We start from the raw sequence: 205,119 nt of genomic DNA on the forward strand, positions 1-205,119 counted from the left end.
CCCCAAACACACCGCCATGTCTGTGCCAATAACTGCCTTGGCCTTTGGAGAACTATCTGAGCAGACCTGGCCAGTAAGTATCCCTGGTCTCCTCACTTGGGCTTAGCTGCCCATCGCAGAGGCTGGCACTGTCCTGGGCAGAATTCCCAGCTAGAGGGAGCCCTGTGAATTATAAACACAGCTCGGGAAGCTGCTTCTAGTGGTCCAGTCTTCCTAGGGGGGAACTTGAAAAGGTTTACTCTGAGTACAACAAGGAGCCTTTCCCGTCTGTTCCCTGTCACCCCGCATCAGTTTCAGGTCAGGAATGCTAAAAGAAAACAGGGCACGTAAGCATTTGAACTCAACCTTACTTTCCTGAGGAGCAAACTGACAATTAAGACCAGGACCTGCATCAAAAAAGAGCAACCCAGCATGAAGTCCGTCTAATTAGTCATATGAACGGAGAGCTTCCCCTCCACTTCCTCTAGAACATACGCTTGTCAGATCTCATCAGGGAGGCTGTGCCCCCTGACATGCTATTGAAAGGGGTCTGGGTACAGGTAGCTTCACATGAGAACCATGAGTGACCCTCCCCAGGCCACAAAACGTTCTTCTGAAAATTACTTTTATGTCTTTTTGGCCTTATGAGCTGCAAACTAATTTGTAAAGTGAGGCTTTTAATTACACCTCGAAGATAGACCTATAAAATAAACCAAGCACACGGTCTCGGGTTCAAAACCCTGACATTTTTAATACCTCGTCTCGTGTTAATGGGAAACTGAGCAAGATGAAGAATTCAAGGTGAAGGCTGGACATGGTCTGCTAATCCTGGGAATTGCATTGTTTAGACTTCTGTACTTTATACTTTCTTGCCCCTTAAAAAGTTTGTGTGCCACTGAAGGTCACCAGGCCTGTCATCAGAAAAGATTAGAGAAGACATCTGCGTTGCACCTTGATCCAGGCATTGCAGAAATGACTTTCCTCCTTTTGAGGGTTTGGTCAGACCCAGACCTTGAGGAGGACAAGGCCTGCCAGGGTATGAGATCTTTTTACTGCCTGCATTCGCACAGTGAGTTGGCCTGGCTTTCTGCCGCCTGTCTGCGTTTTATTCAAGTGTTAGCTTTTGGGGCAAGTCCCCTTTCTTCCCTGCATGCAGCTTAGCGACCACATGATTGTTGATGTGATCTGAGCCACTTGTTTTTTTTGGAGATCTTGCCCATATGTATAAGACTATTCTCTCTCCTGGAGCCATGTGCATACAAGCATGGTTTTATTTTCTCTTTAGACAGAGATGTACACAGAATGTCTAATGTATGGAGAATGAGAGGTAGAACATGAACTTTGTTGCCTTTCCCATCTGAGAACAAAACTCTTGTTTTGTCAGTTCTAGTGGGCTTTGTTACTTAGCTGGGTTGTAAACTCCTAGGCACTCTTCAAGATCTTCTCAAGGAAGACTTCCCAGGCAATGCTCCCACAACACTTACCCCATGCCTCTGCTACCGATGACCTTGCCGTGACCATGCCCTTTCCTGCTTGACTCACCTGTGTCCTAGAAGACAGAGCCTCGGCTGAGCCAGCTATTTAGCCCAGACACCCAGAGCTTCACTCTACCTTTGCCCAAAGAAGGAAGAGAGGAAAACCGCTACACGTAAATGAGACTTAATTATTGCTTCAGCAGAATGGAAGTCGAATACCCTGAAGCTTTTCCATGACACTGCCCAACACTTGTTAAAAGGAGAGCTGTATGGACCTGCCCAAAGAAGGTGAGTTACCCATGTCTGAAAGGCTCTCCTAAGAAAGTAGCCTGGCTGCCGAGACCCCTCAGAATAGCATTAAAATGGAGGTTCCATGGGGCGCCTGGGTGGCTCAGTGGGTTAAGCCTCTGCCTTCAGCTCAGGTCATGATCTCAGGGTCCTGGGATCGAGCCCCGCATTGAGCTCTCTGCTCAGCAGGTAGCCTGCTTCTCCTCTCTCTCTCTCTCTGCCTACCTCTCTGCCTATTTGTGATCTCTGTCTGTTAAGTAAATAAATAAAATATTTATAAATAAAATAAAATAAAATGAAGGTCCCAGGCATTGGCATGGCTTTTTACATTCTAATCATGATGTTTCAGAGGTCCCAGAAGAATGCTCCGTCTTGGGGAGGGAATGGCTCAAAGAGGAGGTTCACACCTATTGGTCCCGTTTCCTGGCTACCCAGCCTCACTCTCACCCCTGTGCTTTGGCGTCAGCCCCAGCAACTTGCACAAACAACTCTCCCAAAGGTCACGGATCACCAATCTAATCACCAAATCCAGCAACTCTTTTCTTTAAGGCATTTGCTGCTACCGGACCTTCTTTACTGTCTTAAAATACTCTCATCTCATGAATGTGTCCTTCCGATAGCCCCCTGCCTCAGGGGGAGCTGCTCTGTGGTTTCAGCTTTTCTCTCTCTGGGACTGCCTCCTGTGCAGTCAGTTTCTCTAAAATCCTCTTGTGTATGATGTGTGTGTGTGTGTGTGTGTGTGTGTGTGTGTGTGTGAAGCTTAGTGTACCCGTTGGCACTGGTTAGCTAGCAGGTGAAGAACCGTAATCAGGAATCCACACCCCTCTGTGTGCCTGTGTGACAAGCACTTTTAACGCTGTTATTTAAATCTGCAATAGAGAGAGTGTTATTTTGCACAAGTGCTGTTAAAAATCATTTTAAATCAGTGAAAAAGTGGCATGCATGATACATGGTTGGATAGGGAGATTTTAGGAGATCTGCCCTAAGGAGGGACAGGAAGCTCTCTGTCTTACCTTCAGTTTACTACGGGGCTCACCCTGGGTCCATTCCCTCAACACACACACACACACACACACACACACACACACCACTTAAGAGGTGACTATTTCCTGGTATGACCAAAAGATTGCTTGCTCCTGGCATCAAAATATCCTCGTATCCATCACATGAAAAATATTTCAGGCTGAGTACTTGTCAGAAGGCCCAAGGTCAGACGGAGCAGGGTTTCTCCAAGCTTGCAGGAACAGGTTGCATTCGTGTTTGATATAAATGTTCATGAGTCTGTCTGAGGTTTCACTTGTGTGTAGAAGGTTGTGGGGAGGGGAGAAGGGAGAACTTTACCCATCACTAATGCCTAGAGGTTACTCCAAGACACTAACCACTGTTATCACTACTCCTCTCTACATCAGTTTGCTCCATTCCAACTCTGGCTGTGGGTCACCTGCACCCAGAAGCTCTGATCATCACACACTCACAAACTCTGAAACCAAACTCACCATCTATGCTGACTTTCATGTCTCTCTATAGAGTAAAGTCATTCTTCTATCCAAGGAGATATAAACACTGAGAATTTTCTGGGACTTCTACTTTCTACCTTCCCTCTTCCATCAAAATCTCACCCACTCTCCACAAAGACATCTTTGTAACCAAGGTCTGTTGGCCCTTCTTTACAAACTTCTCTCTCCTCTGCCTTTTATGTGGATCTAATTCCTTGCATCGAGACCACCAAACCCTACTCTGTGTCTCATGCACTGTGTCTGCTCTGCTTCTCCCTCCCTCCTTTTACCACCACTGGGTTGTCATAAAACCTGTAAGGTTCCCAACTCTCCTTTCCTACAGAATAAATCTCTGTACAAAGGACCCTCCTGGGGCGACTGGGTGGCTCAGTCATTAGGCATCTGCCTTGGGCTCAGGTCATGATCCCAGGATCCCAGGATCGAGCCCCGCATCAGGCTGCCTGCTTGGCGGGGAGCCTGCTTCTCCCTCTCTCACTCCCCCTACTTGTGTTCCTTCTCTTGCTATGTCTCTCTCTGTCAAATAAATAAATAAAATCTTAAAAAAAAAAAAAAAGACCCTCCCTTCTCAATTTGTCCTCAACTTAACTCTTTAACCTTGTAGTACTTATGTGATTCTTCTCCCTTGGAATTTCTCTTCACACATATAAATCCTATTCATCCATCATTTCCGACTGGATCCCACTTAGGACTTCCCAACCTCCTCCTCTGAACTTCTGCAATTTAATCACATTCTAATCTGATACTGTTGGACGTTCAATCATACATCGCCCAAGGGCAGGAGCCAAGTCTTACCCTTCTTTGCATCCTCAGGTACCCCACACATTCATAATTTATCAATTATTTACCCAGAAAACATGCTGGTACTTGGGATTTGGTTTTCTATAATTCATATTATTCCAGGTTCATAGGATTCATATTCATATTCACGTAATTCTTCCAAAACTGACACTGCACAATTCTGAATTATCTGGAGGGCATGTCTTAAAGAGTAACAACTTCCATACACTAAGGCTGCTCTCATTTTCCTCTCTTATTAATAAGTCATTGCTATTCATCTGACAGAGGGATGGGATGGAGCCATCTCATTGTGATGGGTGTCCTGTGGCCAACCTGTCACCACAAACTCAAGAGACAAGCATTTGCAAGAGAACTTCCTTAGCACTAATTAGTAGCATTTGTGGTATTACACTGACTGTGCTAAGTGAGTTTTATCCTAGGGAATGTTAAATAAAGGGAAGGGAAAAATTGTGATGTCAGAAATTTGTTCTGAAGCACAGCTAGCCTGCTTCAGGATAGAGACTATTGAGAGTCTCTATAAAACCAAAATGGACAGTAACAAACTATTTTAGGTAGTGGGAAATATTATACATAGCATAATCCAAATAATAATAAATAATTATTATTTAATAAATAATTATTATATAATAAATAGCATAATCCAAAATTATCTTATGAATATTATAATTGTCATTATTAATAGTTACCACACACTGGTCATCTATTGGATGCCAGGTGCTTTATAGGTATTATATAATTTGACTCATCACCACAACTCCAAGAGAGGTGTTTTATGATTCTCATTCTATAGGTAAGACAACTGAAGTTCAGAGAAGTTAAGTAACTTAGTCACAAAGATTCCACGACTAGCAAGAAATGAAACCAGGTTCAAACTTCATTGTATCTGACATCATATTCTTTTGAATGTGTTGTTTATCATTGCTAATGATTGTATTTTTTCAATATAGTATGAAAATATATTGAATGTGAGAGTCGTCTAGCTGGAGCATTTATTGCCCTATTGATTAATAAGGTTGGTTCATACAGCAAATCACATTAGCACTCAACACAAGCTTGTTTTACAGAATAATTTCTTGACCACAAGAGTTGATTTATTTATTTACCATGACCATGAGTATGTTGTTTACTTACCATGACTATGATATTAACCAAAACCTATGAATCTGTCTTAGGTCATACAAAAATAATAGTTTATAAGTCATATAGGAATAATAATTTTTAAAATAATTATATCTTTTCAATTTATTCATACTTATTGTTGGTTATAGAGAGAGTTCTGGAATTAAGTTGGTAAGCTCACTATACCAGCAAGACTTGTCTTTGAATGATATTTTAATGCTTTTTTTGAAATATACATATAGTGCATAAATAATATATATTTATGACTCAACTAACTCTACATGATTTTATCCCCCATGTAATTATTACCCAAGTCGATACACAGAACACTTCTAGTACTTCAGAAGCATTTCTTGTCAGTACACCCCCCCCTCTGCCACCCAAGGACTTCTAGACAGACGGCTATTACTACAAGAACAAGGAGAGGCTTTTGCCTAACTTTTCATCAAAAACTACAGATGCCAAAAGATAAGGAAATGACCTCTTGAAAGTGATAAATGGAAATGACATTCAAAAAAATCCCCGAATGACACTGTCAGAGCCACACTGAGACGAAGGTGCACCGTGACTACAAGGAATGTGGGATCCTGGATGGGGTCCTGAACAGAAAAAGGACATCAGATAAAAACTATGGAGATCTGGATAAGACTTCAGTTCATAATAATGAGTGAATAATCACGGTGATGATATATCAATGTTCGTGAAATATTTGTAACAAATGTACTATACTACTATTAGATGTTGACAATACAGGAAACTTTGTGGGATGTATAGGGGAAATCTATCTTACCCGTGTGATATTTCTGTAAGACTAAAAACAGTTCTGAAAACTAAAGTTAGGAGCATTAAATAAAGATGTAATAAAGACATTTCATACAGCTACAAGCTAAGAAAATTTATTGTCAGCAGACCCAAGCAACAAAAAATGCCAAAGCAAGTTCTTCAGACTAAAGGAAAATAATTTCAGATGAAAGCATCGAATTTCAGGGAATAAATAATGAAAAGCACTGGAAAATGTAAATATATGGGTAAATTTTTAAAATATCAATTGTTTAAAACAATAGCAATAATGATGTCTTATGGAGTCTATGAAATATGTAAAGTAAAATATGATAAGAATGGCATAAAACGTTGGAAGGGGACAAATAGAATAGATAGTTATGAAGTTTTTGCATTGTTCAGGAAGATCCCATAGCCACTAGGAAATGGAATACTGATCATATGTGGCATGTGATGACATTCAGATTACTTTAGTTATTATGTGTGGTTGCTTACGATGACTGCCAGTTGAAGGCAAGTCTTTAAGAGATCAAATGGCCACTGCATTGAGCCATATGGTATTAATAAGTATAGCAAAGACTGGAACGGGCTAGATATTTCTAATAGCCCTGGAGATGTAACAGAAATAAAATTATAAGTATGGTGATTTAACTCCCAACTAAAGGCATGTTCAGAGAATCAGAGAGATTCTATAGCAATTTTTAAAAATGTAATTTCTTATAGCCACAGGGCAGACATAGCTAATGATCAGATTTGAACCTGTGCTGGGTTACGGAAAGTTGAATATACAAATCTCTTATATTAATGTTAAGATCATATTTTCCCTGTTTGGGGTTGTTCTGCAAGGAGATGCCTTTTCTTTGCAAGACCATTCCCCACTTCCCTCCATTGCCTCTGGATCTCAAGTCAGATACCTCAGGAATAGAACTGTAAAGTCTGTTCTGGAAAGATATAGCTTATATACCAATACATGTTTAAGTTACTGGTAACTTATACTGGTAAGAACCTGGGGAGCATGTGTGGGAATGAATAATTGTTAGACCTTGTATCATATAGGCTAAGGATATATTTACCCAACTTTCAGAACGTAATATGCTAGCTTTGGCTGCAAATGGATCTAATATTTTGCTTGTTTAGATAGATGAAACTATAGGCTGATGATCTATACCCAATGAAATCAAGATGCCAGAACTTCTCTGGTATGATGTGGAAGAAGGAATCAAAAAGCTTAGGAGATGAAAATATTACAGTGAATTTATTACAGGCAATCTACCCCTGTGTATCCTGGAAGGTATCAGGACAGAGTCCATCGTGGAATTTAAAAATGCGTTGGAGAGGACAGAGCAAGCATCCTTGGAAAGCTTGTGGTGGCTGTTCTCTATAGGCTGAAGATACCGCTGCTAAAATAGGTGTGCTGTTTCAGTGGAAATGGTGGGAATTCAGAGAAACAGTAGCCAAGTGGCAGCGTGATGGGTGCAACTGCCGTAATGGGTAGCGGGGTTGGCTGAGCGGCAATCAGAGTGTTTAGACACATAAGGCTCTACGGTGGGGGTTAACTGATCATAGGTGCCTCTGGGAATGAAATAGACTGCTTAAAAATATGTACTTGATTTATCGTATCAGGAAAATTGTAGGCTTAGGAGCATAATTCTGACTTGTGTTGCCACAACAAGACATCAAGAAAGACCATTCACCCTAAGTTCACAAACCTAAGCCATTTGACAGACCCAGAGCCTTTGATTTGAGAGAAAAGCAGGTACCATTGACATAAGTATGTACTGTAAATTCTTCTCCACACTTACCCGAAAGGGACCTATGACGATTTAATTAAGTGGCAATACACCAAGAAGAGAAAAAAGCCAGTAATACCAAAAGTTTTCAGAAGTTATTAGACACTGGCTTTGAGTTAACATTTCACTGTGGTCCACTGGTCATAACAGGAGGTTTATGTATGCCTAATGTGGCAAAGAGAGCTTGGGTCCTAGTCAGTCTCAGAATGGGCCTAGAGAGCCTGCTCCCCCTTCCATGTGGTTGTTTCCCAGGTGTTGCATAGTTGGAAAGACATTAATAGTACAGAACTAGGAAAATATCTTCACTGGCTCCCTGACTTAATGTAAGGGCTTGTATGGGAGGAAGGGCTATGTTGAAGACCTTGGAACTATCACTTTTTACCAAAATAGTAAACCAAAAGTAATGTCACATATCTAGAGGAATTGCAAAGACTAATGCTAGCATCTAAGACTTGAACAATGCAGGGGTGGTGATTCCTATTCTTCTCTATTTAACCTACCTTTTTTTGGTCAGATAGAGAATGACTCCATTTACAGAATGGAAGGAATTATTGTTAAGTTAATGAAGTGCTATATTAACTGCAATTGATGTTTTAGATGTGGATATATTTACTGGAAAAATATAACAGAGTCCCTAGCACTTATTACGCAACTAACGATTTGACAAATGCTTTTTCTTCTTTATCAATTAGCCAATTATTTTATATAACCAATTATTTTATCTTCTTCATCAATTAGCCAATTCAATCAGAAGCAGTAGCTACTAGGAACAGCAGTCAGAGAAAGACTAATATCATATGTTTTTACTCTGATGTGGAATATTAGGAAACAAAACAGATGAACATATGGGAAAGGGAAAAAAGAGAGAGAAGGAGAGAGAGAGAGGGAAACAAACCATGAGAGACTCTTAATCATAGAGAATGAACTGAGGGTTAATGGAAGGAGCTGGGTGGAGGATGGGCTAGACGGATCATGGGTATTAAGGAGGACACTTGCGAGGCTGAGCCCTGAGTATTGTATGTAGGTGATGAATCACTGAAATCTCCCGAAACCAATACTGCTCTCTATGTCAACTAACTAGAATTTAAATTAAAAAAAAGAAAGAAAGAAAATGAAAGATAAGTTGATTCATGTTGCTTAGTGGGCCTTTTTACATTTTGAAAGCAAAGGCTCCTCATTGGAATTTGCTAGTTCAAGTCTTTTATGGAGTTACCTGGAGGAGTGCTAGTTTTTAGAGACACTTTAATTTCCCCAAGCTGTAATATAAGCTGCTCTGCAACTCTCATATCTTCTGACGTTGCGGATGTAAAAGTGCTTGAAGTGTCTGTTGCAAATTGGGATGCTATATGGGCCCAATGGCAAGCCACAGTAGAAAGATTCTACACAGACCCCTAAATGTTGGAACATATCATATCTCATTCTGATGATAATTTTTTTTCCTTTTGAGAACAACCTCTGGGTTACTACAAGGCTCTGGACTCTTAACTGCAGGACACCAAGTGACTATGCTACAGAATCACCCGTATTAAACTTCGGTGTTCATTGGAGCCATCAAGCCATAAATTGGGGTGGTCACAAAAATAATCCATCCTCAAGTAGGAATGTAAATTTGCAGGTCCAGAAAGCTCAAGAAAAATGCTTGAATATGTAGCTGACTTAGACGATCTGGGATCGTCTTCAGTGCATCACCACCTCTCCCTTGATCCATTCCTCTGGTCATTTGAGGAATTCCCTATGACCCTTTGTTGAAGGAAGGAAATACTTGGGCCTATTTTACATGTACATCTACATGATAAGTTGGTTCCAGCTTATTTCAGCTAATGAATTATTTCATTATTTCAACTAATTAATTTCAGCTAATGAAGCTCCATGCTAGGGTGGCTTTAAATATAATGGAGAGAAGAAGCCTTGCAAAGGAAGTAAGAAAATCTTTAAGGAGTACATCTGGTTGTCCACTTGGCCTAGAAGGAGAGATGTCCCAAGATATGGACCTCTTCTTATTCATAGGCAGTGTCTAAGTCTCCCAGTTGACCAAAAGCTTGGAAAAAATGAAGCTGACCACAAGAAAGTACGTGAAATCAGTGGCTGAATTACCTAAAATGACTATAGAGTATAAAGACATTCGAGTCCCATGGGAATGCTCTGTAAAGGGCTTCCACTACAGAGAAGACTCAATATTCTGGTGGCCAAGGTGGCCTGTTCCATGAATGAAAGTGGTCCTCTTTTCTCCGTTACCCCAGTGCTTGCTTGCTTGCTCACTGGGCCCATATGCAGAACTGCCATGGGTTCATGTACAAAATGGCCAGGTGGCATAGGCAGAGGCAGTTAATGGCACTTACCTTCATCCAGAGTGACAGGGATACTCCATGGATTCCCCTTCTCTGCCCACAATGCTTCTGCTAAATCCACCACCTATGGAACTAGGGAATGCTTCATTCACTATTACATCTCTAATCCGGAGAACTCACTTTATAGCCAGAAAAAATCTAGGAAAGGAATCATCCTCATAGAACTTACTGATCTTACCATATAGCCAGCAGTCAGAAACTTCTGGCCTGATAAAATGGTAAGATGGCTCACTGCAGATTCAGTTACAACACTAGCTGGGAGATAAAGGCCTTGCAAGACTCAAGTATTAGTTTTTTGTTGCTGTTGTAAAAGATCACCACAAATATAATGGTTTCAACAATGCAAACTGATCACCTCAGAGTTCTAGAAGTCAGAAGTCTGACACATCTCACTGGTATTACGTCTTTGGTAGGATGGCCTTTCTTTCTGCAGGCTCTGGGTCAGATCTATCCCCTTGCCTTTTTGCAGGTTTTAGAGGCTGCCTGCATTGCTTGGCTCAGGGTTTTCTTCCTCCTTATTCAAATCTATTAAAAGAGTCCTTCTCACATATCATTACTCTGACCTTGCCTTTATTATCACATCTGCTCCTCTGATTCTCTTCCACACTCTCTTCTCCTTTTAATGATTCTTTGGGTTACAGTGGGCCCATCTGGATAATTCAGGATACTCTCCTTAATTGAGGAGCAGCTTATTAGCAACTGTAATTCCATATGTAATGTTAATTCTCCTTTGCTATGTAGACTAACATATTTATAGATTAAGACCTCTCCTTTGGGTGGAGAGGTGGCATTATTCTACCTACCACAGATGCTATTGTGCAGGATGTAATACATACTCTGAGCCACAACCAATATGCAGTGCTGTTTCTCCATGATACAAAGGTCCACATATAGAGAAATGGAGGTAGGAGTGGTCCCTTTACACTTAATGACCTCTTTTAAGGATATTCACTTCCCAATCCCAAAACCTTCAGCTATGATTATTTAGAGGCCTTGGGTTCCCAGGGGATGAAGATTTCATTAGGAGACACAGTGTTTCTACAGAATCTCCTTGTGATTCTGTGCTCCTCATAGCATTGAACCAACAGGAAAAGAAGGTGGTATGATGCTGGTTGAAGAGTCAGGTCCTAACTACCAAGGTGAAGTTGGGTTGCTGCTACCTAACGGGGTTATGGAGAACTCTTTAGAACTGAAATTCACTGGGACACCTCTTCTTTATTCTATATATGTGTAATGGAAGACTACAGAAATTCAATAAAAGCTATAGCACTAAGACTTAAGAAACTTTAAGAATGAAACTTTGGATCTTTCCACCAAATAAAAATCTTTGACTAGCTGAGATACAAGCTAAGGACAAAGAGAACTTGAAATGGTGGTAGAAGAAGTAAGTGATAAATTTTAACATGGCTTCCAGTTACAGAAGAGTCCACAGAAATGAGGACTGTAGTAATCACATTTTGTTACTTTATATATTCATAACATTATAATATAATATACCATAATATAGTCATACACACACACACACACAATTTCTTTTCCTTCCCCCCCATTCCTCTATTATTTGAGTAGGGAATTTGGGGGTGCTTTATTTATAAATGACCAGACCATGAGGAGCTACATCTGATCCTAAAGGGGATAACTGTATCACCTGGCAACTCCAGACCTTGAAATGGGCAGATATGGACTTTGCTATGACTGTTGTAACTTTGTGTCTCCTCATCATAGGAGGGTGAGAGTCTTTATCTGTATGTATAATAGACACATAAAGTTGATTGTTTGGGAAATAAGTATGGGTAGGAATGTGAGAATAGATTTTGAGTAGCAAAAAAGGGGGACTGAGCCAGCTGCTTGACTGTTTGTTCTCAGACCCATTCCCTGTCCTTCCCCTGGTCTGATTCCCAAGGGATGATCTAGAAAACTTCCAGGGTTCTGTTTCTAAAATGATTCTGGTTAGGCTAGCTCACAGTGGAACTGGCGGACAATGAAGGCCAGTGGAGGGAGCGTAGCCACAGCATTTCTCCCAGTTTCTCTCCACTGAAGGTAGCAACTCCGGAAATAGCTGCTGCTTCTTTAGCCATGTTGCTTTCATTGTTCTTCTAGTCCCTGGCATATGACCCTGATTTCTCTAGTCACAGGGGCACTAGTAGCTTCTCAATATTGCTAATCTGAGTTGCCTGCCCCCACCCCTTGCATTTCCTGTTTGGTTTTTTAGCTCCCTCAGTCTCTGTGACTGGATCCCCATCTTAAATTGCCTCTACTGAGCTATCCAGCATGGGCTGTTTTCCTGAGGAGAGCCTGACTAAACCGTTTCTTCTCAGCATTTCCTCTTCTTCTCACACTGCCCAGTTGCCTCAGCTGTGTGCTATGATTTGTCAAGGGCAACATGAAGACTAAATCACCCTTCATTAGATTATATTACTATATATGGACAGTTTGCCTTTCACATCCTTATCAAAACTGAACTGAGGAGTAAGGAAATGTGTGTCCAATAGGCTTTCTTGGTCAAGTTCTCTGAAGTTAAAAGAATTCCTCATCAGCATCTCTGCCTCTTCTTCTCCCTATTAAAACCTGTATAAATTGTCTATTGCTGTTTAACAAATTACCCCAAAACCTAGCATCTTAAAATAATGAACATTTATTATTTCACACTGTGCCCATAGGTAGAGAATGTGACAACCACTTACCTGGGTGGCTCTGACTCAGGATCATTCATTGGGTTGCAATCAAGCTGTTGGGAAAAAATAAGATAAAATCATTTAGAAGCCTGACTTGAGGTGGAGAATCTGCTTCCAAGTTTGGTTGTTGGTGGGAGACTTTAAGTCCTAGACCTATGGTGGGCTTCTCTATGGAGCTACTCATAACTTGTCAGCTTACCTAACCCAGAGAGAGAAAAAGACAGAGAGAGAGAGAGAGAGAGAATGAGAGAGTAAAGCTTCCTTATTTCATTACCTAATCTTAGAAGTGATATATACTATTGGTCACAGAGGCCAATCCTGGTGTAATATATCACAAGGTGGGTTCATTGAGGGCCATATTGGAGGCTGGCTACCACAGAACATATGATCAGTCATTAAGAAAGTTCAGCATCCTTGGGGCACCTGGATGTCTCAGTCAGTTAAGCGTCTGCCTTCGGCTCAGATCATGATCCCAGGGTCCTGGGATTAAGCCCTGTATCAGGTGCCCAGCTTGGTGGGAGGCGGCTTCTCCTTCTCCCTTACCCACTGCCCCTGCTTGTGTTTCCTCTCTAGCTGTCTCTCTCTCTTTGGCAAATAAATAAATAAAATATTTTTTTGAAAAAAAAAAAAAAAAAAAGTTCCACGTCCTTCTCTTTCGGATATTTTTAATTTTTATTCAAGGAAGTTGAAACTAGCAGGGAAAAAAGAAAAATGGAATGTTACAGTCAATAAACCTATCTCAACCTTCCAAAATACCTTTTGTTAGGATTTATAATTTTCAAAGGGGAGTTTTATAGCCTTTATTCCATTTGTGCTCACAAACGTGCACCATGAAGAATGTGGGGCTGACATTTCTCTCTTCATTTCGTAGATGAAAAAGTCTGAGCCTCACTGGCCTGCTGAGGTTACTCAGAAGGAGTCGGGAGAATTTGGTTTTCTGACTGCTTGTCTGGCAGACTCTTTATTACACTTTGCTGCTTTATCTTTGAAATGTAAACAGATTCCAAATTCATTTGGTTTTTGTTCTAAAACAACACCTTGTGAAGGACCCAAGGTGGTTATTTTTACTGATGTAAAATCACTAATGTAAAATTAGACTCGTAACCGGGCCTCATGGATTCTCTTTCCAAAGCAATAGTTAAAGTGGTTATCTCCCTTTTAAGAGGGCCAGTCTGTATACTTAGCAAATCCACATAATTTATTCTAAGAGGTCTGAGGGGATTTTCATTTTCAGGTTTCTTTTACTCTGTAGCCTTTTAAGCTAGAAGCCTAATCATTCTGCATTACAGTGAACATCAAGTCAAGAATGGAAGGCTTCCCGTACCCACAGGCCCCAACCTTGACAAGTTACTTGTATGGATTTGGGGGTTATTGTTATTATACTTATTTGGCTTATTAAATAAGAATTTTACTATTTTAAAACGTTCAAGATAGCCATTCTGAAAATCATCATTATTAACTTTCATCTACTTGATATTCTCTTTTCCTAGGAAATTCTGCTAATTTAAATAAAAATAAAACCTCCCATCAGGATCCAATGTGAAGCAACCAAAATGTAAATTAATAATAGGTTAATAGGTCCTCAAGATGCCCTGGGCTTCTCTGCACCCTGTAAATGCAGGGTGTGCTTCTACCCACCTCCTCAGTTCCCATTGTCCCATCTCCTCCCCAGGAAGAAGCAGACAGTACTGACAGGCCACATGCACAGATTGAATTATAAAGCTGGCTTTGAGTCCTTAGCAAGTATAAAACAGAAGAAAACAAGTAGTGCTTTTCCATTCATGTGACCCACAGTGTCACAAATGCTGTTTGAACACTGTGTTTGACACATAGCATATCACAACGCAGGTTCTCCACTCAGTTTGGGGCCAGAGTGTTCTATTTCCACAGCTGCTCAGTCTCCATCCTTCAGGGCCCCCAGGCTGGCTGTTCCTTGCTGTCTAGGACCAGAGTTTGAGTCACATTCTATAAACCCCAAATCCCACGACTAGTAAAGTTCTCCATTCCTCTTTTCTTTTTTCACTCTACTATAATAGTGGCCTGGTTTGGGAAATTTAATTCTTCAGAAGTTAGTAAAGTTGGAAATAAAACTAAAAATTCATGATGGATGGACACTGAGGAAAGGGAAGAATGGAGGGAAGACGGGAAGAGGTTTAAGGCAAGGGCTTAATAGGATTTTATAGAAAATTTGCTTTACTACTACATGAAGACTAGAGAAATTCCAATCCTCGCTCTTTAAACCTATCTGAATATTAAGAGATCTGGCAGGTCATAAATACATAACTGAAATGAGAAAATGGAAGGTGTGTGCTAACACTCTAAATGCCTAAATCACTTCCTTCGTGTGAAATCAAGATGCGCTAAGTAGCGTTTGCTCTCTGGAAATTAACCAACAAATAATCCTTATGCCAAAGTAATTAGATAATTAATGATGTTTTTAAAATATAGTATTAATCCTTTGTTGAACAAAAACCCACCAAAATCCCACCTGAGCTCTGAGGCCAATTGGCTAATACCAGGCCGTCAATGAATTTGTCACTGAATCTCTGTTACAGCATCTCCATCAATGGATCTCAAAAAGAACCACAGATTTATGTATCTGCTGATTTAATATGCAGATTCCCATCGCCCTGCAAAGAAGCTTCAAATTCAACAAGTGGCAGTGGGTGAGAGAGGAGCTCCTCTTGGGTTTCTGAGAAGGGATATTCATAGAAGAATGACAGAAAAATCCTCCCAATGGAGTCTACCTGGGAACTTCTTGAAATGCAGAATCTCTGGACTGACCCGGACTTACAGGATCAGAATCTGCATTTCCAGAGTCCATAATATCTCACGGTTCACCTCCCCTTCCAATTTCCCTCAACTCCCTTCTCATGAGAGACTATTGACTCTGAAAAACAATCTGAGGGTTTTGAAAAGGTGGGGGATGGGGGAGTGGGGGGAGGTTGGGGGAGCCAGGTGGTGGGTATTAAGGAGGGCACACATTGCATGGAGCACTGGGTGTGGTGCAAAAACAATGAATTCTGTTACGCTGAAAAGAAATTAAAAATAAATAAATAAATAAAGGAATCTGCATTTTCCTAAGATCCCCAGGTGCTTTGTATGCAAATTAAAGCTTGAGAAGTACCACTCCAGAGTAAGGGTCAGGGTATTTTTTTTTTTTCTGTAAAGGACCAACTAGTAAATATTTTAGGCTTTGTAGGCCATGTGGTCTCTGTCACAACTACTCAGGTCTGCCACTGCGCTGCAGAAGCAGCCAATAAAACAGGGGACTGCAGATGACGGCCCAGGAGCCAAATCTAGCTAGTTACCTGTTTTTGCACAGCCTGCTAGCCAAGAATGGTCTTTACATTTTTAAGTGGTTAGGGGGAAAAAAAAATCAAAGGAAGAATAATATTTTTTGACATGTAAAAATTACACGAAATTCGAAATGCGGGGTCTATAAATAAAATTTTAATCAGAACACAGCCACTTTCATATGTTTATATATTGCCTATGCTGCTATTATGTTACAATGACAGAGTTGAATAATTGTGACAGAGACCATATGGCCAGCAAGCCTAAATGTTTACTACCTGGCCCTTTATAGAAAAAACGTTTGCCACCTCCAGCAGTAAAACTTTATTTGTGGACACTGAAATTTGAATTCATATAGTTTTCAGGTGTCAAAAAATACTGTCCTTCTTTAGATTTTTCGTCCCACCCATTTGAAAATGTGAAAGCCATCCTCGGTTCATGAGATGTGCAAAAACAGGCAACATCTGAAACCACCTGTGTTCTGCAAAGCTTCATGTGGGAAACACAATCCAGGTTTTCTGCAAGAACAAAACCTGCTCCAGCAAAGTTTCAGAAGCTCCAATATGCAATGGGAGTTCCATGTCTCCTTAATGAAGTCACCCCTTTGCTGGTCTCAGTTACATGGTTTGAGAGGACTTCCACTCTCCCCAAACTCCAGCGGTGGACCCCTGACTTGGTTGAGCCAATCTTTTGATCATGATTTTGAGTTCAAGGCACGTGATCCTAAACCAATTCTAAAGAGTGTAAAGACATTGCCTGGACTCATTTCTCTGTAGGTGCTACTGAAGGAGAGAGCTCCTAATGGGTGCAAACAAGTCAAAATGTAGCCATGAGACCTGCTGATAGCCATCTTGTGACCCCAGGAGAAAGCCTGCCTAAAAGTAGCACTAACAGCAAGAAAGCCCCAGATGAGAAGAAATTTCCTTTGAGCCTTGGATGGCACCAGTAATCATACCTAAACTATTTAAGTGGGTAGGGTAAAAAATTCCTCTTATTGTTTAAGCCAGATTGATAAGGATTTCCCATTGTTGCAAACATAGACTCCCAATTGATGCACACATTATTTGAACCCCCTTGCCTTAAAATTTGGTTTCAAATGCTTGCATTCTATCTGGTCATATGTAACTCCACCCCCAACCCCTCAAAAATGAGCAAATCAGTCCTGTAGGTCAGTCAACCTTAAAATCCAAAGATGACTGTTATGTAACCCAGATAACAAGGAACTCCTCTGGAAGTCAAATCCTTGATGCCAAGGGTAAGACTCCCAAGTTTTCTTCCCTGCTCATCACCAAATGAAGTCATGCCATAGAATTCAGTTTCAGCTCTTAGACAAGTTATGTAGTCTTCATGATCATTCCTCAGAAGCCCAAGATGTGTGGGCCACGACTCAGAGAGTGTAGTTGCAGGTATCAGGAAGCCAATGATAGATGATGAGAAGGCTTTCTACCCCTAAGGAGAGCTCCTGTCAAACAAGTCAGCATTCATTCAAAGTCAGCAACCTGGGTTCAAAGATATGGCCAATGGTATGACTTTGGGCATGTCACTTCCTGACTCAAGCTTCGGTTTTCAATTTCTTCAACCACAAATAGGGAAAGAGGGGGATTTTAGTGAGCTTGCTTGTCTTTTCAAGCATTCTGAAACATCTTGGTCCCTGCTGTAGTAATCCAAACGAAAGACCTCACCTCCAACCCTGCCCTGTCTGTAACGTGTTTGTCTGCGGCAGGGATAGGACTTGGCTGGTGGCTTTTCTTTTCCCAAGTTGCACAGAGTCAGTCATTCCAGTATTCCAGTATTCACCCTTGAAAGAAACAACAGACATATCAGAACCAGAAGCCACCTTTCTGATTAAGAGTGTGATGGGAAATTATTTTATAAGTTATAGGTTTCAATGTGGGACTTTTGTGATTATTCACAGATAACTTCTCAGAAGAGGTGAAAGGTTTTGTTCCTCCTTCGCTCTGGTCAAATCTAAAGGTGGATGTGGCCAATAGGAAGACTGGAGTGCCATGAAGGGGACTAGTTGTTCAGAAGCTTCATGGGGTGCTTGGTTCAGAAGGATTTTCATCACCTCCTCACCCTGATGGGCATCAGGGGCCCTGAGTCCATCACTCTGGGTGGAGCCAAGATACACAAAAGTATTAAGTGTTTTGGATTCAGGTAGACTTTGAACCACATATTAGAAAGGATGTATTTCTTTCAAAATGTTTAAAATCAACAATAGTTCTAATAAGCTCTTATTTTGAAATACTTGTAAATAATTTGGCTCGTTGGATCATCACAAAAGCCCTGTGAAATAGTATTTATTATAAAATAAATTTTATGAAACTTTGTTACGATGAAATGATGGACCTAAAAGCATCTATCACAGGCTTTGATACATTATTAGATCTCACCAAATGTTAGTTATATAATGTAACCGTTACATAATGTAAGAAGCATGGGGTCATTTAAAAAAAAAAGTAATGGCTCAAAGGAGGAGGGACTGACAAGAAGTCATTCTGACCAGTAAGGTCCTCAGATCCCTACTAGGTATTGTATCTTCTACCGCTGGGTACTTCCCTAGAAGCAGAGGACATCCTGAGGTTGGTGGGTTGGATGGTTGGTTGGTTGGTTGGTTGGTTGGTTTTCCTCTAGACTCACTGAGCTTTCATCCTCTTTGAAGAGTTTTTGTATTTGTAGGATAGTAGAGACTAAAAGTGCTAGGAGACAAGGACATAGGAGCCTTGGTAAAAGGTGGACAAGAATTCCAATCTATCACTGCCTGCAAGTATTATGATTGATAGTAAGTTACAGAACCTCTCTGTGCCTTAATTTTCCTCATCTGTAAAATGGGGAGGTTCAAATGAAATAGTACAGGTAAGGTACTTAGGATATTGCCAGACACATATAAGCACTTGAAATAAGTTAATCATTATCAGGAGCCATTTATTTACATGTCAGAGGAAGAAAGTCAATTCAAAAGCCGGATGAGTCTTTGGGGGAAGCAACAGAGCTGTGGCCAGCACTGGCTGAAGCTAAGCACTGTCCTTAAGGACTGGGCTGTGTGCCCAAGCGCATCTCACTTAAGAACCATTTACAAACATTCACTACTTAGAAGGTCACTTTAATAATTAGTCTTGCTTTGCTAATTACATTTTACTGATTAGAAACTACCACTGACAACACTGGTGTTGCTGCAAGCGCTAATTTTTTAGCAGCCAACCAAAAATAATAGTGACTGCTTTTGCTGTTTTCTTTTTATCTTAAATGGACAGTGTCAGTAGGGCATTGTGGTGGGAATGCAAAGAGGAAACTCTGGAGGCTGAAAGACACTGTCCAGTGATTGACCGTCCCTTTCCCTGGCGTTTCTAGCCTGACATTCAGCTCTGGAACCTGAGTCTGCCACCTCCCACTACCATCCCTCCCATAAATACACCTTAGGATCAGAAGACCGTTGCCTGTTTGTAGGAAGATTTAGAGGAAGGAAGGAAAGGCGGAAGGAAGTCTGTGGTTTGTTTAAAAAAAAAAAAAATTGCTAGTAACAAATAACGTGTGCATGAAGAGCCTACTCCGTGGTCATTATTCTATAGGCATCATCTCCTTTATGTGCACAACACTGCAGCAATGCAGGTGCTAGTACTTCTTCCATTTTACAGCTAAAGCAAATGAGGCACGGAGAGATAAAACTGAACGTCCAAAGGCCTATCGGTTAGGCAGTGACAAAGGTGAAACAACCCAGTCAGTCGTGAATAAAACCAGCAAGTCTGTAAGCAATTTTGGACTTCTTTGGAACATTCAAACTCGGCCTCTATTTCCCCCTCCTTTAAAAAAAATTTTTTTTAATCCCCCCCCCCCCTTTTTAATGAAACAAACAAGTAAATGGTGGTGGGGGGGAGCTTTTTAAAAAGGCAGGCGCATTTCCAGTGTAATAATAGTGGTCACGCACTTAACACTTAAGATGTATCATTTTAGTTAATCTTGAGACAGTTAATCTTCAGGACAACCTTGAGTAAAGTATCTTTCCGGACTCATTTTACAGGTGAGAGACCGAGGTTGAGGGAAGTGCCCTGATCCGCGCCAACGTCACAGAGCCAGCACGGGTGGGTCCAGCTGGGAGCTGGGAAATAAAAACTGTCAGCCTGACAAGGGCTGGGTTGAGACTGGCCACGCCGCTGCCAGACCCCGCGCCTCGGCCTTACTCTAAGCGCCCCAGAAGCCCTGCAGCTGCGGCGGGACAAGCAGCGATCTGGGGGCCCAGCCCCCACCCCGCCCTGCGCTAATGGGGGTAAAGCTCCGCCGGCGCCATCCTGCAAGCCGAGTCTGATAATAGCCCTGATTAAATGGCGGGGCAGCCAAGGGAAGGCCCCCGCCGCCGCCAGCGCCACCATCACCGCGCCGACTAAGCGGGGACCGGCAGCGGCGGGGGCTCTAACTTGGCCGTCTGTGTCCCAGCCCCGGGAACGGCGGCGGCCGGAGCAGAGGGCGCCGTCTCTAGCCTCAAGTCCTGGCTAAGAACCGCGTGTGTGGGAGGATGGCCCGGGCGCCGGGAGCGGTTCTGTTCTTAGGGACCCGACAGCGTCGCCCGGGGAGGAGTCTTCAGGAGCTAGAGTCCACGTCTAGAGTCCCCAAGCTGTGGAGCTAAGCAGAACGGGGCGCACAGCACCGCTGTCCCGAGTCGTCTGGTCTGCCTTGATCTGCCTTGGCCTCTCCTAGGTGGGAGGTCTGGGACTGAGACCGCAGCGAAGGCTGGGGTGGGCTGGAGGAAGAAAACCAGCAGCTCCCGCGCTCGAGAAGCCAGAGTGAGCCTCGCCAGCCCCTTCGCTAGATGCGCCTCGGCGCTGCTCCGTTGCGAAAAGTACCCGCTTCCTGCCATCGCATCACCCTACCTGGGGTCGCTGCGCCCCGTGCGCTCAGCCAGCGCCCGGCACTGGGCGAACCTCCTTCTTCGCAGATATGGAAACTAAGTCTCAGAGCAATCCAGATAGCCCAGATCACATGGCGGGCAAATGACAAACCTGGCTTCAACCTCCAAAACTTGGCAGTCTGCCTCCAAAAGTTGGGAGTATGCAGGCGGTAAACCTGTACAGACTCCTGCCAAGCAGTGCGGATCTCCCCGCCTTCCCCGCCTCCATCTCTACCCCCGCCACCCGCTCCCCGCCACCTCGCCGCCAACTCTGCAGTCTGCACAACCTACAGATTGCTCGGTAATTATCCTCAGAAAAAGAAAATTACAAAGGTCGCCTGGTCCCGCGGTCCACGTGCGACACCGAAAGACCTTTACTTGGCCTGCCTTCCGTTTTACGCACTTGAGGGTGGACGGTGGGCATGCCAGTCACATCAGCCCGCGTTTTGGGGCACAAAGTTGCCGGTCGCAGGGCGGTGAACAAAGACATACACGTGTTTCCGGGGCCTGCGCCTGCTATTTACAAACAGGCCAAGAAAATTGAGACCTCCCCTCTGAACTGCCTCACCTTCCAGAACAGGAAACCAACCAAGTTAGGGACAAAATTCGATATGGGGCGGAGGTGAAGATTGAGGAGTAATCGGGTCACAGTCCTGTGCCACCATGAAATTGTGCTCTTGAAGGAGTGAACTAGTCTTCCCAGACTCATTTTCTGCAACTTTAAAATGCACAGAATAATGCTACCCGACTGGTATTATCAACCTTATGTGTTTCTTGGGAAGCCTAGCACAGTGCCTGGCACATACTAAGTACACAATAGAAGATCTTTATAATGCACTGAAAAACTAGCTTCCAGGACTTGAAATGTATGCAAAATGCCTTCAAACTAGGCGAGTTAATGGAGAAAAAATGCAACGGAGAAGCCTACTGGGGGCCTCCAGGCTTTCTAGCACAGGCTTTCACAGCACGGAGACTGAGTGTCTGAGCATCTGCAGGGAAGCTTTCCTCCTGGCTTTTCCACCATAGAACTGAGACCCAGAACCTCTACAGCCCCCATAGATAAAACTATTTCTTACATTTTTTTGAGTGCAGCATGGAAATCAGGGCTCTTGAACATACTTCTTGATCAGATTTAATCTGTATCAACCCTAAACTGAAATGGAGGCTTTTTCCAAGTTCCAGAGTTGGCCAGTAGTAATGCTTATGAAGTCCCTTGCTTGCTCTCACACCAGTATTACACCATTTATTCTTCACAACAAACTCTGGCTATAGATGTTTCCATCAGTAACCACACTTCACAGAGGTGGAAAAGGAGTCAGCACAGCTTGCTCCAAACCAGTGTTTCTGATGCCAGACCTCAACACTTTTCTTCTGCCAGGATTTTTATTAAAGTTGTTTATTCTGCTTTATTTTATTAACGTTAAGCCATTATGCCTCTTCATTCTAAGAGTTCCGTGTTGAGGAGAATGTAATATATATTCTTCATGTTGGTGTTTTTTTATATACATCTCTAGCTGGGCTTTGAAGCCTAGAGGGGCAGGGATGGTATACAAATTGTCCAAAGCTAATCTCACCCCACCAAGCCAGTACCTGGTCCAGAAAGAATGAATGCTCACAAACAGATTGGATTAGCTATCTTTGCTCCTTGTTTCCTCCAGTCTTAATCACAATTTCTATTTCTATTGTGGTTTTTATAGGCGTATTATTGGTGTCTCCCACCAGACTGTGAGTTGCATGAGGCAGGAATATTAGGGTTCTGATTACTGGTCACCGCAGCCCAGAGTAAGTACCAGGTAATATTGGATGACTGAACAAATATTCTGCATTCCTTATCTTGTGTTAGATGCATACATCTTTGCTCCCTTACAGAATACATGTTTCAAGTCTTCTGGCGCATGCTCACATGGAAATAGGAGCCCAGATCTTACTGGGTGTATTTTGCCCTTCACAGGGAATAAGAACAGTTTCAATCAATGGTTTCTGGGGTGACTTGCTGTAGGAGCTGGCGGCAGAGACCTTGGAAGACTATTTCCTGCCCATGTCTTCCCTCACGCTGGTCTCCCAAACCTCCTGACAAAGACACAGATAGTCACTGAACAGCGAGTTCTGGTTCCTGTAGAGGGAAGGCAGGACGTGTCCTGGGAATCACCAGAAGGTTCAAAGAGCAGTTGTTTGTTGGAAGGCTGGATCATCTGAAATGTGGCAAATGCTTTAAGTTTAATTAGGTGACATCTTAAAAACTGATGCTACTTTGTGAGAGGAAGGGCGCTGGCAAACAGAGGTCGCTCTTCTGCTAAAGTTGTCTCATTTAGTTTTGAGTTCATCTTCAAACACCCAAGAAACTGAAACTCAGGAAGCTCACTGGGTCACCTGCCACCGGGCCAACAGGACCTTCTTTCTGCCTGTCCTCTATCCTGCTTTCCTCCTCCTAGTGGGAGATCCCACTAAATCAGTCCAGGAGCCATGCTTTCCAAGTTAGGGATTTGCCTTGGAATTCCCCCTTCTACCGCTTAAACCAGTGTGATTTGAAGCAGATTCTTCACCTTCTTGACAAGGCTGGGAGTAGGGGGAAAGCCCCAAATTCAAGGGTCAACAGAAACCTCAGTAATCGATAATTCATATTTTAACGCAGCAATTTAAGAAATCAAAATTCATGCAAAAATTCATTATGTGCAAAATATCTTAGCTTTATATAAAGACAGGATCTGTCAGCAGCCAGGCGGTTGGGTTCGGAAGACAGCGACCGCCCAGGAGGAGCACTGGCGGAGGAAGGCGGGACCACTCACCGAGGAGGAGAAAGGAGGGTGGGGGGCGGGGGCGAATGGGTCTGAATTCCGTGCCCCACACGGTGTCAGGAGAAATCCCTCTGTGCTGGTCTTAGGATCACGCTGCGAGTTTTGCACTCCACTCCAGTGCACGGGTTCTTCTCTGGTCTGGGGGAGATCTGAGGGGAACTGAGGGCCCATCCCTGAAGTTGGGAGCTATTGTGGGATGAGTAGGGTGGAGGCCCTAAGCCAGCGTCCTTTGAGGAGTCTCTGAGGCCCCAAGACTGATCTCTGGCCCCAGGCTGGGGATGGGGTGGGGGAGCCTCTTGGTGAAAACCAGGGTTGGGGGAGGCCTGGGGTGTGCAAGAGAAGCGGGCACCCCAGCGGCAGAACTTCGCTAGCCAGGTCTGGTGGGGTAACGTAGCAGAACCACGGGCCACAAAGGACCTTTCCCTTCACCACCTGAGGACACGGGCCCTGGAGATGGACACGTCCTTCCCAGGGACACAAGACATCTCTTTCCTGGGTCCCACCGGCCGGCGTGAGTTTGAAGTTCAGAACCAAAAGCACGCACACGCACGTGCACACCACGTGGGACCAAAGAGTTGACAAGCTCCAGCCAGCCGCACCCCTGGAGAAGAGGATCTTTGCCCTGCGCTTAAAGCCGGAACTAGGCGAGGGCGCCGGGAGCGCCAAGGCCCAGGGTCGTCCCGGGTGGGCCCGAAGGTCTGGATGCTGCAGGCCTGTTCTTGGGTCCTGGGCTGGCTGGGCGCTTGAGGGGACCATCTGAGTTCAAGAAAACGCAACCCCGCCAAGGTGTACGTCTGAGCCAAGGCCCGCACTTCTCCCAGGAAAGGCTGGGACTCGCAGCCCTCCAGTCAAGCGATCGAAATCCGAGGCCTCGCCGCGCGCTCCGTTTCCCCGCGCGCGAATGCGCGCTGCTCTCTCCGGGAACGTGCGGCGGCGGCCTCCGAGGGGCTGCGGCCGCCCTCCCCACGCCGCTTCGGGGCTTTTCTGTTCCGTAAACCGAATTTAGGAATCCCAAAGCACCATTATCGTCGCTTTTAAAGCATTTACCAGGAAGAGAGAAAGGGAAGCTGGGGACGGGATCTCGGGCCAAGTTCGCGAGTAGTAGTAGCCCGGGTGCCCAGAAACAGGTCTCTCTTCTCACCTTCTCTCCCGCTGTCCCCCTCGGGGGCACGGCGGCGCTCTGGGTCTGGCACCCCGTCCCGCAGCCCTGGCGCGCTCTGGCTCCTGGTGTTGCCCGCGGGTGAGCGAGACCAGCCGGCGACGGGTCCCAGCCGTTGTCGGCGGAGGGTTCTGCGTTAGCATTCGTTAAGCGAAGAATTATTGGCCAAAAGCGGGAAACCAATTACTTCCTGAGCTGGTCTCTGGGACCACTAACTTTCAAGTTACGGAGACTACAAACGAGAATTTGAAAGTGTGTAATGTATAGGGAGACATCTTCCAGTCCTCCAAACTCTGTATAACCAAACTCAGACGTATAACCAAAAGGTTTAATTCTTCAGCTCCAAAATTTAAAGGGATTTAAGAAAGGGCGCCTTATCACCATGTGACTCCCCTCCTCGGAGCACCTTCCAAAACTGTCCCTACAGTTAACTCGACAAGCGTGTGCGAGAGATACAGGTCTACAATCGCGAAGCTGCAGTTGGAAATTTAAGTATAATAAAATTCTGTGCTTATGATTTACATACAGTGTTAAGGTTTTGTATGGCTTAGGGGCTTGTGTTGCATATGTTATCTCAAGAATCCACAGAGCCTTCTTCCAGGTAGGAATAAATTATTGGTCCTTTTTTAATGTAGATAGTGAAACTGAGGCTTTGAGATGTTTAGATAACCTATACAAAGTCTTATGGCTAAAGCGCTCTAAAGTCAAGATTCAAAGCCTTCTCCAAGTCGGATTGCGAGTTCCGGTATCCCAAAGCAGCCCGTCGGCCTGTCGTATGCCAGAGCAAGGCCTGGAGGGAAGTGTTAATGTGATTGCTTTGTTCGAACCCCTGTGGTGGCTTTACCTGTTAATCCGCGCTAACACTGAGGTTTTGAAGGGACCTCAGAACCTCAGCGCTCTCCGCTTCGGGACCGCTTCGAATCACCCTTTGACAGCACCTCTCTACCAAGCTGGTTCCCCGTTTTTATAGCACCATATTGATTCGCAAAGGCAATAAATCTAAGGAACGAGGTGACCCCCCCCCCCATAATTACGTTGTAGTGTACATTTTACTGCCACGGTTTCAACACCAGCAAGATGCATAGCTTGTTAGGGATCCCCAAACCGCTCACCTCGCGCCCGGATTTGTTTAAAGCGGCCTTTTCAATTCCTCTGGTATGCCTCCTGCTTCCGCGCTCATTTAGCTTTTTGTGCTTCCTATTTTACCTTTTAATAGGATGAATAGCAGGAGTTCTGCCCACAAGAGACTCAGAATTGGGCTAAGGCTAGTCGCAATTGGAAAAGGAAGTGGAAGCTGATTGGGAGCAAGTCAGCTTTCCCCTCGCTGGGCCAATTTTCCCCAAAATATCCATGTCATGAAATTATTCAAATTCCATTCTAAACCTTTAGGATAATTACAAAAAGAAACGATGTTTCCTCTGCATAGAAGTGTAATGGCAAGTTTTAAAAATTGAGGTATAATTCTGTAGTTCTTGAAAACTAAAACCAGCAAAAAGATTTTTGCCATCCCTTTTGAAGCGTATAATCAAGCTCTGGACCAACCATGACATCACCCTCACTCCGATAAAAAGCTAAAAAACAAACAAAAAACCCTTTTGTCAGAAATCTCCCTTTCGCGAGACTGGGAGACTGGAAAGGAACCAGTATGCACCTTACATTCAAGAGAGAAATGTCACTGTTGCACTGAGATGGGGTTTGCGCTGGAGGGGCGACTTGATTTTCAACAACAACAGCGGAGGGTCTGAGTTGTTCCAAAACAGCAAAAAGACCAAAGGCTCAAGAATGGAAGCTGGTCCTTAGGCACACCCGGTTGGCTTAGTCTCTGCTCTTCCTAACGTTTAATCTGAGAGCCTCTGCTCTCAGCTGGCGTTAGCTCTGCTATTGATCTCCCGCGAACAGCGCAGGCACAGCTGCAGGACTATCGTGTGACCAAGAGAGTGGCTTGGAGTGCCAGTCTGGCGCTGGGGTTTACACCTCTAGCTGGCTGGGGGAATTGGAGAGGAGATGTGCCCCTGCCAAGCCCTCCCTGGTGTTTCCTTCTCAAAAGCAAATGGAGATAGGCTACTGGACAGTGTAAACCCCTTCCAGTAATAAAACCTATGATTTTACGAATTTCCCCCAAATATTTGCACGTACACACTTTATATCTGGAGACCGATAGCGGAATACCTTTAGTCACCAGCATGCAACACCTTGTTAGAAACTATCGATACGCATTGGCAAGAGTGGCTTAAATCACGACTTTCCCAGGCGTCATCATTTCACTTTCATAAATGTTCTCAGCTTCTGATTTTTAAGCTTTTCACCGGCAGTTTATTCCAGGAGGCTGGGCCCTCAGGGGTGCTGGGAAGGGAGAAAAGGGCTGGTGGGAAATGGAAGCTGTTTTCTCTTTCTTTTAAATTTTAAGACCCACTAAGAGGCTCCTAATCGCCAGACCGACTGGCTGGAAAGGAGCGCAAATATTTACATGTACAACTTGAGTGTGTGTGTCAGCCTGAGTTTACACGGCTCCGAGTGAAGCGGATTACCCTGCGAATTCGGAGAATTTGAGTTATTCAAGCTGAACAGGGCCAACAGGACGACCCCCATAAGGCCGTGGGAAGTCCTGGTCGCAGCTCAGTTTGCGAAGGCACAAGAGCCCTTGTCTACCAAGCTAAGGCGCTGTAAGTCTCGCACTCTCCCACCTCGCGTCGCGTGGTCCCGCAGGGTGCTGCGCCCCCGGCACCGCTCCCGCCCAGCGCCTTCCCTTCGTGGAGGCCCCACTTTCCCGAGTCCCTTTTGGGAACAGGAACCCCGCGTAAGTGACGCTCTGGTGTGCGTAGCAGAAGCCGTGGTTCTGAGAACAGCATCCTTTGCCAAACGCTCGAAGCCCTCCCTTAGCATGTCCTTTACTGGGCTGAGTCTCTCCAGTCCCCCTGTCAAGCAGACATTTATTTTGGAGCCCAACGCGTGCGGGGGGACCAACCCTGGGAGCTGTCCCGCGAATAGGATCTGGTCAGTAGGTGCTGGCTCTGTGGCACCGGTTCCCGCCCTACTTAGAGCTTCCCCACTTTCTTTTGGAACTTTGAGCAACGGGAAGAAAAAGAATGGAAGAAGCAGGAACTCCCCCAGGCTACCTCTGATCTAGGTTCCCGCACTGGGCCACTCCCAGAATCCCGCGTCCTAGCCGCTTCAGAAATACCCGCTCCCGACAGCGCGCTCGTCCCTTCCGCCCCGAGACTTGGAGACCAGGCTAGCGGCATCCGCGGTAGCTAGGCGGTGACACTTTTTCCCGAACGGGCGCCAGGTTTGCGGCGGGTAGCCGCGCGAGGCGGTGCGGGCACCGCGCCCGGGGCGCGCCCTCCCAGCCCGGCCCGCGGCCCCGCCCCCGGCGGCGGAATCAGGAAGCGGTGACGTGGGTCGGTGCTGACTGGCTGCGGGCCGCCGGGATAGCTGCCGCCAGCAAATTAAGGCGCCTGGCTGCGAGCGCCCGGGCGCAGTGTCCTCCGCGCCGCGCGGTGCTGCGCACGCCTGCGCTCGCGCTCGTTGGCGTCCGCCCCCTCGCACCGGCGCTCCACCGGTCGCCAACCTTCCTGCGGGTTGGGCCGCTCCGGCTGTTCTTGCCGCGCGCAGGGAGGAAGGACGCAGTGGGGGTGCGGCAAGACCCCTGGGCTTTGCGCGTCCGATGCTGGTCTCTACCTTCCCGCGGCGCAGCCGGTGGTTCCGCGGGGCGCCCCAGTGCTCGCGCACCCGGTTGAGCCCGCTGCTGGTCCTCCCCGGTCCTCTTCGGCTAGTTCGAAGTCTCTGGGGCTGGAGGGCTTTGCGGTGAGGGACAGAGGCCAGTGTGGAGCTCTTGGGACGTTGGGGCTGACTCATCTGGAGTTCCCGACTCCGCTGAGATTGCACTTGGAAACTTTGCGCTGTGTGTCGGTTTTTGTCTCCCTTGGGGGAGGCTGGACGGCAGTTCGGCAGGCCCGGTCCGTGGCCAGGACCGCACGCTGGGGGCCATGGAGTTCACAGCGTCGCCCAAGCCACAGCTCTCCTCCCGGGCCAACGCCTTCTCCATCGCCGCGCTCATGTCGAGCGGCGGCTCCAAGGAGAAGGAGGGCACCGAAAACACCATCAAACCGCTGGGTAAGTCTGGCTGCCTGAATGTCCGCTGTGGGCAGAGGCGCGGTGCGCATCCGTCTGTCCCTCTGTCCCCTGCCTGCGGGAGGCTCTCGAGAGTGGCTGCCTTTCCCTCCCTGCTCGAGGCAGCTTCTGATCCTCGGGTCAGGGGCCCGACGCTAGGGGTGGGAGAGTCTTTCCTTTTCCGCCCAAATTTTCTTTCGGGTCTTCCCGGACAGCCGGTTTCGCGTCTTGTCTCTGCGCTAGCCCCTTTCCCTACCCATCCGTCTAGAATTCCCTTGTCAAGTCGTCTGTATGAAAGTGTGTGTAACTTTGTTGGGACCAACAGGGATAAACAATAATTAACCCTTTTGAAGATTCAACAGGATTTACCATGCGTGTACACCTGCGTGTGCAGTTTGATACCAAGGAGACTCTTAGCGACTTCGGGAGAAACTAGTGGAATTTTGTTTTTCCTCTTTTTTCAATCGATTAAACAGAACCAGCTCCTTAAAACCATTGTCAAGTGCTGTAGAATAAGCCAGTTCTCCCCACATGAGCAATTTTTTTCACAGAAGCTCCAGACTTATCAGTGAGACATCGTTTTCAGTGGAGGTTGGCAAAAACATTAGCCATTTTCCAAATTCCTCAACTTTTAGCTATACTGTTTATTTAACAACCTTTACCATTTATAGAAGACACTAGGATCAGAGTAAAGGAAAAATAAGGATTATGTTCCCCGAGCACAAGCGAATTGTGTGGGAAAGAAACTGCTGGGCTTGAATGTTTCAGAGTCCCTTTATAACTGACAGAGAAAGGAGTGTTATCACTTCTTGGGTCTCCGGGAAATAATCATTCTATATCCTGATAATCTGATAGCCATAAGATGGTGAGAAACATCAAATAACAAATTTAGGGTAATATTTCTTTTTTAACTCTCCCCAATGTTTTTTTTTTTTCTTTTTCTCTGTCCTTTCCAATACTTTAACATCTCACATGTGAAACAACAATCCGAGTATGAAAGATAGAGTGTTAGAGATGAAAAATAAGAGGGTCGGGCCGAGAGAAAAGAAAGAGCTAAAATCTCCGGAGCAGCTTAGAACCAAGGAAAAGGAAACAGGAAGAGCTCCAGAAAATATAATGTCAAAAATTCTCCCCTCCAAGGTTTTTCACTCCCTTCCCTTGGTTCTTCCCACCTGTCCTCCTGTCGAAATCCAAGCCTGCGGAAAAAATATGAAAACAACCAAAGAAACAAAGCCCCCAACTGTTTACCAACAGCTTCAAAGTTATATTCCTGAGACTGCCCAACATTATCCACTTCCTATTTAGAAGGAATTTGAATTCTTTATAAATTCTTGAATTCTTTATAAACACCCCCACTTGCAGTTTGGTAGCTAGCAGGAAAAGAGCCCTTGGGGTTAAAATTCCTGTCAGAATTACAGACAGCAGACTGGGAAACTTGCCATTTCCAGCTCATTTCTGTATTGCTTTCTTTTTCTGTTTCTTTTCCTGAGAATACCTACCTTTTATCTAAATTCTAAGCTGTAAAGCCATCACCTCTCCCCCACCACAAACACACATAGTCTGTAAAATGAGCATCCCTCCCCTGGGCTTTTGAGACAGGCTCTGAAAGAACCAGAAGGCATTCTTATCCATTGCACAGGCCAGTTCTCCGGAGCACAACAAGCCGAGGACTCCCACGAGAGAAACACCTAGAGGTTCTGTTAAGAGAGAATGCGGTGCTTTGGAACACCAGAGATGTTGAAGCAGCTGTGGGGTGGGGACTGGAAAGCGTCCCATGTTTGCCCATTTAAACACACTAAATCTATCTAGAAGAACTGCTTTAGACCACTACAACATTTCTTAAATTTTTTTTTATTGAAATACAATTGACACATAATATTGTGTTATAGCAATTCTGTATCATTTTCCTCCTCCACTTTCCAACCCCCCCAGTCATTAGTCTGGAGCTTAGGGACTTGGCTTTTTCAGTAGTCGGAAAATAAGAAAATTTCTGAGGCTACGTGTTGATTCCCTATGAAGACATTATGTGAATGTGTTTTTGAAGATATTCATTGCAAGTAAGACTGTGCCCTGGCATACTTTTCTTTCTTTGAATTTGGGAATATAAGACTAAGATAATTAATGTAGTTATCCTTAATTTAAAATGTTACAATGAGTTATTATTGTAAGAGAAGAAAAGGTTAAAAAAAAATTCCCTGTTTCCTGCTTGTCTGCTCCAAGTCAAGGGGAAATAAAATGCTTTCTATGATATATGGCATGTATATGTGTATACCTACATTTAGAACTTGTTTCAATTCCTTGAGGGCACCCAGAACAGAGTTGTTTAGAGATCAGTTTCACTTTGCAGATTCAAGTAGTTTCTTTTTTAAGGGATGCAAGATAATTGGGACAATTACAAAAGTCCCCCTGTATTCCATCAAAGTGACTGGTGTAGTCCTAGGCCCTTATCAGCTGTGGACGAGAATGTTTGGTTCATAGGCCGTGGTATTCCAACCTGATGGCTGATGGCGTTCTTCCTACTTTAATACTCTGCTAGCCTGGGGTCTGGGTTGTTTTCCTTACGTCCAGGACCTTTTTGAGAGAAAAATACACACACTCGCTCAAGCAATTGTTTCACAGTGGTTCCCAAAATGGCCTGGGGAGCTCACTTCTGTGATATCTTTGAGTCTTTCATAAGCTCTCACGCTGGGAGACATATTATAAAAATGCCCTCATATCAAAGCCTAGAAAATGGAGAGCCAGGCAGAGAAGTAAAGTTACTTAATTTTGTTTGTTTGTTTGTTTTTGTTTTAACCGAATCCCCACTTTTCGCCACTTCACCTCCCCTTTTCTTTTTTTTTTTTTCTTATGGAGAGAAGGCTCAGGACAGAAGAGAAACTTTATGTCCAAGTGCTGATCTCTTCATTCCCTTGGTCTCCCTGGAGAAAAGTCTCTCCTGGTTGTCAGAGAGGCAGGACTGGCACCAGATCCCACAAGCAAAGTCTAGAATGTGGGAAGGATAACAACAGAAATACTTGCTTTTCATCTTTCATGATCACCTCCTTTCCCTTTAGCCACTCCTTACATTTTTAGTTCCCAAAGTGGCTTTCATAATGGTAGTAATAACCTATAAATTCTAGAACTCATTTGGTTCAGTAAGCAAGCACTGGGTATGTCACTCTAGGGATATATATATATATATATATATATATATATATATAACTCATCTATAAATATGTATCTCGATATGTATCTCAATATATATCGAGATACATATTTATAGATGAGTTATCACTGCCTTGCTGGAGTTTCTGAACTTAACTTTTCCCAAGTTAAGTCCAGAACCTATTTTGGTTGTGTTGTTCTCCTTCCTGTATCTTTGCTTGATAGGGTTAGCTGTCATCCTCCATTCTCTTTTCCTGCAGAACAATTTGTTGAGAAGTCATCGTGTGCCCAACCCCTGGGCGAACTGACCAGCCTGGATGCTCACGGGGAGTTTGGTGGTGGGGGCAGCAGCCCATCTTCCTCCTCTCTGTGTACTGAGCCCCTAATCCCCACCACCCCCATCATCCCCAGTGAGGAAATGGCCAAAATTGCCTGCAGCCTGGAGACCAAGGAGCTCTGGGACAAATTCCATGAGCTGGGAACAGAGATGATCATCACCAAGTCGGGCAGGTAGCAGGGTTGGGGGGGTAGTTGGGGCTCAGTGTGTGAGGAGTGGGGTGGTGAGAATGGTGCCCTGGGTGGCCTAGGGTGTTCCCAGGAACTGGTTGAAACCCCACTAATCCAGAGCACCTAGAGGAAGCTTTGCTTAATGAGGGCTTCTTTCCCCTGACTTGCTTTTGGAAAGAACTGCTGAGACAGATGTCCAAGCATTTGCTTTCTCCCAGGATCTGGCCATGGAAAACCCCACCTCGGCCTTGATGAGAGGGGCGTGGGGATCTTGGGACGCTGCAGTCTGAGAGGGCTTGGGGCTTTGGGGGATGGCATCTGGAGTGAAGAGGGAACTCATGCTGGGAGTGCAGGGCGGGCTGCTGGGTGCTTCGAGGGAGGCAGTAGCTTCCCTTTTATTGGCCTCAATTTGCAAAAGCCGCCAGTTCCCATTAAAAACTAAAATTAAAACCTGTGCAGAAGAATGAAATTTGAAACGACCACACGCTGTGAAGGATGGAGTGTTGTCGAGGTGGGCCCCCTGGTGCTGTAGCTGGGCATGGGGGATGGTGGGGGGCGGGCAGAAGCCAGGGGGCAGAGGCGGCTTCCCAGGCCTGGGGCAAAGACTGTAAAGGTTGGTGGCTGATTGCAGCCCTGGTCACTGCAGCTCTCTGGATTCTGGGAAATACCCCAGGGTCTGGGGAAACCAAACCCCACCCTAGATTTCTGCTGCTGGAGCAAGTTTTCTCCCTGCAACCCTTAGGGGACTGGGCAACTCAATCAGTTCCAGATTTTGGTCTGGGAGCCTAACGGGCTTGATAGATAATATAACATAGCATTTCCCTTAATGGCAGACCTATGGGTATTAGAAAACAAAACAAAACTTTTCACCTAGCGATGAGGACTCCTGTAAAGTTGACACCTAAAATTATCTATGCTTGGGAGAAAGAAGGTCTCTGAATTCCCTTCTCTGTGGAAACAAAAAAGGGTTTGGGGGCCAAGGAGGGGAGTAGGACCTCCCTCTTTAAGTCGGTGGGCTCCTTGGGCAATATGAGCTCTAGCCGATTCTCTTTGTTTCCCTGTGTCAGGAGGATGTTTCCTACCATCCGAGTGTCATTTTCGGGCGTGGATCCTGAGGCCAAGTACATAGTCCTGATGGACATCGTCCCTGTGGACAACAAGAGGTACCGCTACGCCTACCACCGGTCCTCCTGGCTGGTGGCTGGCAAGGCAGACCCACCGCTACCAGCCAGGTTTGTGCATCCAGATTTTCAGGCAGAGCAAAATGCGTTTTAACTCTGAGAGCAGACTGTCTCTGGTTGGTTGCATTTCAAACAGATCTGGTTTTGCTGTGGTGAGCTCTGGTAGAAAACATTCCTAGCACAGATGCTCCAACTGACTCCACGAAATATCAAAATAGAAAGGCAGAGTTTGCAGAGACAGTGTTGTCTTTAATTTTATCTTTCTCATAATTCCTTTCCATGCTTTCCTAATTTCAGTTGGAGTATTCATTAGAAATCCGGACCCATTTCTTTTGGCACCCATCATTTCTAGTTGGCTACTTAATACCAGACTGAATACACCTAATGAGGAAGTGGTTGCCCTAAAAGTCCATTTTAGAAGAGTGCATTTGGGGTGCTTATAGTAAATATTTTTAAGTAATATGGTTATATCTGCACACAATAAAGGTCATTTTGGGGAAATGCAGTTGTTTTTGACCAATAAAGGACTCAGACATTTTAAGTAAGAAAACCTAACTCTTCTTTTTCCCCTTCTCCATAGTAATTTCAGTAGATGCATGTAGTTCAACATCAGGTTACTATTCTTTTACATGAACCATTACTAGGTATGTTAAGGATCATATATGTTTATTTTTGTGCTATTCATTGGTAATAATGTTTTTCAGAAAGAAAAACCCTGTTTAAAAAATCACATGCTGTTTTTTATTGTTGCTGCTTTATCCAAATTAGCCTTCTAGGGGAAAAAAAAAGGGCATGAGCTTATGCAAAAAGTAGTAGCTTAAGTTATAGGAACCTAACTGCATACTTTAATACAAACAGAAAATATTAGCAGACTTTACATTTAGGGTTCTAAAACCAAACCTTACTGTTTTTAAGTTGTTTTCTGATTATCTAATTTTTGTAATTGGTTGGAAATTCATATCAGAACAAAGAATTTATTTACATATACAGATTTAGGAATTTTGAAGATATGGCTGGTTCTGTGTATCTAGTCTGGAGTTTTAGTCAAGGCACAGAACCAACACAGACAATTTGTACATACTAGTTCAGATGCTATATTAAGCTTACTTAGTCTGATTTAATCATATTACTGAGCTTACGTATGCTAAATACATTGGAGAAGAGATTTTATTAAAAGAAGCCTCTTAGAGTTTTCGATTCCCACAAGAGACTAGGAAGGACATTTTCCCAACCCCTTCCAAATCAGTATATTAAATAACAAATAAGCAGACTAAGAACTTTTTAAAAAATGTTATACCCCCGTTTTTTTAATTGATCAAGATTCACCAGTTTCTAGCAGTTTATAATTTGTATTTTTTACTCTTTATTATTTAGTAGCTAATTCACATTACTCTCAGGCTTCCTTCCAAACTCTCTAAAATCTTTTAAAATGAGAAAGAGAGAGAGAAGGGGGTATTTCAGCAGATTCCTAACTATTTTTACAAGCAAATCCTTCCCCCTCCTCCCCCAAAGTCTCTCCTTTAAGAAGTTAATCACTCTTACTTAGCATATGTTTTCTTCCTATCAGAAAGTTTGGGGAACTGGTGCAGGCCAGCATGACTTTAGAAATATGACATGCCTTGTTTATGTTACTAATCTGCTCTGGTTGGAGAAGGAAAGCACGTACCAATACACTATCTTAACTGAAGCATGTTTAAGCTATTGCTGGAATTTTAAGTCCTGGGGGACTTGAGAGAGGAGGGGCTTCCTGTATGTTTTTTCATTCATCTTAAAGTTTATTTATATTGATATTAGATAAAAATGTTTAGTGTGTTATAGGTCATGCTAGATAATTTAAACAAATGCTTTTTATTATTATTTAAAAATAATGATGTATTTCATAGCTCCATAAGGGAAAGGTTTGGAATAGAGGAGTTGATAATTTTTGTATTGATGGTAGAAATTCCTTGTGGTTCTTGTTGCTTATTTCAGACAGAAGTTTACCAGTCAGTTGTTCCTAATCAAAACAAATAATATTTGACGATATCATTTTGATCTCAACAGCGGGCAAAACATTATCTAAAATAATGTTGTGTTTTCATATACGACATTTCATTGTCTTTAAAGTAACTGATATTTAAATGAGTTAGACTTTATTAACGTGATTACACATGTGGAATTGATAAAGAGGGAACATTTCATGTGCTCCTAGGAGTTTAAATATTTTTGAAACTTTTTTGATGGAGTAGGTAGGATGTGCTGGTCGGTAAAACCATTGCATGTGTAAAGTTCTAGTCTTGGAGGAATGTACTTGAAAAGATATTATGAGTGTGTCATCAAGGAATACTTAAATTGAAAGAGACTTTTGACCACTCCTCCAAAACAAACAGGCAGACAAACCCACTCTTACAGCCTTTAAAGTTCTTCCATGAGTTTGGTAGGAAATTCTAGTGCCTTTTTGGTGCTCTGCTTCTGGTGGGCTTTCGCATGTCAGCATGGACACCTAATTCTTAGTCCTCTGTGTGACAAAGCATGGCACAGCCTTCTTGGTTTTTTCCATAAGTACTACAGGGAAAAGTTCTGTGACTTTTCCCCCTGACTTTCCCTCAAACCATAATATTTATGTTTAATTAAAATTATAAGGATCCTATAAAAATTGAGATATAAATAACCTGTTAAATGGATAAAAGGATTTGTCCTATCCCTTCTCTTTCACAAATTCTGTAATCTCCCCTGACTTCAGAAAAGCTTATGTTGAGTGGATACCAGGATTAGAATTTACAAAGAGTTGTACTTTGTGTTATCCTTGCTGGTAGAACAGATGGCCTGCATGTCACTGTGAATGAGGAAAAGATTGCCTTGCATTTTGTAGCTTATCAATAAATGATAAATACTTGATAAATACATTCTTTTCCCATCAAAGTGTCCCCCCCCATAAGCTGTTTATGAATAAAAGTACTGAATAATTTGAGGTTTACCCAGCTTATTTTCAGTGTCGTTTAGTGGGCACTTAACTAAATGAAAGTAGTAGTATTTAAGGTAGTAAAGGAGCAATGGACTGTGATCTGTGGACTATTAAAAGTTTGTATTTAAATTTCAAACTGAGTCATCTTCAAGTATAAATGAATGGATTCTCTAGAATTGTTTCCTCTTCAGTTCTTTATGCCTTCATTGCTTTTTAGCAGTACTTAAAAATTTTTTTTTTAAATTTTTTTATAAATGTATAATGTATTATTAGCCCCAGGGCTACAGGTCTGTGAATCATCAGGCTTACACACTTCACAGCACTCACCATACCACATACCCTCCCCAGTGTCCATAACCCCACCACCCTCTCCCTCCCCACTGCCACCCTCAGTTTTGTGACATTCAGAGTCTCTTCAGGGTTTGTCTCCCTCCTGATCCCATCTTGTTTCATTTATTCTTCTCCTACCCCCTTAACTCCTCATGTTGCATCTCTACTTCCTCATATTAGGGAGATCATATGATAGTAGTCTTTCTCCAATTGACTTATTTCTTTAGGAGTACTTATGTCACGCACCAGTTATACAATTAGTATAAACTAGTCTCTTGTTTGAAAATACCTACAATGGTAATAAAATTTCATATTTTACTGAAGCGGACCAATAGTTGATTAGATAGATGGAAAAATACGCACCTTTTTAAAAATGGCTTGCTGAGCCGACAATAGGTATTACCTCTTTTAGATGGTCAGTACATGAAGAAACATATTTAGATGTTTTAAAGTTATTTTGACACTGTTTGATTATTAAATTTGAGATTATCTGGGGCAAATAAAATTCACCATTTATATGAGCTTTTTGTATTCCTTTAGAATTGAACTGTTCTATAACCCACAAAGAACAGATTTTTAAAAGATGACTCAATAACATTCTCTTAAAATTTTCTTAGGCTTTATGTACACCCAGATTCTCCTTTTACTGGTGAGCAGCTACTCAAGCAGATGGTGTCTTTTGAAAAGGTGAAACTCACCAACAATGAACTGGACCAGCATGGCCACGTAAGTGCCACGCCTTGGATTATGTGGATTCCTTGGGATGGAATGGAGTCGCTCAGAACTTCTCTGTCTCTTCTTCTTCCCCTCCCTCTCCCCATCCCATCATCCATCTCTCAGTCATTCTGTGAGAACATTCCTGTGCTGTTCAGGGAATCCTGACTACTCTTCTTAAGAGGCCACTTACTGGGATGCTGTATACCGTTCCAGTGCAAGAGGGTCTGGGACATTCGGCACTGTGATTTTCCCAAGACTGCAACTACTTCACTACCTGCACCAGCTACACAAAGGGCATGTGCATTCTGGCAGCTATGATAGTTCTTGGGTTATACATCTGATTTCTGTCAGTGGTATGTTAGATAACACGGGGCATAAAGGAAATGGGGCTGACACCTCCTCTGGGGATTTCCCAGAGTGTGTTTTGTAGAGCCTGTTCATGTGAGACGCAATAGAACAAAAGGGTTTCATGTCCAGATAAATTTGGGAATGTGCTCTTGACTCACTATCTACGCTTATTGTAGAGTTTTATGACTATTAAAGCATAGAGAAGTCTTAAAATGAAAAACAAAACAATTTTATTTTGTGTCAAAAAGAGTTCATCAAAATAAGGGAAAAGAGAAATTGGAATTCTGAGCCCATTTCATTAATTAATAGCACAAATAGCCATTGACACAGGCCTTTACATGTTTACTGCTTTGTAAGGAACGATGATGTTATCCTGTGTTATAAAAGAAAGATTTACATAAAAATTGTTTGATTTTTATGCTAAGAAAACTGTGGACTTACACATTTAATTTTTTTTTTAAATGGCTCATTTTTTAAAAAAGATTTTATTTATTTATTTGACAGACAGAGATCACAAGTAGGCAGAGCAGCAGACAGAGAGAGAGAGAGAGAGAAGTAAGTAGGCTCCCTGCTGAGCAGAGAGCCCCTCTGACCTGAGCCAGAGGCAGAAGCTTTAACCCACTGAGACACCCACGCGCCCCTACACACTTCTCTTTGATAAAAAGAGGACTCTCTTTATTTTTTTGCCTTGATTTGCCAGAAAACACTTCAGCATTTCACTGGTTGCTTCCCTTGGCTTAGATACTTTGCATATCATTATTCTCTCTCTACCCCTTTATTACGACTCTTGTTACTTAAAGTTTTTGTTTTTATTGGATCTGTGCAATTTAGAAGTTTCAAAACGTTTCTCAGAAAGGGTGGTTATAAGTAGATATAAATTAGTTCTAGCCAATGGTTTCAAATGGTTTGATTGAAATTGGAACCAGGGACGACGCCTAGGTGGCTCAGTGGGTTAAGCCACTGTCTTCGGCTCAGGTCATGATCCCAGGGTCCTGGGATCGAGTCTCGCATCGGGCTCTCTGCTCAGCAGGGAGCCTGCTTCCTCCTCTCTCTCTCTGCCTGCCTCTCTGCCTACTTGTAACCTCTCTCTGTCAAATAAATAAATGAAAATCTTAAAAAAAAAAAAAAAAGAAATTGGAACCAAATAAATCCCTTTAGGCATTGCTACCACCAATTTGCCCACAAGAGGCCTCGTTTATTGTGACCAAATCAGAGTAACCAGGTTAACTCATGACTCTGCTGGTGGCACTTCTGCAATGTTGCAAATAGGTTAATAGGTTTTTGTTATTTTATATATTGGAAAAGATAATTGACTTTTATGTTTAAGAATTGGGATCATTGTCTTTTTCTGCCTTTTTAAAGAGATGTTTTCATTGATGAATTTTTTTTTCAGGTTAAAAATGATGAAGTATCAGGGAGACATTTTCTACAAACCAGAGCATTCTTAATGTCATTCATATTAAAATTTCTTGACTCCACTGAAATCTTTGCAGGGAGAAATGAAAATTTTTACAGTTGTGATATTTTCCATATGTGAAGCTTTTATTTATTTATTTTTAATTTTTAATTTTTAAATTTTATTAAAAATTTTAATTTTAATTTTTTAATTTTTTAAAACATTGGGAAAGTCCTGGAATAGTTTTGTGTGTGTGTGTGTTTTTTTAAAGATTTTATTTATTTCTTTGAGAGAGAGAGAGAGAGCAAAGAGCATAGGCAGAGGAGCAGCAGAGGGAGAGGGAGAAGCAGGCTCCCCACTGGCAGGGAGCCAGACATGAGGCTTGAACCCAGGACCCTGAGATCATGACCTGAGCTGAAAGCAGATGCTTAATGGACTGAACCACCCAGGTGCCCTTGTGTGAAGCTTTTAGAAGCACTAATTGGGTCTTTCCAGAAAGATTTGAGAATTCATTTTGAGATCAGCTGTCCAGAATTAATATGTTTTCCATTTAGTGTCAACTTCCTAGGTGGAAATAGCACCAAGCTGTATTTTAGGACCCCTAAGTTCTCATCTGATTATGTCAAGATTAGACCTTGACAGATTATTTGGTCTTAGATGGTTGTTAATATCCATATTAGCTTTAAAATTTTATTATTTAATATAACCTTTTGTTACCATAAATAATGTGTTCTGAAAACTACAAGAAAAGATTTTTAGATCCTGTGTCATTCAGCCAAGTTCTTTAAATTAGTTCTGAAGAACCCCATCTTATGGATGCATTTTTCATTTTATAACAGGAAAATTTTTTACTTCAGGGAATTTATTTCTTCAGTGAAGCAAAGTTGACATTTCTATTAGTGTTCCTTAGCCCCATGAGGTCTTGAGCAGAGAGTCAAGGAGCCTTGGGGGCTGAGATTCAGCCTGAGGTTTGAGTCTCTCTGGCACTCTTTCCCAAAGGAAATTGACCTTGGGAGGGTGTAAATACGGGAGAGGGAATATTATTTAAAGCTTAGGGCTTTTTCCATTGAGACTCTGTGTGTGTGTGAAAATTCTTTCTAATTTATTAATACAACATATAATGAATACCCAGGTTTTTTCTTGTATCCGTGTTAGAAGTTTACTTTTATCACTTTGAGTTTATTCCCGTTTTATGAGTGAGCATAAATATCTTGAACTCCTTGAAATAAACATGTTATATAACGAGATGACCCTTTTTTTTTTTTAAGTCTATTTCAACTCATTTGAAGTTCATTTGTTTTAATTATTCCTAGTCAGGTTTGGGACCATAAAAGGATGGCATGTGCAAAATTCAATGCCAGTTAATGCTTTGTAACTTTAAGTTGGCTTACATCTCAGCACAGGGAGAGACTGATTCTATATTAATCATCCCACAGTGACTAGTATTTAACTTCGTTAAAGTCAGCTAGCAAAAATGCTCATCTACCATACCCATGTTAGCCAAGAAAACATGGGAGCCATTAGTTTTAACAACACTGCATGCCATTGACCCTGCTCCTGCTACAGTGTGTATCACATGCCTCCCCTGAGAGCCAGGCTCTCTGCTAGGCCCTTAGGGGTGAAGGGCCTACAGTGTGAGCACTATTATTCCAAGAAGTTGGAACCCTGTTTTGCAGATGTAGGTTTGCTGTCTGTGTGGCAGGAGGGAAGATATGGGAAAAACTTTTGTATCTGAAAGTGAATTTTATAACTCAGATTTCATAATGGCAAATCATTATGTTTTATTTAAAAGATACAGGAAAAATACTGCCTTGTTAACAAAAGTAGGATCATGATTTTTAAGTATTGGGCAACTTTCACTAGTCATCACTGTCATTCATGTTTGGTTTATAACTGGGAACCAGGAATCAATGAAGCTCTCAGATAAGAATAAGGGGCGCCTGGGTGGCTCAGTGGGTTAAGCCTCTGCCTTTGGCTCAGGTCATGATCTCAGGGTCCTGGGATTGAGCCCCACATGGGGCTCTCTGCTTGGCAGGGAGCCTGCTTCCTCCTCTCTCTCTCTCTCTCTGCCTGCCTCTCTGCCTACTTGTGATCTCTCTCTCTGTCAAATAAATAAATAAAATATTAAAAAAGTAAGAATAAGAATAACAATAATATTCATGTTTGCTGAGGACTTCCTATTTGCTATGTAATTTATAAGGGCTACATCATCTAATCCTACAACTCTGTGAGGTATGTTTTTGCATTGGAGAAAACAAGGTTGAAGAGGTGAGATCAGTTGGCTCAAGGTGAAGGAACTAGAGAGTAACAGATTTAGCACTCTAACAGAGGTCTAATACCACAGAGCCTTTCTTTTTTTTTTTTTTTTTTTTAACAGAGAGAGATCACAGTAGGAGAGAGGAAGGGAAGAGATCACAGAGAGAGAGGAAGGGAAGCAGGCCCCCTGCTGAGCAGAGAGCCCAATATGGGACTCGATCCCAGGACCCTGACATCATGACCTGAGCTGAAGGCAGAGGCTTAACCCACTGAGCCACCCAGGCGCCCCACCACACAGCCTTTCTTAATTCTTCGTATCCTCCGTCAATCATAAATAGCATCTGTCCTCCTAGAATGTACAAGTTCTTATTTTAGAAAATTTAGACCAGTCTAACCAGACTAACAAAAAAATATTTTAAAGACTTGATTAAAAAAAAAATCAACATCTTTCAGATGACTTTTCCCATCATTTTTTTTTAAAAAAGTGTTTTGTTTTTTAATTTGACAGGGACAGAAAGAGAGCAAGGGCTGTGCCCCTGCATGCACAAGCAGGGCGAGGGGCAGAGGGCGAGGGAGACGTGCGCCCTTCCCCCCATTATTTTATTTTATATTTTTTAAGATTTTGTTTATTTATTTGACAGAGAGAGATCACAAGTAGGTAGAGAGGCAGGCAGAGAGAGAGAGGAAAGCAGGCTCCCGCTGAGCAGGACCCTGGGATCATGACCTGAGTGAAAGGCAGAGGCTTAACCCATTGAGCCACCCAGGCGCCCCCACCCCCATCATTTTAGAAAGGACCCTTGAAACAACCTGTATTGTATACAGTTGTTTTGATAAAATGTGATTTCACCACTGTGACTCCACAGCAATGATGAGAAGGGTTTGCCTTGTGAAAGAAAAGGGAATATCCTAATCTTAAAACTTGAATTTGAAGCTGAGATCTTATGCTTCTTTCCTTGCCTCATTGCACTTTGGTCTTTGACCTTAAAATTCAGTACTTCCCATCTCTTCATCATAGATAATTTTGAACTCAATGCACAAGTACCAGCCACGGGTGCACATCATTAAGAAGAAAGACCACACTGCCTCGCTGCTCAATCTAAAGTCTGAAGAATTCAGAACATTCATCTTCCCAGAGACTGTTTTCACAGCAGTTACTGCCTACCAGAATCAGCTGGTGAGTTCAGCATTCAGCATTCATTTCCTACGTAAGGGAAGGATTTAGGAGCTTCTTTCATTTTCTTGGAGAAAGGGCTCTCCCGGTACTCAAAATCGAAGTTCACTTTGGTGAGTGCTATTGGATATTAGCCCCAGAACCTCTAAGCGCACTGAGTGACCATGACTCAAGGTTACTAAGGTTTGTATTATAGCATCTTTTCTAGAATCTTTATATTCTCGGTCAGTTGTTCATTGCCCATTCTCCCACCCAGACCTGCTCCATCTGACTTCTCAAATTTTCTTCTTGGGAAAATCACCTGTTTCCTTTTTTCGTTGTGGTAGAGGCCCATGATGTATATAACCATATACTCATTGCTTCACAAAATCTAGAGGTTCAGTTTTTCTGCTAAATTAACACATGTATTCCAGGCAACTACCCACACTACTGGCACTTCAGAAATTTTGTGGAGCTTATTCAGCTGTAATTTAAGGTAATTCTAATGCAAGGATTTTAAGTGTCTCTTTAGATAAACTGTAGCATGTAAGCAGTGTATATTTAATTAACTTCAAGATATCTAATTTATAATATTGAGCTTTATAGTTTGTACTCTTTGATATATATCACATTTCAAGTTTATGCATTTCTTCATCCATAAGGTTTCGTCCAACTGAATAAATAACTGTCAAAGTCTTACTGAGGGCTGGGTGCTGGTAGAGAGATCCCCATATATTTTCTTCTTTCCCAGTCAGCATAACCATGAAGGCGGGGGTAACAGGAATATTCTGTAGTGAAGAAGCTGAAGCTAAGAGAGGATAGTAACTTTTCATGGCCAGGAAGGACCAGAAATAGAATTCCTCTGCTATACTTCCGTAAAAGGAACTCATTCACTTTACTTGACAAACTTGGTTGGTTGTGGCCTCTCTAGGCCTTTGCAGCTTGCTTTTATTTGGTTAGTTTTAAGGTGGCCAGGGCTGTGGCTCTCTCTTGTTTCGACGTTATTATGTTTTAGGTTCTGAGCCAGTAAATACAGGTGATGCCTGAATGATGGCTCAGAGGCCAGGGTGGGATAGGTCAGCCAGAGGAGATACGATGTCGTGTTTCTCAACAAAAGTAAGAAGGTGAAGCTGAGAGCTCAGGTAACCCTACGCAAATGAGGAAATGGGAGCCCAGGGGAGGGAAATGAGCAAAAGGCAGGAGTGGATGTGTATCTATCTGTAAAGCATAAGCAACTATAATTTCTGTCTGACTTGGAGTAGATTTTAGTTCACCACTGTGGCTGCCATATTCCTTCCCTGTTAAATGGAGCTAAGAACTGCCTAGAACATCTGGGGAATTTCTGTGAGGATCAAATGTGGTGCTGTGTGTAAACACGCCTTTGGAAACTGTCAGGAACCCTAAAAATAAGGCATATGGCAACTATCAGACTGTCTCTAGTGTGTTCAAAGAGGCTCTGTCACTTTTTCTGATTTTAAACTGTTAGTGGCACATTTTTTTAATGAGGTAGCTAAAGGTACAAATGTTATCATACGAATCCTCTTAAAGTAAAAGCAAAGTATTAAAACTTTTCAGTTATCTCTAAGGCAACAACGCAAGAGTAGAAACTTTCAGAGAATGCCCAAGCTAAAAAACTGGCTGTAGATTGAAGCCTACCAGGAAGTAAAACCCCAATACTGTTTCACTGGGAATCTGAAACATTAACACCAACTATCCTAGTTTTTATCTGAGGACACATGTAACACATATATAGATTCAGAGAACATTCCTGAAACATTCATTTTACACGAATTTGAATTTATAGCTTTTATACTATAAGACTTTTAGAGCTTTTATACTATAAGACAGTAGATTTTTACTTCTGCAAGAAGTCTGTTGATGTTTGAGACTAAAACAAAAACTTGTCATGTAAAAATTTCATTGCTTTTATCAGAATTCTCTGTAAAGAAAACCAAAGCAAGAATAGATAAATTGTTTTTTTAAGTGAAAATTACCAACTGAAGAAAATTGAAGAAAAGTTTCTAATAATAACACCTTAGATTTAGTTTAATAGGTGAAGGAGCAATCCTGAATAAATGTTGGCAGGACCTCTCAGCTCATGGTACACTGGAATCAGAGGTTTTATCTACATAATTGTAATCATAGCTAATATTTGGATACTTACTAGGTGCTAGGGACCATTTAAAGCGCATTGTCTTATTTAATCTTCATAAGGATATTATAAAATAGGAACAAATAGTCTTTATATGTTGCATTTATAGCTGGGAAAATTGAGGCGTGGGGTTAAATTACCCATCCAAGGTCACGTTGCTGGACCTCGCCTGCCCTATTTCTCTGTACTTTTCTCCTTCCCTGAATCATTTGAAACTAAATAGCATACATAATGATACTTTACCTGTCAATACTTCTACAAGTATATACTGACAATAAGAATGTTTTTGTAAGCGCTATGTCTTTTTCACAGCTAATAAAATTAATAAGAATTATTCCTTAATATCTTCTAAAATTCAGTTCATACTAAAATTTCCAGGAGGACCAACAAATGTTTTTTATGACCTTTCATTTACCCGCTTTGAACTAGGATCCAACTAACATTCATGGCCTAGGTTTATGACTTTTAATTTAGAAAAAAAATCTCTCTACATTTTTTTTCTCAATATCCCATAATTCTGACACGAGTCTCCTGAAGGCGGCCCCAGGAACCCCATTTTGTAGATGAAAAAGCAGGTTCAGGGTGGTTACCACATTTACCCAAGGTAACAAATCTGGTAAGTGACAGAAGCCATCTTCTGGGTCTTAAAGCCTCCTTTGGTGGCCTCATGCTAACTAGACTGCAGGTCAAAGGAAGTGACCACTGACAGTTTTCAAGGTTTGAAAAGTGAATTTGAAAATGTTGCTAAATTAAAAGAGACTCAGATACTAATAAACATACATCCTAACCTCAGTTGCTTTTCTTGCAAATGTTTATTTCTAATTGAGATTATATGGGCTCAAAATCTAGTTACCAGTTCCTAGCTCTCATTCACTGGATCATTAAATATAAAGATTAATATGGTGAGTATATCATTTCATTGCTAAATAACCTACAATAGAAGTGATTAGATTCAGAACTAATTTTTCTCAATAGATCCTGCTGTGTCTGGGTTTCTTTCTTTCTTTCTTTTTCTTTTTGTTTTTTTTTTTTAAGATTTTATTTATTTATTTGACAGAGAGAAATCACAAGTAGATGGAGAGGTAGGCAGAGAGAGAGAGGGAAGCAGGCTCCCTGCTGAGCAGAGAGCCCGGTGCGGGACTTGATCCCAGGACCCTGAGATCATGACCTGAGCTGAAGGCAGCGGCTTAACCCACAGAGCCACCCCGGTGCCCCTCTGGTTTTCTTTCTTAACATCCACCTTTAACCCATAATTTCCATGCCATATATATATTTGAAATTCACGTAATAATCAAAGATTTCACTGGTATGCTAATAAACCAGTTTTGCAGATGGTTTAAAAAGTCATAAGACCAATCAAAATTCATGTTCAATAAACATATCAAACAATCAGTTTGGAGATTAGTATTTTCATTAGTCTTCAGCAGTTTTCTAAACTTACCCTTGATTCTTTCTCAAATCTCCCCACATCTACCACTTTTCCATGGCTATATCCATGCTTGTGTACTATTTTCCCATAGCAAAAATATAATAAAATAAATATATAGGAAATAAGCATGTACTTAGTGTTAAGTATCAGAACTTTTCCATGCATAAAGAACAGAAAGAAAAGAGAGGAAGATTGAAAAGTTCACCTTTAGGATCACCTTCATATCTCTTAAACTTTGGACAGGACTGTTATTTTTATATGTATTAAAAGTAAAATCAGTTTCCAACAGAATTTGTGAAAAAGCTTCTCATGTATTGTGGCTGGTAGTTTTATTTATAAGAAATGAAAATGGGCCATATTTTGCTGTTTTTTTTTTTTCCGAGGAAATGATTGCATTTCTTTACATTATTAGATAAAACCTAAATACATTACACTTTCAACAAACTATTTTATAATTTCAGATTTAAAGGTCATACCTTGTTTTTGAGCAGGCCGACCATTGCTGTGCAGTTGAAGTGTAGGTCAGGTTTCATTTTTAAATGCCTTTGGACAGATCTTTTCCTGATAATTGGAGAAATGGTCTCTGAGGGCCAATTCCACCTTGTGGCTGGATTCAGAGCCCAGTGATCCCACATGGCATGGAATAATCACCCCTGGGAAGTGTCCCCTTCTCCTCTCGCAGCTGGCAGTGTCAAAAATTTGTTCTCTAATTTGGCATACATTTATTATCTGTAGATAAAGGAGATGTTGGGAGAGAATTTTCTGGCAAAGAAATGCATTATGTCCTATATTATTGAGATAACAGGTGAAAAAATAGCGGCATGTTTTGGCCCGAATTAGTCAGTGATTTGCCCGTCCCAAGCACACACAGAACTGCGGGATTTCATATGCACGCAAAGCTGCCCTGTAACACCTTTTCCTCACCAAATGAAAAACAATGCTGCTTTTAAATTTGGCTTTTGAGTTACAAGCTGTACCTGTAGTTTTATATGGGTTTCTTTTTTTTAAACATATCATATTTGATTAGTTGGCCTTTTAGGGATCCTTACGCAGTGTCACCGTTGACATGGATCATGTTGTTCAGCAACGTCACACATAGTGGCAGGGATTCTGTATCGGGGACCAGATGGAAATGATGTCCGGCTCAGATCACTGTATGTAACTTGGGTCCCTTCTCATCAGTTTGCAGATGTATAGCCTTTTCAGTTATCCCAAATGGCATAAAGGGATATAAAACTGTATCTTCAGAAATAAATTTCTATGTTACTGCTGTTTTTATTGACATATCCGTGGAATAAAATCTATGCCTGACTTCTTAAAAATGCATAATTACCTAGAATGTTAAAATCCTATTTAAAAATTATTTTACTTAAAAATTAGAAACAAAATGAAGTGCTATTTCTGTAAACTCAAGAAGAGTTTTGCTGGTCCATAACTGGTAAAAAGGTGAAATCCTGTTTCTGATTGCTTGTCCTTGGAGCAAACTTCAACAAACATTTCTGGGGTACTTAATGTTGACACCCCAGTAAACTCAGAGACTAGCGATAGCACAGTGAGCACAGTGAGTACAATAAGAAGTTTAACTCACAGTCTTTGTACTGCTGATCAGTACTCCATAAAACCTGTTCAAAATTGTAGTGTTATGTGAGGGCCCCCCTACAATTTTATTAACTAGACATCCATTCAGCTTCTTTTCCTTTAACTTCCAAAAGCAATACTTTAACCTGGAATTAGATAAAATGGTATATAGAGAAAGGCTTAAGTTCCATTTCTTTTTTTTTTTTTAAGATTATTTATTTATTTATTTGACAGAGATCAAAAGAAGGCAGAGAGAGAGAGAGAGAGAGAGCAGGCTCTCTGCTGAGCAGAGAGCCGGAGGTGGGGCTCAGTCCCAGCACCCTGAGATCATGACCTGAGCCAAAGGCAGAGGCTTAACCCACTGAGCCACCAGGCATCCCTTAAGCTCCATTTCTAATTAACACACTTAAGTCACATCATTGCTGTAACTAATTGGTGAATCTAGGTGTATGAGAGTACCTCATTCTGTTCTCGAAACTTTCCTATAGTTTGAACTTATAACAAAATGTGGGAAAAAAAGAAAAAAGTTACCAGTGATCTGCCTGGGCATTTTGAAAGGGAGATATTGGAAATAGAACATTCTAATGATGAAAGAAAATTCCAAGGAAATCTGAAAACTGTTGAATGTAATTGACTTCTCCAGGGTTATGGCAGTAATATATTAGATATGGGGATGTCCTGCTTGAAGGACACACTCCTGCTGAGAACATTTATTCTCTATGACAGTCATCCCATTCCAAGCCAACAGCCTTTCCCTTTTGGAAATAATGGAGAAAAGCAAATACAATTTTCAAAATTCTTCAGAGGGACCAAGCAGATCAAAAGCCCTTTAATCATCACAACAGTTGGTCGTACTTATATTCTTTTAGTTTGGAAAGACTCAAAGCGAGATACGGTTTGCATCTTAGAGGAACGGCTGTCCAGGGACTTCTTCCATCAGATATCTGCCACTGTCCCCATGAAATTTTATCTATTCCCTTTTAAATTTTATTAATTAGCTTATAGGGATTGAGCTTGAAAGAAGGCTTGACTTCATTGTGCTTCCTCACAGTTGCAGTTGGAAATTTTCATCTGGGTTTGGCTGACCCTTAAGTCACTAACCCCGCGGCGGATGTGGGGTCAGGACCCTCTCTTGGCGGCCCGTGAAGCGAACTCAGTATCGATTAGCTGTGTATCCCTCCGCTTGTGCCTGGCACGTTGAAGCGCCATTAGGGCAGGGCGCGCATGCTCTTTATCTCCGCCCGTCCAACACTTAGCATAGTGCATGAGAAGTCGTCCGTCCGCATTAAATATTTGTCAATGAATTACTCTGAAAGCATTTTCGTGAACTAGAAAGCGTTTGAGAAATAGAAGGCATTTTTAACTTGTAATTATTCGGTAGAAAGAGACGCAGCGCCGGTCTGAGGATTTAAAAGTCTTGTTGGTGTTTTATAATCTTAGAGCATGTGAATTGCTTGTGCTTTCTGAAGATGCTTCCAGTTTATTTGAAACAAATAAAATTTTCTCCTGCATCCTGAAAGTGGACCTGCAAAACTAAATCATAGTCTGAAGGATGATTGAAACAGACTCCAGCCCTGAGAAAATCCATGGCTATGACAGTGGTGGCAGCCACTCTGCATGGCCACACCTTAGAGTTAGAACCTCAGAGGTTTCTATGTCTTTCTTTATGTGCAAATTTAAAATAGCTGTTGTTATTCATGAAGAAGTTTTCCTCCTTCCTTCCTTGTTTACCATGTCCATTAACTAAGCTGAAAAGGAAATCAGTAATTTTTTTTTTTTTTTTTTTGCTGCACTAGACTGAACAGGTGAACAATGACCATTTGTGAGATATTGGCAAGCCCTCTTAAAAATTAATACTATCAAATGATTAATCTTATAAGTGGTCAGTGTTCATGACAGAAAAAGAGGGGTCTCTGGATAGGAGAGTATGGGAAGTTCTATTTTAAGTGAGGTAAATAGCTTCTTTGCAGCATATGCATTGGTTAACCCATGTTCAGAAAATTCGAAAAGGGAAATAATGCCTTTCTTTCGTAATGAAAAAGGCAGTTCTTTAGGTGTTAATGATTTAAAATGCATAGCTCATACACTTTGATCAGAGAAGAAGTTGTGTTTTGGTAAGGGTATTTTAAGCTATCTATTTTGATTGTGTTTAGTGTTTATGAGGAGGACATGCCTCAATGTATAACCTTTTCTCCAGGTTAAGATTATTTTGTGTATATCTCTCTAAAGATTAGCATGGGTTCTTGTTCTGATGCCGGTGAGCTAGGACTGTCTGTAAGAGTGTCTGAAGTTCCAGTTCAGATATGGACTAGCTGTGTCTTGGTCCTCGTGGGTTCTTTTTGGCTCTAATCAGGAATTTTATAAGTCAAGTATCTTGTAATCAGTGCTTTTTTTTTTTTTTTTTTTTTTTGCTTCACAACCTAATGTCTGTTTCTTTGGAGGCACCGTGCATATGATTTAGTGGATCTTTTTACATTAATATTAATGCTGTGAGAATTACGACTAGCTCCTCTTAGATACTTAAGACTATGATTCTTATTAGGGAATGTTTTCTTTTATACAAGCACAGAGTCTATAAATAGCATTGTATGGGAGGAAAACAAAAGACTGGTTGATTCTAATTTAGTCAGATGGAAAGGGGAGCAGGGCTAAATTTATACTCTGAAAGGTTTATATCATGTATTTATGTCACATATTTCAATAGAGTATTGAATATGAAACCGTTATTGGCCATTTGATCTTTTTCTTCATTATGTTACCTGTATGTGCCCATAGGATTCACAAATGATGCTGTCAAGTCAGCAGGAGGCAACATTTTTGTTTGTGTTCCCCATTACCCACCAATGCTGGCCTTCTAGGGCTCTCCCATTCCCCAGGCAAGCCCTAACCTTTCACGGTTCTCTTAAATTCTTCACTGGGCCATTCTGGAAAGGCCCCCTCCCTAACTGGCTCTATCCATTGACCTTCAAGCTATTTTCTAGGACCAGCCAGTCCTCAAATCCCTCATCTCTGAGGCCCTTCCTGACTAGTTGTCCCACCTGGCTGTGAGTCATCCCTCCTGTGAATTTCTCCATCACTTTCCACCCTTCTCAAGATCCTAAGAAGCATTAAGTATTCTTGGGGTGGCCTGGGAAATGAATAAATTCTTTATTTCTGATTTCACTTCCTTGACCTCGGAAATGATATTGTTCTATTACCCATTCATTCCTTTGCAGATAACCAAGCTGAAAATAGATAGCAACCCTTTTGCCAAAGGCTTCCGGGACTCCTCCAGGCTCACTGACATTGAGAGGTAATGAGAATTTTCTACTTTTCTGTCCAGATAAGATAAAGAGAAGAGTGGGTTTGTAAGAACACAGTCCTTTCAACGCCAAAGTGCCATAACCTTACTGTAGATAGTCTCCGATCCCACACCCCATCTTCCCTTCCACCTAGAAGCTCTGTAGACATGTGGCTGCTTAAACTGGGACAGCTGCCACATCTGCATCTGTGTTTGCAAGGAGGTGGTTTCTTTGGTCAGGACATTGACTCAACTGTAAAAAATAGGATTTCTTCCTTATGAAAGACTCAGTCCTTTTGATGATGCTAAGCTTCCTCTCTCAGGTGGCAATCTGCAGAGACATGGAATCTTGATAGCTTTTGCTTTCTGAAGTGGACATATTTGCTAACATGAGGAATATGGGTTGTTTGGAACTTTGAAGCAAGGAGATGTCATTTAATTCAAGGCCCATATTTTAAACGTGGCATAGACTGCTTATATTTAATAGGAGAGACATCAGGTCTCAGAACCTTTAAGAAGACAAACGAGAATCATGTGCCTGTAACTTACTCCACTTTTAACTTAGTTAAAATGGTTTATGCAGTGTGAGATCCTCTATGTGGTGAGTAATGTCTATGTTGAGATCTGCAGCTTGCCCATAGGAATGTCAAAAAATAATGCATTTTTTTTTTAGGGAGAAGATTTTTCAACCTAACTGATTATTTGTATCCCTTACCCGTACTATGGAACTTTCTGTACTTCTTTTTTGTGTGAGAATATTTAAGTTCTACTCTCTTGGCAGACTTCAATTATACAATCCAGTGTTATCAACTCTAGTCACTATGTTATACATTAGATCTTTAGACCTTATTCATCTTCTCTACGTCTTTTGTGTGGCCCAGAGTCTACATTTGACAGGTGGTATACCCTAGCCACCAGGCTTTTGGTGTATTTTACCTCCAAATCTTTGTGTGATTTCCTCCCCACCAGCTGTTACGCATGTCTGTCACATTCTTTGTTACCTGACACATGGTCATGTCTCCTGATTTTGCCACTTCTCTCCAACTTGTCCTAGAAATGCAAATGAAGGGGTCATTGCACATTTTAGCCATAGCTGTCTGATCCTTCCCTCTGCCCTCCCAAGTAGCAGGTATCACAGGATGGTTTTGATTTGGAGGAAAAGATATAGAGGCTCAGTAGGGAGGCAGAGCAGCCAGCAGGAGAGGCTGGGAGTGGAACAGGTGCTGTGGGATTTAAGTAGAAGGGAGAAATTAAGTCATTGGAGAACTTGACAAATGGTTGAGGGTGCTGAGATCAGGGAAGGAAACTGGAGCTTGTGGTTGAAAGTCGATTGCAGACTGCACTGAGACACCAAATGGATAGCTCCTCCCCAGTGAGGTGGGACATAGGGAAGCAGATCGGCCTTGAGACCCAAGTTACAGAGAAGGCGGCATTAGCAGTGTGGGTGACAAAAAAGTCCATTGATAAAGGCTGCTGTCATTCAGGCATGACCTTTTTCATCTCTTATTTCTGGAGAGCCAGAAGCAATGAACCTCTCTGTTTCAGTCAGGTAGCAGGTGAGAATGAAAACAGTGGCTCAGTGCGACAGTAGTGGTCTGTTTTTACCTTCTGTCTCAGATCAAGGGGTGAGGATGATCTACTGGGAGACAAACTCATGGGTTAGAGTCCCAGCTCTGCCTTCTACTGGCTGAGTGATCCTGGAGAAGTCTGCTAGCCTCTGTCCCCTCACCTAGAAGATGGGAAAAATAACCCCGCTCATTCAAAAGTTTATTATGAGAATCAAGTAAGGTGGCATTTATGAAACACTTTATAAATCTAAAAATGTGAAATAATTATAATTTTTTGCCCCATTTAAATGCATGTCTAATAGTCTTAATAAACTACTCCTGGAGTAAAAATAGCCCCTTATTTGCACGTGTACTCATGAGAAACGAGTCCCCAGACTGCCCTTTAGAACAGCAGATTTGATAATGCATGCAGGCACATTTTCCACTGATGGAATAAACATCCTGCTGTGGGGAGCACTCACATGTCTATGAAGCTGAGTAGCTTTCAATGGTCTGAGGGCGAAAAGGGCATCTTCTGTGACCAGCTGAAAGTTTGCAGGATGACCTAACTAGTGTGAAATTGGCCAAGGTTTTGGATTTCATTTCCAGGTATTTAAGTCTGAATTTTCCCTAAACAGCCTTTGGGGATGGGTCAAATCAGATCAATTGATCTTTAGAGACCTAAAGAAATTAAATTAGTCTGGAGTCAGTTACTGCACTAAACCATCTAGTAATTGAATTGCTCCTTGTAACTGATTGAAAACAGCCCGATCTGTAACAATATAGGGGACTTTTCCTATAAGAGATCTGAGACAAAAACACATCTTTTTATGACATGATGACAGAAATTGCACTTTTCTAACCTAATTGAATATGATGTTATAAATATGTGACCTTAATGATTTCAAGTTTCCTGTTCCAGATTTACAACTTGTGTGTGAGACACCCAAAGAAAAATGTTGTTGGGACTGGATCTGTTTGCCTTATACCTCCAAACTCATTGTATTATTTCCTCTACAATTGCACAAGCATTTAGGATACTGTATAAGGCATTACAGTTTCCCTGCTCTCATTTTACTAGGTCCTGTGCAGACACTTGAATGTCTTGAACACTCCATGTGTAGCCTTACTCTTCAGTGACAGAATCTCCTTCATTCATTAGATGCTTTGCACACATACCTATAATGGACAGCTTAGAAGCAAACCAAAAGCCCAAAGGGATTTCTTAATATATAATTTATAGTTATTTTGTTCAGGAAAAGAATTATCTGCTGGTATGTCAGAGAATAATAAACAGACTGCCACTTAGTGTTTTCTTTTTTTGGGGGGGGGCTTTGTACAGTAAGGGAAAACATGGTGTTACTTTTGAGGAAAAATAACTAGGAGCATTTTTCAGAGATTTCTTCAAAATTTTCTTTTGTTAGTCTTTTTTTTTTCTTTTCTCCAATGAGACTTCGTGCTCATTGTAGAAAAATGCTAACAAATAAGAAGAGCTTAAATAAGTAACAAATCCCATTCACTCAGAGATAACTACCGGCAAAGATATTCTTCCAGGTACTTTCCTATGACATGTATGAATATTTACTTCCTTTAATACTATTTTTATTTTTTTATTTTTAAGACTTTATTTATTTATTTATTTGATGGAGAGAGAGATCACAAGTAGGCAGAGAGGCAGGCAGAGAGAGAGAGGAGGAAGCAGGAGGCTCTCTGCTGAGCAGAGAGCCTGATGGGGGGTTCGATTCCAGGACCCTGAGCCCAAGGAAGAGGCTTTAACCAACTGAGCCACCCAGACATTCCAGGGATATACTTTTAAAAATCATAATCTTTTTATTTGTTAAAACTTTGAGAAAGACCTAAATATTTACTAATAGAAAAACGGTTCAATAAACGTATACGGCCATGCAATGGAATTTTAAAAAATCATGGTAACATATGCAACATAAAGTTTACCCTTTTAATCATTTTTTAAAAAAGATTTTATTTATTTATTTGACAGAGATCACAAGTAAGCAGAGAGGCAGGCGGGGTGGGGGGAGGAGAGAGCCCAATGGGGGCTACACCCCAGGACACTGAGATCATGACCTGAGCTTAAGGCAGAGGCTTAACCCACTGAGTCACCCAGACACCCCCATTTTAATCATTTTTAAGTAAACAATTCAGGAGCATTTAGTATATTCAAATATTGTGCAACCATCCCCATATTACATTTTACATTTACATTTACAGTGTTTCCATCATCCTAAATAGAAAATCTGTGTTCATTATTTTAAATAGTGACTTTCCATTCCTCCTCCCCCAGCTCCTGGTAATATCTGTTCTACTTTCTTTCTTTATGATTTTGCCTAGTTTAGATTCTTTATATAATGGGAAAGATAATACATGCTTTTAAGGCTTTTCATACAAAATGCCAGGTTTCCTTCAAGAATGATTGTCCAAGGCATTGTCAAGTGCCCATTTCTTGTACCCTTGTCAAACATAATTTTTCATCTTTGCCAATTTGATAGAAAATTTGTACTTTCTTTTGTAAATTGGCCTGTTTATGTCATTAGCTTTTTTTTTTCCTTTTGGATTGTTTATCTTTTATTGATCTATGTAAGCTACTTACATGAGTATTTTTATTGCTTATATATTGGAACCATTTTATCAGTTTGAAATTAGCTTTCTATGTATGTTTTTGATAAATAGAATATTTTATCACGAAAATACTATTAAAAAATATACAGGGACATGTCTGTTTTTTATATGTGGTTCCAATACCGTGTATTAACTAACATATTCCTTTCCTACTTATTTATAATTCCCTCTATCATATACTAAATTTTTGTCTGTAGTAGTTTTTGTAGTCTCTTTATTGATCTTCTAATATTGTTTTTATTTTTGTAAATTGATAAAATACATAAATATTTGATGATACTTAGATACCTGATATGGCAAACTCCAAACCTTTTTACTTGTTATTTTCTTTCTTTTTTTTTTAAGATTTTATTTATTTATTTGACAGAGAGAGATCACAAGCAGGCAGAGAGGCAGGCAGAGAGAGAGAGAGGGAAGCAGGCTCCCTGCTGAGCAGAGAGCCCGATGTGGGGCTTGATCCCAGAACCCCGAGATCATGACCCGAGCCGAAGGCAGCGGCTTAACCACTGAGCCACCCAGGCGCCCCTTACTTGTTATTTTCAAATTTTCTTTATATTCTTCAATATTTACACTTCCAGTCTTTGGAACCATTTTGTCAGGTCTTCCCAAAAAAGTCTTTGGAATTTTGACTGGGCTTATGTTCAATTTATACAGTGATTTGGGAGAGAAAATTGGTATCTTTACAGTTTTGGAACATCCTTCTAAGAATATGTCATATAGTTGTCCTTTTACTGAAATGTCTTCTTAAGTTCTTTAGAAGTTTTGATATTTTCTTTCTTTTTCTTTTTAAAGATTTTTTTTAAATTTATTTGACAGACAAATCACAGGTAGGCAGAGAGGTGGGGAGGGTGGAGATGGGGGGGCGGTAGTGGAGTGGGGGCGAAGCAGGCTCCCTGCTGAGCAGAGAGCCAGAGGCAAGGGCTCGATGGTGGGGCTGGATCCCCAGGATCCAGATCATGACCTGAGCCAAAGGCAAAGGCTTAACTCACTGAGCCACCCAGGTGCCCCAGAAGTTTTGATATTTTAAGTTTGTAAGTCCTGCCTGTATTTTCTTAGGATTATAGCTAGGTCTACTAGAGCTACACTGTCCAATTTAATCAATAGCTACTGCCCATAGATTGCTAGTAAGGGCTTGAAATGTGGCTTTTCTACATTGAGATGTGCTTTAAGTACAAAAACCAAACCCCATTATTTTGAAGGCTCCTTGAACAAAGAAGGAAAATACCTCACGAACAGTTTTTAAATATTGTTAGGTGTTAAAATAATATTTTGGATATATATTGGGTTAAATAATATATATTAAAATTAATTTCACTTATTTTTTAAAAATGCAATATCTAGACTATTTAAAATTGCATATATGGCTCACACTACCTTTGTATTGAATAGTACCATAGTAGAGTTTTTTGGGAGGAAAGAGCTTGCTTTTGGAAGTAGAATTTTTAATCAGAAATCTACCTAGTTTAGTCTGTAAAAAGCTATTGATTCCTATGTCTTTGGCATACTGCCATTTTACTGAACTTCAAAAAAATAGTTTTAATAATTTTTCCTTTTAGTCTCTTGAACTTCCCAGTTAGATTGCTATATAATTTGTAAAAAATGATAATTTTATATATTTCTTTCTAATAGGTATGCTTTTAAAAATGTTTTTTCCTTGTATTGAACTGACTTAAATTTTCCAGGACCCTACTGAAAAGTAATGATGATTGTTGGCATTTTTCTCTTGTTCTTGACTTGTTTAACAGTGCCTCTAATGTTTGGTCATTATATATGATTTTCACTGGCTATGGGTTTCAGGAGAATATTCTTTATCATATTGAGGCAATACCCTTCTATGCCTAAGGAATTTTTTGTTATTCTGAATATTAGTTGAAATTATATTCAATGCTCTTTTAACATTTGAGACAGTTTTATTTTTCTACTTTAAAATAATAATAGTATCAATTATACTCATAGTGTCTATGTTGAATTTTCCATTTATTCCTAGAATAAATCCTGTCTTGATTTTATCTGGCTTTCATATAATACATGGTGGATTTAATTTACTTGAATTGTATTTTTTTTTTAATCAATCTTTGAAACAGATTTGACTTTTTTCTTCTTTCCTTTCTGTCAGTTTTTGGTATCAGGTTTCTGCTAGTTTGTTCAAATGAGTTGAAATATGTTCCTTCTCTTTGTTGTCTGGATCAGTTTAAATAGCAAGGAAGTGATTTTACAGTCTTGCCTATAAATTCATCTGGGTGCAGTACTTTTTTTTTTTTTTTTCCTGTAAGGATTTTATCCATTTATTTTAAGAGAGAGAGAGAGAGCATGAATGGGAGGTGAGGAAGGAGCGGATGTGGGGCTTGATCCCAGGACCCTGGCATCATGACCTGACCAGAAGGCAGATGCTTAACCGACTGAGCCACCCCGGTGCCCTTGGGTGCAGTACTCTTCTGGGGAAGACTTATTAAACTACTTAAGTTCCATAGTTTATCAGTAAATATATCCCATTTAATGCTCTTTGTCTTGGATTCTACTTTGCTTAGTATTATATTATTATGCTTTTAAAATTTTTGCTTTATTTGCCTTTTAGTTTTTAAAAATCTCTTGTTACTACAGCAGGATGCCCCCCTCTCTCTTGCATTATCCAGTATCCTGACATTTCTTCCATGAAGGAACAAACCTTCTCTGGATTCCACTTGTCTCTTCACTTACCGACTCTTCAGTTTTCTGCTCCGTCTCATAGTAAAGCTGCTTCAAGAGTGGTGTGTGTTCTCTCCCCTTTGTCCTTCCCACCCTGCCTTTCAGACTTTCACCCCCTTCTCCACTATCCTACCCTTGTCCAGGTCCCTGGTGACCTCTGCATGGCTAAATCCAATGGTCACTCTCAGTCCTCATCTGCTTTGGCCTGTCTGTCAGGTTCAACAGTGCTGTTTATTCTCTCCTACTGTCCTCCTGGCTTCTAAGACCTCTCACTCTTCTGGTTTTTATTCTCCTCTACTGGCCATTCTTTCCTCCCCCCACCCTGCTTGGTTCTTCCTCTTGTCCCCTGTCTTTAGACAGTGATGTATTCTGGGCCTGGGTCCTGAGACCTGTTTTTCTCAGTCTGCACCTAACTCCTGGTTAATCTGACCTAGATTTGTGCCATTATATGCCGATCACTATCCAATTTACATCTCTGCTTCTGGCCTCTCAGAGTCAAAGATCTGACTTGCTATTTCATTGACTCTTCCCTCTCCTGCTAGGACACCTCGAATTTCACATGTCTGCAGCAGGAGTGCCCAGTCATACTCCTCCGCGCCTGTTCTTTCCTTACTCTTCCCATCTGTGCTGCAGACAGCTGCATCCTTCCCATTGTTCTGGCCAGAAGGCTGGCGGGCATCCTTGGCTCCTCTTTTTCTTTCATTTCCCACATCCAGATAGTCAGTTAATCCTTCAAACTGTTCAGAGGAATCCAATTACTACTTATCATCTCCACCGCTATCATCTTTATCTGCGATACCATCATCTCTTCCCTAGATTGTTGCATTAATCTCCTCATTAGTCTTTCTACCTCTATTCTTACTGCCCTTAAATCCATTTCTAGTACAACAGTCAGGAGGATCTTGTTGAAGAAAGCAAATTGGACTGCATCATTCTTGCTCAGAGCTCTCTAATGACTCACCTTCTCAGTGATGGTAAAATCCCAGTTCAGACATGGCTTGAAAGGCTCTGTGGAATCTGACCCTAGTTCTGAGGTCTGTCTCTGAACTCTTGTACCTTTCTTTCTCTTGCTCACTTTTCTTAGCATACCCAGGACCAGGTTCGCCATAGGGGCTCTATACTTACATTAATCCTCTGCAAGGAATATGCTGCCCTTAAATCTGAATAGGTCTGAAGCTTTGTCTTTTTTTAATTTTTAAGATTATTTATTTATTTGACAGAGAGAGAGAGAGATCACAAGTAGGCAGAGAGGCAGGCAAAGAGAGAGAGGAGGAAGCAGTCTCCCTGTTGAGTAGAGAGTCCGATGTGGGACTCAATCCCAGGACCCTGAGATCATGACCTGTGCCAAAGCCAGAGGCTCAATCCACTAAACCACCCAGGTGCCTTTTTTTTTTTTTTTTTTTAAGATTTTATTTGAGAGAGTGAGAGAGCATACAAGTTGAGGAGGGGTAAAGGGAAAGGGAGAAACGGACTCCCCGCTGAACAGGGAAGCAGATGTGAGCCTCCATCCCAGGACCCTGGGGGACTATGACCTGAGCCAAAGGCAGCTGCTTAACCAAATGAGCCACCCAGGGGCCCTGAGACTTTGTCTTTTGTTTCCTACTATATCCCTAGATCCTAGAATAGTGGCTGGTACATAGTACACACTCAACATACTTGTTGAATAAATAATGATGTGTATCTACAGAGTATCTGTAGTTTTAAAGACTTTTATTTATTTATTTATTTGGAAGAGAGTGAGAGACAGACAGTATGAGAAAGGGGAGAGGGAGAAGCAGGCTCCACATTGAGCAGGGAGTCCCATGTGGGCTCAATCCCAGGACACTGGGATCATGACCTAAGCCAAAGGCAGTTGCTTAACCAACGGAGCCACCCAGGAACCCCAGAGAATCTATAGATTTAAAGATACTCTGTAACTACAGAATATCTGTGGTTTTAAAAATTTTCTCTGATGGTCTTTGTGTTTTAATGGAGAAATGTAATCCATCTCCTAATATTGTAATAACTGATATGTCTGGTATTTCTACTCTACGTTTAATTCAGCTATTTACTTTACATTTTTATTTTTTCTTCTTGCCTTTTGTTATATTTATCAACTTTTTGTCAGGCAATGGACTATATGCTTTACACACTTGATTTTTGTCACTTGTCAAAATAATCCTATATAATCCAAAATAATCCTATAATCCAATAATAAAGAACCGTTTTGTTCCTATTTGGCTGATAACATAGCAAAGTTTAGAGGGACTGGTTTATTTATTCACACAATTTGTGTGTGAGTTGAGCCTCACACCCACTTTAGTTTGTCTGAAACCAAAGTCCTTTCTCTAATGTTAATTGTATTTTTTAAATAATTATGCTTTCAAATTCTAAAAGACATAATTATAAAGTTGGTATCTCTGTTACTGTCAGAAACTATACACTTTCTTTTCTTATAAAATAGGAGATACTTAGTGTTTGATTCTTCTTTCTACTACCCCTCCTTCAACCCATCATTTCAGTTTAAATAATCTGGGATTTCAAATCTAGATTTAGTGTATCTTTTTCTTTCTCAGAATTTTTTTGTAAGGCTCATAGTACCTCAACTACAATCATTTAAATTGAATTCTAGTCATTTCATTGTTAATGGCTCATTTCTACAATCTCTCCAATGTTTAGAATTGTGTTCTGACTTTACTCTCAGTTGTTGGTGTTAAGTAATTGGCCAGGGAAGGATATATGGCTCCTTTTTCTTTATGAGTTTTTGCTTATCCGAGAGGATCTGCTGCCATTGTGGTCATAGTTTTTTCCCTCAGAACTCTTTCAGCTGTCCTTTGCCATCCGGCTTTTAAATACTGCGGAATAAAAGCCACTGTCTTCCCTTTGTTGGAAGCTTACCTTTTTTCTATCTGGAAAAAATGCTTTTAGAATATTTTCTTTGAAATTGAGAAATTGTGTATTTGTCCAATTGTAGATTGGTAAAAATTAGTATTTACTCTATAATTAAATGCTTTAAATGCAAAACTCGGTTTGGTTTTTCAGCTTGGGCAAATTGTCTTCTCATTCTTCTTTATCTCCTGGTTTTGCTTCTAAGTGGTCCGCTCTAGTCAGACCTTCTAAAACTCCTATTATTATGTATGTTAGATCTCCCGAATCTATTCCATGTTTCTATTCTCTGTTTAATAATTTTCATCTCCTTAACTTTTTACTCTGGTGTTGGGAAAATTTCCTATATGAGACTTCTAACTTGTTGATTTTGTTTTCTGTGGCATTCAGTGTTTTGGGTATTGAGTTCTTTTAGGATGTGGTGATTATTACTTTGTCATTTCTGAGTATATTTTCCCATCCATATGGTTTCCTTTTCATGCCCATTAGTGCCTGCTTTGTGCTGCAAATTTGAAAATATAAATTAGAGAATTAAAATATCTTTCCTTGTCTTGAAACAAGTCAGTTTCAAAAGAGCACTTGTTCTGCTTTTTGAAATTCATTTTCATCTCTTGAATTGCTGAATGTTTTGTTAATGTCCAATTATTTTGCCCTAGATCATATATAGAACAGGATGTCTGTTTGCTTAGTGTTTGAAGTTGAGATTAATTTTGAATAAAAGCATGTGGATCTTTGTTAAATCTTTCAGGTGCAGACCCAAGAATGGGATGATAATTTAAATTTATTATAATTTGCCACTGTGGAAGTGTAATTACTCTGTTTGATGTAGGGAGTTATGGCAGGTGGGTGAACATAGCCTTGGAAAGGGAGTTTTCACCGTGCTGGGACCATCCTCCTCTCTCAGTCTGCCTCAGCAGCTAGAAATCATCTAGACCACACTTACCACCCACCTGGCAGAGCAGCCTCACAGCCCTGCTCCAGAGCTAGCCGTAGTCACAGACCCACTGTCTCCAGTATCCCATAAAGACCCTGTGCTAGCTGAGAGCACTGTGGTGGGATTCCTTACTCCTAGCCTCCAGCAGCATGAGAATCTGCTCCCAGTCAGCTGCTCAAAGACCTGCCTTTATTATCAATCTCTGCTGCTCCAAGGTGGGGTGTAGGTAAAGCTCTGGCAGAGGCCTTTTCATTTGTTCTTTCCATAGCTAGCTTTCTCCCTTGTACAGTGATGACCGGGCACAGAGCTTGATGCTTCCCTCACCCTCTCCTGTTTGTGGCTAAAATATCTAAGTGTGTAGTTGGCATTGTACCTGATTTCCTGAGTTTCTTTTGTTTTCTCAGTCATGTCGCTAGCACAGAGAATTAAATACATAGGCTTATCTCACCTTATTCATTCAGGATTTGTACTGAAAGTCTCAATAAAATAAGTTTAAAATCCCTTGGCATTGAATAAAACTTTAAAACACATGAAATTTGGACACAAGCCCAGTAAGAATCAGGTCTTTTTGCTCAGAGCTCAAAGCCACTCTATTAATTTAGATGAGGAAGGAAACTTCAGGAAAGTTGCAAATCTAATATTCTGGGAATGGATAGAAGTTTTACCTGCATCAAACCATGGAACAACAAATGTTTTGGCCACTTTGCTGAAGAGGTTCACAGTTTATGGGTAATTTCTAGATCTTCCATAATGACTTACAGTGCTAAAAAGGAAGTAGTGCTTGGTTCTGACAGCGCTCTTAGCTTCCCTGTGGAGCTTCTGAGGCAGTAAGGTATTCATAAGGAGCAGTGCAGGGTCAGTGGGCTCACCTTTAATCAGGTAAGTAGTTTAGAGCAGGGGTTGGCAAACTACTGGCTGCCTGTTTTGTAGAGTCCATATGGTAAGGATGGTCTTTGCATTTTTAAATGGTTGGGAAAAAAAAAAAGAATGCTTTGTGACATGCAAAAATAATGTGAAATTAAATTTTATTGTGTATAAATAAAATTTTATTGGACCACAGTCACTTTTTTTCAGTTCACATATTGCATATGGCTGCTTTTCTGCTACAGAGACAGAGTGGAGTGGATCTCACAGAGACCATAAAACATGTGAGGCTTTAAACATTTACTGTCTGGCCTTTTTAGAAAAAGTTTGCTGATTCCTGGCTTCGAGCTTTAAGGGGCTGTGGAAATACTAACAGCAAGGAAAACTCCTACCCAGCAATTTAATGTCCATGGGATGATTTTTTCCTCTTTCTGGGTTAAAATGAAGAAACTCAGAATTTCATTTTGAGCCTGTTGACAGAGCTGGTGAGATGTGATCTCTGCCAGCACCTTGTCTTTCTGATATACAGTGGTAGTTAGGCATGCTCACGGAGTCATTTTAGTGCCTATAGTTCAAGCCAAAGAAAGGTGACCAAGTAGGGCAAGAAAGTGACAACCCAGGCATGCATACAGCCCTGACTGTAGATTGCAATTATCTATGTTATTTTTATCCATTTTCTAATCTTGAACCTGAACTTTGATGAATAATTGGAAAATAGGCTATAACTTTTTTTTTTCTCTGAACACTAAAAACTTTCAGGGTCTTCAGAGAACAGTATGAAAGGCTTTTGGGAAAGCAGATGTGAGAAAAGACTCCTAAAACATCATCCGGTTTATTGTGAGGGAATTAGAAAATGCTTTTTCTAATATTTTTCAGTTTTGCATTTTAAAATGGCAAAGTAACATCCTTGAAATGTATAAGAATTGGGTACTCAAACTTCAAATAAGTAAAATGTGAGCCACCACCCCTCCACCTAAGCTTTCAGTTTGAAGAGGGAGGGCACATGCCCGTGAACTTTAAAGATAAAATCCAACATGAGTTCAAACTAACACTTTTCATTTAAATTCAGGGCGATTGGGCTTTTACGCAACCTCTTCGGCCTTCTGTCTGTATCTCTTCTCTCATGCTGTGAATCCAGCTTTCTCTAATACAGGGAATGATGGACCGTTTTATCATTACTCATTTGCTCTATCTTGGAATGTGCAGATACACAGCAGTCTCAGGATATGTGAATCACATACCTGCAACAATGTGGCAACTAAAAATAGCTGAAAATCTTTTTGTGGTGGTTCTTTTCATCCTTAGTGTAGATTCTGCCAGGGTGTTTTTGGTTCATTTAGTTTCTTTTTCTTCTTTCACTACTAGAGTGTTCTAAAGTCATTTGAGAGCATTTCCCTATTCATTTTTTCTTATTAGCCAGTGACATACATTTAGGTTCATTTGTTATACTGTATTCTCTGGGTTTTTTTGAATTAAAAATGTAATTTTCTTACATGATTATTTAAAAAATGATTTACATGGCTTTAAGACAGATCTACAGAACATGCCTTATTCAAAGATCTCAAGATTCTCTCCCAATCCACACCCTATTTCTTTCTTTTCCTATAAGTAACCATTTAAAAAAAAAACAAAAAACGGACTATTTATCCTTCCAGCGTATTTTTTAATAGAAGCAGATATACATTTATATATTTTTTCCTCTTTTTCTTTTTCTTTTTTTTTTTTAAGATTTTATTTATTTATTTGACAGAGAGAAATTACAAGTACACTGAGAGGCAGGCAGAGAAAGAGAGAAGGAAGCAGGCTCCCCGCTGAGCAGAGAGCCTGACGCGGAACTCGATCCCAGGACCCTGAGATCATGACCTGAGCCGAAGGCAGCGGCTTAACCCACTGAGCCACCCAGGCGCCCCCTCTTTTTCTTAAATGTTAACATGCTCTATACATTTTCTACCTTGTTTTTTACCACATGGCAATGTACATTAATATTATGGGTTGTACATACATACTACATAAGTATAAAACATATACATTTTATATAAGTATATATGTAATATACATATTAATATGTTTGAATTTAGTTCAGTTGTTTTGTTACATTTAAATAGATAAACAAGTCTTATGTAAATAATCTCTTGCTATGTGGTCTGCCTTATTAGGGACTTTTTTTTGTACTATTGTTTTTTTGGTATCTAGTGAGGTTTGTACTCTTACTCTGTTTTCCTTTACACTAATGCCTTCTAAAAAATCCTAGTCCCCTGTTTCTAATTTTCTGTAGGTCCCCTCCTATGAACAGAATTGAAATTAACTAGTAACTTTTCTCTTTCCCCCACTTTCCCTGTTTTTAAGCATTTGAAGTCATTACCCTTTAATCTCAGTTAATAAATACAGATACTGACAACCTGATTCTACTTACCATCTTCCCTCCCTATCCTCCTCCCATTCCTGAGAATTGTACTTGATTTACCTTGTCAGAGTATAAGTTCATCACACAGGTACTCTTTCTTTCTTTATTTTAAAGATTTTATTTGCCTATTTGAGAGAGAAAGAGAGAGCAGGGGAAGGGGGAGAAGCAGACTCCCCACTGAGCAGGGAGCAGGGCTTGATCCCAGGACCGGAAGATCATGACCTGAGTCAAAGGCAGACACTTAACCAACTGAGCCACGACGGCGCCCCACATGTACTTTCTTATCACCATGATTTAATCTCAGTTCTTCAAGTAAATATAGATATAATGACCACAGATGCATCTTATGACCTTGTCTCCCCATTTTGGTTTTCTGAAGCTCCTTTTCTGCTAGATGCCTCAAGAAAAGCTCATGGGGCCAGTACTCCTTGCCTTTTGCATGAACATGAGTTTGTGGCTTTTATTTGCAAAAGTCAGATAATCCTTGCCTCACATTTTCTTTCCTACCATATCTTAACTGTGGTGTTATTGTCTCCTGATGTAAAGTGTGGCTGTCGCCCTCTGATGGCAATCTAATATTCTTTTCCATTTAAGTGATATAGTCTCTTCTCTGGAATGACCAAAAGATTTCCTTGTTTTTCCTTCTTATTGTCCTTGATCAAAAGACAGAGGAGGATCCCTAGTTCCCGGAAGAGAATTACCTGGACTTGTTGTGTCCCTGTTTCCTTCACTCATAGGTGTCGTTAAGGGATGGAAAGAAGCTGCCATCAGTCCTCTGAAATGTTACTCATTGACTCCCCTTGTACCTTGTGCTTCCTTATAGTGAGTAGTCACTGGAGTATAATCTAAGACTCTCCCTTCGCTATATTCTAATAAGCTTCCCAGTGGAATCATTTTTGAATTGTCAAAAGCTCTGCTGAGGGCACCTGAGTGGCTCAGTGGGTTAATAAGCCTCTGCCTTCAGCTCAGGTCATGATCTCAGGGTCCTGGGATCGAGTCCCGCATTGGGTTCTCTGCTCGGCAGGGAGCCTGCTTCCTCCTCCTCTCTCTCTGCCTGCCTCTCTGCCTACTTGTGATCTCTGTGTCTGTCAAATTAAAAAAAAAAAAAAAGCTCTGCTGAAACCTTGAGAGGCAGAGAGGTGGGAATTCATGGGTGAAGTGAAAAGGGAGGATTATGTGGATTTCCCTTTTCTACAAAAGGGTCCCCTGGGTCCCCTCCAGACACTCGCACTTGCACCATTTTGATGGACTGCTTGGTAGAGTGGAATGGATAGCATGCTCAAGATTCTCTTCAGCTGTCTGATAGTACAGTTATTTCTTTAAAACTCTCCTCTTTTTTTAAAATTATTTTGTTCAATTAGCCAACATCTAGTACATCATTAGATTTTGAGGTAGTGTTCAATGATTCATTAGTTGCATATAACACCCAGTGCTCATCACGACACATGCCCTCCTTACTGCCCATCATCCAGTTACCTCATCCCCCTACCCCCTCCCTTCTGTAACCCTCAGTTTGTTTCCTGGAGTCCATAGTCTCTCATGGTTTGTCTCCCTCTCTGATTTTCTCCCATTCAGTTTTCCCCTCCCTTCCCCTGTGATCCTCTGTGCTATTCCTGTGTTCCACATATGAGTAAACAATATGATAATTGCCTTTCTCTGATTGACTGATTTTACTTAGCATAATCCCCCCCAGCTCCATCCATGTCAATGCAAATGGTAGATATTCATCCCTCCTGATGGCTGAGTAATATTCCGTAGTATATATGAACCACATCTGCTTTATCCATTCATCTGTTGAAGGACATCTCATTGGATGTAACAGTTACCTTTTTCTTGAGGTTTGGTCGAGTGAGACTTTTTTGGGCTCTTAGCTCATCTTTCCTTTCCGTCTGCACTTACCTCTTCTCAGGATATCTGCTGATATTGGACTTTCTTCTAAGTATTTTGGCTAGCTTTTGAAAAAAGAGAATTCTGATATTCAGGAATCCCAAAGTCATGCATTTTGTGAAGTGGTTAGTCCAGCCTCATAGTTGTTGCCCAGATAGCCAACAACATAAATTCTCATATCACTTTTACGTCCTGTCTTTGGAGAAAAACCAGCAGAATAGATTTAGGCAAATGAGAGAAGTAACATATAGTAGGAGGAGGGGACCATATTAGCTGAAAAAATATGTAGACTGAGCTTCAACTGAGTGAATAGAGAAATAGTTATGCTCATAAAACTTGCTAATTCCTTTAATCTTTCATAAATACAATGATACATGAGCATTATGGAGATTCTTACAAAGTAGATTAGGCAGTGTCTGTAATGATGTAAAACTGAAATATAATTTCAGTGAAGTCTGCTAAAACCCTGCCCTTTGGATCTGCCCCTGCTCCCAGTGATCCACAGTTTTCCCCTGGGACCCACTTGCTGTAACAGGAACCACAGAGCAGGCCAGAGCTTTCTGCAGTAGGGGAGGACAGAAGACTTCTGTGTCACCTCTGCTTGGAGGGACATCCTCCAGGAATGTGATGTTGCTCGGAATGAAGAGACAAATCAAAGAGTTAAAAACTGAATTTTATCTCTGAGATGATTGAGCAGTATTTGATACTCCAATCTTGTATAAATGAAAATGACTCTATTTTTAATTATTGGCATATAGTTTTCTCTCTTTCTTAAGTACAGATTACAACATAAGAAAAATATTTTAAATTATATTGTTCATACTTAAGTGTGCCTTAATAGTTTGTGGTTAAACTTCCAAAAAAACACTGAAGCCAAGCTTTCTAGGAAATATGTATTTTGAGGCTAGAAAGACTTGGGGAGCCATCCAACAATTTATATATCATTATACCAGTGAAGCATCGAGGGCCCAGAGACTGCAAGGGATTTGCTCAGGGTACACTTAGTAGATGAGGGGTTTAGAGTCCAGGGTTCTTTACAACTAACACTGGACTTTTTCAAAATAGCTATTTTTAATTTTTTTCCTTTTTATATATTTAAGGATTCATAAATCATTAGCACCATATGAATCTTAGAGATCATCTAATCCAGCCCACCAGCTGCCTACCACACCCTCTTTTTATAGAAGAAATCAAAACCCAGATCCAAATAAGGAATCCAGTCACACAGCTTCTTAGGAAAGAAACATTTTAAAAAATCATTTCCAAAAGAGATATAGTCAAAGAGTCTATATACATAAAAGAAAAGTAGTTTTGTTTAGTAACTGGATTAAAGTCTGCTACTAAATAAAATCTATTAGTTGAATAAAGTAAAATAATCTGTTGACAACAATCTCAAGGAAGGGATGGCTTTCAACAGAATTAACTTTTTTTCAATTTACAGTCACTGCAATATTCCTTTAACTAGCAAGCTGTGTTTCTGCACTGAAAATGTTAATTCATTTATCCAGAGCTTTTAAGAGGAAGCATTTATTTTACAAAGTAGTGTTAAACAAACCAGTAAGTCAGGTAATTAGAGTAGCAGAGTTATTCACAATTGGCTTATACTTGTAAGTTGTCCTCTTTTTTTTTTTTTTTTCTTGCTTGTGTTTTTCTATCTGTGTATGAAGGACATTTGTTCCCTACCTCACAATTTACTAAAGTTTATTTAGAGGCTGAGTGATCTGTACTTTGCTTTCTTTGAGCTTTCTTCTAATTGCCACAGCTGTAAGCCTTAGAAACTAAACATAATAGCTTCTCCCCTCTACTCCCAATTGGTCCAGTTTACTTATTTAAGTTGCTAGTGATAATAGAAAACCAGAAATATATATTACTACTGGAAAGAAAAACCAGTAGGATTAAGTGAAGTAAATAATAAAGTGAGGTCTAAAAGCTTTTTAAAAAATTAGAGTTACTTTGCTTTTCTAAGATGAATTGTATTATATATTTCAGTTCTCAAAATTAATGATTTATAATGCATCTCAAATTGTATTATCTAAAGTTTTCATTTATTAAGTACTTTGTGGAAGCTACACATATTGATATATTGTCTTCCAGTAATTTATAACATTATCTGCATATATCTTTGGGGAAATATTGTGACAAGGAGTTATTTACAGAGGCCTAGGAAGACGATGTAAACTTGAACAAATTGATGAGCAAGAACAACTTTAAATATTTTGTTTCTTATCAATTAGGATTGATTTTAATGGATTTGACATTTTCTCCCTAAACAGTTTTTTCCTAGGCCTGTCTTTAGGAGAGAAAAGTTAGAATGCAAATTGAAATTCTATTTAACTTTCTCCCTGACCTGTATAGTATAGGATGGTTTAAATGAAACATGGCAAGTTATAGTATCTCTAAGTCCTAATGTTAACTAAAATGGTCATGATTCTGTAACCAGCTTTAGGAACACTTGATCTTGCTACTCAATGATAACAGCAAGAATTTGATTTTATCTATAAACATTTATTAAAGCTTATTATATCCCAGGTATTATATCCCAGCTCTCTATGTGTGTTAATTCATTGATTCTTTTTTTTTTTTAAAGATTTTATTTATTTATTCATTTGACAGGCAGAGATTACAAGTAGGCAGAGAGGTAGGCAGAGAGAGAGGAGGAAGCAGGCTCCCCACTGAGAAGAGAGCCCGACGTGGGGCTCGATCCCAGGACCCTAGGATCATGACCCGAGCCAAAGGCAGGGGCTTTAACCCACTGAGCCACCCAGGTGCCCCTAATTCATTGATTCTTAATAATAACCTTAATAGCTAGAGCAAATTAATATTCTCATTTTACAGATGAAGAAACTGAGGCATTGAGAAGTAAAGCAATTTGCCCACAGGCACACAGCCCACAAGTGGCAGAGCTAGGATTCAAGCTAAGGAAGTGCCAGTGAACATACTTGTAACTTTGACACTAGGGGCAGTGGTTCTCCAAGAGTGGTCTCTGTCAGCAGCATCAACATCCCCTGGAAACACACAGAAAATCACGTTCTCAGGCTATACCTCAGAACCTATGGAATCAGAAACTCAAGGGTGGGGCTCAATAGTCTGTGTTTTGACAAGTCTGTGTTAATTCTGATGCACACTGTCTTAGTTTGGGCTGATCTAACAAGAATGCCACAGGCTGAGTGGCTTAAACACTAGATCTTTATTTCTTATGGTTCTGGAAGCTGGCCAGTTCAGTGTTTGATAAGGGTCTGCTTCCTGGTTCATAGCCATCTTCTCAGTGTGTCTTCACATGGCTGAAAAGCAGAAAAGAGAAAACCAAAGGAAGATTTCCTGTCTCCTTTTACAAGGGCACTAATCCCATTTATTAGGGCTCCACCCTCAAGACCTAATTGTCTACCAAAGGCCCTGCCTCCTTCCATCACACTGCCAATTAAGATGTCAGCATGGGAATTCTGTGGGAGACACAGACATTTAGTCCACAGCACACACTGAAGTTTGAGAATTACTGCCTAGATTAAGTATTGTTCTCCCCTTGTTTGAAGGCCAACAGCATAGTAGTAGAGACAATCATGCCAACACATGACTGTGATCAATCTAGTAAGTACGGTAGAAGAAGAATATATTAGGTATCATGATGGTGCAAAGGAAGAAGTGAGGAGAAAAGGAAGGTTTTGCTTTTTGAACGCTGAGAAATTTGCACTCCCGTTTCAGAGACAAGGATGGGCGATCAGTTCCAATACTGATAGAGGGTGTTGGTTTTGCTTATCTAGAGTTTGAACAAACAGGGACTTCAAACAGGTCTGAACCTTTTGGCAGGATCAACATAATCATTGTAGCTACCCTTTATCTTGCCCACCTTCTGACTATGATAGCATCTCTCACACTATATTATTCTTGGAATTGATGGTTACATGGTAGTCAAAAGAGATCTTTTAAAGATATGTAGGTAATAATGTACTTTTTCTGCCTAGAAAAATAATATAGTGTTAGATATTTAGAATGGCCGATAATGGTACTTTAGTAATGGTACCCTATTTTATTTATCTGTTAAATCCAAAGGAAGCCTACGAAAGCTACAGTCTCTTGCTTTGGGATTTTAGAGATTTGAGCATTACAAGACACTGTCATAGCTTGTGATACCTAAGTCACTTAACCCATTAGGTGAGTCATCCCTTATTTTTCAGGGTACAGTATTTTAGAAGTCCTTGCAATAGGGTTTCTAGGCTAACAAATTCTTTGCACTTTTCATCCTGCTAGAAACAGGGATTAGACACAAAGTAAACAAAGCGGGCTGTCTACTCTTTGCGACATCTTCAAAGAGATGGGCCCTGATATTGCACCACTGTTTTTAATCACTTAAAAGGCAATAATTCAATTATGCCATCCTTTATATAAGAACTGCCATTGCTTTCAGTTCGCTTCCAGGCCTGACACAAGTAAATCACTTCGATAAAATCCTTTTTTCCGTCCCTCTTAGAGATGAGAATAAGTAATGATACCAGTGATCTACCAAGGACAAAATGAATATAGAGTACTTCTTATAGAAAAGCAAGATACTTCAGAAGGCAGTGATTCATTATGATATTTGGGAAGTGATTTATCTGGGTGTGTATGTGAAAGATGTTTAAGTGATTTTATATAATGGCACTTTTAGAGAAGCAAATACTACATTTTGGTTTTGAATTTAAATGCTTGGATTGAGCAGTTTATGTGAATAGGATGGGAAGAGGAATATACCTCAGAAATAGATCACCCAAAATGGGCTCATTGATGGCCATTCCTTTGTAACTATACAGTGAGAAAGTGTTTCCTAGGGTATTTGAAGCAAGTTCCTCTCTCATGTGAAGATGACCATATAAGTTCATTTTAAATAATTAAATATTAAATATTAAATTTAAATATTAACAGTATGACACATGCTGGTGTGACTAAAAGGACATCAGCTTGGTATGTTACAGTTTCATTTTAGTAAGGGTTGCCAAGCTTACTTGCCTTTTTTCTTACCTGAGTTACCCACAAAGACAGTCACTCTCTAATATTGTAGTGAATTAAGTCCTTGAGGAAGTGACATCTGCTGTTAAGGCTGTGCAGGGTCTGACATTAACCAGAGTGTGGGCATATAAAGGTTAAAATATAGGGCAGTTGGCGAATTGATTAATTAGCATCCATGTCATGCCAGATTATCCTTTCCATTAATTTTTGCATTTAATGTATTTACTATGCCTCTTAGTAAATGATGAACTATTTTCATCTCAATATGTCTAAGTCAAAGGATTCAACAAGTCTGTTCAAGAGATTTTTAAAAATAGGTTTCCTTTTATTTATTTATTTTTAATTTTTATTTATTTATTTATTTGACAGACAGAGATCACAAATAGGCAGAGAGGCAGGCAGAGAGAGAGGGGGAAACAGGCTCCCTGCTGAGCAGAGAGCTAGCTGGATGTGGGGCTCAATCCCAAGACCCTGAGATCATGACCTGAGCCGAAGGCAGAGGCTTTAACCCACTGAGCCACCCAGGTGCCCCTAGGTTTCACTTTTTTCTTTTTTCTTTTTTAATATTTTTATTTACTTATTTGACAGACAGAGAGAGATCACAAGCAGGCGAGAGGCAGGCAGAGCAGGCGGGTGGTGGGGTGGGGAAGCAGGCTCCCTGCCGAGCAGAGAGCCCAATGCAGGACTCGATCCCAGGACCCTGGGATCATGACCTGAGCTGAAGGCAGCAGCTTAACCCACTGAGCCACCCAGGTGCCCCCCTAGGTTTCACTTTTAAATAGGTGATACGGAATTGCTTAAATTTAACATTTTATCTCCATGATAGATAGAATTTTATAGTAGAACTGCAGATAATACTGTAGTCATGTTCTCTGCTGACTTGAATATTCTGTCACCAAGAAAAAAACCTCCTATTTAGATCTCATTATTCTGAATTAGGATTATTCAGATGGGTAGAATAAATTGGAGACAAATATGATCTAAGAGAATAAAATATTTTTACCTGCTTTAGATACTTTTATGGGTTACTAAGTACTCCTATATGCCAGACTCTGTTTTGGCCAGTTCAAATGCCTTATCATAGTTAATCCTCACAGTTCCAGTTCTTATCACTAGTCCCTGTTTTATTTTTATTCTTCCATAGCACTATTATCATCACCTAATGTGCTTCATATTTTTCTTAATGTCTCCCTCTCTCTTTTCCCTCTAGACTACTGTTCTGTTAGGGATTTTTATGTTTTGTTTATTGCTATATCCAAATTCTTAAAATAGTCCCTTGTTCATTATAAGTATTTAGTAATATTTTTGGATGAATTAATGGCCATGTGAGGCTGGTATTATGTTCCTCAATTTAGAGACGAAGAGAGATTAAGGAAGTAACAGAACTAGCATGTGAAAATGATTCTGGATGGTCCACCTACTCATCTAAACATTCACCCATTTGATAAATGACTTTAAAGCCCATGATATTTCCAATATACCACTTTACCTTCAATGCTATACTATATAAAATATATACTTCAATACTATATAAAAATCAGCATGATAATGATAAGTTTTATCAATTCCTTATAAGAAATTTACCAAGTATTGGTGTTTAGTTCAGCAGTTTGGTCTTTTTTGTTTTTGTTGTTAATTGGTAGGGTATTACTTTCATGACATTTTTATGATTTCAAATTAATTTTGAATAAACAATACATATGTTCAAAGTTCAGAGGGTATAGGGGAGTATCTGGTGAAAAACATCCATCACATACCTTTCCTCTGTTCTTAAATTTGCATTCCCATTGGAGTCACTTGGGGAACTTTAACAATTACCGAAGCCTGTGTCTCACCCCCAGAGATTGTGGTTTACTTATTCTGTTGGTGTGGCCTGGGTTTTCAAATTTTTAGAAGATCTCCAGGAGGGAGGTTGCTTCAGGTAAAGGTAAAGTAGCAAGGACCAAGTATACTCTATTGCCTTAAATATGAAGAATATACAAAACATTTTTTTTAATTATATTGGACATTAGGCAAAAAAAGACAGTAATCCCCAAGGGTTGGGAATCAAATGAGGTGAGCCTTATGATGGCACTAGCATATGGTTTGAGAGTATATCTAGGCTGTTGCACAAGGGCAGAGAATACAGGCAGAGCTTGGCAAATTTCCTGAGTTTAACAGTTAGTGCTAAGAGTTTGCTGAGACCAAAACAGAATCCACAGGACAGACTTTAGGATAAGAGAACTCCAGAGATCTTTAGGGGGTCCCTCTTGACTGTTCAGCAGAGATCTGATTAGCACATGCATCCAAGGAAACTACCACAGGCTGGGGGAGGGGGAGGACACCCCTGAAAAGATTTGAGGAAACAGGGTCTAGTATTTATACAGGAGTGGGAATAGTGCCTGTTCTGACATCTAACAGATGGACTGGAAAACCTTCTGATTTGCAGGGCTTTTGATAGAATTCTCAGAAGGTTTTTGCTTCAATGGTGAGGAAAAACTAAAACAGTGTTCCAGTCTTCCCTCAGATATCTTGAAAGTAAGACCCAAAATGATCAGATTATTTCCAAGTAACTTAATTATATCCCAGAACAAAGCTCAAGAATATTTATAGGAATACAAAAACATCCAGCACCCAAGAAGATAAAATTCACAGTTTTGCATCTAATAAAAAAGTATAAAGAGGTAGAAAATATGACCAATATTGTGATAAACTTATCAACTAAAAATGAAATTGGCACAAATATTACAATTACAGGACAAGGACATTAAAACAATTATATCCATGTTGAAAAAATTAGAGAGATGGAAGATGTCCAAAATACTCAAATCAAAATTCTACTGAAGATACACAATAGAAACTATCCAAAGTGAAACACAGAGAACAAAGAGAAATTTTTAAAGGTGAGCAGATTGGTAAATTATGAGAAACCTTTAAGCAGTCTAATACATGTGTAATTAGAGATCCTTAAAGATAGATGGAAAGTTGGGGGTTGGTGGGAGAAGAATTATATTTAAGTAGTAATATCCAATTTTTTTTTCTAATTTAATGACAACTTGAAACACATAGTCCGAAGAGGCTCAAGAAGCTTGAAGAAATAACACCAGGGCCATCATACTAACATTGCTCAAATATATGATGAAGCGAAAGTACTGAAAGCAACCAGGGAAGTAAAGATATCATATAAAAGGAACAAAAATAAGGATGGCAGCAGATTTCTTTACAAAAACAAAGTAAATAGAAAAAAAAAAAAGTAGGCGAGGAGATGAGCTCCATTTTTGAAGTACAGAAAGAAAACGTGTTTGTCAACCTAGAGTCCTATGCTCAGCAAAAATATCTTCAAAAAAATGAAAGTAAAATGAAGACACTTTTTCAGATATATGAAAGCTAAAAGAATTCACCATCAGCAAAATATACTACAAATATGTTAAAGGGAGTCCTTCAGGTAGAAAGAAGGTTAGATGTCAATCTGGATCTACACAAAGGAATGAAGAGCAGTGGGAATGGTAACTACAAGGATAAGTAGATCAGATTTCATATTATTTACATCTTTCAAAAAATAATTATTTAATCAAAACAGCAACAATGTAATGCCGGATTCATGTAAAAGTAAAATATTTGACAATAGCAGAAAGGATGGAAGGGAGAAATGGAAACATATTATTATAAGTCTTGAGTATACTTGAAGTGGTATCGTATCATTTGCCTAATAAATTGTAGTAAGTTAAAAATAGTTACTATCATACTAAATCAACTACTAAAATAACAAAAGTTAATGGCTAATAAATAAATAAAGGAGATGAAATGAAAGAATAAAGCAACCTAAAAGAAGACAAGAAAAGAAAAGGGTAATAGAAGATGAGAAGGTAAGAAGCAAATAGAATGATGACAGATTTCAACCTAGCCATATTAATAATCACATTAAATATATATGCACTAAATACCCCAATTAAAGGGGAGAGATTATCTGTTTGGATTAAAAAGCACAATACCAATATATGCTGCCTTTTAAGAAATGCACTTTTTATATAAAGGCAACAAGTTCAAAGAAAGCAATAGGAAAAATATTCCATGTTTACACCAGTCAAAAGAAAGACTGGAATAACTCTATTGATATCATAGATTTCAGAGCAAAGCACTTACCATGGATATGGTAGATCAATATGCTTTCATACTGAAGCAGGCATACTGCATTACATTGCACATTGCTTTGTTGTGATTCGTAGAGGCTGCATTTTTTACAAATTGAAGATTCAAGACTTCTGTGGAGGAAATAACTGCAGATGGGGCAGAAATTGCAAGAGAACTTATGTTAGAATTGGAGCTGAAGATGTGATTGAATTGCCATGAGCTCATGATAAAACTTTAATGGGTGAGGAGGTGCCTCTTAGGGATGATCAAAGAAAGTGGTTTCTTGAGATGGAATCTACTCCTGGTGGAGAGGCTGTGAAGATTGGTGAAATGACAACAAAAGGATTTAGAATATTACATAAACTTGGTTGATAAAGCAGCAGTAATGGTTTGAGAGTACTGATTACAATTTTGAAATAAGTTCTTCTGTGAGCAAAATGCTATCAAATAGTATTACATGCCCCAGAGGAATCATTTGGGAAAGGAAGAGTCAATCTATATGGCAGACTTCATTGTCTTAGTTGAAGAAATTGTCACAGTCATCCCAGCCTTCAGCACTGCTACCCTCATCAGCAATGAGGCAAGAACCTCTACCAGCAAAAAGATTACTACTTCCTGAAGGCTCAGATGGGGTTAGCATTTTTTAACAAAGAACTATTTTTAAATTAAGGTATACATTGTTTTCATTAGACATAATGCTATAGTACACTTAATAGACTCCAGTGTAGTGTAAACATAACTTTTATATGTACCAGGAAACCAAAAAATTCATTTGACTTGCTCTATTGCTATATTTATGTTATTGCTGTGGCCTGGAACTGAATCCACAGTCTCTCTGAGGTATGCCTGTAAAGGGTTCAATTCATCAGGAGACCAGACAGTCCTACATATTTATGCACCTAAGAGACCTTCAGAGTACAGTACATGAAGAAAAACTGACAGAACTGTAAGGAGAAATAGAAAAATAAACAATTATAGTTGGAGACCTCACTATTCCTCTCTCAAAAATGTATAGAACAAGTAGAACATGAGTAAAAATATAGAAGATTTAAGCAACTCTGTTAACCAACTTCACCCAACTGACACTTATAAAATTCTCTGTCCTACATCAGCAGAATATACTTTCTTTTCAAGTGTACACAGAACATTTACTAAGATAGACAATACCCTGTGCCAAAAAACAGGTCCCAGTAAATTTAAAGGCATTCGAGTCATACAAAGTATGTTCTCTGACCACAATGGAGTTATATTAGAAAGCAGTAGTAACAGGAAGATAACTGGAAAATTCCCAAACATTTGGAAACTAAATAACATATATCTAAATAACCCAAGGGTCATGGGAGATATCAACAAGGAAATTAGAAAATATCTTGAATTGAATGAAAATGAAAATATAGCCCATAAAAACTTGGAGGATGCTGCTAAAACAAAGAGGAAATTTATAGGCTACTTTCCCACTTTATTTTTTTAAAGATTGATTTATTTGAGAGAGAACTAGAGCAAGCAGGGGGAGGGGCAGAGGGAGAGAGAATCTTAAGCAGACTCTGCACTGAGTGTGGAGCCCAATGCAAACTTGATCTCACAACACCAAGATCATAACCTTATCTGAAACCAAGAGTCAGATGCTTATCTGACTGAGTCACCCCTACATTCCTGCTGTAGAAGTGAACAGAAATCTCAAATCCATGACTGCAGCTTCATGTCAAGAAACTAGGGAAGAAGAACAAACAAATAAGAACCCCAAATAAGTGGAAGAAAGAAAATAATAAACATCAGTATGGCAATAAGTGGAATAGAAAATAGGAAAACAATAGAGAAAATCAGTGGGAACAAAACCAAAGTAGATATATTACGATTGGCAGTCCTCTACCCAAACTGATTAGGAAACAAGGGGAGAAGATACAAGCTACCACAGCCAGGAAATAGAGGAATAACTTCACTACAGATTCTGCAGATACTGAAAGGAAGGATGATAAAGCAGTATTATGAATACTTAGCTTATAATTTCAACAATTTAGATGAAATGGACAAATTCCTTGAAGACACAAACTACTAAAATTCCTTCAAGAAGAAACAGACTGATAGTTTTTTTTTTTTTTTAAACATATAATGTACTATTAGCCCCAGGGGTACAGGTCTGGGAATCACGAGGTTTACATACTTCACAGCACCCACCATAGCACATTACCCTCCCCAAAGTCCATAACCCCACCACCCTCTCCATACCCCCCCACCCCAGCAACCCTCAGTTTGTTTTGTGAGATTAAGAGTCTCTTATGGTTTCAGACTGATAGTTTTGAAATTTGTAATTAAAAACCTTTTTGGTAACTAAAAACCTTTTTAGAAAGTAAGATGTGAAAGCATATGTCCACTTAAAAAAAGTTTACATGAGTATGGGTAACAGCTTCCTGTGTAAGAGAAATTAGAAACAAGGCAAATGTTGCTCAACAGGTGAATAGGTAAACTATAGTCCATACTATAGTTTGGACCACAGCGCTACTATTAGTTGAATAAGATTCAGCTATTGATAATACGCTCCAAAATGATGGATCTCAAAATAGTTATGCTGAGTGGAAAGAAGCCAGATTAATAAAGAAAACATGAAAAAAAAGAAAACATAAGATAAGATTTCATTTTCATACAGTTTTAGAAAATGCAAACTAGTCTGTAGGAACAGACATCTTATTAGTGGTTTCCTCAGTCAGACTTATTGGGGTGGGGATCAGGAAGCATTAGGAAGCTTTTGTCAGTGTTAGGTGTGTTTGTTATCTTACTTATGGTGGTGGTGTCACTGGTCACATACGCCCAAAACTGGTCAAATTGGACACTTTAAATATATACCATTAAATATATACCATTTGTTGTATATTAATTACACCTCAATTTAGTTTTTCTTTGTTAAGAGCCCCAGTAAAGTTTATATATCTATGTGAAATGTTGACAGATGTTACATTTTGAAAAGTTATTGTGATATTTTACTTGCTTTCCTTGTCCCCTCAGTGTGAAATTCAACACACAATTTTTCAATTGTTTAATTCTTTTTTCTGTCCTTTGGTATGTTGATCTTTAGGCCACAGCTATTTTAGAGATGTATACTATGTAAGCCTGTAACCTGCTATCAACTTACATTTTTGGCAAATAATTTTTTGGCTAAACTCTTACTGCCCCCCCCCCCAAAAAACAACAGCTGGTCAAATGAGCCAATACCAATATAATGCTCATTTTTAAAGTTAACCGCATTCTTTGTTAGACCATGTTTCAATAGGAAGACCACTTTCAAAGCCAATAGACCAATTTATTTGGGGGGTTTCAATTTCCTAATGGCCATTTTATGTGTCCTTTAGAGATTTTCTGTTATTTTCAGTCTTTTATTTTTTCTTAAAGATTTTATTTATTTATTTATTTATTTGACATATCACAAGTAGGCAGAGAGGCAGGCACAAAGAGAGGAGGAAGCAGGTTTTGTGTTGAGCAGAGAGCCCGATGCGGGGCTGGATCCCAGGACCCTGAGATCATGACCTGAGCCGAAGGCAGAGGCTTTAACCCACTGAGCCACCCAGGCACCCCTGTTATTTTCAGTCTTAAAGCAACAGGAATCTCAAAGTGTACATTATCCCAACTACCCATATTGTCACATACTTTGTGTGCTTACTGGGTTTATTAGTGAACGTTGTCTTTTTATGACTAATGACATTCTGACCTTCCGGCCAGCATTTCATCAGATGCTGAGTAAGTGCAGTTCGGATCAGTCAAGTCTTTGCTTTATATTCATTAGCCAATGAAGTTAGAAGAGTCATTGCAGCTCCTCAGGATTTTCACTCCCTCATTTTTCAAATCATTAAACTCTACATTCGCATGTTCCTAAATTCTACACTCCAACTCTTTGTTCACCTCTTTGTCCTCCATGTTGTAGGATTTCCAGGGATTGTCCCTATCCTCTCCAGTTACGTTTGCTTATATTTGCATGTCTGAGGTCATGTTTTTGAGGAGTCTATAGTTAAATGTACATGTTTTGAATGTCCCCTTTCCCTGAAGTGGGCATCTTTTGGCTGAGAAGATGGTTTTACTGACTAGTCAATTATCTTTCAGACGCATCGCCATCTCCAAGGACTTTGTAGTTTATTCAGGATGTGTCTTTCTCTAACTTAGGGAAAGCGTGGAGAGCCTGATTCAGAAGCATTCCTATGCCCGCTCACCCATCCGTACGTATGGAGGAGAAGAGGATGTGCTGGGGGATGAGGTTCAGACAACACAGAATCGAGGTAAGACAGCTACCAGGCAAGGCAGTGTAACTGCTGGGAGTAAGAGCACCCAGAATGAGAAAGAGAAGTAGATGATGAAACTTGTAGTTCTCGGGGAGCATTCTGCCCCAAAAGTATTTCAGGAGTCTCTTGGGGGAAGGACAGCTCCTGAAGCTGATTTTCATACAAACCATTATTTTGCTTCAGAGTCTTGAGTAATTTTCTACCTGATGGCTTCCTGTGATTTTCTAGTGAAAGGACATCAAGCTTCTGAGTCCGGGCTCAGGAGTTATTTGTCTGTGATCTACCACCAAAGAGCTGTTGGACTCTGGGAGCAGTCCTTTAGTCTTTCTGAACTCCAATTTTATAATCTGGAATCAGGGACTTTATCTGTTTCTCTTACAAGATATTCCAGAACTATCTTATTAGGATCGATGACTAAAATGAAAAACACTTTTAGTTATTTTATTTTGCTTTACTTTGTAAAAGTTCTTATTAATTTGAGAGCTCACACGTGCATGAGCAGGGGTGGGGAGGGAAAGAGGGAGAGGGAGAAGCAAACTCCCAACTAAGCAGGGAGCCCAGTGTGGGGCTCAATCCAGGACCTTAGGATCATGACCTGAGCCAAAGACAGATGCTTAACCCACTGAGTCACCCAGGTACCCCAGAAAACACTTTTTAGAAGATTTTCCTAGTGAAGGGCATTATGTACAGGCAGTGGCCCCAGTGGTGACAGTGGGGGAATACTGAGAAGTTCCTCTGTCCCAAAGGCTCACAGAGGAGCACTTTGCAGCTGGGAGTCCAGAAGGTGCCTAACCCTGAACACAGGGATGTTCATGTGGGGACAGAGCCCTCTGTCATATTTTTATGTCCTTTATATGGAATAGTGTAATCTATCAAAATACAGGACATCTCTTAAAATTAAATCCAAATGGACTACTAGTAATTAATTATACAGTTAGAAAATTCAGTGTCAACTTTTGTTTAAACTTGTGGATGCTGTGATATAAGAAAATCTTACTCTTGCAACTTGTCAAGTATATTTTTCAAAGATTTTATTTATTTATTTGACAGAGAGAGATCACAATTAGGCAGAGAGGCAGGCAGAGAGAGAGGGGAAAGCAGGCTCCTTGCTTGAGTAGAGAGCCTGATGTGGGGCTCAATCCCAGGACCCTGAGATCATGACCTGAGCCGAAGGCAGTGGCTTAACCCACTGAGCCACCCAGGTGCCGTTCAACTCGTCAAATATTTAATAAAGAATTATGGAAGCTATAAAAAGAAAACCATTTTTGGGAGTTTTCACAATGCTTTTAGAAACCAGTGAGTTTGTTGAGGCTCCTATGTACAGCTTACCTTCCAGGCATGTTGTCGACGTCAGGACAGATAGCGCCATCTGGGCTCCTTTAAAGGGAATCCAGTTATCACTTCCAGGCTAGGTTCTAGTGTTGTGGCCATTCTCTGGGAGTATGTAGACCATCTAATGAGTTAAGTCTTTTTCTATTTAGTAAATTTTCTCTTCCATATATGGTATAAATGATATCTTATCTGGAAAGGTAGCTGTGACTTACGGTTGACAAGCTTGTCTTTTTAAATTGAAGATCTATTATATATTTTAAAAAAATAAATCAGTCCTTACAGATAATGTAATTCTTGATTTGCACCCTAAAATAGAGTTCCTAGTCTAATGAGTTCTTTTCCTTCCAGGGTCAGCCTTTACAACATCCGAGAACTTGTCTCTCAGCTCCTGGGTGTCCTCTTCATCCAGTTTCCCCGGGTTTCAGCACCCCCAGCCCCTCACTGCACTGGGCACCAGCACAGCATCCATAGCAACCCCCATTCCTCACCCTATACAGGGCTCATTGCCACCCTATGGCCGACTTGGGATGCCTCTGACACCATCAGCTATTGCCAGCTCCATGCAGGGGAGTGGCCCGACATTCCCCTCATTCCACATGCCCCGGTACCATCACTACTTTCAGCAGGGGCCCTACGCTGCTATCCAAGGACTGCGCCATTCCTCTGCTGTGATGACACCATTTGTATGACTCTTCTAAACCTAGGAGAATCCAGATCTAGAATGTGCAAATGGGTATGGAAATATGGGGCAGGGTTGGGTGGGTGGGATGTCGGGTGTTAGAGCAGGAGCTCTCCAGGAGACATGGGACCTATTAAAGAGGAGAGCTGGACTCACAATTAAACCTGCTGCTGAGGGAGTGCACCACAGTTTGAGAGAGAATCAACGTAGACTTAGCCAGCCTAAGTCCAGCAGCCAGTAGTATACTAACTTATCCAGGAAATTTAATAACACAAGGCAGATGAATCTTATGGTGCATTATACCTAGCAGTTAAAAATGCTGTGTCAATGCAGTAATGTATAAAATCAATGTGTAGATATGGTTTTCTTTCTGCTTTCCACAGGTTAAAAGAATCTTCAAAGAGGCAATATATATAACATACTGACTGTAATGCATAGTGACTAACTTAAGTCCATTTCTCCCTGTAGAAAATGGGAGCCAATAGAGAAACATTTGTAGTGTTGTAGCTTAAGCATGTTTAGTTTCCCTTTGTATTAGTTTGCTGGAGAAGGGGCTGAGACAATGCCGAAGCATCCTATTTTGTGGATGAACAGGTAGTAATGACTTTACAAAGTTCTTTTTGTAATACTGAAGGGCCAGTACCTGACAAGCTCATTTTCCCAGTCTTGTCTTCTTTCTTCTTAATTCTCTTTCTTGCAATTACTTGTCGTTTGTGTAGGAAAAACCTATACACAATTTTGAAGCAAGAGGCTCTATGTGTTACATCGTAAAACTGAGGTTTTATTTTTCCGGGCTGCATTCTAAGTGCACTACTGACTTACTCACTGAGGAACATTTCTAAAGCCTCTAGGAGATGCCACTTGAGACTTTCTCTCAGTCTGCAATAACAAGACGGCTGCCCTGTTCTGAAGGGAATTTCTCTGCCATGGGTACCAAAGTTCTCTTCATTTTTAGTTTAGCTTTGAGAGACCTTTTGGGTGGTAAAATGTCCTGGGTCAAATTCTCATTTTTGGTAAATCTGCTTTGTTATTAGATTAGCTGTTACCACTGATTGACAAGGATTTGTGAATGACCATTCTGAATGCCCGAATAGCCACCGTTTAACCTATGCTTACAAGGACTATGTACACCTATATCTGGTTTGTCCTTCTTTCTTACTGTTCATTCAGTGACTCCTTTACCATTTTTCTAGTCCATTATGTGGAATCATAGGTCAACTCAGTGACCCTCTGACTAAAACACTGGCAGTGCTTGTAAATCAATGTAAAGCATTTACCCTCTATTTTGCATTCTTAATGTCTTCTTAAGCCTTCCTTTAGTGTTTAGTAATTGAGGATATTTTAGTGATATATAATTTCTGTATTGGGCGGCAACATGTATATAAGCATTTACAGTCAGGGAAGTGTATTTGGAATTTTTTAACAGTCCATTTCCTTAACAACAGAAATTTAGTGAAGTTTATAGTCCTTCAACTTTAGATATAATACATTCTAGCTATGAGATATAACCTGTCTTCTTTATAGTGTTCCCCAAAACTCTATCTTAACCTAATTTAAATTTTGTATCTACTTTGTTCTGACTGTAAAAGTACTGAACCTGTTAAAAGAGATGGGAAATATCACCACTGAGAGTAGAGGCGGGAGTAAACGCAATATACTTATCACATCAGACAGCATGGAATTTTATTTGTTCTGTTATATTTTTCCATACCAAATGCTTTTCTGGGGCATTTCTAGTCTATGAGACAAGGCATAATGGCATAGCCTGTCTATGTGATGCTATTGTTGCTGGACTTGTCAATTGTTTTTCTCCACTATGTCCCATAGTTTACTTATGGAGAAGCCTGGACTGTGCCAGCCATGCATCTCCAGGTCCTATGGCAGACATCATAAGCTAATTTATAACTTCTTGCATGTTATGCTACAGTATCCACAGGTAGTTTGTTTTCAAACACAGCATAGATAATGCATTTCTTTAAAAAAGCAGCTATGAGTAATGTTTAAATAACCATACAGATTAGGATAGGGATTTAACACTTAATAGTTGGCCTGTTGCCAAGTGCTCCTTTCAATACACGGTACTGCTGCTTATGGCAGGAATAACAAAACTAGATGCTATTTAACATGATGCTACTCAATACTCTGGTAAATTACTTACTGGCCTACTAAAGTGAATCCTTCTGATGAGAAGGCAGGATCAGTTCAATACCACTTAGACATTTTCCCCAATTGGCATATCTTAAAGTAGGGTTGTATGTTTTTGCTAAATATGGTTTTACGCCAGATTTCCTGACTTCATATTTTGATATTGTAATTAAGCAATATAAGGCTAAAAATAAGTAGAGCACTTAGAGAAAAGCAAAAACTAGGATACCAAAGCATGCTCTTTGGAAATAACACCTGAAATTCTAAATTGGATGTATTCTTGAAGTATCTGGCATTATTTGAACCAGAAATAAAAAGCACCAGGTACATGGAGCTTAAACTGATCAAAATCATCCTAGCCATGAGAACCAAGGGTAGAAATTTACTCCAACTGGGGTCTTTCTGAGCTTTTCTAGTTGTTGATTCTTTAACTCTTTGGGTATTTAAGATTTTAAAGTCTAAAATCTATCCTACCAAAAGTAATTGCAACAACTAGATAGTGAGAAAGCCAATTAAATAATTCAGAGCATGAGTTATAGTATATTTGGAATAAATCCAGGGTTTCCCCCAAGGTTTATTACAGTATCAAAATGCATGGCTAATGTGCAGTGCTGCTAAAATGAGGCCCTTCCAGAACTACTTTATCTAACCTGAAGGGATTAATTCATATCTTAGTAGGTTCTGCAGACCTGATTTGTTTTTAACACACATACCAATAATGCTGAGTAAGTTCAGTTATTTCTTTTACTACTTTTTCAAGTCTTCCCCATCCTCTGTCCACTCTTAGCAGTATATAGGTTGTTAAATATATCCAACTGGTGTCTAATATATCATAAATTATTAGGTTACAAGTTCTATATTAATGAGTTTAGGTTGCACTGCGAGTCCTTTTGAGTTTCTAACAAAGGTTTGTTGTTATTCCTAGTAGATGGCACTGAATGGGAGGTATTAAAAAGATACTAAGAAAAACTCTGTGTAGAGTTATACTATAGAAGTTACATTAACTTCTGGGGTATTCCAAGATCTCCCCTCCCCCACTCTTATCCACATCTGTTACTACACTTCTCCAGCCACAATATCTCTAGCCCCTCATGCAAAAAAAGAAAAAAGCACCCTCCAAATGCCCAAGAAAAAATAGCTTTGGAAGAAACGGATCCCTATTCCCATACTGCCTATAGATTTTTCAGAGAGAGGTTAGGGTATTTAACCCATTTCTAAATTTCATGTTAGCTTTTCAGGCTGTCTCACTAATATTTAAGCTGAATTCTATTGAGAAAAATAAGCTTCAAATAAAATGAATAGAATGACTTTATCACCCCATTAAATATGCAAACTTAGCCATGACTCAGCAACTAAAGTTCCAAAAACTCAGTTATGTAATGTGCAGGGTCACATATTGCAAGAAAAACAATATTTTTATTCAGTCTTCCACTAAGTAAGGAAACTTGACATTAATAAACATGTATGGAATTGATAATCATTAGAAGCAAAGCTATTATACCCTAGTCTAGACTAGAAAGAAAGAAAGCAGTGGACAGAAAAGATTTTCAGCTGACTCCTTTAGACAGCTTGGGTGGAAGAATAGATTTTACATGTTTTTATATTATTTCCGAATGCAAGGATTTTCTGTAAGCAAGCAAAGGGAAGGTTAAAGATTCTTAAAACTTTAGAAAACCATAAAATAATTTGGAACTAAAGTTCCAAAAACTCAGTTATGTAATGTGCAGGGTCACATATTGCAAGAAAAACAATATTTTTATTCAGTCTTCCACTAAGTAAGGAAACTTGACATTAATAAACATGTATGGAATTGATAATCATTAGAAGCAAAGCTATTATACCCTAGTCTAGACTAGAAAGAAAGAAAGCAGTGGACACAGAAAAGATTTTCAGCTGACTCCTTTAGACAGCTTGGGTGGAAGAATAGATTTTACATGTTTTTATATTATTTCAGAATGCAAGAATTTTTTGTAAGCAAGCAAAAGAGAAGGTTAAAGATTCTTAAAACTTTAGAAAACCATAAAATAATTTCTTCCCTAATATTCCATGCCAGTTATAAAATATTCTGATATTTATCTTTCTTCAGCATGCTTAAATACGCAAAGGTTCATTTATAAATATTTAATAGGCAAATAATCCGTAAGTATTTTCTGGCCCTTCTTTCCTCTGTCCCTCCCTCAATTCTAATCCCTTCCCCTGATAATAAGAAAATAAAAACATTGGTAAAATAATACATCTGGACAAAAAATACAATTTGTTGTATTTTACTTCTGATACATTAAAATGTGTATTCATTTTTTTTTTCTTATTTTCAGAAACATGAAAGAATGTCATTTATTTCCTGAAGGATAAAATTGGATATAGCCTCTTTAGTAGACTCTATCACAGTTCTGTCGTTTGCTGTGTTCATTTGCTTAATGAATTGCGTGAGAACAGTCACTGTAATGAAGTGTGTGTGTTGGGGGTGGGGGGAAGGGCAGGGGAAATGTTTTATGAAAAAAGAAGTTATAAGCCTAATACTATGAAGTAACATCTAATGAAGTTCTTTTTAAGTGCAATATATTTATTTCTGCTAGAAATGTATTATCAACATTATGTAATATTTGAAGCATTACATGTTATTTGTAAACAGCTTAAAATTATATATTACCCAAAATTGTACAGAAGTACACATGTGCGGATATTAATTTCTTTCATTAAAAATGGTGTGTTTTGATATATATGCACACATTTACACCTTTCTTTATCTTACATACTTGCTTCGTGACTTTTGGTACCCGTTCGCTCACCTGGAAAATAAAAATGGGTTAGGTAAGATTAGGGGTCATAGCTGGCCACTCCCAGGCCAGACACAGCCAACAAGATTGCCATACAGAGTTTGTTTTTTGTCTTTAATTGTATCTGGAAGCCTATAGAGAAGACACTGTTCACAAGTTCCCACTGGTTCCCGTTCTACACCTAATCCCTTTCACTCATTCACTCCTGATGAACACTTAGAATCATGGGACTTTGCACCTCTCTGTACAGTAATACTGAAGACTCCATAAAGCTTAAAGAACTACCTCTCATTCCAGCCCTGAACTCTTGAATGTGCTGTAATGGTATTACACAAAGCAGGCCGATATAAAATAAGATTACCTAAATTCAAAGTCTTAATCCTTCCACATGGCAGTCCTTCAGAATATCTGACATTATCATACCTTCTGCTTTCAGAAGACTGCTCTATTATTCTTAATTTTTTGTGCATGCCAAACACCAACCTTTAAAAAAATCTTTTATTTGGAATAAATCCAAGGTGACAGAAAAGCTGCAAGGACAGTATAAAGAAACACTGTATAAAGAGTATAAAGAAATACTCTTTACCCAGATTCACCCATTGTGAACTTCCCCCCATTTGGTTGGTCATTTGCATTCACACTGAGGTAGTGTATGTAGGACCCCCACCACATGTAATATATACAAATTGTTTTCCTCCATTTGAGAGTAAGCTTCGCATATCAGGCTTCACTATCCCTAAGTAATTCAAAGTACACTTCCTAAAACCAAGATGATTTCATTAAATAGCCACAGGAGAGTTACCAATTTGGGAAACTTAACAGTGGTAAAATGCCGTGTTCTACCATCTGTATTCAAATTTTGTCAAATGACCCAGTGATGTCCTTTGTGGAATATTTCTGCCTTCAGCACAGATCCAGTGCAGGAGTGCATCTTGCTTGTAGTTATCATGCTTCTTCAGTCCTTTAAGCTAGTACAGTTCTTTGGCCTGTCTCTTTCATGGCAAAAGAACTCCTGTTTTTCAATATTTTATGATTTATTACCATTCTTAATTATCTTAATGCTCAAATCACCCCAGATTTGGTCATCTTGAGCCCCTCAAATTGGATCCTGTGTCCTTTTGACATGCCCTAATTGGTTTTTTAGTGTGTATGTTTTTGCACTTCAGTTTCTGGCATAACACATTGTTCAAGGCTCATCTTGTATGCTTTCTGGAACCAGTTATTTCTCCAAGGAATCAGATTCCTTTTAGTTGAGGAACTATATTAGAAACCAAAATCTGGATGCCAGATGTGATCACTAGGGTATGTTTGTGTCTAGGCCAACTCAGCCAACAGAATTGGGGATATATATGTATATAAACATATACACACATGTGTGTGTACAGGATGTATAAGACATCAGGGGGTTATACTGCTATTTCCAATTCCAGTGCACTCCCATTAGGGGACTTTTCCCCTTGCTTTTGACCTATTCCATATCTGTATGTGTCTTCTTCCACAGGGAGAACTCTGAATCCCAACATCAACATACTTACTCAATTATACCATATACCCCGAATAATTTCATACTGCTTCACTCATAAAACTTCAATAAACAAACCTAAAAAGAGTTCAATTTTTGTTTGCAGTTGCTCCCTGCCACCCAACCCCCAACTAAGGGAATACAATCAGGTCACACATTTAGCAGTTACTTAGATCAGTTTCTTTTTTATCCTCCTGTATGGTTATGTCACTCATTCACAATACAACTGGGTTCACTTTCCAGTTTCTAATAGGTTTTTTTCTTAATAATAAACATTTAATAATAAACATTTATTTATTTATTTAATAAGTAAGCTCTATACCCAACATGGGGCTTGAATTCATTACCAACTAAGCCAGCCAGTTGCTTACAATTTTAAAGAATTTTTTTCTTTTCATTCTTCTTGACTTCTTAAAAAACATAGAACATTAACATGCTTCCAACAAAGAAACTCATAGAACTTGTAAGAAATTACATCAAGGTTGTAGAATGCAAGATTAATATAAATAAGTAAATTGTTTTCTTGTATATCAGCAATGGACAATTGAAATTTGAAATAAAAACACAACACTATTTATTATCGGCACCCAAAAAGCCAAAAGAAAATACTGAAGTATTTATATATATATATGTAATATATGCATATTACATATATATATATAAATATAACATGTACAAGAGCTATATGAGGAGAACTTTATAAAACTCTGATGAAAGAAATCAAAGATCTAAATAAATGGAGAGATGTTCCATGTTTGTGGGTAAGACAACTCAATATTCTCAAAATGTCAGTTCTTTTCCCCTTGATCTATAGATTGAACATAATCCCAATCAAAATCCCAACAGCTTTTGTGGGTACCAACAAACTCACTCTATATGGAAAGGCAAGAGACCCAGAATAGCCAAAAAAATACTGAAGAACAAAGTTGGAGGCTGGCCACACCTGACTTCAGAACTTACTATGAATTAAAGTAATAAAGACAGTATGGTATTGGTGAAAAATAGACAAGTAGATTAACAAACAATAGAGGCTCAAGAAAATAAATCTTGTACCTCGGTGTTGGGAAAATGGTGCACCGCTTTGGAAAACAGCCTGGCAATTCATCAACAGGTTAAACTGAGTTGCCATACAGCCCAGGACTTTTGCTCCTAGGAAATACCTAGGAGAAATGAAAACACATGTCCACATAAAAACTTCTACATGAATATCACAGCAGCATTTTTCATAATAGACAAATGTAGAAAAAGCCCAAATGTTCATCAACTGGTGAATGGGTAAAAGCTGGCATATCTATACAATGGAATATTTGGGTATAGAAAGAAATGAAGTACTGATAAATAGCACAACATGGATGAACCTTGAAAACCTGTAAAAGGAGCCAGACACAGAAAACCACATGTTTGATTCCATTTATATGAAATACCTAGCTTAGGTATAGTCATAGAGATAGAAGGCAGATTAATGGTTACCCGGGGCTGGGAGGAAGGAGGAATGAGAATTACTGCCAATGGACATGGGGGCCTTTTTTGGGGGTAGTGAAAACATGGAACTAGTAGTGATGGTTGCACAACTTTGTGAATATACTCAAATCACTGAATTCTACACTTTAAAAGAATGTCTTCTATGGTATATGAATTATACCTCACTGTTACTTTAAAACATAATAGAAAAAGCTATGCAGCAAATATTTTATTTTCATTTTTTAGCATCCAACTTGTCAACTTTGAGGACTTCAAGAGGAATAAATCTTACATACTTGTGGGTTAAGAGTGGGCATTCTAGAATCCTCTCCCGACCTCATTTTTTTTTTTTTTTTTTTTTTTAGCCTGTAAAAGGAAGATAATACTGCCTATTTGATAGCACTGTATGGCCTTAGGCCCTCCATTTATATTAATTTATTTTTATCCCCTCCAGGTTTTTTTCCTAGAAAGAATCGTAACTAAATCTTTGGACTCCCTAGGGCAGGAAAAATACAATATAAATAATTCCCTCTCTTCCCTGAGCCTTGATATGGCATTAACTTCTATCTTTTATAGAACATTTGCTATATCTATGCACTTTATATACATTATTTAAGCTATGCAACAGTTCTCTGAAGTAGGAGCTAGTATTATTTCCATTTGAGGTATGAAAAAGCTATGGTGTAGAGAAAACTAGTGCTCAGAATGTAGATCGGCAAGATGGCCAGGATTCAAATCCTGTCTGTACTTGTAACTGAGATACCATGCTACCCCCTCAAATATTTCTAAATTTTAAGAGATTTTTTGAAAGTCTACATTACCTTTACTGAACTCATATAAACAACTTTAATCAAGAAATAGAAAACCTTCATAACCCAACAAATTCTCTCTTAGTAGATTATACTACTGTCACTGGTAAGCATCTCAAGAAGAGTTTTAGGTTATGGCAAAAAATGGGAAATTTATCTTTTGGGGATGGGTCAATATTTATGTGAAAGCAGGACTCTGCTGCCCAAAGCAAGAGTCTGGTGGTTTTAATGTAAAAACTTATCACTCACTTAGGGATATTTTTCCTTCTCCCTTATAGTCTGGTTCCAACTTAGTTCTGCTATAGCATAGAAGTAATGCAGTCCATGATACCAAAAGACTGGACAGCAGGGAGGACCCAGAACAGAGACCAGGGATGGAGGGGAGGCCAGGTGGGGGCTTGGCTAAACAGGTTAGAGGGAGATAGGTTTAGCTCATCTAGACTGACAGTGAAGTGTAACAACTGGAGTACAGGATGAGGATAAACTGTGGGGTAGACTGCAGAGAGGAATACCCTCAGGGTGGAATCCAAATGCAGTTGGACACAAATGAGGAGAGAAGGGAAGCAGTGGTAAGAAGAGAGTTGGATACAGGGCGCTGTATTACTCAAGATGCATATTTTTCTTGCTACTTTAGTATTTGTACAAATACTAATCAGAATCAAAGACTTTGAATGAACTCTGCCTATATAAAGCTATCAAGGGCAAAGAGATCTCATTTCATCTAATATAGGCTTGGTAACAACTGAGCAGAGTATTGATGGCAGAAGGAGCTCCAGTTTTAGAAAGAGAATAAGCCCCTTGAGGACACAGAAAATAGACTAAAACTCCTAGAAATTCCAGCTTACCAATGGTACCTTTCTCATGTGGATGAAAAGGCAGCCTCATGCAAAGCACTACATACAGACGTGTTTACGTTCAAGCTGTATGCTTAGCCACAACCTGGTGACTTTCCATTTTCTCCTATGAAGCAGCATCTGCATCCAACTAGAACTAAAGGAGGATCTATAAAGTAAATCAACAGCATCAAACATACTATTCAAAAAATGAATCAATCCAAGATGTGTAACAGTTTTATACTGAAGTAGCTGTTTTATAAAATACACATGTGCAAAAACATTTCTTTTAGTGGAGGCAACTTGCTGAAGAAGAATTTGAAAGATTTTTTAACATATAGAAACAGACCAATTAGAAAACCCACAGTCACCAAGAAGCACATACCTATAGATATCCTATTTTTTGGAGACAAAAAAAAAAGAGATACATGATTAAATTAAAAAGTTTTTTTGTCTTTGCAATTTTATAGGAAGTCCTATAAAAATAGAAGAAGAATTTCATTTGGTTCACCCTTCTAAAACTTCTTAACTGAAAGGAAGAAATGACTAAATAAAATGGCTCTAAAAGAATCCCAGATATGCAGTTCAATTACAGTTGACATAATTATGAGATCCTAAAAACTCTGCTACCATCTTTGGAAGTATCTAATGGTGACAGGCTAGAGGTGCACACTTTGACACCAATTCCTACTCCTTGTACCGCTGAAGAGGAAAAAAGTACCTTAATGTATAAGAAACTGAAACAACACAGATAAAAACCCATCTTTTATGCAGAAGAGTATTAAAGTGAAATTGGTTTGGTAAATTATTAAATTATAGTAGAAATTTAACCTTTTCAAAATGATGTTCACTGAACTACCTCTTTTTCCTGATCCATATAATCAAGCTAGATATAGATATAACTTAGCTATCCACTTCAATTTATATTTATGTAAAGTTCAAACATTTGAACTTGATAAAAAATTAATTAAATAAATTTAAGCAGTCATTATTATTTCAAAAACCAAGTGTTGGTCATGAGTATCTTAATCATTTGATATATAAAATATGCAACAGAATTATTTTTATGTGGGATTAAATTTGGAGTTTCCCTACATGTCATATTTAGTAAACTGATTTATTACAAGAACAGTGATTTTTTTCTTTTTTTAAGAACAAATTTTAAAAACTACCAAAATTTTAAAAATTCTAATTTATAAGCCATTATTGCCATCTGCTGGTTATTTTGTTTCACTGCATTTTTGGGGGGTAAAAATGGCTTTACTAAGAGAGACAAAGAGAAAACAAATGAGTTTTATATAACAGACTGAATTAGAAATCTCTATGTAAGAGAAATGATTTGCTAAATCACGAGGCATATTCACTTTAAATAGGATATAATATTCAAGAATATATTGTATTATATCAAATTATGGTTTTTTAAAAGATTTTATTTGACAGAGAGAGAGAGAGAGAGAGAGAGAGAGAGAAAGTGATCACAAGTAGGCAGAGCGGCAGGCAGAGAGAGAGGGGGAAGCAGGCTCCCCTCTGAGCAGAGAGCTTGATGTGGGGCTTGATCCCAGAACCCTGAGATCATGACCTGAGCCAAAGGCAGTGGCTTAACCCACTGAGCCACTGAGGTGCCCTTCAAATTATAATGTTTTATTTTAATGATCAGTTCATCATAGATAAGTATCAGGCATATTGGTTTAAGGTATTGTCATTAATAAGAATGTAGCTAAAATACAACTCAAATAACTGTTCAAAATAACTAAGTAAAATAAGTGACTGCTGTTGGAAGTTATAGAAAGATGAAAATGTTCCATGATTCTATTCAGCCATATTTTCCCTCACATATACAAATCTATTCCTCTTCTTAGTAAGAAAACACGTATTTATGCAACTGTCTCTCAGTTTTTTTAAAGTTTAATGAACCTAGAACTCATATTACTGTCTAGTAATAGAACTACATAGAAATATAATTTAATGAAAAAGAATTCAGGTTAGCAAAATATTAAGTAATACTGACCAGTATAATTTTAATATGGTCAATCTAGAGCAAGATATAGGAACTTTTTAAAAAATTAAGCATGTAATTGTTTTAGGTGCTTTGGCATTTTTCAGAAGATTAATATTATAGAGTGTCTATGTTACTAGCTTAAGGTCATACCACAGTAATCTTCCATGTATGAGTCCACTATGTAAAAGATTTAAAATGGAACTTGCCATATACTTAATCATGTATTTACTATATGCCTAAGTCATATACATCCTGCTTCTTACACCTTAAGCACTATATCATGAGTATTTTCAATATTATTAAATATTCAAATGAATGAATATGTCAATTTGGGGACACTTCACTGCATGAGTGTTCTATAATTCATTATTTGATGTTGAGATTGTTTCTAATTTTTGCCAGTAGAAATAATAATACAATGAACTTTCTTTTTTTAAAATTTTTTATTTTTTATAAACATATAATATATTTTTATCCCCTGGAGTACAGGTATGTGAATCGCCAGGTTTACATACAATGAACATTCTAATAAAAATTAATTTTAAATGGAAAAAGTGACCAGATTAGTACTTTCAAGGGCTAAACAAACGATATAAGAATATGCTTTATTCTGTTAATACACTGAGTGATCCAAGAGACAACTGGAAATTCCAGGAAGCAAACAAATTGACCAAAAAGTGTAACGTAAGAAACAGGGAACATAATCCGAAGGGTAGGAAACCAAAATCAGAATGTTCAGTACAGAACTGTACAGGAAAATGGCACTGAAAATGACATCTGGTCAACATCCCAGTAGCAGCCACTTCTTCCTTCCCACAAAAGTGCCAACCCCTCATGAAAAAAAACATAAAGTATATAAAATCACTTAAGTGAATAATTTATATAAACAAGGACCCTCAGATTATCTTAAAAATATTCAACAACATAGAGCTTAAAAGAAGCACATCTATTAAAATCACAGAGAGTTTAAAGATAAACAGATTCATCGAGCACTTTTTTTTTTTTTTTAAACACACATAACCATATCAACCTCAGGTAGAGTAGGATGTAGAATTCAGCCAACTTGAAACGTCTATGGGAAAATACAAATTTCTCAAATTGTCCCCGGAAGAGGCAGACAATGTAGATAGACCAATAACCATGAAGGAAACTGAAAGATTAACGGATAAAAAAGGTTCCCAAACCAGGTGTTCTAATACAAAAAAGTCCAAATCTACCCAGTTCATTTTATGAATTGAATATAACTCTAATAAAAATAATATAACATTCCACTTACTGTTCTCAAAAATATTAAAACATAAAAATAAGTTATTTTGAGTTTGCGTATTTATTCAATAATATATTTTTATCAGCCACCCTATAAACACCTTTCATTTTAAACTCACTATTGGACAATTTATTAACTGTTAAAACTTGGGCAAATTACTATAGCCCTGATCCTCAGTTTTCTAACTTGTACAAAGTTACTATATGAATTAAATGAGACAATATTTTAAGCACCAAAAGAAAGAAAAAAAGAAAGAAAATAAAGAAAAAACCCACAGTGCCAGGAATGTAGAAATGCTCCCTAAAAAAAAAGCTTACAAAACAAATTCGTAACAGTATTTATTGAGTTTAAATAAGTAACAAGATGAATACTATGATCAATAGTTGCTTTAAACCTTTAGAGAAGGGGGAATTAATGTAGGCTGGGGCTTGGAAGGTGAAAGAATTCAGATGGGCAGGGAGAAATGCATATGGTAGTTTTCTGGTATGAGTAAAGGGCTAGTTATGAAATCTCATGACCTCCAGAGAGAGTAACTCAAACTCCTTCTAAACTGACTCAAAATTAATGGAAGATCTGTGTCCACAGAATTGGAAAATAAAAAGTTGAAAAGGCAGATTGGGGCAGATTATTGAAGGCACTACATTTCATTTGTGGACTATGAGAACCACGAACATTTCTGAGAGATGTTGTATCAGGAAAATTAATCTGACCACAATGAGCCATAGATTATTAGAGGGGAGAGGTGGGGATTAGGGAGTTCAAAACAAATGGAAAGTGAAACAGTGTGGACTCCAGTGGGGCCAGAGGACATGGAAAATACCCATGAACCCTGTCCATAAAGTTTTGCCAGCTGCTATGGCATCATGTATGGCTATGTAGTGACTGTGGGGCTTGGTAGGGTCTGGTTTAGGAAGGTGAGAGCACTGAGCACAATGATTCTATGCTCAAGGAATTCTGTCTTGGCAACAATCTTGGGACACATAATTTCACCTGTGAAAATTAATAAAAGGAAAACCTCAAACTTGATTCTGTCTGCTTGACTTATTTCACTCAGCATAATCTCTTCCAGTCCCGTCCATGTTGCTACAAAAGTTGGGTATTCATCCTTTCTGATGGAGGCATAATACTCCATAGTGTATATGGACCACATCTTCCTTATCCATTCGTCCGTTGAAGGGCATCTTGGTTCTTTCCACAGTTTGGTGACCGTGGCCATTGCTGCTATAAACATTGGGGTACATCTGTATCTTTGGCGTAAATACCCAGTAGTGCAATTGCAGGGTCATAGGGAAGCTCTATTTTTAATTTCTTGAGGAATCTCCACACTGTTCTCCAAAGTGGCTGCACCAACTTGCATTCCCGCCAACAGTGTAGGAGGGTTCCCCTTTCTCCACATCCTCTCCAACACGTGTTGGTTCCTGTCTTGCTAATTTTGGCCATTCTAACTGGTGTAAGGTGGTATCTCAATGTGGTTTTAATTTTAATCTCCCTGATGGCTAGTGATGATGAACATTTTTTGATGTGTCTGATAGCCATTTGTATGTCTTCACTTATTTGTGGAGCATAACAAATAACATGGAGGACATGGGGAGTTAGGAGAAGGGAGTTGGGGAAAATTGAAAGGGAAGGTGAACCATGAGAGACTGTGGGCTCTGAAAAACAATCTGAGGGGTTTGAAGTGGGGGTGGGGGGTGGGGGGGTAGGAGGTTGGGGGAACCAGGTGGTGGGTATTAGAGAGGGCACAGATTGCATGGAGCACTGGGTGTGGTGCAAAAATAATGAATACTATTATGCTGAAAATAAATTTAAAAAAATAATAAAAATAAATGGTATAAAAAAAAAAAAAAAAAAGGAACCCTCATTCCAAATGGAGTCTATAGGCCAGAAGGGGGAGCTCCCTCACTGTGCCAGTGGAGGTGAACGACAGACCCCCCAACGGAAGACTCAAAAACTACATAGAATCCTCCCTTAAAAGCCCTAACAGGAAAAGGTGTAAATTTTATCTCCCGCAAGAACTTCACTAAGCCGGCAACTCCTCCAATGAGAAGTCCTCTCCACCGTGCACTCTTAATGTTGTCCGGTCGATTTTTGTTCAAAATAACCCCTCCCAACTGGCTCCTTCTGGAAAGTTCCTCTCCTTTGTTGTACTTGCCTACTGTTTTGTCCATATGTCCTGAACTGCATTTCTCTGCTATTCCTTCATAAACACATTTTCTTTTCTGACTAAATCACTTTCAATCTCAAGGCCCACATACTTCAAAAATGGATTTATAAACGCCTTCCTCCAGGGGGAAAGCCGCTATCAGCCAGCTGTTGGGCCAACCCAGGGCCTTGAAGGTAGACTCACCTAGCGCGGCCTGTTCTGCCACATGTTGCCTATGGCCTTGGGCCAATCCCACTATGTAGGAGAAACTCAATGTCCAGTGCAAAGTGTTTAGGGCAGGGAGAAAGCTGTTCCCAAAGTGGGAGGCGCACCCCTTTCTTCCCCCGCTCTATGGCTCTTTCTTTCAACTAAGATCTCTTACCTTTTAATTACTTCCAGACGTTGCGGTAGAAATGACCTTTTGGTAAAAAATAAAAAGGCTAAGCCTGTACCCGAAAAAAAGAAAAAAATCGAAGAGAATTCCTCCGACCTCCCCCTCAGCGGGTCGGACCCTGCAGCCCAGCTGGGCACAAGGCTTCGGGCGCGCGAAGATGCGCGCGGGATTTGCGTGGACCAGTGCGCCGGCGCCGCGCGACGGACGGTGCGCCTGGGGGGGGGGGGGATGCACGTGACGCAGAGCTCTAAGGCCGTGCGCGTGGCCTGCGCGCCGAGACGGTGCGCGGGGCGCGTGGAGGACGCTCGAGCAGCGCAGGGCCGCCGGGATCTCACGCCCCGCCCTTCAGCTTTCCCGGTCGTCATGACGACCGGGCGGCCCGCAACGGTGGCCGGGACCAGTCGTTGAGGCTGTGAGCCGAACTAGGGCCCTACGGACCTCGCCCGACCGGGCGGGGCCCGCGCCAGAGAGACACAGCTCCGTCCGAACAGGGACTATGAGAAAATGGTCGGGCAGACGAGGAGTAAGCTCAAAGAAGCGGCTTCAGAGCCGGCGCACTCCTCCCGCGCCATGCCGTCCAGGCGGCGACGCCGGGCCACCGGAGCCGGGGAGCCGGAGATGGAGGAGCCGCAGGCGCAGGTGGAAAAGCCGCAGCCTCCGTTGCCCGTAGGCGGGGGGAACCTGCCGGGGGGCGCCCGGGACTACTCGCCGCGGAGGACCCGAAATCCGAACGCGCAGAATTGCATGCAAATGGAGGTGGTCGCAAAGACCCTCCTTCTCGGCCGCTTCCAGTTCCTCAACTGTTTGCTGGAGCAGCTCCGCGACAAGGTGCAGCAGTTGCGGAGACGGCAGCTCAACACCAGGACCTCTCTGGCCATAGGTGAGCAGAACGGGCTGGGAGAGGCCGTGGCAACGCCGGCGGGTGCCCTCTGAGCCTGGGGTATCAGGTGGTTTGGGCGAGTCTTACAGATCAGTTTAACAAACAAGCTTAGCCGTCCTAATGACAATGTCCAAGCTCGAGAAAATCTCCGACAAGAGTTCCAGCTCCCTTTGCTCTTGTTTTAAAACATTTTCCAGGGTTTTGGGGTGTAGTGATCACCCCTTTGTCACCAACAAAATATCATTTTAGTCAGGGCAACCATTTATCGCAGGTTTAATAATGGTGGGCAAGTATGCTTTGTTTGTATCTTAAATAAAGCAAAATAAAACGTTGCTTAATTAGTTGAGAATCTTTAATAGTGGAAATAAGGTCAAATCAGACAATATATTGTCTCATCAGACAATAAATATAAATATATATTTACTTTCATTTTGCTGTGGAACCTCACTGCCTAGATTTGGGGACTTTTCTTCTAGTTTAAGCACTTGAAAGATTTTTCTTCATTTACATTCTTCCTTTTCTGTTGCTTTGAGTTAATTTAAATGTTGTTTCTGTTTCATTAGAATCAGATTTGAGCCTAGCCCTTGATCATACTGGCTACTGATAGACATTGAAACATAGAGAAATGTCTACTATTGTAAGTTGTTGTGATTTCTTTTCATCATAAGTTGACTGCTGATGTTAAAGAAGAAGGAGTCTCCACATCTGGGGTGTTGCAAATACCAGAGGAATAATGGATGGGAATTCACACTTAAGTTTTATCAGGTGTCTAACTAAGGCAATAGATAACATCCCATATCCAGAATCAGAATGCTCTTGATACAGGCCGTTTTGCTGTCCCAAACACAAGATCCTAAGCACCCATGTCTGGCACACTGAAGGCAGTGCTCAGTGAGTGCTGTGTGAAATAATGACCCAGTATATTAAGTGCTAAGAGAGTTCAGAAGAGCAAGCTAGTACTTTAAGATGGGAGGTGGGAATTGAGATCAGAGAAGACTTTTAGGAAAAGGTGGGATTAGAATTGTGACATTAAGGCTAACATTTGGATGTGTGAGGCAGAGAACAAGTATCAGAGGCCAGTAGAATGGCATAATTGAAGTCAAAGAAGTCAGAAAACATGAAGGTAAAGTAAGGTGGAAAGGAAAGATACAAAAGGAGGAGGAAGTGGAAAGGCAGTTCAAAAGGTTGGCGGGGACCAGCAGTGAAAAGTCTAATTCAAAACGTCATTTGAGGATTTTGAAATTAATTCTGTAGAAAGCACTGATTGATTCTTTAAGAAAAATTTTTTTTAAGAAGATGAAATGCACATCATACAGAATTAACCATTTTAAACTGAATAATTCTGTGGCATTTAGTACATTCACAATGTTAACATTGAATAACTTTTAAAAAGAGTAACATCTGTACCCCAATGTTTATAGCAGCAATGGCCACGGTCGCCAAACTGTGGAAAGAACCAAGATGCCTTTCAATGGACGAATGGATAAGGAAGATGTGGTCCATATACACTATGGAGTATTATGCCTCCATCAGAAAGGACGAATACCCAACTTTTGTAGCAACATGGACTGGAAGAGATTATGCTGAATGAAATAAGTCAAGCAGAGAGAGTCAATTATCATATGGTTTCACTTATTTGTGGAGCATAACAAATAGCATGGAGTTCATGGGGAGATAGAGAGGAGAAGGGAGTTGGAGGAAATTGGAGGGGGAGGTGAATTATGAGAGACTATAGACTCTGAAAAACAATCTGAGGGTTTTGAAGGGGTGGGGGCATGGGAGGTTGGGGTACCAGGTGGTGGGTATTATAGAGGGCACAGATTGCATGGAGCACTGGGTATGGTGAAAAAATAATGAATACTATTATGCTGAAAATAAATTTTTAAAAATAGGGGAAAAAAAGAGTAACATCATTAACCTAACAGTGGTTTGTAAAATAGACTGGAGATGGGTGGAAAAAAGAAGGAGAAAGAAATAATTGAATACTGGAATCCAGGCAATAGTTTAATTAAGTTAAACTTAATTAAGTTAAGTTTAATCCTGAAACTTAAAATCCAGGTTTTAATGAGATTGTTAACAACAGGAATGGAGAAGAGAGGACAGAGGTGAGTGCAATGGAAGCATCTTGTGAGGACTGGGGAGGTGGTGAGGTGGAAGGAAAGAGAAAGTTTAGCAGTGAGGATTGTAGATTTGGGAATTATCCATGCAGAAGTGGATTGAAACTTGAAGATTGATTCCCAATGAAAAAAACGTGGGCAAAACAGAGATATTTGGGAAAACCCCTTATACTTAGTGTTAAGAGATGAGAGGAAAGGAAAAGGCAGAAAAGCATTTAAAATAAAGTGGTCAAAAGTGTGGAAGAACTGGAAGAGTTGGTGTAATAAAAGACGAAGAAATCCAAGATCCTACAGAGAGGTTTGAAAGACATATGACTTTAAAGAGGCCATTGATGTTGCTAACTAAAATGTCATTGGTCATTTTTTTTTTTAAGTTATAGGAACTTAGAAGAAAGAAGCTGGCTAAGAAGATCATCAGCAAGTGGGGGGGGCAAAATATGTCATAGTTTGAAGGGCTTTTAGATCAATGGAAATGTTTTTTTTTTTTTTTAAAGATTTTATTTATTTATTTGACAGAGAGAAATTACAAGTACACTGAGAGGCAGGCAGAGAGAGAGAGAGGAGGAAGCAGGCTCCCTGCTGAGCAGAGAGAGCCTGATGCGGGACTCGATCCCAGGACCCTGAGATCATGACCTGAGCCGAAGGCAGTGGCTTAACCCACTCAGCCACCCAGGCGCCCCAATGGAAATGTTTTAAGGCTTAGGAGAATTGAAGGCTATAGAGAAAGATCTTGGGGAGAGGGTGAGATTAGGTTATAAGAGAGGAAATAGTTGATGGAGCCAAGTCTTGGAATATTTGAGAAGGGTGGAATTAGAGACACAAATTTGAGAAGCTAACTGGAAATGAGAAGAGATACTTCCTTGGCTGAGATGGTAAGGAATAGAAAACAAGGATTAGTATGTACAGAAATGTTAAAAATGGATATAAGAGAAGTTGGGAGAACTTGGATCAGATGATCTCTCTTTCAATGAACTTTGAGGCTAGGTCCCTTTCAGAGGTGAGATTGACAGGATACAGGCGTCTGGAGACATGCTTTGTATCACATCTTTGGAAGAGGCTGTGATAAGCACTTCGTGCATTTAGAATATTGGAATCATTACACTTTATCATTTTTTCAGGTGTGGAGTGTGGAGTCAGGGAGGGAATGAAAGACACAAGAGTATTTTGAGGATATATGGAAGGCTAGATAGATTTAGTAAGATATTTGATCTTTTCCCTTTCCTTTAAAATCATTTTTAAGAGTTTTTGCCAATACATGTGATTGTCTAGAGAGTAAGAATGAGAACAGAAATATGGTTGAAATAGGATGGCATATGTATCTTAAAGCTAATGAAGCCTTATCAAAAAGGCATCTGTTTCAATTTTAGAAAAAAAGGTATAGGTCTAATTTCAAAGTGGTTCAGGGTATATTACATATTAGAAAGAGCTAACATATGTAGTGAGTATGTATTTTTTCTATAAAGAGCTAGGTAGTAAATATTTTAGGCTTCACAGGCCACATATGGTCTCCATTGCTTATTCTTCTTCTTCCATATTTGTACAACCCTTTAAAATTGTGACAAGCATTCTTAGCTTGTGGACAGTACAGAAACAGACCACGGGCTGTAGTTTGCTGATCATGGTCTTCTGAGAAGTATTGAAGAGTGGTAGGAATGAGCCCAGGGTGGTTAGGAATATGGGGAACAAGAGCTGGAGAAGCATGATTGGGAATTTTTTTTCCAAAGTTATAGTTCATTAATTTCTTTATCGATTCACATTTATTTTCTTAGTCAAGATAATTTCTTGAATTTTTGAGAGGCTAAATTGGTGGTTTGTTAAAATGACTTGCCAAGTATATTGGGACATTAGTAGGAAGTACTATTATAAAGTCTTGGAGGGGAGACAGGACTTTAGGAATAGCTGAGTAAATTTACTCCTCCAGGATAGTGACCAAAATATTTGGAAAATTGTCAGAATCAGCTTTTCAAAACTTTATTAGTTAACCAAAGGTTTACTCTAAAGAGCATGTATTCAAAAACATGACTGCAATTGTATAAGAACAGCAGGGTTTGTGGCATTTTAATCTGGCCTTATCCTGTGTCCCCTTCCAGTTTTACGGTATCCTTGAAAACAAGCAACATCCCAGCCAGCAAAGGGGACAGACAGTGTTAGGAGCTCCTCAGAAACCCATACCCACAGTAGTGATCCTGTTTGACCCATCTCCACACCCTCTGATAAAGCCTCATGCTTTATCAGGCTGGGTGACTGATGAATCTCAGACCAGTAGGCTGGGAGCAATCCAAACTCCATAAATAGGGACTTTCAGGTGTGCTGCTGAGGAAGTGATTCCCTGCATTTAACAATTTCTGAAGAGCCCTGGGGAAGATGGTTTAGAATGGCTTCTGTAAGCTGAAGTCACTTCTGAAAGGACTGAGCTGAGCACCGTGTATATATATATGTGCTTGTTTTAAAAAATTTACATAAAGAAATAGAGAATAAGAGAGAGAAGAGAGAATAAACTGAAAATCCCCTCAAAATCAAGGTCAAGGTCAAAATCATTAATGATTTCACCACTTTTTTGGCAAGTTATGTAAATGAAACATCGTCTTCCAAACTTCCCTTTGCTCCTTGAACTCCTCCCCCCACAGAGGGAAGGCACTACTCATAATTTGTTTTATGTCAGTTTGTAAATTTTTCCTATTTTATAGATAGAATTAGCTAGCCATCTTCCTGTGTCTCCTCTTCAGGAATATAACGGAATACATTTGAAATAGTTGTTTTAAAGGTATATTATAATAAAGCAGCTTTTAATGACTTTTTTTTGTTTTTCCAGCTGCCTTTGTGGGAGTTTTGCACTGGTAAGATTTGTTTCAGTTTTAAATAAATAAAAACATTTGGATTAAAAATTGACATTGCTGTTTGCGTACAATAAAACAATAGCCACTTGCTATGTGTGTAGAATGTGCACCAGGTTACACGTAATTTTTTAAAAAAAGTATGTGTAGCAAGATTTACAAAATGGATGTGTTAGAGGAATAGCACTTAGGAATTAAAATATTCTTCTGATACCAAAGAATTCACTACTTTATTCCTTTAATCTCTAGCTTTTCCTAGTGTACTTTGCTTGTTTATTTCATCTTAAACTCTTCTTTTACAGTAATCATGTGTTCTTAGTGACATAAGCTTACAGGTAACACCTGTCAATTAGAAATCAGGTAGAAATGAAAATAAAGACTGGATGTTAGTAATACAGATTAAATGAGCCTTTCAGTGTGTATAATGTACCTTACTTTACACAAGTCATCTATTTGTAAAAATTATAAGTAAAGTAATATTTTTTCTCTGATGTATTTTCATTTCTACCTGAGCTCAGGAATTTTTACTTTTGGGAAGTGTGTGTTCATATCCTCTTGGGACAGTGCTGTTCTGGTCATTTAGTCTGCAGGGAGATTGTGATTTTAGAACTAAGACTGTACTGGGAAGAAATATTTCCTAAAGATGTTGGTACCCTGACATACACCTCACATGTGAATCAAGGTGAGTGGAAGACAGGGTTGGTATTTGGAATTTTGTTTTTCTATTTATTTGGGAACATCTATTATTTAAATGTAGGGTAGCATAGTTGCTGACTAATTTTACTTTTGCATATGCTCCCATTTTTAGTGCCTACTGCTTTTTCTTGAGTTGGACTAATCACATATTAGTGGCACTTGGCACTTGCAAGTTGATCCCTTATATGGTATTTTCTTTATTTTTAAACTGCTTTAATCTAAAGTAATTTTATTTAAAACAATGTTCCAAATGTTTTTCAACAGTGACAGAGACATTTCTAAAAGCTGTTAAAATAGAATCACTTGTGAAACTTAAAAACTTGCCTCTGTTCTGACTTAGAGGCATGGAGTGGAAGGGGACAGAGAAACCACAGGAATTTAGATAAACAATTATAATTAAGAACCAAGAAGTTAAGGAATTTCAGCTATGTGCTAAACTAAATTATAAATGCCTAAAAATACACAAATTACTAAGAAAATTATAAAATTATCTCATTTATTATAAAATATATTCTTTTTCCTTTTATGATTTTTGTACTTTAATACTTAGTTAACTTACTGGTTTTGAAATGTTCTTATTCTTAGAATATGGTGCTTCATTTTTTTTCTAGGATACATTTAGTAACACTTTTTGAAAACGATCGTCATTTTTCCCACCTATCATCTTTAGAACGGGAGATGACTTTTCGAACTGAAATGGTTAGTTTCTTATAATAAATTAATTTGTAGTTTAACAATAATAAGATTATAAGGTGGACATTTATTAGGAACTGAAATGGATTTTTGTTGCACTGTTTCTCAAGCTATAACCTAGGTTTATTACGTAAATAGAAAATGTTTGGGGATTCTTTTACTTATCTCATTACCTTACCTTTCTAATGCAGACTCTTTTAATATAAAAAAGATCAATTAGAATAGCTGTGGAAGAAGGAGAGCGAAGACAACATTTAAGAAGTGATAGAGGGATACCGAATGTTATCAGAAATTGCTTGTCCTCACCACCATTCATCTCCAGAACTTTATTACCCTGAACAGAAACTATACCCATTAAAACTAACTCTTTCCCCAGCCCCTTGTAACCTCTGTTCTGCTTTCTGTCTCTGCAGATTTGTCTAATGGAGGTACCTTAACCACGGCTTTTTAGATCTTACCCTAATATCCTCCCACTTAATTCTTTGAAAAAATGAATACATGAGCATTTGCATGGTATTTAAAGTTTTAGTGTTTTGTAGGTATTATTTCCCAAAAGAGGATATAAGATATTCTTAAATAAATTGTGTAGTTGTGGCAGAGTCTGGTCGTTGATGACAGATAATTGGATTCAGATAGCAGGTCTCTGCTTCCTTATGTGTGACTAGGCGGTTAACCTCTGGTCCTCAGTGATCTCATCTGTTGTCTAGAAATAATGCTAGCTTTATAGGATTTTATTGACTATGAAGGGAAATAATGAATGAAGCACATTAACACAGTACTTGGCACAAAAACAATAGATGTTATTAATAAAAACATATCTCTGTATTTCTTATTTCTCTAAATAGTGGCTTATGCATATTAGATATCCTTTAGTTGTATTATTGTCTTGTCCTTATAAGCCAAAAGGAACAATCCTTATGTGAACTCATATTTTACCAGTCAAAACTCTGAGGAGTGCTCTTTCAGACATCAGTTAAAACAGAACTTCAACTTAGTAGCCTGGCATTGCTTCATCTGTTAATAATGAAGTAGTTGTATAAGCATGCATGAGTGTAGAGTTAAAGATTATTTTAATATTTTTGGGAGCGTGTATTACAAACAGTGTGGCCCTTTATTTGCTTTTCGATTTTAGGAAGAAAAGCAGAAAATTGATGAAGAAAGTAATATGAAACAACATGCTTTCATTAATCTCTGAGTTTTAACTGAACAGCACTTTGGCTGGCCTAATAATGTCATTATTTCCTGTGCTGGAATAATACACTAAATTAATCCCTTTCTCAGGACTGCATTGTGTCTTGAACAACAGTAGTCAATTGACATTTATTTTGACATAACATTTGACATGTACAGAGCTGTTAGGTGGAGCTAGGAAGTAAGTAAGTTGCAAACATTAAGTTCTGTCTCATTTTTGCTTATGATCATTGCCTGTTGTTTCTTAAGAGGTAGAAAAAAAGTAACTATCTATATGCAGAGTTGCACAAGGACATGAAGGCATCTCTGTTCATACCAGAATTCATCAGATCTCAACCTCTAGACATCTCGTAATGTGGCAAAATCAGGTGTGCTGGAATTAAAAATATATTGTAGTCATGTTTTAAGCCATGGTCAGAAAAACTCCTTAAAACATTTAACTATCCCTCCCACTCTTTTTCAAACATGCAGAAAATATGAAAGAATAGCACAGTGGTAACCTGAAAAGGCATGCCTTTTGTTGAGCCCAACAATGCAGTAGCAAGGAGAAATAGGAAGTCTTATAGATTTTTCCTTTTATTCAGAAGAAATTGTTCAAAAATTTTCATATTTAATTACATCAACAATTTGTGCATTTTAAGGGACTTTATTATTCCTACTTCAAGACCATTATTGAAGCACCTTCATTTTTGGAAGGACTGTGGATGATAATGAATGACAGGCTTACTGAATATCCCCTTGTAATTAATACAGTGAAACGCTTCCATCTTTATCCAGAGGTGAGTACTATTTGGGGAAAAATATTTGTGGAATGATCCTTTTTTATTGTAAAAATAGTAAATACAGTGATGTTATAAAAAGGAGGGAACCTTTAAGGCTTATTGATTGTATGTGTCCTTATAGTTGGGCAGAGTATCAAAAATTCCTCTTAAATTTTAAAGATGCCAGAAACTGCTTACATAAAGTCAAAGGAAGGAATCTAAGAAGGGTTGCTCATTTTTCAGTTTGTTCAGCTTTTTACTTGTTAGGATGGAGTTGCAACTAATAAGCTTCTTAGATGCTGAACTTGAAAACTTTGTATTTCATTCATAATCAACTTAGTGTCTATTTTTATTTCCCTTGAGATTTTCTATTTGATTCATGGATTTTTTTAAAAACTTTTTTTTTTTTTTTTTTTAATTTTAAGTAATCTCTACACTCAGTGCAGGGCTTGAACTCACAACCCCAAGATCAAGAGTCCCATGCTCTATCAACTGAACCAGCTAGGGGGCCCCTTGCATCATGGATTTTTAAAAGTGTTTTTTTTTTAGTTTCCAAGTATTGGGAGATATCCTGTTTATTTTTGTGTTACTAATTTTTGGCTTAAATTCATTGTGTTTAGGGTGCCTGGGTGGCTCAGTTGGTTAAGCGACTGCCTTCTACTCAGGTCATAATCCTGGAGTCCTGGGATCGAGTCCCTCATTGGGCTCCCTGCTCAGCAAGGAGTCTGCTTCTGCCTCTGACATCCTCCCCTCTCATGCTCTCTCTCACTGTCTCTCTCTCAAATAAATAAATAAAATCTTAAAAAAAATTCATTGTGTTTAGAAAATATACTTTGTATCATTTTGATTCTTTTAAATTTATTGAGGTTTGTTTTATGGCTCAGAATATGGTTCATCTTGACATATTCTGTGAGCACTTGAAAAAGCTCATTTCATGTTTTTATTGAGTAAAGTATTTTATAAATGTTGACTAGATCCTGTGCAATGATAGTGGTGGTGATATTTTCTGAATCTTTTTGATTTTCTGTCTAGATAATCCATCCATTGTTGGGAGAGGGATACTAAAGTCTCCAACTATAGTTCTGGATTCATCTATTTCTCCTTTTAGGTCTGTCAGTTATTCTTCATATATTTTATAACAGTGTGTTCAGTACACGTGCATTTAGGGAAAAGTTTTCAATTAGCAATAATCGCACCTCGGATAAACCTCATTGGCTACGATACAGTACACGTGCATTTAGTATTGCTACATCCTCTTGTTAGATTTTTATCAATGTATAATAACCCTACCCACTTTGATTATAATTTTGTTTGCCTTGAAGTCTAATTTTTTGATAGTAACAAACTTTTTTCATTTGATTAATATGTACATGATATGTTTTTTCATCCTTCTATTTTCAACCTGGCTTTATCATTATATTTGAAGTCTGTTTCTTATAGTTGAGTCATGTTTTTTAATCTGTTTATATTATATTTTTATTTGTTTTATGACTTATACATATGTAATTATTAACCTGTTTCAGCTTCAGTCTTTTATTTTTTCTGCTTATCTTTAATTTTTCATTTCTCTCTTCTTTTCTCTGCCTTCCTATGGGTTATTTGAAGATTTTTAAATTCTATTTTATCTATCCTTTTTGAATGTATCTCTTTATGTAGCGTTTTTAGTGGTGGTTGTAGCTATGTATTAGAAATATTACCTATACATAACTTCTACAGTCTATTGCTGTTATCATTTTACTAGTTCAAGTAAGTACAGAAACCATATCTGTCTTTTACATCTCTTTACCCTCATTGCTTCTTGGCCTTTTCGCTAATATCAAGTGTACCTCTCTTTACCCTTCCCCTTTTATAATATAATCATCTTAAATATTTCCTGTACATCCATTTAATACCATATCAGACAGTACTATGATATTCCTTTTAGTCTTCAAATTATTTTTACTCAAGAACTTGGGACGCCTGGGTGGCTCAGTGGGTTAAGACTCTGCCTTCGGCTCAGGTCATGATCTCAGGGTCCTGGGATCAAGCCCCACTTTGGGCTCTCTGCTCAATGGGGAGCCTGCTTTCCCCTCTCTCTCTGCCTGCCTCTATGTTTACTTGTGATCTCTCTCTCTGTCAAATAAATAAATAAAATCTTTGGGAAAAAAAACTGAAGAAGTTTATCTTATCTATTTTTAAAATTTCTTCCTTATGTTCTAAGATGCCATCTTTTATCATTTCATTTCTGTTTAGAGAATTTTCTTTAGCCATTCTTTTAGGCTAAGTCTGCTGGAAACATACTTTACTAGTTTTGTTTCATCTTTTATGTCAAACTTGTCAAACTCCCTTTAATTCTTGAAGGTTGTTTATTTATTTATTTATTTATTTGCCAAATATAGGCTTCTAGGTTGACAGTTTTTTTCTTTCAGCATTCTGGTCTTTCACAGCTTCTGATGTGAAATCTATTGCCAGTTGAATTGTTTTTCTCCTTTAGGTAAGATTTTTTTTTTCTTCCTTGTTGCTATTTTATATATCTGCCTACTTATTTATTTATTTATATATGTTAGTTTTCACAAGTGTTCACGAATGTGATGTTTAAACATTTTAAAAAATGTGATTTGTCTTGGTGTGGATTTCTTTGTTTTTATTCTATTTTTGTTTTGCTCAGCTTTGGTTTCTTCTTTTCTCTTTCCAAGACTTTAGTGAGAACAAATATTAGATCTTTTCTTATAGTCCCAGAGGTTCCTAGGGAACCTTATTTATTTATTTATCAAATCTCTTTTTTCTGTTTCCCAGATTTGGCAAATTCTATTGCTTTGTCTGCGAGTTCTTGGATTATTTTCCTCTATCTCTTCAATCATCAGTTAAGCCCATCCATTGAGTTTTAGTTTTGGTTATTGTATTTTTCAGTTCTGAAATATTTGGTTGTTTCTTTCTTATATTTCTTTCCTGAGACTTTTTGAGTTTTTGTTTCTAGCACATTCATAATTTCTAATTGGAGCAATTATTCTAATTTTTTGTCATCTCATTGTTGGAATCTTTTTTTTTATTCAGTTTGAAATCTTTATAGTTCTTGATATGATGAGTGAGTTTCATCATATTGGACATCAATGTCCATCAGCTGATGGATATTTGAACATTATTTTATGAAACTGTTTTTTTTTTAAACCTTAGTTTTAAGTGGCTTTCTTTGGCATCACTCCAGCAAAGAAATGAGGATGTCTGCCATTTAGTTATTGCCAGATGGGTATCGAAGTCCTGGTTTCTCTCCCAGCCTCTGCTGATCCCAAGGTAGAGATATTTATTCCTCATTACCTTTGAGTGAGATCAGAGTTCTGACCAACTCTGATCTCTACAGATACCACTGTGTGGATAGCCTGGTTACCCCAGAGTGGTAATGAAAGCCCTGACTCCTTACTAGGTCTCCTCTGACATTAACACATTGGGAAGGGGAAAGAATGGCTTATTGCTGTTTGGGGTAGAAGTCCAAGCTCCTCACATAGTCTATACTGACACCATGGAGATAGAGAGCTTCTGTTGGCTTTCTGTTGCAACATCTTAGTGGGTGAATTAAGATGACTTGTTAAAAGCTTAGAGAAGGTTGAAGTCCAGGTTCCCAATTTAAACTTTGTTAGTGGGGGTGAGACCTTATAGGTTTTTGTTGTCTTCTGTAGTATTTGGGTGAAGAGAGAATATTGTTTATAACATTTTTATGTATTCCCAGGCTGCTAATTTCCTGGAACTTTAGGTAGAGAGAACAGGCTTTTGTCAGTCTTTTTTTGTGTCTGGTTTGTTTGGTATTTCTGGTTGTCAGGATCTTTAACTCCAAATCTCAGAAAATGAAGTAAAAATAAAGTCCAGAAAACACATCACCATGTTGTTCTTTGGGTCCTAAGATCCCTAGGTGGTTTGCCTTCTCTCTACATTTCAGGGTCTTCTTATGTTTGATTTATATAATTTCCAGGAGAAACAACAAAAAGTATATCTACTCCCATCTCCCCCAAAGCAGAAATTCATATTATTTAACTATTTATATATTGCTTTTCATTTTTGTTCTGTTCAAGTTATTTTCTAATTTCCCATATGATTTTTCTCTTTGATCTATTGGATATTTGGTATTATGTTGCTTAATTTCCAAGTAGTTGGGTGTTTCCCAGATTTCTTTATTTAAATTTCTTTTATTTATGTTTTTTAGAAAGGGAAAAAAGACAGGGGAGGGGTAGAGGGAGAGGGAGAGAGACAATCTTAAGCAGGCTCCGTGCCCAGTGTGGAACATGACATGGGACTCGATCTCATGACCCTGAGATCCTGACCTGAGCTGAAATCAAGAGTCAGATGCTTAAAGGACTGAGCCACCCTGGAATGTCTTTCCCTTTTTTTATTCTGTAAGTATTTTTCAAGGTAATTTTCAGTAGTAATGACTGTGTAGTATACACCTAAGATCTAAGATGGAGGAAGCTGTTTTCTGCACCAGCTTTCTTTGTATCCCAGCTACACTTCAGAGACACTCTTCTGTTCTTGTTTCCTGTGATGACTATCTGTAGCACCCTGGTGTAAGTACAAAAGTTAAAAGACAACTGATTTCTTGAATCTTCAATTTTAGTTAATGTTGACTTATTCTGTGTATGTAAGATGAGGATTTATTACACTAGTTTAGGGCTATTTTTAGAACTTTAGTAAAACACTTGTTTCTTGTCCCATTATTTTCTAACAGTATGTTCTCCAGGACATGAGCTAATTTTTTTTCTTTTTACTTATTCAAAGATACTGAATAATTAGCAGTTTTCAATCTCCTTAATGTTATGGAAGAGTAATCATGATAACATAAATAGATAGTATCCTAAAGGATGAAGCAAGAAAGAATCATTCAGTCTTATTTCACATTGCATAGATACAGTATGGAGAAAATCTAGTTATGCTTGCAACCTGATATGGTACTTCAATGTTGAAATGAATGTCCATACTTTTTGTGTTCATAAGGAGATTAATTTTTCCCAAAGATAAAGAGTTAAATTTGGAATAATACATTTTGAAAAGGCAAAGCATTTAAGGCTTAACTACATGCCGGCATGTAAGCTCTAATCCCCCAGCACTCCTGCAAGATGGTTATTGTTAACATCATTTTAGAAATGAGGTGGCCAAGTTTCAAAGGTTGAAGGATTTCTTTGAGGATATCCAAAGAGTCAGAGGATAACAGAGTCAGAATTTGAGTTCATTTCTGACTTTAAAGCAGTGCTTTCTTATTTTATCATGCTAATTTCCAGAAAGGAATATAATTCTAAATTTAGAACATACATTTAATATGGTAAGTTTTTATACATGGATGATAAATACGTAAGAATATATATTACAATTTTTTATATAAGGTCAAGTTTGTAAAAGTGATAAAATAATAAATTTATACTTTTTGTTCATGGATAGATGTTTATGATGTTTGGTGTTGTGTATTATATTAACATCTTATGTAATATTATTGAAAACTAGATCTAGCTATGTGTTTTTTACATACCAAGGGAAAGAATGGAGGGGTGATGACCAACATATTAAAAATAGTGCTGGGTGGTTTTTGCTTTCACTTTGAACTCTATTTTTATTTTATTTTTTATTCTTTTCCCAATGATCTTGCATTATTTTTCCCAAATCTATAAATTTTTCCCAATTTTTTGTTGTTTTCTATTGTTGTTCTTTTCCCTTTTCTTTAAACTTCACAAAGTGGTTTGCAGAATGGGAAGAATTGGTTAATTAAACCTGTTTGGTCAAAGTTTTAATGGGCACAGGAGTGGGGCGCCTGGGTGGCTCAGTGGGTTGGGCTGCTGCCTTCGGCTCGGGTCATGATCTCAGGGTCCTGCGATCGAGTCCCGCGTTGGGCTCTCTGCTCAGCGGGGAGCCTGCTTCCCTCTCTCTCTCTCTCTGCCTGCCTCTCCGACTACTTGTGATTTCTCTCTGTCAAATAAATAAATAAAATCTTTAAAAAAAAAATAATGGGCACAGGAGCTATTATTCCATATGTAGTTGGTTTTATATTTTTTAGTCTGTGTAGCAAATAAATTCAATAAATGAAATGTTATGAAATATTCCTGTAAATCATTGTATTTTTCTGTTAATCACCATCATGTTTTAATTATATGCTAATTACCTATTTTATAGCTACTGTTATTTATGTTATAGAATTGATGACAAGAATATATTGCAGAGATGGTGATCATAACAAATTTTTGTAGATGTTCACTAATTCACTAATTAGTAATATACAACTTTAGTTTATTGTGTGTGTGTGTGTATATATATATATAATTTTTAAATGATGGTTTTCCAAGTGAAATGATTTAAATAATCTTGTCAAGATTTATAATGTCAAAGGAAACCATTATAAAATAGTATTTTGGAAAAATTATTATGAAGATAGGATCTTTTCTTCTATCACCTTTTTTTGTTTTTGTCTTTGTAGGTGATTATAGCCTTCTGGTATCGCATATTTGTGGGAATAATGAATTTATTTGGGCTAGAAGCTAAGACCTGCTGGAATGTCACCAGAGTAGAACCTTTAAATGAAGTTCAAAGCTGTGAAGGCATGTTTCTTTCTAAAATGTTGCTTTTTGGTCATTAATTGTATATATGTACATATATGATATTTATTAAGTTGTTACAAAGTTATAGGTTAGTATTTGCTCTTGGGATCAGGTTGACCCAGGTAGACACGCACCTCACCCTCATAGAGTTTACACATAGGAAGAGGATTGGTAGTTATACTTGTGATGGATATTACAAGTAAGAAAATGAGGTTGTTAAGGTTAGCAGTAAGGGAGAAGTATCTAAAGAATAGGAACAAGAATATTCAGAAGTCCCAAGATGAGAGAAAACTGAAAAAAGGCTAGACTTCTGGGAACAGAGAAAGAGGGAAAAATGTGAAACGATACCGGGCATGTAAGCGAGGGTCAGAAAAGGGAAGGCCACTTGCAGACTAAGATTTTCTCTTTCATTGAGGAATTTTCACAAGTTAGTATTTTAAAAACATTATTTTGCCAGATGTATGGAAAAGATATTAGTAAAAGACAAAAGTGGGTTCATTGATAACAGGGGGAGACTGGTATGCTCTCAGCAGCTGACTGCAGGACAAATAACTGGGAAATGCAATATTTGGGAGATTTTAGAAGCAGAATTGACAAGATTTGGTAATCGATTGCTGAGAGAGGGGAAGGAGGGTGAAGTCATGTAACACTGGTTTCTGGCTTAAGTAATTGAGTTTCTTCAAATGGTAAAGGCATTTTAAAAGTAGCAGGTTTGAATTGCTACAGTAGTTTGAAGTACCTGGGAGACCTCAAAGTGGAAATGTCAAGAGACCACCTGCCTGAACACATATAGAAAGTAGAAAGTTCTGGACTGACTCCAAACCTGGAGTCATCTGTGTACAGACGATCATTGGAGCCTTGGAAGTATAAGAACTTCCTTAAGGTTTCTCGTATGAGACCTGGCAATTTTTGGATGGAGTCTTTAGGGTTTTCTATGTAAAGCACATTATCTGTGAAGAGAGAGAGTTTTACTTCTTCTTTTCCAATTTGGATGCCCTTTATTTCTTCTGTTGTCTGATTGCTGAGGCTAGGGCTTCTAGTACTATATTGAACAGCAGTGATGAGAGTAGACATCCCTATCGTGTTCCTGACCTTAGGGGAAAAGCTCTCAGTTTTTCTTCATTGAGAATGATATCTTCTGTGAAAAGCATTTCATATATGGCTTTTATGATATTGAGGTATGTTTCTTCTATTCCTACATTGTGGAGAGTGGCTAAAACTAACAAGTCAGGAAACAAATGTTGGCAGGGATGTGGAGAAAGGGGAACCTTGTTACCCTGCTAGGAAGAATGAAAGCTGGTGCAGCCACTCTGAAAGACAGTATGGGTGTTCCTCAAGAAGTTGAAAATAGAGCTACCCTATGACCCAGCAATTGCACTACTAGGTATTTACCCCCAAAACACAAATGTTGTGATCCAAAGGGGCACCTGCACCCCAATGTTTATAGTAGCAATGTCCACAATAGCCAAACTATGGAAAGAGTCCAGATGTCCACTGACAGATGAATGGATAAAGAAGATATAGTATATATATACACAATGAAATATTACTCAGCTATCAAAAAGGATGACATCTTACCATTTCCATCAACATGAGTGGAACTGGAGGGTATTATGCTGAACAAAATAAGTCAATCAGAGAAAGACTATTAAATGGTTTCATTTAAGAAACAATATAAAATGGTTTCATTTTAAAAACAAAACAGAATATCAGAAGGGAAAGAGAGAGAAAAATAAAACAAGACAAAATCAGAGAGGGAGACAAACCCTCTTAAGAGACTCTTGACTATCGGAAACTAACTGAGGGTTGCTGGAGGGGAGGTGGAAGAGATGGGTTACCTGGGTAATAGACATTAATGAGGGCATGTGATGTAATAAGCATTGGGTGTTAATATGCAACTGATAAATTACTGAACTCTGCAACTGAAATAATGATACACTATGTGTTAACTGATTGAATTTAAATAAAATAAGTAAAAATATTTTTAAAGAATTTTTTAAGGAGAATATGCAGACCAAGAAAAGAAGAGGGCCTATGACAGAACTTAAGGTGATCCAACAGGGAAGAGGGGTGGTGTGTCATGAAGTTATTACAACAGATTGAAAAGGAATTGTCAGAGAAGTAGAAGGAATCACAAAAGCCAGCCTTCAGATCTTGGCTCTATCAGTTATACCTGAATAATTTTTAGCAAGCTATTTAAATTTTCTGTGTTCTGTTATCTCAGTCAGTAATATTTTCTTACACACACTCACAGGTTTATACATGGGATATATTAAGAATTCAGGTTTGTCCATACATAGTAATGGATCAAATAACTAGGTCATCTCATGTAGACTAACCGTGCTCCTTGACGTCAGGGGCCATATCTTATTCATCCAAACCTAGCAAAGGATAAAAATAATGCAGTAGGTTTTCTCCTGTAATGCATGCAGTGACTCCACAGAGAGTTCTAGACACTGAACAATAGCATCACCTAAACAAAGTGAAGCACCAACTAATCATTACAGTATAATAATACCTTAGGTGAGGGGAAAGTACTAATGTAACTATTAAATAGAGTGCTGCTCAGCACTCTGAACAGCAAATATTTTCAGCAAGTTCATGAACCCTTGATTACAAAGCACTGAGATAATTATGCCCGATTGCTTTATAGTCTTTTATTCATTAAATACTGAATAATCTGTGTCTTTTTAAAGGATTGGGAGACCCTGCTTGCTTTTATGTTGCTGTGATTTTTATTTTAAATGGACTAATGATGGGATTGTTCTTCTTATATGGTGCATACCTGAGGTAAGATTACTGTATTAAGAGATATTTCAGTGGGCTTATAAGGACTGGTTGCCATTTTCTGATTAAATGATGAGGATAGTTATGAGATTAATTGATTAATAGGAAATTTTATAAATTTATTTTTTCAGAAACTTAGCTAATGTCATGCAATCAGAAACTAGAGCTGTCACTAAAATATCTTAAAGGCCTCTCTCTTACCCTTGTGGGGATTTTTTTTTTAAACTAATTAAGATTCCTTAACAAAGTTTTTAATGAGAATACTTCTAGACAATATGTAAAATTATTATAATGTTAGGGGAATCTTTGGTTGGCATTAGTGGCAGGTTATTTCTAATTTTAATGTCTGTACACGTGAAATTAAGAAAGCAGTAAAGGAAAATTTGTGTATCACTGTAGCAGACACTTATATCTGATAGCCTGTCTTTGTTGTTAATAGTACCACAATTTGGTTTGGGGTAGCAATGTGTCCAGTCTCGGATGATAGGCTAAAGCTAATTATGACAATCATATATTTTGCTTCCCACTCTCCATTGTTTCTTGAGATAGGCATATGAGCTAGTTTTTCCAGTGAAAAATATGGTGAAATCGGTCATGTTTACACCTAGGAAAGCATTTGTCTGTCTCACAAAAGGACAGATTTCCGTTGCCCCTTCTCTGTCTCCTGCTTTTGAACTTAAGTGTGTTATACCTGGGGCTGCTGCAGTCATCTTGTGACCATGAGGGAAAGGCCATAAACATAACATAAGTCTTCCCTAATGTCCTTGTGCTGCTGAACCAGTGCCAACAGACACTTACCTTTATATTTTCTTGTTGAATGATATAATAAACATCCATGTTATTTAAGCCACTTTTGTTAGGTTTTGTTTCTTGCAGCAGAATATATTCCTAACTGATCATCAGCTTTCTTTATAATGTTATTCTTGAACTGCACAACATTTAAAGTTAAAAATCTAGATCTAATCTTTCAGTAAGTATTGAGTTTTCATATTGGGTTTTTGTAGGGTTTATGTCTATATAGACATTAATGTATATATACACTTCTTGTTTTAGTAAGTTTTCAGCATAAAAATATTAGCACAGTACCAATAAAAAATTGTGACATTGCAACATTGTACCAGGTATCCTATCTAGCACAGTAAGTCAAGAAAAAGTAGTAGTAAGTATAAAGACTGGAAAGCTAGAAAAAAAGAAACAAGTGTCTGTCCTTAAAAGCAGATCACATGCTTTTATGTAGAAAATTCAAAAGAAACTATGGATAAAGTATTAAAATAATAAGAATTTAAAATTTTACTGAATACAAAAATTAGTATGCAGACAATATAAATCTATAATTTGTTTTTAAGTGAAAATGTAAAAGGATGTCATTTAAAAAAGTATTGAAAGCATAAAGTTTTTGATAAATATCTGACAAGAAATATGTATGACCTCTTTTTCCTCTGTGGGAAAATTGTAGAACTTTATTGAGAGACTTTTGGGAAGATCTAAATAAATGGAGATATAACTAACTATAAATAATTCATGGATTAGAAGACAGTATTTAAAAGTTGAGAGTTATTTGAATTGATTTGTAGATTCAATACATTGCCAATTTTGTTTGCCTTGGTAAATACCAATTTTAAAATTGTTCAGAAATGCAAAGGGCTTAAAATAATGGAGACATTCTGAGCAAGATAGGAGGACTAGCTTTAGTAATCATTTCTGTATTATAAAACTGATGTAAATAAGGCAATGTGATTGTGGCATAGGGATTAGACAAGTAGATCAGTGGAATAAAGCAGATCTCAGAAACACTTGTCCCATTTAAAAACACTTGGTGTATGATAGGGTGGATATTGCACATCAGTAGGTAAAGACCATTTTCTCAATAAATGGGGCTGGAATAATTGGAAGATCATAAGAAACAAAGAGAAGTTAGAACTGTCTGGAAATTAAATTCTAGTTAGATTAAAAAATACAAAAGATAAAATTATAAAATGCTCAGAATGTTATATGGAAGAATACCAGCAACTTGAGGTAAGAAAAGATTCTTTTTTTTTTTTTAAATTTTTTATTTTTTTATAAACATATATTTTTATCCCCAGGGGTACAGGTCTGTGAATCACCACAGCACTCACCAAAGCACATACCCTCCCCAATGTCCATAATCCCACCTCCTTCTCCCAAACCCCCTCCCCCCACCAACCCTCAGTTTGTTTTGTGAGATTAAGAGTCACTTATGGTTTGTCTCCCTCCCAATCCCATCTTGTTTCATTTATTCTTCTCCTACCCACTTAAGCCTCCATGTTGCATCACCACTTCCTCATATCAGGGAGATCATATGATAGTTGTCTTTCTCCGCTTGACTTATTTCACTCTGCATAATCTTCTCTAGTCCTATTTATGTTGATACAAAAGTTGGGTATTAATCCTTTCTGATGGATGCATAATACTCCATAGTATATACGGACTATATCTTCTTTATCCATTTGTCCATGGAAGAGCATCTTGGCTCTTTCCACCATTTGGCGACTTTGGCAATTGCTGCTATGAATATTGGGGTACAGATGGCCCTTCTTTTCACTACATCTGTATCTTTGGGGTAAATACCCAGTAGTGCAGTTGGAGTGTCATAGGGTAGCTCTATTTTAGTTTCTTAAGGAACCTCCTTGCTGTTTTCCAAAGTGACTGCACCAACTTGCATTCCCACCAACAGTGTAAATACAACAAATTATAAAATTCAGATTACTTTATATGTATACTTTGTATACTTATACATTCAAGATTAAAACTTTACATGCGTATTTCTGAAATTTTGGCATTATTTTATATGGTTTAGTACTATAGCATTTAAATATGACTTTAAATTCTAAGGTAATTTTGTAAAGCACTGTATTTTATTAATTATTAATGTATACTCTTTTTTTAACAGTGGGACTCAACTTGGAGGTCTAATTACAGTTTTGTGCTACTTTTTCAACCATGGAGAGGTGAGTTTTCTAGAAAATAATTTTTAAGATAGAAGGGGCTGTACAGGAACAAGGAAATATATTCATCAATACAATATATAATTGACTGTTATTTAGGACTTAGCAATATTTTATGTTAATAGTCATATTTTAATCATGTTCGTCCACATCTTTACATAATTAGAATTTATGATGTGAAATATCTTGCCTGATTTTTAGTGTACCTATATTTTGTAGAAAAATCAAATACTGTATTTTGTTGAAAAAGGAAATATTGTACCTACCTGTTGAGTTCAGGGACTTTATATAAAACATTATCTCATTTACTCCTACCACACTTTTATGGAAGGTGGTTATTATCCTTATGAGTAGAAGATATGAAATTGAAATTTATAGTTGTTATGTTACTCATACAAGATTCCAAATTCAAAATCTAGTGAAACTGAGTTTCAGTTCTCCATCTGTCTGGCTCTAAAACCTTGCTTCCTACTATTACATCATGCTGCCTTTTCAATTACAATTACACAACATGATGAACTCAAAATAGAAATTTACTATCCCAGTCACATGGGATATAGTTCACCTGCAAATAACTCATAGAAACCTATCTAGAATATGTTAGATTCATTCAGCAATATACAGAATATGTAACCTGTGCCAGATCCTGTTTGGGGATGAGATGTGGCAGTGAAAAGTGAGAGTATGACTACTATCTTTTGAAAACAAAATATGTAATATGTTGTGGCATGGGTTACATAGGATTGAAGTTTTTATCCATTACTTCTAGGAAAGGTAAATAATTGGTGAATTTTAGAAAATCAGGCAAAGGAATCAAAGAAATTATACATACATAAATATATAAACTTAAGCAAATGCATTTTCATTTACCAATATGTTCATATAAAGACAAAATCTTTTCTTTGAGTATGCCAGATGAATTAACTTTCTTATACATACCATAATTCATCTTTTAAAATTTAGTTTTGCTTTCTTGGAAGAGGAGTAATAAGAGTTTATAAGAGTTTTACTTCTTTCTAGAATTTTAGAATTATTGATATAAAACTTTTATAGTATTTTCGGGGCTCCTGGGTGGTTCAGTCGTTAAGTGTCTGCCCTCGGCTCAGGTCATGATCCCAAGGTCCTGGGATGGAGCCCCGCAGTAGGCTCTCTGCTCAGTGGGAAGCCTGCTTCTCCCTCTCCCACTTCCCCTGCTTGTGTTCCCTCTCTCACTGTGTCTCTCTCTGTCAAATAAATAAAACCTTAATACTTTTATAGTATTCTCACTTACATTTTAGAAATAATTAGTTTTAAAGTCTATATGAAGTGTCAGTACTTTCATTTATGTATCATATTAGTGATTTCAAAATACTTTCAGTTATTTTTAGAAATTTACAGTTAACTCTTTTAAAGGAATATTTCACAAATTCAGAGACCGTCTTAATTACTTGTAGTGTGTGTCTATACTCATTAAACTTGTTATGTATGAACTCTCTTGGTGTTTTTGAATGCCCTAAGTGATACCTGGTTAGATTTTTTTCTGGGCATACATACATGCCAAAGCCCTGGGATGCCAGAGTCCTCAGTGCAGAGCTGAAATGTGGATCTGGTTTTTCATTTCCCAAATCCTCATCACTTCTGTAACTACCACCTTTTTTTGTCCTTTAGGTTTTCTTACGTCTGGCGTTCTTGTGTCTGGTCTTGCTAGTTAATGGCTCTCTACCTAATGCCTATATGCCCATTAAGAGAGCTCCAGAAACTGAGAAGCTATCCCAGACATTCAAAAACTAATGAGCCTCGTTTTAAAATTATTTGAACAGCCTGCTCATGACTTTTAGATTAATGTTTATTGCAATGGAACATAAAATGAAGTAAATATTTTATTGATTTCAGGCTACCCGCGTAATGTGGACACCACCTCTCCGGGAAAGTTTTTCATATCCATTTCTTGTACTTCAGATGTGCATTTTAACTTTGATTCTCAGGTAATTTTATTTATAAAATAAATATAAATAAATTATAAGTTAAGTTTCTTAAAATATACTTCAACCTATTAAGTTATAATTATTAAATTTAGTTTTCCCTTTTAGTTACTTTAAAATAGAGTATCCAGTTGAGAAAATAATCTAAATTTACTATGTAAAAAATTTCTTTCCACTGAGTCTAGACTACACATTTTAGGTGATCTAAGTTCCTGGAAAGATGGTTTATTTTCTAATTTTAGGAAGTGATTTTAGTCTGACCAGTTGGGGTTTCATGGAATGAAATGTGTTAACTACAACATTTAGGATTGTAGCCTTGAGTACATAAGCTCTGTAGATTAGCCAAAAATCACTTTGTTTGGTAAATAAAAGATAACTGAGAACTTAATATATTTTGTGATAATATCACTAAACAATATGAACATTTAAGTTTTTTCATTTGAAAATTTATATATCATAGTATAAGGATTTATCAAAAATCTAATACACCTTTTATAAAAAAGAACAGCTACAGTTTTATTATTTACACAAAATGTTTACATTTCTTTTTTCATTTTCTAAAAGACACTAAAACTACCTGTGGTAAAAGGTGTTGGTTAATTGATACATCTTTCCATTGAGGACTGGACAGTTTATATATATATATATCTATATGTATACATATAGATATATATATATCTATATGTATACATATAGATATATATTTAAGATTTTTTTTATTCATTTGACAGAGATCACAAGTAGACAGGCAGGCAGAGAGAGAGGAAGGGAAGCAAGCTCCCTCCTGAGCAGAGAGCCCGATGCGAGACTCGATCCCAGGACCCTGAGATCATGACCTGAGCCGAAGGCAGCGGCTTAACCCACTGAGCCACCCAGGCACCCTGGACAGTTTATATTTTTATTTTTTATTTTTTTTTTAAGATTTTGTTTGTTTATTTGACAGACAGAGATTACAAGTAGGCAGAGAGGCAGGCAGAGGAAGGGAAAGGAAATAGGCTCCCTTGCTGAGCAGAGAGCTTGATGCAGGGCTTGATCCCAGGACTCTGGGATCATGACCTGAGCTGAAGGCAGAGGCTTTAACCCACTGAGACACCCAGGCACCCCAGACTGGACAGTTTAAACTTCAATATGCAGTAGTTTGTAACTGCATTCTAGAATTCTTTTTCAGTCGTTATTTTAATTTTTTTCTTTAAAACGTTCTCATAGTTGTTAACTGAATATGGCACCAACACTTAGAATTTTCTTCATTGCTTTTTGAAATCTAAAAGCAGTGGTATGTAAAACTGTTGCTGCTTGTATAGGCTACATATTTTGGGATATGCAGAGTCAGTTCTCACTATTTTCTGACCACATTGCTGGAGTATTAAATTTTTAATATCATGCATAGTGAAAGGAATAGAAACTTTAATGTTTAAGGTATCTTATTTACTTATAAACTAGTTACAATATTTAAAGCTCTAAGTAAGATTGTTTTATGCTAAGTTTTTTGTAACCCAGTTATATGCAGTTCTTTTTAATGGGCTTTAAATTTAACTGTATTTTGTTATCTTACATCAAAGGTAAGTGGTCATTAGATTTCATCATTTTTCAGTTAGTTTTTCTGTTTAGTGATAGATTACTTTTATGGTAAAACTTACCGGTATCAATTCTCTCTATTAAGGACCTCGAACAATAATAGAAGGCATTTTATTGCACTATGTTTTTCCAATGTTGCTTTTATGCTTCCCTGGCAGTTTGCTCAGTTTATACTTTTTACACAGGTAAGATGATTTTAAACTAATTTAAGTTGAATGAAAGATGTACTTAGTTGTTTTTTAGAAGTTTTATAATGTCATTATGTTCTTCCCTAATAGATTTTCAAAATGTTGAATAATTATGAAGTTTGTATATGTGTATGATTTTTTAAAAAATTATATAAATCTACATTCTATTAATGTATTGGTTTATCTAGGCAGATCTTAATGATCAACCTGCAAAAGACTTTTTCCTGTTAATTTAATTCAAAGTTTTTCTTGTGTGTATTTGAGATGATCTCTATATATTTGCCTGTAGATCTTCCTTTTATCTTAGGAATCATTTTGGATGCAAAGTTACACAACATGGTAAGGGCAAAGCCTCCTCTTCATGGTAAAGAGTAGTATCTGCTTCTAATCTAGCTAACTGTTGGTTCTTTTGTCTGAAGAATAGGGTCTTTAAGGACACCATTTCTCAGGGCTTCAATCATGACATTACTTGGGTGAATTTGAGGCCATGTCCTGTTTCCCCAAAACAACTAAGTAGCTAATGGCAAGAAACAGAGCTAGGAAAGTAGTAAAATTTTGATGAAATTTCATGATATCCAATTTCATGTTAGAACTCCTTTCCACCTAACTAACCAACACTGATAGTAATAATGTTCTCCATTGGCAGTGAGAAATTGTGCCAAGAAGGCTTGTGCTGCTGGTTAGTTACAAAAATTAAATTATAAATTCAACTTAATTGGTGCTGCTTGTTTAAAGTATTCTCTCTGCTTTACTTCCTTATAATTGGCCCTTCCAGGTTGTAACATGGAAAGTCTGTGGTTTCCATTATTTGCTCATGCCAACATAGATTTCTAATGTGTGTCAGTTCCTTGCAAGCACATTTATTAATCCACTGGTTCTAATGACACTGTTTAAGTAGCTGTTTGAATAATTTTGATATTGCTTTAATGATTTTCTCTCCATTCAAAAGATGTGCTAGGCTTTTAGTTTTCTTCTTTGTTTTTTTTCTTTAATTATTGAGATGTAATTGACAAACAACATTTTGTATGTTTAAGGCATACAATATATTGATTTGATACATTATTATATTTCAATATGATTACCACCTTAGTGTTAAATATATCTATTAGGTCACATAACTCATATATTTTTTGTGGTGAGAGCACTTAAAATTAGTCTCTAAGTAACTTTGAAGTGTATAATATAGCATTGAATATAATCACTGTGCTCTGTGTTAGATATCTAGAACTTATCCATCTTCTAGTTGCAAATTGGACCCTCTGTCCAATGTCTGTTGTATTCCCCCACCCCTCAGCCCCTCATAACCACAATTCTACTCTTTGTTTCTACAAGTTAGGCTTTTTAACATTCCACATGTAAGTGATACCATAGTATTTGTCTTTCTCTGTCTGACTTACCTCACTTAGCATAATGCCTTCACGGTCCATCTCTGTTAAATTCTATGTATAAGTAACAGGGAATCAAAAATTAGCATACAGAAGAGTTTTATGTTCAGTTTCAATTTTATGTTTTCAATGCATAATGCACTCAGCTCTGATTTAAGGATCAAAATTGGTCCAAGACCTGAACTGATTGAAAACTCTTTTCTGTTTTCTGGGAAAAAAAAATTCACCCACCCTCAGACCTACTCACCTTGAGGCTAGTATTTGCAAGAGCATGTTGAAACCTTCATCTGGAGGGAAGAAGAAAAGTTCATTTCTACAGTTTCACAGCAGAATGTTGACTCTGTTACTTGTATCTAAATGAGAGGGCTCTCTTTTCAACCAGCAATTCAAATAACATTTCAGCAACTGAGCAGAATTTTCACCCATGAATGTTTCTCTTAACCAGGGCTTATTTGTGATTCTTAAGGACAGTGGTCTAGACTTAGATATCCTAACAATAGGAAACTAACATATGCTATACTTCAGTATTAGAGTTTATTTCATTTAATCCTCAAGGAGTCCAGTCAGATGGATATTACAGATAAAGACACAAAGGCTCAAAGATTAAATTAAAATCAAGTTCTGTCCAATCGCAAAGCTCCAGCATTTTCCAATTTATTTTTTGTTGCAACTCTAAGGCCTTTGAACTCTTCTCTATCAAAAGTTATACACTTGGCTAAATTACCTTACTTCCTTGCTAAAATGCCTTCAGGTTTCATGCAGCATTAATAAAATAAATATGCATTTGAAGAATATTTCTGTACCTTTTTGTGGAACTATAAAACTATAATTAACTGAGTACACTGTGTTATCTAATTGCTTTCTTATATAAGTACCTATATAACACATTTTTCATGATTAGTATCAAGATTAATTTTCTTCTCAAGGTGAATTTATGAACTTCCTTTTAACAAACTGCAGTTATTCTATTAAATGAACTGTATTCATTAGGAGACAAGCAGAAAGCAACTGCATATTTTTTTCTCCTGATACCTCTGTGTTCTAGACTTGTTTCTCCTCCACCCCCCAAGTTTAGATGAAATCTCAGGAGGTTCCATACATATCTTTTTCCTTTTCATTTTGAAAAAAGTATCATTTCAGTAAAAAAATATCTTTCTGAGTTGTTTTTTTTAGATCTTTAAAATTGTGTGTTTTCTGGCCATTAAAATGATATATATCTATTTATTTAGTTCTTGCTTAATTTCCTTCAATAATGTTACATAGATTTTTTAGAAATCTTACAGATGTTTCATTAGATTTGTTTCCATATATAGAAAGCAATTAGATAACAGAGTACATTCAAATTTCTATTTTTGTTGCATATTAAAAGATTGAGTATTTTGTATTTTTAGGTATTTAGTCCTGCATGTGTTAATTAGGCAAAATAGGTTAATTTTGCTATTGAATTTTTTATATATCTACTATTTTTGTTTGTTTCACTTACTAGAGGAGGAATGTCTTGAAATTTTCGACTTCACCAATGATCTGTTGATGTCTACTTTTAGTTCTGCAAATTATTACTTTAAATATTTTGGTCAATATTATGATGTGCACAATTGTTAAACATTCTTTTTATTTTTATGTAATGTGTCTTAAAAATTTTTTAAGTGCATCTGTGTGTGTGTAATAAGAACACTTAACTTGAGACATCCCCTCCTCACAGACTTGTCAGTGCAGGTAGAGTACAGTATTGTTATCTACAAGCACAGTGTTGTGCAACTGACCTCTAGAGTTTACTGATACTGCATAACTGAAATCGTATATGCATTGATTAGCAGCAACTTCCCATTTCTTCCTCTCCACCCAGCCCTGGCTATCACTATTCTATTCTGTGCTTCTGTGAGTTTGCTTATTCTAGAGACCTCATAAAGTGGAATCATGCAGTATTTGTCCTATAACTAGCTTATTTCACTTAACATAATACCTCATTCATATTGTTCAATATTACAGGATTTAGCTCTTTTTTAAGGCTAATGATAGGCCGTTGTATTTTTATGACACATTTTTAATCAATTTATTCACTGAGTGTGACTTAGGTTATTTCCACACCTTGGATACGAATAGTGCTACAGTAAACATAAGAATGCTAATCTCTTCAAGATTTTATTTTCAGTTCTTAAAATTAAATACATAGGAATGAATCAAACACCTAGGAATGTGATTCCTGCATTATAGGATAGTTCTATTTTTAATTTTTCTTACAGAAATTTTTTTAAAAGATTATTTATTTATTTATTTGAGTGAGAGAGAAAGAAAGAGATCATAGCAGAGCGGGAAGAGTGGAGGGAGAAGCAGACTCCCCACTGAACAGGGAGCTTGATGTGGGACTTGATCCCAGGACCTTGGGATCATGACCTGAGCCAAAGAAGACACTTAACTAACTGAACCACCCAGGTGCCCTGTTTTGAATTTTTTGAGGAAACTTCATACTGTTTTCCATAGTGGCTGCACAGTTTTGCATATGCAACAACTATGTGAAAGAATTCCCTTTCTTCCACATCTTCATTATTAATTGTTGCTTGTTTTTTTGATAATAGCCATCCTAATGAGTATGAGATAACACAGCATTGTGGGTTTTTTTTTTAATTTTATTTTTTCAGTGTTCCAAAATTCATTGTTGATGCATCACACCCAGTGCTCCATGCAACACGTGCCTCCCATAATACCCACCACCAGGCTCAGCTGTCACCCCCACCCCCTCCCTTCTGAAACCCTCTTTGTTTCTCAACATTTACAGTCTTTCATGGTTCATCTCTCCCTCCAATTTCCCCCAGTTCACTTTTCCATTCCTTCTAATGTCCTTCATGTTATTCCTTATGTTCCACAGGTAAGTGAAACCATATAATTGACTTTCTCTGCTTGACTTACTTCACTCAGGATAATCTCCTCCAGTCCCATCCATGTTGATACAAAAGTTGGGTATTCATCTGCTGAAGCATAATATTCCATTGTATATATGGACCATATCTTCTTTATCCATTCGTCTTTTGAAGGGTGTCTTGGCTTTTTCTGCAGTTGGTGATTGTGGCTATTGCTGCTATGAACACTGGGGTACATATGGCCCTTCTTTTCACTACATCTGTATCTTTGGGGTAAATACCCAGTAGTGCAATTGCAGGGTCATAGGGTAACTCTACTGTTAATTTTTTGAGGAATCTCCACACTGTTTTCCAAAGTGGCTGTACCAAATTGCATTCCCACCAACAGCTTAAGAAGGTTCGCCTTTCTCCACATCCCCTCCAAAATTTGTTGCTTCCTATCTTGTTAATTTTGGCCATTCTAACTGATGTAAGGTGGTATCTCAATGTGGTTTTGATTTGAATTCCCCTGATGGTTAATGATGATGAACATTTTTTCATGTGTCTACTAGCCATTTGTGTGTCTTCATTGGAGAAGTATCTGTTCATGCCTTCTGCCCATTTTTTGACATGATTATCTGTTTTTTGGGTATTGAGTTTGAGGAATTCTTTACAGATCTTGGATATCAGCCCTTTGTCTGTAGTGTCATTTGCGAATATCTTCTCCCATTCCATGGGCTGCCTCTTTGTTTTGTTGACTGTTTCCTTTGCTGTGCAGAAACTTTTTATCTTGGTGAAGTCCAAAAATGCTCATTTTCGCATTTGTTTCCTTTGCCTTTGGAGACATGTCTTGAAAGGAATTGTGGCCAATGTTGAAGAAGTTGCTGCCTATGTTCTCCTCTAGGATTTTGATGAATTCCTGTCTCACGTTGAAGTCTTTCATACATTTTGAGTTTATCTTTTGTGTATGGTGTAAAGGAATGGTCGTTTCATTCTTCTATACATAGTTGTCCAATTTTCCCAGCACTATTTATTGAAGAGACAATCTTTTTTCCACTGGTATTTTTTCCTGCTTTGTCAAAGATTATTTGACCATAGAGTTTTGAGGATCCATATCTGGGTTCTCTACTCTGTTCCATTGGTCTGTGTGTCTATTTTTATGCCAGTACCATGATGCCTTGATGATCACAGCTTTGTAATAAAGCTTGAAATCAGGCAACGTGATGACCCCAACTTTGTTTTTCTTTTTCAACATTTCCTTAGTGATTCAGGGTCTTTTATGGTTCCATACAAATTTTAGGATTGTTTGTTCCAGCTCTTTGAAAAATGCTTGTGGTATTTGGATCAGGATGGCATTGAAAGTATAGATTGCTCTTGGCAGTATAGACATTTTAACAATGTGATAGAACATGGTCCTCTCAGAAAAAGTATTTGACAAAATACAGCATCCTTTCCTGATTAAAATTCTTCAGATTATAGGGATAGAGGAAATGTTCCTCAACCTCACAGAATCCATCTATGAAAAACCCACAGTGAATATCATTCTTAATGGGGAAAAGCTGAGAGTCTTCCCATTCAGATCAGGAACACGACAAGGATGCCCACTCTTGCCACCATTGTTCAACTAGGAGTCCTAGCACTTCTAGCACAGCAGTCAGACAACAAAGAGAAATAAAAGGAAGTCAAACTCTCTCTCTTTGCAGGTGACATGATACTTTATGTAGAAAACCCAAAAGACTCCACCCCCAAATTACTAGAACTCATAGAGCAATTCATAATGTGGCAGGATATAAAATCAATGCACAGAAATCAGTTGCTTTCTTATACATTAACAATAACACTATAGAAAGGGAAATTAGATAATTTATTCTATTTACTATGGCACCAAAAACTGTAAGATACTTTGGAATAAACCTAACCAAAGAGGTAAAGGATCTATACTAGAGGAATGACAGAACACTCATGAAAGAAATAGAAGAAGACACAAAAAGATGGAAAAACATTCCATGCACATGGGTTGGAAGAATAATCATTGTTATCATTGTGGTTTTGATTTGTATTTCACTGATAATAAATGACACTGAGAATATCTGTTAGCTATTTGCATATCTTTGGTGGATAAATACCTGTTCAAGTCCTTTGCCCATTTTTAAAATAAAGTTGTCTTTCCTAGAGTATTATGAGTTCTTTGTATATATTTTGGATATTACGCTCTTATCAGATATATGTTCTGCAAATATTTTCTCCCATTTTGTACATTGTTTTTTTACTCTGTTGATTGTGTCCTTTGCTTCCAGAAGCTTTTAAATTGGATTCAATCTTATTTATCTGTGTATCTGATAAGGGATTAATATCATTAAGAAGATAAGAGATAATGAGTGTTGGAGAGGATGTAATAGGAAGGGAGTGAACCCTTCTGCTTTGTTGGTGTGGATTTAAATTGGCCAGCCACTATAGAAAAGACTCTGGGAAGTTCCTTAAAAATTAAAGATAGAACTATCATATGATCTAGCAATTCCATTTCTAAGTGTATATATCCAAAAGAAATGAAAACAATATCAAAGAGATATTTGTACTTCCATGTTTATTGCAGCATTGCTCACACTAACCAAGGTGTGGAAACAACTAAGTGTCAACAAATAAATGCATAAAGAAAATGGGACATATATATCTCGCATACACATAAACACAATGGAATATTCTGCTATAGGAGAGAAGGAAATCCTGCCAGGTTTGACAACGTAGATGGTTGTTGAGGGCTTTGTTCTAAGTGAAATAAGTCAGGCATAAAAAGATAAATACTGTATCATATCACTTATATTTGGAAACTAAAAAAGCCAAACTAGCAGAAACAGATTTGAATGATGGTTATCAGGATGTGGGGGTGGAGGTTGGGAAATGGGAAGCTACTGGCCAAAGAGTACGCTCTTGGGATTAGATGAATGGGGGCACCTGTGTAGCTCATTTGGTTAAGTGTCTTGATCTCAGGTCAGGTCTTGATCTCAGGGTTTTGAGTTCAAGCCCTGCTTTGGGTTCCACGCTGGGTGTGGAGCTTAAAAAAGAAAGAAAAGAAAAAAGATGAGTTTTAGGGATCTAATGCAAAGTGAAGTGGTTATAGTTAACTATTTTTTATGTACTTGAAAGTTGCTAGGAGAGTAGATCTTAAATGTTCTTACTGCTAAAATGAAATGAGAGTTTTGTGACATTATGGTTTCAGCTAACACTGCAGTGGTAATCACATTGTATTAGATGAGTGTATCCAATCAACATGTGTACACCTTCAACTTATATGTTATTAGAAGTCAGTTATATCTTAATAAATCTGGGAAGGGGGGAGTAATAGGAGGGCCCTTGGTAGAGATTCTAGTAAATAATTATTTATTCATAATAAATTCATAATAAAAAGGGTAATATTCCATTACCAAGAATATTACCTGGAGCCACTTAAACCTACCTTGTCTATTTTGGGGAGAGGAAGTGGGTAGTAGGATATTTAGGCTGAGAGAACAAGAAATGACAAAAGGTATGAGAGTAAGATTTTAGCCCTAAACTTCCAAATTCTGGGTAGCTGATCTATAGAACTTATAACAATTTCTGCATCCTCTGACTCTGAGATTTGATGGTAGCTTTTTGCTGTGCTGAGCTTGTTTTATGAGGCAGTTGATAATGTGTTGAAGAGAGGTTTGCTGAGCAGTTTGTCTTTGCCCATTTTTCCCTACCAAGTCAGTTCCCTTAGGGTGGAGATACCATTGGTACTCTAGTATCCATTGAAGGAATTTGAATTTATAGCACTGTTTTTAAGAAAAAAACTATTTTAAACTCCAAGCAACTAAAAAACTATATTCAGGTAAATTGATTATTACTTCAAAGTATTACCATATTCAGCTGTTTAAAACAAACATCTCCTTGGGATTCTTGGGTAAATTACTCATTGTTTCTGTACTTACAAATTTTTTGAACTGTACAGTGAGCCCCTAACTTCATTACTACTGAATGTTAAATTGCATGGGACTTTTCTCTCCAAAGGGCCAAACAAAAGAATTCCTGGGCCCAGTCATAATAATGACTGTGACTGCAGTCTTCTAAAATAAAAGAAATGGTAATACTGTAATTAGCAGTAGAGCTCTGCAACCTTCAATTTAATAAAATATAACCCAAATAAAATATTGGGTACTTGGAATCATAGAGCATATCACCTTTCCACCCTGGCTTCTTTCATTTAGCAATATGCCTTTAAGGTTTCCTCATGTCTTTTCATGACTTTGGATAGCTCATTTTTTTTATACTGCTGAATAATATTTCATTGTATGGATATACCACAATTTGTTTACCCATTCACCTCTTGAAGGACATCATGGTTGCTTCTAGTCTTCAGTGATTCTATAAACATTTGTTTGCAGGTTTTGCATGCATGTAAGATTTTAACTCAAGTGGGTAAATACCCAGGAGTGTGATTGGTGGATTGTATTGTAAGGCTACATTTAATTTTAAAGAAATTGCCAATTTTATCAGGTTTTTTAATTTAAACCATTGTAATAGGTATGTAGAAGATTGTCCTTGTTGCTTTAATTTACAGGTGCCTAAGGGAATATTACATTTACCAGCTTTACATGTGGTTATTTGCTATCTGTATATATTCTTTGGGTAAGGTATTTGTTCAGATCTTTTGTACATTTTTAAAAATTGTTCTATTTTATTTTTTTTTTTAAAAAGATTTTTATTTATTTATTTATTTGACAGACAGAGACCACAAGTAGGCAGAGAGGCAGGCAGAGAGAGAGAGGAAGGGAAACAGGCTCCCCGCCAAGCAGGGAGCCCGATGTGGGGCTTGATTCAAGGACCCCGGGACAACTGACCTGAGCCAAAAGCAGAGGCCTCAACCCACTGAACCACCCAGGCACCCCCTTTTGCCCGTTTTTAAATTGGGCTATTTTATGATTTCTGAGTTTTAAGGATTCTTGGTATATTTTGCATACCAGACCTTTATCAGATATGAGCTTTGCAAAGATTTTCTCACAGTTTCTTCCTTGTCTTTTAATTTTCTTTTTCTTTTCTTTTTTTTAGGTTCACTAAATTTATTTTAAAAATCATAAAACGTTTCTTACAAAAGAACATTACATTCTGCACACTGCTCTGAATAGATGCCAGGGACAAATGGACTATTGTTACTTTTCCTCCCTGTCCCACCCCCCAAAATGTTACAGTGACCACAAAGCAAAGTGTTCACAATAATTACATGGGGGAATTTTTTCTTTTAAACCACCAACAATGAACAAAAATTAAAATTCACTCACTCTGCTGCTGTTTCAAAATTTCAATGTTAGTTTTTGCACGCCCTTCCCCCGCCACCCTGTTTTTAAGGAACTAAAACATTACATCTGGTGAACAGCAAAGATTTCACTACACCTCAAATGCAGAACACCTATGAAGCAGAGGAATGTTGGCTTTTTAAACAGAAGCAGATAAAAAAAAAAAAAAAAGATGCAGGACTCCTTCAGTTCTTCACTAGTCTTAGAAAAACTTTCCAGAATACTGCTTCACACTATAAAAAAGAAAAAATATCTTGCATTAGAATCCTTCAACATCTGCATACTGCTTCACACTGTTCTGCAGCAAATACTGTGCATTCTGTATCTGGTCCTGTGTTCCTGTAATGGTAATGATCCGATCTTCAGATCCTTCTAGAGGTTCATCAATTTTGATCGAAGCTCCTGACTCATGACGGATTTGTTTAATCCGCTGACCACCTTTGCCAATAATAGATCCAGCCAAATCTTTGGGAATAGTTACTTGTGTAGTAATAATAGGTCCACCAAGATCACCATATAAGCCACGACCCCCTGCATAGGAATAATCATATCCGGAGCCACCCTGTGGTTGGTTCATAAGCCATCTGCCATTCTGATGGGCTCCGTGTATCTATTAATTTTCTTAATAGTGTCTTTTACAGAACTGAGGTTTTAAATTTTAAGAATGTCCAATTTACTAATTTTTTTCATGGGTCATGCTTCTGATTTTATATCTAAAAACTCATTATCAAATAAGGTCATTCTAGGTTTTCTCCTTATGTTATCTTTTAGAAGTTTTATAATTTGTGTTTTAAATTTAGGTCTAAGATCCATTTTGAGTTAATTTTTTTTGGAAAGGTGTAAGGTCTAGGTCTAGGTTCATCTTTTGTGGATGGATGTCCAAGTCCTCCAGCCCATTTCTTGGAAAGACTATCATTTCTCCATTTAATTACCTTTGCTCCTTTGTCAAAAATTTAGTTGCTTGTAATTGTGTGGATCTGTTTCTGGGCTTTCTGTTTTAGTGCATTATTTAATTTGTCTGTTATTTTTCCAATACTGTGTTGTCTTGATTACTGCAGTTTTGGGGAAGTCTTAAAGTCAGCTGGTATCCAGCTTTTTTAGAGTTTTCTTTTTGTCTTTGGTTTTGAGCAGTTTTTACCATGATATGCCTAAGTGTGGTCAAGTTTTTGTTTGTTTTTTTAAATTTATCCCTTGTTGGGGATTTGTAATATTTTATGAGTTAGTGTTTGATTTCTTCTACAAATGTTGGGAACTTCTCAGATATAATCTCTTTAAATATACCTTTTATTTCATTCCTTCATCCCTTCCTGAGATATACAGTAAAATATATTAGATCTTTACAGTATATGCTCTGTATCTCTTATGTTCTTTCACATATTTTTCATTTCTATCATTTTATACTTTTTTCTAAATGTTTTCTTCTACCTTCCAGTTTATCACTTCTTTGTTTGATTCTGTTTAATTTGTTTTTAAATCCATCTCTGACTTCTTAATAGTGATTATTTTAGTATTTAGTTACACATTTCACTTTCTATTATGGCTTCCAATATTCTCCAATATTCCAATTTTTTTAGTATTATCTGTTATTTCTTTGCACATATAAGAGGGATAGTCTATGTCTGATGATGCCAAACATGTTTCTGAGTAGTTTCCAAGAAAAGAGCTGTTTTTGCATTTTTTTTCAATTTATTTATTTTCAGAAAAGCAGTATTCATTATTTTTTCACCACACCCAGTGCTCCATGCAATCCGTGCCCTCTACAATACCCACCACCTGGTACCCCAACCTCCCACACCCCCGCCACTTCAAACCCCTCAGATTGTTTTTCAGAGTCCATAGTCTCTCATGATTCACCTCCCCTTCCAATTTACCCCAACTCCCTTCTCCTCTCTAACACCCCTTGTCCTCCATGATAATTGTTATGCTCCACAAATAAGTGAGACCGTATGATAATGTTTTTGCGTTTTTAAAGTATTGTTTAAAAAAATAGAAGAAGAATATATATAACAGAGACTGGAAGTGGCCCACAGAGTATAACACATTTACTATCTGACTTTTTACATAAAATATCTACGGACCCATGAAGTAGATACTTTATGGATCTGTTTCTATTGTCATAGTGATGATGTCTTATCTCCTCTGGTTAGTTTTGATGTGGTATTGGATATTGTACATGAACAATTACAGAGTTAATTTGGGACTGTGTTGATATTAACTTCTTCCAGAGAAGATTGAAAGTTGCTTCTGGTAGGCAAATAAAGGCACTAGCAATCTTGAACCATCACATGCAGGGAGAGAATGAGCTAATTCGAAGGTGGGCTTTAGTCTGTCTGAAGGCTGCTTAATTTTACTTTCTCCCTGGCTCATACAACAGCCCAAACCAAAGCTTGGGACTTAGCTGAGATCACATTCTTGGTGTGTCCTGAGTACTGAGTCCATTGAAATCTCTCAACTGTCTCTGTTAGACTCTGCTTCTGTGGGAATTGGCAGATGCTTCTGGGATAAAAGCAACTTAAAGTATCATGCTCATCACTGTATATTTTCATCTCTTCTCTGGTTTTAACTTCCTAATTCTTTTTGCTTTGTTAGTAATCTGTGGATTTCATATGGGTTTTGAAATATTTTTTCCCTAGCTTTTCTAGTTCTTAATGATAAGGTTGGTTCAAATTATTTTGACTATCATTATTGGAAATAAATGCAACTCTATTATTTACTTATCAACAGTGAAGTGTTTGTTTTTTACTTTTTTTTCATGTTTGCTTTTTTAATATTTTTATTTCAGATAGCTTCATTATTTCCTATGTATGTTGTGGGGTACATTGAGCCAAACAAATTTCAGAAGATCATTTATATGAACATGGTAACATTTTTAATATTCAAATGTCAAATATTAAAATAAGATTTCAGGATTTATAAAACATTACTGACTATTTTATGGGGTACCTCTTTGCAAGTAGTATTTAATTAATATATATGGTATTCATATTATCCAGGATAGATTACATTATTATATATCTATACTTATAATATTCAGATCTATAACATTCAGATGTTTTATGTCCTGGTGAAACTTTTTAAAATGTTAATGTTTTATTTATTATTGTCATTACTTTTGAAATTGCTTTTTCTCCCAAGACCTGAGACTTTTGGCTCTTTGCATTCATATCACACTGTAAATTTTGTTTTTGCATTTTTTAAAATCTCAGTTTCTAAACACATACATATATTTTAGATAAGAAAATAAAACAATGCTTTGTTAGTGATGGAAATCCTCAAGTAGTCCCAACAAAAATAATATCAGAAAATTAATACTTATGACTAAGTCTTTCTTATTATATCACTCCATTATTGAATCAATAGAAGCTCTAGTGCTATTTTTCTGTTTTCTTTATATCAAATATCAGAGAAATAAGATTAAATTCTGTATATAATTTATGGTATTGAAAAACTTAGAACTTATCCATGTATTGAACTTCTATTATCATTTGTTAATATTATTTATGCATATGAAGTTTGTATTAGAAATGACTATGCCTGTAGACAAAGTATGCATTATGCTATATATCTAATAACAATAAAACAGATATTTCCTTTCTTCAATTGGCAGGTTTCAGTTCTCCTTTGTTTTGTATTGATGTTTGGAAATCCAATGTATTTATCTTCTTATTATTCTTCATCTCTGTTAATGACATTGGTAAGTGTTTGCTAAGCTCATGAAGATTTTTTTTTAACTGACATATAGTAGGTTTACTCATGTAACGTAAGTTTAGGAGAATAAATAGTACCCTTCCCTGATTATTATTTACTCACATGAAAAACTTTTTCCCAAATAATGCTTTTTCTCTCTCTCATTATTGATAAATGAATACAATATTAAGTTTATCTCTTTAAAGTAATGTCCAGGTAAATATTTTTAAAAAATCTTAAGGTAAAAAGACTTACTTTATAATTTATAATAAAAATTAGTTATTTCCTTCTACATCACTTCAGTACATGATATAGTTACTGCAATGACGTTTACCATTTCCCAAAACATTTTTGGAACTCCTCTGAAATGCTTTCACAGACTATGGCACATCCTTTTGAATATCTTCATTGGCGGCAAATCTTCATCTTTCAAGGGTGGATTTAATTTTGGAAATGACCAAAACTTTGTGAACAAGGTAGGTGATTAGATCTTGGGTAATCTAGATCTTGATCAGAATATGGTGTGACAGTAATTAGACTGATTTTCTTGACCATAACTAAATTATCTCTGAAGGCAGTTTGGAAAAAGGAGTTTCAAACTGTTTTGAGCAATGGCAACGTGATTAGAATAGTATATATATAGCCTAACAATATTTTATATAGAGTCTATAAAGTAACTCATGTGGCTTACTTCCATGGGATAATGCTCATTTGAATATGTATTTGGAATGGTGATTCAGTAAAATTGTTTCATTACTTTATAGTCACACTTCTAATATTCATGAAACAGAACATGGAGTATTTTCCTCCACTAGGATGTTTCTGACATATGCTCTTTCTACAATGATCAGAAATTATATGAATCACAGTAATACCAAATTATGGCACTTTTTCATGTATGGTGCATTGACTGACTCTTGAGATTGTCCCTATATTTTAACATTTTGCTCCCCAAGCCTTTTTTTTCTTTGGCCTCATACCAAGTAATCTCTCCTTTTTCTTTTTCCTCAAAAACATTTTCAAAATTTTATCAAGCTTTGTTATCCTTAAAAAGTAGAGAACTTGGAATCATCTACCTCTTTTTATGAAAACACTTTATTTTGAAATGTAGCACACATCTAGGAAACTACATGAAACAAAAGATTTGTATACTTAGTACTATTACTAATAACTACTGATAAATCAACTGTTATTTGACAAACGTGCCATCAAGCTATATGAAATAAGAAAGAAAGACAAATACTGTCCTTCCATTTGTGTCTTTAGTTTCTTTCAGCAATGTTTTGTAGTTCAGTGTATTAAGTCTTTCACACCTTTAGCTAAGTTTATTCTTAATATTTTATTCTTTTTCAAGCTATTGTAAGTGAGAGTGTTTTCTTAATTTCCTTTTCAGAGTGTTGTTAGTGGGTAGAAATGCAACATATTTTTGTATGTTGATTTTGTATCCTGCTACTTTTTAAAAGTTAATTCTAACAGTGTGTGTATATGATATTTAGTGTTTTCTTCATAGAAGATCACATCATCTGCAGAGAGAGATAATTTTACATCTTCCTTTATAATTTTTATACCTTTTATTCCTTTTTCTTGCTTTATTGCTGTAGCTAGGACTTCCAGTACTATATTGAATAAAAATCATTAAAGTTGGCATCCTTGCCTTTTTCCTCATCTTAGAGTAAAAGCTTACAGTTTTTCACCATTTAGTATGATGTTAGCCGTGGGATTTTCAAATATGACTCTTGTTATGTTAAGGTAATTTCCCTCTATTCCTAGTTGTTGAGAGTTTTTATCATGATAGGATGTTGAATTTTATCAAACGTTTTCCTGCATCTATTGAGATGATCTTATGATTTTAATCCCTCATTCTGATATTGTAGGATGTTAGGTTAATTGATTTGCATATGTTGAACCATCCTACTTGCAAGATGAATCTTACTTAATCATGGTGTATGATCCTTTTAATGTGTGCTGTTAAATCTGATTTGCTTGTATTTTGTTAAGAATTTTTGCATTTATGTTCACCAGAGATATTAGTCTGTAGGTTAATTTTCTTGTAGTATCCTTGTCTGGCTTTGGTATCAGGGTCATGCTGGTCTCACGAAACATGTTTGGAAATGTTCTCTCCTACTAAGTTTTTTGGAACAGTTGAAGAAGGGTTGGCACTATCTTTTCTGTAAATGTCTGGTAGAGTTCACAAGCAAAGCCAAATGGTCTTCGTCTTCTCTTTGTTGGGAGTTTTTTGTTTTGTTTTTGTTTTTATTCAATCACCTTACTAGTTATAGGTGCTCAAGAGTTTCTGTTTCTTTATGATTCTGTCTTGGTAAATTGTATACTTCTAGGAATGTATCTCTTCTATGTAATCCGATTTGTTAGCATCTACTAGTCTTTTATAATCTATTTTGTTTGGGTTTAGTTGTTTCAGATGGGAGAGTATGTGTAATTCTTGTTATATCAATTTGATCAGAAGCAGAAATTCCATCTTGATTGATTTTAATAATTTATTTTTGGGGTAAAATATTATATTCATAAGAATAAGAAATATACAAAAAGCTATATTCAGAAAATGTCACTCCCTCTTATTTCTTCTTACCCCATTCTCTCCACCTCTCTTTTCACCTTGGTTGTACCTTTCTTGTAAGATCTAATTGGTTTTCTGGTTTGCCCATTTAGTTATTTTTTTTCTTTTTTTGCACTAATAAATATTACATATTTTTAAAAGTATGTCACCTCTTATTTACATGAAAAGTAGCATACTATATTCTGCACTTTGGTTTATTGGCCTGTTGTGGATATCATGTAACAATCTATCCTGGATATCATTCTATATAATTTCAAGAGCTCTTCTTCATTCCTTTTATAGTTTCATAGTACTGTATTATGGATGTTCCATAGATAATTCAACTACTGTTCGATGTTTGGGCATGTAGGTTGTGCCTACATTTTGTATTTACAGTGTTAAAGTGTATAATCTGGTACATTTATATTTTCCTGTTGTTGGAACTTCAGGAATCCTGGCTCACCCTGAACTAACTAGATGATGCAAAATTCCAGTCAAAATCTATGTAATACACAGGCCTAGGATTTCAGTTTCTTATAGGACTTTTTTTTTTTTCCTTCCCAAACTTGAGAATAAACAACTACTGTATCACCTTATAGCAATGGTAGGAGGAGCACTCCTATTAATTGAGTGTCTGTCAGTTTGGGCTGCTGTAGTAAAAATATTACAGACTGGATAACTTACACAGAAATTTATTTTTCATATTTTTCATGGAAGTCCATGATCAGGGTGCCAGTCAATTTGGTTCTTGGTGAGGGCCCTTTTCTTGATTTGCAGACAGATACCTTTACCATATCCTTACATAGTGGAGAGACATCTCTCCCATATTTCTTCTTATAATAGCACTAGTCCCCTTCATGAGGGCTCCACCCTCATGGTCTAATTACCTCCCAAAGGTTTCACCTTCCCATATGTCACATTGAGGATTAGAGTTTCAACACATATGTTTGGTGTAGAACATAAACATTTAGTTGATAGCACCTCAGATGGACTGAAGGTATAGTTTTTGAGAGCCTCAGCTTATGCCTGTCTCAAGTCCACATTCTTACCTTCCATAGACCCAAGCCCTTTTCTACTTTTGGTGCAAGTCCATAGTGAAAACTTTATTCTGCTATCCTCCTTTAAGACTACCCTATATTCTCTCCTAATTGTTTCAGTTTTTTAAAGTCATCTGCTTTTCTCTGGCACCTGGAAAATTCATTTTCTTTCTTACATGTTCACTTAGACATATTTTAAGCATTTTAAAATATTTTATTTAGGAATTCAGAGAGGAAGGGTTTTTATGTTAACTTAGACCACTAATTTTGCTGCATGACATACATATACTCTTGCATGGACACACCTCCTACATACCATCTATACCCTGAGAAGATTGGCTTGCACAAGACATCTCAAGTAACTCAGTGAGGAATTAACTTGACCCTAAAAGCTTTTTGGCACACAAAGCATTTAGCTCTCACTACAAGGAAATTTTCCAGGTCCAAATTTTGAAAAATCAAGAATTAAGAAGGAAAATGGGTGGTGATAGCCAAGATGGAAGTGGGTCAACTGTATACTTTTTGAAATGTATCATTCATATAAAATGTCAATTTTATTTAATTGTTTCATTTTATATCATGTGAATTTTAGGTGATAATTCTAAAGAGAAATAAAATTCAAAGATTGGGAGTGTCTGAACTCAACTTTTGGGTAAGAGTCAATAGTTTCAACCATATCTTCAAACTCTGTATTTCTATAGACTGACTATAGACAATATGCCTTAAAAATTTAATGACTTATGGTCAATACCTACTCACATAGGGAGAGAAATAGCTCATAGCAACATCTACAAGTCATTATCAAGAAATGAGTTCATTTATTTCAGCACTATGCTCACACCTCTCTTTACTTTTTATCTTGCTATACCCTTACTGCCTTGCTTTCTAAATTTTGAGTTTCTCTCTTTAGATTTACTAATCTTCTCTTCAAAATAACTCAGTCTGTAGTCCTGATCCCACTTTCCCTTTTCTTTTTCCTCTGCATCTGTCATCTGTCTGTTCTTCTGCTTCCTACTTTAGACTGTTATTTTTGTCCCTATATCATTTTCCCTACAGTCTCCCAGCCCCTTTTTATTTCAACTCAGCTACTACCTAATCTCTTTTACTTCTTCCTAAATATGCAAATGGATGGCCCATGTTACCTCTATATTTGTGTGTCTTGTTCCCAAATAAAATAAGTATATTATCAGGTAGGCATTGCAATTACTAATTCTTGTAATATTGGACAGATGAGATTCCTTTTTTTCTCTTGGTCTTTAATGTAGATGTATATATATTAAAAAATAAAACCTATATTAAAGATTTATGTGATTACATATGATATATTAATAAGGTAAAACTGGAGAAGTTATGGTAAGATCAGGTATATTCCTAATCAGAATGCAAAAGAACAAAATGGATAGTTGCCAGTTACTGCTGGAGGCTTTCTCCCATCCCTAATGATGAAAATGTAGGGATATTTGTGTGGTTGAATTATTAGATTTTTTTACTTCAGAAAAATTAATGATTTTAAAAGATTAAACCAGGAAATCAATGGAACATTCAAATATTTAATAACTGAACTCAGAAAATAAAAATTTCCATTACAAGCTATTGAAAAATGACAAATAGAACAGTGTACAAAGACATTTAGGGAATTGTGTCAAAGCTGTACTAAGAAGAAAATTTATTGTCTTAAGTATTTACAGTTTAGACTGGAAAGAGTAAAAAAAGTATGCTTTCAACTCAAGAATTTCATAGGAACAAAATTCTAAGGAGAAAAAAGATGAGATATAATTAATGTTCAGATTACCTTTATATTTTGAAGTTGACATAATTGATATTATCAGTCTTTTGCAAAAGGAAGAAACAAGGGGCGCCTAAGTGGCTCAGTGGGTTGAGCCTCTGCCTTCGGCTTGGGTCATGGTCCCAGGGTCCTGGGATCAAGCCCCGCATGGGACTCTCTGCTCAGAGGGGAGCCTGCTTCCCCCTCACTCTCTCTGCCTGCCTCTCTGCCTACTTGTGATCCCTCTCTCTGTCAAAAAAATAAATAAAGTCTTTAAAAAAAAAAAGAAACAAATCACGTTAGTCATCTAGACAATACAAAGGATATTGTGGCTTTTTATGCCTTTTTTTTTTTTTCATAAAAGACAGAACGGTAAAGCAAAGAAGTTTTGTGAACTGATACTTTTTTTTGCGACCTCCTCCCCCAAATCTCTGTTAGTCCCAAATAATTCTTTCATGCCTGTGGAATAAAAATTATATTGTATATCTTACTCTGTATGGTGTTTAGAAACCAAAGATCTGAGTGCTGAGTATCCTCATTGCTACTGCTCTGTCCTTGCTGATAGACAGACAGATAGATGCATATACACACATATATCTAAATATTCATATCATTGAAATTCCACAAGGAGAGGTAAAAGAGAGTGGGACTGAAAACATTTTGAATAAGTAAAGGCTGAAAACTTTCCAAATTTGATAAAAGACATAAATCTACAGAGTCAAGAAACTCAGTGAATCCCAAGTAGGATAAACCCAACAAAATCCACGCAAAGGCACATCATAATTAAATTTCTGAAAATTAAAGACAAATCTTAAAATTAGGCAGAGAGAAACAATGTGTTACCTATCAGGCAAAACAGATTTGTATTATGGTAACCTCATCTGAAACTATGGAGCCAGAATGAGGTGGCATAATGTTTGTCAAATGCTGAAAGAATTGTCATCTACAAATTACACATCCAGTGAAAGTGTCTTTTTTAGGAGTGTAGGGGAAATAAAAGATATTCTCAGATGAAAGAAAACTAAAAAAATTTGTTCTGTTACAGCTTTATGTATTATTTGCCCATGACCTGGCTTGTATTGAAAAAGTATATTTAAATCTTTAAGTATTAGTGTGTTTCTATTTCTCCTTGTATGTCTTTATAAAGACTGTTTTGCAATGGATAAATGTTCATACACATTTTCTTCATGAACTGTCTTTTAATGTCAAAATATGTTTTATATCTAATGCTTGTTGGTGTGAACTTTAGTGATGACAGAATTATAAACTATGATTCCTTATTTGCTTTGGTTGCTCTTGTCTTTGTCACCTCTTTGAATCTGTTTCTGTACCTCTTTGTACAGCACAGGGAGAGTCTTGCTTTGTGAGAATTTAAAGATTTTTATTAATGTCATAAATGTTACATATATTTTTATTGTATTTAATATTTCTCTCCATATTTCATTCCATGGTACTCTTCAATTTTTAACTTTCTTTATATATTCAGGAAGATTATTTCCTCAGTTATTGCATGCTTGAAACTAGTTTTCTATAATCTTTATACCTGAATGATAGTTGTGTTAGATATAAAGTTCCTGGTTTCCACTTTCTCGAGTGTCTTGAAAATGCTTCTACACCGTTGATGTGCTTCTCTGTTTCTTTTAACATATATGATGCAAACTAAATTCTCTTGCCCTTGTAAGTTATGTGGACTTTGTAACTACAAGTGTTAAGGAATTTTTCTTCATTTTTAAATTTCACTAGGCAATACCTTGAGGTAGTTTACCATACTGATCAATTTCCTTAGTACATGGTGGGTCCTTTCCAAATGTAAATTCAGGTCTTTTATGTCTAAGAAGTTTTCTTGGATTGTAGCTTTTCTTTTTCAGGTACTCTAATTGTAAATACATTGCCTGTCCTCTGTTTCTGCCACTTTCTCTGATTCTTTTACTACCTTCTTTAATCTCATTTTTATTCCTCTGGGGTTTCTATCCTCAGTGCTCTTTTTGAATTTTTATTTGAATCTCTTCTCCTTTATTACCTTGAGATTGTCTTCATTTTTCAATGGTTTTCTCCTCTTCTTTTTTTTTTCTTTTTTTAAAGATTTTATTTATTTATTTGACAGAGATTACAAGTAGGCAGAGAGGCAGGCAGAGAGAGAGGAGGAAGCAGGCTCCCTGCTGAGCAGAGAGCACCATGCGGGGCTCAATCCCAGGACCCTGGGATCATGACCTGAGCCGAAGACAGAGGCTTTAACCGACTGAGCCACCCAGGTGCCCCGTTTTCTCCTCTTCTTCCATTTATTTTCTATATTTAGTTAAGTATTCTCAATTTTGGTGGGGTGGTGTCCATTTCTGTCCTTAGTGTTCAAATTTTTTTGTTCTTTTTTTTTTTTAACCTCTCTGAATGCTTATTTGAGCTTATGAAATTCAACATTTAATTCTGCATTGTAGATTTTTTTCTGCTTTGTGAGATTTTAATTTATTGGAGCAAAGATCATAAACTGATATGCTTGACTCATTTTTTTAACTTTTTTTTAAAAATTTTTAATTTATTTTCGGCATAACAGTATTCATTATTTTTTCACCACACCCAGTTTTTTTTTAACTTCTTAAAGAAGCTATATTATAGCTATTATGGACCTCTTTGACCTTATTATTTTGTGGTTAGAGCAGATGTTTTCTAATCTAGGTGCAGCCTTTTTTGTTAATGTAACAAAATGTGGTTTTATCAATTAACAATAACTTATTTCATTCATCTTTTAGTGGCAGTAGTGATTGTCTTTTGTTTGATCCCCATTTATTTTTCTGGATAATTAATTCTCCCTTCTTGCTTATTTCCTTTTCCACACACTATCCTGGGGGGTTTCTCTCTTTTCTTTACTTTTCCTCTCTTTCCAGAAGTAATGCCTTTCTGGGATCAGTAATTTTATACTGAACACTTGAAGTCCCTGCTCTATAGCCCATTCTTCAGTCTTCTCACACATAAAGTGGACTTTTCTAAAGTTATTTCAGCTCAGTTTGGGACCCCTCATTTCCCTCTTTCCTCTTCCATATGGTTTTGAGAGCCCTCATTCGCTACAAAGGCTTAGATCAGGACTTGAGTTTCAACTTTGCTATATATGGTGTTTCTTTCTATTTACAGGTAATTTGAAGTTGTACTGTTACCTGTTTTTAATATTTGTGATTGCATTGTTCTACTTGTTGGATAAGTGTGGAAGATTAGGATTTAGGCCACTATAATTTTCCTCAGGTTATCTAGAAGTCCATACTTCTAGAAATAAGCTCTTTCTAAACAAGGATAACTGAAAAACAAATAAAAAATAAAGAGAACCCCATGTAAGTTTCAGTTTCTGCTTCTCTCTTTAAAATAAAAGCTTAAGTTTTCAAATTTTCCTTTCTTGAAGAGGGATATATTTCCAAAAGATTGATAGAAGAATTTTTTAATAATTTAATCCTATTTTTTGAAAAAAGAACTTTCAGCTAGGAAATAATATTTGGAAACATGCATATAGCTCTTTTTTTCACAGAAATTGAAAAGAAATAACTTTAAAAATATTCCTTTAGAATTTGTAGAACTCTAGGGTTGTTACATATTTTATAACAGTATCATCTCTTCTAGTTCTTTGCCTTTGTAAACAGAATTTTCTATCTTTCTTTAGACTTCATCATTAATATTCTTTACATGATTAAAATTTTCCTATAACATTTGTTGATATAATTAAATATTTTAACTGGATCATTTTTAATTTTTGTATTATAATTTTATTTTCTAGCTGATTCAAGGTTGTGCTTGGTTATGTGGAACAATTATTTTGAAATTTCTGACATCTAAAATCTTAGGTGTTTCAGATCATGTAAGTACTTTCTAGTTAAAGCATAAAAATTCCTGTAAATATGTAAATAGATGAAAACTTTGAAACCATCTATTTTTACTTATTTATTTTATAGAGATTAGGTGCCTTCCTCAAAGACCTAGGGGTATTTATTGGCTGAGTCAGTAATAAAACCATGCAGTTCAATGATAAAACCATGCAGTTCAATGATCTTTTCAACCCACTAAGAAAAAACTACCAATAAATGCTGACTTAGCTATCCAGGAAAAATATTAATAATATCTTAAGTAGTTATGTGTTTGTATTTCAGTTAAAATACAAATAAGGTCATCTGGCTGGCTCACTCAGTAGAGTGTGCAACTCTTGTTGGGAAGGTGGGTTCAAGGCCCATGTTGGGTGTGTAAATTACTTTAAAATATTTTTTTAAAAATCATTTGTTTAAAATAATAAATTGTACATTTATTGGAAATGTTAACATATGAGAAGTCTGTACTCTGCTTTGAAATATAAAACTCTCACAATCGCAGTGTCATTTTATAGATGTGTAATTACAGACTGAAATTAAGATGCGACTTGATATTTTAAAAGTTTTCTTGTAATATAAAAGGAAAATGGGAAATGTTAAAAATTCTTTTTATTTTCAGCTTCTTTCTCACTTACTTCATGTGTGGTGTATGTTTTAAAGCCAGTGTCTTGTTTGCCTTTGTCAAACCAAAGCCCCTACTTAGCTAATCGGTTCAGGTGAAGAGATAACAGTGCAGGAATTTACTTTTGATTCTTGACACTTACCGTTTGGATATGAGTGTACATGAATGTATCGTACAGTAACATACTCTGGAATGCACTTCATCCAGTACTATCCAGTTAGGAACCTGTGTAATGCTGAAGTTTCTTCACCTTTAACCAGAGATTATGTTACTTACTCACTGAATGGTAAAGTGCTATCACTCTCCAAGAGAACTGAGCTTATGTGCATGTTGAGGTTAAATAAAATTTCAAAATGTAGGGATTTGTTCATCATTTATTGCTATCTCTGCATGATGATTCATTAGGTTTTTGTTGTTGTTGTTGCTGCTGTTCTCTGGTATGTTTGACACATTTTCCTTTTTTCTTTCCCTTTCGATTCCTAACTTTTCATTCTGTAGGGGCTGTACATTTTATGATAAACTTTACTGAAGCCTCCTAAGTTATTTATTTATGTTGATTTGGTCTATGGTTTTCTTTTCTGCCTTGCTCCACATTGTCACCCAACTGATTACAAATCTTACACACACACTCACACCCCCACACACATACACACACATTCTTGGTACTCTCTCTCTCTCCTTTTTCTATAGTCTTTTTTAAAAATTAACATATGATGTATTATTAGCCCCAGGGGTATGAATCATCATGCATACACACTTCACAGCACTCACCATAGCACATAACCTCCCCAGTGCCCATACTCAACCACCCTCTCCATGCTTCCCTCCCCACCAGCAACCCTTGGCTTGTTTTGTGAGATTAAGAGTTTCTTATGGTTTGTCTCCCTCCCGATCCCATCTTGTCTCATATTTTCCCTCCCTATCTGCCAACCCCCCCACTTTGCCTCTCAAATTCCTCATATCAGGGAGATCATTTGATAATTGTCTTTCTCTGACTGACTTATTTTGCTCAGCATAATACCCTCTAGGTCTATCTGCATCATTGCAAATGGCAAGACTTCATTTCTTTTGATGGCTGCAGAGTATTCCATTATATATATATATACCACATCTTCTTTATCCATTCATCTGTTGATGGACATCTAAGTTCTTTCCATAGTTTGGCTATTGTCGACATTGCTGCTATAAACATTTGGGTGCACGTGCCCCTTCGGATCACTACATTTGTATCTTCAGGGTAAATATCCAGTAGTGCGATTGCTGAGTCATAGGGTAGCTCTGTTTTCAACTTTTTGAGGAGCCTCCATGCTGTTTTCCAGAGTGGCTGTACCAGCTTGCATTCCCACCAACAGTGTAGGAGGGTTCCCCTTTCTCTGTATTCTCTCCAGCATCTGTCATTGCCTGACTTGTTAATTTTAGCCATTCTGACTGGTGTGAGGGGGTATCTCATTGTGGTTTTGATTTGTATTTCCCTGATACCAAGTGACATGGAGCACTTTTTCATGTGTCTGTTGGCCATCTGAATGTCTTCTTTGCAGAGATGTCTGTTCATGTTCTCTGCCCATTTCTGATTGGATTATTTGTTCTTTGGGTGTTGAGTTTGAAAAGCTCTTTATAGATTTTGGATACTAGCACTTTATTTGATACATCATTTGCAAATATCTTCTCCCATTCTGTCAGTTGTCTTTTGGTTTTGTTGACTGTCTCCTTTGCTGTGCAAAAGCTTTTGATCTTGATGAAGTCCCAATAGTTCATTTTTGCCCTTGCTTCCTTTGCCTTTGGCGATGTTTCTAGGAAGATGTTGCTGCAGCTGAGGTCAAAGAGGTTGCTGCCTGTGTTCTGCTCAAGGATTTTGATGGATTCCTTTCTCACATTGAGGTCCTTCATCCGTTTTGAATCTATTTTTGTGTGTGGTGTAAGGAAATGATCCAGTTTCATTTTTCTGCATGTGGCTGTCCAATTTTCCCAACACCATTTGTTGAAGAGACTATCTTTTTTCCACTGTATACTCTTTCCTGCTTTGTCAAAGATTAGTTAACCATAAAGTTGAGGGTCTGTTTCTGGGCTCTCTATTCTGTTCCATTGATCTATGTGTCTGTTTTTGTGCCAGTCCAATACTGTCTTGATGATGACAGCTTTGTAATAGAACTTAAAGTCTGAAATTGTGCTGCCACCAACTTTGGCTTTCTTTTCAACATTCCTCTGGCTATATGAGGTCTTTTCTGGTTCCATATAAATTTTAGGATTATTTGTTCCATTTCTTTGAAAAAAATAGATGGGATTTTGATAGGGATTGCATTAAATGTGTAGATTGCTTTAGGTAGCATAGACATTTTCACAATATTTGTTCTTCCAATCCATGAGCATGGAACATTTTTCCATTTCTTTGTGTCTTTCTCAATTTCTTCCATGAGTACTTTATAGTTTTCTTGTATAGATTCTTTGCCTCTTTGGTTAGGTTTATTCCTAGGTATCTTATGGTTTTGGGTGCAGTTGTAAGTGGGATCGACTCCTTAATTTCTCTTTCTTCTGTCTTGTTGGTGTATAGAAATGCAACTGATTTCTGTGCACTGATTTTATATTCTGACACTTTACTGAATTCCTGTATGAGTTCTAGCAGATTTGGAGTGGAGTCTTTTGGGTTTTCCACATAAAGCATCATATCATCTGCAAAGAGTCATAGTTTGACTTCTTCTTTGTCGATTTGGATGCCTTTGATTTCTTTTTGTCTGACTGCGGAGGCTAGGACTTCTAGCACTATGTTATAGCAGTGGTGATAATGGACATCCCTGCCGTGTTCCTGACCTTAGTGGAAATCTCTCAGTTTTTCTCCATTGAGAGTGATTTTTGCTGTGGGTTTTTCATAGATGTCTTTGATGGTATTTAGAAAGTACCCTCTATCCCTACACTTTGAAGAGTTTTGATCAAGAAAGGATGCTGTTCTTTGTCAAATGCTTTTTCAGCTTCTATTGAGAGTATCATATGGTTCTTGTCTGTTCTTTTATTAATGTATTGTATCACACTGATTGATTTGTGGATGTTGAACCAACCTTGCAGACCAGGAATAAATCCAACTTGGTTGTGGTGGATAATCCTTTTAATGTACTGTTGGATCTTATTGACTAGTATTTTGGTGAGAATTTTCACATCTTTATTCATCAAGGATATTGGTCTGTAATTCTCTTTTTTGATGGGGTCTTTGGTTTTGGGATCGAGGTAATGCGGGCCTCATAAAACGAGTTTGGAAGTTTTCCTTTCATATCTATTTTTTGGAACAGTTTCAAGAGAATAGGTACTAATTCTTCTTTAAATTTGGTAGAATTCCCTGGGAAGCCGTCTGTCCCTGGGCTCTTGTTTGTAGGGAGATTTTTGATGACTGTTTCAATCTCCTTACTGGTTATGGGTCTGTTCAGGTTTTCTATTTCTTCCTGGTTCAGCTTTGTTAGTTTATACGTCTCTAGGAATGTATCCATTTCTTCCAGATTGTCAAATTTGCTGGCATATCGTAGCTCATAATATGTTCTTATAATTGTTTTTATTTCTTTGGTGTTGGTTGTGATCTCTCCTCTTTCATTCATGATTTTATTTATTTGGGTCCTTTCTCTTTTCTTTTTAATAAATCTGGCCAGAGGCTTATCAATCTTATTAATTCTTTCAAATAACCAGCTCCTAGTTTCATTGATTTGTTCCACTGTTTGGTTTTGTTTTGTTTTTTGGTTTCCATTTCATTGATTTCTGCTCTGATCTTTATTATTTCTCTTCTCCTGCTGGGTTTAGTCTTTCTTTGCGGTTCTCTCTCCAGCGTCTTTAAGTGTAGGGTTAGGTTGTGTGTTTGAGACCTTTAATATTTTCCTCTCAGGACTGCCTTTGCTGTGTCACATAGATTTTGAATAGTTGTGTTTTTATTATCATTTGCTTCCATGAATTTTTTAAATTCTTCTTTAATTTCCTGGTTGACCCATACATTCTTTAGTAGGATGCTCTTTAGCCTCCATGTATTTGGGTTCTTTCCAGATTTCCTCGTTATTGAGTTCTAGCTTCAAAGCATTGTGGTCTGACAATACGCAGGGAATGAACCCAATCTTTTGATACCAGTTGAGACCTGATTTATGATCCAGGATGTGACCTATTCTGGAGAATAGTTCCATGTGCACTAGAGAAGAATGTGTATTCTGTTGCTTTGAGATGGAATTTTCTGAATATATCTGTGATGTCCATCTGGTCCAGTGTGTCATTTAAGATCTTTATTTCCTTGGGGCGCCTGGGTGGCTCAGTGGGTTAGCCCTCTGCCTTCGGCTCGTGTCATGGTCTCAGGGTCCTGGAATTGAGTCCCGCGTCGGGCTCTTTGCTCGTTGGAGAGCCTGCTTTCCTTCCTCTCTCTCTGCCTGCCTCTCTGTCTGCTTGTGATCTATGTTTGTCAAATAAACAAATAAAATCTTAAAAAAAAAAGATCTTTATTTCCTTGTTGATCTTTTGCTTGGATGATCTGTCCATTTCATTGAGGGTGGTGTTAAAGTCCCCTACTATTATTGTATTATTATCAATGTGTGTCTTTGATTTTGTTATTAATTGGTTTATATAGTTGGCTGCTCCCATGTTAGGGGCATAGATATTTTAAATTGTTAGATCTTCTTGTTGGACAGACCCTTTGAGTATGATATAATGTCCTTCCTCATCTCTTATTGTAGTCTTTGGCTTCAAATCTAATTTATCTGATAAAAGGATTGCCACCCCAGCTTTCTTTTGATGTCCATTAGCATGGTAAATTGTTTTCCACCCCCTCACTTTAAATTTGGGTCTAAAATGAGTTTCTTGTATACAGTATATTGATGGGTTTTGTTTTTTTATCCATTCTGATGCCCTATGTCTTTTGATGGGGGCAGTTAGCCTATTTACATTCAGGGTAACTATTGAAGGATATGAATTTAGTGCCATTGTATTGCCTGTAAGGTGACTGTTACTGTATATTGTCTCTGTTCCTTTCTGGTCTTCTACTTTCAGGCTCTCTTTGCTTAGAGGACCCTTTTCAATATTTCCTGTAGAGCTGGTTTGGGGTTTACAAACTCTTTTAGTTTTTGTTTGTCTTGGAAGCTTTTTATCTCTCCTTCTATTTTGAATGGTAACCAAGCTGGATATAGTATTCTTGGCTGCATGTTTTTCTCATTTAGTGCTCTGTATGTATCATGCCAGTTCTTTCTGGCTTTCCAGGTCTCTGGGGATAAGTCTTCTGCCAATCTAATATTTTTAACCTTGTATGTTACAGACTTCTTGTCCTGGACTGCTTTCAGGATTTTCTCTTTGTCACTAAGACAAAGATGATGGGGTATGGACCTATTTTTATTGATTTTGGGGAGAGTTCCCTGTGTGTCCTGGATTTTGATGCTTGTTCCCTTTGCCATATTAGGGAAATTCTCTACAGTAATTTGCTCCAATATACCTTCTGTCCCCCTCTCTCTTTCTTCTTCTTCTGGAATTCCAATTATTCTAATATTGTTTCATCTTATGGTATCACTTATCTCTTGAATTCTGCCCTCATGGTCCAGTAGTTGTTTGTTTCTCTTCTGCTAAGCTTCTTTATTGTCTGTCATTTGGTCTTCTATATCACTAATTCTCTCTTCTGCCTCTTATCCTATCAGTAAGAGCCTCCATTTTTTATTGCACCTATTAATAGCTTTTTTGATTTCAGCATGGTTAGATTTTAGTTCTTTTATTTCTCCAGAAAGGGCTTTTACTTCTCCAGACAGGATTTCTCTAATATCTTCCATGCCTTTTTTGACCCCAGCTAACTTGAGAATCGTCATTCTGAACTCTAGATCTCATGCATTACCAATGTCCGTATTGATTAGGTCCCTAGCCTTCAGTACTGCCCCTTGTTATTTTTTTTTGTGCTGAGTTTTTCCACCTTGTCATTTTATCTTTCCGGAAGTGGTCGATTTTCTATTTCTAGAATTGCTGCTCTTCTTCTCTTCGATCTCATGTTGGGTTTGTAGGTGTTTGGAATGGCTTGATAACTATCTAGCTGAACTCCTGCAAACTGATGTCATCTCAGTCTGCTATTCCTCTGCCATCTTGACTCCTCCCCGCTTGACCCACACCCTTGGTACTCTTAAGTGAATTCCTGTATGTGACATTGTGAGACTTGAAATGAATGTGGTTTAGTTAAATCATTATCAATCATCAGGCCTAGTTCAAATTAGAAAAGTCTGAATTATCCTTGCTACTCATAGTTAAGGGAAGCATGAATAAATGAAAACCCAGACAATTGTTACATTTGATATAAAATAATTTTTGTTCCTACAGAATAATTTGAATTAAGGTTTACATTTCAGATATTTTCTTTCTTTTTTTTTTTTTTTTGGCCTTGTGAGAATGCAGTAGAAAAATAATTGTCTCACTGACAGTAGGTAATAAATCATCAGTAGAAAATAGGGGTTCTACATTGAGTTTGGTTGGAGATGTTTATTTCAAAGGCCTTGGAGATTAACTAACTAAATCAAAGTAGTGTTTGTAGTTGCAGTTCTTATGATGAATAGCTCTTATGTTTAATGGCTTGAGTGTATGTCTGAAAAATTCAACAAGCACCAAAAATTGTAACCAGTGTATGAGGCTTTGAGAAAATAGAAACACATATAAAATTTAATCATGATTTGTGATATGTAGTGAAAGGGTTAATGTGAGATAGTTTCCTTCTTAATAAAGCTGATTATAAAATCTCACGATTAACTGCATGGTGGTTTCTGCCCAATGAGTATTGGTCTTAACTCACTCTTTATATTATCATCTCTTTTTAATTTTTTCTGACCTCTATTCTTCTTTTCATTTCTTGTGATATTTCTCTTTGTTTTCAGTTTTCTTCATAATTCAGTGCATAGGAATGTATAGTTCACGGATTTTTAAAAAAATTTTCTTTGAGGGGCATCTGTGGACCTTGAATTATTTCCTTTGTAGACTTTACTAATAAAACATATTAATTATTATTGACCATAATTCCTAGGGTAATTTTAATTTATTTTACTTTATTTTCTTCTCAGATTCGCTTGAGTGACCTTATAGCAGCCAGAATCCTAAGGTATACAGATTTTGATACCTTAATTTACACTTGTGCTCCTGAATTTGACTTCATGGAAAAAGCGGTATGAATATTTTTTTGATTTTTTTCCTTTTCTACAGGTATGATAGTTTTTTGTTCTTGAATTTTCCTTTTAGTCAGAAACTCACAATTTTTATCCAGAGACATCCAACTTTATCATTTTTTTATTATAACTTTTATTAGTCATATAGGAACTTCTATCTTAAAGAGTTATTGATGATGATTAAATGAGATAATCCAGGAAGAGTGCTGAACATACTATCTGATCCACAGTTCAATTGCTTTCATTTTTTTAATACATTTTCAATATAAATAATTTATATTTATACTATATATTCTATATTATATGTTTCATATTCTATAATAAATTATATATATATTTATGTTATTTAATATATTTATGTTAAATATATTTGAATACTTTAATATAAATATATTTAAATATATTTAACATAAACATATTTTTCATGTATTTTTTTAAAAGATTGTTTTAAATTTATTTATTTGAGAGAAGAGAGAGAGAGCCAGAGCTTGAGCAGGGGCCAGGTCAGAGGTAGAGGAAGAACCAGACTTCCAGTGAGCACAGAGCCCATTATAGGCTTGATCCCAGGACCCTGGAATCATGACTAGAGCTGAAGGCAGATGTTTAACTAACTGAACCACCCAGGTGCCCCATACCATTCAATTACTTTTAATAATCTAGGTCACCTGCTCAAATCCAAATTCTCTTTTGATTTTTAGAAACTTTAGTTTTATTTCACTTAACACTCCAAATATTATAAAAATTTTTTAACAAGATGCTGCCATGAAAGGTATACTACTAATCACACATTATTCTCTTTTTTATCCAACCAGTCATACATTCACTCAAAAACTATTATGAGTACTATTTATTTATCTGTGAGGCAGTTTGCTGTAGGACTGACTACAATGAGGAAAATGTCTTGGTGCCTGCCTTCAAGAAGTACTTAATTCAGTGGCATGGTAAATCACTCAGACCACAATCATGGGTCATGAGAATTATTTAGCTGGTGATGTTATTTTATTGCTTCTCATATTTACAGTTATTACATAGACTGGCTTTCTTCCTTGTTTGTTCTAGTTTCACCAATGAAAATAATGGAACTTTGCAGCTCAGGAAATGATAATGTAGGGTCTGGGGATTAGTAAACATAAAATTTAAGAATTAATTTTATGTAAATAAAAGAAATATAAAACCAAAAGAAAGGAAAAAGTAATAGACATAGCTTATTTTTGGCTTAATGTTTTTTACTGTTAAACTCTTTGGTACATTTGTATAATTTTTTATAATTTTCATTCTTGTAGTAGAAGATGAAGGTTGTAGATATATATATAACGTTAATGATAAAAACATTTTTACCTTTAAGGAATTTCACTGTGAGGGGCACCTGGGTGGCTCAGTGGTTAAGCAGCTGCCTTCGGCTCAGGTCATGATCCCAGGGTCCTGGGATCAAGTCCCCCATCACATTGGGCTCCCTGTTCAGCGGGAAGTCTGCTTCTCCCTCACTCATTTCCCCAACTTGGATTCCCCCTCATGCCGTGTCTCTCTCTGTCAAATGAATAAATATTAAAAAAAAAGAAAAAAGAAAAAAATTTCATTGTGATACTCAATTTGACAGATTTTTACTCATTTACTGTAAAATTTAATAAATGACTAGTTTGAATAATTTGCTTTATTTCAGACTCCCTTGAGATATACAAAGACATTATTGCTTCCAGTTGTTATGACGATTACTTATTTTATCTTTAAAAAGGTATTCCTAAAAAATTTTTTCATTTGCTTTTGGGTTCAAGATAAGGACTATAGTGGATTAATGTTAATAACTGGGAATTCCATTTTATTTTTAGAAGGAATCCATACCCCCCTTAAAAAATTTTTCTTACTCAGCTCTCTCTTTATTTAGTATTATATGGTTTTTAAAAAACTATTATATGAGTTTTTTAGAAAGCCTCATCAGAAAGGATATTCTTATTCTTTCAAAAGAAATCAGTTACCCACTATGTACCATGAACTACATTCACAGTGTTAGTCCACTGGGACAAATAAAACAGGTCTTCTCTTGTCTTGGAACTTACAGTCTTGGTGGGCTTCAAGCAAATAATCGCACAGTTTGAAAAATTAAAATTGTCGAAGGAGCTGTGAAAGGAAAACAACAGTTCAGTATCTTCTGAACTGACATTCAAGCAAGTCTTGATCCATTTTAAGACACGCACAGGAGAATTTTGTATAGAAATTCTTTGAAACTTTGTGTATTCTATGTGTTTTCCCAGCAAAAGAAATATTACTATGATAAAAGAAATAATGTTCTAAAATACCTCTGGCAGATTTTCTTGGTCTGGGAGTGGTATATCTAAAATTCTAACTAAAGACACTGGGTTTTAGTTTTTAGCATTTTTGAACCATCTTTATATTGTTTAGAGGTTGTCTTAAGTCACTATTTATTTTATACCTTCAAGTAGATAGCAATAACATTTCTCTACTACTATACTGCCTGTGGTCCTGTTAAAACTGGTTTTCTTTATTTAAAGTCAAATTGCTTTTCCTCTCTCTATAGTTCCAGCTCCCACATTTCTCATTCCTGTGTTTTCACATAAAATGTGAACAATTTGAGTGAGAAAGCCATCTGCCTCTACATCTCTGTGGTTTCTCCCTTGACCCAGTTCTCCAGAGACCACTTGGAAAGAGGATAGGGGCAGTAAGAAGAAATGGGTAACTACACACTGTGTCCCTTTGGCTCCACCTAACTCTCCACTAGCCTATTTCTGTTTCATCATGACAAATGGTGCTATTCTTTGAAGGCTCCACTTAGAGGAGCTAATGCAGGAATTAACTACTCAGTGGGAATATCGCTAACATGGGAGAAGATGACAGCTAGATCCACTATTACTATCTTTATAAAATTAAGATCCACGACTCATAAACATAGTACTAGCTCCCAAACACACCACAGCTCAAACCATGCATATGCATTAAAAGGCATTTCTGTGCCTTTGCTGCATGTGCACACACACGTGTGTGCAGACATGTCCCCATCCCTTTACCCATTAAAGTGTAACACTTTTCTGTCTCCATATAAACCCTTCCTTTTTATTTGTCCCATTGTGGCTAATTTTTTTTTTTTTCCTCAAGAATACTTCTGATGTTCATTTACTTTTTCACTTGTATGAAATAGCTTCTGGGAAGAAAGAAGGAAAGCAACTATCGTATGATTTTTCTGTGAAACTACTGAATTTTAAACTCCTATGAGTGCATATGTTCTATTAACTAAACCCCTAAATAGGCTTTTTGCTTGCCTAAGTGACCAGAATCTCACTCGTGTCACTTGAAACATTCATCCACATATTATGCACAGTGTAAAACTTGAAGTTCCCCATAAATTTTTTTTTTTTTTTTTTTTTTTACTATACCTTTAAGTTGCTTAGGATGCAGCTAAAAACTCTTTGGCCCAGTCAAGCCCCCACGTTCACCTTCACTCCTCCCTTCCTCCCTCACCCTCAAGTGGTACATTGTGGTAAGCGCCCTTTGGCCTTCTGTTGTGGTTATTTCTGCAGGAGCTAGATCAGGGAAGAAGATACGCCACAGCTAATTTTATAAGAATCAGAAGTTTACTGAAGCAGAATATAAACTGCATGGGTGGGAGGAGGTGGGTGGGTGGGGCAAGGGAGGGTTGGGGGAAGGAGATAGAGAGTCCTGCTTTGCTTGGAAGATTAAGATAAAATAGTCTCAAAGTACAGCTGCTGCCTTGGTGGAAACCAGTTCCCCACTTTCAGCCCACTTCCCTCCCAGTAAAATATAAACTCTAATAAGGAGCTGTCCACGTGTACGAGCTTAGAATTTTAGAGTTGAAATGGACCTTAAAGATTTACCCCAATGCCGTTTGTTTTCTTTCTTTCTTTCTTTCTTTCTTTCTTTCTTTCTTTCTTTCTTCTCTTTCTCTTTCTCTTTCTCTTTCTCTTTCTTTCTTTCTTTCTTTCTTTTTCTTTCTTTCTTTCTCTTTCCTTCTTTCTTTTTTATAAAAGAATTTAGAACTTTATGAAAATATTTGCCTGAGGCAGAGGTGGGATTAAAGTGCTCCTGATGACTCACTTTAACAATAAAGACACTTCTTTCTAGTGAGGGTATTTATGTTTATAAATCAGAGCATTTTAAATGTCACATAATTCCTTAGAAAACCTTAATTTATTCTATTCACAGGCTTATCGTGATGTTTTATGTGTCTTATCTGCAAATACTTATCTAAGGTAATTATATCATAATTGTTTTTAAATCATACTGTATTCAGTTATTAAATAACTACTCTAATATCAAATGAATGTATATTAAACCAGCAGTTTGATTAAGAAAGGAGACATGAACCAATCTTAGATGTTCTCTTTAAAAAATATATATTATTTTTAGACATCTCTTTTATGTATTTGGACTTATTTTGGAGATATTTCTATTTTAATTAATTCAAAGTTTTAATCAATTTAGTTTAATTTTAATATATGACTAGAATTTAAAGTCCATAAACAGAAGTAAGCTAAAGTTTTGTTTTAGCAATTCTTGTTTTTTTAACTTTCAGAGAAAACATAATTATTTGTTTCTCTGTGTATTCATGAAGTAGTTTTTCTGCATTTATTGTTAAAACCATTTGCTGTATCACATTTTTTTTTTGGTGGTTTAAGTGAAGTCACTAACTTCACTGGCATAAATATATGTGAGAAAAATATAACTCAAATCACACATTGCTACAGGACATGTGAGATTGTGGAGAAAACCTCCTTACGAGGAAAATCTTAAATTACATTTTATACTTGCAGATATATGATTAAATTTGATGTATTAATGAAATTTATTTTTTAGGACAGTTTCAGATTTACGGAATAGTTGTGAAGATAGTACAGAGAGATTCCATCAGTCCTGTACCCCATGCTTATATTTTCAGTAAACAGTTTTGTATGGTTATCGGAAGGGCTTAATAGAACTTTATGGTTGAAATAGTTCAATCTTATTTGTCAAAATCCAAATCAAAGGGCTTAATAGACCTACTCTCCTTTCTCTGGTCTGAGGGACCTCAGAGCAATATGCCGTAACATTGTAAAAAGAGTGTTTTTAGAGCTCTGAGAACTATTCACATAAGGAATGCATGATGGCATCTGGGATATTAATTGAATTGAAGATTGAGAGTTACATGACAGCTGTCTTCAAGTACTTGAGAGGGTGCAGTGTAGAAGAGGACAGACTCAAGGGGACCAAAGGGAGAAGATATCTAGCTCAGAATAAGGAGGTGATTACATCCCTGGAAGTGACAGGCTTGTGTGTGTGGTGGGGGAGGGATGTAGAGGAGTTTTTAAATTACAAAATAATACATGCATTCAGTAAGACATACAGATGAAATATTTCAAGAAAAGAGGGAGTGTTTCTTTCCGTGGATCTACTCCTCACTGGTGCTGATTGCAAATGGTTTTGTATGTATCATTCTAGAAAACATTTCCAAAAACAGTGTTTTTATAAAAAAATAGAATCAGTATTATTATGTAACTTTTATTTTTACTTAATAGTTTATCTTGGTGTCTGCCTATATCTTCTTCATACTTTTTAGTGGTCTCCACATTTTATTGTTTGTCATCATGAATAATTACCAAGTACTTAACTACTCCCACATCAGTGGGTGTTAAGATTCTATTTATCTTGGGGCGCCTGGGTGGCTCAGTGGGTTAAGCCTCTGCTTTCGACTTGGGTCATGATCTCAGGGTCCTGAGATTGAGCCCCACATCGGGCTCTTTGCTCAGCAGGGAGCCTGCTTCCCCCTTTCTCTCTGCCTGCCTCTCTGCCTGCTTATGGTCTCTCTCTCTCTCTCTCTGACAAATCTTTAAAAAAAAAAGATTCTATTTATCTTTTTGTCATAACAACCAGTGCTAAGAATAAGAACATATTTGTATGTATTCTTTGCATACATATTTTAGTATTTAGGATATTGAAATAAGACTGCTAGATCATAATGTATGAATATTTTTAATTCGATAAATACTGAAAACTAATGCTGAAAGTGTCCATTTCCTTGCATCTCCATAAACATCAGTATTATCAAACATTTAACTTTTTTTTCTGACAGATTAAAAAAAAAGGAACTCATTTTACCAGTCTTCCCTAGTAAAGTTTCACATCTTTCAAATGTGCGTGGCATATTTACGTTTCTTGACCACTTGAAAATTGATGTATAGGATATTTTATATTATAGACAGTAACCTTTTGCCTATTACATGTATATAATATTTCTTCTAGGATATTAGTTTATAGTTTATTAATGGTTTTTGCCTTATAGAAGTTTAAAATTTCTTTACAGTCACTCCTATACATTTTCTGGGCTAATTTATTGCTTAGAAACACCCACATCAAAATCATTAAATTATTTCCAAATATTTTCTTTCATAATTTTTTTTTGCCAAATACATATGCATATATTTAAAGCATACAACACAATGATTATATGTACATTATGAAATGATTACCACAATTAAGTTAATAACACATCTAACACATCCATCACCTCACAGTTACCTTTCTGTGTGTGAGAATGCTTAAGATCCACACTCTTAGCAAACTTTATATAATATGGTATTATTAACTGCAGTCACTATGCTGTACATCAGTTTCTCAGAACTTCTTCATCTTACAACTAAAAGTTTGTACTGTTTGATGAACATCATCCCTGTTAGCCCTCATTACACAGCCCCAGAAACCACTATTCTATTCTGTTTCTGAGTTTGACTTTTTTCTCTTCTTTAGATTCCACATATAAGTGATACCATAAAGTATTTTTTTTTTCCTTTGGCCTATTTCACATAGCATAACACCCTTCAGGTTCATCCACGTTATCACAGTTGGCAGGATTTCTTTTTTAATGACTGAATAATAATACTCCATTGCATGTATGTATGTATGTGTGTACACACAAACACACACACACACCCTACATATTCTTTATCTGCTTGTCCATCAACTTACATTATTTCTATATCTTGGCTATTGTGAATAATGCTTCAATGAACATGGAAGTGCTGATATCACTTCAAAATACGGATTTTGATTATTTTGGATATATTCCCAAGAGTATGATGGCTGGATCATATGGCAGTTCTATTTTTAATTTTTTGAGGAACCTCCATACTGTTTTCCAAAATGTCTATTCAAGTCATTTGTCCATTTAAAAATCAGATTATTATCATATATTTTTTTGCCATTGAGTTGTATGAGTTCCTTATGTACTCCAGATATTCACCCCATATCAGATACACAGTTTGCAAATATTTTCTCCCATTCAATAGGTTACCTTTCCATTTTGTTGATTTTTTTCCTTTGCTGTGCAGAAACTTTTTAGGTGATGTCATCACACTTTTTAATTTTTCCTTTTGTTGCTGGTGATTTTGGTTGCCAGACTCAAAAATTAATTGCTAAGACTCCTGTCAACTTAATCTTTGTGACTGGTGTAAGATAGAAGTTTAACCACATGGTTTTTGCATGTGAATATTGTTTTCCAACCATCATTTATTGAAAATACTATCCTAGCCCCTTGGTGTGTTTGTGCCCTTATCAAAGATAAATTGACCATATATGCATGGGTTTATTGTTGGGCTCTCTATTCTGTTCCATTGATCTATGTGTCTTTTTATTCCTGTACCTGTACTGTTTTGATTACTTTAACTTTGTGGTATGGTTTGAAGTCAGGAAGCATAATACCTGTAGCTTTGTTCTGCTTTCCCAAGTTTATCTTGGAAATTTAAGGTCTTTTTTGGTTCCATATAAATTTTAGAATTGTTCTTTTTATATCTGTGAAAAATGTCATTGGAATTTTGATAGGGATTGCATTAAATCTGTAGATTGCTTTGGGTAGTATGGATATTTTAACATATGTCTTCCAAACCAAAAGCATAGAATATCTTTCTATTTATTTGCGTTGTCTTCAATTTCTTTTATCAGTGTCTCATAGTTTTCAGTATAGAGGTCTAGCTTCTCCTTTGTTAATTGTATTCCTAAGTGCTTTATTGTTTTTGATGCTATTATAAATGAGATTGCTTTCTAAATTATCTGTTTAGATGGTTCATTGTGATTGTGTAGAAATGCAGCTGATTTTTGTGTGTTGATTTTGTATTCCACAACTTTATTTATGTATTAGTTTTAACAGTTTTTTGGTGAAGTCTTTAGGGTTTTATGCATATAAAATCATGTCATCTGCAAACAGATAGTTTTACTTCTATCTTTATTATTTTTTTAAATTTCTTTTTCTTGCCTAATGCATTGATTAGACTTTTAGTACAATGATGGAGAGAAATAGAGTGGGCATCCTTGCCTTGTTCTTGATCTTAGAAGAACAACTTAATTAACTCTGGGCTTGTTATATATTATATGCCATTATTCTGTTCAGATACCTTCATTTTGTACCTAATTTGTTAAAACTTCTTAGCATGGAGGGTTTTTGAATTTTGTCAAATGATTTTTTCTGTGTCTAATGAGATGATCATTAGGTTTTTATCCTTCATTCTTTTAATGTGGCATATCGCATATATCGATTTGTGTATATTGAACTATCCTTGTATTGCAAAGATAAAATCTCACCTGCTCATGTTGCATGATCTTTTTAATATGATGTGGAATTTGGTTTCTAGTATTTGTTGAGGCTTTTTGCATCTATGTTCATCAGGGATATTGGCCTACAAAATTCTTTTATCCTCATTTTACTTCAGTATGAGAGTAATGTTAGCCTTGTAAAATGAGATTAAGCATATCCCTTCATCTTAAGTCTGTTGGAAAAATTCGAGAAACATTAATTCTTGTTTAAATGTTTGGTAGAATTCTCTAGTGAAGCCATCTGGTCCTCCACTACTACTACTACTTCTTCTTCTTCTTCTTTTTTTTTTTTTTTTGAGAGAGATTTTTTGGATTACTGGTTCAGTCTCCTTACTAGTTTTTTTTTTTTTTTTTTAAGATTCTATGTATTTATTTTTGAGAGAGAGAGAGTGGAGGTGTGGGGGGAGGAGCAGAGGGAGAGGGACAAGCAGACTTCACTCTGAGTGCAGAACCTGATGTAGAGCTCAATTCCTGGGATCTGAGGTCATGACCAGAGTTGAAATCAAGAGTCAGACGCTTAACCCACTGAGTCACATCACTGCCCTTCCTTACTAGGTTTTAATTTTATTCAGATTTTCTTTTTCTTCGTGATTCAGTCCTGGTAGGTTATTGCTAGGACTATGTTCTTTCTTCGGGGTATCCAGTTGTTGGTGTATAATTGTTCATAATAGTCTCTTATGACCCTTTGTATTTTTGTGGTGTCAGTCTTAATGTTCCCCCTTTCATTTTTAAATTTTATTTATTTAAATCTTTTTTTCTTAGTCTAACTAAAGGCTTATAAATTTTATCTTTTCGAAAGACCAGCTCTTAATTTTTGTTGATGTTTTCTATTGTTTCTTGTCTCTGTTTCATTTATTTCTCTTATGACCTTTGTTTCCTTGTTTCTTCTTTCCTTTTATTAACTTTGGTCTTAGTTTGTTCTTTTTCCAGTTCCTTTAAGTGTATAATTATTTATTTAAAATCTTTTTTTCTTAATGTAAGCACTTACCACGTAAAATCCTCACTTAGAACTTTTGCTGCATCCTGTAAGTTTTGGTATGTTATTTTTATTTGTTTCAAGATATTTTTTATTTCCTTTTGATTTTTTCTTCTACCCATCAATTGTTCAGGATTAGATTGTTCAATTTCCATGTATTTGTGAATTTTCTATCTTTCCTACTTTATTGATTTCTAATGTCATACTGTCATGGTCAGAAAAGATACTTGATATGATTTCAGTCTTAAATTTGTTAATGATTGTTTTGTGACCTAACATAGGATCTATCCATAGAATGTTCTGTGTGCATTTAAGGAGAATATGTATTTTCCAGCTGTTGGATGAAATGTTCTGTGTATATTTGTTAGGTCCATTTGGTCTAAATTGTAGTTCAAGTCCAATATTTTCTTACTGATTTTCTGTTTGGATGATCCACCCATTGTTGGAATTGGGTATTGAAGTCCCCTTCTATTTTGCACTGTTTTCTATTTCTCCTCTCTGATCTATTAATACTTGCTTAATTTATTTAGGTGTTCCAGTGTTGGGTTACATATAGATTCACAACTGCTATATCCTCTTGATGAACTGACACCTTTATCATCATACAGTGACTTTGTTTGTTTCTTGTTACAGTTTCAACTTAAGTCTATTTCACCCTGAATATAGATTGAGATCTAGGTTTAGATATGTGTCATCTATAGGTTTGTGTGTGTGTATATGTATGATATGTAGAGTTATCCCTGCTTTCTTTATGTTTCCATTTGAATGAGTATCTTTTTTCATCCCTTCACTTTCATCTTAATGTGTCCTTAAAGCTAAAATGAGTATCTTGTAGGCAGCATGTAATTGTCTTTTTTTTTTTTTTTTAAGAGAGAGAGCACAAGTAGGTAGAGAGGCAGGCAGATAGAGAGAGGGAAGCGGACTCCCTGCTGAGCAGAGAGCCCGATGCGGTGCTTGATCCCAGGACTCTTGAGACCATGACCCGAGCTTAAGGCAGAGGCTTAACCCATGGAGCCACCCAGGCACCCCTTGTTTTTTTTGTTTTTTAATTCATTTAGCCACTTTCTGTCTTTTGGTTGGAGAATTAAATACATTTATGTATATATTTTTAAAGATTTTATTTATTTATTCAACAGAGAGATCACAAGTAGACAGGCAGGCAGAGAGAGAGAGAGAGATTGAGATGGGGAAGAAGGCTCCCTGCTGAGTGAAGAGCCCAACACAGTGCTCGATCCCAGGACCCTGGGATGTTGACCTGAGCCGAAGGCAGAGGCTTTAACCCACTGAGCCACCCAGGCACCTCTAAATCCATTTATATTTAAGATTGTTATTGATAGATAAGGACTTGTTATCTTGTTATCATCTGGCTGTTTTCCATTTCATAGTTCCCTTCTTCCTCTCATGCTGTATTTTTTTTCTGTAATAATACGTTTGTTTCTTTTCTCTTAATTTTCTGTGAGAATCTACTGTAGTTTTTTTCTTTGTAGTTATCATGAGGCTTACATAATACATCTTATAGTTATAACAGTCTATTTTAAGCTGACAAAAACTTAACTTCAATCACATATAAAAATTCTGCCTTTTTACTTATCCTTTTGCTGTTACAGTTTATATCTGTTTATATGGGTATATACATTAACAAATTGTTGTGCTATATTTATTTTTAAATACTTTTCTTTTTTTTACTTTTATAATTTCAGTGACTTACATGGCACTATTACAGCAGTACAGTGTTTCTAATTTGACTGTATAGTTAACTTTATGGTGAGTTTTAACTTTCATAGGTATTCAGGTTACTCATTAACATCCTTTCATTTCAGCATGAATAACTCCCTTCAGCATTTCTTGTAGGGCAGGTCTAGTGGTAATGAAGTCCCTCAGCTTTTGTTTGTCTGAGAGTTATTCGTTCACTTCATTTGAAGGGCAGCTTTGCTGGTTGAAGTATTCTTAATTGGCAGATCTTTTAATTTGAGCATTTTGAATATATCATCCCATCCTCTCTTGACCTGCAAGGATTCTGCTGAGAAATCCACTAACAGCCTTATGGGGGTTCCCTTATATGAGATAATTTGCTGCTTTGACAGTTCATCATCTTTGGTTTTGATAGTTTCATTATAATGTGTCTAGTGAATTTGGGAGATTAACTTTATATTGGTGACTATGAGCCTCATGTACTTGGATATACATATCTGTCTCCAGATTTGGCAAAATTTCAGCTGATCTTTAAATAAGATTTCTGCCCTTTTCCCCTCTCCTCTCTCTTAGGCTGCCATAATGTAAATATTGTTTCTCCTGATGGCATTTGATAATTCACATAAGCTTTCTTCACTCTTTTTCATTCTTTTTTCCTTTTCTCTTCTTACTGGATAATTTCAAATTATCAGTCTTCAAGTTCCCGGATTCTTTCTTCTGCTTGATCAGGTCTCCTCTTGATGCTGTAAATTGCATTTTTCATTTTCATTCATTGCATTCTTTACTTCTAGAATATTTTTAGTTCTTATTTTATAACTTCTAGTTCACAGTTAAACTTGTTTTGTTCATGGGTTGTTTTCCTGATTTTATGTTTTGTCTACAATATAGACAGTGATTTCTTCTGTGGGGTCAGTTACTGGAAAATGATTGTGTTCCTTTGGTTGTGTCAGGCTTCCTTGATTTTTCATGTTTCTTATAGCCTTTCATTGATGTCTTCACATTTGATGGAGGAATCACCTCTTTTAGACTTTAAGGACTGGTTTTGGAGAGGAAAGACATTCACTTGTAGGTAGGTGTAAGGAGCCAACTGGGTAAGGTGTGCTGTTTCCATTCCTGGGGAAGGCTCAGCAGTGTAGTGTCTGTGCAATTGAGTTTAGCATCAATGAGGATTGCATGGGTCCTCAACCCGAGGGTTGGTGGGTGCATTTTTATTTGAAAAACACCTTTACTTTCCCCTCACATTGAGTTGGTGGTTTGGTGAATAGGTATTTCTGGTTATGTTTTTTTTTTATTTAAAGCATTTTGTAGATAATTATTAGGTGCCATGGTGGTTCAGTTAGTTAAGCATCTGACTTTAGCTCAGGTCATGATCCCAGGGTCCTGGGATCGAGTCCCATGTCTGGCTCCCTTCTCTGCAGGGAGTCTGTTTCTCCCTCTGTCCCTCCTCCCATTCATTCTCTCAATCTCTCTCTCTCTATCTACTAAATAAATAAAATGTTTAAAAATTCTATAGACAGTTATTTCCTAGCATTGAGCATTACCAATGAGAAATTTTTTTTGTAGTTTTTGGGTTTTTTTTAATTTTTTATAAACATATAATATATTTTTATCCCCAGGGGTTCAGGTCTGTGAATCGCCAGGTTTACACACTTCACAGCACTCACCAAAGCACATACCCTCCCCAATGTCCATACCCCACCTCCCTTCTCCAACCCCCCTCCCCCCAGCAACCCTCAGTTTGTTTTGTGAGATTAAGAGTCACTTATGGTTTATCTCCCTCCCAAACCCATCTTGTTTCATTTATTCTTCTTCTACCCCCTTAAGCCCCCATATTGCATCACCACTTCCTCATATCAGGGAGATCATATGATAGTTGTCTTTCTCCGCTTGACTTATTTCACTAAGCATGATACGCTCTAGTTGCATCCATGTTGTGGCAAATGGCAAGATTTCATTTCTTTTGATGGCTGCATAGTATTCCATTGTGTATATATACCACATCTTCTTGATCCATTCATCTGTTGATGGACATCTAGGTTCTTTCCATAGTTTGGCTATTGTGGACATTGCTGCTATAAACATTCGGGTGCACGTGCCCCTTCAGATCACTACGTTTGTATCTTTAGGGTAAATACCCAGTAGTGCAATTGCTGGGTCATAGGGCAGTTCTATTTTCAACATTTTGAGGAACCTCCATGTTGTTTTCCAGAGTGGTTGCCCCAGCTTGCCTTCCCACCAACAGTATAGGAGCGTTCCCCTTTCTCTGCATCCTCACCAGCATCTGTCATTTCCTGACTTGTTAATTTTAGCCATTCTGACTGGTGTGTGGTGATATCTCATTGTGGTTTTGATTTATATTTCCCTGATGCCGAGTGATATGGAGCACTTTTTCATGTGTCTGTTGGCCATCTGGATGTCTTTGCAGAAATGTCTGTTCATGTCCTCTGCCCATTTCTTAATTGGATTATTTGTTCTTTGGGTGTTGAGTTTGCTAAATTCTTTATAGATTTTGGACACTAGTCCTTTATCTGATATGTCGTTTGCAAATATCTTCTCCCATTCTGTCAGTTGTCTTTTGGTTTTGTTAACTGTTTCCTTTGCTGTGCAAAAGCTTTTGATCTTGATGAAATCTCAATAGTTCATTTGTGCCCTTGCTTCCCTTGCCTTTGGCGATGTTCCTAGGAAGATGTTGCTGCGGCAGAGGTCGAAGAGGTTGCTGCCTGTGTTCTCCTCAAGGATTTTGATGGATTCCTTTTGCTCATTGAGATCCTTCATCCATTTTGAGTCTATTTTCATGTGTGGTGTAAGCAAATGGTCCAATTTCATTTTTCTGCATATGGCTGTCCAATTTTTCCAACACCATTTATTGAAGAGGCTGTCTTTTTTCCAACCAATGAGAAATTTTATGTGAAGTTTTGCTCTCTGGAAATTTATGGAGTTTGAGATATGAATGTACATATGTATACATGAATGTGTGTATTTTACATGTTTATTACACAGGACATATTTATTTACATGGGACATTTTAATCTGAACATTCACAACGTCCTTTATCTCAGAGAATTGTTGGCTCTCTTAAACTTTTGCTTTAGCCTCTCTTTTTTGAACATCTGTTATTGCTCTTTATCAATTTATATCATTTGTATGTTTGAAGATTTGGTTATACATTTATATTTTAGATTAGCTACTAGATTTATTTGCATCAGCAATTATTGTCGGGGCCTGTCCTCCCTTGCACACAGCAGCTCACCGCAGGATCCTGTTGTGACCAGTAGATTTCAGGACAGGTGGGAAACCCCCTACCCACCCCCTCTATCGGGCAAGTCAGGGCCAAGCTGCAACAGAGGCTGAGTGATTTGGTGATGGCACAGCTTTCCTGACAGGCCACCCCCTGACCAGCCTTTAAAAACAAACAAACAAACAAACAAACAAAAACCCTCTGGATCTGTTTGTGCCCTGGAACTTCCTTACCTCTTAGTGTCTTACCTGAACTGTAAAACCAGAGTCTTCCACTTTCTCAATGGAGCAACTAAACAGGCAGTCCATACCCCTGGTATGAGTGTAACACACGAGCTGAGAGGAGAACAAGGTCGACACCATTCAGGCTGTGTTCACTTCACAGTGCCCAGAGCTCAATAGGTTCTTTAGACATAAATTTTTGTAGAACTAAAAATATTTATATGCTTTACCCAGTACATTTTCTTCTGAAAGTTTATTCTGAAGAAACACTCAAGGATGCTCAGAGTTTTATGTACATGGTTGAATATTTAATAGAGATTATTTTTCTTTAAATCTTTCTAGAGGTATAGTCTCCAGCAATCAGTAAAATCTATTTTATCTTAACCAAAGCATGACTTTTTAAATATACCTTACATAGGATGACTATAAATCATGCCTTTCAAATTTTTATTTTTAGTGATATTGTCTAATTTTTATTTACTGATTAGAGAAAATCAAATTTCTTAAACCTAAGAACAAATAAATTAAGTTTGTATTTATGTAATCATAATGGACATTCAGTAAGTAGAGAATGTTTTTTATTCCAGAAAACAGCTCCTTGAACATGGTGAGGTAAAGCTTTCATTTTAATCTTTGCTATATTTGTGTATTAAATTCTAGTTCAAGGATAATTCACAAAGGTTTTGCCTTGCTGCCAATGCACTGTCAGCAGTGGTTCAGTGGTTCAGCGTTGGTAATAAATGCTGATCCCTCCTGTGTGTGCTTTTGCTTTTTTGAATAGTAGGATTTCTGAAAAATGGAAGGCTTATTTATGACCATGGAACATAATTAAATTGCTTTTATTTTTTCATCCACTCTTTTATTCATTCAACAATAAAAGCATTAATTCCTAACCCAATGAGCTATTCAGTTTCAGCCCATCAGGGCAGACATCTATGGCCCTGTGACTGGTGGCCTTTGGCCACACCCAGACTTGATATGCAGTCAGTTACAATCTTGGAGTTTTATAGGATACAGAAGATGGTATAGTAGTGTTGCTGCCCTCTGATATGCATAATTTTTCCACAGAGACATGAAACAAATAAGACAACATATATGATGCCAAATTATTTTGTGGCATATGAAGAGAAAGCTCAGCAGGGGTAGAAATATGATTTCCTAAATAATAGTGCTTTGAGTCTTAAAAGAAAGGCCAAATATACAAGACAAGACAACTGAATTTGGACTTAATAAAATAGCCTATAATGATATCAAAGTTTTTAATAGTTACTATGTGCCATGTACTGTGCTGTTTTAATTCTCATATTATTATTCCCATTCTGCACATAAGATAAGTCTGTTAATTAGATAAAAATAGCTGTTAACAGAGACAAATACTAATATTTCAATGACTTAACTCAGTGAAGTTTGATTCTTTGTTCACATAAAGTTGAAACCAGGAGTTCCTGGTTAGTGGTGACACCCCCCCTCCAGCAAGCAGTGATTGAGGAACCCAGATGCCTTCCATTTATAGCTTGGCCATCTGCAGTGTGCTTGTCTGCATCACATCAGCAAAGGAGAAAGAACAGAGAAGACTCTGCCCTGGAGTGCTGATGTTCTTGTCTACATGAAGGCAGCAAAGGAGAAAGAAAGATCCTGCATTAGAGATTTTGTAAGGCCTAGGTCTGGAAACGGAAATGGGGACTTCCTGCCCTCAGCTGGGACCTCAGGCACATGGCCACACCTGTCGGCAGGGAGCTGGGAAATGGAGTCTAGCTACATGTCTAAGAAGAAAAGCAAAGCAGTCTTGGCCACAGAATAGAGACCCACAGAAATTAAGTAGTTTTCCTCAGGTCTGCCTCTAATTCATAATAAAGCTTGCATTTCAACACTGGCAGTCCATTTCCAGTGCCTTCAAAGTAGTAGTAAATACTTCCTGCTTCCTATAGACAGGGCATTTGGGGAAGGGATTTACATATAGTTATAATTTCATTCACACAACAACCCATTGAGGTAAGTACAGTTGTTTTGTGTGTTGTACAGGTGAAAGAAAACTATGGCATGGAGAAGTTGAATAACTTAGGTTCGCAAAGCTGAAGGGACATAGGGACCTTAGCTCTGTGGAACCAAGGCCTTTGAACCTAGGGCATGTAGCAGCAGAGTCCGTGCTGTTAATCATTTAACACATGCTAATGGCCTAATGTGAACTGTGTTTACGCAAATGAGTTGTGTCACATTGCCCAGTTTTACTTAGCAGGGCACATTCGTACTTTATATTTTATCATATGGTATTCAAAACCCAGGGCTTTTTATTTATATTTCTCAACCCACTCTTTTTAAAAACACAGTGTTGCTTAATTTTCTGCCCTCTTCTTACATTTTATTTTCTTACTCTATTTCTCCATTTATCCTTATTTTGCCCATTTTAATTTTTCTTCTGTTGTGTTCTAATCAGTTTAATCTTTTTTATGTGTCTGTTATGCACCAGGTCCCTGCTTTTGTAGAATTTAATGTGTAGTGTAGGAAGACAGGCAATGTGAACAGATAATGACATGTGCCTTGATAAAGGAGGTAGGTAGAAAAATAGTGCAGAAAAAGTGATTATATCTGTGTGAAGAAGATGGGGTAGTTAGGGACATATTTTTTTTTAATGATGTTAGAGGAGTTTACCAAGGGCAGAGCATGTACATATACAAAGGAGGCATAAGGTAATATGGTATGTTAAGCATTACAGGCAAATCAGGATTGCAGATGCATAGAAAAGAAGTGATACATGTTCAGACTATGGTGACTTCATATGCAAAGAAGGTAGACTCTATCCTGGACTTTGTTGTTAAACAAGAAATGATATAATCAGATCTAATTGTAGATATTTTTGTTCAGCTGTCAGTCAAAAGGATGGCTTTTTAAAAGGTAATCAGAATTTGGGGGAAGAATTACTTCTTTTGAAAAATAGATTGAGTGACATATGTTGGGGTTCTGTACCCTTCCATGTTCTCAGATTAATAGAACTATGTGGTTGAATAGTTTATTGTCTGGAAAAGAAGCATAGTGTAGTGGTTAAACACACAGACTTGAGAGTTGGCTGGCTCCAGATCCCTCTTCTTCCATTTACTGGCTGTGTGATCATAGCCAAATTACATTACATCTTTTTGGGAACAACCAGAACAACAACAGTAACAGCAATACTTATCCCCCATGGTGGCTATAGGATTAAATGAGTTATATGTAAGATACTTACAGTGATGCCTAGTGTAAAGGCCCACTTTTAAATTTGTGTGCTTTCTGGACTGAGACCCCAGGGGCTCCAACTAATACTCTGCCCTCTGTTAACTGTGCCAGTGAGGGTATTTCTACCATGTTCTCAAGACATCTTCACAATTGTTGTGGGAGGTAGTTTTGACAGGGTCAGTCTGTCATTTGGACTGACTTTCTACACTTTGTTTTCTTTATGCTTGGGAGCTGCCACCTCACACTCTACCCAGTCACACGCCCTTATTCCAGGGATGGGGAGTGAACCATTTCCTGAGCTGCTCTTCTTTCCTTGCTTCCAGCCTCTAAAAGATGTTGTGAGGATTTTCCTAGTAATTTTTATGTGGAGAGAGGTACTAACAAATTGACAGTAGGTTACATACAGTACAGAATTTTGGACTGTGCTTTTTAACTGTAGCCTTCTGTCTTCTACTTGGTAGGTAAAAAGAAAACTGTGTGATAGAATAGGAGATAAATTAACTATGGCAAGAGAGCTCCATAGAAAGTCAATTGTAGCCTGTGAGTGGAAGGGAGTTTAGAGCATGTGGATAACCATAGAAGACAAATATGAGTGGTGCTATTTAGAGTGTTTGTGTCATTCCCCCACAAAAAAAAAACGTTGTGCAAGGAAGATAAGAAAATGATGAAGATCTTTCAGGTCTCCATATGCAGACAGAGTCCTTTCAGCTTTTAGGTGAGAAAGGAAAGTCAAGAAGAGTTACTACTTTAGATTTAATTCTGGTCATATGAGAAGTTGGTGCTAAGTTAGAAGTGATGGGAAAAATAATAGAGTACAAGTGATGGGATTTCGAAGAGACAATGACAGTCTCATCCTGTGACTCAGAATAACCAAAGGAAGGCATATTGGGAGAAGTCAGATGTACACTTGCATAAATTAGACCACACTTATTGTAGTCGAACATTTTAACGGAACATGGGCAATCTGTACCATGTTCAGAGCAAGGCAACCAGAATTATGACACCATAGAGCTAATGATTCCAAGTTTCTGAATATTTAACTTAAAAATAGAAAGCTTTCTAAGGGTAAAGGTGGGATTAGTGCAAAGTCATGAGTACAGTATTTGAATAATAGAGAACTGCTATGTGCAAATAGGTTAGACTAATTTTGTGCATTTGCAGAGGTGTGGAAATTATAGGGAGACACTGATTCAGTTTCAGAAAAGATTTTCTAGCATTTATAGCCATCCATAATTATAATAGGCACTCCTATGCATATTCCTTTTCAGGAATTAGTGAAGCGCCAGTTCATAGATTGACAGAAGAGATCTCTGTTTCAGATACAGGGTTAAAGAAGATGACCCGTGTAATCTACCAATCTGTGATTTAATGGTCCTAAACAAAAAGACCTATTTGGGTGTGAAGTGCGTTAATGTCTTTTGCTCCTTCCGCAACATGGCCCCAACTGTGTCCAAAGAGGAGTTTGAGGAAAAATGAAGGATTGACTTTCCACATTTTTACTTTGGATTCAAGAATAATGAAAAAATTAACAAATTCCATTTTTAAACATCTTTACTTAAAAAGGAAAAAACACAGCTTTGCATTTTGTTTTAAACATAAGTTATATATTTCTAATCTAAAATAACACATTTAAAAAGAAAAATTTGGAAAAATCACCATTCAGAATGAACCTCTATTTTTAGGTACATATTTTTGTAGCCATCTCCATCCCTCCCACCCCAGCCATGCATGTATATATACAGATAGATGGTTTTCACAAAATTAATCTTGTGTATATAATTAAACACATTGAAAACTTTCCATGCCATTAGATAATCTGCTAACACGTAATCTTTTAATGGCTATAGACGTGGGAAATGTGGTAATTTACTTATTCCCCTATAATGGTCACATAGGTTTTTTCTGTTTTTGCCACTAAAAATTCACTTAAGTGATCCTCTTTATACAGTATTTTTGGTCTTCATTATTCCCTTAAATTAGAATGGAAATTTAAGTCAAAGGGGTTGGCTCTTTTGTAACATCTTGATAAATAATGCTAAATGTACAAATTACATCAGTGTATGTTTCAAGGACTCTTCTCTAACACTCAGTATTAAATAGTTGTCCATTTTATAGGTGAAAATACCTTATTATCTTCAATGCTTAATTTGTTGAATATTAGCAAATTCAAACATAAATATTTAATGACACTTGACTGGGTTGCATAGTCTATTTTTCTAATGAAGAACTGGCTGATATTTTATGAGTATGTCTGTTAGAAAAATTTTGTCTGAAATCTTTGCTCAGTGGAACCCCATCTTAATAAAATGAGTGTCCTACTAATCAGTACAAATATTTATATATATGATTCCATTACTTTAAAAATAATCTAGCTTGTGTTTTGTTCTGATTTTTGTTGCTGGCTAAGTGACATGAAAACTTGTGAAACACTCAATATTTGTACGTCTCTGTGGCTCACTTCCTCAGCTTGCATGAGTGCTGTTCAAATGCCACCTCTTGAGTGAGGCCCTCCCTGATTGTCCTCCTTGGAATTACAACTGCTCCAGCTCGTGGCCTCACACCACACACAGTGTACTCCCAGCCTTCTTCTCCTGTCCCACTTTCTAAGAGACTATAATTGATTCATTTACTTGCCATGACAATTTCTATCTCTACTTAGTGAATGTTCTAAAATGTAAGTCTCACAAGGGCAGACTTTGCTTACTGTTATTTTGTTCACGGTTGTATCCATGGCCTCCAGAACAGTACGTGGCATTTAGTACACATTTGCTAAATCTTTGTTGAATGAATGAATAAATATTACCAGATTTACTATTAAATTAAAAGATCCTTGTCCTAATGAATGGTAATAGTTTTAATATATATTATATGTATTAATTTAAAAATATATAAAGTGAAATATCATTTCATTTTGTTTTTACAGCTGATTTTTCACACATTGCAACTGTTAGCATTCACTGTCCTTGCCATTTTAATCATGAGGCTGAAGTTGTTTTTAACACCTCACATGTGTGTTATGGCTTCCTTGATATGTTCTCGACGGGTAAGGTATTCATTTTGGTGCCACTACACTATAGTAACTGTATGTGTTACTGCTGGTGAGGTTTCCATAGTTATTTTAGATGTCTATTAGAGGGTATTACAGGATTTAGTTCCAGGATGTTTCACATTTTTGTGATTTGCTAATCTTAATCCTTGGTAGTAAATCAGTACTAGAAGGATGAGGTGTGTTTCTTTCTTTATTCTTTTGAGGATAAAGAAAGTTCCATTTTTATTAGGTCCTATAATTCCAAAATATATACTATTTTTAAATAATAGGTGACCAATCATGTGTGTATTATTAGTGCATTGATAATCTCAAACGACAATCCACCATGGTTTAGTAGCAAGGTGAGAGTTTATTATTGGCCCTATAGCACACTTCATATAAGAATTAAAAGTAATGGTTTCTTTCATTTCAGCTCTTTGGCTGGCTTTTTTGCAGAGTTCGTTTTGAGAATGTTATCTTTGGCATCCTAACAGTGATGTCAATACAAGGTTGTGCAAACCTCCATAATCAATGGAGCATAATAGGAGAATTTAATAATTTGCCTCAGGAGGAACTGATACAATGGATCAAATATAATACCAGACCGGGTATGTAGCTCTTTAGTTCTATGTAAAGCTAGTATACAGACATGTAGAAACAGACACACAGAGTCATTAATCACTGACAGATTTTAAGCATGCAAATTGTAGTGTCCACCAGTCAAACCTTCTTGAAAAACAATTTTGTGCCCTCTTTAGCTGCCTCCTTGATAACTGCCAAGAATTTTAATTAACATGAGGAATTAATGATTGTTCATAGATATGTACTATAATACTTAGATCATTTTCATATTTTAACCCTAACAATGACAAGTAATTGTTCAATAACAAATCTTCACACCTTGTGAACAGACATTGGAGAAGATACTTTTTTGACCATGGGGAGGTCAACAGTGCCCTTTCTATCACTTCAGTCAGTGCTGACTCTCTCTTCCAACTTTGTAAAACCATTTGTGCACAGAAGAGTTAAAATCTCATATACTCCATTTTCTTCACTAAATAATTTCAAAAAGACTCCAAAATATTTTTAGCTTACTTTTTTCCCTATCTTTATCCAAAATCACCTCAACCAGACATATTTCAATTTTTAAAAAAACCTTTCCAGAGAATAAGTGTATTCTACAGTATTTTCTATAAGTAATCCATAATCTTGTCCAAGACTATTTCATATTTATTTCACCAACAAGAATTAAGACTTTGCAGAGTATTTCTGCCCCTCTTTATGCCATAGTTGTTTTCTCTTCAGTGATTTCAGCTGTTGCTGGACAGACTCCCCTACTTTTTTTCTGATAACTGTGTCCCTGGGCTTTGGGTTCCTCTAACTCACATTTGCTCAGTCTTGGCACTATTGACATTAGGGACTGGCCTGTGCATTGAAGAATATTTTGCAGCATACCTTTCCTCAACCCACAAGTTGCCCACAATACCTCTCTCCCCACAGTGTGCCAATCAAAAATGTCTCCAGAAATATATATCCCTAGAAAATAAAATCACATCTGGTTGAGAACCACTGCTCTAGCCTAAGAACTTTCCATCATTAATTATTGAATTTTGTGATAATACATATACATTGATTGACTTATGTATCTTCAAATTTAAGTCATATGTAATGATACTCTCTTAAAGTTACATTTAGAATATTTAGTTAGATTTGCAAGTAAACATTCAGCTATTTACAGTAGATCTGAATAACATGCCTTGTTAGTGATTTTATTATATTGATTAAAAATGACAACCTTCAAAATTATTCAATAATTTATTATATAGAATTATCAGGAGGTAAGTAAACATTTTTGACTTCCAAGAAACTACAGCTCACAGTTTCATCTTAAAACATACAGCATGAGACTTGCCTTTTGTAACAGTCTCTCAGTTCTTGGCATTTTAAATTATCGGAACAAGTATAAAGTTTTGTAATTCTTTCTGGTCCTATGTGTTTTTGTAGCGTTGTCTTTTACATTGAGCTTGAACATGGCATGAAGTTGTAGTAAAGTGCCTGAGTGTGGGCTCTGGTTCCACCTAGGTGTATAGACTTGACAAGTCAATTATCTTTGTTGGTTCTCAGTTTTCTAATTTAGAAAATAAGAATAGCATAGAACCCACTTCATAAAGTTCGGCAAATTAAGTTGTTTAAGTTGTAAATAAGTTGTTAACTTATTTAACACAGTTCCTGGCACAGAGATAACAAAGTTGGCTATTATAATAGCAGACAATATTGAGCAAAGAAAAAGAATAATGCCAGTAGTTATTATTTAAATGTATTTCATCTTTCTTAATTTGGGTTCAAATATTATAGATAAGTACTGATCTTTGGTGTTCTTTAAAATATGTCATTAGGGAAAATGTCCTTGTTTTTCAGATGCTGTTTTTGCAGGTGCCATGCCTACGATGGCCAGTGTCAAGCTGTCTACCCTGCACCCCATTGTGAATCACCCACATTACGAGGATGCAGACTTGAGGTTGGCAAATGATTGAATGTTTTAACCAGACATGCTAATTTTTCTCAAAATGAAAATATCATGTATTTATAACTAACCTGTATGTTGTTCTATTTGTTCCAGTAGAACTGCTAAGTACTAGTACTAGGAGATGGGATGGTTCTAACCCATGGCCATAGTTTGCCAGCCCCTGCTCTGAACCCCACAAGCCCCTCTGACTGATTTAAGAAACCATTCTCTATTTTACCAATGGCCTACAACTAGCCTTTTCTAATAGAAAAGTACATGAAATTTGCTATATTACATGATTTTATGAAAATTTAGGGTGTTTTTGGTTAACTAGTTATGAAACTCTGAATTATTTTAATCATTTTAGTCATTGTCAATGTAATCTTTTCCTGTTAATGCATCTTTGGCCTATTTTTAGAGTTAACATTTTAAATCATTTAAAGTTTGATGTCTGGTTCTGGACATTGTACATCCTATATGCTTGAAATTTTGAGAAATGTCCAATGCGGGGTAGGCAGATCGATAACTGGGTGATGGACATTAAGGAAAGCACATGATGTAGTGAGCACTGGGTGTTATATGCTACAGATGAATAGCTGAAAGCTACATCTGAAGCTCATGATACACTCTATGTTAACTCATTGAACTTCAGTAAGTTAAAAAAGAAATATCCAATGCATGAATGGTAATTATTCAGAATGTCATAAAAACTTCTCTATTTGGGGGCCAAATTATCTGTTGTACCATATTTTGGTGACTGATCCTGTTTGTCAAGCTTCCTCACTGCTACACTAGATGCCCTCTGTCTGAATATATGATTTGTTATATTTCAACTTCAATTCATATGCTTTTCAGATAATTTCAATAGGTGAAATTATCTACCAAAATCTGTTTTCACTCTGTTCACCTCTATTCGAATGTGTTCCGTGAGCAGATTAATTACTTTATGCATATGCAAAGCAAATTTATATCCTGAACTTTGTAGTCTCTAAGGCACTTGATGTTTGTTCTGGTAAAAACTAACAAGCAGTACCTACAAAATTCAAACCACTGTAAGTTTTAGCATATGCAAAATAAAAGCAGGAAAGTGGAAACTGCTATCCAAAAATAATCTGTGCTGTCCCCAAACCAGTTCATGCTGCTTGAGGTCATATAGATGAGTGTTCCACCCAGTGAGTGTTGAGATTTTCATTTACTAGCAGAATTTTTTCAGTCCATTCTATTCTAACTTACTAAAAAATATTTAATTGTGTTTTGAATGTAAAGGGCTCGGACAAAAATAGTTTATTCCACATATAGTCGAAAATCTGCAAAAGAAGTGAGAGATAAATTGTTGGAGTTACATGTGAATTATTACATTTTAGAAGAGGCATGGTGTGTTGTGAGAACTAAGTGAGTATGAGTCCTATGCTGTATGGTATGGAATATCTTTAAGCAACAACCGTTTTACCTTATTACAGTAGTTGTGATTCTTTAAGATGGAATTGGGGAGGGAGACAAACTTAACGTTAAGAGACTCTTAATCTCAGGAAACAAACTGAGGGTTGCTGGAGGGATGGCTGAATGATGAACAATGGGGAGGTTATGTGCTATGGTGAGTGCTGTGAATTGTGTAAGACTGATGATTCACAGACACCTGTGTCCCTGAAACAAATAATACATTATATGTTAACTTTAAAAATACTGAAAAAAAAGAATTTTTATTCTAAATTAATTCTATTAAAGTACTATCCTGGTATTTTATTTAAAATTGTTTCATGTAGGAAAATAAATATCATTTCAGTAGAATCTAATTTCAAGAAACTGTAGTGTATCTTAGCTTCCTGATTTTTTTTTATTTTAACATCTTAAGCATTGCTTTCCTTCATAGTTTTTCAAATTTTTATCATAGTTTTTATTAGATGTATGAAATACATATTTGAGTTTACAGTAAGTAGTGTGAGACATTAACATTCTTTTACTACAACTGGATAACATTGAATTTATAAGAACTATAAGAAAAGTTTTTGATAACTCAAGAAGATATAGTAAGTGAAACATTACTAAGTATAATCTTTAACTTCTGAATTTTCAATTTCTAAAAATCACAAAATTCTAAAATGGTTAACGGATATCTTGAGACCTTCTTTTAGATTCCTTGACTTAAGAGGTCCCTAGTTGTATTAGGTCTAACATTAAGAATTTTCATTTCTCATATAGATAATTAGGCATTACCATAAAACATTTTGGAAAAGTGAAGTTCATAAGTTTTAGTAGCTAATTTTAATACCTAATATATCTAGGAAGAAATGACATCTTGTAAAAGAAGAAGCTGGAACATCATAATGTTGATGCATGTGCACATCACATTAATTTAAAATTTAATAAGACAATGTAGACTTCGAAGCAAGGCATATTACCACAAAAAGATGAACATTTTATAATGACGAAAGGATTAACTCATCAAAAATATATAACAGTTCTAAAATGTGTATATCTAAACAACTTCAGAGCTCTATTTTAATTAAAATTAAATTTAAAATGTATAGAATATAAAGAAAAATAAGCAAATTTTCAATGATAGTTGGAAATGTTAACTTCCCTTTCATTACTGAGAGAATTCAATAAAAAGAGTGTAAGGATTAAAAGATAGAAACATCAAACAGTATCAAATAATCTGACCTAATTACTTTTATAGACCAGTATAGGAAAATACATTCTGCAGAATACACATTCTTTTAAAGGGCACAAGGGAAAACATATGCTGGGCCATAAAAATGGCTTCAGTATGTTTAAAAGATTTGATATCAGAGAGAATAAAATTAAAAATTAATAATTAGAAATCTACTAAATATGGATATCTGGTAAATCCATACATGTTTGGAAATTAGGCCGTAAATTTATGGATAACTTATGGGTCAAAGAAAAAACTACAAAGGAAATTGAAAAATAATGTTTTTTTACTTGAATGCAAAAAGACATGTTTTCAACAATGTTGCTGATCTAACTGGATATCTGTAGAGAAGAAAAAGTGAGCCATGACCCATACTACAACATAAACGAAAAATTAACTTGACATGGATTATAGCACTAAATGTAAAAGCTAAAATTAAAAGATTTCTTGGAACACAGAACACTAACCATTAAAAAAAATCAAATAAAGTCCTGGTATTTTATTTAAAATACCATCAAAATTGAAATCTTTTCCTCAAAAGATATTAAGGAAATAAAAAGGGAATCCACAAACTGGAAGCAAATATTTATAAAGTAGGTATCTGATAAAAGGGATATATATTTTTTACATGAAATTTTACAAATTAATAATAAATTGACAATACAATTGAAAACAGACAAAAACTTGGACAGACATATTTCATGAAAGAAAATGTGATGACTAGTAAATACATCAAAAGATGTTCAATACTGTCAGCATTCAGTGATATGCAGATTAAAACCACAAAGAGATACTATTACATATACTCTAGAACAGATAAAATCTTAAAAACTAAAATACCAGATATTGGCAAGGATGTAGATTAACTAGAAATCTCTTAAATTGCTAATGGGAGTAAAAAATGATACAACCACTTTGGAGAAGTATTTGGAGGCTTCTAACAAAAATTTAAGCATATATTTGCCTTATTACTCAGGAGTTCTACTCCTTGTGGAATTTTGGCTCAGTGGGTTAAGCCGCTGCCTTCGGCTCAGGTCATGATCTCAGGGTCCTGGGATCGAGTTCCGCATCGGGCTCTCTGCTCAGCAGGGAGCCTGCTTCCCTTCCTCTCTCTCTGCCTACTTGTGATCTCTCTCTGTCAAATAAATAAATAAAATCTTAAAAAAAAAAGATGTTATAGCATCTTCATTCATAATATCTCAAAGCAGAAACAACCCAAAGATCAAGAGAAAAATGAATAAACAAATTATATATAGTATATTCATACAATGGAATGTTACTTAGCAATAAAAAGGAACAAAATACTGATGTGTGAAAAAAGGATGAACCACAAAAACATGCTGAATGAAAGAAACCAAACACAGAAGAGGACATACTATGTGATTCCATTCTATGAAGTTTAAAATATGCAAGGCTAATTGGGAACAGAAATCAGAATAGCGGTTGGCTGTGGTGATGGAGGAAAGATCCTCTAGAAAGGGATTCAAGAACTTTTTTCTTTCTCATAGAATAATGACAGTGTTCATTATCTTGATTGCCCTATTTTTTTATATGAGTGTACACACTTGTCAAAACTCATGGAATTGTACACTAAGATCTGTGCATTTTTCCTCCTGTAATTGTATCCTAATAAAAAGTTACTCTAAATATACAAGTAAATATTTATGCAAAGAAGTCTTCTAAAATTCTGGGATGTAGAAAGACATTCTTCAGCTATCACTAGTAGCCTTCTGAGATACCAAGAATAAGTTCTAAAGAAGGAATAGCAAATTTTCTCTCAAGGCAGTTCTTTTTACAAAATTGACTTGTTCTGCTTTTCTTTACAACTCTGTTCTATTAAGTATTACATATCCTTTACCTAAAAGCCTAATGCTATCTGACATTTAAAGGAAATAATGAACAGTACTAATTTGATTTTATAGTATGGACAAACTGAATTTAGGAGTTATTGGTCTGTCAAATCCCAAAGGAATTGAACATAGGACCCATAAGAAATGAGTTTTTGAGGGAGTTCAGTTAGTATTGGCAAGAAGAGGTTGACCTATTGTTCCCAGAGATTATAGTTATTAGAACATAGGTACTCTTCACTTTGTCTGGTACTATATTAGCTGAAACTTGAGCATGTCAAAATTACATTTTGCTTTGCATGGTTTCATGGAGCTCAGTGTCATCTTGAGACTGATGTGAATTGGAACCATGTCTTAAGAGTTTCTATGGCATGGGGTGCCTGGGTGGCTCAGTGGGGTAAGCCTCTGCCTTTGGCTCAGGTCACAGTCTTAGGGTCCTGGGATCGAGCCCCGCATCAGGCTCCCTGCTTCCCTCTCTCTCTCTGCCTGCCTCTCTGCCTGCTTGTGATCTCTCTCCGTCAAGTAAATAAATAAAATCTTTTAAAAAAGAAAAGAGTTACTATGGCACAACTTAAAGCAAGGACATAGTTCCAGTGTGCATATAGTTTAATTAATAGGATGCATCCAAAATTAGGTTTAATGGTATTAAAAACAACTACTTGAAGTCTCTGGGAAGTGACACAAAAGCAGGGAGAAACTTGAGAAACATTTGCTCTTGAAGGACTTCTCTGAATTTGGGACCTTCTTGCCTGTGAATACTTCATAAACCACCCCATCCCTGCTTCTAGTATAGCAGAAAATCACAGCCTACTAGCTTGAGGGGACAGATGGTGACAGATGAGCTGTGAGTACCAAAGCAGCTGGATATTTGAAGGGGACGTTTTAGAAGCAACAGCAGTACAGAAAGACCAAAACCTAAAATCTGAAATATAAATTCTGCCTTAAACTTATTCTACACATGCTTGTGAGAATCCCCTGGGAACTTGGGAAATGGGTAGGTGGAAACTAGAGCAAGATGTCTGTCCTCTTTATTTATTTTATTTATTTTTATTTTTAAAAAAATGTTTTATTTATATATTTTAGAGAGAATATGAGTAGTGATAGGGGTAGAAGAGGAAGGAGAGGGAGAGACTCTCAAGCAGACTCTGCACTGAGCACAGAGCCCGACATGGGGTTTGATCTCACAACCCAGAGACCATGAGCTAAGCAGAAACCAAGTGTTGGGGACTTAACCAACTGAGCCACCAGGTGCCCCAAGATGTCTGTCCTTGAAAGAGAACTCCTGGTGAGACTTGCAAATTCCCTGTTGCTTTTGACCATGTACATTTCCCAAATTTCACACACCCTAGGAAGCAGAATGCAGAGTCATTACTTAAGGTGTCAGGGCAGGGATGGTTAGGTGGCTCAGTCGGTCAAGCAACAGCCTTCGGCTTGGGTCACGATCCTGGGGTCCTGGGATCGATTTCTGTATCTGGCTCCCTGCTCACTCTGCTTCTCCCTCTGACCCTCCCCCATCTCATGATCTTTCTCATTCTCTCTCTCTCAAATACATAAATTAAAATCTTAAAAAAAAAAAAGGGCAGAAATAAAAGATAACAAAGTAACTACACATTCTGGGAGGACCCCCAAAAGTAAGGGAAATATGGGAAGATGGGTTTCCAAATATAACTCTGCCCAAATCCTTGGCTGATAAAAACACAAGAAAAACCCCAGGGCTAAAAGAAAGAAGTAGCTGGTCATCACATTACCTGATTTCAAGCTTTACTACAAAGCTGTGATCACCAAGACAGCATGGTACTGGCATAAAAATAGACACATAGACCAGTGAACAGAGTAGAGAGCCCAGATATGGACCCTCAACTCTATGGGTAAATAATCTTCGACAAAACAGGAAAAAATATAGAGCAGAAAAAAGACAGTCTCTTCAATAAATGGTGCTGGGAAAACTTGGCAGCTATATGTAGAAGAATGAAACTCGACCATTCTCTTACACCGTACACAAAGATAAACTCAAAATGGATAAAATACCTCAACGTGAGACAGGAATCCATCAGAATCCTAGAGAAGAACATAGGCTGTAACCTCTTCGATATCAGCCACAGCAACTTCTTTCAAGATATGTCTCCAAAGGCAAAGGAAACAAAAGCAAAAATGAACTTTTAGGACTTCCATCAAGATCAAAAGCTTCTGCACAGCAAAGGAAACAGTCAACAAAACAAAGAGGCAACCCACGGAATGGGAGAAGATACTTGCAAATGACAGTACAGACAAAAGGTTGATATCCAGGATCTATAAAGAACTCCTCAAACTCAACACACACAAAACAGATAATCATCTCAAAAACTGGGCAGAAGATATGAACAGACACTTCTCCAATGAAGACATGCAAATGGTTATCAGACACATGAAAAAAATGTTCATCATCACTAGCCATCAGGGAGATTCAAATTAAAACCACATTGAAATACCATCTTACACCAGTTAGAATGGCCAAAATTAGCAAGACAGGAAACAACATGTGTTGGAGAGGATGTGGAGAAAGGGGAACCTTCTTACACTGTTGGTGGAAATGCAAGATAGTGCAGCCACTTGGGAGAACAGTGTGGAGATTCCTCAAGAAATTAAAAATAGAGCTTCCCTATGACCCTGCAATTGCACTACTGGATATTTACCCCAAAGATACAGATGTCGTGAAAAGAAGGGCCACCTGTACCCCAATGTTTATAGCAGCAATGGCCATGGTCTCCAAACTGTGGAAAGAACCAAGATGCCCTTCAGTGGACAAATGGGTAAGGAAGATGTGGTCCATATACACTATGGAGTATTATGCCTCCATCAGAAAGGATGAATACCCAACTTTTGTAGCAACATGAATGGAACTGGAAGGGATTATGCTGAGTGAAATAAGTCAAGCAGAGAGAGTCAATTATCGTATGGTTTCACTTATTTGTGGAGCATAACAAATAACATGGAGGAGATGGGGAGATGGAGAGGAGAAGGGAGTTGAGGGAAATTGGAAGGGGAGGTGAACCATGAGAGACTATGGACTCTGAAAAACAACCTGAGGGTTTTGAAGGGGCGGGGTGGGGGGAGAGGTGGGGGAATCAGGTGGTGGGTATTATAGAGGGCACGGATTGCATGGAGCACTGGGTGCGGTGCAAAAACAATGAATACTGTTATGCTGAAAAGAAATTTAAAAAAAGAAGTAGCTGGAACCTAAAAAAAACTGAGTGGAGATAGCTGCTGCACAAAATAGGAGATCCAGACAAGTGAAATGCCTACCAGAACAGGAACAAGAAAGTAACAGTCATCAAAAGAACAAAACAGATTCCAGACTCACTGCCAGGTGTTTTCTCTAGTATTCAGTTTCCAACCCCAAATTACCAGACCTGTGAAAAAAAATTTTTTTTATATTTGGAATCCATTTTTTAAAAAATATTTTCCAATACTCCAGAAAAAAGTTAGTAGAAACTGATTCAAATAGGTTGAGATGTTGGACTGAGCAGGGAAAGACTGCAAAGCTGCTGTTATGATTATATTCAAGGAATTAAGGAAAACATGTTCAAAGAATTGAAGACATGATATCAGTAAGGGACAAGATACGATTCTTAATAGTGAACACCCTCCCCAGAAAAATGGAAACTCTAGAATTGAAAATTATAATAAATGAATGACAGTTCTTTAAAAGTTCTCAAGAGATTTGATGTAACAACAGAAAAAAGATCAATGACTTGAAGGTAAGTAAAGAAAAAGTATAATCCAGGGGCGCCTGGGTCGCTCAGTGGGCTAAAGCCTCTGCCTTTGGCTCAGGTCATGATCTCAGGGTCCAGGGATCGAGCCCCGCATTGGGCTCTCTGCTCAGCAGGGAGCCTGCTTCCTCCTCTCTCTCTGCCTGCTTGTGATCTCTCTGTCAAATGAACAAATAAAATCTTAAAAAAAAAAAAAGAAAAAAAAGTACAATCCAAAGAACAAGAATCAAAAAGATTGAAGAAGAATAGCAAAAGCCATAGAGACCTGTGTGTTATTAAATAGTTCAACACGAGGGTTATGAAATACCAGAAAGAATGAAAGAAAAGAAAAATGGGAGGACAGTAATACCTGAAGAAATCTTGGCCAAAAATTTTTTGTTTGTTGAAAGCCATTAACTTAAAAATCCAATTAAGGTTAACAAATGCAGCTAGGATAAACCCAAGGAAATCCACATCATGGAATATCATAGTCAAACTGGTGAAAAATAAGGAGATAAGGAGAAAAGAGAAAATCTTGAAAGAAGCAAGAGAAGAATGATACGATAAACATCTGGCTTCTTTTCATAAGTAGAAGTCAACTGTCATTGAAATGATAATTCAAAATTCAGAAATAAAGGATATACTAAAATGTGCTGGAAATGTTAAAAATGTGGATAAATATTAATCACTATATGTGTATATATATATATTTTCTTCTTTGAAAATCTTTTAAAACCTTATGACTAGTTAAAGCAAAGATAATACCATATTTTTGATTTTATAATGTAAGTCATATATAGATGACAGCAATAGCACAAGCAAGGGGAGTAAACAAAAATAAAATGTATAATTTTCTGGAAATAACCCAAGTTTAATGTTAAGTAACTGTGATACGTTGAAGATGCCTGTTTCAATATCTAGAGCAAACACACACACACACACACAGGCAAAAAAATGCATAAACCAATGAATGAAATGGACGATAAACTAAAACTTTTTGTTTGACATAAAAGAAAGAGAAACAGACATTTAAAAAATAGATGAAACAAATAGAAAACAAGGGGAAAAAGCCTAAATCAATATCAGTAATCACAAATATGAATTGGGACAAAACACTCTAATCAAAAGACAAAGTTTGGTAGACGGAATACAAAAGCAAAACTCAACTATATGTCCCCTTGAAGACATGTATTTTAAATACAGATACATGTATTGATGGGAGGAAAAGGGATAGAATTGTTTTGTGAATAACATATGAAAGCTGCAGTGAATATAAATATCTGGAATATTCTAGAGAAGGCAAAACTATATTGCAGAAAGGAGATCAGTGTTGCCTGGGCTAAGCTGGAGCTAGGGGACCCACTGCAGAGGGGTTCAAGGGAAATTATTTCAGTGCTGGGAATTTTCTATATTATGATTATGGAAGTGCTCATACACCTATGCACAGTTGTCCATATTTATCAAACTTTACTTATAAATGAGTTCATTTTATTGTACATAAATATTTCCTCAATATAGCTGTTAAAAAATAATAGCCAGTTTGGCCTGATTTCTTCCCTTTACTGCCTGCCTCTCATGCAGGGTTATTCCCTAGTGAGAACTAGTATCCCAGTCAGTCCAATTATAAAGCCACCCAAAATAGGAAAAGGTAGAGAAGAACAAATCTGGCCAACAAGAGCTTTCCTTCGTTACCTGGGACGATATGTTTTCATGCTGATCTAAGTCAGATGAAACTCAAAAATGGGCAATTCATCAGGAATTAGATTAGCTTTCCTTTAAACTGTCTCCTACTACTCATGAGCCTTATGTTTGGATGGTGATACGATGTAGAAAATATATTTATTCATATTTCATTTTGAAAATAAATTTTTAAATATGTATTTCTGAATGTATATTGGACTTTCCTGTTAAGTTTAATAATATGCTTGTTATCTGGTTAAGTGGAACATGAAAATACAACATATTTAATTTCATTTTTATCCTTAAATGTTGAACTTACATTTTATGAAATGATGCTTTATAATCTTTATTAAATAAATTAGTCTCAGGGCGCCTGGGTGGTCCAGTCAGTTAAGCATCTGCCTTCAGCTCAGTTCATGATCCCTGTGTCCTGCGATGGAGCCCTGTGTCAAGTTCCCTGCTAAGCTTCTCCCTTTCCTCCCCACTCATGCTCTCTCTCCATATATCTCTGAAATGTCTCTCTCTCAAATAAATAAAATCTTAAAAAAAAAAGAGTCTCCAAAGATCTTAGAGCTACTTTATAATTTATATATTTTCCTTGCATTATGACTACATTTTTAATATGGATATATATGTGCCTTTTTTTTTTTTTTTTTTTTAGGCCTGGTTGCAGTATGCTGGAAATTTGGGATGTGGAAGACCCTTCCAATACAGCTAATCCTCCCTTATGTAGTGTCTTGCTCAAGGATGGGAGGCCTTACTTCACCACAGTATTTCAGAATAGTATGTACAGAGTATTAAAGGTTAACTGAGAACAAAACCCACCACACTGTGGTGAAAACAAGTGTGTAGAAAACAACCACTTTGCCTTATTTGCATTAATAAAAATCACAAACTTTAACAAGGGGTCCTTAAAAAAAGAAGATATTAAAAACGATCTCAGGTTATTTTGATTACCAAAAGGTAAATTATTTCATCGGTTTCCATTGAATGTCAGCCTTTTAAAGCTTGTTATTTAAATGATTAAATCATTTCATACTGAATAAACAAATGTCCATTCTAGAAGTTGTAAAGAAAAAAAGATCAATGACATTTAATAATTTAAAGGTAAATGTCAGTCCATTTGTACCCAACTAGATGCTTCAGATTTTCTCTAGTACCAGCATGCACCAGCTCAGACTCTTGAAACCACTTACAATATATTAATGCAGTTTCTGAAATGACACTTCCTTAAAATCCTGATACTAATCACAGCTTCTTTACCTCTGTGAGGAAATTTGTGTGTAACCATGTGTCTATTAAGGTTGTTTTTGCTTTTATTAACCCTCGGGAAAGATCTTTACTAGCTTTTAATAGTTTTTATTATTTCAAGTTAAATATTTTTAAAAACAACTTATTTAGTAATGTTTTAAATGTCTTGAAATGTATTTACCCAACCAAATAAGTATTTTCTATTGATTAGTTCCCAGCTGAGGTTCAACAGGTTATTAATCTGTCTTTATAATCCAGTGAATTTTCTTTTAACATTCAAGTAAAATAAAAACTGCTATGATACAAGACCAAATTTGGGGGTTAAAACATAAGCAGAAAAGAAAATCCAGCTAAATTTATCATTTTTAAGGTCCTAGGTCCTGAATGAAGCAAAGGCATTTTTCATCTCCACAGCCCTGTAATTCAGTGGACATAGTCTTTCTGATCACCATCTTTGTAATAACATATTTCTAAATCCTCATTTATTTTTGGTTTTGAATAAGGAAATTGATGTTTTATATATCTCCTCCTCCAATACGAAACCTGTGCAACAGTAATGCTTTGAGAGTGGGGAATAATTATCTTGAAGATACTGCCGAATGCAAAGATAAACACTAGAAAACAAAAATAAACACTCAAGCAGAGAACTTCTTGAGAGACAGTAAATATGCCACATCTGTAGTACTTTAATATCTGCTTTAAATTAGTCATCTTGGAGTTTTTGTAATTCCCTTATGTTCTTGGCCCTCTGCATTTGGACTAACAAAATTACTTAGTTCTATGGGTTAGTTCATGTATGGGAGGTAGGAGATTATATTTAAGAAAACTGATAAAATTATTTTTCAACTTTTGTAATTGTAAAATATTTTAATACAGGATACAAAACATCTAAGAAAGCATGCCCCATTTTATCAGTATTTTCAAATAACTTATTTGGGCCTAAGTATGGGGCAAAGAAGGAAAGGAGACTTAACATCTAATATTCATAAAAATAAAATACATTTTGGATGATATTTTCATAGGCAATATTTTAAAGAAGTTGGTAGAAGTTTTTAAAAGAAGAGCTGTATTAGCTAATAAAATATAAAAGTATACTTATGTGAATTGACATAGGATAACCAATAAAATTATTTTCAACTTTTATAGTCATAAAGTATTTTAAACACAGGATGCAAAGCAAGCTAAGAAAGCATGCCACATTTTACTTACTTTAGCATTTTCAAATAATTTGTTTTGGTGTGTGGGGCAACAAAGAAAAAATATAAAACCTAATATTCATAAAATTAACACATTTTTGATGGTGTTGTCATAAAAGCTGTTTTTTTTTAAAGTTGTAACTCAACAACAGAAAGGGAAGAATAGTATTAACTAGTTAGATGTCCCATACAGATAAAATGTACTACTATGGATTGTGTTACTTTCATGTACTATGTATATTTGAAAATTAAAAAAGCACTTGAAGATCCTCTGTGTGTTTTCTATCTTTTCTCATCCTTTACTAAGCATACATTTTGACATTGAAATAATTCCAATATGAAGGTAGAAATCACAGGTCCCTGAATTTATCAACAGTGTTTACACAGGCAGTGATCTTTCTTAGCTGTTTAAAAACAACTCTGCATCATCTCACACAGAAGTCAGTGTACTGTGATGGAAATAGTGTGAGCTTTGTAACTAGATGAGTCTAATTTTAAATCCTGGCACTTCTATTTACCAGGTGGATCACCTACCATCCATTTGAACAATATCTATTGAGTGCTTACTATATGCCAGGCACTGTGCTAATTCAGCTCGGTCATGTTATAGGACTGAGCTTCAGTCTCTTCACCTGGAAATTAGAACTCACATTACCTATTTGACAGTGTCCTGATGAGGATTAGTAAGGTGGTGTGTTAAAGCGCTTGGCACATGTAGGTAAGTCACTCAACAAATGTTCGTTCCATACAATCGTTCTCCCTGCATTCTAAATAACCAGCTTAGTAGTATCAAGTTATATAGTAGGTTATTTCATCTCGGAATTTCAAACAGTTCTACCTTTATTCTGTGTCAATAAATAGGAATACTGGGCTACAGCTTGCTTTTGTATGAATATGGCTATTGGCTTCTTTCCTGTACATATTGTTTATTTTTTTGAAATGTGAAGACTGTGCGTGAACACTGCAGGTTGGGTGATGATAGATTTTCCTCAGAGCAGGGCAGTGTCTTCCTTCGTTTCCTATGCTTTTATTTATGTGCACCTATTTGAAACTGGCTAGAAGTGAGTTGCACACAAGCTACAACAACCCCCCCCCACACTTTCTGCTTATCAGAATCTGATGTACAGCTTCAGTGAACAATATGTGTCTTCTACTCTTCTGCTGCTAATACACACCACATCAAAAAACAGAGTACTTTTCATGTAAATTTTAACTTTTAAAAAAAATTGTATTTGAGAGAGAGAAGAGGAGTGGGGGGAGGGAGAGGGAGAAGCAGACTCCCAACTAGGCAGAGAGCCCGACACGGGGCTTGACCCAAGGACTCTGAGATCATGACCTGAGCTGAAGGCAGACATTTAATAAACTGAGCCACCCAGGCACCTCTCATGTCGATTTTAATAATAAAACTATATTTCATTTGATAAGTGTCTATTATACAAGAAAAAAAAAACTCATGGAATTTTTGTTTTCAAAAACAATTTGAAAGAAGGATAAATATTCAACAAGAACCATTACTCTCCGTTTTCTTCCAACTGGTAGGCATATTTTGCTTGTTTTCTTTTAACATAATTTAAACCACTTCAGGTTTTGTTCTTTACACAGCAGATGTGAAAAAGTCTTACAGAGACTATTTTAATGGCTACCTAATATCCCATCAGGTGTGTGTTGGCAGGGGGGGACCATACTGAGTGATTTCCATGTTTACTACTGCATGTATGTGTATGTAGAACATCACTACAATGGATATTTTAGTGCAGTAAGATTTTTAAATTTTCAGATTATTTCCTTAGGATTGTTTCCATAAAATTAAATTTCATTTTAAAAATGTGGATACCCTTAAAGCCTACAATGCAGTTCACCTCAAATTGCCTTTGCAAAAGGATTATATACACCACCTGAAGTCCATATGATAATACTCATTTCACAACACCCAGGCTTATTAAAATTATTTCTTGTTAATTTGTGACACTCAGAGTTATTCATTAATTTACATTTGTTCCATGGCTTCTGAGGTTGGGTACCTATTCACGTCTGTTAAATGGCTGCATTTCCTTTTGTGTATTGCCTCTTTGCATTCATCTGCATTTATATGTGTCTAGCCCAGCACAGAGATTGTCTGTGTTACAGACACTGATTTTTAGTGACACTGTCTTGTCATTGTTCAGTAATGTTGTTGAAGTTGCCATGTGAGTTAGGATATTCTTACTACTCTGTAGGCTGGAGATTATACTTCAGCTGTTTAAAGTAGTTTATAATTTGTACCATATTAAATATATCATATTTAATATTAAATACCAAGTCTCAAAGTCTCCGTGCCTTACCCATTTATTTTATTTATTTTTTAAGATTTTATTTACTTATTTGACAAAGACACTGCAAGAGAGGGAACACAGCAGGGGGAGTGGGAGAGGGAGAGGGAGAAACAGGCCTCCTGCTGAGCAGGGAGCCTAATGGGGGCTTGATCCCAGGACCCTGCAATCATGATCTGAACCAAAGGCAGACTCTTAATGACTGAGCCACCCAGGCGCCCCACCTCACCTGTTTAAATAGATTCAGTGATCATAATTCACGGCTGGATACTGTCAACTTTGTAAGTTATGTATGAAATTTCTGAAACCATTATTGCTCTAAACTGGGTTGCTTTTTATAGCACATAGAAAGCAGGATTAGTAAATTTTTAACAGTTTTGGCCTCATGTGAACTAGTGGAGTTTCATGTCCAATAAAAACTCCCTATGTTCTTAATCTTTAGAAAGTATATTCTCTGTAGCTCTGTTCATATTCTTTGATAAATCCATTGAGTCTCCTCGAAAGAGGGAAGGTTAGAAATAAGGGGAAGGAAAATCTCTTTTTGAATATTCTATTTTAACCATGAGAAGCAAAGGGAAAATTTGAAAAGAATAGGTAAGTATATAACTTAATGCATAAAAATAAAATTTAGATGGGTCAAGAACTTAGAACTTCTAAAACTGAACTTTTAGAAGGAAATGGGGAAATGCAATTTAAAACCACATGACAAAATATACAGGTCTAATAGTAATTGGTGAGAACAGGGAGCAACAAGAACTCATGAAACTGTAGTAGGAGGACAAATTGATATAGCTCTCTTGGGAAATAATTTATTACCTAATAAATTTTTAAAAATACGCAATCCCTGCAACCTACAATTTTACCCTAAAGAAATGCTTGTGCAAATATGCAAGGGAAAACAGTTGCAGGAATAGTTATGGAAACTGGGTGCCTGGGTGGCTCAGTCAGTTAAGTGTCAAACTCTTGATTTTGGCTCAAGTCGTAATCTTGGGGTCATGGGATCAGGCTCTGCCTAGGGCTCCATGCTCAGCACGAAGTCGGCTTATCCCTCTCCTTCTGCTCCTCCCCACTGTTCATTCTCCTTCTTTCCTTCTCTCCCCTCACAAATAAGTAAACTTTTTAAATCTTAAAAAAAATATTTATAGAAGCATTATTCTTATCTTGGGAGGACAGAAGCTGAAAATAGCCTAAAGGACCACCAATAGACCAAATAAAATGGAATATCATACAGGAGTGAAAATGATCTATTCATGTATCAGGAAGACTGAATCTCAAATACAGTGTCAAGAATAAAAAACTAAGTTACCAGGCATGGGACATGTGTGTAAATATGTATGCCACTTATATATAGCCTAAAAGCAAAGGTCGATGGCAAAACAGTAAAAACACAGGCACGATTAATGCAGAGCATAGGCGAGTGATCACTTCTAGCAGAGAACGCAATCCAGGAAGGACCTCGGCTGCTTCAACCATCCTGTTCAAGTTCTTGACTGTTAGGTAGGTAAGTGTTCATTTTATAGTTCTTTAAGATCTACATATGCTTTATAATGTTTGATATATTTTACACTCTTCAAAGTAGGGCTCTGATATAACATCAATGGTTCTTAAATATCAGATTCTCTTCCAGTAGCCCTTGTGTGCTTAAACAAGCATCAGGAGTTGTTCTGATGACTGAGGTCTAGCTAGCCAAGCATTGTCAGACTGTGGATTTCATTGAGCTTCCACTCGTGTGTTACTAGTTTCTTGAAACAGCAGATGGTGTGACAGTGCCTTTATTGAACAGCAAAAACGTAATAGAAATTTTGATAGAAATTTGATTATTTAAAAATTTTTTCTATGAAAGGAATTCACGTGCACTAAGGAAAAGTTGGAAAAATCCTGAATAGTAGTGAAAAGAAAAAATATGATTTTCTAGTACAGCTTTTTAAAAATTGCCACATCATGGTTCATTGGGCTTTGAAGAAAGACCGCATTCATAGAAATTGTATTACAATTCATAATTCATTTTGTTGTCAAGATGAGCAATATAATGGCTTTGTCGTGGCCTTAAAATAGCGTCCATAGGATGAGAACTCTGTATTTGCAACCAAGCATAGGATTTGATAGCCTATGTCTATTAGATACCCATGTTCTATATAATATATAGAAACATTACAAATTGGATTTTTTTTTTAATGTCAAGATTTTTACTGTCCAACTTGAAGATAGTACATTGATTAGGACTTCAAATTAGGCTCCCTGTTTCTCTTGAATCATGTTAAATTATTTTTTTTTTTACCTCTTCTGCTGATTAAATACCAAAATTAGAAAGAAATACAAAATGAGCCTACTTAATAACACATCCATAAAGAGCTGTTTTTTTCCAAAAGAAAAAATTTCTAGCCTGGTTTTCAGTAATATTAAACAGGAGACATTGCTTTTCTTTGAAATGAGGCCTAATCAAGTATCCAGTTTTGAGCTTAGATGCTAACTGGTGGTAACCATCTCTGACAGACGCCCTGGCACAACTGAAGGGATACTTGAGCAGACCCTGTCACTTCACAGAAGACTTTCCTCCCATGGATGCTGCTTGATCTGCATCTTAAAGGGAAGGTAAGGGGCACCTGGGTGGCTCAGTGGGTTAAAGCCTCTGCCTTCGGCTCAGGTCATGATCCCAGAGTCCTGGGATCGAGCCCCACATGGGGCTCTCTGCTCAGCAGGGAGCCTGCTTCCTCCTCTTTCTCTCTCCTGCCTCTCTGCCTACTTGTGATCTCTGTCAAATATATAAAATTAAAAAAAAAAAAAAAAAAAAAAAAGGAAGGTAAGAAGTAACCAACTCAATGGGATGGTGGAGGGGGAAGGCACTTTCCAGGGAGGCAAAGCAGCATATGCAGGAGCCCAGAACCACTGAGGCCCGTGGCTAGGTGCACGTCTCAGTCCAGGACGTGCACTTTGGTTCTGTGAAAGCACGGGCATGCTGAGGCGCCTCTTGTAAACTGGACAGAGAAAAGCAGCTCATGCAAGTGGCAGGGTTTAAGGAAAACCCGCCTCCGCTGTGGGAAGATGGAGTCCACGCCCTTACTCTCCCGTGTGGCAGCTCCGGGGCTCCATTTCTCTGGAAACTTTATAATACCTTCCTCCCGGAATCGTGAAGATCCAGCAAGAAACCCCATGTGGGAGTGGGTCATCCAGTAGTATACTGACGGTCCATCTTAACTCCTGAAGACGTCGAGGCAACTTCGAATTGGACGTGCATAGGAGGCGGCTCTGAGAGGTATTAGTAATCCGAAAGGACAAATCACAAGATCCTTTTCATTTGGCTTTGAATCATGTTAGAGGAGCTTTTTCAGACAGAAACAAAGAGAAACAAAAAGAACTCACTTATTAGGCTCGGCTGAGATTAAAATTCATTTGTACCCTTTGAAGGCATATAGACCGTGGCCCTTATTTTTAAAATTCCTCGGAACAACTGTGCTAATGCATGGATAGGTACTGAGATGACTCAGATGAAGCCACAAAGGCCCTTTATGGAAGACGCTGAACTGATTAGAGCCCCCAAGGATGTAGGAACTGGCATCTACAGAAAAGTAGCTCCTCTACTGGGGCGGGGGGGGGGGGGCTTGGTCACACAGCGCCATCGGAGAGGCCCAGTGGATACAAAGGGGATCTTAACAAGAATAAGTCTTTTTAAACTAGTGTTGTGTGGCAGCCACAAAGGCACATTACCGTTGGGACAGTCCTCCAGGGAGGAACTTACTGTCCAGCAGCCAGAGTAGAGTTCGCCGACCATCCCCAACCTGCGCCCCGGCAGCTTCTGGCCTGGCCTCAAAGAGGCCCCACTCTTCTGAGCAGTCCTGAGGGGTGACAGCATGGCGGGTGCGAGGGCCTGGCCATTTCCACCCAGGGCTGGACTCCCCAAATGGGCAGCCTCTTCTTTGGAGCTCCTCACTGAGTCAGCCCAGACATGCTCAGGCATCCGTTGCTCCTCCTCTCCGGGGTCTGGGATGGGCCTCGCAGCCGTCAGGCCTCCTCACCCAACTCACTTCCTCTCAGGGCCATATCTGCCATCAAGCCCCTTGCCCTCCTTTCTCCATCTCAGCTTCTGTTTCCTGAGGACATTGCTAGGTCCGTAATCAAAGGCGCGAGACTGATACAACGTGAAGGTCAAGCAAAGCTTTATTTTGCTCCAAGCATCAAGAATCAAACCGACCAGTTGGAGGTGCCTCTTACAGAGAGGGCGACCCCTCCAAGCCTCACAGACTAACTTTTAAAGCACAAAGGCCATGTGGTTGAGCCTGGCCACACACAGGTGGCCAATGAGACTGTAACACACAGAGAAAGCTGCACAGTCATGCTAGGTCACACACGGGTGGCCAATTGAATTACAATTCACCCCATAGTAGCTATTTGAACTAGCCTATCACCTTGGTCAGAATTGGCGCCCAAAAGGTGGGGCTCACACTCCTTGCGACTTATCCCTGCATCCGGGCTCTGGGCTCTGTTATCTCCACCTGACCTGACCCACCCTTATATTTGGGCTCTGTTACCTGGGACTGGCCAACCATATTATACTAGTTTCCCAGACTTGCTTTTAAGTAAGTCCCCTTGGGGGAGGCAGGGTCACTTTAAGTTTTACTGCATAAACAACAAAATGGCTGTTTAATCCAAGATGGAATTGTTCTGGCTACATAGGCCCTTAACGACATGAGCTCATCTAGGCAGCTTACTAGCTCACATCCTAGGCAGAGCAAGTTCAGACTTCTGTTTCAGTCTGGCGGGGTGTCTGACAGATCCTGTTCCTCCCTGTGTATGTGAGTTTTACAAATACAGAGAACCTTACTGACTGCAGAAAGCCTACTTTCACTCATGCTACTTGGCCATGGATTTTCCTGACCATTCAGAGATGGTGCCACTGACAAAACACCTCTCTTTTTAGAACCCTACTGGGGTGCCCAGGGTAATTCCTAGGAGCCTTTTTGCACAGCAGCTATTGTCAAGAGAGGGGACCAGACCTTATGCCTATGCGATGCCCGTCTTTTCTCACAGTTCCGGATGCTCATCAGATCGCAGGGTTCTCCAAATGGAGAAAAGTCATTTGAGAAAGGTAGAGACCAGGCACTCAAGCCATTAAGGCACAGTACATTCACACTGTGCAGATGAAGAGTTAAATGCTGAAATTTGGTCAGGATATTAATCTAGCCTAGTCCAATTATTTTAAATGATGAGTCAGGCTTTGTTAGACTCTCTTTACAATATTGTGAAAAGCAAAACTATCTTAATCTGAAATACAGACTTGTTTTTTCCCTCACACTTACCAAAAAGTTTACTGTATTATGAAAACTGGTTTAATTTTTTTTATTAAGACCCTCTAAAAGCATGTAGAAATTCATTTTATATATACTTAGTGCCATCTGCTGGCTGTGATGTATCATAACATCTGTCATGAAATAGAAAAATTGTTAAGTAGCTAGTTTGCATTTGTTTTAACAGGTAACAGGAGAAATTGGGAGAGAAACAGAACTCACAGAACAAACTGCACTTTTAGTTGTGATTATGTTGGCAAACGGTGATAGAACAGTCATTCCTGGCTCTTCTTTGCCCTACCCCTCTGCACTATGACTTCCGTCTCTCTCTGCCTTCTGCCTCTGGAGCTTCTCTTTAATTTTCACCCTTGCCTCCCTGTCCAAGAGCACAGGTGCTGCCAGCATCACAAGTTTCACTCAGCAATAACGAACTGCAGAAATCTCCAGTGTCTCTTTGTCCTACCTGGGCTCACATCGTCCCTTCAATCTAATAAGGTCTCCCCTGTCTTCTGGCTTCCTCTTGCTGCTCACCCATCATCTCTCTGCCCAGAAGTCCCTTCCTCTTGGAAGTGGGTCCTGCCCAGTTCCTCCGTGGTCTGCTAATACCACGCCACGTGCCATGTTGTCTGATTGCTTAAAAATTATTTGTTTGCCTTCGGAAGCCTCTTATTGAGCTACGCACCACTTACAGGATGTGTGTCTTATTTACTTCTGGGTTCCTCCACCCAGCACCATACCCAGAACATACGAGATGCTCAGTAAATGTTGCATGAAGGTATAATGTGGAAAATGGTCAGGTTAAAGCGAAAAACAGAGATAGGGTGCGTGGTAATCCCCTTGGGTCATTTTTCTCCTATTTTCTGTCTGTACACATGGCTAACTTATCCAAAAATCATTCAATATATTATTTATTTATTTATTTATTTATTTGACAGAGATCACAAGTAGACGGAGAGGCAGGCAGAGAGAGAGAGGAGGAAGCAGGCTCCCTGCTGAGCAGAGAGCCCGATGTGGGACTCGATCCCAGGACCCTGAGATCATGACCTGAGCTGAAGGCAGCGGCTTAACCCACTGAGCCACCCAGGCGCCCCATTCAATATATTCTTAATTATTCCTTAGGTAGCCAGCACCACATTGGATGTTCTGAGGGACAAATCCAAAATATTAGGATGTGGATTAAGACTGGGTTTGAATCCCTGCTCTATCACTTACTAACTGAGCTATTCATTTGACACTTAAAATTTTCCTCTGTACACACTAGAGGTATTAAGGGGTATCCCTCAAAATGATCTGCTGAAGTAAAAAATGAGATAATACCCATAAAACATAAAATAGAGTAAGCGCCCAGCAGGATGCTTTCTGTTGCTCTTTTTGTCCTTGTTCTTGCTAAAGTCAGATCAGCACAGAGCACCTGCTGACTGGGTTGGGTGTCCAGTCTCCACTCAATACTTTTTTAATTCTTCAGGGACCGTCTCTTCCCTCTAGAGTCTACTACCAACACCTCACGAGGCCAATAGGGGAAGCTTTGTAATGGTGTTGTTTCTCTGATGAGGGCTAACCTAGTTCTTTAATTTGAAGAAGCCATTATGGGAGACTCAGAAAATGCACACAGCCTAAATATATGACTATAGCTTATGTGGCAAAACAGCGATGGCTATAGTATAATGGTATTTTAAGTTTTAAAATAACTTTGATTCTTCTCAGGTGTTCTTTCCCTCCAAGTATAAAATAAGAAACACGATGATACAACCTTTGGAGTTTGGCTTCTGACATACTCTTCACCAGTAAAGGCAAAGCAAATTGAAATAGATAAATGACTGTTTCTCATTTGGAAACGCATCTAAATACCATCGAGGGAGTTGAGGTGCTGGGCACAAATTTTACCTTATGTCACAGCCTAGTGAGTGGAGGACGGGGTGTGGGGGTGGAGGTGGCTGTCTCTGTTTACTCTTGGTGGGACTTTGTAAATGCTTCTCTAAATTTGTTTTACAGCAGATGATTTTGCCTTCACAGAATCAGAAAACAAGAAGGCAAACAGAGGCAAAGGTTCGTGCCTTGGTTCATTTTCTTAAGAAGATTTTATTTATTTATTTGAAAGAGAGGGAGTGAGAGAGAGAGAGAGAGAGCGAGAGAGAGCGAGCATGAGCAGGGGGAGGGGAGAAGACTTTTCCTACCAAGCAAGGAGTCCGACCTGGGGCTCTGTCCCAGGACCCACTCACGCGCCCCAGGCATGGTCCTTTAGTAAGTGGTTCTGTTGCTCTTTTTCCTACCTTCTACTCCCACTGCCTCAAACAAGGTGAGAAGGGGAGGAATGCTGAAGAGAGAAGATGTGGAGGGAAAGGGAGGAATTGGTGGTTGGCAGATGGTAGGTGTCTGGGTTGCACCATGTTGGAACAGCTTCCCAGAACCTCTTATTGGGTAGAGCCACATTGCAGACATTTCTAGTAGGACACTTGGGGTTTAAGATCATCCACATAGGTTGGAGAGTCAGTCTGGCCTGCCTCAGATTTTCTGCATTCTGCACTCTGTATTGACCATGGCTTTTACTTACCATAACAGGTGATTCTCTTTGGACAGTATTTTCCCACTACTATCACCACCCAAGAAAAAACAAACTTAAATATCAATTTCAGAATATTTTAGCTAATGCCATGTCTGATATTAGGTGGTTTATAATTATGGAATCACATACACTCCTATAACATAAAATATTCTATGTCAAATACCTTCATACTTTTAAATCTTCACACACACACACACACACATGCCCATAGAAAAGTAGAAAGAGACCCTACATGAAGAGATTTTTGCCAACACCATTCCCTCCTGCGGGAAAATTAATATAGTCACCATAATAAAGGCAAGAAATTTGGTGTTATAACAATTTTCTCAACTGAGTCTCTGGATACATCAGACATTAGAAGATAAATATGAGAGTATAGCAAAAGTATAGAGACTCTCTACAATGTCCCCTATTTTGTTCTCCAGATCAGAAAAATAGGCAGGAAGAAAATTTCTGCTTTTTGTTTTAGGTTCCCCACTATGCTGAAAAAGACTCCAATTGCAGAACAATGGCATTTTGGTGCCTTTACTCTCTACTTACTTTCATTTTCCTTGAGGGTATGAAATGCACCTTAATAGGAAAGCACTTTCTTGGTATGCCTGAAACCCAGTTCAATGCCTGGCTTCTCACAAGTACTTGGTAAATGTTTTCAGAATAAATTTCTCATTTCAAACAGATCCCACATGCATGGTTCCCATGGAGAACCAGAACTGGGCAAATAAGGGAAATCAGTGGGGCTCTTGAAATTAAAAGAAGAAAGTAGCTGAGCATCTTACGGTGTTGCTCTGATGGAGTCCACTCTTTGAGGACACATATCTATCTTTCCTGTGGCAGCTGCTTCTCTCCTGCCTGACCAGCAGAACATCCTTCTTGCAAGCAACTCGCTCTAGTTTGGATTTCTAAGGGCATTTCGGCTCTAAAAAAGCCCGTGTTCTGTGTGTGACTCATTGGCGCTAACACTTTTCCTCCAGGGGAGGGGGGAGAAAAGAGAAGCAGCTAAAAACACACAAAAATGTCACAATGACCAAAGCTTTTGGATTGGGGGTCGGAACTAATGTGAGCCCTGGAGTTCTGGGGAGGTCTATCAGCACAAGAAATTTGAGGACATAGGTAAAATAATGAAAATACTTACGGTTGATAAACCCAAGCAAACATGGGTAGCAAAGAGACTGGAGGGCAGCGTAGGCATCATTTGAAAAGCAGGGAAGTTTCCATTCAGTGTTTCTTCAAGGGAGCTCCAGAAGCTGAAGTGGGTGACTTCTTGATATCATATTCAGACCCCCAATTCAGTCGAGTTTAACTCGGTGAAGTGCTTTGGGAGTACCTCTCACATGGCCAGTGACAGAAGGAGCAGTGGTAAAGACAGCCTATTAACCACGATTTTTATTTTCTGGATTTTGGCACTTGGACATCGGGGCACCTGCTGACCCTGGAAGGACGGCCTCTCTCCGGGAGTGCTAATTCCTGGAGATAACAGGCAACTACAAGGGCACCTTTCATGTACACACTAACCAATCCCTAGGCGCCCTCCCCAACCACGCACTTTATATGCTCCCACATTCCAGGCCATCACCCACCTGCTCTAACCACCAGAGCCAGGGATCAGGCAACTAGGGACAGCCCCTTTACCCCAGCCCTGGCTGCAATTATTCAAACTAACCAATTCCCAACTTACTCACACTTGCTTACCCATTTCCCCCCATAGAAACCACCGTGAAGCCCCCTTTGCCCACATTCCCCACCACTTTCCTCCACCTCCTGAGTGGCCTCGGTACTTCCTATGCAGCGTGGCATGGGGTGCCCCCTCCGCTGGGGAGCTGCGAGCTTTCTTCCTGAAAGTCATCGCCACGGCCGTGTGTCTTCCTGTGCACAGTTAAAAGGAATCTGAAGGCCCAGATCTGGGACATTGACCACCAGGTGGGGAAGGAAATGGACAAGGAAGAGCTGGCTGAGAACGAAGGCACTGGCACGCCTGTGAGTGATAACTCAGAGAAATGGCTAATTGGCAGGGACCTGCAGAGATGTTCGCAGAGTCCTGCAGCTCACTGGCCCGCGGCGGGGTCACCAGCAAAGAAGAGGATCCTGCTTCCCGTCCAGGAAGCTCAGGTCTCTGCTCTCCAGACTAAGGGGATTCCCTGTAACCTCGGCTCCTCTGCTGCCTTGCGTGAAGCCCAAGTCCATGGCCCAGGTGTCTGAAGTGTTTTTTGTTTACAGGCACCCATTTGCTGGAATTTAAGATTCTCTGGAGGAAATCAAACTCCCATCTGAAGCAATTTGGTGACAGTGTGAGCTCTGTGTGTGTGTGATTCAGTGTAGTTCCTGAGGGTGCAAAGCTGTTCCCAGAGATGTGTGATAGATGTCTCATTCAGCCAGACAGGGCAGGTGCTCAATTTGGAACATGCAGGTGAATGGCTGATGTGACATCGTGCTGGTACCTCTCAGATACAGAGTTCCCCAAGTATGGAAAAGTCTTGGAAAATAACACGAAATTGCCTTGCCTGCACTCACACACCAGTAGAATGTAAATGCTTTTTTTTTTAACTTAAAAAAAAAAGACACACCAGTTGAAGGCTTTTGTTCCACCATAGAATGGAAATGCTACAGCAGCGCCGAGCCCAGTGATGTCGGTGAAGCATGGCGCTCCGTGTGCTTGGTTATTAATGCAATCAGAGACACTGAGGAAGGCAGAAAACATATTCTTAAATGATGTCTTCATGCAAAAGTAAAAGTGAATGACTTGTGAAGGTCTATTGAGCTGTGCGCTATGCAGCTGAGGGGAATTGAAATCAGAGCTGCCATTATGGGTCTCGGTTGACTCAGATTCTCCATTTCAATTTCTTCACGGTGATTAATAATTGTGGGTTGAAGGGAGAGACAGCTGACTTCCCGCTCCTTTAGTTTACCTGTCTCTGAAGTAGCCAAGATTCAGGGGGACCTCTCCCACTCGCTCCAGGACGCTCATGGTTGTGAAGTGTTGATCTTCTCAGGGATGAGCCACTGTTGTCCCAGGCCAGTTCTCAGGGACGTGTGGTATATTGTTGTTAGGTTTAACAAAACCAGAAAAATACCACTCACTGGCATCACTCATGATGCCAAGAATCAGGAAGTCAATTTTAAGGCCAAGTCAGACAATTAAAAATATTTTTTAAACCACATTTCTACTATGTGTCAGAGACTGGAAGAAGCCTAGAGGGCGGATAAAAATTCTCTGCCCTCAAGAAACCTCTAGGAGGAAACAGACCTACAAACCAACAATGACACTAAGTATTACGGGTAACGATTGTAGGAGCAGTAGGGTATGTTTCCAGTACGGGAACATAAAATTGGGACCTTGGATCATTATGATTTCTGAAAGGTTGAAAGGTACCAATATGTAAATGAGTCACATGCGGACTAACAGACAAAGCAAATCAGATTCCCTCAAAGTCTCTAAAATCCCCACATAACCAGCGTTCCTAATCCAAGTTGTATATAGAATTCACTGTTAGATGTCGAATATTACTAGGCTAGCTTCTCTGGCCAAGATGAAGTGAGCCCTCAGCCTATTTTCCCCACAAACTGTAGCTAAAAGCCAATACAAAATACCCCAACTCCTTAAGGAATCTGAAAAGCAGACAGTGGAAGGTAAGTTGGAGAGGAAAGACAAAATTTAAGAAAAACCAGTATTGGGATATTTGGGGTTATTTTTCCTCTTTCATGTCACTGTTTTGACCTAATCGTCGCCCCAGTTATGGAATGGCACACAGACACAGACATCAGAATTCTGAGAGAAAACTCCTTTCTTGACCAGAGCAGGAAAGGGGGCCCCATGAGCTGAAGAGTGTGCCACACACTGACTTTTTTGCTTTATTTCCCCTCTTACCTCTCACACAGGAGTGGCCCCTGTCTGGAACTTCACCACAGTGGCTATGGGCCTGAGCCCTAAAGCACCGAGGAAAGACTAATCTCTCTTGTCAGAGGAATCTGGCAGAAGGGTGCCCAGTGGTCCAAAGAGTATGGAAGAAGACTCCATTATTGTTTTCACTCTTTTTTCCCCCTCACCATTTTGCCCAGAATGCAGCACCAGTCATTAGGAATTGGATAACACAGTGCCCTGAATAAGTTCTCAGAAGAACTTGGCCTTTTGGTCAGAAGAACCAGGTACAAGTATTCCTGGGGACCTGAGAGTGTGAGGGAAATCTGGGAGAGATTAGAATTGGAGGACGGAAAGCTCTAGTTCTGTGTACAAACCAACAGGACGCCTGGGCTAGTGAGGAAGCTGCATATGCATGAAAACAGACCCAAAGCAGCATGGCCACTACTCAGATCTGAAGCCTCCGTCCCACAAAACTGATCTGTATCTAACTAGGCTGATTGCTGCTAAAGCAAGAAAACACACAAAACCAACATTCTCTAGATTTCTCTCTGGAGGAAAAAAAAAAAATCAACAATTTCTGAAGGATTTTAACAGGACCCAGAGTCTTAGAACATCGTAATAAACTGTTTAGAATACAATCGAAAGTGAGTTAGCAAAGAACCAAGAAAATGTGGCCAGTTCTCAAGGGAAAATCTAACAGCCAAAGCCAATCCACTCTAAAACAGCAAAATTCATGTTCTTTTAAATTGCCTAGATGGGCTGTGTTCTAAGACATTAAATAAACCTTAGATTTTTTAAAAATTGAAAGCATACCAAGTTTGTTGACAATAATACATATGACTATAACAGAATTAGAGAGAAAAAAAAACAAAACAAAACCAAGAACAGAAAGATATCTAGGACATACCCAAACATTTGCAAATTAAACAAGGCAATTCTAAATAGCCTTCTGGTTATCGAGTGGAGAGAAGTCTCAAGGTAAATAAAGTATTTTAAAATGAATAACAGTGAAAACACAGCTTATTGGCCATTGTAGGAAGTGCTTAGAGAAAAAAATACAGCACAAAATGCTCATATTAAAAAAGAAAGTCTCAAATCAATAATCTAAGCTTGCATATTAAGAGACTAGAAAAGAATCAGCTAAACCCAAAATAAGTAGAAGGAAGACAATAATGAAGGTAAGAGCAAAAATCAATGAAAGAGGGACCAAGAAAGGGAGAGAGAGAGAGAGTGCCTGTGTGTGTGATCATCAGCTAGCAGTATCAGGAATGAAAGAGAAGATACCACTAGGAGAAGGAATACCAGGAGACCCTTGTCCTCAGGGGCTGGGTCCCTTAGAGAAACTAGAGGTTCCTCGGAGGATATTATCAGGACTTTAGACCTCAGGATAAAGAGACGCACTCAAGAGGGGCTGTGGGTTGTTAACTGCAGGCTCAGAATGGTGCCAGATTGAAGAAAGGGTAGAGCCAGCGTCTAGGGTCAGATTAAAGGCCAAGTAGGAGGAACAAACATGGTGGCCAGAACTGTGTTGTTCCCGAGTCATGTTCAGCTGAGCTCTTGAGGGCGTTCTACTGTTTCTCATGACACCATGAGGCATGTGTGTTTATAAGCAGAGATTCCCGCAGGGGACACAAAGACAGAGAGTCTGTGAGAAGCATGACCTGATTTGGCCAGAGCTGGGTTGGAGGCCAGGAAGAAGTCAGCTCTTGTCACCCCGTCCTTTCAAAGAGGGATCCTAGTATAGTTAGGAAAGAAGGTAGCTACCATAATGGCTGGCATTTAGAAAGTGCTCACGACACACTGGTTTCCTCCCTCCCCCACTCAGCAGCCAAGCTACCTAAGGCCATGTGTCAGAAACATGGCCGAAAGAACCATAGTCCAGCAGGAGCCAGCAGAACCCATGGCCATCACGGTGGCCAGTCCCTTGAGGAGGATGAGATCTAGAAGAGGTGCTCCACAGAACAGG

At 37.9% G+C, this 205,119-nt stretch overlaps 3 protein-coding genes across 4 annotated transcripts; 2 read left to right on the top strand and 1 right to left on the bottom strand.

The window, feature by feature from the left end:
• The first annotated feature begins 28,884 nt into the window (after positions 1–28,884).
• TBX20 (T-box transcription factor 20) lies at positions 28,885–87,476 on the top strand. Its single transcript, XM_082693181.1, has 9 exons — positions 28,885–29,015; positions 32,417–32,666; positions 33,731–33,895; positions 37,736–37,844; positions 42,851–43,009; positions 51,360–51,436; positions 80,487–80,599; positions 82,283–82,667; positions 87,074–87,476. The coding sequence occupies exons 1-8, from the start codon at positions 28,889–28,891 to the stop codon at positions 82,621–82,623; spliced, it is 1,341 nt and encodes a 446-aa protein (XP_082549307.1). The 5' UTR covers positions 28,885–28,888; the 3' UTR covers positions 82,624–82,667; positions 87,074–87,476.
• Positions 87,304–98,328, bottom strand: LOC309845340 (uncharacterized protein; the record flags this gene model as incomplete). Of its 2 annotated transcripts, XM_082693182.1 has the most annotated exons (3): positions 87,304–87,547; positions 90,111–90,217; positions 97,952–98,328. In XM_082693182.1, 3 exons carry the CDS (start codon positions 98,326–98,328, stop codon positions 87,507–87,509), a joined length of 525 nt encoding a protein of 174 aa, XP_082549308.1. In that variant the 3' UTR covers positions 87,304–87,506. The 2 variants fall into 2 exon arrangements, with proteins under 2 accessions (XP_082549308.1, XP_082549309.1); XM_082693183.1 differs by lacking the exons at positions 87,304–87,547; positions 90,111–90,217 and adding an exon at positions 92,214–92,329.
• Positions 98,270–189,412, top strand: DPY19L2 (dpy-19 like 2). Its single transcript, XM_082693176.1, has 22 exons — positions 98,270–98,843; positions 103,773–103,797; positions 105,102–105,189; positions 107,016–107,153; positions 113,563–113,683; positions 116,380–116,473; positions 119,382–119,439; positions 121,309–121,400; positions 123,058–123,157; positions 135,474–135,551; positions 136,299–136,385; positions 140,562–140,621; positions 145,489–145,569; positions 153,227–153,328; positions 154,989–155,060; positions 157,502–157,548; positions 168,632–168,656; positions 174,178–174,297; positions 174,716–174,890; positions 176,701–176,800; positions 178,055–178,180; positions 187,358–189,412. Exons 1-22 carry the CDS (start codon positions 98,468–98,470, stop codon positions 187,506–187,508), a joined length of 2,316 nt encoding a protein of 771 aa, XP_082549302.1. The 5' UTR covers positions 98,270–98,467; the 3' UTR covers positions 187,509–189,412.
• The last annotated feature ends 15,707 nt before the right edge of the window (positions 189,413–205,119 follow it).

This window comes from Mustela nivalis (assembly GCF_964662115.1).
Source record: "Mustela nivalis genome assembly, chromosome: 12".
Classification (NCBI taxonomy): domain Eukaryota; kingdom Metazoa; phylum Chordata; class Mammalia; order Carnivora; family Mustelidae; genus Mustela; species Mustela nivalis.

Bases quoted from the DNA above. Each gene is read 5' to 3' on its own strand.
- TBX20 (XM_082693181.1), top strand. From the start codon at position 28,889: ATGGAGTTCACAGCGTCGCCCAAGCCACAGCTCTCCTCCCGGGCCAAC. The intron at 33,896-37,735 runs GTTTGTGCATCC...AAATTTTCTTAG, and splicing joins GACCCACCGCTACCAGCCAG to GCTTTATGTACACCCAGATT. The intron at 80,600-82,282 runs GTAAGACAGCTA...TTTTCCTTCCAG, and splicing joins TCAGACAACACAGAATCGAG to GGTCAGCCTTTACAACATCC.
- DPY19L2 (XM_082693176.1), top strand. From the start codon at position 98,468: ATGGTCGGGCAGACGAGGAGTAAGCTCAAAGAAGCGGCTTCAGAGCCG. The intron at 116,474-119,381 runs GTAAGATTACTG...TTTTTTTAACAG, and splicing joins TTATATGGTGCATACCTGAG to TGGGACTCAACTTGGAGGTC. The intron at 168,657-174,177 runs GTAAAGCTTTCA...TTGTTTTTACAG, and splicing joins AGCTCCTTGAACATGGTGAG to CTGATTTTTCACACATTGCA.